Genomic DNA, 288,358 nt, shown 5'->3' with positions numbered 1-288,358 from the left:
CAAGCCTGGGCATAATTATTTCTAAGAATAGATAAAATAAATTGATGTGTGTTGCTATTTCAAGAACTCAAATGGAAATTTACCTGAAATTTAAGGGCTTAATCAAATTTTCATTAAAAAAAACTAATGAAATGTAGTCTAGGTGTTTGCTGAGTATCAAAAAAAGCTTTCTTTTGGGGAGATGCAAATGAATATTAACAAAACCTGTCAGTCCAGCAACACTGTTATTTGAATTTGGGATAATTGTGAAATGATAAAATGTCAGAAGTAAGACAAACATAAAATGCTGAATTTTACAGACATTCCGACGTTGGGAGTCGTGGCGGGGTGGCCATAAAATGCCTCCAGGAGAGGGTCGATACAGACCCCGACACCGTGAGGGCCCGGCCCAATATTGTTGGTGGCAGCAAGGCCTCGTGGTTGCCCCCCCCCCCGCCGCACAGCGACTGGACCGCCATTAACATATCGAAATAAATTTAAATTGATTACCTTTATGTTCCCGCCGTCTGTCCCGGTGTGATATTCGTGCCACTGGTTGGCATTCCCGTGCCTTCGGATCCCTATCCAGGGAACCGAGGCATAACACTGGTGGGGAGGGGGGAGGAGGTAGGTTTCTCAGTGTGGGATTGGGGGAGCAGGGTCAAAGTAATATCATTGGTGTAGGGGATGGTGGGAAAAGTTATAGTTTAAAGTTTATGTATTTTGTGGGGGATGGGGGGAAGATCAGGTGGACAAAATAAGTCCTTTGCATGGGGAGAGAGCAAGTAATTAATTTAATTGTTATTAGGGGGGGTGGGAGAGGGACAGAAATGTATTTATGTATTTTTTTAAATTAAATGTTCCTTTAAATATTTAAATTGAATGGTAGAGCTCAAAGCCCTTTAGAAATGGCGTCAGCACCTGCGCATAGGCAGCTGATGCCATTGCCGGGGCTGGACTGCCCTCACCTTTCACGTCATTGGTGGGGGGAATGGGGCGCGGTTCATCCGGTTGTTTTAGTGAGCTGCTACACTTAATATTGTAGGCTGCCATTGTTTTCGTCCGCCATTGATTTCGGCGGCGGGAGTATAAATTTCAGCCCAATGTATTAATGCCTGGAATCAAGTAGGAATGTTTGATTTTGGTTTTAAAGATATTATGAGAATATTGTATTTTACTGTAAAGTTCCTGCAGGACTCATGAGTAAGATAGAATGGTAATTAAGGGGAGATGGTGCCATAGTGGTAATGTCACTGATCTAGTAACCCAGGGGCCCAGGTTAATGCCCCAAAGACATGGCTTCAAATTCCTTCATGGCAGCTGGTTGAATTTAGCTTCAATAAATTAATAAATTCAATTTATTAATAAAAATCTGGAATTTAAAGCTAGTCTTAGTAATATTTACATGGCATTATCATTGATTGTCATTAAAACCCATCTGGTTCACTAATGTCCTTTCGGGAACGAAATCTGCCATCCTTACCTGATCTGGCCTACATGTGATTCCAGACCCACAGCAATGTGGTTGACTCTTAACTGCCCTCTGAAATGGTCTAGCAGACCACTCAATTCAAGGGCAATTAGGGATGGGCAACAAATGCTGGCTTTGCTAGCGACACCCACATCCCATGAAAGGATTAAAAAAATTAATGGGATGCCCCACTGAGAGTAAAAGATAGAGACAGGAAAATCACACCACCAATTGGGAATTGGAGTAACTCACCTTGTGTGTGGTGCAATGGAATATATCAATCTGGTATTCATGTATATTCTAGTGGAAGTCAGGAAAATGTTGATGAGACTTGTAAATTGATAAATTTTCTCTTGGAGATGTCTGTTTCCTTGCCTATGACATTTTTAAAGAGAACTGCATTTGATAGTCTGGCTGGAGACATCGGTACTATGCAGGGGGAGATAAGCAAAGATCTCAGATAGACACTACTCCACTTGATCCTTTGATAAGATCACCTGAAAGTTCAAGAATGGCTTCTATCGGATAGGACAGGTGTGGCATGATATTGAGATACTGGTGTGCGTGCACAGATGTGATTTGTAATGTGTGAAGTAACTAACATACAGAAATGCATGGCGAACCTGCACTGAACAACAAGTCTCAGACATGCTCAGCTTGACACCAGAACATGGAATGGTTAATGTGGGCAATAGAGTAATCAAAGCATTGACACATACTCCATAGAAAAACAGACATTAAAATAATCCGTTTAGAATTAAACACACTATTAACGGTCGGAGGGAGTAACATTAAAGTAAAAAGGATACAGAATTTAGCTTGGGACTGTTAAAAACTGGGAAGAAATAGTATTTAGTAAGAATTATCTACAAGTTAGATACTTGTGAAGAGAGAACTGGAGAATCTTTTAAGTCCATGCATGATTGGTTGCTTGAATTCTACGTACTTATGCGCTCATAGTTTAGAACATTATTGAGTGAGGTGATCAGGTAAGGAGTACCAGTACCACTGCAGTTCGATAGTGATCAAGGGTCACACTTTACTCGGAAGGTTTTTACTCATCTTCGATAGTGGTGGAAAGGGACAACAGAACCCTGAAAACAATGTTGCAGAAGCTATGTGCATCTCCAGATGCGGATTTATTATGTAACAACTACTGACCGAGTCAAGCGCATGGGGGAAACAATGCTCCATTCCATGGTCGACCTTCTGTTTTAAGCCCACACAGCCAACATTCTTTGGCCTCCTTATCTCGAGAGACAATGGGTAAGCGCCTGGAGGTGGTCACTGGTGTGTGGAGCAGCGCCTGGAGTGGCTATAAAGGCCAATTCTAGAGTGACAGGCTCTTCCACAGGTGCTGCAGAAAAATTTGTTTGTCGGGGCTGTTACACAGTTGGCTCTCCCCTTGCGCCTCTGTCTTTTTTCCTGCCAACTGCTAAGTCTCTTCGACTCACCACACTTTAGCCCTGCCTTTATGGCTGCCCGCCAGCTCTGGCGAATGCTGGCAACTGACTCCCACGACTTGTGATCAATGTCACCGGACTTCATGTCGCATTTGCAGACGTCTTTAAAGCGGAGACATGGACGGCCGATGGGTCTGATACCAGTGGCAAGCTCGCTGTACAATGTGTCTTTGGGGATCCTGCCATCTTCCATGCAGCTCACATGGCCAAGCCATCTCAAGCGCCGCTGATTCAGTAGTGTGTATAAGCTGGGGATGTTGGCTGCCTCGAGGACTTCTGTGTTGGAGATACGGTCCTGCCACCAGATGTCAAGGATTCTCCGGAGGCAGCAAAGATGGAATGAATTGAGACGTCACTCTTGGCTGACATACGTTGTCCAGGCCTCGCTGCCATAGAGCAAGGTACTGAGGACACAGGCTTGATGCACTCGGACGTTTGTGTTCCGTGTCAGTGCGCCATTTTCCCACACTCTGCCAGTCTGGACATAGCAGTGGAAGCCTTTCCGATGCGCTTGTTGATTTCTGCATCGAGAGACAGGTTACTGGTGATAGTTGAGCCTAGGTAGGTGAACTCTTGAACCACTTCCAGAGCGTGGTCGCCAGTATTGATGGATGGAGCATTTCTGACGTCCTGCCCCATGATGTTTGTTTTCTTGAGGCTGATGGTTAGGCCAAATTCATTGCAGGCAGACGCAAACCAACAACAATAGGCAATTACATCCTACTTCCCAAAGGAGTACATAACATTATGGAACTGAGGGTCAATCTGTTTCTCAAAGCTATTGCACAGTTTGGACATCCCATACTCCCATTGTCTTTGAGTCTCCAATCAATTATAACAAGAACTATCACTTCATGGGAGCACCTTATGAGAATGAAACAAATAATAACAGGACCCAGATGAAAATAGAGAAGTTAGGAGGACCTCCTTGGTGAGAGGCTGCATATCATGTTAGTCAGCACTAATGGTTTTAAATCCTTTCTATGCTTATGCTACTAGCCAAATCTTTTATTGTCCTTATGGATGTAATCAGACTTTGCTATTTGAGATGTTTAATCTGAGAAATGAGTCACAAAATGGGTAGTTTAGAGTTTGCAGCTTTGCTTAGAAATAATTAATGGGTTGATAAGGATATTTTCCCCTCAAAGTGGGGAGTTTTGTAAGATTATTAATGTTTAACCTTACTAAAGAACTCTTGTAGTTTAGTATAGTAGAAAAATGGGGCATAATACAAAATATACCAAGGTAGAGAGAGAAATTGTGTCAAACTGTAACACGATCACTGCAGCTGGAGCTAAAAGTACTTGAAGAGCTGCATGAGAAATTTCTGGTAGGCCTCTCTCAAAAGTTGATAAGAAGGCACAGGATGTTAAGACCTGGAGATTAGGAAAGAATAAGACAGAGTTTTAATAAAAGGAATTATGTAAGGTTCGTAAAAGCTACCTAATTAGTCAAGAAAGGCATGCACAGGGCATGATAGCCATGGGGATGAAGATTATTGGGCACTGGGAGAAGTTAATTGGATAAGAGCTGGAATAAAAGAGAGCTTAACAATCAGTTCTATACAGTAGAGAGAACCAGAAACAAGAAAACAAAGAGAAGAGATGAGAGAGAGAGAAACAAAGAGAAAAAAAAGAAGTCCTTGAAGACCAAAAACTGCAAGAGAAGATGTGCGCTCCCCGTCCAGAACGAATACAGGAAGCATAAAGCCCCTGTTAGTCTGTAAATCACTACCTGAGCTTATTGCCATGCATGAAATGGTATAAACTTCTTCTGACTTTATTTCAATAAATAGCTTCACAACTGAACTTCTGTTTCGTCCATTTCTGTTATGAGTAATGTTACAACTGACTGCTCAAGTCAAAATATACGATTCTGATTGTGGTGGGAGAAACGCACCATTGATTCAGTCCCATCCCTCCATGGATCGCCTAACATACCATTTTAAACTTTCCAAATTAAAGAAAGACCCAGCCAAATTGTACCATCTATTAATCCCCGAATGAGGCTAACCAAACTAGGCGGCTTTAGATCAAAAATTAACTGTTTAATTAGAAAAACTAAATTCTTAAACACTATTAAGATATAAACAACATATAAAATAGAAAAAAATAGTGTTCTTGCATATTTATGCACCTGCCAAAGTGAAATCTTCCAAGGTGGAATAATCAAAGGTTGCTTGAAGTCCTCACAGCCAACTGATGGGGGGGAAAAAAAGTTCTTCAACAGTAGAACAGTCCATAATCTAATTCAGCAGTCGAATCGATGCCCTTCTTTTCCAGTGATGAATTTCAACAATTACAGTTCAGTAGTAAAAGGAATTGGTTATTTTCTTTTAAGAAATTAATCTGCTTTGACATCAGAATTTTGAGAGTATAATAAATAAGGTTTAAATAAACTAAGAGAGAGCTCTCATTTCCTTCAGTATATGCTGGTCCAGCTGTCTGTCTGTGTCTGTGAGTTAGAACAGGCTGTTTTCACCATAAGCCAGTTCAAAATTAAATTGTAACATTGCATCTCTCGATCTTCAATCTCTGAGTGGCTGTATCCCAGGGCAATGAGAATGCATTCTTTAACTCAGTCTCTGGAATTTTTTTTGCCTTAAAGCTGTATTCTTTCTTTTCCAGTCTTAAAGGCACACAGCATTTTTCCTGAAAAGAAAAACTACAGGATTAATACAGTAAGGAGTTAAATCCTCACAGATTGATTCCCAATAACAACCCTGACATCCTGTTGACAGTGAACTGAGTACCAAACCCCAATTCTTTCCACTTATACAACATTGCCTACCTCCAACACCATCTCAGTCGCTCTGCTTCTGAAGCTGAATTTTTCACTTTCCTCTTTTTTTGGCTTCCCATCATGCACCTTATACAATCTACAATCTTTCCAAGTTTCTGTAAGAAATAACAGTATATCTTAATAAATTAATTAAATTCTGTGGAAATAACTTTCTAGCAGCCTGCTGGAATTGATGCAGATACAGAACATTAGAGTCAGGATTATTCACAAGACCTGTAATCTTTGCCAAGGACATGACTGTAAGCATTTCCAGGCCTCATGAAATACAGTCTCATATCCACATATTGAAAACAAACTGAGTGTAGGTAACAAGATGTCCATACAAGACATAGGCAAGGGGATGGCCCCATTACCTCAGAGTTGGAATAGGAGGGAGCCACATTGCATACCCGTTCAATTGGATAATTGAATGGGAAAATGTAATTGAATGAGTGATTGGCATTAGGTATTCACCAGCCCCAAAAATAAAGCATATATACAGGCAGCCGACGAGGAAAATATCATGTTGCACAGGGGAAACAGCTCTCCTGAGGTGGATCCATGTTAGCTTCAGCTTCACACCTCTAGCCAGCTTCAGTGGGAACCAAAGAAGAAGAGATGATTACAACAAGCTACAAAAGTCAAACCATTTCCCCTCATCCGTTTGTCTGATCCGGGACCAGCAAACAGTCATAAGCGTTTATGGGTCATAAGCCTACTTATTCTGATTATGTGTTGCATTTGAACTATTCCTTGTTGCTTCTCAATAAACAGCTTGTAACTCCTTGAATTTTTTGAGCAATCTGTGACTCCTGGTTCAAATCTTACACTCAGCCATGTATATCCTGTCCTGCACCAAGAGCCAGTTGCCCAATAGTTCTCTTCTCACTGTCCTACACCGATTTCCTGCCCTCTAATATATTAAATATAAACTGCCTGATGTTATCTTAAACTTCCACCATGGCCTTTTCCCTACTATCTCTGCAACCTTCTCCGGTCTTATATTCCTTCACATCCTTCACTCCTCTAACTCCGGTGTACGTTTGAGCCATCATTTGGGACTTTTAGTTCCGACTAGTCACTGACCACTCCGGGTACAAGATATTTGGTATAAGCAGTAGTAAGTCTATTAAGTGGAAGTACAAGTAGTATAACAAAATGGTACTTAGCAATGCAGTAGTCACATTCTGTTCTTACGAACACCAACTCTGGACTCTCTGGTTGGTTGGGCTGCTGTCTCTTGCTCTGTTCTTGTTGCTGCTGCATACTTGTCGACCATAGTCTATCACCCTTTCTCTTGGTTGTGTGTTAAAGGTCACAAGACTGTTCTTCTTATACCCTTTTTGAATCCAGCCTTGTGCCGTATTAGGTAACTGATTAGTTTGCCCTTGAGTAGGGTGAAACCTCACCTTAGCCAACCTGATTAGTTTACCATTATTTCATTATTGTCCATTACTGTATTGTAAACTTACACGTCCCTCATGCATGGCGTTTTTGTTTACTAAGCAGGAGACCCTTTAGCTAACATAGTTAACATAACATAGTTCTTTATCTTTGCTATTGTCTTATTATAGAGTTCAGCGGACAAAAATGCTTATCCAAGCTTCCAAGCAGCCAAAAGTCTGAATACTTCCTGACCTAAGCTTTTTATAACAGCTTGACATTTCTTTCCACTGTCCTCCATACATCAAAATCTTAGATCATTTAAAAATTATGCCTTGCTTCTCGGCATTTTCCAAATTCATATTTCCACATTGACGTACTTATTCCCCACCTTGAGGTTGAAGTGAAGCTGATCCTTCAAAATTACTATATATAATGACAGTACACTCGATATTTGGCTTAACCATCAGCCTCAAGAAAACGAACATCATGGGAGAGGACGTCAGAAATTCTCCATCCATCAATATCAGTGATCGCGCTATGGAAGTGGTTCAAGAGTTCACCTACCTAGGCTCAACTATCACCAGTAGCCTGCGGTGATTGAGATGGCTTGGCCATGTGAGCCGCATGGAAGATGGCAGGATCCCCAAGGACACATTGTACAGCGACCTCGTCACTGGTATCAGATCCACCGGCCGTCCATGTCTCCGTTTTAAAGACGTCTGCAAACACGACATGAAGTTCTGTGACATTGACCACAAGTCATGGGAATCAGTTGCCAGTGATCGCCAGAGCTGGCGGACAGCCATAAAAGTGGGGCTAAAGAGTGGTGAGTCGAAGAGGCTTAGCAGTTGGCAGGAAAAAAGACAGAAGTGCAAGGAGAGAGCCAACTGTGTAACAGCCCCAACAAACAATTTTATCTGCAGCGCCTGTGGAAAAGCCTGTCACTCTAGAATTGGCCTTTATAGCCACTCCAGGCACTGCTCCACAAACCACTGACCATCTCTAGGCGCTTACCCATTGTCACTTGAGACAAGGAAGCCAAAGAAGAAGACTCGATACATATAATTACATTCCTGTTCTACCAATACCTGTGACAAATATTTTTTGCGAACCTATGCTCCAGTGTTCGGACTTCCAGTTTCATCTGCCTTGGCCGGTGTTAATCAGGGTTCATTTGTGAAGAATTCATCCTCAGCTTTCATCCAAGTGAAGTGTGAACCTTTTGCTTGGTGAGTTCCGACATGGTCTCAAAGGAATGCATAACTCTGTGCTCTGAATATTTGTTAGCCCGAGGAAGAGTATATACAGCATCTTCATGTTTATTCCTACAAGATAGAGATCAAGTTTAGCACTCATTCTTTACCGTTTTTAACTGATTTATGTGGAACCATTTCAGCTTTGGTTCCATTTTTGGTCCAAAAGGAATTTGCAACAAATACTCAGCAGGATTTAATTTGCCTAGGATACTATATGGTCCTGATCATCTAATATTAAATGAATGTTTCTTTGGTGTGAAATTCTGCAGCATCACCTGATCTCCTATCTTACACGCAAATGTTTGACCTTTTTATCGAAATGTTTCTTGATTTGTTTTTAGGATTTTCCAATATTTCTGGCCACGAACTTATTAACTTCCATCACATGATCAAATAATTCCTGTAGCCATTTTTGACTACATAGTTGTAGGGTAAGGAGTATTTTCACTCCCAAAGTCAAATGTCCTGGTATCCTCATCTGCCTCCTGTCATTGCCTCGTATGAACTTACTCCTGTGGTCCTATGGGTGTTGATTTTATCGCCATTAACCACAGGGGAAGCATGCTTGTCCACTGAGTGGGGCGATCTGTACCCAGCTTGGTTAGCAGCATCTTCGAGGTTTGATTACTCTTTTCCACAATTCCTGATGATTGTGGATGATGTGTAATATGTAGTTTGTGTCGAATTTGCAACAATTGTTGTAGGGCAGAGAAAATATCCCCTGTAAAGTGTGGTCCTTGGTTGCTATCTACCTGTACTGGTATTCCCTACCTACAGAGCACCTCACTCAATAGGACACAAGCTGCTGTCCTTGCCTTATTATCTCTTGTAGGGAATACTTCAATCCATTTTATAAATTGATCAATGACAACCAGGACATATTTATAGTTGTCCTGTGCTTTTGTGAGAGGCCCAATGAAATCAATCTGCAAATGTGTCCAGGGTCCATCTGGCGGGGGTTGAGAACTCAGAAGAGCTTTGTTGGTAGTTGGTGGCGGGTTGGTCTGTAAACAGGGCAAACACCTGTTCACGTATTGTTCCACATACTCTTCCATTCCAGGCCACCAACACTGGTCTGCGGCGTATCTGGCTCTTTCTTCACCCCATCATTGGTGGCAAAGCTTTCAGCCATATAACCCCACTCTCCTTCCCTAAACTACCCTGTCTCTCCAGTTCTCACATTTGAAAGCCGTATCATAATCCACCTTTTCAATCAGGATTTTAAACACCTCTCCTAATCTCCCCATCCTGAGCTTGTGTTACACCCGGGGTGAATGGCCAAAGACAGCGTTTTTTTAAAAAAATTGTTTTATCCCGAGTATTTTAATGACCAACAAACCGACATAAGTTTAAAAGAAAGATAAATGTTTATTATACAACACCCGAAAATGTACACAACTTCACCCATACTCACGCATACAGATACACACAAACAAGAAAAGACAGTATTAAAAAATTACATGCACTGCTGAAAATAGAGACATGTTATTAAAGCTTTTTGTCTTGCACTCATCAGGACAATTGCAAGAATACCAATGTAACGGAACACAATAACTTTATACTATATGAGAAGTGAGTGCTGATTGAATGACAAGTGAACTCTGATTGGTAGAAGTATTGCCATGGAGAATGCCCCAGTTTATGGTGACTGACAGTTAACGGCCAAGCTTTGTTTGAAATTTAAACCAGGCAGCTTGACTCTGATTGGTCAAGGCACTGCCCTGAGGAATGAACCAGCGAATGGCTGTCACTTATTTTGTTTAGCCGAAATAGGTGCAATATTTGTACATGTTCTTTCTGTCTGCAAATAACAGGGCCCTGTATATTAATATATGTAGCATCCAGTACACGCAAATGCACCATGCAGCAAGCCCTACTGACAATCTTAAATTGGTTGTCAGCGTAATTCTTAACACACTGAGGATTAGTTAGCAAATGTTGTCCAGTCACGGAATCACATCTAATGTTGGACACTGTGCTTTGAGTTTTGCAAGCATGCGATGGTTGCATATGGTTGCATCTTGCCCATTGCAAACAGAGAAAGGGACATGTTGTTTGATACAATACGCTAGTCTTTGGGATGCACGACCTATATACCTAGCATCACACTGGCATTGAAATTCCTATCACGTTATACAAGGTACAGGCCACACCCAACCAGCCCGTGCTTGCAAAGCTCAAAACACAGTGTCCAACAACAGATGTGATTCCGTGATTGGACAACACTTTCTTCTCTTCCAGTAGAAAGTTGTTGTGTTCCCTTACATTGGTATTCTTTTGGATTGTCCTGATGAGTGCAAGCTAAAGATCTTCAACAACATGTCTCTATTTTCAACTGTATAAATGTTAAATCTATTTAATTTCTGAGTTCTATTTCATTTCGTATATAATGATATTTAATATAGGAATCTGCATAGTGGCTTAGTTTAGTAAGCTTCATCCTCAATAATTATTTAATTGCTTTAATAGAAAACACAGAAACATAGAAAAATAGGAGCAGGAGTAGGCCATTCGGCCCTTTGGGCCTGCTCCGCCATTCAAAAAAGATTATGACTGATCGTCTAATTCAGTACCCTGTTCACGCTTTCTCCCCATATCCCTTGATCCCTTTGGCATTAAGAAATATATCTATCTCCTTCTTGAGTATATTTAATGACTTGGCCTCCACTGCCTTCTGCGGTAGAGAATTCCACAGGTTCACCACCCTCTGAGTGATGAAATGTCTCCTCATCTTGGTTCTAAATGGCATACCCTTGTATCCTGAGTTTGTGGCCCCTGGTTCTGGACTCCCCAGCCATCAAGAATATCCTCCCTGCATCTAGTCTGTCTAGTGAATCAGCCTAGTAAATCTTCTTTGCACTCCCTCCATGGCAAGAACATCCTTCCTCAGATAAGGAGACCAAAATTGCACGCAATACTCCAGATATGGTCTCACCAAGGCCCTGTATAACTGCAGCAAGTCATCCTTGCTCCTGTACTCAAATCCTTTTGCAGTGAAGGCCAGCATACCATTCGCCTTCCTATTTACTTGTTGCACCTGAATGCTTGCTTTCAGCGACTGGCGTACAAGGACACCCAGGTCTTGTTGCATCTCCCTCCTTTCCCAATCTATCACCATTCAAATAATCTGCCTTTCTGTTTTTACAACCAAAGTGGGTAACCTCACATTTATCCACATTATACTGCATCTGCCATGCATTTAGCCACTCATCCAACTTGTCCAAATCACGTTGGAGCCTCTTTGCATCCTCCTCACAGCTCACTTTCCTCTCCAGCTTTGTGTCGTCTGCAAACTTGGAAATGATACATTTAATTCCCTCACCCAAGTCATTAATATATATTGTGAATAGCTGGGGCCCAAGCACTGATTCCTGCAGTACCCCACTAGTCACTGCCTGCCACCCGGAAAAAGACCCGTTTATTCCTACTCTCTGTTTCCTGTCTGACAGCCAATTCTCAATCCATGTCAGTATATTACCCCCATTCCTATGTGCTTTAATTTTGCACACTAACCTCTTATGTGGGACCTTATCAAAAACCTTCTGAAAATCCAAATACACCACATTCACTGGTTCTCCCTTATCTATTCTACTAGTTACATTCTCAAAAAAATTCCTGTAGATTTGTTAAGCATGATTTCCCTTTCATAAACTTGCTGACTTTGCCCAATCCCGTTTATGCTTTCCAGGTTTTCAGATATCACATCCTTTATAATAGACTCTAGCATTTTCCCCACTACTGATGTAAGGCTAACTGGTCTGTAATTCCCTGTGTTTTTCTCTCCTTCCTTTTTTAAATAGTGTGGTTACATTTGCCATCCTCCAATCTGTAGGAACTGCTCCAGAGTCTATAGAATTTTCGAAGATGACCACCATTGCATCCATTATTTCCAGGGCTACTTCCTTCAGTACTCTGGGATGTAGATTATCAGGCCCTGGGGATTTGTCAGCCTTTAACCCCATTAATTTCCCTAGCATTAAGAGACAATGCCTTTAGACTTGTCTTTTTAACATTGTTAGTCATCTGAGCTTTATTTTGCACTATGGCCCCATTTGTTTCTCACCCTCGTTTTCTCTGCCTTCCACTTTTGCTTCTTACCTTTCTGTCTTTCATTTCTACCTTGTTTCCCCCTCCTCTGTCTCCCTGCTCAGATTCCCATCCCCCTGTCATTCCAGTTTAAACCCTCCCCGACAGCACGAGCAAACACCTTGTTCAAGGAAATTACTCCCGGTCCTGTCCAGGAGAGAGAAGTCACTTCCTTCTCTCTATCTTTATTTCACATCAAAATAGATAAAACCATTTGCACAATGAGCAGCTTATAGATAGGTGCACAGTTGCATACCAATTTTTCATAACGACATCAGTGTTATTACTCCTTTATTGCTAAATGAGTTAAAATTACTGACATTTATTGTATTCTTGAAAACTGATGCTCAGAATCACTCTAACAGTGTTAGGTAGGCTTTGATCTATATTTGTCTCTTTAGGATCCTGTAAAATTAATTCTACTATGCCTAATTGATATGGAAATATTGGTTCATTTAAATTTAGAAATTGCAGTTACTGATGGTTTATTTGATATGCACCTCTAAATGTCAATGCGGAAGTGATTTAGGTACATTTGCAGTTCATAGTTAAATGATATTTGTGAAAAATTAACAAAGGAAGTCTGTTCTCAATGGTAACAGTCCTATGCTTATCCTATGTTAAGAAACAGTTATGAATATTGTGACACAGCATTTGTTAATTTCCATTTGTTGATGAACTGAGCCAGTTATATTTCTGTATTTCTTTAATGTAATCTGCATTTTTATCTGGGTATATGTATCATAGAGCTGTGTTAACTGAATGGAATCAGCCTATAATGTTAGTAGGAGCCACCTTTTGTGAATTGATGGTGCAAATCTGTATCCCACATCTCTATCATACTGTTTCACAGTGCCAACAAACCATGTCACTATAATAAAAGCAAAATACTGCGGATGCTGGAAATCTGAAACAAAAACAAGAAATGCTGGATTCACTCAGCAGGTCTGGCAGCATCTGTGGAAAGAGAAGCAGAGTTAACGTTTCGGGTCAGTGACCCTTCTTCGGAACTGACAAATATTAGAAAAGTCACAGATTATAAACAAGTGAGGTGGGGGTTGGGCAAGAGATAACAAAGGAGAAGGTGCAGATTGGACCAGGCCACATAGCTGACCAAAAGGTCACGGAGAAAAGGCAAACAATATGTTAATGGTGTGTTGAAAGACAAAGCATTAGTACAGATTAGGTGCGAATATACTGAATATTGAACAGCAGCAAGTGCAAACCTGAAGAAAAACAACCTGAAAAAAAGTGGGTAAGCAAACTGAACAAACTAAGATGAAATGAAATAAATGCAAAAAAAGATTGTAAAAAATGTAAAAAGGAATGTAAAAAAAAGGAAGAAAAAATAACTAAAAATGAAAGTAAAGTGGGGGGCTGTCATGCTCTGAAATTATTGAACTCAATGTTCAGTCCGGCAGGCTGTAGTGTGCCTAATCGGTAGATGAGATGCTGTTCCTCGAGCTTGCGTTGATGTTCACTGGAACACTGCAGCAATCCCAGGACAGAGATGTGAGCATGAGAGCAGGGGGGAAGTGTTGAAATGGCAAGCAACCGGAAGCTCAGGGTCCTGCTTGCGGACTGAGCGGAGATGTTCCGCAAAGCGGTCACCCAGTCTGCGCTTGGTCTCCCCAATGTAGAGGATCCACACTGTGAGCAACGAATACAGTATACTACATTGAAAGAAGTACAAGTAAATCGCTGCTTCACCTGAAAGGAGTGTTTGGGGCCTGGGATAGTGAGGAGAGAGGAGGTAAATGGGCAGGTATTACACCTCCTGCAATTGCAGGGGAAGGTGCCCTGAGACGGGGACGAGGTGGTGGGGGTAATGGAGGAGTGGACCAGGGTGTCGCGGAGGGAACGATCCCTTCGGAATGATGACAGGGGAAGGGAGGGGAAGATGCGACTGGTAGTGGCATCACGCTGGAGGTGGCGAAAATGGCGGAGGATGATCCTTTGGATATGGAGGCTGGTGGGATGAAAAGTGAGGACAAGGGGAACCCTGTCACGGTTCTGGGAGGGAGGGGAAGGGGTGAGGGTAGAGGTGCGGGGAATGGGTCGGACACGGTTGAGGGCCCTGTCAACCACAGTGGGGGGAAATCCTCGGTTGAGGAAAAAGGAGGTCATATCAGAAGCACCGTCATGGAAGGTAGCATCATCAGAGCAGATGCGTCGGAGACGGAGAAACTGGGAGAATGGAATGGAGTCCTTACAGGAGGTAGGGTGTGAAGAAGTGTAGTCGAGGTAGCTGTGGGAGTCAGTGGGCTTATAATGGATATTGGTAGACAACCTATCCCCAGAGATGGAGACAGAGAAGTCGAGGAAGGGAAGGGAAGTGTTCCAGTCCTACTCAGGCCCCCTCCCCCAACTCTTTTTCCGGTACATTGATGACTGTATCGGTGCCGTTTCCTGCTCCCGCCCCGAACTAGAAAACTTTATCAACTTTGCTTCCAATTTCCACCCTTCTCTCACCTTTACATGGTCCATCTCTGACACTTCCCTTCCCTTCCTTACTGTCAATCATCCTTGCTGCAGCCCATATCTATCAAATTGTGACTAAACAAGGTAAATTGAACAAAGGAGCTAGTTTTAATTAAATTGTCCTTGAGAAGGTGGTGGTGAGCTGCCTTCTTGAACTGCTGTAATCCATCTGGTGCAGGTACACCTACAGTGTTGTTAGGGATGGAGTACCAGAATTTTGATCCAGCAGCATTGAAGGAATGGTGATATATTTCCAAGTAAGGATGGTTTGAGGCTTGGATGGGAACTTGCAGATGGTGATGTTCCTATGCATCTGCTGCCCTTGTCCTTCTAGGTGGAAGAGGTCAGGGGTTTGGAAGGTGCTGTCAAAGGAGGCATGATGAGTTGCTGCAGTGCATCTTGTATCCAGTACACACTGCTACCACTGTGTGTCAGTGGTGGGCGAGTGAATGTTGAAGGTGATGGATGGGGTACTGATCAAGTGGGCTGTTTTATCCAGGATGGTGTTGAGCTTTCTGAGTGTTGTTGGAGCTGCACTCATCCAGGCAAGTGGAGAGTATTTCATTACACTCCTGATTTGTACCTTGTAGATGATGGACAGGCTTTGGGGAGTCAGGAGGTGAGTTCTCGCCATAGAATTCCGAGCATCTGACCTGCTGTTGTAGCCACAGCATTTATGTGGCTGGTTCAGTTCAGTTTCTGGTCAGTGGTAACCCCCAGGACGTTGATAGTTGGGTATTCAGCGATGGTAATGCCGTTTAATGTCATTTAATATGGTTAGATACTCACTTGTTGGACATCGTCATTCCTTGGCACTTGTGTGTCACCAATGTTACTTGCCACTTATCAGCCTAAACCTGAGTGTTGTCCAGGTTTTGCTGCATATGGGCACAGATTGATTCAGTATCTGAGGAGTTGCGAATGGTACTGAACTTTGTGCACTCATCAGCTAATATCCCCACTTCTGACCTTATGATGCAGGGAAGATCATTAATGAAGCAGTTGAAGATGGTTGGGCCTAGGACACTACTCTGAGGAACTCCTGCAGTGATGTCCTGGGACTGAGATGATTGGCTTCTAAAAACCACAACCATCTTTCTTTGTGCTAGGTACGACTGCAACCAGTTGAGAGTTTTCCCCCGATTCCCATTGACTGCAGTTTTGCTAGGGCTCCTTGCTGCCACACTCAGTCAAATGCTGCCTTGATATCAAGGGCAATCACTCTCACCTCACCTCTTTTGTCCATGTTTGGACCAAGGCTGTGATGAGGTCAGGAGACAAGTGGCCCTGGCGAAACCCAAACTAAGCATCAGTGAGCAAGTTATTGCTGTTGAAGAGACTCTTGATAGCACTGTTGACACCTTCCATCACTTTCCTGATGATCGAGAGTAGACTGATGGGGCGGTAATTGGCTGGATTGGATTTGTCCTGCTTTTTGTGGATAGGGCATACCTGGGCAATTTTGTCGGGTAGATGCCAGTGTTGTAACTGTACTGTAATAGATTGGCTGGGGGCACAGCTAGTTCTGCAGCACAAGTCTTCAGCACTATAGCTGGGATTTTGTCAGGACCCATTGCCGTTGCAGTATTCAGTGCCTTTAGCCGTTTCTTGATATCATGTGGAGTGAATCAAATTGGCTGAGGACGGGCATCTGTTATGCTGGGGACCTCAGGAGGAGGCCCAGATGGATCATTCACTCGGCACCTCTGGCTGAAGATGGTTGTGGATGCTTCAGCTTTTTCTTTTGCACTGATATACTAGGCTCCTCCATCATTGAGGTTTGGGAGTTTTCCAAGCTGAGAGTCGATGTAGATCTTAATCAAGTTCTGGAGTTTTCTTGCTATTTTCTTGAATTTTCCCCTCTCCCCTTCTCCCTCCCCGCTCCCCCCCCCCACCCTCCCTCGCCCCCTCCCCCCTCTCCCCTTCTCCCCTTCTCCCCTCCCCCCCTCCCCGCATTAAGCTGTATCCAATATAAATCTGAGTTTAGGGTTACAAACATCAGTTTGCAATATCAGTCTTAGTTTAGTTTATGCACATTAAACAGAAACTAATACTGCACTCAGTTTATGATTATTGTAAAGCAGTATTGAATATTTTAATATTTTTTACATCAACCAGTATGTAACATCAATTTGATTTTCGTGTGATCCATATTAAACAGTTATTTCCTATTTGAAATTAAGCATGTCAGATAGTGTGTAACATCACTCTGTGTCAATTATTTACATCAGAGTTGTCCAACATATGGCCCACGGGCCAGGATCCATCCCGCCAAACGTTTCCATCCGACCCGCGAATGTAAACTGTTCCTGGGGCAGTTCCTCAACCTCGCCATGACTGGAGATGAGAAATTTCCCATTGTCACCTTCTTGCAGACCAGCCTTTTTAAAAACATTGCACTGTCAGTTTCACAGCTGACAGCTGCTGACATCGTGAACAGCCGTTTCCCGATACATTTGGGTTTTCCACCATTGGAAAACCCTGAGTCTGTTGGAAAATGTCTGTTCATGATGTCAGCAGCTGTCAGCTGTGAAACTGACAGTGCATTGTTTTTAAAAAGAACTGTCCAATCATCTCCTGAGCATTCCACTCTCTGCAACTATGTGGGAGAGAGAGAGAGAGGAGGGAGAGAGAGAGAGAGGGAGAGGAGGGACAGAGAGAGAGAGGAGGGACAGAAGGAGAGAGGAGGAGGGAGAGAGAGAGAGAAAAGAGGAACAGAGTGGCGCAGTGGTTAGCACCGCAGCCTCACAGCTCCAGTGACCCGGGTTCAGTTCTGGGTACTGCCTGTGCAGAGTTTGCAAGTTCTCCCTGTGACCGTGTGTGTTTCCACCGGGTGCTCTGGTTTCCTCCCACAGCCAAAGACTTGCAGGTTGATAGGTAAATTGGCCATTGTAAATTGCTCCTAGTGTAAGTAGGAGAATGGTGGGAATATGGGATTAATGTAGGATGAGGATAAGTGGGTGGTTGTTTGTCGGCACAGACTTGGTGGGCTGAAGGGCCTGTTTCAGTGCAATATCTCTAAATAAATTTTAAAAAATAGAGAGAGAGGGAGGACAGACAGAGAGGGGGAGAGAGAGTCAATTACTTAAGGCACAGAAGAAGGTCATTCTGTCCATTGAGTCCATGCTGGCTCTCCATGGAGCTATGCAGTCAGTTCTACTCTCTGGCTTGATCCTTGTAGCCTGTAAGTCTATTTCTCTCAGGTGGCCATCCAACTTCCTCTTGAAGTCACTGTTCGTCTCCACTTCCACCACCCTTATGGGCAGTGAGTTCCCGGTCATTATGACCTGCTGCATAAAAAAGTGCCTCCTCATATTCCCCCTGCATCTTTTGCACAAAACTTTCAATCTGTGTCCCCTAATCCTATAGGGGAGGGAAAAGAGAATGAGACACACAGACAGAGTGCGGGGAGAGGGCGGAGAGAGATCAAGGTCTCTCCTGACAGATGGAAACCTATCCAGAATACTCTGCATCACTGCATCAAGTGTGCGGGCAGAGATTGACTACTTGTGTAAGCAAGAACAATGCCTGGTATGTCACTAAATCAGTTTTCAACATAGTGTCAAGAAAGTAAGTCAATAAATTAGTCTTCTCATTTAAAGCTTCTTCACAGAATGCACATTTGTTGTTGTTTTTATTAGTAAGATACATTTTTAATGCCTTTATCTTTCGAAATTTGCTCACTAGCCCCCCCTGGCTGAGCAAAAATCGTAATGCGGCCCTCCGCCCCAAAAGGTTGGACAATCCTGATTTACATAAACCATTGGCGATGACCAGTCTGAGTTTAAGATAATATACATTAATTAGTTTAGTAGTATATATCTCAGTTTAAAGCTATATCAATTGAGATTTTTTGCATTGAGTATTTGCTATTTCAAATTACATATTTTATTGAATTGGTAAAGGTGCTATTATTATTCAGCACTTCCAAATTACTTGTTATCTATTGATATCACTACAGAAATTTATAATTGTCTTTGACAGATGGTAAGAAGTTTGATGTGTATGTTATCTATCCAAGATCAGAGAGTAACGATTCTTTGGATAACAATAATATGAATCATTTTGTTCTTCACATTTTGCCACAAACCCTTGAAGAAAAATATGGCGACAAACTGTTCATTTATGGCAGAGATAAACTTCCCGGTCAGGGTAAGATGAAGGAATTTAATGCTGAGAATCATTTCCATTGCATACTGAAAGTGACTGAATGTTGATGGCAAAGAGGTTGTGCTGGATTTTTTTTGTGGGGCTCGTACTTTTTTCAAAAAAATCTTGGTTTTATTTGTATGTCAGTTATTAATTAGACCAAAATAAGAATGAGAATTAAAAACTTTGATCTAAATATTATAGTATACTGCAGTGATTTATCTAGCTTGGCAGATCGTATTACAAGATGATGGCAAACTGATTTAAATTACATGAGATAAAGAAGTCCACCAAATTGAATCCTCCTTCCTAAAACTTAAGGCTTACATCATAATCTGTTCTATTTTATTCAATAGTAAAATATTGTGTACTTGGTCTTTTATTTTCTTAATTGTATGTGAATGGTACATATAAATAAATATTTTGCATGGGTTTCTTCTTTCTTCCAATTCTTTCTGCTTATCTTTGCTTTTGGAGGCACGTAGTGCTGTTCTGGCATTGAAAGGATACAGTTCTTTGGATGCTGCATGTACCTACAGCACTCTGAGCTGATCTTAAGCAATAATGCAAAGTCAACTAATTTTCATGATATTTCAGTGCTCCTGGTACACTTTTCATGAAGTACGCAGGATAAAGGGCTAGGTTTCTCAGTGCTAGCAGCTCATAACTGAGACCCTGATGATAGGGGTCAACCCTGTAGATTTTCTCTACACCATCTCCAGCTCTTGAATATCTCCCTTGTTCTCAATATGCAGAACTGGACACAATACTCAAAGTGTGATATGAGTAGAGCACTGTACAGTTTGATCACAAATTTCTCTGACTTGGATTCTACTGTTTTGGCTATATAGTTCAACATACAATTCCCATTGTTGATGTCTGTTCTGCATTGGCTGGATATGTGCAGCACTGAGTCGAATACGGCTCTTAGATCTCTGTAAACTTTATTCTTAACTATTTCAGCACTATTCTTGATATATGTATGCTTCCTTTTTATGTATAATATTTCACGCTTGTCTGTATTAAATTTCATCAACCATTGTTTGGCCCGCTCAATGAGCAGCCTCCTTTAATTCCACTGCGCCTTCTAGTTTGACATCATCTGCAAATGTAGCTGATTTGCAGTAAGTTTCAGAATTCAAGTCATTGATGTATATTAGAAATAGTAGTAGTCCCAACACTGAGCCCTGGGGCACCCCACTCAGTATTTGCCCCCAATGATTGCACCTCTCTTCAGGCGCAGTACTCTCTGAGCCTCCAAGGGGTTATTGCTTAGCCTTGATGCTTCAACAATTGCCTATGGAGAAGGAACTGAAATTCCTAACACAGGAAAAAAGCATATAGCATCTACATGATGGAACTGTGCACTGCAGATTGGGGAAATGAACAATATCCCCTGATGTTGTTTAAACTGACCTAGTGGAATAACAATTAAAGACACTAATGACTTTGTCATCAACAGATGGAGCCATCACTGTTCCTGAAATGTTCAGGATCTGGCTGTGAGAGGCTGCATGGTTCTGTCACAGCCTCTCCGGTCAACTGTAATTTCTGCAAGCTGATCATCTCAGAAATTTCCAGGTAGACATGCCTTGATTTGTTTACATGCCGATAACATATGAGTGGCTCATTTTGAACACCTAAAATGTAAACACATTTGCCTTTCCTACTTCCTCTTCTCCTTCACAAGAATCTGAAGATACAAAGGTATGCTCAGGAGGATATCCACAGCTGCTTTGTAAATTCAATTAGCAAACAGCCCACTCGGCCCAACGTATCTATGCTGGCATTTATGCTCCAGACAAGCCTCCTTTCATCCCTCTTCCTTTAGGTTTATCAGCATGTTCTTTTATTCCTTTCTCCCTTATGTGCTTTATCCAGCTTCCCCACAAATACCTGTATGCCATTTGCCTCAACTACATCTTGTAGTCATGCATTTCACATTCTTACCTTTCTCTGGAGAAAAAATTCTCTATTGGATGTATTGGTGACTATTTATGATTGCTAGTTTTGGACACACCTACAAGTCGAAATATTGGGTGCAAAATTCATGTGCCCAGATTTTTGAGCAAGGGGGCTATGATTCATGGCATGCCTGCACAGTTCAGATGAAGATGGGTAAGAGACAAATTTCATCCACATACCGTATCTGAATGATTTTGGCGCTGGTTCCTGCACCTCTATAGCTGTTCTGTTTCTCAATGCTGCTGTTAAGCTCGACACATAGCAGGAGGTGTTGGCAGACCACATGGTGCAGGCAGCCTGCTCTTTATTAAAGACAGGCTGCCTCTTAAAGGAAAACTGCACAAAAAGATTGCTGCAAAGGAGATTTTTGCAAACTGAACACCAGGGCAGACAGAGGGATTTAGACTGATAAATGTGATGTGTGGGGCATTAGTGGTGCAGGTGGGCAGGAGGAGAGATGCCATAGTCCCGCGGGCACAAAGAGATTCTGACTGATCACTCAGAAGAGAGTGGGAGCAGGTGGCCAGGAAGGTGAATTCCTGGAGTCAGGACCTAAGGATCTGACAGAGGGTAATCCTTGAGGGTCTCCTTCCCACATCCCCCCCCCCCCACCCTCCCCACCCCCTCAGCAGGACCATGGTATCTCTCCTCCTGTCCACTTGTACCACTAAGCCCTCTGGCACTGCATCCATGACCCTGGAGATCCTTCTCTGTCCTGATGTTGCATTTTTCTCATTTAGAAATGCAGCAATAGTATTCAGCAGAAGCCTCCTGTAATTCAATGCAACGTCCCTTTAAGAAGGACGGCTGCCTTTAAGACAGAAGGCTGGCTGCACCATGTGAGATGAGCAAATGCTGCTGAGTCCCCTGTTGTGCCAGAGGCCGCCAGCACCATGGCAGATGTTCAGTCCTATGCTGCAATCATGGAAATGAGGTGGCAGCACCACCCAGTTTTTGCTGAGTTTGGCATTGTGATACTAAAACAAGTGTTAGGCCCCCGATTAGCCTAATGCCTGTTTTAAGTGGGCACCCTGAGCACTTGGAATTTGGCATACTTCCAGTGGGGATTGGGCATAGGAGATAACATCTGGACATTTGACCCCTCGTGAATTTTACACCAAAAAACAGACATTATTGGGACCACTTTCTTCCCTAACAGTTTTTGCATACCACTATCTAACCTTTTGCAGAATTGATGTTAACAAGAATAGATGCATTTATGGTATTTTTTTATGCATGGTTTAGATTTACAGATGAGGTTGAAGATACTGAAGAAAACATAAGGAACAGCAGAAGGTTGCTAATCATTTTGGCTCAGAAGCCTTCAGCTGATGACCAGACATACACTGGATTTGAACTTCAGATTGGATTAATCCGGAATGAAATGAAAGTAATTCTAATTGAGTTGGAGGAAGCTGATTGCTTGAATGATCTCCCAGAATCCATAAGGCATGTTGTTAAAAAATATAGCACTATTAAATGGAAACCAAACAGAAGAAACAAACTGGAGACATCTTACTCAAGATTTTGGAAACAAGTGAGATGTAAAATGCCAGTGAGAAGCAAGTCTTCAACATCTACTGTGTATGACTCACAAAATGAAACTGGAGCTGTGTGATACAAAAAATACTTCGTAAGGAGTAAAGCTAAAGCTTTTTTTTTACTGCCCTCGTTGACTTAATGGACTTCTGCAATGCTGGAAAATAGATGCTGATATTATGTAAAGATTCCCAAATTACAAGACAGCATAAAAGCTAAGCTTGATTTTTTTCCTGCTTTAGAAATATAAATTTTTACAACTTTTTAGTGGCATTTATTTTTTAAATTTGCTTTTTGAATACAGTGTTTTTCAGACATTTATTACTGTTATACACATAAAGGTAAACTTTCATCTTGCAGTTTCCTGGGTGGAGAGACCTGCCCACCAGAGGCACACATTGGAAACTCACATGCACCCAGCACATTATTTTCAATGTAGTAAAATTAATGGATAGAAAACTATGGGATACGTGTGTACAATGGCCCAATAAATTGTAGCAACTTTCTGAGCCTGGAGCGCGTACTTCAAAGATTTGCCCTATATTTGTTTGCATTTTCATCCTTCAAGCCTGTCTCTTTATGTACTCAGAGGTTCTGGCTGATAAACTAAAATTAGGTGAAAGAAATCATAGCTCTTGAAAAGGTGCTGCTGGGATGTCTTCCTCTGCAATGTCTACCTATATAAGAAGTCAGCTGACTGTTTTCACAGTTTTTGATTGACACAAAGAATCAAGTCCATTTCATGAGTTGATGGAGGAAGAGAGAGTAGTAGAGATACTAAAGAAGTACGTTGCTTCAGTTTTCAGAGGTGGGGTTGCAGAGCCATCAGAAATAGATGTAGACCAATTGGGCGGCACAGTGGTGCAGTGGTTAGCACCACAGCCTCACAGCTCCAGCGACCCGAGTTCAATTCTGGGTACTGCCTGTGCGGAGTTTGCAAGTTCTCCCTGTGACCGGGTGCTCCAGTTTCCTCCTACAGCCAAAGACTTGCAGGTTGATAGGTAAATTGGCCATTATAAATTGCCCGTAGTATAGGTAGGGGAATATAGGGAAGCTATGGGATGTGGTAGGAATATGGGATTAGTGTCGGATTAGTATAAGATTAGTATAAATGGGTGGTTGATGGTCAGCACAGACTCGGTGGGCCGAAGGGCCTGTTTCAGTGCTGTATCAATAAATAAATAAATTCAAAGTGAAGTGGTACAAACATAAGATAGACAAATCACAGAAATGTGTTGATTTACAATTGAGGAACCCAAAGTAAATGAATTAAAATGAGATGATATCTCTGACTACAATTTTCCAAATTTGTGGAAGAGATCCAGAGCGCTAAAGGGTGGTAGATCTGTCACATCTCTTCAGAAAAAAAAAGACAAGGTTAAGCAAAGTCATTACAGGCCAGTTAAGCTTACTTCAGTTGTTGGTAAACTACTACATTTTCTGAGGACACCTTTCCAGCAAGGAAGCTCGCACACCATTATGGCATATTGAAAAAAATCACAGGCACACCAGCCATGAATCTTCGATATGCACTGGTAGCAGTCAATGTTCCTCACCATCAGAGCATCCTTGTAAAACCTACCTTTAGGGTCTATAATATGAAAGGATCACTAAGCATTTGGAGAAACATGAAGTGATCAGGGTAGCCAGCATGGATTTCTAAAGGGCAGGCCAACTGTATGAAATTGTTTAAAGAAATACCAATGAGGACATTTAAAGGAATACAGTGGATGTGGTTTATATCAATATACAAAAAACATTTGATAAGGTACCACTAACTGGATTCTGCCAATGACAATGGTGCATGGCATTAAAGGCAATGAGGTCACATGATTACAGTGAAGATTACAGAGCAGAAATCAAAGAGTAGGAATAAAGGCAGCATGTCAGGCTGGAGAGTTGTGAATGTGTCTACTGTATACATAAATGTTCTGGATTTAGGAATTGAGGGAATAACACCTAAATTGCTGATAGATTTTAAAACTATTTTTCACAAAGTGATCAGGAACATAAGCATAAAGTATAACTATATTCTGGATTTTGCAGTCAGCTGCAAATGAACAGCGCATGCATTCATTAAACATATATTTGCCCACAGAATTGCGATGGGTGTTTACACTGCAATTTCTGGTTATTAGACAATTGAAGCAAGAATCTGGCATCTGTGTGGACAGTGCAAGAAACCTTATGTCTCCTCAACCAATCAGATTGAAGAATCTTTACCGAGGCATGCAGAGTTTAAACCAGGAAGTATAAGTTACATATTTAATTCAATGTAACATCATGTACAGAAAGTGAAATAAAGAGACAGCGAGGAAGATGGGATTAAAAGTGAGATATAAAAGAGACAGAAAGAAAAAGTTAAAAAAATTAAGATTTAAAAAAAAATCTCCAACAATAATTAAAATCTGAAGGATTGAGACACCACACTTGTAAAAGTAAATTTTCTGTGCCAGACAGGTTGTTTAGCATTAATTAAAACTTACCATGCCATTTTAAAATTCACTTACACTTGAATGGAAAAGGCTTCACAATTTCTGGCATGTTTAGTGGGTATCTAGTGGATAAGTCCTGCAATTTCACAGCGTTCCACGTGCTTCAATGCTGAGTCTCTTGGTGAGGTACTGGTATAGTACCTGGTAGAGTATTGGTACTGTTTGACTAATTTATTAGAGTTCTTTGAGGAAGTAACAAGCAATGTGGATAAAGGGGAAACCTATGGATGTTGTCGACTTGGATTTCCCAAAGGCATTTGACAAGGTGCCACATCAAAGGTTACTAAACTGTTATCTATATGGATTTCAGTAAAGCCTTTGACAAGGTCCCTCATGGCAGACTGATACAAAAGGTGAAGTCACATGGGATCAGAGGGGAGCTGGCAAGATGGATACAGAACTGGCTCGGTCATAGAAGACAGAGGGTAGCAGTGGAAGGGTGCTTTTCTGAATGGAGGGATGTAACTAGTGGTGTTCCGCAGGGATCAGTGCTGGGACCTTTGCTGTTTGTAGTATATATAAATGATTTGGAGGAAAATGTAGCTGGTCTGATTAGTAAGTATGCGGATGACACAAAGGTTGGTGGAGTTGCGGACAGTGATGAGGATTGTCAGAGGATACAGCAGGATATAGATCGGTTGGAGACTTGGGCGGAGAAATGGCAGATGGAGTTTAATCCGGACAAATGTGAGGTAATGCATTTTGGAAGGTCTAATGCAGGTGGGAAGTATACAGTAAATGGCAGAACCCTTAGGAGTATTGACAGGCAGAGAGATCTGGGCGTACAGGTCCACAGGTCACTGAAAGTGGCAACCCAGGTGGATAAGCTAGTCAAGAAGGCATACGGCAAGCTTGCCTTCATTGGTCGGGGCATAGAGTATAAAAATTGGCAAGTCATGCTGCAGCTGTACAGAACTTTAGTTAGGCCACACTTAGAATATTGCGTGCAATTCTGGTCGCCACACTACCAGAAGGACGTGGAGGCTTTGGAGAGGGTACAGAAGAGGTTTACCAGGATGTTGCCTGGTCTGGAGGGCATTAGCTATGAGGAGAGGTTGGATAAACTCGGATTGTTTTCACTGGAATGACGGAGGTGGAGGGGCGACATGATAAAGGTTTACAAAGTTATAAGCGGCATGGACAGAGTGGATAGTCAGAAGCTTTTTCCCAGGGTGGAAGAGTCAGTTACTAGGGGACATAGGTTTAAGGTGAGAGGGGCAAAGTTTAGAGGGGATGTGCGAGGCAAGTTCTTTACACAGAGGGTGGTGAGTGCATGGAACTTGTTGCCGGGGGAGGTGGTGGAAGCAGGTACCATAGAGACGTTTAAGAGGCATCTTGACAAATACATGAATAGGATGGGAATAGAGGGATAAAGTCCCCGGAAGTGCAGAAGGTTTTAGTTTAGTCAGGCATCAAGATTGGCGCATGCTTGGAGGGCTGAATGGCCTGTTCCTGTGCTGTACTGTTCTTTGTTCTTTGCTCTAAACAAAATCAGAGCCCATAGTATAGGGTGTAACATATGAGCATGGATAGAGGATTGGTTAGCTAACAGGAAAGAGAGAGTAGGCATAAATGGGTCTGGACATTGAAGTCCACCAGCCAGAGTACATTCTGCACCCTTTCTACCCTCTGTGCATCCTTCAAGTGGTGTTTAAAATGGAGTAGTACTGACTCATCAGCTGAGGGAGGGGCGTAGGTGGTAATCAGTAGCAGGTTTCGTTGCCCATGTTTGACCTGATGCCATGAGACTTCATGGGGTCCAGAGTCGATGTTGAGGAATCCCAGGGCAACTCCCTCCTGAATGTATACCACTGTGCCACTGCCTCTGTTGAGTCTGTCCTACCAGGGACAGGACATAGCCAGGGATGGTGATGGCAGTGTCTGGGACATTGTCTGTAAGGTATGATTGTGAGAGTATGACTATGTCAGGCTGTTGCTTGACTAGTCTGTGGGACAGCTTTCCCATCTTTGGCACAAGCCCCCAAATGTTTGTAAGGAGGCTTTGCAGGGTCGACAGGGTTGGGTTTACCATTGTCGTTTCCAGGGCCTAGGTCGATGCCAGGTGGTCTGTCCAGTTTCATTCTTTTTTTATTGATTTTGTAGCAGTTAGATACAACTGAGTGGCTTACTAGGCCATTTCAGATGGCTTGTAAGAGTCAACCACATTGCTGTGGGTCTGCAGTCACATGTAAGCCAGAGAAGGTAAGGACAGAAGATTTCCTTTTCCTAAAGGGCATTAGTGAACCAGATGGGTTTTTACAACAATTGACAATGGTTTCATAGCCACCATTAGACTAGCTTTAAATTCCAGATTTATTCATTGAATTCAAATTCCATTTTCCGCTGTAGTGGGATTCAAACCCATGTCCCCAGAGCAATACTCTGGGTCTATGGATTACTAGTCCAGTGACAATACCACTACACCACCACCTTCCCTCCTTTCTTCTGGGACTGATATCCACAATGCTGAGTGCAGTCCCAGCAGTGGCCACCATTCCCAATGGCACTGCTGCAACTAAGAGTTGCCAGCCTGCTGATTGGCCAGCAGCTCTTGAAGGTGGGACTTCCTGCCTCGGAGAGGTAGAAGTCCTGCTCAAGTCCAATTAAGGGCCTGGGGAGCGTAAAATCCCAGTGAGACTCCCCAGGCGCAGGGGAGGTGTGCTCGTCCCTGACTTTTTGGCCAGTGGGAGAGGCCTCCCGCCCAACGTACAATTCCGGCAAAGGAGACTGCAAAGGGATATAGATAGGTTAAGTGAGTGGGCAAACATTTGGTTGGTAGGGTTGTTACAACCAAGTGAGCAAGGTGTCTAGGGTTCTCTTTCAGCCTTCAGCTGGACTTATAGTAACAGGATTTTAATTTTTAAACCCACTGTATTATGAGCTCCCCCTTGGTGAATCCTTGTTCACCACTTTCCAATTATAAGGCAAAGAAATGAGCATAAACAGGCTTTCTCAGGTTTAAAGAAGAAAAGTGAAATTTATTAAAACTTAAACTCCAATTCGGTTCATGCCTATGGATACATGCCACGCCCCACACAGGCATGCATAAGCGATATGCAAATAGAGATAGAAAAGAGCAGAAGAAAAATAAAGAGGAAAAGTTTGAAGCAATATCTGAAGAGTTGTTGTTACGGTTCTTCGAGCACGCTGTAGTCCTTGCTTGTAGTTGTTCTTGCTTGTAGGAAATTCTTGCCTTTCGTTGGGGCCCAGTATTCTTCTTAAACGTTGTTCACTGTAGGAGACTTTTCTCTCTTGGGGTTCCTGTGCCTTCAATGGATTCTAAAACTGGTGAGAACGAGATGAGAGTAGACAGGAGAAAGTCTTTTCAGTATAGGAAGAAACAGCTTTCTGAGTTTTAAAATTCTGTGGCAAGTTCAAATTCAAAAAACTCCAATGGCCAGTTAGTCATGTGACTAAACTGGTCTGAGCATGTCTGTTTGTGTATTCGACCATCTTAACAATTAACCTGGAATACTAGCTTTTCCACCTTCAAAGTCTGGTAATCAAAAGTCCATTGTGGATTAAATTGAAGCAGGAAGTGGCCCCTTTGTCCTTCCAAGTACGGTCTGTTATTATGCAAATGTCAAGGGTCTTTTTTTTTAAAACATGTTTTTTCATTACTCCAGTATCAGCTTAAAAATCAATGTTCATGTGGAAAAATTAACATGTCTCATTCTTGGCAGATGGAGGCCTGCATGACAGAGTATAATCTGGGAAAGTGTGAACTTGTCCACTTTGGCCAGATAAATAGAAAAGTAACATATTATTTAAATAGAGAGAGCATACGAACACACAAATTAGGAGCAGGAGTAGGCCACTCGGCCCTTCGAGCCTGCTCCGCTATTTAATAAGTTCATGGCTGAACTGATTACTCCACATTTCAACCTACCCCCAATAACCTTACACCACCTTACTTATCAAGAGTCTATCTACCTCTGTCTTAAAAATTTTCTAAGACTTTGTTTCCATTGCCTCTTGAGGAAGAGAATTCCAAAGACTCACAACCCTCTGAGAGAAAATATTTCTCATCTCTGTCTTAAGTGGGCGACCCCTTATTTTTAAACAGTGACCCCTAGTTTGAGATTCTCCCACAACGGGAAACTTCCTTTCCACATCCACCCTGTCAAGCCCCCTCAGGATCTTATATGTTTCAATCAAGTTGCCTCTTACTCTTCTAAGTTCCAGCGAATACAAGCCTAGCCTGTCCAACCTTTCCTTGTAAGACAACCTGCCCATTCCAGGTATTAGTCTGGTAAACCTTCTCTGTACTGCCTCCAATGCATTTACATCCTTCCTTAAATAAGGAGACCAGTACTGTACACAGTACTCCAGATGTGGTCTCACCAATGCCCTGTATAACTGAAGCATAACCTCCCTACATTTGATTTCAATTCCCTCACGATAAACGATAACATTCGATTAGATTTCCTAATTATGTACAGTACCTGCATACTAACCTTCTGTGATTCATGCACTAGGATATCCATCCCTCTGCATCTCAGAGCTCTGCAATCTCTCATCATTGAGATAATGTGCTTCTTTATTCTTCCTACCAAAGTGGACAATTTCACACTTTCCCACATTATACTCCATTTGCCAGGTCTTTGCCCACTCACTTAACCTGTCTATATCCCTTTATGTCCTCTTCACAAATTACTTTCCTACTTATCTTTGTGTCATAAGCAAATTTTTAACCATACCTTTGGTCCCTTCATCTAAGTCATTTACATAAATTGTAAAAAGTTGAGACCCCAGCACAGATCCCTGTGGCACACTGCTCACTACATCTTGCCAACCAGGAAATGACCCATTTATGCCTACTCTCTGCTTCCTTTCAGCTGTCAATCTTCTATCCATGCCAATATGTTCCCCCTTACACCACGAGCTTTTAATTTCTGCAATAACCTTTGATGTGGCACCTTATCAAATGCCTTCTGGACATCTAAGTACAATATGTCCACCAGTTTCCCTTTATCCACAGCACATGTAACTCCCTCAAAGAACTCTAATCAATTGGTTAAACATGATTTCCCTTTAACAAAACCATATTGACTCTGTCTGATTACCTTGAATTTTTTTTAATGCACTGCTATAACGTTTTTGATAATAGTTTCTAACATTTTCCCTCAGACAGATGTTAAACTAACTGGCTGGTAGTTTCCTTTTTTCTGTCTTCCTATTTGAATAAAAGAGCTACATTCGCTATTTTCCAATCTAACGGAACCTAGGGAATTTTGGAAAATTAAAACTATCGTGTCAACTATCTCACTAGCCACTTCATTTAACACCCTAGAATGAAGTCCATCAGGACCCAGGAACTTGTCAGCCTGCAGCTCCAACAATTTGTTCAGTACCACTTCCCTGATGACTGTGATTTTCTTCAGTTCCTCCCTCTCTTCCATTTCCTGACTTACAGCTAATACTGCAATGTTACTTGTATCCTCAATAGTGAAGACCGATGCAAAATATCTGTTCAATTCATCTGTCATCTCCTTATCCATTATTAATTCCCCAGACTCACTTTCTATAGGACCATCACTCACTTTGTTAACTCTTCTTTTTAAAATATCTATAGAAACTTTTACTATCTGTCTTAATATTTCTATCTAGCTATCTTTCATACTCTAATTTTACCTTCCTTATCAATCTTTTAGTCATTCTTTGCTGTTTTTTTTATATTCGGTCCAATCTCTGACCTGCCTCCCATCTTTGTGCAATTATAGGCTTTTTCTTGAAGTTTGATACTAACTTTAACTGTTTTAGTTAATCACGGATGGCGGGTCCCAACTTTGGAATTTTTCTTTCTCGTTGAAATGTATCTATTCTGTGTATTCTGAAATATCTCCTTAAATGTCTGCCATTGCATCTCTGTTGACCTATTCCTTAACCTGATTTGCCACTTCACTTTAGCTAGCTCTGCTTTCATGCCCTCATAATTGCCCTTACTTAAGTTTAAGATACTAGTCTTGGACCTACTCTTCTCTCCCTCAAACTGAATGTAAAATTCAATCATATTATGATCGCTGATACCTTGAGGCACCTTAACTATGAGGTCATTAATTAATCCTATTAATTACACAAAACCAGGTCTAGTATAACCTGGTCTCTGGGTGGCTCCAGAATGTATTGTTCCAAGAAATTATCCCGAAAACTTTATATGTACTCCTCATCTAGGCTACCTCTGCCCATCTGATTTTTCCAGTCTATTTGGAGGTTAAAATCCCCCATAAATATTGCTGTACCATTCTGAGAAGTTGCCATTATTTATTCCTTTATAACCCATCCTACAGTGTGGTTAATGTTAGGTGGCCTGTACACCACTCCCACAAGTGACTTCTTGCCTTTATGATTTCTCATCTCTCTCCAAACTGCTTCTACATCCTAGGTCATCCCTCTCTATTGCACTAATACCATCATTAATTTACAGAGCTGCCCCCCACCTTTTCCTGGCTTCCTGTCCTTCCTAAGTGCCATGTACCCTTCAATATTCAGGTCCCAATCTATGTCATCCTGCAGCCATGTCTCTGTAATGGCTATCAGATCATACTTATTTATTTCTATTTGCGCTCTCAGTTCATCTGTTTTGTTTCGAATGCTACGTGCATTCAGATACAGAGCCTTTAGTTTTGTCCTTTTATTATTTTTGTGACCTCTAGCCTTATCTGTTAATTTACTTTTAGATTTGTATGCTCTGTCCCCTCCTGTCACTGTCTGTTTATCATTTTCCATATTAATACCTTTCTCTTTTGCCTTGTCTCTACTCCTTGATTTACCATATCTTCCCAAATTTGATCCCTTGCCCCCACTATTCAGTTTAAAATCCTCTCTACTTCCCTAGTTATGTGGCTCACTAGAACACCGGCCCCAGCATGGTTCAGATGTAGACCGTCCCAACCGTACAGCCACCGCTTTCCCCAGTACTGGTGCCAGTGCCCCACGAACCGGAACCCACTTCTACCACACCAGTCTTTGAGACACATATTAATTTCTCTAATCTTATTTGCCCTATATCAATTTGCACGTGGCTCAGGTGGTAATCCAGAGATTATTACCTTCTGCTTAATTTAGCGCCTAGTTCCTCATACTGACTATGCAGAACTTCTTTCCTTGTCCTGCCTATGTCGTTGGTACCTACATGGATCACGATAACTGCATCCTCCCCCTCTCACTTTAAGTTCCTCTCCAGCCCTGAGCAAATGTCTCGAACCCTGGCACCAGGCAGGCAACACAGCTGTCTGGAGTCTCGTTTTTTACTGCAGGGAACAATGTCAATCCCCCTAACTATACTGTCCCCGACTACCACTACATTTCTTTTTTCTTCCTCCACTTGATTGGCTTCCAGTACAATGGTGCCATGGTCAGGTTGCTCATTGACCCTGCAGCCCCCACTTTCATCCAAACAAGCTGAAAGAACCTCAAACCTGTTGGACAATCGCAAAGGCTGAGGCTTCTGCACTCCTGCCCTCTGGCTCCCCTTACCTGCCTCAGCTGCAGCCACACTCTTCTGTCCCTGTCCACTGACCAAATGAGAAGACCCTATCCTAAGGGGGGTGACCGCCTCCTGGTACAAAATGTCCAGGTAACTTCCCCCTCCCTGATGTGTAGCAGCGTCTGTAGCTCGGACTCCAGTTCAATGACTCTGAGCTGAAGCTCTTCGAGCTGCAAACACTTACTACAGCTGTGTTTGCCCTGAATCACACTGGCATCCAGGAGCTCCCACATGCTGCAGCCATGACACATAACCTGCCCTGCCATCCTTAATGTGTTTTAATTAACTATTTAATTATTTTATTCAATTATTTATTTTATTTTCCTTTTTTTATATATTTTATTAAGCTTACCACTAATTCTTTTACTATTTTAAACATTAGGATTAGAATGGACCTTATTCACTTACCAGATACTCACCAAACAGGTAGCTTTTTCCAAAATCAATCACTTACCTGCTTGCCTGTGATGTTTGATGCTCTGTTTGATTTAAATTAAATTAAATTAACAGCTTACCTGTATACTCACTCCAGCGGCTCTCTGTTTCCCTGCTCTCACTATTGATTGTGATGCCACTCTGATGTCACTTTTCGATATTTCCCTGCTCCGCTCCTGTTGCTCCCGCCGTGCTTCTCTCTCTCACTCTGCTCCCACTGTTCTCCTCTGCTCCCACTGTTCTCCTCTCTCTCTCTCCACTCCCGTTGTGCTCCTCTCTCTCTCACTGCTCTTACTGTGCTCCTCTCTCTCCACTCCTGCCGTGCTCCTCACTCTCCGTACCCGCCGTGCTCCTCTGTCTCCGTTCCGGTCGTGCTCATCGCTCTCTCTCTCCGCTCCCGCCGTGCTCCTTTCTGTCTCTCTGCTCCTGCCATGCTCCTCTCTGTCTTTCCGCTGTCGCTGTGCTGCTCTCTCTCTCCACTTCTGCCGTGCTCCTCTCTCTCACTCCCGCCGTGTTCCTCTCTCCACTCCCGCTGTGTTCCTCACTCTCTCCGATCCCGCCATGCTCCTCTCTCTCTGTCCGCTCCCACCGTGCTCCTCTCTCTCACTCCACTCCCGCTGTGCTCAGAGATTGCCGAACTCTGAGATGCAGAGGGATCTGGGTGTTTTTGTACACGAAACACAAAACGTTAGTATGCAGCTCCAGCAAGTGATTAGGAAGACAAATGCAATGTTGTCATTTATTGCAAGGGGAATGTAATATAAAAGTAAAGCTGTTTTGCTACAGTTGTACAGGGCATTGATGAGACCACACCTAGAATATTGTGTACAGTTTTGGTCTCATTATTTAAGAAAGGATATAATTGCATTGGAAGCAGTTCAGAGAAGGTTCACTCAGCTGATTCCTGGGATGAAAAGGTTATCTTATGAGGAAAGGTTGGACAGGTTGGGTCTGTATTCACTGGAGTTTAGAAGAAGGAAAGAAGAATGTATTGAAACATATAAGATCCTGAGGGGACTTGACAGGATGGATGTTGAAAGGATGTTTCCCCTTGTGGGAGAGACTAAAAATAGGGATCACAGTTTAAAGATAAGGGGCTGAATTTTATGAGGGCGCCACAAATCGCCGCAGCACGCTCTCATCTTGGCGGTCTGTTCATGTGGATGTGCCCTCGCTGATCCCCCATGATATTTCGCGCGGGGGCTTGTTTAAAAGGAGGGGGTGCAGCAGCCACCCCTAATGACATAGCGGGGACGGCCACTCGGTCCCTGGCAAAGGCGTGTGGCACTGCGTAGTTGCTGGCACCATTTTTAAAGGGCTGCAAGCCCTTTAGGTGCCTTTGCATTTTTGAAGTGAAAGAACGTGGATAAGTGAAGTTACAGATGGAATTACATTTTCACTTCTCTCACCCACATACCCAAGGATGAATCGATTCATTAATTGGACATTCCCCCCTCACCCCCAAAAAATCTTTTATGCAGATCCCGACTTCCCCCCTCCGACCTTTAACAACTTTAAACCTTAACCTCTTCCCACCATCCCACCCCACCAATCAAAGGAGAGTTCCCTGCTCCCCCCACCCCCACCCTGAGAATTACACTCCTCCCCCCTCCTCACCAGTGTCACGCCTCGAAACTGAAGGCGCATGAGTTCCAGCCATCTGCCAGAATATTGGCGTAAGACGGCCGTCGGGACAAGGTAAATTCATTTGCATTTATTTTACTTTATTTTAATATTTAAACGATGGTCCCACCGCTGAGCAGTGGGGTGGGGGGGGGGGGGTGTGGGGTGGTACTGCACTGAGGTCTTGCCGCCAGCAGTAAAATGCAGCGGGACCTTCTCAGCATTGGAAATTGTGGCGGGCTTCTCCCGGAAGAATTTTCAGGCCACCTCCCCCCTCTACTCCCGACGGCAGAGGGCTCATAAAATTCAGCCCAAGAGGTCTCCCATTTAAAACACGGATGAGGAGGATTTCTTTCTCTCAGAGGGTCGTGTATCTGCGGAACTCCCTTCCCTGGACAGCAGTAGAGGCAGGATCACTGAATGTTTTAAGGCAGAGGTGGATAGATTCTTGACAAACAAGGGAGTCAAAGAGTATCGGGGGTAGGCAGGAAGGTGGAGCTGAGTCCAGAAACAGATCAGCCACGATCTTATACAATGGTGGAGCAAGCTGGAGGGGCCAAATAGCCTACTCCTGCTCCTAGTTCGTAGGTTCGTGTGTCTAGTGAAGCGCTGGAGGAGCAGGGCAAATCAGACTGCAACTTACTGATTTCCATGTTTAATTATGGATACCGGAGGTTATTATCTGATTTACTCCTTAATAACAGTGAGCACTGATTGCCTCATTGCTATTCTTAATGCAAAATCTGGGCCTATATATAATGAGGATATTCTTAGATTGTAATAGTGCTAAATTATGTATTTTAAACAAAAGCGTCAAAGGATAAAGTAAATAAATCTCTCATGTTGTTCCTGCCAACAGTATAAATAAGTAAGGGAAGTTGAGATTTCTTCAAAGGAGTGGATCACTCCTGTCATTGATAATTCCTCCTTGTTCACGTATTCCACTAAATTGTATTATCCCCTAATTTTAGGTTCAGGTTCTTCCAAGTTGAAAACTTCACTCATATTTTGCAATTGCTTTATATATTTTCATTTTATATTATCATTAGAATGCCAAACATGAAGCGGTTAAAATAAGGTTACATTTGTAATTTCTTTTGATCTATCTTAGTATTCAATTAGCTTTGTTAACAGCATACTCAGACTGGGTAGATTGCATTATCTGATGTTAATGGATGAAATCCAGTTTTTGATTTGAATTGATAAACTTTACTAAAGCCGTGCTGAGCTGTATACAAAGTGGATTCTGCTAAAACTGGCTTTGTTATGCATTTTGCCTAGAATGGTTTGAAAATCAGTAAATAATTAAATTAACCATATCAGATACCTCCTGAGGCTATTTATGGGACACACTGGGTCTGATAATCTGATGCTTGCTGCCTATTTGATCATTAAGCACTGACTTCCCGCATTATGGACAACTGAAGATCTGATCATTACCTTGTTCACTGGCATTCTATAAGGTGCTCCCAAAGGGTCGCCATGCCATAATGTGCTCTTGAGGCATTGGTATGCTGTAAGGTGCTCCTGAAGTGCTGCCATGTTATAATGTGCTCCTGAAGTACTGGCATGTTATTAGCTGCTCTTGAAGAATGTGTACCTTTCAGAGCTAGTGTACCTTTCATGCAGCAAGCTCATTGTTAATTGAATGCCATATCTTTCCCTTAATGTGGCAGGAGTGCATGAGCAATAATTCATTTAGAATGGGCAATTTATGGGAGGTCCATAATCCTTCTGTCTGCTGCTTCTCTTATTAGCCTTCAATGGTTAATCAGCTAAAGGAGTTCTTTTAGCGTTATTGTGGAACAAATGGTGCCATCAAGTGTACTTCTGCTCAGCATTTCTACTCACCTTTGTGGTGCTTGCTCCCTTATGCAAGTTGTGTATAAGCTGTAGAAGTGTAAGTAAATTAGGAAAGTGAGGTGTCTTCAATTATTGTGGGAGGTTAGCTCATTTTGGATCGGCACAAACAATAAAAAAAAGACTTCTATTTATATAATGTCTTTCGCAACCTCAGGACATCCCAAAGTGTTTTACAGCCAACCAGAGGACAGAATGTGTGCTGTGTTTAAAAAAGACATGTTGGGCTGGATTTTGTGCTGGAGGTGGGTCTCCAGGCGCTGGGCCAAAAAGGCGGGGGGTGGGAGGGGGGCCCCCACCTCTGCCTTTTCCTGCCCCGCTGGAGCGATCCTCTGGTCTTTTCGAGTCTAAGTTTTAGGAGGCAGTATCCCTGTCTCTTTAAAGACTTTAGAAGGGCAGGGACCCCACCTCCAAGAGCTACCGGCGAATCAGAAGGCTGGCAGCTCAGCAGTATCGGCAGCGCCACTGGGAACGATGGCCATTGCCAGTACTCCAGAGGCCTCAGACCCAGGCCCAGCGCTTGGAACCCCAGAACAGAAGGAGGGGAGGTGCGGTCGCCGGGTCCAGTCTGGAAGGCCCCGGTGATGGGGGTTGCTGGAGGAGGAGTGGTCGTTCAGTCCAGGGGGAGGCAGGTCCCGGTGGTAAAGTTGTTCATGTTGGGGATCCTCCTGGGGCCTCAAATTGCCCACAAAGGAGGGGACTCCCGCGCCCCCCACCCACCCCCCACCAAGCTCACAGGGAGCGCGCCTCATTTTACAAGGCCTCCTCCCCGTGCAGTGTAGGCCTCCCTGCTGCTGGTAAGATCCCAGCAGTGGCAGGAAGAGGCCCTTAACTGGCCCTTAATAGGCCACTTAAGGGCCTCAATTGGCCTCTGGTGGGGAGGTCGTCGTCAGCCTATCCTGACCCCGGGCAGATCGCTGGGCGATGGGGAGATGACGGCCCTTCACCCACCCCCACCCCTGCCACCCATCGTGACTCTCCGTGCCCCCCCCCCTCCGACCCTGCCTCAGGAGGGCTGGTAAAATCCCGCCTATTACCCGCAGCGTACCTTCATCACTGTGGGTAAAGAAAAGCGGAAATTTGTTGCAATTTTGTGCCCAAGCCACTCACACTTTACATCAGAATAGTAGGACATTAAAGCTACATCTGCTATCAGTTCCTGAGAATACAGGAAGTGTCATAGAATTCACAGAACTGATATCTTGACATATGTTGTATTGCTTTCAGAAATGTTCTCAGAATTTTTTGTTTAACTCTTTAGAAAATTATAAAATATCAGATGTGTTATTTCTGAAAATGTCTGGTTTTTGTCACAAGATACTCAAAGGTACTTGTAAAGTTGGAATTGAAGGCATGCAAAATACTGAGAACAAGAAAAAGGCATGTATTGTGAAACAAAAGAGTTGCCATGATACAAGGTTTGTTATCCAGCTTTCAATAAAGCTACATAGTTAAGACTTTGGATTTATTATAGGTCTCCGTATTGTGCAAAAGCAAAAGGTAGGGTCATATTCTTACACTTTTTTAATTAACAAGAGTACTTTGGGGATACATACTATGAAGTATTATTGAATGACTACCTTTCTTCCTCACTTTATCAGATCATTGGTAGCTTTCGTGACCATTTCTAAGGCCTATTTTAACCCATCTCACCTGGCAGGAATGGTCTGAGTGAGTTAAATTCATATTTGGAGGCTCCCAACTATTTTAATTCCCCAGTTTCCCATTGCGGATCAGACAAATGCCTGCCCCCGATGAGCGGGGTCACAATTATATGGCAAAAGTTACAGTCTGATGATGTCGTGCTTGCCCCCACTGCATTTTAATCCAAAATCATAGATGTCCCCATCTAGTTTTGAAGCCATCTGCACAACCTAGTAGGATTAATGTCTGAGATCTCCTGAATCAGTGTAAAAGGGGGCTCTGAGCTGCAGCTCGCTAGATCGGAGATTCTTTTCCTATCTGGTTTGCCAGGAGAGTTTCCAGCTTCCAAATCGCTACTTCTACACTATTGTTGCCTTACAACCCTTTAGTCACCTTTCTCTACTTATTATGGGTGCTAATCTTCCTCCTTTGTTCTGGATACAGAAAGTTGAAAATTGATATATTAAAAAAGGATGTACTGGAAAGGCTGGCTAAGCTTAGAGTGGATGAGGCTGTATTAGTGATCCCATCGCGGGTCCCTGCGGCGGACCCGGAAGAGGGCGCTGTCACTGTTCGTCACGTGTGCAGCTGACCAACTGTGATCACATGGCCACTTGTCATAATAGAAGTGCAGGGCCCATCCAATTACACGACAGGGATGGGCTCTTTGGCATGATTGCAGTGTCAGATGTCTCTGGAGCAGGTGCTGGTGCTATATTTAAAGCCCTGCCAGCCCTGCTTGCAATGCAGCCTTTGAGACATTTACTGTTTGTGGAATGCTGCAGGACCCAGTGTGGTAACTCCTGGATATCGCCACCCCTGGAGAAGGACAGCACATTATGGCAGAAGCAAGACACCAGGTGGCTCCATGGTTTAGCGATGCCTCGCTGGAGATTCTACTCCAGGATGCAAGGGAAAGGCAGGAGGTCCTCTTCCCCAGGATGGCAAGAAGAGATCCTCCCACCTGACCAAGCAAGCCTGGATGGAGATCACAGAAGAGGTCAGCTACTGGCGGATCACCCCCCCTAACATTGGTGCAGTGCAGAAAGAGAGTCAACGACCTCCTTTGTTCTGCCATGGTGAGTGCTTCATACCTTTATTCATTTGGGGCTTGTGTGTGGCAACACAACAGGCAGCCCAACATGGGAAGGAGTGACCACAAAGGTGCTGGCAAAGGGGGTTAGGCATCACCGCATCATCACCAGATGCATGGCTATATCTCAGTCACAGGCCACCTTCTATCACAGATCACCCCCATTACATTCCCTGAGAATGGATGTGGGGAAAAGCCATGCAGGAAACCCCCAGGAGGGGATGAGGAGCTGCCACTAGCAGAACTGATCTCTCGCTCTTCCTGTGAGCTTTTACTACCTACCTCTTTCTACTTGCAGGACAAGCGGGCCAATAACAACAGGGAGACCTGAAGGACTGGCGGAGGAATTACAGATATATGGCCTCTGTCGATGACTGAGGAGGAGGCACTGGAGCTAGTGGGGACCCAGGGCGGTTGCTCAATAGCAGATGGTGAGACTACTGCCTCCGCGCAAGAGAGTGAGGATTGTAATCATTGGACATCTAACACACTTCTAGAGATTCACATCATGCATGGTTGGCATGACAAGATCTGCATTGCCTAAACCACACAGGTTTGTGTTCTCTCATGCAGGTCAGCAACCACAGGAGACTCCAGCAGAAGGGGGACAGCAGTCAACCTCTGGGGAGGTGCATTCAGAGGATGTACCATCACACGACTTTCCACATTCTACCAGTGCAGATACTTACACCTCAGTGGGTTTCTGCTCAGCTGTAGAATCAGGGTCACAAGCTGGTGAGAGCACCGCACATGCACCCGAGCAGCCGGCTGAGGCTGAGACAGCTGAGGCCTCTGACAGTCAGAGGATTGTGGCTGGCCAGGCCCATGATGAGCCCCAGGCTGATGACAAACCTCTGGTGTTGACAGCACAGAACATGCAGGAGTTGCGGAGACAGGTAAGGCAACATCTGGCAGAGCTGCCAGAGGCAATGCACAACCATGAGCAGATGATGGAGGAGTCCATCCATGCCATGAGTACTGCCATGTCTCAGGCATGTGAGCACATGGCTTTCTCCATTGAGAAGTTGGCGACCCTCATGGAGAACCAGATCCCACAAATATGCGCAGACCTGCATGCTATCGCCTTGGCGATGAGCTCAATGCAGCAATGGCAAGGCGCAAGGCAAGAGAATGACGAAGCACCTGGAGTCTCCAGCCCAACTACTATCTCAGGAGTCACACCTTGTGGAAGCACTTGTAAACGTATTAAAAAAAGCACGTAAACACACTTGAGGTTTCTCGGATGTTTGACATTTGCCATTTGTTTTGTGTTATAAAGTTCGATTGTTATTATAATTCACAGTTCTTCTCTGGTCAGCAGGGAGGTTCAAGTGAGTCTTGCATGGAAGGAGGAGAGGCTGACCTCCACAGCTGGGATTGTGGACACTGGCTCCTCAGCCCCTTCACCAGTGAGCCTGGCACCAATAGTCGCAATGCCTGAGGCGATTCCTGCACCTCTACAGGAAACCCTCAGGCAGCTGGACATTCCAGGCCTCAGACCACTAGAGGTCGGCCCAAAAGTCATCCCAGGCCAACAGCAGCCTGCCTCCAGCCCAACTACTATCTCAGGGGTCACACCTCGTGGAAGCACTTGTAATCGTATTAAGAAAAGCATGTAGACACACTTGGGGTTTCTAGGGTGTTTGACATTTGCCATTTGTTTTGTGTTATAAAGTTTGATTGTTATTATAATTCACAGTCATTGTTGAAAGATGCTAATCCTTCCATGTCCTAATTGTTAGATGCTGCCTTCACCCTTCCTCCCTCAATGGCTGCCAGTGTAGGCACAGCCCTCCTTTGGTAAGCATCTCAGATGTGTCAGAACGCATGGTTAAGCTGGACGTTAGGCATGGAATCCGGATAGAAAGGAGGCGACAGGTTAAATGTATTGAGGTGAGTCTTTATTGATTTCACTCTGAGAATCCATCATGGTAACTGGAAGCAGGTAAGTATGAGACTGTGTCTTGCCTCCTTGATCCATCACTCAATGTACCTGGCCTCCGGTGCAAGGGGCTCAAGATCCAGTGTTGCCTGCTCATTGGCCTCCTCCGCATCCTCCTCGGCAGTTGAGAACTGGTGATCAACATGTCCTCTTCATGCAAGGCCTCTCCCATCTGCAGGACTAGATCATGCAGAGCACAGCAGCCCGCCACAATACATGGGATCCTCACAGCGGAATTCTGCAGGGCAGCACCAGAACAATCTAGGCACCAGAATCTCATCTTCAGCAGCCCAGTGGTCTGCTGGATGCTTGCTCAGGTGGAGTCGTAGCAGGTGTTGTACATCTCTGCTGCTGTGCAAGGGTTCCTCACAGCCAAGTTTTCAATAGGCACCTCTTGTCCCTGAGAATCCACCCCTGAAGGTGAGCGAGGGAACTGAAAAGCTGTGGCACCTGGGACTGTCAAAGTATGTAGGCTTTGTGGTTGCTTCCCTGGAAATGCTTTCAGTGGTCATAGACCAGTTGAATGTTGATGCAATGAAAGCCTTTCCTGTTGCTGAATGCGGCTGGCTGGTCTGTTGGAGGCTTGATGGTCACATGTATGCAATCTATCACACCTCGCACCTGGGGAAATCCAGCAATGGCCCTGGATCCGATGGCCTTCTCTGCCTGACTGTCAGGGTCAGTCTGGTAGTGCGCATAGTCGTCAACCCTCTCGAACAGGGCATTTGTCACCTCCTTGATGCAGTGGTGGGCTACTGCCTGGGAGACCCCACACACGTCCCTGCTGAATCCTTGGATAGACACGTAAAAGTTGAGTGCCACAGTGATCTTCAGGGTCACTGGCATAGAGTGACCACCGAATCCCATAGGTCGCAACTTGTCCTGCAGTATGGTGTATAAGTCAGTGACAGCCTCCCTGGAGAGCCACAGGCTTCGCTGACAATGCCGCATGGCCTTTGGAGGTAGCAGAGTCGAATCCAGTACACACTCGAGCGCAGGTGTGCCCATCTTGGTATGGCCAGTTGCTGCTGCTCTCATCGTGGAACTTCATGCGCTGGTGCAGCTGCCTCTTGGCTCTCCCTCCATTGGAGGCGTTGCCTCATGCCAAGGGGGTCCACAAAGAGAGGGTATATATGAGACCCATTCCAGCTGATCAGAGCCTCCACAGGGCTGTCCTTGCAGAGACGGAGTTGCCTTGGCACCTTTGCCTTTGCTACTTCCCTCGGCTTACATGTTAATGGCCCTTAGTGCCCAGCCTTGCTGAAAGCTAACCCAGCACTCAGTAGTATAGCCACTTGACCCTCTCAATCTGTAGTCTGGCAACCTGACCTTCTCATCCAGTAGTACCAACACCCGACCCTCTCATCCAGTATATCCCCACCCATGCAGACCACCCGAGACCAAACCCACGTGACCCTCTCACCCGGGAACAAGCCCACCCTTGCAGAGTTCACAGCACTGTAAACAGACAATGACCTCAGCTACCCCTCTTCCCCTATCTAGTGCTCGTCATGGCTGCCTTCCCGTCACAGCACTGAGGCCTTTCCACCTTTCAATGGCTGGGGATACAAAGGCACATGAGGGCCGCCCGCTGTTCACTTAATTCCAAGCCTCCCATTGAATTGTGATCAATTGCATGCTGCACTGCTGTTCTCCAAGGTTCAGTGCTAGGACCACTGCTATTTTTGATTATATATAAATAACTTGGATATTGGAATACAGGGTAAAATTTCAAAATTTGTCATAAATTGCAGTATCGTCGTGTCAGGCAAGCATTCCCACCGCTGACTAAATCCGGAACTGACTTCACAACATCAGATTTCTGGGGGGATGTGCCTCGGTCCCCACACGCATCCATTCCTACTCCAAACGGTCTCACTAAATTAAGCTTGTAAGTCGCCTGGTCCGGATGGCTTGCTTCCCAGTTTGCTAAGGGAAGTGTGGGTGGAGATAACGGAAGGGCTTGCCATAATCTTCCAATCTTCCCCCAACACGGGGAGGTGCGAGAGGACTGAGAGTGGCAAATGTTTCACCCTTATTCAAGCAAGAGTGTAAGGATATTCCTAGTAACTACAGGCCAGTTAGTTTAACATCAATATAAAAGCAAAATACTGTGGATGCTGGAAATCTGAAATAAAAACAAGAAATGCTGGAAATATTCAGCAGGTCTGGCAGCATCTGTGGAGAGAGAAGCAGAGTTAACGTTTCAGGTCGGTGACCCTTCTTCAGAACTGGTAAATATTAGAAATGTGAAATGTTTTAAGCAAGAAAAGCATGGGTGGGGTAAGAGATAACAAAGGAGAAAATGTAGATAGGACAAGGTCACATAGAATAACTGACCAGAAGGTCATGGAGCAAAGGCAAACAATATGTTAATAGTGTGTTGAAAGACAAAGCATTAGTACAGGTAGGGTGTTAACGGACTGAAAACTGAACAGCTGCAAGTACAAACATGAAAAAAAAGTGGGTAAGCAAACTGAACAAACTAAGATGAAATAAAATAAAATAAACAAAAAAATATATAAAAAAGAAAAAATAACTAAAAATAAAGGTAAAATGGGGGGCTTGTCATGCTCTGAAATTATTGAGCTCAATGTTCAGTCCGGCAGGCTGTAGTGTGCCTAATCGGTAAATGTTTTTTGAGATGCTGTTGAGATGCTGAGATGCTGTTCCTCGAGCTTGCGTTGATGTTCACTGGAACACTGCAGCAATCCCAGGACAGAGATGTGAGCATGAGAGCAGGGAGGAGTGTTGAAATGGCAAGCAACCGGAAGCTCGGGGTCATGCTGTCGGACTGAACGGAGGTGTTCCACAAAGCGGTCACCCAGTCTGCGTTTGGTCTCCCCAATATACAGTAGACCACATTGTGAGCAGTGAATACAGTATACTACATTGAAAGAAGTACAAGTAAATCGCTGCTTCACCTGAAAGGAGTGTTTGGGGCCTGGGATAGTGAGGAGAGAGGAGGTAAATGGGCAGGTATTACACCTCCTGCGATTGCAGGGGAAGGTGCCGTGGGAAAGGGACGAGGTGGTGGGGGTAATGGAGGAGTGGACCAGGGTGTCGCGGAGGGAACGATCCCTTTGGAATGCTGACAGGGTAAGGGAGGGGAAGATGTGTTTGGTAGTGGCATCACGCTGGAGGTGGCGGAAATGGCGGAGAATGATCCTTTGGATATGGAGGCTGATGGGTGGAAAGTGAGGACAAGGGGAACCCTGTCACGGTTCTGGGAAGGAGGGGAAGGGGTGAGAATAGAGGTGTGGGAAATGGGCCGGAATTTGTAAAAGGCAGATCGTGCTTGACTAATCTAATTGATTTTTTTGATGGAGTAGCTGGGAAGGTTGATGAAGGGAAAGCAATGAATGTTGTCTATGTGCATTTCAAGAAAGCGTTTGATAAGGTATTACATAAAAGGCTGGTTATCAAAATTGAGGCTCATGGAAGAGAAGGGCCACTGTCAGCTTTGATTAATAAAAAAATTGGCTTAAGGAATAAAAAAACAGTGAGTCATGGCAAATGGTTATTTTTCAGACTGGAGGATGGCAGTGCTGTTTCTCCATGGTTCAGTGCTAGGATACTGCTTTTTTGATATATATAAATAACTTGGATATTGAAATACAATGTAAAATTACAAAATTTGCCGTTGATACCAAACTTGGAGATGTGGCAAACATTGAAGATGATATCAACCACCTGCAACAGGACATAGCTAGAATAGCAGAATGGGCAGATATGTGGCAGATGGAATTTAATACAGAGAAGTGTGAGGTGATGCATTTTGGCAGAAGGGATGGGGGAAGCACTATGGACTAAACGGCATAATTCTAAAGAGTGTGCAGGGATAGAGCGAGCTGGAGGTTCATGTGCATAGATCTTTGAAGGTAGTAGGACATATTAGCATAGCATTCAAAAGGGAGTTAGACAGTTATATGAAAAGGAAGAATGTGCAGGGTTACGGGGAGAGCCAGGGGAATGGAACTGAGGGAGTTGCACTTTCAGAGAGCTGGTACAGACATGATGGGCCGAATGGCCTCTTTTTGTGCTGTAACAATTCTGTGATTCTGTGATTAAGAGAGTAGTTCGCAAAGCATATGGGACCTTGAGCTTCCTAAATGGAGGTATTTATAAAAGCAAGGAAGTTATGCTGAACCTTTATAAAGCTCTGGTTAGGCCCCAACTAGAATACTGCGTCCAGTTCTGGTCACCACACTTTAGGAAGGATATGAGTTTCCTTGAGAGGGTGCAGAGGAGATTTACCAGAATGGTTCCAGGTGTAAGGGATTTTAGCTACAAAGTTAGGTTGGAGAACCTGGGATTATTCTCCTTCGAACAAAGGAGATTGAGGGGAGTAAAATAAAAGCAAAATACTGCGGATGCTGGAAATCTGAAACAAAAACAAGAAATGCTGGAATCACTCAGCAGGTCTGGCAGCATCTGTGGAAAGAGAAGCAGAGTTAACGTTTCGGGTCAGTGACCCTTCTTCGGAAGGGTGACCCGAAACGTTAACTCTGCTTCTCTTTCCACAGATGCTGCCAGACCTGCTGAGTGATTCCAGCATTTCTTGAGATTGAGGGGAGGTCTGATAGAGGTGTACAAGATTGTGACAGGTTTAGATATGGTAGACAAAGGAAAGCTATTCCCATTAGCTGATCTTACAAGGATTAGGTTACACAGATTTAAGGTTTTGGGCAAGAGATACAGGAAGGATGTGAGGAAAAACCTTTTTACGCAGTGAGTGGTAATGACCTGGAACTCGCTACCTATGAGGGTGGTGGAAGTGGAAATGATGAATAATTTAAAAAGAAATTGGATGGGCACTTGAGGGAAATTAACTTGCAGGGTTATGGGCCATAAAGTGGGAGAATGGGACACAATGGATTGCTCTACAGAGAGCTGACATGGGCACGATGGGCCAAATGGCCTCCTTCTGTGTTGTAATAACTCTGATTCTATGACAGAAAGTCTTGGTGAAGGAGCAGGAGCAGCAGCCTCAGCAGCACCATAACCGGCACCTGGGCCTCTTAGAAGACAACAGGTCTGGGAACAGTGTGCAATAGGCCATACCCAGCACACAGGGTCACGTTCCTAGGCCCATTTGAGGAGTAGTGCTGATCCAGTAGATTTCTCACTACTTCCTCTTTGAAAATACTGCAACCTGCTGATTCAGCTTTGGCCCAGTTTTATGCTGGCAGCCAGCCAGACACAGATTTGCCACGAGTGCAAACCTGGGGTTATAGTGTGAAACTGGGTGGGGCAGGGGAATAGCGTAGGTGAGAGATATTGATTAAAGTGTCAGAAGCCAAGAAAAGCAATTTCATTTTGTTCAGAACAGTAGAACCAGAGGACACTGCCTGATGAAGGGCAAGTTCAAAATAAAACTGTGGAAACAATGGGCTGGATTTTAATGCGCAGACTCACTACGAGCACAGGGAACCTAATAGCATGTGGGAAACTCGGAAATATACGCAGCACGCCTATCAATGGCTTTTTAATGCAGCCACTTTATTAACATCTGATTTCTGGGTTTCTCATCCAATCATCATTAGCAAGCGTGCTGATGAAACATATGACCTGATTTCATAACATAAGAACATAAGCAATAGGAACACTAGACCATATGGCCCATCGAGACTGCTTCACCATTCAATACATTTCTGGCTGATTTTTGGCTTCAACTCCACTTTCTCGCCCACTCCCCATATCCCTTGATTCCCTGAGAGGCCAAAAATCTGTCTATCTCAGCCTTAAATATATTAAACGATGGAGCATCCACAACTCTCTGGGGTAGAGAATTCCAAAGATTCAAAACCTTCTGAGTGAGGAAATTTCTCCTCATGTCAGTCCTCAATGATCAGACCCCCTTATATTGAGACTGTACCCCTGTGTTCTAGATGTCCCAGCCTGGGGAAACAACTTCTCAGTGTCTACCCTGTCAAGCCCCTTCAGAATCTTGTATGTTTCAATAAGATCATCTCTCATTCTTCTAAATTCCAGAGAATATTGACCCAATTTACTCAGACTCTCATCATAGGACAACACTCTCATCCCAAGAACCAATGTAGTGATCCTTCACTTTACTGCCTCCAACACAAGTAGATCCTTCCTTAGACATGGAGACCAAAACTGCACACAGTACTCCATGTGTGGTCTCAACAAACCCTGTACAATTGTAGCAAGACCTCTTTATTCCTGTACTCCAATCCCCTTGCAATAAAGGCCAACATGCCATTTGCCTTCCTAATTGCTTGTTGTATCTGCATGCTAACTTTCTGTGTTCCTTGTACGAGTACTTCCAAGTCTGTCTAAACATCAACATATAAAAGTTTCACGTCTTTAAAAAAATTTCTGCTTTTCTATTCTTACTACCGAAGTGAATAACCTCACACTTACCCATATTATATTCCATCTGCCACCTTGTTGCCCACTCACTTTACCTGTCTATCTCTTTGCAGCTTCTTTGTGTTCTTCTCACAGTTTATGATCCCACCTAACTTTGTATCATCAGCAAACTTAGATAGATTACTCTCAGGCTCTTCATCTTAGTCATGAACATAGATTGTAAATAGCTGAGGCCTCAGCATTGATTCTTATGGCACTCTACTAGATACAGCCTGCCGACTTGAAAATGTCCCGTTTATCCCTACTCTTTGCTTCCTGTCCATTAACCACTCCTCCATCCATGCTAATATATTTCCCCCCAACTCCACGAGCCTTTATCTTGCATTTGAAAGGAAGGAGTGTTGAGACGGGAAAAGGCTGCGCCTCCGCTTCACTGTGCCTTCCTGCATGTGCTGTTGTGGGACCTGGAGGAAGATACTGTTCACTAGTAATAGGTGAAGAAGCCTGCTTTTGAGACAAAGAAGGCATAGTTGGAGATTGCTGAAGGGATCAGCAGCAAGTGTGTGATGCAATGCTCCTGAATCCAATGCAGGAAGCGCTTCAATGACCTAAGCAGGATAGGAAAGCTGAGGGCAATGGGTACATTGCCCTACAGCCTGATGTGCTTATCACCCCAACCCCTACTTTACCCTTGTAAGCCTACTTCAGTACATCACTCCTCACACCAACTTACCTTGCAGGTACTCCCATCCCTCTGTCTATGCACTTCCTCACATACCCATCTCTGTATCCACCACTGACATTCACCCCCCACCCTTATGCAATGACATGCCTATCCCTCATAGTCAGCCTAGAAGAAATACTTGCATTTATACAGCACTTTCGTGATGGCTCAAAATGCTTTACAGTGAATGAAGTACTTCTGAAATGTAGTTACTATTGTAATGTTGAAAAGCCAGCAGTGAATTTGCACACAGCAAGATCCATAAGCAGCAATATGATAATAACTAGATAATACATATTAGTGATGTTGGTTGAGGGATAGATATTGGCTAGAACACCTGGCAATGTACTGTACAAGCCAACTTACACAAACCCACGGCAACACACCTTTGGTCTCACCCTCAACAAATGCTCTCCATCCATTGGATGAACATTATTCTCATTTGTAGGTCTCTTTTCCTACTTGCAGAAGAGAGAGCAGGGAGAGGCAGAGAACTGGATGTGACCCTCCATAGATCTTGCAATTAACATCCACAGCAGAGGAGGCCCTGGACAGTCCTGATTTGCCTAGCTGTTGAAAATAGGAAAATAGGAGCTTGCCAGCTAGCTGGTGACAGAATTAAATATCAGACAGCCACATGGCATGCAACATTCAGTCATATTCAGTTGATGTTAACAGTGAGTGAAATATGATCATGTGCATAATGATCAATTCCAACATTCTTTGATAACTTCAAACATTCTTATCTTTTCAGTACTCATTCCATTCCTTTCTCTCCAACAAGGCCTTCACGCGTCCATCCAGAGCTGGTCAAGGTTGCCGATGCTGACTCCTCAGAGGAGATCACTCCCTGTCAGGGTGCACTTGCATAGAACCTATGAAGACCCTGGACTGAATTTTATTGTTGGGCCGCAGGTCCCGACATCAGGACTGGAAGTGGGTGCAGCATCTGTTGTGTCAATTGGCGGCTGGCCAAATGCAATTGAACGGTGGCCACCCAATTACGGATTGGGAGCACAAGAGCCGTCCATTGAGAGGACAAAGGTGGCAGAGAAGTCGGCATCAGGTGGCTCATAAGCTCCTGGCGCCATACTAAAACTGCAGACGTCTCCTGTCTGACTGTCAGGACCTAAACTGGAGTTGCTATCTGAGTACCAAGAACTTTATCATAACCCTTTCATTCTATTCTGCATGGTATCACATTGGAAGCTTGCACTGACAATCACAGAAGGAAGACCCCAGGTGGCCCCACAGTTAAGTGATGCCTCACTCCAGATTCTGCTCCAGGCTGCTAGGGAAAGGTGGGAGGTCCCCTTTCCGCGGGATGGGAGAGAAGACCAGCCCATCTGACCAAACAAACATGAATGGATTTGAGGAGGAGGTCAGCAGCCATGGGGGCACCCCAAGGTTCTGGATACAGTGCTGGAAAAGGGTCAATGATCTCAGCAGATCTACCAAGGTGCATGTTCCATTTCATTCCAACCAATTGAGCCACCTTGTGTCAGAGAGAGAGATTTAGTTTGTTGAGGAGGGAGGGATCACCCAGCCATGGAAATGGGGTGTTTGATTTACCAAAAGGCTATGTCATGGTCACACCTCCATTACAGATGCCCGTCTGTAAATGTAATCGTCTGAATAGTCCCTCTATAGTGTCCATATGCAGGAGGCATATGGGTGCCCCCGTCATATTTTGATGGACTAGCATCATCTGAGGCCTGTGAGTTATCACCAATGCCAGACTAGTCTTGTCCCTCATTGTGTCTGCAGGAGATGACTGCCTATAATAGGAGGGAGTGAGCCAAGACCGGAGGTGGCCTCCCCTACTTCCATGTGTTGACACTGATGGAGGAGGAAGCCATGAAATTGGCAGAGCAACAAGGCAACCATACGATAGCAAATGGCGAAATGGGGAGCACACCCAAGAGAGTGACTGAGCATCTCATGAGCCACAAGGGTGTCTCTATTGGCAAAGTGCCATGTAGCACATATGTTACTTATGGCATCAATGAAGTGGGGCATTTGAGGTAGTATGAAAGAGACAATGGGCAGACACTATTCGTTCTCATGCAGGTCAAGGTCAGCTAGAAGAGAGAGAGCTGAAGAGGTGGGAGACAGTCAGCCACCTCTGAGGAGGAAGAGACAGCCTCAGAGGGTCCACCGTTACCTCATTGCGCCACACCCTCCACCAGCTCAGATACTTTCACAACATTGGGTAGTCGAGTGCATTTAGACATGGGCACTCTATCTGGTGAGTACAGCACAGATGCACCAGGGCAGCTGACGGAGGCTATGACAGCCCAGTCACTGGCAGTCGGGGGACTGTGGGAGCCCAGGGCCATGCCAAGGCTCAGGTTGATTTCGTGCCTCTGATATCGGCGGCAACACAGAAATGTTGCAGCTGCGGTGAGAGGTCAGGCAACATCTGGCAGAAATGCCAGAGGCTTTGTGTAACCAAGCGCAGACAATGGAGGAGTCCATCTATTCTTTGGGTGCTACACTGTCTCTGCCGATTGCGCATCTGGCTTCCTCCATTGAGAGATTGGCGACTCTCAAGGACAGCCACATCCAGCAGACCAATCAGTGGCTGCTGGAGGTGCATGCAGACCTGCAGACCATCGCTCTGTCCATGTGCTCCATGCAGCAGTGGCAAGGCGAGAGGGGGACGAGGTAACTGGAGTCTCCACCAGGTCTGCTGCATCTGGGGGTTCCTCTCAGTGTGCTCCTAGTGCAGACAGTTGCTCCAAAGCCTCTTTGCCAGTGATGCCAGCTCCTCCATCACTCCCGATGACTGAGGTTGTTCTTGCACCTTTGCAGGAGGCCCTCAGAGTTCCAGGGCCCACTAGGCCTCAGGCAGCCAGAGGATGCCCGCCAAGGACAGCACAAGCAGGGGGCAACAAGGTCAGCAGCCTGCCTCTGCCTCAGCTGACAGCACAGGGGGAGCATCACGTAGGAGCACCGGCAAATGAGTTAAGAAAAGCACACAGTTCCGCTTATAGGATCATGTGTGATAACACTGTAGAAAAGGGAGTTGGTGTGATGATTATAACGCGTCACTAAACTATGGTGCTCACTCACGCCATCATCCTTTCTGTTGTTCCTTCCTTTTGCGAGGTCGTAGCAAACCTTCCTCATAAGGGGTCGGTAGTGAAGGACCAAGCCCCAAGCCTTCAAACCTTCAGCTTTGCCACTTTTCGACCTGCACCTGGGTGCTCCAGTACACAAATAAGGATGTGAGAACAGGACTGAATATTGGCAAGGCTTTATTTGTGCTGTTCTGGAAGGAGGTAAGGCTCAAATGAAACATACATCTATGAAGATGTCTTGTGCCTCCTTCATGTATATGTCATATCACCTTTCATGCTGCGCCTGGGGTCATTCATCTGGCAATGCTTGGGCAGTATCCTCTTCCGGATCTTCATCTTGGAAGAGGCATCTCGCTGCACAATATCCGCACTGATCATCATTTCACCCCTCTGCAGTGCCAGGCTGTATTGTGCACAGCAAAGCACCATGATATGCGAGACCCTCACTGGGGCATACTGAAAGGCTCCACCGGATCGATCAAGGCACCTAAGTCTCATTTTGAGTAGAGCAATGGCCTGCTCAATAGTTGCTCAGGTTGACCTGTGGCAAGTGTTGTACCTCTCCTCTGAGTCCTCAGTGGGTAGCCCTTGTTTACAAAGATCCATCCCTGAAGGAGCCTGGGAGGGCAAAGAAAAGATTGGGCACCTTAGGATGTATGAGTCTTGGCTGCTTCCCGGGAATCATGCACACATGTGTATGGTTCATTTGCAGTGGTTGCAGACCAGTTGTACATTGAGGGAATGGAATTCCTTCCAGTTGATGAAGGCAGGTACTAGTCCATGGGCGCCTTGATGGCCACATGCGTGCAGTCAATCACACCCTGCATCTGGGGGAATGCAGTGATGGCCCTGAATCCTATAGCCCTCTCAGCTTAACTGTTTGGATCAGTGCGGAAGCATACAGTCACCTGCACTCCTGAACATTGCATCGGTGACCTCCTTGATGCAGCAATTGCACTGCAGACTGGGAGATTCTGCACATATTTCCAGTGGACCCCTGGAATGATCCGGTGGCGTAGAAGTTCAGAGCCACGGTGACTTTCAGCGCGACTGACATTGGGTGTCTGCCAAGTTCCAGGGGCCTCAGCTCATCCTGCATCATGGCACATAGATCATTGATGGCCTCCCTGGAGGGGTGCTGTCTTTGGAGGCACTGCCACTTGGACATCTGCAGATAGTTGACACGTGACCGGTATACCCTCTCCAGAGGGTAACTTCTGTGCGCTGGAGGTTGTCGGTGTGCTCCTTTACAACCTTCTCCAGCCTCCTGAGCCTGGAGCTTGACCTCCTGTAGGCCCTCAATATGCTGTCACTTCCCTGCCTGTCCCTGAAGCTCCCTTCCTCTCTGTTCCTCCTCCCCCAGGGGGGCATCAAAGCCAAGGTGAATGTGGCCCATAAGAGCGCAAGGCTGCCAGTCCAAATAGACATTCCCATTTGCACCCCCCCCACCACCCCCATCATGTGCCCTTCAGGAGGTGGCACAGTCCCGATGCCACCCTGTTGTGGATACCCCCAGTGCTGACACGTTGAACCCCAAGTCCTGACACTGTTCCCCGATGTCCCTCCTCCTTCACCCTTTCTGACAAGTGACGCTAGCTCACCCAATGGCTTCCTAGTGAGCCAACACTGAGCTTCCACCTCTTTGTCGCCTCCTTGTCACCTCCTTACACCAGGTGACACCCTAAAGCCCTGTGGTTCCCGCGCGCCCTAAATAAAATTCAGAACTAAGAATAACATTTTTGTCTATTGGCTTGTTAACTACCTTAATTGGCTTCCTGCCTCATGAATGTGTGAGGCCCACCCTCCATGTTGTCTGCCGATGGGAAAATCTGGAAGAGACAAGTCCGAAGTCTTCCATCCCAATTTTATGACCCCTCCCCTCCAGCCTCTGTTGATGTTTCAAATGGGCCCATAAAATTCAGCCCCATGAGTCAGATACCCACGCTTTCATGGCATTAGAGAAATAGTTGTGTTTTCACATGCTGACTCACACTTCACAAGTGAGCAAGAGCAGGTGGTGGAATCAGGAATAGCAGTGGATAGTTCATGTTAGAGGAGCAGGCCACTCTAAGTTCTGCTCTACTGATGCAGATACTGTACCCTGGGGGCCGTCAATAAAGTACTTACTGAGCAGCTACAGAGAACCTGCAATATACTGGCAGGCATTCCAATCATACTGCACAATTGCAGAAAGATTGAACGAGTCCACCTCAAGCATGAGTGGCATGATGTTGCAGGCCTGTGTGATGATGTCTTCTTCCACAGAGCATCAAGTGTGGCAATCACACGAGTGGATGCAGGCCTTCACCAGTAGCTTGCACACTCTGGATGAGACCTTAAATAGGTTGTACAATAGCATAAATTTTCAGTGCCCCACTGATCTGTAACAAAGTGTTCTCCAGCCAGTAGTAGCAGAGAAATGCAGCTTGGCCATGAGAGAGATAATGGCAAAAGGGCCCATGGAAGTAGGAATTCTTCTCCTGTTACCCCTTCCCCCTCAGTCAGTACCTGATATGCTGTCTTCTGTCCCGCTGGTTAAGTCTGCTCCAGTATAGCTGCAGGTGGAGCAGTCTTTGGCAGGGCCCTCACAGGCTCCAAAACACACAGGATGTTAGCCAAGAGCAACTCAACAGTGCAGATTCCCTTCATGAATGACAGACTGTCTTTAAGAACAGAAGGTTGGCTGCACCACATGCTATTAGGACACGGTGCTTGTCTCCCTGCTGACTGCAGAGGCTGTCAGCAGTGTGGCAGACATTTAGCCCTAGGCTACAATCATGAAAATGAGATGGCAACACCGAATTTGCAGGCTGCCTACCTCCACCAGAACTGGTGCAAGCAGATCACGAATTGCGACCCTCGTGCCTGAAAATGGCACACATCAATTTCTGGCCCAAAGTACATTGAAAATATGGTCTTTTCTTTGTTTCTTTTTTGCCCAGTAACCCAACAAATGCTTATTCCTTAAACTTTAATTTCACTTTCAAATCTTGCTTTTGGAAGTGGCAGGCACATGAGTGTTTTACTCATTAAGTTGTCATTCCTTGTAAGTGCATACACTGGAGATTTGGAACAGCTAATAAAATCAATGAGATCGATTTTAACTTTTGACACAAAATATGTGGTTGGTCGGTAAGGTATAGGCGCCAGACATGTTTAAATGTTGGAACTTCTCCTGACCTCTCAGGGTCAGATGTGGAGGACATAGGCAGGTGCATCCCAGCACCTGTGCTGGGAAATGTAAGCCTCTGCATTTTTGGCCCCTTTATTAATATAATTTAATATTTAACATGCCTTTATGAAATTCCTCTTTAAATTCTCTCTAAACATTCTCTAATCTTTTCTCATAGCCTTGACAGTTTTTATCACTTTTTCATTTTGTTTCTGTTGATCATTCTTAATGCTTTTCTCTGCACCCATTCTCATACAGGTTTGTCCTTTTTGAAGTGTAACAATCAGACTTGCACACAACTGGCCAGGGTCTTGTGGAGACGGTGGGGCTCCCAGTGTTAGGCCAAAAAGGTGGGGGGAACCCTGCCCCTCACCCTGGCCTTTGAGGCCTTTGGCACGCTCCTCTGTTGTTCTGGAGGTGAAGTTTCCGGTGCTGGGATCTCCGTCTCTTTAAAGACAGAGATCCCACCTCCAAGATCTACCAGCCAATCAGAGGGCTGGCAGCTCAGCAGTATCGGCAGTGGTGGCAACTGCAGGTACAGCAGAGATCTTGGACCCAGGCCCAGCGCTAGAACCCCAAAACTCAGGTAAGTGAGTCGGGGTCACCGGGGCCAGTCTGGAAGGTCCCGGCGAGGTCGGGTGGGGGCAGGGGGCAGGAGGTGATGGCTGGTGTGCATGAAGTCTTGGGGAAGGGGGTGTCCATGGAATTGGAGGTTTTGCCAGCAGGGATCCTCCGTGGGCCACAGATCCTCCATGGAGGAGGGACTCCTGTCCACTAGCCTGCGGCGAGCACATCTGGTTTTACAAGGCACCCTCCCTGCGTAGTGGTGGTAACCTCGCTGCTGGTTAGATCCAAGTGGCAGTGAGAAGAGGCCCTTAAGTAGCCATTAATAGGCCACTTGGTCTCTGGGTGGGAAGGCTGTAGTCGGCCTATCCTGTCACCGGCAAAATCGCTTGGTGACGGGTTGGTGACGGGCCATCAACCACCCCCCCCACCACCTGTTGTGATTCTATGGCCACCCCTATCTCTGACCCCGCCTCAGGGGGCCCATAAAATCGAGCCCAGTATCCCAGGTGTGGTCTGACCAGTAGATTATAAAGCTTTAGCACAGTCTCTGTATAATTGCTTCTCAACATTGAAGCTGATAAATTTACAATAGTCTCAGCTGCCTTTTAGACTATCCATGTGTTATTTTGATTACCTTCATTGTATACCTATGTTGCTCATTATTTGCTTTAATCACTCCACCATGAGTGGCCGTGTCTTCAGCTGTCAAGGCCCGAAGCTCTGGAATTCCCTCCCTAAATTTCTCCAGCTCTCTTTCCTCTTTTAAGATGCTCCTTAAAATCTATCTTTTTGACCAAGCTTTTGCTTATCTGTCCTCATATCTCCTTACGCGGCTCAGTGTCAAATTTTAGGAACATGGGAACATAGGAAGATAGAAACAGGAGTAGGCCATTCAGCCCCTTGAGCCTGTCCCGCCATTCAATGAGATCATGGCTGATCCGCGGCCTAACTCCATATACTTGCCTTTGGCCCATATGCCTTAATATCTTTGCTTAACAAAAATCTATTTAAAATTAACAACTGTTCTAACTTTTTGCCTTATAATGTTCCTGTGAAGTGACTTGGGATGTTTTATTACCTTAAAGGTGCTATATAAATACAAGTTGTTGTTGTTCCAATATCTATTACTTTGCATTTTGTTAGTATTTACATAATCTGCAATAAGAATGCTGGGTATTGGTATCCTGACAAATATATGCAGAGGAATCAGATGAGTCCTTAACCCCTCCTTTAGTTGCGCAGGAATGAACTGTTGGGCGTTTTACTTCCTAGTATACAGCTAGGCATGAATAATATCTGACGCAACTTGGCAAACTGTCTTACTTTTAACTCAGCTTGAATCAAAATGAGTTTAATTTACTGACCCTCGATCAGGTTAACCTCAAGCTGCTGCTTCAGTGCATTAATTCTTTCTTGCCAAGTCACCAAAGAGGAAGTTGGATCACAAGTCATGCACTAAAACCTATTTATTGGCTAGAAATCACGAAGTTGGGTACATGAAGCCTTAATAGACAGGCATAAGCAAATCAAAGTTATCTAGCATTAAGTAGCAAATCACTAATGAACAGAGTTACTGAACAAACGATTGTCAAAGGCTGCACAGGCAATTCAGTCCATCACCATTAAGTGAGCATTAATAGACATTGAGTATTAACTACAACACCAACCAGACTCAGAGATTATAAAATTGGTTCCATTCCTTTAAGCAACTTTGAATAACTGGTCACAGAATCATAGAATTCTAGAATGGTTACAACACAAAAGGAGGCCAGTCGTCCCATTGTGTCTGTGCTGGCTCCCTACGAGAACAACTCAGCTAGTTTCACTCCCCTGCTTTCTTCCTGTAGTCCTGCAAATCTTTTCTCTTCAGATAATTATCCAGTTCCCTTTTGAAAGCCACAATTGACTCTGCCTCCACCGTACTGTCAGGCAGTGCATTCCAGATCCTAACCAATTGCTGCGTAACAAAAGTTTTTCCTCATGTTTCTTTTGTGTTTCACTTTAAATTGGTGCCCTGTAGTTCTCGACCCTTCCACCAATGGGAACAGTTTCGCCCTATCTACTCTGTCCAGGCTACTCCTGATTTTGAATACCTTTATCAAAACTCCTCTCAACCTTCTCTTTGAGGAGAACAGCCCGAGCTTCTCAAATCTCTCCTTATAAACCAAAGTCCCTTATCCCAGAACCATTCTTGTAAAACTTTTCAGTACCCTCTCCAATGTCATCACATCTTTCCTAACGCGTGGTTTGGACACAATACTCCAGTTGAGGCTGATCCAGTGTTTGATAAATGTTCTTTTTTTTTATTCATTCATGGGATTTGAGCGTCACTGGCTATGCCAGCATTTATTGCCCATCCCTAATTGCCCTTGAGAAGGTGGTGGTGAGCTGCTTTCTTGAACCGCTGCAGTCCATGTGAGGTAGGTACACCCACAGTGCTGTTAGGAAGGGAGTTCCAGGATTTTGACCCAGCGACAGTGAAGGAACAGCGATATAGTTCCAAGTCAGGATGGTGTGTGATTTGGAGGGGAACTTGCAGGTGGTGATGTTCCCATGCAACTGCTTTTGTCCTTCGAGGTGGTAGAGGTTACAGGTTTGGAAGGTGCTGTCTAAGGAGCCGTGGTGCGTTGCTGCAGTGCAGTTTCTAGATGGTACACACTGCTGCCACTGTACGTCGGTGGTGGAGGGAGTGAATGTTTGTGGATGGTGTGCCAATCAAGCGGGCTGCATTGTCCTGAATGGTGTCGAGCTTCTTGAGTGTTGTTGGAGCTGCACCCATCCAGGCAAGTGGAGAGTATTCCATCACACTCCTGACTTGTGCCTTGTTTGTGGGATGTGGGCGTCGCTGGCTAGGCCAGCATTTGTTGCCTATCCCTAATTGCCCTTGAACTGAATGGCTTGCTTGGCCCTTTCAGAGGGCATTTAAGAGTCAACCACATTGCAGTGGGCCTGGAGTCACATGTAGGCCAGATCTGGTAAGGACGGCAGATTTCCTTCCCTTAAGGACATTAGTGAACCAGATGGGTTTTGCTGGGTTTATCCTTATACCTTTTTTTGAACAATGGTGTAATATTTACAATTTTCCAGTCCTCTAGCACCACCCCTGTATCTAAGGAGGATTAAAAGATTATGGCCAGTACTTCCAAAAATCTCACGCTTAATTCCCTCAGCATCATCCCATCTGGCCCTGGTGACTTATCAGTTTTAAGTACAGCCAGCCTACTCTTTATCAATTTTTAGCCCATCCAGTATCTCAACTATCTCCTCTTTCACTATGACTTTGACAGCATCTTCTTCCTTGGTAATGACAAAGTATTCATCTAACACCTCAGCCGTGCCACTTGGCTCCAAGCATAGATTCCCTTTTTGGTCCTTAATCAGCCCCAGCCCTCCTCTTACTCTCCTTTTACTATTTATATGCTTATAGAAGACTTCAGATTCCCTTTTATGTTAGTTGCTGGTCTCTCCTCATTTCCTTTTTCACTTCCCCTCTGAACCTTTATGTTCAGCCTGGTTTTCTCTTGTACTATCCACCTCATGTCTGTAAAACACACCCTTTTTTTTGCTTTATCTTACTCTTTATTTCTCTCGTCTTCTAAGGAGTACTGACTTCGGTTACCCCACATAGCTCCCTCATAGAAACGTACCTCGAATGTACCCAAACCATTTCCTCTTTAAAGGCAGCCTGTTGTTCCATTACAGTTTTGCATGCCAAACTTTGATTCTAATTTACCTGGGACAAGCCTGTTCTCAACCCATTGAAATTGGCCTTTCTGCAATTCAGTATTTTTACTTTGGATTGCTCCTTGTCCATTTCCATAGCTAACCTAAGCCTTATATTGATACTGTGATCACTGTTCCCTAAGTTATCCAACTGACATCTGATCCACCTCATTCCCTAGAACCAGATCCAACAATGCCTCCTTTCTCATTGGGCCAGAACCAATGATCAATAAAATTCTCCTGAACACACTTCAGAAACTCTGCCCATTACACTATTACTATCCCAGTCCATATAAGGATAATTTAAGTCCCCCATTATCATTGCTCTATAGCTTTTGCACCTCAATGTAATTTCCTTGCAAATTTACTTCTCTATATCTTTTCCATTAGTTGGTGGCCTATAGAATATTCAGTAGTGAAATAACATCCCTATTGTTTCTTAACTCTAACCAAATAGATTCTATCCTTGACCCCTTCAAGACATCATCTCTCTCCAACAGTTATATTCTCCTTAATCATTAAAGTTACCCCTCCTCCTTTTTTACCTTCCCTATTTTACTGAACATTTTGTATCCAGGAATATTTAGTATCCGGGTTTTCCCTTTTTTGAGCCAGGTTTCCGTTGTCACCACAACATCATATTTCCATGTGGCTATTTGTGTCTGCAGCTCACCAACCTTATTTATCATGCTTTGCACATTTACATACATGCACTGTAAACCTAATTTAGATGTTATTTGATTACCTCTTAGACTAACCCCACATAATACCTTAATATTTTGGCAGCAGGGAGGCACATACCATCCTGGATTCAAGTTTGTGCCCGCAGAAATGCACGTTTGTTCCACTATCACTATTGCGGTCCCAGTCTTCTTTCTGTACATCTGAGTCACCCTTGGTGCCATGGACTTGGCATTGACTGCACTCCCCAGATGAACCATTACTTTCACCAGTATTCAGAACTGTTAGGCTGCTCTAGCTAGTTGCAGGCAGTGGAATGTGTTGCTGAATTTTCTAAGAATCCAGGATTAGAGAGAGGTTGGAGTGAAGTCATCTCAGATAGCATTGTACATAAAATGACTTCAGTCAGAAATAAAGGTTCAAGTGGAAACAGATAACACCGCCAAAAAGGGGTTCATCAACTCAACACGTCAGGGAAGAAAGGCAGGAGATTGACTCAACCACCACGCTCATGATGATAGGGCTGTGTAAACTCTGAACTTTGAACATTGTTAATCGAACATACGAACATATGAACTAGGGGCAGGAGTATGCCACTCAGCCGCTCGAGCCTGCTCCGCCATTCAATAAGATCGTGGCTAATCTGATTGTAATCTTGACTCCACATTCTCGCCTACCCCCGATAACCTTTCACGCCCTTGCTTATCAAGAATCTATCTACCTCTGCCTTCAAAATGTTTAAAGACTCTGCCTCCACTGCGTTTTGAGGAAGTGAGTTCCAAAGACTCACGACCCTCTGAGAGAAAAAAAATTCTCCTCATTTCTGTCTTAAATGGGTGACCCCTCATTTTTAAATAGTGACCTCAGTTCTAGATTCTCCCACAAGGGGAAACATCCTTTCCATATCCACCCTGTCGAGACCCCTCAGGATCTTATATGTTTCAATCAGGTTGCCTGTTATTCTCCTAAACTCCAACAGATACAAGCCTAGCCTGTCCAATCTTTTCTCATAAGACAACCTGCCCATTCCAGGTATTAGTCTAGTAAACCTTCTCTATACTGCCTCCAATGCATTTACATTCTTCCTTAAATAAGGAGACCAGTATTGTACAGAGTACTCCTGATGTGGTCTCACCAATGCCCTGTCTAACTGAAGCATAACCTCACTACTTTTGCATTCAGTTCCCCTTGCAATAAACAATGACATTCTATTATCTTTCCTAATTACTTGCTGAACCTGGGTACTAACCTTTTTCGAATCTTGCAGTAGGCCACCCAGATACCTCTACATCTCACAGCTCTGCAATCTCTCACCATTGAGATGATATGCTTCTTTTTAATTCTTTCTGCCAAAATAGACAATTTCACACTTTCCCACATTATACTCCATTTACCAGATCTTTGCCCACTCACTTAACCTATCTATATCTCTTTGTAACCTCCTTATGTACTCTTCACAACTTACTTTCCTACCTATCGTTGTGTCATCAGCAAATTTAGCAACCATGTCTTCGGTCCCTTCACCTAAGTCATTTATATAAATTGTAAAACATTGAGGCCCCAGCACTGATCCCTGCGGCGAACCACTTATTACATCTTGCCAACCAGAAAATGACCCATTTATGCATACTCTCTGTTTCCTGTTAGTAAGATAATCTTCTATCCAGGCCAATATGTTACCCCCCTACACCATGAGCTTTTATTTTATGCAATAACCTTTGATGTGACACCTTATCAAATGCCTTCTGGAAATCTAAGTACAGTACATCCACTGGTTCCCCATTATCCGCAGCATATGTTACTTCTTCAAAGAACTCCAATAAATTGGTTAAACACGATTTCCACTTCACAAAACCATGTTGACTCTGCTTGGTCACCTTGAATTTTTCGAAATGCCCTGTTATAATGTCTTCAATAATAGCTTTTAACATTTTCCCTATGACAGATGTTAAGCTAACTGGCCTGTAGTTTCCTACTTTCTGTCTCCTCCCTTTTTGAATAAAGGAGTTACAGTCACTATTTTCCAATCTAATGGAACCTTCCCAGAATTTTGGAAATTTAAAACCAATGCATCAACTATCTCACTAGCCACTTCTTTAAGGACCCTAGGATGAAGTCCATCAGGACCCGGGGACTTGTCAGCCTGCAGCTCCAACAATTTGTTCAGTACCACTTCCCTGCTGATTGTAATTTTCTTCATTCCTCCCTCCCTTCCATTTCCTGATTTACAGCTATTTCTGGGATGATACTTCTATCCTCTATAGTGAAGACCGATCAAAATATCTGTTCAATTCATCTGCCATCTCCTTATTTTTCCTTAAATCCCCAGACTCACTTTCTATAGGACCAACGCTCACTTTGTTAACTCTTCTTTTTTAAAATATCTATAGAAACTCTTACTATCTGTTTTTATAATTCTAGCTAGCTTTCTCTTGTACTCTAATTTTTCCCTCCTTATCAATCTTTTAGTCCTCCTTTGTTGTTCTTTATATTCTATCCAATCGTCTGACCTGCCACCCATCTTTGTGTAATAATATGCTTTTTCTTTAAGTTTGATACTATCTTTAACTTTTTTAGTAAACCACATATAGTGGATCCTCCCCTTCGAATGTTTCTTTCTCATTGGAATGTATCTATCCTGTGTATTCTGAAATATCCCCTTAAATGTCTGCCACTGTATCTCTATTGACTTATCCGTTAAGATAATTTGCCAGTTCACTCTAGTTAACTCTGCTTTCATGCCCTTATAATTTAGTTGCCTTTATTTAAGTTTAAAATACCAGTCTTGGACCCATTCTTCTCTCCCTCAAACTGAATGTAAAATTCATACATATTATGATCGCTATTACCTAGGGGTGCCTTCATTATGAGCTCATCAATTAATCCAATCTTGTTGCACAATACCAGATCTAGTATAGCCTGCTCTCTGGTTGGCTCCAGAAAGTACTGTTCTAAGAAACTATCCCGAAAACATTCTATGAATTCCTCATCTGGGCTACTTTTGCCCATCTGATTTTTCTAATCTTTACAGAGATTAAAATCTCCCATGATGATCGTCATACATTTCTGACAAGCTCCCATTATTTCTTCCTTTATACTCCGTCTTACCATGTAGTTACTGTAAGCGGGCCTATATACCACTCCCACGAGTGAATTCTTGCCTATATCATTTCTCATTTCTACTCATACCGTTTCTACATCCTGGTTTCCCTCTGTAATGTGCTAATACCATCATTAATTAACAGAGCCAGCCTTCACCTTTTCTGAGGTCCCTGTCCTTCCTAAATCATGTACCCTTCAATATTCAGGTCCCAATCTACATCATCCTGTCGCCATGTCTCTGTAATGGCTATCAGATCATATTTATTTATTTCTAATTGTGCTGTTCATCTGTTTTATTTCAAATGCTACATGCACTCAGATACAGCGCCTTTAATTTTTTCCTTTTATTATTTTTGTAACGTGTAGCCTTGACTGCTGATTTAATCTTAGATTTGTACTCTCTGTCCCTCCCTGCCACCGTCTGTTTATCATTTCCAATATTAATACCTTTCTGTCTTGCCTTGTCTCTACTCTTTGATTTACCACATCTTCCTAAATTTGATCCCTTGCCCCCATTATTTAGTTTAAAACACTTCCTACTTCCCTAGTTATGCAGCTCGCTAGAACACCAGCCCCAGCACAGTTCAGGTATTGACCGGCCCAACAGTACAGCCCCTACTTTCCCCATTACTGTGCCAGTGGCCCACAAACTGAAACCCACTTCTACCACACCAGTCTTTGAGCCACACATTCATTTTTCTAATCTTATTTGCCCTATGCAATGTAGATTTGAGCTATTTAATAGGCTGGCTGTCTGTACTTAAAGTTGATAAGTCACCAGGACCAGATCAGATGCATCTGTGGATACTGACAAAGTAAGGGTGGAAATTGTGGAGGTACTGGCGATAATCTTCCAATCCTCCTTAGATATAGGGGTAGTGCCAGAGACTGGGGAATCGCAAATGTTCAAAAAAGGATGTAAGGATAAACCCAGCAGCTATCAGCTGGTTTGGCCTCAACTGGAGTATTGTGTCCAGTTCTAGGCACCACTTTAGGAAGGATGTTAAGGCATTGGAGAGGGTGCAGAAAAGATTCACAAGAATGGTTCGAGGGATGAGGAACTTCAGTTAAGTGGAAGGGTTGGAGAAGCTGGGACTGTTCTTCTTGGAGAAGAGAAGACTAAGAGGAGATTCGATAGAGGTGTTCAAAATCATGTGGGGTCTGGGCAGATAGAGAGAAGGATCCAGAACCAGAGGACACTGATTTAAGGTGATTGTCAAAAGAAGCACTGGTGACATGAGGAGAACGTTTTTATGCAGTGAATGGTTACGGTCTGGAATGCACTGCCTGAGAGTGGTGGAGGCAAATTCAATTGAGGCCTTCAAAAGAGAATTGGATAATTATCTGAAAAGGAAAAGAATTGCAGGGCTACTGACAAAAGGCAGGGATGTGGGACTAGGTGATTTGCTCTTGAAGAGAGCCAGCACAGAAATGGTGGGCTGAATGGCCTGCTTCTATGCTGTAACCATGCTATGATTCTATGACTCTATGAATAGACGAAGGTGAACAATGACTGTGTTCTCATAAGGAGCCATGAAACACATTTTGCAGTAAGTGAGGCAGAAGGTAGGCTGCTTGACAGAGCATGACAGCAACAATAACAACTTCTATTTAGCAACTTATATTGGGGACCTAATAAAATGTCCCAATGCGCTTCACAGGAGTATTATAAAGCAAGATTAGACACCAAGCCACAGAAGGCAGATGGCCAAAATCTTGGTCAAAGATGTAGGTTTTCAGGAGTGTTTTAAAGGAAGAAAGAGATATAGAGAGCTGGAGAGGTTTAGGGAGGGAATTTCAGAGCTTGGGGCCTAGGTAGCTGAAGGCACGGCCATCAACAGTGGAACAATTAAAATCAGGGGTGCTCAGAATGCCAGAATAAGATGAGCACAAATATTTCGGAGGGTTCGAGATAAGGAGGGGTGAGGCCATGGAGAAATTTGAAAACAAGGATGAGAATTTTAAAATCAAGTTGTTGCTTGATTGGGAGCCAATGCGGGTCAGCAAACACAGGGGTGATAGGTGAACAGGCATTGGTGAGAGTAAAGGCACGAGCAGTAGAGATTTGGATGGCCTCAAGTTCATGGAGGAAAGAATGTGGAAGGCCAGCCAGGCGTGTGTTGGAATTGTCAAGTCTAGAGGTAACAAATGCATGAATGAAGATCTCAGCAGCAGATGAGCTGAGGCAGGGGCAAAGTCGGGCAATGCTACAGAGATGGAAATAGGTGGTCTTAGTGATAATATGGATATGTGGTTGGAAACTCATTTCAGGCTCAGATATGACATCATAGTTTAGACTCAGAGAGTTGCCAAGGAGAGGAATGGTGATGATGGCAGATTTAAAGGAAAGAGGGACAACATCTGAAAACAGCGTACCACCAAAAATATTAGTTAACATGGTGACCTGAGGGGAAGTTGGGTGGTCAGCAGTTTTGGCGAAATAGGGTTGAGGGTGCAGGAGGTGGGTCTTCATGAACAAAATTAGCTCAGAAAGGGCATGAGGGGAGATAGGAGAGAAACTAGAGAAAGATGCAAATTTAGGGCTAGGGCAGTGGGGGAGCTTTGGATGAAGTTTGGCCGTGTGGGCTAGTGAAAGGGAAGGAAGCTGCAGAGGCAACTAATCAGATGATCGCGATTTTAGTGACAAAGAAGTCACTCCTCATTATTGTTGGATGTGAGGGTGAAAGGGACAGGGATTTAAGAAGATGGTTTGCAGTCAAGAAAATAATCTTGGATTATATTTACATTCCAGGATGATGCTGGAATAGTGAGAGTTTCAGCAGATGAGTGCAGAACAATCGTGCATTATGTTGTCCAGCCAGATCTTGCAGTGAATGGCTAAATCAATTGTCCATCATATCCTTTCACGTCTGGGCCCCTTGGACTAAGGGAGTGGAGCTGAGGACCATACACGGAGGAATAGTCAGGACGATAGAGAGTAATAGTTTTACTAGGGACTAGGGCATCAAAGATGGAGGTGAAGGTAAGTTGAGTAAATCAGTAGCTGCAGAAATGGGCTGGACAATTGGGATTGTGAAATAACAATTGTAAGTGAATTGAAGTTAGTTTTTTCCAGGGGCAGATGCAGAAGGAGGTAGGGTTGGGGCATGGAAGGGGGATATGTGTGGAGAGTAATACAAGGAAGTGATCACAGTTTGTCTTACCTGTGACTGAAACAATGGGAGCAAATCATAGAAACATGCTAATCACCCCTCAGGGTAAGCTACTACTTTCATTCTTTTCCAAACATCCCAAGGTTATTGCAGATATTGGACAGACAGTATTCAAGGATTTTTATAGCCTATGGCTTCACAGCTATCACAGTCAGAAATTCCAGACCAGCACTTTTCAGCCATATATTTTCCTAATTCTAACCAGGAGTCCTTGACCATTTTAACTCAAAAAAAATTAATGAACAACAAAACTACACGCCTCAAAGATTTTAAAGTTCAAATACAAGTACTAATCTGGACTAATCAAAATGCCTCAGCATTTGTGAAGATTTTTTTCTCTCAATTCTGTATTTATGCAAACTAACAATGTAATTTCAGTTCTTTTATGGCAATGAAACTCATAAGATCATAAATCATGAATTCGTTTTGAAAAAATAAACAATGGAAATCTACAGTGCAAGTTTAGTGCATCCTAATGAGGATCGTATTGGATTATCTCTTACATCAGGGGTTCCCAAACTATGGTACACATGCCCTGGGGGTATGCGCGACAACTCTGGGGGGTATGTGGAAGTAATTGTCTACTGGTGGATTTTATTTATTTATAGAAAGTTTATAATAGGCTACTCAGTCAAAGTTTTAAAACTCCGTAGGAATTTTTAATATAATGTAGTTAATTTACTTCACGATGTACCAAAGAGAACATGGATACAAAGGGATGATGACGTATAGAGTCCTCACCTCCAATCATTGTACACCACAGCAACTGTCCAGTGTAACTGAGCTCAGAAATAAGTTGTGTTTTCTTTTTGGTTGTATGTGCTGCACTATATCTGTTGGGACGCAGTGAAAAATGGACAGATGGCTAAAGACAGGTAAATGTTAAAACAATGCACTAAGTAGCAGATGAGAAGCAAAGTAATGACATTTGTCCTGCTAGTAACAGTGCACTTGCTGGAATCACCAGTGAGCAACTCATTTTTTTTGGAGTGCACGGCTCCTTTAAATTTTTTTGTGGGGCTGCACATGTGTGGTAACTTAAAGGGAACAACTTGTGCATAGCCTGCACAGGAACTTTGGGTTTGTTGCATGCGTTCATGGTTTAGAGAGAACATTGCTGATGAGACAATGACTACTCACTCAAAGAATAAGCCTATGAAGTGAAATGTTGACACCAAAGTACATCAAAATGGGATTCCCTTGGATGGAGCAAGTGAATACCCTCAGCTGCAGTGTGTGTTATGGGGTGAAGTCCTGTCAAATAACAGCCAAAAACCATCTCTTCTAGGCAGATACTTGGAAGCAAAACATGAACAACACAAGGGCAAATTACCAAAATTTTCAAGTGGATATGGGTGCAGGTGCAGCTAATGGTGAGCAAGACAGTTTAGTGCTCTGCTGCTTCTGATAACAATATTAAGGTCCTTGAAGACTGATACCTTGTGTTACAGAGTTGCAAAGTCAGGAAAATCTTCCACCATAGCAGAGGAACTAATAGTAACTGTGGCTGCAGACATGGTAAGCCCTATGCTTATGGAGGAGGCCCAAAAATTAATTCAGTTATTGCCATTATCAAGCAACAGTGTTGTGTCGAATTAATGACATGGGAAATAATATCCGAACTCAATTAGTGAACCGTGTCATTAGCAACCAGTACTTTGTTCTGCAGCTGGATGAATCCACAGATGTGGCAGGTTTAGCTCATCTTACGGTGTATGTGCCGTACATTTATGAAGGTGCGGTACAGGAGAACATTTTGTTTTGTCAGTCACTGCCAACTAGAACAACAGCTGAGGAGATTTTCCAGTTGCTTTATAGCTTCATAAATCAACATGATATCGTGCAGTCACATTATATTGGCATCTACACCGATGGAGCAACGTCAATGACTGGTAGGCATAGTGGAGCAGTGGTGCGATGTGGGTATATTGTACTATAGTACTATACATTGGGAAGCACCCACTGCTAGAAGCATGCCTACTAACTTGAAGGAGTTGTGCAACAATGCTGTGAAGATTGTAAACGTGAAAAAAGCTTGACTCTTGAATTCCAGAACATTTTCCACTCAATATCATGATGGGAAGCAGGCATGTCAATCTATTGCTCCACACGAAAGTCTGATGGTTGTCACGTGGCAAGGTCTGGCAGATGTCTTTGAACTTTACTCCAAAGTCAAGCTGTTCTGTACAGACCATCCATTCCTTCTCTCTCACTGCAGCACACAGCCTGGCTGGGGTAATTGTCAGATATATTCTCTTGCCTGAATGAGCTAAATCTGGAACTTCAATGGCTGAGTATTAACATTTTCAACGTCCAGGGCAAAATTGAGTCAATGATTAAAAGAAAGTTGGAATTCTGTGCTTGCTTTGCATAGAAAACAACTTACAATTCAAAATATCACCTATCACTTCACTCCAAACATTATTCGCCTATGCTCTAACAAACAACCACATCTGCCACATTAATGGCGAGTAGTACTATTAAGCCATTGTTTAAGTTGTATCTGTGTATATTATAATTTGTACATTTTGTACAATGCTTGGGCATTAACGGGGTTAAATATTGACATATTAACGTGTTCAGCAGCAGGAAGGACATCACACTTGTGCTATTTAAATGGATCATCAACTACTTTCAGGTTAATTGATGATTGATTTCTACTGGCTGTTGCTGAGTTTGTGTTTGGTGGTTTCTACTGCTATTTAAAGGTGCTGAAGTCTACAGGGAGTCATGTGGCACATGCTGAAGGACTTGGTCCTGACTTCAAAGATTCTGCTCAGACCACTTGCTCCCACACATGGGTGTAGTTGTTTTTATCTCTCTTGGTCTGCCATATGACAGGGAGAATGAGCAGAGGTGACAGGGAGAATGAGCAGAGGTGACATAGAGGAGTATAAGTTGCTCAATGAGAGAGGATGAAGGGTAGAAAGGATCCCAGTAGGAGGCCATATCTGGCAGGATCTTCAGGGAGCATTCTCCTCAGTGAGGAATGTTGTGTTGGGCATTTCTGCTTCACTAAGCAAGTGTTCACTGAAATGTGCCCTCTGTTGCAACCAGAACTGTAGCCTGAGAACAGGTTGAGGCAGCTTTGCTTGTGGCTGTGAAGGTTCCCATGGCCATGAATGTTTATGCGTCAGACTCCTTCCAGACTGTAGCAGGTGATAGTTGCAACTTCTCCCAGTTCGCCATCCACTGTTGCATAAGGGAGGCCACTGATGCTCTACTCCCTGAATACATTCCATCCTCTCTTGCCAGAGAGAAGCAGGAGGAGCAAGCACATGGCTTTGCCAGGATAGCATGCTTCCACATGATACAATGTGCCATTTACTGTATCCACATCGCTTTGTGAACCCGCATCTAAATTCAGGAAAGGATTTCACTTCCTTAATGTATTGTGTACATATGGTGTGTGACCATCCTTAGCGCATCATGCAGGTCAATGCTCAGTAACCTTGCAGCAGTCATGATACCTCCGTTCTGCGGCAGTCTGCTGCACCATCTGCATTTGAGGCACCATGACAAACCAGAGGGTGGCTACTGGGCAACAAGGGCTATCCACTGACTACCTGCCTCATGATTTTGGTGTGAAATCTATGCACAAGTGGGCAGCATGCATAAAATGAAAGCCATGTTGCCACATGAAATGTGATTCAGCAGACCATTGGGGTGCTTAAACAACATTTCCGCTGTCTGGACTGCTCTGGAGGAGCCCTGCAGAGTACGTGTCGTGATTTGTCATGGTCTGCTGCACGCTGTGGGCATTATGAAAGCACAGCCTTTGCCACCAAATATAAGGTGAGCAGATGAGGAGGAGGAGGAGGAAAAGGAGGAGGCAGGCAGGAGGCAACAACGCATCTCAGTGGCAGCAGTCTGGGCTGGCTGACAGTTAATTGCAAGAACACTTGAGAAGTGGCAGTGGTGGGAGAATGAATGCTGTCATCCTCAGAGAAGATAGTAAGTTCATGCTCCATGATGTTACTGCCACTCTCATGGGTCAGCATCTCAGCAATTCTAGCAATTGTTACAACCAACCGCTCCTGTCAAAGCCCCCAATCAAAATATACGATTCTGGTTGTGGTGGGAGAAACACACTGTTAATTCAATCCCGTCCCTCCACAGATCACCTAACATATCATTTTAAACTTTCCAAATTAAAGAAAGACCCAGCCAAATTGTATCATCTATTAACCTCCGAATGAGGCTAACCAAATCAGGTGTCTTTAAATCAACAAATTAACTGTGTAATTAGAAAAACTAAATTCTTAAACACTATGAAGATATAAACAACATTTAAAATAGAAAAAATTAGAGTCCTTGCAAATTTACAGTCCAATGTTGTTTGAAGTCTTCACAGCCGTCCGATGGGGAAAATAGGTTCTTCCACATTAGAACGGTCTGTAGTCTAACTCCAGCAGTAAGTGATGCTTCCTTCTTCAGCGATGGATTTCAACAATTAACAACTTGCGAACACTTTCAATAGTATCAATCTGTCTTTAGAGTTTTTTGAGGGATAAAAGATTGTCACAGTCTAACTTCCCATCCTTCAGTTTAAATTACCGGAGATCTCTGTTTTGGCTTGGCTTTTTTAGAATTTTGAGAGACAATAATAATTAAACAGATTAAAATTCTCTTCCTTCAGTTTAAATGACTGAGAGCTCTTTTTTCAGGTGCTAACACCAGCTGCCTACCTGTGTGTTCTGTTAGAACAGACTGTCTTCAACTAAAAAGCCAGTTCAAAATTGAATTGTAACAAATGTATTGCGTGTTGCCCCGTCCAAATGGCTGTATCCATGGTAATGAGAATACACCCTTTAAATCGCAGTCTCCAAATGCCAGTATCCAAGGCAACAAAAATGCACCTCCTCGGTAACTCCAGAGGCCTGCTGGTTCTTAAAGCAGTACTGAACCTTTGCAAGCCTTAAAGGTACACCGCATATTCCCAGAATTAAAAACTACAGGAGCATTACACAATGTGTTGGAGGGCAGATTGCTGGACTGCAGTGAGACCCTGCAAGCCACTTTGCAAACTGGTATCTGCAATTATGATGGCTGAGCCTATGCGGCAGCAAGATGAGCTTGCATGACATCAGTCTGAGCTTCCATTGCAATACCCAGACATTTGATGGCTTCTGCTTGTGCTGCAATGTAAGTTGGGACATCAGATGCTGTATTATCATTGGGTCCCCAAATGTTCTAATGGAGTTGACTACCACTTCCAAGCTCTGCGCAAAGCCCTGTGCCAAGTTGATGCTGGCCTCCTCCATGCTTCTTGACATTGACCACAGGATTTCTGGCAGGCCTGCTAATGCACTAAGCATTTCATTATGTATTCCCATCAGCTTTTCTATGTTGGCCATCCCATTGAGCTCCTCATATGAGTCCTTTGGAGCAGAACTCATGTGTGACCTCACTCTCCAGAAAGCTGGCATCTGTGTCACTCTGTCTGGGGGGCCTCTTATAGATGGAGGATATCTATCCTTCTGTCCACCTTCTGCATCAAGACTTCCAATGCTGCATCTGAGAACCTTGAAGCACACTCTCTGCCCTTAGTCAGTTTCTTCCTGCTCAGAATGTCTTTCCCAGGCACTTCCTGGTTCAACCAGAAAGCACCTCCCCTTTAAGATGTGCAGGCTTGTGTTATGCTCACGCAAAGTACAGTGATTGAAAATACAGAATTCAAACTGAAGAGTTATAAAAATTGACTTTTCTTTTAAAAAGTGGATAATGTGCTGTCAACAAAATGAAGATAAAAAACACATGACCCTCAGCATCTCCTGCCCTCAAATCCACATCCATGTCTACTAAGACTGAAAACTAATTAAGCCCCATCTGCATGGAAATGCAACAGATCTGGATGTGAGCTATACACAAACACAAACACAATAAGACAAGATCTTTCGCAGACTTCTCGTCTCCAACAACCACAGCCATCTTCCATTTTGCTAGGTATGCCTCCAGCCAATGGAAATGTTTCCCCATGATTCCCATGGACTTCAATTTTGCTAGGGCTCCTTGATGCCACACTCAGTCAAATACTGCCTTGACGTCAAGGGTAGTCACTCTCGCCTAACCTCTGGAATTCAGCTCTTTTATCCCTGTTTGGTCCTGGCGGGACCCAAACTGAGCATCAGTGAGTAGATTATTGCTGAATAAGTGCCACTTGATAGCACTATCAATGACACTTTTCATCATTTGCTGATGATTGAAAGTAGACTGTTGGAGCGGTAATTATCCAGATTGGATGTGTCCTTTTTTGTATGGACAGGACATGCTGTAGTGTTTGATCGATCAGGGTTTGATTGTATCAGTCTGCCCACTACCTGTGTTCAATGTGTTTGATTGCTTAAGCTGCAGAGCAAAAGTGAAACTAAGACTGCTAGAAACTTCCATAGAATACTGGCTGCTCTCAAGACATGTGCTGAAATTCTGTAAGAAACTTTATAGTTAATATGTTGTAAATAAACCAGTTGGTTATTTAACACAAGTGTGATATCTGCATTGATCTGAGTTAAATCAGATATTACAAACTAAACCCAGTAACCCAGCGTAAAACAGAATACATGCCTGGGAAATTTTCTATTTCGTCGGTTGGATGATTGTGTTGTAGTTGTACTTGAAAATCTTGGACAAGTTTAAAGGCCAATTAATGTGCAAATCCTCAAAGTTCTTTAAAATCACAGGGAGGGTAATGGTGAGGTGCTGTTTGTGCGCAGCAAATGGGAGCAGTGTAAATCGACCAGCAAGTTCTGAAGATGTGCAACTCACAGTGTATCTCTTAATCCCGTGAATTTGCTGGCCAATTTGTGCATTAATAACAGTGTGCATCATTAACATGCAGTAATATCCCAACAAGTTCTGGCCCATGAATATTTTAATATCGTACTCTAAGAAGTTTAAATGTCAGGAGTAGCCTTCATACTGTAATATTGAACCTCTGCTCCAAAAATAAACTTCTAAAAACAAATGTAGATAAAAAAAAGAATGTAAGAACTTGCTTTGGCTTATCCTACTTCTCTTTTCCTCATTTTCTCTTTAGTGTGGAAAAGCAAGCACTCCCCCTAGTGTGCGGGGCAGTTTTTCTTCCTCAACCAACATTGCTCAAGACAAAGTACCTGGCCATTTGTTCATTTGCTGTTTGTATGACCTTGTGTTTAAATGACTGCCGCATTTCCCTATGTAACAACAGTGACTACACTTTCAAAAAGTATTTAATAGGCTTTGAGACATCCTGAGAACATGAAAGTTGCTATATAAATGCAAGTTCTTGTCCACAGTGTCTTGGTGGCAGTTTAATATATGGATTATGAGGATAAATTCCTGAAATGGTCAGTGCCATGTTTATTTGCAGTCAAAAGATAAATATTGCATTAGTAGAGGGATAGAATACAAATTAAAAGAAGTTGTTGCTGCATAAAGTGTTTGTTGGAATCAATCTGTAGTAAGAGTCTTCATTTTCTGATTGGCACTACTTTAATGCTAGTAGTAAACACATGAAATGTGTTAGCAGCAGTATTAAAATAATGACATTCAGAAAATCTAGGCTATTCTGTGTAACTCTGGTAAACTAATCGTAGAAAGGATATTATTGTCCTGAAAAGAGTACCAAAGAGAATTTGGGTTATGATAAACTGTTAAGGAAATCTCTGGCGAGCGAAATACTTCAAGAAACATTATAAAGGGATTTGACAAAATTGCACAAAGTAAATTGTTCACTATCGTGAAGGGTTCAAATACCAGGCACACAAGTTCAAAACTTAGGAATTTTAGAGTTACAGGAAGTCAGATCTTTTTCACAGAAAAACCCAGGGGTATTCTTGGAAGTTGCCAGAGAAGGGCATTGAAACAGATTTTTCAAATGGGTCAAAAATATGCAATATTGTACAATAACTAGAATCTGCAATTGATTTTTTTGCTTTGAAGTGAGTAAGGAATGATGGTTCTCAACTTTTATTTTGCATCTGAAAGTCATCTTTGACACAGTTATAGCTGTAGATGTGCTTGACTCTTAACCCTCTGAAATGGCTGTATCAAACCAATACAGAACCAATACAGAAAAATATAATGAGAACAAATGGTACATACCACACAGCATCGATCTCGGCACTGGAAACGACAAAGGCACACTCAGCTCAGTCGACCCTGCAAACTCCTCCTCACTAACATCTGGGGAGTTGTGCCAAAATTGGGAGAGTTGTCCCACAGACTAATTAAGTAACTACCTGACATAGTCCTACTCACAAAATCAGACCTTTCATCCAATGTCTCAGACTCCTTTATCGCCGTCTTTAGGTATATTTCATCCCACCAGCACCCACCCATCAGGTCAAACATGGGAAAGGAAATCGCCAGCTGATTACCACCTGTCCCAGTTGATAAATCAATACTCCCTGATGTTGAACACTTTGGATGACAAGGGAGATAGAGAATATGATTAAATAAAAAAAGAGAGTGTGTGATGAATGTCAGGTGAATTCTCCAAGTGAGAACCAGGCCAAATACAATAAGTTGAGAGGGGAAGTGAAGAGGAAAATAAGACTAGCAAAGGGAAAGAATGGCAGTTAACATAAAAGGGAACCCAAAAATCTTCTTCTGGCATACAAATAGTAAGTGGGTGGTAAAAGGTGGCATAGGTCCTATTTAGGCAAAGAGGGTAGTATATGCTTAGAGGTGCAGGGAAAAGCTAGAATACTTCATGAATATTTTGTATCGGTGTTTATTAAGGAAGAGGGTGCTGATAAAATATCGGTAGAAACTGAGATGGTAGAGGTAATGGATGGGGTGAAAGTTGATAGGCTGTACTGGAAAGGCAGGCTATGCTTAGAGTGGATACATCACCTAGTCCGGATGGCTTGCACCAGGTTGCTAAAGGAAGTCGGAGTCGAGATAGTGGAAGAGCTTGCCCTAATCTTCCAATCTTCCCTAGATACGGGAGAGGTGTCAGAGGATTTGGGAGTGGCAAATGTGGCACCATTAGTCAAGAAAAGGTGTAAGGGCAGTCCTAGTAACTACAGGCCAGACAATTTAACATCAGTGGCATGTAAGGTTTTAGAAACAATATTTGGGGGGAAAAATCAACAGGCACTTGGAGAGGTTTGAGTTAATTGGAGTCAGAATGCATTCGTAAAAGGCAGATTGGAATTGAAATTGAATTTTTTGATGAAGTAACAGAAAAGGTTGATGAAGGGAATGCAATGGATGTTGTCTATATGGATTTTAAGAAATTGTTTGACAAACTACCACATAAAAGTTTGGTTAGCAAAACTGGGACTCATGGAATAGGAGGGTCAATGTCAGCTTGGATAAAAAAATTGGCTTAAGGTCAGAAAACAGTGAGTCATGGTAAATGGTCATTTTTCAGACTGGCAGATGGGAGACAGTGTTGTTCCCCAAGTGTCAGTGCTAAGATCACTGCTTTTTTGATATATATAAAGTACTAGGATGTTGGAATACAGAGTAAAATTTCAAAATTTGCCAATGATATAAACCTGGAGGTGTGGCAAACAGTGAGGTTGATACCAATTGACTGCAATAGTACATAGGCTAGTGGAATGGGCAGAAAAGTGGCAGATGGAATTTAATATAGAGAATTGTGAGGTGATGCATTTTGGCTAAATGAGTAGGGAGAAGCAATATAGATTAATGGCACAGTTCTAAATAGTGTGCAGGGACAGAGGGACCTTGGGGTTCATGTGCATAGATCCTTGAAGGTGGCAGGATATGGTTGGCATCGTTCTATTTACGAAAGATGATGGACATGCAGCAAATAAACAATTTAGGTGGGGTATCTTCTCTTGGTGCACCTTTGCTGATGGCTGCGAAGGCCAATCCTTGAGAGGTAGGTTCTGCCACAAGTACTGTATGTGAAGCTGCCAAGTGATGCTGTGAGTTGTTGTTTTTGACATTGACGCCTGTACCCAAGCTGCTGCAGCAACTGGTTGTTGTGGTAACGCACACCAGTCCACAGGATGTGTCGCCATTTCCCTTTTTCACCAGCTAGTGACTCTCAGATGCGATAGTCAACATTTAGGGCCTTCATGTCATGTTTGCAAGCATTCTTGATGTGGAGCTTTGGATGTTCCACTGGTCGTCTGGCCCTAGCTAACTCACCATATATAAGGTCCTTGGGTATGCGACTGTCTTTCATCCTGCGGGGCATGTCCAATCCATCAAAGCTGCCTCTGTTTGTTTAGTTCCAACACACTTGGGAGCTCTGCCTTTGAGAGGACAGCCACATTTGTGATTTTGTCCTGTCAGGATATACCCATAATGCTCCGCAGGCAACGAAGATGGAAATTATTGAGCTTCATTTCCTGGTAGCTGTAAGTCACCCATGTTTCACAGCCATACAGCAGGGTGCTGAGAACACAGGCCTTATAAACCATCAGCTTGGTGTTATCCCATGTGTGTTTCACAAGATGGCCAAAAGTGGTAGCTGTTTTCTCTAAAAAGGACATATTGGGAGAGTAATTAGTAAAGAATATGATATTTTAGGCTTCCTAAATAGAGGTATTGAGTAGAAAAGCAGTATTGAGTATAAAGATTTGGCTAAGCGACAACTAGAGTATTGCGCCCAGTTCCAGTTACCAGTCTTTAGGAAGGGTGTGAGGGTCCTTGAGAGGAGCAGAGGAGATTTACCAGAATGGTTCCAGATATGAAGGATTATAGCTGGAAGACTAGGTTGGAGAAGCTGGGTTGTTGCTCTTGGAGTAAAGGACATTGAGAGGAAATTTGAGAGAGGTGTTAAAGATTATAATATGTTTAAATAAAGCAGACAAGAATAAACTCTTCCCCTTAGTGGATGGTTCAAGGACCAGGGACACAGATTTAATGTTTTGGACAGAGATACAAAGTGGATATGAGGAAGAACATTTTTAAGCAGTAACCTGGAACTCGATGCCGACATGAATGGTGAAAGCGGAGACGATCAATGATTACAAAAGGAAATTGGATGGGCACTTGAAGGAAATAAACTTGCAGTGTTATGGGAATAGAATGGGGCAACAGGACATGACTGGATTGCTCTACAAGCAGATGGCATGGGCTGAATGGCCTCTATGACTCTATGTCCACTTGGAATAAGCACTGAGGGAAGTATGGGCACAGAATGATCTCTGGGTGGGTGACTTCAATGTCCATTACCAAGAATAGCTTGCAGATCAAGTCCTGAAGAGCATAGCTGCCAGACTGGGCCTGCAACAGGTGGTGAGAGAACCACCAAGAAGGAAAAACCTACATGACCTCATCCTTAACTAATCTACCTGTCATAGATGCATTTATCCATGACAGTTTTGGTAGGAGTGCCTACCATACCATCCTTGTGGAGACACTGAGGACACCCTCCATCATGTTGTGTGACACTACCACCGTGCTAACTGGGATAGATTCAGAACAGATCTAGCAACTCAAAACTGGTCATTCATGAGGCACCGTGGGCCATCAGCAGCAGCAGAATTGTATTGCACCACAATCTGTAACCTTATAGCCCTGCATATCCCACACTTTACCATGATCATCAAACCCGGGAATTAACCTTGTATCAATGAGGAGTGTAAGAGAGCATGACCTCCTGCACTCCTGCCTTGGGCGCTATAGCATTGGAAGGATGCATGAGAATGGTCAGATACTGCTGGAGTTGTGTACCTATCACAACCTCTGCATCACCAACTCATTCTTTCATACTAAACCCTGTTACCAGGTTTCATGGAGACACCCAAGATCACATCGTTGGCACCAGCTGGACCTCATCATCACAAGGCGAGCCTCTATAAACAGTGTCCAAATCACATGCAGCTTCCAAGGTGCGGACTGCGACACTGACCACTCCCTGGTGTGCAGCAAAGTTAGACTCAAACCAAAGAAACTACATCACTCCAAGCAGAAGGGCCGCCCGCGCATCAACACTAACAGAATTTCTTATCCACAGCTGTTACATAAGTTTCTAAATTCACTTGTAAAAGCCCTTCAAAACACTCCTGCAGGGGATGCAGAGATGAAGTGGACCCACATCAGAGATGCCATCTATGACTCAGCAATGACCACCTTTGGCAACCGTGAGAAACAGAATGCAGACTGGTTTCAATCTCACTTTGAAGAGCTGGAAACTGTCATAGCCGTTAAGTGCACTGCACTGTTGAACTACAAGAAAGCCCCCAGCAAGTTAACATCCGTAGCACTTAAAATAGCCAGAAGCGCTGCACAAAGAACAGCCAGGCGCTGTGCAAATGACTACTGGCAACACCGATCCAGTCAGCTGGCCTCCAACACCAGAAACATCAGAAGAATGTATGATGGCATTAAGAGAGCTTTTGGGCCAACCATCAAGAAGATCGCCCACCTCAAATCTAAATCAGGGGAAACAATCACTGACCAACACAAGCAAATGGACTGCTGGGTGGAGCACTACCTAGAACTGTACTCCAGGGAAAATGTTGTCACTGATACCGCCCTCAATGCAGCCCAGTCTCTGCCAGTCATGGAGGAGCTGGATGAACAGCCAACAAAATCGGAACTCAGTGATGCCATTGATTCTCTAGCCAGTGGAAAAGCCCCTGGAAAGGGCGGCATTACCCCTGAAATAATCAAGAGTGCCAAGCCTGCTATACTCTCAGCACTCCATGAACTGCTTTGCCTATGCTGGAATGAGGGAGCAGTACCACAGGACATGCGTGATGCCAATATCATCACCCTCTGTAGGAACAAGGGTGACCACAGTGACTGCAACAGCCACCGTGGAATCTCCCTGCTCAGCATAGTGGGGAAAGTCTTCGCTTGAGTTGTTTTAAACAGACTCCAGAAGCCGGCTGAGCGTGTCTACCCTGAGGCACAGTACGGCGTTCGAGTAGAGGGATCCACCATTGACATGCTGTTTTCCCTTCGCCAGCTACAGGAGAAATGCTGTGAACAACAGATGCACCTCTACATTGCTTTCATAGATCTTACCAAAGCCTTTGCCCTCGTCAGCAGACGTGATCTCTTCAGACTACTAGCAAAGATCGGATGTCCACCAAAGCTACTAAGTATCATCAGCTCATTCCATGAAAATATGAAAGACACAATTCAGCATAGCAGTGCCTCATCAGACCCCTTTCCTATCCTGAAACAGGGATGTGTTCTCGCACCTACACTGTTTGAGATCTTCTCACTGCTGCTCTCACATGCGTTCAAGTCTTCAGAAGAAGGAATTTTCCTCCACACAAGATCAGATGGCAGGTTGTTCAACCTTGCCCATCTTAGAGTGAAGACCAAAGTACGGAAAGTCCTCATCAGGGAACTCTTCTTTGCTGACGATGCTGCATTAACATCCCACACAGAAGAGTGTCTGCAGAGACTCATCGACAGGATTGCGGCTGCCTGCAACGAATTTGGCCTAAACATCAGCCTCAAGAAAACAAACATCATGGGACAAGACGTCAGAAATGCTCCATCCATCAATGTACGTCAGTCAAGAGCAACATCTCAACTTATTACATCTTTGCTGCCTCCGGAGAATCCTTGGCATTAGGTGGCAGGACTATATCTCCAACACAGAAGTCCTCAAGGCGGCCAACATCACCAGCATATACACCCGACTGAGACAGCGGCGCATGAGATGGCTTGGCCATGTGAGCCGCATGGAAGATGGCAGGATCCCCAAGGATGTATTGTACAGCGAGCTTGTCACTGGTATCAGACCCACTGACCGTCCATGTCTCCATTTTAAAGACGTCTGCAAATGCGAAATGAAGTTCTGTGACATTGACCACAAGTTGTGGGTGTCAGTTGCCAGTGGTCGCCAGAGCTGGCAGACAGCCATAAAGGCTGGGCTAAAGAGTGGCGAGTCGAAGAAACTTAGCAGTTGGCAGGAAAAAAGACAGAAGTGCAAGGAGAGTCAACTACCTAACAACACTGACAACCAATCTTATCTGCAGCGCCTGTGGAAGAGTCTGTTGCTCTAGATTTGGCCTTTATAGCCACTCTAGGGCTGTTCCATAAACCACTGACCTCCTCTAGGCGCTTACCCATTGTCTCTCGAGACAAGGAGGCCAAAGAAGAAGAAGAATGACAAGGGTAAGACAGCATGACAGGAACAGCACCAGTCATACCTAAAAATGTAATGCAACCAGGTGAAACTGCAACACAGGACCACATGCATGATAAACAGCGGAAGCAGGAAGCTATAGACAGAGCTAAGTGATCCCACAATCAATGGATCAGATCAAAGCTCTGCAGTCTGGCCAAATCTAGTTGTGAATGGTGGTGGAAAATGAAACAACTAATGGGAGGAGGAGACTCCATGAACATCCCTATCCTCAAGGATGGCAGGTGTAAAAGAGAAGGCTGAAGTGTTTCCAACCATCTTCAGCCAGAAGTGCCAAGTGGATAATTCTTCTCAGCATCCTGCTGAGGTCCCCACCATCAAGGGTGCCAGTCTTCAGCCAATTCATTTCACTTCATACGATATCAAGAAGTGGCCAAGAATTCTGGTTACAGTAAAGAGAATGCTCGCTGATAATCGCACATTGTTCAATTCCATTCGCAACCTCTCATAGAATGAATAGGTCTGTGCTTGCATATAACCAGGCCTGGAGAACATTCAGGCTGATAAGTGGCAAGTAACAATCGCTCTGCGATTGAATCTGCCTCCACCACACAGTCAGGTGGTGCAACCTAGATCCTAACCACTCACTGTGTAAAAAAGTTCTTCCTCATATAGCCTTTGGTTCTTTTGCCATTCACCTTAAATTGGTGTCCTCTGGTTCTTGATGCTTCCGCCAATGAGAACAGTTTCTCCGTATCTACTCTGGTCATATCCCTCATGATTTTGAATCCTCTATTAAATCTCCTCTTAACCTTTTCTCTACGGAGAACAGCCCCAACTTCTCTAATCTTTCTGAAGTCCCTCCTTCCTGGAACCATTCCCATGAATTTTTTCTGCACCCTCTCTAATGCTTTAACATATTTCCTAAAGTGCAGTGCCCAGAACTGGACACAATACTCCAGTTGAGGCAAACCAATGTTTTACAAAAGTTCAACATAACCTCCTTGATTTTGTACTCTATGTCTCTATTTATAAACCCAAGATAGTATATGCCTTATTAACAACTTTCTCAAACTACCCTGCCACTTTAAATGATTTGTGCACATATACCCCCAGGGCCCTCTGCTCCTGCACCCCCTTTAGAATTGTATGCATAGTATTATATTGCCTTGCCTCGTTCCTCTTCTCAAAATGTATCACCTCACATTTCTCTGCATTAAATTTCAGCTTCCATGTGTCTGCTCTTTCCACTAGCCTATGTCCTCTTGAAGTCTACTTCTGTCCTCCTCACAGTTCACAATATTTGCAAGTTTTGTATCATCCTGGGGGCTACCATTGATCAGAAACTAAATTGGAGCAGCCATATAAATACTACAAAAGCAGGTTAGAAGCTGGGAATTCTGCAGTGAGTAATTCATCTCCTGACTCCCCAAAACCTGTCCACCATCTAGAAGGCACAAGTGAAGAGTGTGATAGAATACTCTCCACTTGCCCGGATGGGTGCAACTCCAACAACACTCAAGCAGGCCCATCCAGGACAAAACAGCCCGCTTGATTGGCACCCATCTAGAAGCTTAAGCATTCACTCTCCCCACCATCGACGCACCAATGCTGCAGTATGTGCCATCTACAAGATGCACTGCAACAACTCGCCAAGGCTTCTTCGACAGCACCTTCTAATCCTGCAACCTGTACTGCTAGAATAACAAGGGTAGCAGATACATGGAACACCACCACCTCCACATTCCTCTCCAAGTCACACACCATCTTGACTTGGAAATATATCACCGTTCCTTCACTGTCACTGGGTCAAAATCCTGGAACTCTGTCCCTAATGGCACTATGGGTATACCTACACCAGATACACTGCAGAGGTTAAAGAAGGCAGCTCATTATGACCTTCTCAAGAGCAATCAGGGATGGGCAATAAATACTAGCCTTGCCAGTGATGCCCATATCCCATGAATGAATAAAACATTTTACTGTGATATTCATTGCAAACCAATTTCTGACCTTTGTTGCAGCTATTTCCTCATTTCACTAACATCAGAATTATAGAGTAGTATTACATGGCAGAAGGGATAAAATAGAGCCCAATCACAGTGAATAATTAAATACACATTTCCTGGTGTAACCAAAGTTCAGGGGAACAGAACATTTCCAGCTTCAGCATTTTCTGCCCTTTACATCCCCTTGCAGCTTTGTGAAAAAGTGATTCCCTTCATGACATCCTCATCAACTATTTAATCACCTCTGGTCCCTATTGCTTTTCTTTTCCTAATGACAGATCAAACATTGCCATTTGTTTCTTTCCACATTGCCTAGGGACTCGGATAGTTTTCCCGTGCTTCCTCCAATTTAGTATATTGTATTCATTGCTCACAGTGCAGCCCCCTCTGCACCAAATATCGATTTTGACAAAATATAGTGGACAAAAATATGACATAAAAACATGTTAAGCATTTCTCTACAAATATCAACAGAAGTAATTTGCATATATAACTTGTCAACTGTAGAGTTTCCAGCATATGCAGCTTTGCACTAAAATTTAAATTTACCACTGTATCTTTATAGTTCTGGACAAAAAAATACAAATAAATCTTGAACTCCTAGTGGGGTCATATATAGCCATACTAAAAACAGCAAAGCTGGAGAAAAAACTTACCCTTGTGCAGGGTTAACTCTTGATCAGAATGTTCAGATTTTATGAGAGATGTCTGAAAACTATTTTAATCTAAACCAGATGTCAGAAGTTTAGTTTTCAGAAGTAAAAGAAGATTTTCCCTCATACTTCAATGCCTAATTATGTGACGCCACTAATTATTATGGTTTATAATAAATTTTCATAATCAGCAAAGCAAACATCAGGAACTCAAGCCAAAATCCTAACCCTAAACTGCTCATTTCTTAACTTTAGAACACACAAGGACTTGGAAAACTTTCTTGTGTAGTCTCTTTGTCCTTTTTGGCATCCAAATTGCATGTCACATTTGGTCTCCAGTAAAACAGTGATTATCACTTGGAATTGCTGGAAATTTACTGAATTGAGAATGATTTGCTCATGTCTTCTAAAAGCATTGAAACCTACAGAAACCAATTTAAATCTGGTTCAAAATATTCCAGAGTGCTGTCTGTATTTTCATCAATGCCACAAAGGCACCGGAAATGACAATGGCACACCCTGCCCTGTTGACCCTGCAAAGTCCTCTTCAGTAACATTTGGGAACTTGTGCCAAAATTGGGAGAGCTGTCCCACAGACTAGTCAAGCAACATCCTGACATAATCATACACATTGAATCATACCTTACAGTGAATACAATGTCCCAGACTCCTCCATGACTATCCCTGGGTGTGTCCTGTCCCATCAGCAGGCCACACCTACCAGAGATGGCAGCACAGTGGTATACAGACAGGAGGGAGTGGCCTTGGGAGTCCTCAACATTGAGTCTGGACCCCATGAAGTCTCATGGCATCAGGTCAAACATGGGCAAGGAAACCTTGTGATGATAACCACCCACCACCACTCCCCGCCGCCCCCAGCCCCACAAGCTGATGAATCAGTATTCCTCCATAAGGAACACCACTTGGAAGAAGCACTGAGGTTAGCAAAGGCACAGAATGAACTCTGTGTGGGGGACTTCAATGTTCATTACCAAGAATGGCTTGGTACCACCACTACTGACTGAGCTGGCCAAGTCCTGAAGACACAGCTGCCAGACTGGGCCTGCAGCAGGCGGTGAGAAAACAAATAAGAGGGAACTTGACCTTGACCTCTCCAATATACCTGTCGCAGATGAATCTGCCCGTGACGGTATTGGTAGGAGTGAACACTGCATAATCCTTGTGGAGGCAAAGTCCCATCTTCACATTGAGGATACCCTTCATTGTGTTATGTGGCACAACCACCATGTTAAATGGGATAGATTCAGAACCGATCTAGCAGCTCAAAACTGGTCATCCATGAGGCACTATGTGTTGGTCAGTGGTAGGGAGGCTGCTGGAGAGGATGCTGAGGGATAGGATCTATTCCCATTTGGAAGAAAATGGGCTTATCAGCGATAGGCAACATGTTTTTGTGCAGGGAAGGTCATGTCTTGCCAACTTAATAGAATTCTTTGAGGAAGTGCCAGGGTTGATTGGTGAGGGAAGGGCTGTACATGTCATATACATGGACTTCAGTAAGGCATTTGATAAGGTTCCCCATGGTAGGCTGATGGAGAAAGTGAAGTCGCATGGGGTCCAGGGTGTACTAGCTAGATGGATAAAGAACTGGCTGGGCAACAGGAGACAGAGAGTAGCAGTGGAAGGGAGTTTCTCAAAATGGAGACGTGTGACCAGTGGTGTTCCACAGGGATCCGTGCTGGGACCACTGTTGTTTGTGATATACATTAATGATTTGGAGGAAAGTATAGGTGGTCTGATTAGCAAGTTTGCAGACGACACTAAGATTGGTGGAGCAGCAGATAGTGAAGGGGACTGTCAGAGAATACAGCAGAATATAGATAGATTGGAGAGTTGGGCAGAGAAATGGCAGATGGAGTTCAATCAGGGCAAATGCGAGGTGATGCATTTTGGAAGATCCAATTCAAGAGTGAACTATACAGTAAATGGAAAGGTCCTGGGGAAAATTGATGTACAGAGAGATTTGGGTGTTCAGGTCCATTGTTCCCTGAAGGTGGCAACGCAGGTCAATAGAGTGGTCAAGAAGGCATACGGCATGCTTTCCTTCATCGGACGGGATATTGAGTACAAGAGTTGGCAGGTGTATAAGACTTTGGTTCGGCCACATTTGGAATACTGCGTGCAGTTCTGGTTGCCACATTACCAAAAGGATGTAGATGCTTTGGAGAGGGTGCAGAGGAGATTCACCAGGATGTTGCCTGGTATGGAGGGCGCTAGCTATGAAGAGAGGTTGAGTAGATTAGGATTATTTTCATTAGAAAGACGGAGGTTGAGGGGGGACCTGATTGAGGTGTACAAAATCATGAGAGGAATAGACAGGGTGGATAGCAAGAGGCTTTTTCCCAGAGTGGGGGATTCAATTACTAGGGGTCACGAGTTCAAAGTGAGAGGGGAAAAGTTTAGGGGGGATATGCGTGGAAAGTTCTTTACGCAGAGGGTGGTGGGTGCCTGGAATGCGTTGCCAGCGGAGGTGGTAGACGCGGACACGATAGCGTCTTTTAAGATGTATCTAGACAGATACATGAATGGGCAGGAAGCAAAGAGATACAGACCCTTAGAAAATAGGCGACATGTTTAGATAGAGGATCTGGATCGGCGGAGGCTTGGAGGGCCGAAGGGCCTGTTCCTGTGCTGTAATTTTCTTTGTTCTTTGTTGTGGGATGACCTTAAGGGATCACCTCAAAAAGCTGTAAGTGAAGATCACCGGAGGAAGTGATGTTGCATCACATGAGATCAGGAAGTTGTGGGTGTAGCCCAACAGAGTAAGATGAGAATTAGTGTGGCTCCTGTAGTAGCTATATATATATGTTCCATTTAAGTTATAATAAAACACATTTACTCTGGATATTACTTGCAGACCTGTGAATCTTACAATAGCTCACATAGCAAGGGAACAAGTTATTACAAGGTGGTAACGTTTGGGATTTATTTTTTCTGAAGACCACCAAATATTACATTAATTGCTGACCTGGAGTGGCTGAAGTTTCAGGCGGACAGCAGTTGGTAAGACACCCCACAAAAGTGCAGCAAGCTAGCACTGCAGTCAGGACCCTGGGAGATGTTGAAACTCTGTGAGTATAGTACGCAATTTAGTTTAGTTTAGTTTAGTTTAGAGATACAGCACTGAAACAGGCCCTTTGGCCCACCGAGTCTGTGCCGGCCATCAACCACCCATTTATACTAATCCTACACTAATTCCATATTCCTACTACATCCCTACCTGTCCCTATATTTCCCTACCACCTACCTATACTAGGGACAATTTATAATGGCCAATTAACCTATCAACCTGCAAGTCTTTTGGCATGTGGGAGGAAACCGGAGCACCCAGAGGAAACCCACGCAGACACAGGGAGAACTTGCAAACTCCACACAGGCAGTACCCAGAATTGAACCCGCGTCGCTGGAGCTGTGAGGCTGCAGTGCTAACCACTGTGCCACTGTGCCAGGAGATCAGAGCTTTTGACTAATCTGACAGTGACTTGAAAAATTTGAAAAGAAATAGCTACAGCCATACAGCTTTAGTTTTCCCTTTTTTTGGTTTGTGGGTGAGGCATAAGCCAAAAAGAGCGGTAAGAGCTCAATAGCGCCACTGGAGGTCCAGTACAAAGAAAAAGGCTGGTGTGGCAGTGAGGACATTGGGCAAGCAATGCTAAAGGCTGAGCTCAGATACTTAACTCAGGACTGGTGGCAGATCACATGCAGAGAGAACGTCAACAAGAAAGGATGGCAAATGCAACAAAAGGTATGTTATCACACAACAAAAGTCGAAGCAGGTGCAACAGGTCAGCAGAGAGACAGATAGTCAGGAGGAGATGGATGAAGAATGCACTAGTGCAGACAGCAAGCACGCATTTCACATAGCTAACTTGGATAAACATGTCAATGCTATCACACAATCTGAGCCATTCGCCATGATTGGATTATATGTCCACAGAAGAGTGGCAGGCATAAACTCAGAGTAAAAATTGACACTGAAGCAAATGCAAATATTCTGCCCATCCATAAAGGATATGTACTTAAAGAATTGGGAATCTATGGTGCAACCCACCACATCTAGGCTGATTGCCTACAATGCTTTTCAAGCAGCTATGAGAGCTCCGAATGGCTATCACAAATGTTTTATAGTGTAGACACAACTGGACCAGCTGTTGCAGGACTTCCAATATGCTGAGGTCTACGAATTGCCACAATACATGAAGTCAGCAACACACCGAAGATGGTAGAAAATATCCAGGTCGAGTATATCGGGTCGGTCCATGTAAGGGATGACACAAAGGCTGGGAGTCTTGACACAAAGGGGTGATATGACTGGGAGTCTCTCCTTGGGCTTCTGCTCATTGCAGCAAGTACACAGAGGTCGAAAGGATTGTCAGTAATTGATGACGCTGCCAGTCATCATTTTTCCCAGCTTTTGAAACAAGGGAAGATGAAGGCTTCATATTACAGGCAAGCAGGACCAGAATTATCTTAATTGCGAGTAGGACAGAAGGTCAGAGTCCTCAATCATGCATCAGGAACATGGTATACTGCAGAGGATTCTAGGATGTACGACCAGCCCAGATCATAAGAGGTCCAGACCCCCAAATGGTGCAATTCTCAGATGGAACCAAAGTCAGCTCACAGAGCTGTACAACAACACTACATGTGACAACCCTGTGGCATTGTGAACATGTTAAAAGGCAAGGTTTGAAGATGAATGTAAAGAGGCTACGAGCACAGAGGAAGAGCATGCTAACCAAAGTTGTGAGTCACCAGAGTCTCGGAGGAATCATCAATATGCAATCAGCTCTGGGAAGAGCTTTTCGATAACAAGATCAGGATGACTAAGCAAACCTCCTCCTTTAACAGAGAGTGTTAAACTTGCTTCCATGTAAATAACGCTTTGTTTAAATCATGTATAGTTTTTTTATATTTGTTCGGAGGATGTGGGCATCGCTAGCTAGGACAGCATTTATTGCCCATCTCTAATTGCCCTTGAGAAGGTGGTGAGCTGCACTCTCAAACCATTGCCATCCTTGGGGTGTAGGTACACCAACAGTGCTGTCAGGAAGGGAGTTCCAGGATTTTGACCCAGTGACTGTGAAGGAACGGCAATATAGTTCCAAGTCAAGTGTGTGGCTTGGAGGGGACCTTGCAGTTGGTGGTGTTCCCATGCATCTGCTGCCCTTGTCCTTCTAGGTGGTAGAGGTCGCAGGTTTGAAAGGTGCTGTCAAAGGAGATTTGGTGAGTTGCTGCAATGCATTTTGTAGATGGTACACACAGCTGCCACTGTGTGTCGGTGGTGGAGAGAGTGAATGTTGAAGGTTGTAGATGGGGTGCCAATCAAGCAGGCTGCTTTGTGCTGGATGGTGTCAAGCTTCTTGAGTGTTGTTGGAGCTGCACCCATCCAGGCAAGTGGAAAGTATTCCATCACACTCCTGACTTGTGCCTTGTAGATGGTGGACAGGCATTGGGGAGACAGGAGACAAGTTACTCGCCGCAGAATTCCTAGCTTCTGACCTGCTCTTGTAGCCACAGCATTTATGTGGCTGATTCAATTCAGTTTCTGATCAATGGTGACCCCCCAGGATGCTGATAGTGGGGGATTCAGCAATGGTAATGCCATTGAACATCAAGGGGCGATGGTTAGATTCTCTCTTGTTAGAGATGGTCATTGCCTGGACCTTGTGTGGCGCGAATGTTACTTGTCACTTATCAGTCCAAGCCTGGATGTTGTCCAGGTCTTGCTGCATATGGACATGGGCTGCTTCAGTATCTGAGGAGTCGTGAATGGTGCTGAACATTGTGCAATCATCAGCAAAAATACCCACTTCTGACCTTCTGTTGGAGGGAAGGTCATTGATGAAGCAGCTGAAGATGGTTGGGCCTAGGACACTACCCTGAGGAACTCTTGCAGAGTTGTCCTAGGACTGAGATGATTGGTATCCAACAACCACAACCATCTTCCTTTGCTAGATATGACTCCAACCAGTGGAAAGTTTTCCTCCTGATTCCCATTGACTCCAGTTTTGCCAGGGCTCTTTGATGCCACACTCAGTCAAATGCTGCCTTGATGTCAAGGGCAGACACTCTCACCTCACCTCTGGAGTTCAGCTCTTTTGTCTATGTTTGGACCAAGGCTTTATTGAGGTCAGGATCTGAGTGGCTCTGGTGGAACCCAAACTGAGTGTCAGTGAACAGGTTATTGCTGAGCAAGTGCCACTTGGTAGCACTGTCAGTGACTCCTTCCATCACTTTGCTGTTGATCAAGAGTAGACTGATAGGACGATAATTGGCGGGGTTGAATTTGTCCTGCTTTTTGTGCACAGGATCTACCTGGGCAATTTTCCACATTGCCAGCTAGATGCCAGTGTTGTAGTTGTGACAGCTTGACTCGGGGCGCAGCTAGTTCTGGAGCACAAATCTTCGGTACTATTGTTGGAAAGTTGTCAGGGCCCATAGCCTTTGCAGTATCCAGTGCCTTCAACCATTTCATGTGGAGTGTATCAGATTGGCTGAAGACTGGCATCTGTGATGCTGGGGACCTCAGGAGGAGGCCCAGATGGATCATCCACTTGGCACTCTGGGCTGAAGATGGATGCAAATGCTTCAGTCTTGTCTTTTACACTGATGTGCTGGGCACCTCCATCATTGTGGATGGAGATATTTGTGGAGTCTCCTCCTCCTTTTAGTTGTTTAATTGTCCACCACCATTCATGACTGGATGTGGCAGGACTGCAGAGCTCAGTTCTGATCCATTGGTTGCGGGATCGTTTAGCTTTGTCTGTTGCAAGCGGCTTCCAATGTTAATCCGAGCATCAACATCATTGCAGATATGTTTTTATCTTTAGAAAAAAGGGGGATGTTGTGGGATGAACTTAAGAGAACCACCTGAAGAAGCTGTAAGTGAAGATCACCAGAGGAAGTGATGTCATGTTACACATGACCAGGGAGTTGTGGATGTAACCCAACAGAGTAAGATATGTGTTGGTGTGGCTCCTTCAGTAGCTATATTGTGTATGTTTCAGTTAAGTGATAATAAAAACCCAAGTTTTCTTTGGATATTACTTGCAGGCCTGTGAAACTTAGAATAGCTCACATACCAAAGGAACAAGTATTTTGCACTGTGGGTCATCATCATCAGCTGAATTGCACTCAACCACAATCTCTAATCTCATGGTCTGGCATATCCCTCACTCTACCATTACTATCAAGCCAGGGGATTGACCATGGTTTAATGAGGAGAGCAAGGGAGCAGCAATAGGCATACCTAAAAATGAGGTACAAACGTGGTGAAGCTACAATACAGGACTGCATGCATGTTGAACAGTGGAAGCAGCATGCAATAGACTGGGCAAAATTATCCCACAACCAACGGATCAGGTCAAAGCTCTGCAGTCCTGCCACATCCAGTCGTGAATGGTGGTGGACAATTAAACTACTAATGGGAGGAGGAGGCTCCATAAACATCCCCATCCCCATTGATGGTGGAGCCAAGTAAGTCAGTGCAAAAGGCAAGGATGAAATATTCACAGCCATCTTCGGCCAGAAGTGCCGAGTGGATGATCCATCTTGGCTTCCTACTGAGGTCCCCACCATCACAGATGCCAGTCTTCAGACAATTTGTTTAACTCCATGTGATATCAAGAAATGGCTGAAAGCATTGAATACAGCAAAAGCTATGGGCCTTGACAACATCTCGGCTGTAATACAGATGACGTGCTCCAGAACTAGCCATGCCCTTAGCCAAGTTGGTCCAGTACAGCTACAACACTAACTAGTACCTGACAATGTGGAAAGTTGTATGTCCTATCGACAAAATGCAGGACAAATCCAATCCTGCCAAAAACCGCCCTACCAGTCTATATGAATCATCAGCAAAGTGATGGAAGGTGTCATTGACAGTGCTATCATGTGCATTTACTCAGCAATACGCTGCTCACCAATGCTCAGTTTGAGTTCTGCCAGGGCCACTTGGCTCTAGACCTCATTACAGCCTTGATCGAAACATGGACAAAAGAGCTGAATTCCAGAGGTGAAGGGAGAGTGACTGTTCTTGACATGAAGGCAGCATTTGACTGCATGTGGCATCAAGGAGATCTAGCAAAATTGAAGTCAATGGGTAAGAGGGGGGAAACTCTCTACTGGTTGGACTCATACCTAGCACAAAGAAAGTTGGTTGTGTTTGTTGGAAGTCAATCATCTCAGCCCCAGGATATCACTGCAAGAGTTCCTCAAGATAATGTCCTAGGCCCAACCATCTTCAGCTTTTTTTTACCAATGACTGTGCCTCCATTAACGCAAGGCTCACCTCACTGATTGCTGGGCATGTTGCAAACATCACACGTTTTAGTGATTGACACAAGGCTCAATTTGCTCATTGGTAGATGCTGGAGGGCTTCAGGTACAGTTTTGAGAGAAGCAGTCTCAAGTATTAGCAGACAAGTGTGAATGCCAGAATGAACAACCAAGAACGAATTCAACCATTACTGCAGCAAAGCGAGTGAAAGAATTTGGAAGCCAAATCCTGCATTCTGACAGATGGAATAGTGTTAGTACAAGCTGCAATGTTTTATTATTTATTTATTTAGAGATACAGCGCTGAAACAGGCCCTTTGGCCCACCGAGTCTGTGCCGACCAACAACCACTCATTTATACTAATCCTACATTAACCCCATATTCTCTACCACATCCCCACCATTCTCCTACCACCTACCTACACTAGGGGCAATTTACAATGGTCAATTTACCTATCAACCTGCAAGTCTTTGGAGGTGGGAGGAAACCGGAGCACCCGGCGGAAACCCACGCAGACACAGGGAGAACTTGCAAACTTCGCACAGGCAGTACCCAGAACTGAACCTGGGTGGCTGGAGCTGTGAGGCTGCGGTGCTAACCACTGCGCAACACATGGCGGGCAATGGTTCAGCACCATTTAGAGTGCAAAAACCATCACAGCAGAAAGGGAGCACTGTTGGAAAATGAAGACGCAAAAAATCCAGCAGCGATTTCATCTCTTTTCAAGAAGTTGACAGTGAGCTCAGAAAATTGTCAGTTGGTTACAATGGAACTTGTGGATGCCTTTGCAAGCTCCAACATACCATTGGAAAAACTTGATCACCTAAAGCTACGGGTATTAATTCAACAGAATGTGCAAAATGGTGGTTGCTTGTTAAGTGCAAATAAACTCCGTCAGGGCTACCTACCAAAGGTTTTTGCTACACATTGTGAGGAGATGATTCATGCACGTGAGTCTTTTACAATTATTTGTGATGAGTCCACCGCTGAGCAAGACAATTATGTGCTGAATGTTTGTTTGATTTTATGTCTGGTAAGGTTGAAGATGTACAGTCAGGAAAACTAACAACAGTGCTTGTAGACTGCATCCACTTAGAAGCTGTTAATTAGTCAGTTTCCCAAGCGATAATCAAATCCATTCCAAAATATGGTATAGATTCCAGTTCTGATGAAAGGTCGCAGACCTGAAACGTTAACTCTGTTTCTCTCTCCACAATGCTGCCAGACCTGATGAGTATTTCATATTTCCAGCATCTGCAGTATTTTACTTTTATTTTAGTACTTTCATTAGTGATAATGCAACGTCCATGACAAAATCTTTCAAATCTGTGCTCCGAGGTGTAATGCCTAATTGCTGTCAATATTACGTGTAACGCATGTATAATTTCTCTTGTCAGTGAGTTGTGGAAAAGCGGGTTTGTTAAAGTCGACAAACTGGTCAATTACATTTAAAAGATCTTCAAACACTACACAGCAAGCTTAGATACAGGCAACACATTGCAAATGCGGCTAAAATGGCTGAAATTGGTGAACAAAACATCGCCCTTCCTCCAGAGCCAGTAATTACATGTTGGAATTATTGGTTTTAGGCAGTACAGCATCATGCAGCTCACCTGAAATCTACTCAGACTTCATCTCAGAAGAGCTCACACTTACACTGAAAACATAGGTTTTAACAGACATTGTAACCTTTCTGAACAATGCTCAGCTTAATGACTGATAGATTTAAATCACTTGGTTTGAATCTCGACACATCACAATCCACAAAGCTTACAATCAAGTAATGGATGCACTGTTCTGGGCTGAAGCACAGTCAAGTGAACAACACTCTGATGCCACTGAATTAAATGCCTGTGCTCAACATGGCAAAGAAGCTGAGACAATATTACTGCCACAGGGAAGAGTCAAGTGGTGAAGAAAATGTGGCTCAGAGGTTTCAACAACCTCCTGCGGTGTTCCTGAAAGCTGTGCCTATCTTTAACCCTGCACAAATGCACTTGCTGATGGTGGATTTAAACTTGTTTGATGCAATTCCTGGCTTTGACAAGAACTGTAGGCTGGAGATTCCTGCTTATAAAAGCATTGCAAAAGAAGCACTTAGTACTTTGCCTGCGCTGCAGTTTTGGAACTCTGTGGAATGCAGAATCCCCCACCTTGCAAGGCTAACATGGTGCTGCCTGACAATTCCAACAAACTCTGTGGACACTGAGAGAGCTGTGTCTAAACACGGACAGGTGTTAACAGCACAGAGACAGAGAATGAAGAGCCAGTTGCAGGTTGCTCTACGCTCACATTCAACCACTGACTTCAGTGAATAATGTAAAATAAAAGCAAAATACTGCAGATGCTGGAAATCTGAAATAAAAAAAGTGCTGGAAAATACTCAGCAGGTTTGCTTCTCTCTCCACAGATACTGCCAGACCTGCTGAGTATTTTCCAGCATTTACTGTTTTTATTTCAGTGAATAATGTGTCCTGTTTATAGTTAGCTTTTTACGATAGTTTTTGAGTGTACAATAAATGCCATTTGAAGCCAATAACCTCCCTTGTCTTTTTTTTTGTTTTAAACGGATCATTGTCATGGTTTGTTGTGACACTGTGAACTTTAGAATTTAATTACGTGAAATAGTGAAATTCAGATTCTTAAAATACTGTGACCCTGAAATTTGTAAAATTTGACCTACTTTCACAGATCTAATTTCTCAGTACATTTCCCAATCTAGCTGAGCATTTCGCAAGCATTTGTTATTTCCTTTAAAAAGGGAGGAGCGTGTTTTTTTTAAAAAAGAGGTGCCAACTTTACACGATTTACCTGGCCCCCTGGCTCAATAATCACGGAACTTCAGAGCTTCCACAAACATACAGCGCGCCACCGTTTGGATTTGTCCTCACTAAGCAGTGTCATTTTACTTAAACCACAGCAGAAAAGCAAGTGCTAATCTCGTCGGGCACATTCTTCCCCGTTCAAGTTCTGGGCTCTGGTAAGTCAATCCGAAAACTGGAAGTCAACACTCCCGAGGTCACAGCTTCCTTTTCGGTAAATTACAGTAAGTGAGGAATCTGAAGTAGACCTGATGCCCAGGAATGGAATCCTTTGCTTTTTCCGACTCCTAAAGCAATTTTATTGTGATGGTTTGTGTAGAGAAACTTTGAAAATAACTGTCTTAGAAAATTATTAATAACAGTGGCCTTTCTCTTGCGGTAAATTAGTTGTTTCTGGGGTCAAGCGCCTCCTTGAATCACTAGCACGGGAAACATCACAAAGCTCCCTTCCCATAGCTCCAAACAGCAAATTGCCACCATGAACAGTCAGAGGTTTTTTTTTGCCGATATGGATTTTGCTTCCCTGCCTTCTCTAATCAGCTAACAGAGAAATCTATGTCTTGATACTAGACGAACTTGAACGGCAGATGTTTCTTGAAGTGTTGACATCTTCGTGATAAAGGAATATAGGTTTTGAGCTTGGCTGTTGCGAGAGGTCGCGTTAAATATTATTGAAATGCCAAAACTGAGAATGTTAAAATAACTCAATTTTGACTGAACAATTGGAGATGTTGGGATGATAGTTGGCAGGATATTCATGGGAGTCAACATAGGGAGCTCCTGTTGTGGGGTCTGATGGAAAATCCCTGTGACCTTTGTGTAGGTATTGCATGCGATACAGAACTGTACAGAAGTTCAATAACATCTTCCGGAGCAAAAAGACCTGCTCAAGACCAGCGAAAGATGATGAGGAACCACCCAGATCTATTTACCCAGTGTAAGATGCTGAAGGGCAGGATAAATCTTTGATCGTGAAAAATTATGGAAATGAGAGAAACTGCAGAGACCAGCAAAAAAAAAACCATGAAAATTGAGCAAGGGCCATAGAATAAGAGTTAAAACTAAAACAATCGAACAAGTTGTGTTCCGGATGAAATTTCTGTGTTTTCAGATTGTCCTTTAACCCATACAGAGGCTGACTAAGTTAACATTAGGTGACATATTATTTGGTTTAGTTCAAAAGCTGATTTATTCCATAGTAAGTAAAATAGTCAGAATAATTATTTTAATGTAAGTCACTTGACACAATCAATTTAACTTCTGTTTGCATATTGTCAGCACTTGGAGAGGTGGTTTTTTACTTAACGTTAAAACAATCTTTCCTTAACCAAGGCAGAAGTTATGCTTGCAGCCTGACTGACTTTGGCGGAGTGAATTCAAGGGGGTGGATTTTAATCACAATAAAGGGACGAGTTTGGATCAGTGGATGGGGTGGGGTGGGGTGGGGGGGAGGTTAATGTCTATAAAATCAAATTCCTGACTCACATGTGCCTCCAACACACTCACTGCTGGCTTACACACTTCCAGCCTTTTCCTACATTGACTGCACTTCAAAACTGCTTCATTGGCTTTAAAAGCCTTTGGAACGTCCTGAAGTCATGAAAGGCACTTTATAAATGCAAGTCTTCCAAATTTTCTTTTGTTAACTGAGGTGGAAAAATGCGCGAGTGACTAACTCCCTCCAAGGAGGTGGCTTGACATTTTAAATGTTATAATGAGGCTCCGAGACTCAATGTTATTCAACTTTTTGAATTTAATTATCGTCGGGTGTTGACAGCTACATCCAGGTGAGGGTTTGACGCATCCCAGAGGTATGCACCCTTTACACTTACTTGTAGAATCCAGTGTGCCTGCCTGGGCAAGCCCCAAGCACTTCCCCCACCCCAACCAAATCTTCCCTACATGGCATCTGACCTCCACCCTCTCCTGAGCTGAGGCCTCCGATCCCCTCTCTAGGCCTCCGGTTTTCTCCCCAGACCTCTGACGTCCTCCTAGGCCTCCCATGCCCCCACCAGACCCCCAATCTTCCCCTTCCGAGGCCTCCAGCCTTCCTGGTCCCTGAATTCCTGTGACCTCTCCTCCTGCAGAATCTCAAGATCGGCAGCCCCCTGAGATTGCCCACCACCCAACTGGCAAGATCACCCACGCTGATCTATCCCCTCAATCTTGGCTTGAAATTCTTCACCCCCAATAACAGTCCTTCCCCCCCACCCCAGGATCTACTGCTGACTCAAACACACACATACAACTTGACAATCTGATTTTTTTTTTGCTGAGCTTTGCTCTTCTGCTGCCCACAGGCATTACATGCAGAAATAAAGTATTTGATCAGCAACTTGCACTTACTTGTTAAGTGTAGAAATTTGTGGGATTAGTCATGAGATGTCACGTCATGACAAATCACTTCTAGACAGAATCTGCAAACTGTTTTCCATTTTATATTACTGAAAGTTTAGCACCTGTAAGAATGTAGAATGCATAACTGTAGAAATGTATGATTGGAGAAGTTTACCAATACACGATCACAAGTCTGGTCTCAGAACCAAAAAACACCACCTAGAACTTCAGAAATCTGATTACAGGGGGCTAGAAATTTGTTGACATCACAGGTCCTCACTCCCTGGAATCCGCTTATGGAGCTTAGAGTCTGGAGACCACTACTTGAAAACCTACGGACCTTTACTGCCCCTTCATCTCATAACTTCAATTGTCAGGATTCCAGAATTAAGAATCAATCAGATCCTACCAGAATTCCATTACATCCCAGAAACACTTACATAATGTCAGTTGGGATTTTGTGTAGCCCCCTGAAGCAGGGTGGGAGGTAGGGGATGGTCAGAGGATCTGTCGCTTCCCCGTCGCCAAGTGATCTTCCTGGGGGGGCGGGGGGTGATAGATTGACGATGGCCTTCCTGCCCAGAGGCCAATTGAGGCCCTTAAGTGGCTTATTCATGGCCAATTAAAGGCCTCTTCCTATGGGATCTTACCAGCAGCTGGGGCAGGAGGGGGGTAGTGGGGGAGATGGTGGTACAAAAAGGCGGAGGCAAGCTTTCCCCCTCCGTTTTGGCCCGGCGCTGGAAGCCCCGTCTCCGTCATAAAATCCAGGCCGTCATTTCTAATCGATTTAGGTACAAAAGTGACCAATCACATACTCATCTTCCATTGTGTACATTGCCATTCCTGTTCCCAACTTCATTCCTCAGCTCAATTTCTGCACGTTTCATTCCCTGGCATTGGCAATCATTTTGATGGTTCAAGACCCAGTTGCCCTTGGTCTTTGTGATTTGCCAGTTCCAGACCGAAGTTACTACTAGCATCCAGTTGTGATCTTTGCCATTGCTGGCTCCCCTCCCCCAGCTGTGCTGCCTTCACTCCAACCTTTTTCTAGCAGATTCAGCTCTGTGTTAATTATCAATTAAATGTAGAGTCTAATGAACAGTATAGTTTAGTAATCAAAACCAATCAAAGCATAGACACCAAAAAGCCAGCCCAGCCCCAGAAGACTGTGAAAGAAACAAAATGTTGATCTGAGTTTTAGGACAGTGTACAGGGAGATGGTGTCTTTAAGATGAGACAACTAACTGCAGTGGGTTAGCTTACCTGTGTTCTTTATTTTTGGAATAGTCCATGAACAGAAGTTATACTGATTGCATTAAGTGTTTCTCATCAGCCTCAGTGTCCTCTGTGTTCTGCCTACTGTGAAATAAAGCAGCTTATAAATCAAACTGAATGGCATCTTGAATGGTGTTAACTCGGTCCGACTTCAGAGTGATTGAAGGAGCACGAGTACAAGACACAGAGATCTAGTCGAGAACAAAAAGGAGTATATTTGTCACACTCCCAGATCCTGCTACTAACCAAGTATATATAGGGAAGTGGGAAAGCAAAATACTCTGGATGTTGGAAATCTGTAATAAAAACAGAAAATGCTGGAAATATTCAGCAGGTCTGGCAGCATTTGTGGAGAGAGAAAACAGAGTTAATGTTTCAGGAAAGGCCATCGACCTGAAACCAGTTAATGCAGTGGCTGTTACCAGTAAACACAAGCAGATATGTGCAGCAGACTTGAGTTCATAACATTATCCATCCCACTATGTTGCAAGGAGGGTTGTTATAATGACAAAGTCGTGACATTGATTTTGGAGACAGTTGATGCCAATTAATTTCAGGAACCCACTGTATTTTTTTATTTGGGAATATAGAAAGGTTCAGTTTTGATTTCAGACTCATGAGAAAGGTTTTGAACTCAAAGTTTACCTCCAATAGATGTGGGAGGCAACTTTTGGCTATCAAGATGATATCATTTCTCAGCAGGGCTTCTCTGACTTATCGTAACTTGTGTTTATGTAGCATCTTGATGAGTAAAACAAGCTTTCTGGGAAGACAGAGCCAGGGATGGTGAGATTGAGGGATAGAGGGAAACTCAGGGTTGGAAAGAGAGGAATTACCATTTTCTGCAGAGCTAGAAGCAGCCAGTAAAAGGGTGAGTAAAGCCTGGGGACTTTAGAACAAAGAACAGTACAGCACAGGAACAGGCCATTCGGCCCTCCAAGCCTGTGTTGATCTTGATGCCTTTCTAAACTAGTAAGGGTAAATAGTGAAAGATTATTTCCACTGGTGGGTGAATGGAGAACAAGGGGACAAATATTGAGGATTCTTGCTGGAAGAACAAAGGGGACAGGGAGAATACAGGTTCTTCAACTGAGATATATTAGAACATTGGGGTGTGAAATTGGGCTTGGTAAAGTCCATTGTTTGAGCACTCAGGGTGCTGATCGGGGGCTAAAATAGCATCTGATGGCTGTGCACACACATCTGCATGAATCTTTGTAGACACCACCTTGATGAGGATGTTAGACTGAGAATGCGCAACTAAAGGCTGCCAGAAGTATGCAGAGCAGGCATTATGGCATCAATCATCATACAATGTTAATTTGGCTGCAATTTTGAAGCTCAATGCTCTAGCCAACAACCTCTGAACGCGTGTTAAACAACAGAAAGAACCTACCAGCACTATTTAAAAGTACAATCAATTACTTACAGGTTAGTGCCTGGTTGATTTCTTCTGGCTATTGCTATGATTGTACAAATGTTTGGGCTTTCAAGCTGCAAAAGTCCACAGGGAGTGATGTGGCAGGTGCTGAAGGACTTTTTCTGTCTGCAAGTCTTCTGTGTAAACCAGTTGTTCCCAGACATGCGTGGAGTGGAATTCAGCATGACAGAGAGAATGAACAGAGGCCACACAGAGCAGGACAAACTGCTAGAAGAGGGAGGAAGAGGAGAGGATCAAGAGCTCTCAGCAGCTGGGTATATCTGCCCAGGGTGTTCAGGGAGCAATTCTTCGATTTGAACCTTGACAAAGAACAATGTGTGAAATGTCTGCTCTTCACTGAAATCTGCCACTTGCTGCAGCCACAACTGCAACCTCAGAGCAGGACACGGACTGCTTTGCCAGTGGCTGTGACGGTGACAATGGCTATGAACTTTTATACATCTGGCTCCTTCCAGGCTGGAATAGGTAATATTTGCAACATCTTGCAGTTTGCTGCCCACTGTGGCATAAAGGAGGTCACTGAGGCTCTCTATTCAAAGAGAGCTAACTACATTTCATTCTCTCCTGTCAGAGAGCAGCAGTTGGAGAGAGCAATGTGGCTTTGCTAGGATTGGCTACAGACAAATCACTTTGTGGGCATCGTATGTCAACTCTGCTTTAACTGAAATGGAAAGGGATTCCACTCCCTCAACATCCAGCTAGTGTGTGAACATAGGCAGTGCATCGTGCAGGTCAATGCCTGGTATCCTGGAAGCAGTCATGTGCCTGCATTCTGCAGCAGTCCACTGTGCCAACTGCTTTTGAGCTACCCTGGCAAGCCAAAGGGTGGCTACTGGACACCAAGGGCTATTTGCTGACGACATGCCTCAAGACTCCGGTGTGAAACCCACGTACATGTGTGCAGCATGCATACTATGAAAGCCATGCTGCCAGTCAAAATGTGATAAAGCTGACAATTGGTATGCTGAAACAATGCTTTCCCTGCCTGAACCATGTTGGAAGAGCCTTGCAATGCTCAGCAGAGAGGGTATCAAAATTCATCGTGGTATGCTGTATGCTGCACAACCTTGCCATCATGAGGGAATCACCCTTTCCAGTAGCTATACAGCAAGCAATTGAGGAGCAGGAGTATGAGGATGGAGGAGGAGGAAGAAGAAAGGAGGAGGCAACCTAGTCAGCCCCTTTCTGCCCTGGCTGTACATGAAGAACTAATTTGAGTGTGATACCAGTAACCACAAATCCAACAGTCCCACACATTACTTTCCCTTTGTCACTGACCATCACAATTTTCACCTGGCCACAAGGCAAAAAAAAAGCCATCACAAAATAAACATTCAAAACAGAAGTTATAAATTATAAGTAGTATTAGGTATGAGGATACCGTCATCTTCACTGGTCTTAGCCCTGCCATTGACCATGGCCTCAACACTGGCCATTCCAATAATAGCCAGCATTGTTTCCTCCATGAGCTTGAGGACATTTAGGCAACTTGTCCTCCTCTGGTTTGCATCTGCTGCCTCTGTTTGTGGGCTACTTTGACCTGGAAGAGAGGGAAGAATGTCAGCGAGTGTCGTGGAATCTGTTTGGGTTATGTGGCTTTCAGTGTTGAATAGCTGGCAGTGTGTGCGAGCTGTGAGATGTGGATGTGAGGCTTGCAGCAGGGTGTGAGGGTGGGTGAAGCATATGAATGTTAGGTATAAGTCCAGATTAATAGAGATTGTTGGCAGGTGAGTGATGGGACTGTGGTGCATTGAGCAATTTGTGAGGTTAGTGGTGCATTTGGTAGGCTATAGCATTTGAAGATGCATTCACTAACCTTGACCGCTCGTGTGATGTCATAGAACCTCTTGTGGCATTGCATCCAAGTCCATGGTGTTTGTCTCCTGGTATATTGACCTCCATGGCTATCTGCTCCCACTAACTTTTGACCATATGTCTGGAGGGTCTCCACCACAGACTGACATGAAGTAAAGCAGGACAAGAGAGGATTAGTTTTTATCCATTTGACAGACTTTCCCAGGGTCTGGGTGCCATAGATTGCACACATACTACCCTGTGTGTTCCCATCACCAGCCTGGTATCTTTCTCAATAGAAAGGGATACCATTCCTCAACAGAAAGAGTGTAAGTATAAATCCAGCAACTACAGGCCAGTCAGTTTAACCTCTGTGGTGGAAAAGTTTTTAGAAATGATAATCTGGGACAAAATTAACAGTCACTTGGACAAGTATGGATTAATTAAGGAAAGCCAGCATGGACTTGTTAAAGATAAATCATGTTTAACTAACTTGATTGAGTTTTTGATGAGGTAACAGAGAGGGTTGATGAGGATAATGCGGTTGATGTGGTGCACATGCACATTCAAAAGGCATTTGATAAAGTACCACGTAATAGGCTTCCCAGCAAAGTTGAAGCCCATGGAATTAAAAGAGCAGTGGCAGGATGGATACAAAGTTGGCTGAGTGACAGGTAACAAGGAGTAATGGTGAATGGCTGTTTTTTGGTCTGGAGGAAGTTTTACAGTGGGCTTCCCCCATGGTTGGTAAAAAGACCGCTTTTCTTGATAAATATTAATGACCTAGACTTTGGTGTGCAGAGGACAATTTCAGAATTTGCAGATGACACAAAACTTAGAAGTATTGTGAACTGTGAGGAGGATAGTGATAAACTTCCAGAAGACTGATGGAATGGCCGGACATGTGGTAGATGAAATTTAATGCCGAGAAGTGTGAAGTGGTACATTTTGGTCGGAAGAATGTGGAGAGGTAATATAGCAGAAAGGGTATAATTCTAAATGGGGTGCAGGAACAGAGAAACCTGGATGTATATGTGCACAAATCATTGAAGGTGACAGGGCAGGTTGAGAAAGTGGTTAAAAAGGCATATGGAATCCTAGACTTTATAAATAGAGGCATAGAATATAAAAGCAAGGAAGTTATGAAACCTTTATAAAACACTGATTTGGCCTCAACTGGAGTATTGTATCCAATTCTGGGCATCATATTTTACAAAAGATGTGAACGCTTTTGACAGGGTGCAGAAAAGATTTACGAGATTGGTTCCAGGGATGAAGGACTTCAGTTACATGGATGGGAACATAGGAACATAGGAGCAGGAGTAGACCATTCAGCCCTTCGACCCTGCCCCGCCATTCAATATGATCATGGCTGATCATCCACTTCAATGCCTTTTTCCCACATTATCCTCATATCCCCTTATGTCAGGATAAGCTGGAGAACCAGGGACTGTGCTTGGAGAAGAGATGGTTGACAGGAGATTTTTAGAGGTGTTCAAAATCATGAGGGGGTTGAGACAGAGTAGATAGAGAGAAACTGTTTCCATTGGCGGTAGGGTTGAGAACCAGAGGACACTGATTTAAGGTGTTTGGCAAAAGAACCAACAGCGACATGAGGAAAAACTTTTTTACGCAGTGTTTGGTTGGGATCTGGAATACACTGCCTGAGAGGATGGTGGAGGCAGATTCAATTATGACTTTCAAAAGGGAATTGGATAAGCACCTGAAGAGAAAAAGTTTGCAGGGCTATGGGGAAAGGGCAGGTGACTGCGACGAGCTAAATTACTCTTTCAGAGAGCTGGCATAGACACGATGGACAGAATGGCCTCCTGTGCTGTAACTATTCTATGATTCTACGATTCACTCCCTGAATGGGTGACTTGTTTTAGACCAGAGGCAGTGCATCATGCAGGTCTGTGCCTGGTTTGCTGGCAGCGATCATGATTCATTCATTCTGCACAGGTCACAGGCTGGCTACTTGGCGACAGGGAATATCCCTTCAAGACATGGCTCATGACTCCTGTCAGGATCCAGCCATAGATGCAAATCTAGCCTACAATGCTGCCACCAGAAATCTCATTGAGCAGACCATTGGAAGGCGCAAGTAATGCTTCCACTGTTTGGACTGATCAGGAAGATCACTGCAGTACATCTCCAACTGTCTTTCCAGATTTGTGCTTGTGTGCTAAATACTTGTTATACTGAGATACCTGCCTTTATTACGACCTAGGCAGCAAGAAGTGGAAGAGCAGCATGAAAAGGAGGATCAGGAGTAGCAGCATTAACTATCAGTGCCCATAGCTCCCAAAGCTCTCAGGGAGCAACTCTGTCAAGAGAGCTTGACCTGAACCACCCCTCCCATTCCCAATGCACCAGCAGTCCCACAATCCCTATCACCACTACCCGTACTAGCATCATCCAATTGCCTTCCTTCAGTCTAGCCTCATGGATCTTGCCCTCAATTGACTACAAATATGAATACCAACCACTAAGTCCAGAAAACAGAAACCTTACTTCAACAACTCATTTTGATTTGAATTACAGTTAAATGGAATAATTAATAATCACTCTTGTGTAACCCCCTACTGCCTTTGTTATTTGATCATTTTTCTATTCTTTGGTCCTATGAGGGGTATCAACAACTGCTATAGCTTGGGAGGTGGAAATCTGCTGAGCTTTCATTCAAGATACTTCAGATGGCCATGCTGGGAGATCTCGAGCTGCTCTGGGTGTTCAGGGCAAGTTGCAAATTGCAGCATCTCAACCTAGTGCTACGAACGTGGCAGGAGTAACACACTGTCAATTTAGTCCCGTCACTCCACAGGTTGCAGCATATTGTTAAGCTTTCACGCCCAATCAGAAAACAGCCAAATTAAACACTCAAGTAACCCGAGAATGAAACAGATCAAACCAGGTATCTTTAGACAACAACAAATTAGCTATTTATTAAAAAACTAAATCTTAAACACTATTAAGATAAATCTATGTCTAAAGACCTTTTAATCGAACTCCCCCATTAACACACATACACACAAAAATAACAGTGGTTAATTGGTTTTAAAAGTGGAGTTTTTTTTTCATTAGCTGTCTCTTAAGAATAAAATAAATTAGTAAGTTTTTGTGAATTGCGTTCCTGGTGGATGACGTATTCTAATGTGGAAATGGTCATCGGTCACTCGAAGTTTTCATCCAGATTTGGTGAAAATAGCCCTTCAGAAGATAGGCATTCAACTCTTCAGCTGCAGTAGGCATTAAACAGCTGTTTGAATGATGAACACAGCAATACAAACAGTTTCTTGAAAAAGAAGGCTTTTTTTCTTTACTAAGGGAATTAACTGGACTTGTAGCTCCTTGTAGAATTTCTGCGAAGACAGAATAAAACAGCCCCCTTTCTTCCTTGCTGGAAAGTCTCTCCAAAACTAACTGGTTCAGACTGGTCCCTGACAGCTCCACACATAGCCAAGTGGAAACATTACCATGTGACCTCTCTCTCTCTCCTGCTGTTGCCCAGGGTAACAAAAATGCAGCTGCTGCACCCTGTGTCTCAAGAATTCCAGAACTAACTTGATTGAGTTTTTTGAGAAAGTGACGAAGATGATTGATGAAGGCAGGGCAGTGGATGTTATCTATTTGGACTTCTGTAAAGCCTTTGACAAGGTCCCTCATGGCAGACTGGTACAAAAGGTGAAGTCTCACGGGATCAGAGGTGAGCTGGCAAGATGGATACAGAACTGGCTCTGTCATAGAAGACAGAGGGTAGCAGTGGAAGGATGCTTTTCTGAATGGAGGGATGTGACTAGTGGTGTTCCGGAGGGATCAGTGCTGGGACCTTTGCTGTTTGTAGTATATATAAATGATTTGGAGGAAAATGTAGCTGGTCTGATTAGTAAGTTTGCGGACGGGACAAAGGTTGGTGGAGTTGTGGATAGTGATGAGGATTGTCAGAGGATACAGCAGGATATAGATCGGTTGGAGACTTGGGCGGAGAAATGGAAGATGGAGTTTAATCCGGACAAATGTGAGGTAATGCATTTTGGAAGGTGTAATGCAGGTGGGAAGTATCCAGTAAATGGCAGAACCCTTAGGAGTATTGACAGGCAGAGAGATCTGGGCGTACAGGTCCACAGGTCACTGAAAGTGGCAACCCAGGTGGATAAGGTCGTCAAGAAGGCATACGGCATGCTTGCCTTCATTGGTCGGGGCATAGAGTATAAAAATTGGCAAGTCATGCTGCAGCTGTACAGAACTTTAGTTAGGCCACACTTAGAATATTGCGTGCAATTCTGGTCGTCACAGTACCAGAAGGACGTGGAGGCTTTGGAGAGGGTACAGAAGAGGTTTACCAGGATGTTGCCTGGTCTGAAGGGCATTAGCTGTGAGGAGAGGTTGGATAAACTCGGATTGTTTTCACTGGAATGACGGAGGTGGAGGGGCGACGTTATAGAGGTTTACAAAGTTATGAGCGGCATGGACAGAGTGGATAGTCAGAAGCTTTTTTTAGGGTGGAAGAGTCAGTTACTAAGGGACATAGGTTTAAGGTGAGTGGGGCAAAGTTTAGAGGGGATGTGCGAGGCAAGTTCTTTACACAGAGGGTGGTGAGTGCTTGGAACTTGCTGCTGGGGGAGGTGGTAGAAGCAGGTACGATAGCGACGTTTAAGAGGCATCTTGACAAATACATGAATAGGATGGGAATAGAGGGATACGGACCCCGGAAGTGCAGAAGGTATTAGTTTAGGCAGGCATCAAGATCGGCGCAGGCTTGGAGGGCCGAATGGCTTGTTCCTGTGCTGTATTGCTGTTTGTTCTTTGTACCTTAACAGAGTCTTAAAGGCACACATAGATCCGTGACACCTCCGCCCTTGCCGAAACGAAACACCATTCCCGAAATGCATTCCATTTCAATGCAAAGAAAAAGATAGAAATTGGAAAAACACCAACATTTTAACATTTTCTCACATTCACACCATTCACCCTATTGATAATTTACAGCATTTTCTTTATACCATTGCCATCTATATGATTTAACATGGTTAAATTTGTGACAAAGCGTCGGCGATAACATTGTTTTCCCCCGAAATATGTACTACTTTTAGATGATAAGGCTGTAACAACAAACTCAAGCTAAAGATTCTAACATTTCGGTTTTTAAACTTTTCACAAATATTAATGGGTTATGGTCAGTGTTTATTAGTATTTCTTTGTAGTCCTGGCGGACATATACTTCAAAATGTTTGAGTGTCAGCAAAAGTCCTAATGTTTCGTTTTCCACAGTGGAATACTTTTTTTGATGGCAATTTAGTTTTCTTGAAAAGTACCCTACTGGCTTCTCTATGCCCGATTCGTCATCCTGCAATAGGACCACCATTTTAAAGGGTTTAGCGAAATTTGGAGCAGCCAACACTGGTTCATTCGTTAAGATTGCCTTTAGCTTTTCAAAAGCTGCCTGGCAGCCATCTGACCATACTACTTTGTTTTTCCTTTTTGTAGCAAATCAGTTAATGGAGTAGCCACAGTACTAAAATTCCATACAAATTTCCTGTAAAAACTGCACATCCTAAAAACCTCATTATTTCCCATTTAGATTTAGGGATAGGGAACTCTACTAAGGCTTGTACCTTTGCCATTTTTGGCAATACCTGTCCTTGCCCCACTATGTGTCGAAGATAAGTTACTCTTGCTTTTCTGAATTCGCTTTTTACCAGATTTATCACTAAGTCTACGGCTTGTAACTTTTTAAACAGGATTTTTAGGCAGTTTAAATGTTCTTGCCAAGTGGTACTGTATATTAGTACATCATCAAGATACACTACGCAGTTGGGAACTCTTGCTAGCACCTGATTCATTAATCTTTGAAAACTAGCTGGGCATTTTTTAGCCCGAATGGCATCACCTGGCACTGATAAAGACCGTCAGGTGTTAGAAAAGCCAATATCTCTTTGGCTCGAGGAGTCAAAGGAACTTGCCAGTATCCCTTTAACAAGCCTATCTTGGTAAGAAACCTAGTGCTGCCCACTCTGTTGGTACAGTCTTCTAAATGCAGAATTGGGTAGGAGTCTGCCTTTGTTACAGCATTGACTTTTCTATAGTCTATACAAAACCGGGTTGACCCATTAGGTCTAGGTACTAGAACTATTTGTGAACTCCAGCTGCTTTGACTAGGTTAGATCAAATTGTTTTCCAGCATGTACTGGATCATTGCTTTTACTTGCGCCTGTTTGTCTGGACCTAAGCGACAAGGATGTTGTTTTAAAGGAGTGGTTTCCCCTATATCAATATTATGTGTAGCTAACGTTTTACATCCTGGCTTATTCCTACAAACTCTTTTAAATGTTGTGAAAAGCCTGTTGTTTTGTCTCTATGTGCAAAAGCATGTTGTCCAATTTTCCTAGCCATTCTATATTCACTAATCTGATAGTTGGAGGTTCAACCTGAGAATTGTCTAGGCATCCTCTGCCTCATCCTCACTATCCTTTTCCTTCTCAACAGTCCCAATGACCTGACATACCTGTACTGGCTTATCCTCCTCCCTGTAATAATGTTGCTTTGACATATTGATGTGACCCAACCAGTTCTTCTTCCGGCGATCAGTGGTGTCAATCAAGTAATCTACCTTACCCACTCTTTTGATCACTCTATATGGGCCACTGAATCATGCTTTTAATGGTTCTCCCTGTAATGGTAACAACACCAATACTTCATCCACTGGTTGAAAATCACGGCCTTTTGCATTCTTGTCTGCCCATTTATTCGTATTGGCTTGGGATGCTTTCAGGTGTTCATGAGCCACACCGCAAGCTTGTGTGAGCTTTTCCTGGAACACAGATACATAGTCCATTCATGTCCGTAAACCAATTCGAAAGGACTGAAGCCTGTAGACTCATTTGGTGAGTCTCTGGTGGTAAATAAAAAAAAGTCTAGTCCTTTACCCTAGTCCTGTAGATATTTGTGACAGTATGTTCTAATCATTGTTTTGAGAGTTTGGTGGTATCTCTGTAAAGTTCCCTGTGACTGTGGGTGATGTGCTGAAGATTTCAACTGCCTAATCCCCAAATTGCCCATGACTTCTTGAAATATCTTCAACATGAAATTAGAACCTTGATCTGATCGAACTTCAATTGGTAACCCATATCTCTGTAAAGAATTGGGTTAACTTTTCTACTACTATTTTAGCAGTAATTGTCCTCAAAGGAATGGCCTCTGGAAATCGAGTAGCCATATCCATGATAGTAAATATGCATTGATGTCCCGCTTTTGTTTTTGGCAAGGATCCTACACAGTCTACCAATACTCTGATAAATAGTTCCTCAATCACTGGTATGGGAACTAGTGGTGCCGGTTTTATGGTAGATACAGTTTTCCCACCATTTTACATGTATGGCATGTCCTACAAAATTGTCTCACATTCTTTGTAAGACCTGGCCAGTAACAAAGTTGACTTATGCGTGATTTGGTCTTCCGAATTCCCCTCTGTCCTGCAAAGGGAATGTCATGTGCTAACCTTAATAATTCCTGGCGATATTTAGGTGGTACCACTCTCTGTTCAAAAACTGTCCAGTCTTCGTCCGCAGGTCTTTGAGGTGGTCTCCATTTCCTCCTCAAAACTCCGTTTGCCATATAATAGCTTTCTGGAACTTCTTTCGCCTCAGCTTCTGTCAGAGCCGTCTGTGCTATTTGGTATATCTCTGGATCAGCTTGCTGTGCTGCAATGATAGACGACCTATTAAACATCTCATTTGGATTATCTAAATCCCCAAATAAGGTTTCAGATACTTGGCTATCTGTGGTGCCACTTTTATTCCACCAATGGATCCTGCTTAGCCATTGCTCAGGCGACTACACATGCAGGAAATATTCCTGGAACTTGTTTCTGTGGTTGCTCCATTTCCTTAATTTCACATGATTTCTTTGTAATTATAGGAGAAACTGATACTTTTGATCCAGCCAAATCATTTCCCAGGAGTAGATCATTTCCCTCTACAGGCAAACTGGGGACAACTCCTACAGTTACTATCCCAGATATTAAGTCACTCTCTAGGTATACTTTATATGAAGGTATGGGAATATACTCCTCGCCAACTCCATTAACTAAAACTTTAGCATTCCAGGCACTTTCTGGTAGAAATGTTGTATCTTTCCCCAGCAACAGTGTTTGGGTTGTTCCTGTATCCCTGAGTATAATGATAGGTTTTACTGCCTCACTTACAGGATATGGACTTTCTCCTGTGACAAAAATTAATTATAATTTTCGGGTATTTTATTCCTAACCTTTACACTCACTTTAGTTTTTGTATCTGGTTTTACAGCTGTCGTTAAAGCTGTAGCCTGGTATGCTATACTCTCAGTCAGAGTCATTTCCTCTACACTTTTTTTGTCTACCACAACAAGTCCTATGGGTTTACCTCATAATTTCCAGCATTCTGAACGAAGATGACCCATTTTGTGGCAATGATAACACTTCGGCTTGCGAGCCTCACTTCTACCCTCAGCACCTTCCTTTCTGGCCTGAGGAGGTGATTCTCAGGCATTCCCAGCTGTTCCTTCTTGTCCCTGGCTACTTGCCTTCCTTTCACTCTTTCTATCCTTAGGATCATGGGGGTGACGGACAAAAGGTTTTGGCTTATTCACAAGCTCAAAATCATCAGCAATTTCCGTTGCTTGCCTAGCTTTCAAAACTTTCAGGTATCTACATGAGTTCTCACTACTGAAGGAATGGAATTTTTAAATTCCTCCAAGAGTCAGAGTTATACAGCACAGAAACAGGCCCTTTGTCCCATCGTGTCCGTGCTGGCTTTCAAGTACCTTTCTATTCTAATCCCATTTTCCAGCACTTGGCCTGTAGCCTTGTATGCTATGGCGTTTCAAGTGTTCATCTAAATACTTCTTAAATGTTGTGAGGTTCCTGCCTCTACCACTTCTTCAGGCAGTGTGTTCCAGATTCCAACCATCCTCTGGGTGAAAATGTTTTTCCTCAAATCCCCTCTAAACCTCCCACCTCTTACGTTAAGTCTATGTTCCCTGGTTATTGACACCTCCGCTAAGGGAAAAAGTTTCTTCTTATCTACCCTATCTATGCCCCTCATAATTTTGTATACCTCAAACAGGTCCTCCCTCAGCCTTCTCTGCTCTAAGGAAAACAACCCTAGCCTATCCAGTCTCTCTTCATACCTGAAATGTTCCAGCCCAGGCAACATCCTGGTGAATTTCCTCTGCACCCTCTCCAGTGCAATCACAGCCTTCCTATAGTGTGGTGACCAGAACTGTACACAGTAATCCAGCTGTGTATAAAACTAGCGTTTTATACAGCTCCATCATAACCTCCCTGCTCTTATATTCTATGCCTCGGCTAATAAAGGCAAGTATCCCATATGCCTTCCTAACCCCATATCTACCTGTGCTGCTGCCTTCAGTGATCTATGGACAAATACACCAAGATCCCTCTGTACTTCCTCGGATCCCATCGCCCATTGTATATTCCCTTGTCTTATTAGTCCTCCCAAAATAAATCACCTCACACTTATCTGTATTAAATTCCATTTGCCACTGCTCTGCCTATCTATATCATCCTGTAATCTAAGGCTTTCCTCCTCACTATCTACGACGCCACCAATTTTTGTGTCATCTGCGAACTTACTGATCATACCTCCTATATTCACGTCTAAATCATTAATGTACATTATGAACAGCATGGGTCCCAGCACCGATCCCTGCGGTACACCAATTTCAAAAACAACCCTCGACCATCACCCTCTGCCTCCTGCCACTAAGCCAATTTTGGATCCAATTTGTCAAATTGCCCTGGATCCCATGAGTTCTTATTAAAGGCCTGCTCGGGTCTGCTAATGAAACCTGACCCGAGCCTGACAGAACCAGAGCCCGACCCAGCCTGAGTCCCTTCATTTTTTTCCTGCGCCCGACCAGAGCCTGACCCAGCCTGAGTCCCTTCATTTTTTTCCTGCGCCCGACCCGACTTGACCCGACCACCGGAATGTTCAGTTAACCTAGCTTCCGTTTTCACTTGTGCAAATAAGCAACAAAAACTGTAACTGGACTTGAAAGATTGTTTAAAAAGTACATTAAGATTGGAGCCATATACCGGAGGTGGTGATAGAGTGTGTCCGACTCAGCCCGCCCCAGCTGAGCACGAGTGCCGGACCCGGAAGAGCGACCCAACCCGACCCGAACCTGACACATGTCATCGTGTCCCGTCGGGTTTGGGCAGCCATGCTGTAGCTCCTACCTTTTTAACCAATCTCCCATGCGGGTCCTTATCAAAAGCCTTACTGAAGTCCATGTAGACTACATCGACTGCTTTACCCTCATCTACACATCCAGTCACCTCCTCGAAAAGTTCAATCAAGTTTGTTAGACGTGACCTCCCCGTGACAAAGCCATGCTGACTATCCCTGATTAATCCCTGCCTTTCCAAGTGGAGATTAATCCTGTCCCTCAGAATTTTTTCCAATCGTTTCCCTACCACTGATGTTAGATCAACCGGCCTGTAATTACCTGGTTTATCCCTGCTACCCTTCTTGAATAATGGTACCACATTCGCTGTCCTCCAGTCCTCTGGCACCTCTCTTGTGGCCAGAGAGGATTTGAAAATTTGTGTCAGAGCCCCTGCTATCTCCTCCCTTGCCTCACATAACAGCCTAGAATACATCTCATCTGGGCCTGGGGATTTATCCACTCTTAAGCCCGCCAAAACTGCTAATACCTCCTCCCTTTCAATGCTAATTTGTTCGAGCATATCACAATCCCCCTCCTTGATCTCTACACCTACGTTGTCCTTCTCCATAGTGAACAGAGATGAAAAGTAATTACCTCACCTACGTCCTCCGGCTCCACACACAGATTTCCACTTAAGTACACCCCTACACTTTCTATACTCCCTTATGGCCTCCACTGTTGTCAGCCCTCTGAATCAGCCATAAGCCTCATTTTTTTCCCTTATCCAATCCTCTATATCCCTTTTGTTGGTCCTATCCTTCACCTTTACGGGAACATAATGGCCCTGAACTCTCACTATTTCCTTTTTGAATGACTCCCACTGGTCTGATGTAGACTTTCCTACAAGTAGCTGCTCCCAGTCCACTTTGGCCAGATCCTGTTTTATCATATTGAAATCAGTTTTCCCACAATTCAGTACCTTTATTTCCGGACCATCTTTGTCCTTTTCCATCTTCTTTCTTCTTTGGCCTCCTTGTCTCGAGAGACAATGGGTAAGCACCTGGAGGTGGTCAGTGGTTTGTGGAGCAGCGCCTAGAGTACTTATAAAGGCCAATTCTAGAGTGACAGACTCTTCCACGGGTGCTGCAGATAAAATTGGTTGTCGGGGCTGTTACACAGTTGGCTCTCCCCTTGCGCTTCTGTCTTTTTTCCTGCTAAGTCTCTTTGACACGCCACACTTTAGCCCCGCCTTTATGGCTGCCCGCCAGCTCTGGTGATCGCTGGCAACTGACTCCCACGACTTGTGATCAAAGTCACAGGACTTTGTGTCGCGTTTGCAGACGTCTTTAAAGCGGAGTCATGGACGGCCGGTGGGTCTGATACTACAAACAAGCTAGCTGTACAATGTGTCCTTGGGGATCCTGCCATCTTCCATGTGGCTCACATGGCCAAACCATCTAAAGCGCCACTGGCTCAGTAGGGTGTATATGCGGGGGTTGTTGGCCGCCTCGAGGACTTCTGTGTTGGAGATACGGCCCTGCCACCTGATGCCAAGGATTCTCCGGAGGCAGCGAAGATGGAATGAATTGAGACATCGCTCTTGGCTGACATACGTTATCCAGACCTCGCTGCCGTAGAGCAAGGTACTGAGGACACAGGCTTGATACACTCGGACTTTTGTGTTCCTTGTCAGTGTGCCATTTTCCCACACTCTCTTGGCCAGTCTGGACATAGCAGTGGAAGCCTTTCCCATGCGCTTGTTGATTTCTGCATCTAGAGACAGGTTACTGGTGATAGTTGAGCCTAGGTAGGTGAACTCTTGAACCACTTCCAGAGTGTGGTCACCAATATTGATGGATGGAGCATTTCCTGTCCCATGATGTTCGTTTTCTTGAGGTTGATGGTTAGGCCAAATTCATTGCAGGCAGCCACAATCCTGTTGATGAGTCTCTGCAGACACTCTTCAGTGTGAGATGTTAATGCAGCATCGTCAGCAAAGAGGAGTTCCCTGATGAGGACTTTCCATACTTTGGTCTTCGTTCTTGGAAGGGCAAGGTTGAACAACCTGCCACCAGATCTTGTTTGGAGGAAAATTGCTTTTTCTGAAGAAATGAACGTATGTGAGAGCCGCAGGGAGAAGATCCCAATCAGAGTAGGTGCGAGAACACAGCCCTGTTTCACGCCACTCAGGATAAGAAAGGGGTCTGAGGCGCCGCTATGCTGAATTGTGCCTTTCATATTGTCATGGAATGAGGTGATGATACGTAGTAGCTTTGGTGGACATCTGATCTTTTCTAGTAGTCTGAAGAGACCACGTCTGCTGACGAGGTCAAAGGCTTTGGTGAGATCCATGAAAGCAACGTAGAGGGGCATCTGTTGTTCACGGCATTTCTCCTGTAGCTGGTGAAGGGAGAACAGCATGTCAATGGTGGATCTCTCTGCTCGAAAGCCACACTGTGCCTCAGGGTAGACGCGCTCAGCCAGCTTCTGGAGCCTGTTTAAAGCGACTCGAGCGAAGACTTTCCCCACTATGCTGAGCAGGGAGATTCCACGGTAGTTGCTGCATTCACCGCGGTCACCCTTGTTCTTATAGAGGGTGATGATATTGGCATCGCGCATGTCCTGTGGTACTGCTCCCTTGTCCTAACACAGGCAAAGCAGTTCGTAGAGTGCTGAAAGTGTAGCAGGCTTGGCACTCTTGATTATTTCAGGGGTAATGCTGTCCTTCCCAGGGGCTTTTCCGCTGGCTAGAGAATCAATGGCATCACTGAGTTCCAATTTTGTTGGCTGTACGACCAGCTCGTCCATGACTGGCAGAGATAGGGCTGCATTGAGGGCGGCATCAGTGACAACGTTTTCCCTGGAGTACAGTTCTAGGTAGTGCTCCACCCAGCGATCCATTTGCTTGCGTTGGTCAATGATTGTGTCCCCTGATTTAGATCTTCTTGATGGTTGGCCCAAAAGCTCTCTTAATGCCATCATACATTCCTCTGATGTTTCCGGTGTCAGAAGCCAGCTGAATATGACTGCATAGGTGTTGCCAGTAGTCATTTGCACAGCGCCTGGCTGTTCTTTGTGCAGTGCTTCTGGCTGCTTTAAGTGCTACGGATGTTAACACGCTGTCGGCTTTCTTGTAGTTCAACAGTGCAATGTGCTTAGCGGCTATGACAGGTTCCAGCTCTTCAAAGTGAGATTGATACCAGTCTACATTCCGCTTCACACGTTTGCCATTGGTGGTCATTGCTGAGTCATAGATGGCATCTCTGATGAGGGCCCACTTGGTCTCTGCATCCCCTGTAGGAGTGTTTTGAAGGGCTTTTTCAAGTGAAGTTAGAAACCTATGTAACAGCTGTGGATGAGAGATTCTGCAAGTGTTGATGCACGGGCGGCCCTTCTGCTTGGAGTGATGCAGCTTCTTTGGTTTGAGTCTAACCTTGCTGCACACCAGGAAGTAGTCGGTGTCGCAGTCCGCACTGTGGAATCTGCGTGTGATTTGAACGCTGTTTAAAGAAGCTCACCTTGTGACAATGAGGTCCAGCTGGTGCCAACGACGTGATCTTGGGTGCCTCCAAGAAACCCGGTGAAAGGGTTTAGTGTGAAAGAATGAGTTGGTGATGCAGAGGTTATGAAAGGTACACAACTCAAGCAGTCTCTGTCCATTCTCATTCATCCTTCCAATGCCATAGCGCCCAAGGCAGGAGGGCCATGAATCGTGGTCAGCTCCAACTCTGGCATTAAAGTCCCCCAGCAGGAACAGATGTTCAGTATTGGGGATGCTACTAATGACATTATGGAGTTCCTCGTAGAACTGATCTTTAGCTTCAGGTGGGGAGCAGAGTGTTGGAGCATAGATGCTGAGTAGGTGTACTGGACCAGAGGCGGTGAACAGTCGGATGGACATATGCGTTCCGAGCCATTTGAGGGTGGCTCTATCATGCTGAGCAAAGAGGTTCTGATGGCAAAGCCCACTTCATGCTGTCTTGGTTCTTCAGGATCCCTATCCTGCCAGAAGAAGGTATAGTCTTGCTCTCTTAGAGATCCGCTCGCAGGGAGACGTGTCTCCTGAAGTGCTGCAATGTCCAATGCTCGTTGTTAATGATGGTGGTCTTCCGAGTATCGTTGATTTGTGTAAGGTCTTCCGACAAGTCAGGACACATAGTTCTGACGTTCCAGCTTGCAAATCGAAGGGCTGGTATCTTATTTCCTTTTTTTGTCATGCCTTTTGGTGCAGTGTTTACAGTCCACTTGTCGGGCAATGACCCTGAGCTCCAAGCACCCATTGAAGCAGGTGGACTGTGGCAGGACAGAACCTTACTGACTGGGATTGCCCGGTTTGAGGCGGGCGGTAGCTGTCCAGTGAGATGCGATGACCTCTCCCACCGACAAAGGCAACCCTTGGCGCCCAATCTCTACGCCAATTGAGCTGGACTTATAACCCGTAACTGCTGCCTTCCGTGTTGTTTTGGTCGCTGTGAGACGACTATGGAGTGACCTCTCCATGGCGCATTCCTGGGCGGATGTATGGAGGTTGTGAGTTACCCAAATGTCAAAACCCCCCTCTCGGCCTTTCTGGTGGGGTCCAAAGGAGTGCAGAGCACGACGTTTGGCACCGGTATGGCTGCAGGAACTGCCGGAAACATGCCGAAGGTGACACATTCGGGGTTCCGCTCCGGATTTTCTGTTAGGGTTTATTCCCTTAGCCTTGGTCTCTCCCGAGATGCCCACAAGGCAGTGGGGTTGTTAGGGCCCCTGCTCAGGGGTAGGTGGATGCTGGTGGGAGCAGGTGGGGGGAAGGGGGTGCGGTGGGGGGGGGGTGCGAAGGGGAGGGGTGCAGTGGGAAGGGGGTGCGAGGGGGAGCTGGGAAGGGGGCTGCAGGGGGTAGGGGAGGGGGTGCAGGGGAAGTGGGTATGAGTGGAAGATGGTTTGAGGGGGGAGCTGGGAAGGGGGTGTGAGGGGGTGGGGGGAAGGGGGGATTCCCAGCACAGCAACTCGATTGGATTTCATGGGTACTGAAAATGGGAGGTCAATACCTGTTTTTAATGATTTGTAAATGCCTGAAAGATGAAGGAGCGAGGTCGCTGCTCCTGAGGCGGCGGGAAACTCAGTTGTCCGTCCAGAGTGTCGAGTGTGAAGGGCGGCGCTGCCATGCCGGGCTGCACCGAGGAGGCCGCTCTTTGGCATCCCAAAAGCATGAGGAAAGCTTTGAGTGCGGCACCGCTGCTCAGTTCCCCCGTCACCGACGCCGGAGAAGCCGCAGCACGTTTCAGCCGTTCACCAATAAATCCGGCATCGGTATCGTCGAAGGACAGGAAGACCACATTTTTAGAGACTAAGGGCTAGAAATTCAGTGGCACTGTGATAGTATTTCAGTTGCAAAATGTGCACCTAAACATCCAACATGCTGGCAGTGTACCTTCCACCATAATGGACCTTTTCCATAACTGCCTTAAATCTTACAGATTTATGGTCACTATCCCCGAAATGCTCCCCCACTGACACTTCTACCACTTGTCCGGCTTCATTCCTTAGGATTAGGTCCAGTCACGCCCCTTCTCTTGTGGGACTTTCTACGTGTTGGCTTAAAAAGCTCTCCTGTATGCATCAACTCTCGAAGGTTCTCATATGTGGTTTCCATCTTTAATGCCTGTATCCAACGGTAAAAATTAATTTGCTTCACCCTCTCAAATTCTACATATGTCTTCCCAGCCAATCTCCATAAGTTCTGAAACTTCTGATGGTAAGCTTCAGGGACTAGCTCATAAACCGTGAGAATAGCCTTTTTTGCCATCTCTTTATCTGCAGAAGCTTCTTCAGGAAGCATGGCATAAATTTCATGACCTCTGCCTACCAACCTGACTTGCATAAGCAGTGTTTGGCTTTCCTTCAGCCATTTCATCTGTTTGGCTATTTTTTCAAAAGATATGAAAAATGCCTCTATGTCTGTTTCCTCAAACTTAGGAAAAGTTTGTATAAATTTAAACAGCTTTTAGCTGGGTCCTGGGATTCTTCCTGACCTGAATTTTCCCTAGAGTCAAAACAACCCCTTTGTCTTAGTTCCATCACTCTTATCCTAAATTCCCTCTCTTTTTCCCTTTCCTCTTTTTCAAGTTCAGGTTTTCTTAATTGTTTTTCAGCCTCAGTTTTTTTATTGCTATTTCTTTTTCTTTTCTTGTTCAAGTTCCAGTTTTTTCATTTCTGACTGAATCTTAGCCAATTCTACTGCATCACTCCTTGACTTACTAGGTTCTTGTTCCCCGTCTTCTTCTTCTAATTCCAGATGTTGGGCTATTATGTCAATTATCTCTGCTTTTTTGGCACCTGATTTCAATTCTAACCCCAATTTTGCCGCCAGTTCTTTTAGTTTATTCTTAGTTACCATTATCAAGTCACTGAGGGAAACATTCGTCTTACCCAGAAACTCTGCTGCTACTGCTCATACCATTCTTATGATATAGACGGTACCTTATTATACAAGAAACCTGGTTCCTTTTCTTTTTTGTAATTGGTGTTAGATTTGGATCCCAACAATCGAGTTTCCAATTAATATGATCCTAGACATGAGAGCAATTAATACGATGCCAGGTGCAAGACCCCAATTTATATGTTATCCCAATAAAATGATTCCAAACGTGAGCTCCCCAATTAGTCTGCTTATGATCCCCGGATGAGCCGCCCGATTAAATATGTTACAACCGTGGCAGGAGCAATGCACTGTCAATTCAGTCCCGTCACTCCACAGGTCACAGCATATTATTAAGCTTTCCCACCAAATCAGAAAACTGCCAAGTTAAACACTCTAGTAATCCCAGAATGAAACAGACCAAACCAGGTATCTTTAGACAACAACAAATTAGCTAATTATTAAAAAACTAAATCTTAAACAATATTACGATAAACCTATGTCTAAAGACCTTAGAACTTCTTATTTTAATATAACTCCCCCATTAACACACAGACACTCAAAAATAACAATAGTTAAAAGTGGAGTTTTCTTTTTAAATTAGCTGTCTCTTAAGAATAAAATAAATTAGTAAGTTTTTGTGGATTGTGTTTCTGCTGGATGGCGTATTCTAATGTGGAAATGGTCAAAGGTCACTCGAAGTTTTCATCCGGATTTGATGAAAATAGTCCTTCAGTAGATAGGCATTCAAATCTTTGGCTGCAGCAAGCATTAAACAGTTGTTTGAATGATGAGCACAGCAATACAAACAGTTTCTTGAAAAAGAAGGCTTTTTTTCTTTACTCAGGGAATTAACTTGACTCGTAGCTCCTTGTAGAATTTCTGCTAAGAGAGAATAAAACAGCTCCCTTTCTTCAGTGCTCCTCGCTGGAAAGTCTCTCCAAAACTAACTGGTTCAGCTCCACACACAGCCAAGTGGAAATATTACCATGCGACCTCTCTCACTCTCCTGGGTAACAAAAATGCAGCTGCTGCACACTATGTCTCAGGAATTCCAGAACCTTCTCTACCTTAAAGGTGCGCTGTTTATAAGAGTCTTAAAAGCACACACACTTTTTTTAATCCGAGGAGAAAAATATTTACAGATTCATGACACTTGGCCAGGTCAGTTTAGTCTAGTTGACTGTGTGGTACTAATAAGGGCACTAGTGGAGTTGGTACTGAGGGCACAGGCATGTTGTCATCCTGAGAGAGGATAACAGGTATCTCTCTCATGGGGACAAGGCCACTCTCCTGGGAGTTTGTCTCAACATTCCTACAGCTCTGTGTAAGAACAGAGTGTGCTCTGGAAGCCCCTGTCAACACTAGTCCCCAGAGCCATGATGGCAGCCTTCTGAGCTTCCATTCTCCTCCAAATCAACACTATCCTGACTTAGATATGTGTCGCCGTTCCTTTATCATCGTTGGATCAATATTCTTGAATTCCTTTCCAAACACCATTGTCGGAGCACCACAATGACAGCGTTGCTTCAAGAAACCCAATCTTCTCAGGCCAACTCAGGATGGGCAATAAATGTGGCCTTGTCAGTGCCACCCACAAGCTGAAAACAAATTTTAAAGAGTAGGCAGGAAGAGGAGAGGAAAAACTTTTTCACGCAGCGAGTGGTTAAGGTCTGGAATGCGCTGCCTGCGAACGTGGTGGAGGCAGGTTCAATTGAAGCATTCAAAAGGGAATTAGACAGTTATATGAAAAGGAAGAATGTGCAGGGTTATGGAGAGAAGGCAGGGGAATGGAACTGAGGGAGTTGGTCTTTCAGAGAGCTGGTGCGACACGATGGGCTGAATGGACTCCTGTGCTGTAACTATTCTGTGATTCTGTGAAAGTTAAGGTTAAGATAAACTGACGCCCAATAAGGCTCTAAATAAACTGAAATGTAAAGAAACTTAAGGGTACCTACACCTTGTCAAATTTACTTAGGAGGTGGAGCTTAGAGTAGTCACAGTGTCATCAAGCATTAGAAGGATTGAAAGAGAAGTACAGTGGTAATATACAGATCTTACAGTTAAAAGAATTACTTGTCACTGCTTTCCAAGTTGTGATTAATCTTTAAACGAGAATACTCTAACAGGTTGCTTTTAATAGTTACTGTTTTAATCTTTAGCTACATTTTTCTTTTCAGTTAAAGTATACATTGGGAATTTGAAAATACTCTTGTGAAATGATACAGCCTGCAAAGTCTCGACCAAACAACGCAGTATTCATAAAAATACATTTCTTTTTAGCTATTTGAGGAAATTCTGCAACTTAATAAGCACTAAATCTGACATCTTTCTTAGCTTTACTGTAAACTTTCAGCATTAGCAATGTACAACTAATTTTAGTTTTTTTTTGTATTTTTGTTGTGAGATAGATCTTTATAGTAGTCCAAAGAATAATCTGGACATAAAATATTATACAGATAATTTAAAGGAAGGGTTAACAAATTGCAGTTTGTGAAACCTGGCCCAGCTCTTCAACCTCTTCTGAGGTTGTGCTGCTACTAACCGTAATACATCTAATTAAATAGGTCATTTACATTCATTTATAGCACAAACGTATGTGGTCTGGGAACAGTGGTGATGTCTCTGCCCTTGAGTATTCTCTGAGTTGGCTGATCCTTGCAATAACCACAGACCTCAAAATTTAATTTGGTGGCAGACTACTACAAAATGCATTTAACAGTAATACTGAAGTCTTTGGTATTTTGAGCAATAATTTACATTTCTATAGTTCTCATATTAAATGTCCTGTCTCAGTGTTTTACAGAGCACAGGAAAACCTGCACAAATTTAATTTTTTTAGGATTAATAAAGTACAACAATAAAGTAAATACAGTAGATTTAAAGTCCCAGTAGACTAACTACCTAACACGTACAAATTCTGGTAAAGGATGTGGCTTTGACATTAGTTTCTCTCCTCTGTACCTGACTTCAGGTCCAGCCCAAACTATTGGGTTGAAAGTCTCCTCTGCTGCCTGTCAGGATCTTAGTTGATTTGAGTTTGGGCAGTTTCAGCCCAGTTTCCCAGTGGATAGTGATCATTAGCTCAAAATGGCCTCTCATGTGGCATTAAAGTGGATGGCTACTTAGGCGTGGAAAATGGAAATATTCAATAGGCTAAGGAACTTTGGAGGGGGAAAGTAACAGGAGTTTACTCTGCAGCTATCTGTGCTAAAACTGGGGCACTAATGCTGAACGGCAAATGTATTCCACTCTAAGGCATTGCTACCTTTCACCTAGATGAGGGCTAAATTTACCCTTTGAGACTTTGAGCAATGGCTGAACATGTGAGAGAGTGTGCACCAGGATTTTCTGGCATTACACTGAAAGTCTTGATACAAAATGTGGAGGGAAGGAAAGACATTCTGAAAGTTGGTGTCCTTCTGCAGTGCAATCACCAGGAGCGGGTTAATCGTGCTTTACTATTCCTGATGCAATAGTTAGGGATTGAATAGAGAACTTGTCACAGTCTTTGGTTCTGTTTATCTATGTATTTTCCTGGATGAGACAAATTATGATACATTTTAATCTGAATTGCAGGATGATAATAATGCTTTGGATGTTTTTGTTAACATTCATCATATCTGAAGTGATGAATGGATATAGTACCAAAGGTAAGATTTTCTTTTCATCTACCTAAACTGCATGCAAAGTGTGTCTCAGATTTTGTTTACATTGCTTGCTAGACTATTCATTTACTTCCATCTTTTCCTTCAGCTTTTGGTGATTATGATTAATAGACTATTTTTTGTTGGCTCCCTCCTATTTTTTATCTACATGCTGCCCCTTGGTGACATCATCCGAAAGCACAGCATTGGTTTTCACGTGTTTGCTGACGACACTCAGCTCCACCTCACCACCACTTCTCTCAAATCCTCCACGATAGGTAAAAATTATTAGACTGCTTATCTGATATCCAGCACTGGGTGAGCAGAAATTTCCTCTGATTAAATATTGGGAAGACTGAAGCCATTGTTTTTGGTCCCCGCTCCAAACCCCGTTCTCTAGCTACTGACTCCATTCCTCTCCCTGGCAACAGTGTGAGATTAAGCCAGCCTGTTCACAGCCTTGGTGTCACAGTTGACCCCGAGATGGCTTCTTTCTGCGCCTTAAACTTTCTATAATTCTATGAGCTTCTGACTTCATATTTGTGCCATCACTATGAACATCTATTTTCATCTCTGTAACATTGCCCGACTTAGCGCTTAGCTCATCTGCTGCTAAAACCCTCATTCATGCCTTTGTTACCTCTGGACTTGACTATTTCAATGCACTCCAGGCTGGCCTCTCACATTCTATCCTCCATGTACCTGAGGTCATCCAAAACTCTGCTGCCTGAGTCTTTACTTGCACCAAGTCCTGTTTACCTATTGCCCCTGTGCTCGCTGACCCGCATTTGCTCCCAGTCAAACAACACCTTGATTTTAAGATTCTCATCCTTGTTTTCAAATCCCTCCATAGCCTTGCCCCTCCCTATCCCTGTAATCTCCTCCAACCCGCAATCCTCCAAGATATCTGCACTCCTCTAATTCTGGCCTCTTGTGCATCCCTGATTTTAATTGCTGCACCATTGGTGGCTGCACCTTCAGTTGACTAGGCCCCAAGCTCTGGAATACCCTCCCTATTCCACTCTGCCTCTCCATTTATCTTTCCTCCTTTAAGACATTACTTAAAATCTACCTCTTTGACCAAGCTTTTGGTCATCTGACCAAATATCTCCTTTTGTGGCTCGGTGCCATACTTTGTTTTATAATGGTCCTGTGAAGCACCTTGGGATATTTAATTACGTTAAAGGTGCTATATAAATATAAGTTGCTGTTAAAGAAAATCCAAGTTTTATGTTTTGCAAAAATACAGATTTTGGCTTAAAATTTTGAACTTTAGAAATATGGGAACCTACATGGTTCAAGCCTTTGCTTGGTTTCACTCCTTCCAATCAAATCAGAGCCACAACATCTCCAGTAATGGCTTCTTTTCTTGCCCTGCACTGCTACCATTAGAAGCCCTGAAGGGTTTCTTTTCAGTCTCCTCCTCGTCTTCCTTTTTTTTAATTTGTTTCATGGATTGTAGGCAACACTGGCAAGGCCACCATTTGTTGCATAATGTTCTGAAGAAAGGTCACTGACCTGAAACGTTAACTCTGCTTCTGTCTCCACAGATGCTGCCAGACCTACTGAGTATTTCCAGCATTTCTTGTTTTTATTTGTTGCATACGCCTAATTGCCCTTGAGAAGGTGGTGGTGAGCTGCCTTCTTGAACCACTGCAGTCCATCTGCAGGTACACCCACAGTGATGTTAAGGAGAGAGTTCCAGGATTTCGATGCAGTGACAGTGAAGGAAGGGCAATATAGTTACAAGTCAGGATGGTGTGTAACTTGGAGGGGAACTAACAGATTGTGATGTTCCCACACGTCTGCTGCCCTTGTCCTTCTAGGTAGAAGAGGTCATGGGTTTGGAAGGTGCTGTCGAAGGAGGTGCGGTGAGTTGCTGCCGTGCATCTTGTAAATGGTGCATGCTGCTGCCACAATGCATCCGTGGTGGAGGGACTGAATGTTCAAGGTGATGGGTGGGATGCTGATCAAGCAGGCTGCTTTGTCCTGATGGTTTGGAGCTTCCTGGGTGTTGTTGGAGCTGCATTCATCCAGGCAAGTGGAGTGTATTCCATCACACTCCTGACTTGTGCCTTGTAGATGGTGGACAGGCTTGGGGAGTCAGGAGGTGGGTTACTCACTGCAGAATTCCCAGGCTCTGACCTGTTCTTGTAGCCACAGCATTTATGTGGCTGATACAGTTCAGTTTCCGATCCATGGTAAGCCCCTAGCATGTTGATAGTGGGGGATTTATAGATGGAAATGCTGTTGAATGTCAAGGGGAAATTGTTAGATTCTCTCTTTTTGGAGATCATTATTGCTTGGTACTTTTGTGGTGCAAATGTTAATTGACACTTATCAACCCAAACCTGAATGTTGTCCAGATCTTGCTGCACCTGGATGACCTGGGGCTAAGATGATTGCCCTCCAACAACCACAACCATCTTTCTTTACGCTAGGTATAACTCCAACCAGTAGAGATTTTTCCCCCTGATTCCCATTGATTTCAGTTTGGCTAGGGCCCCTTGATGCCATGCTCCATCAAATGCTGCCTTGATGTCAAGGGCAATTACTCTCACCTCACCTCTGGAATTCAGCTCTTTTGTCCATGCTTGGGCCAAGGCTGTAATGAAGTTAGGAACTGAGTGGTCCTGGTGGAACCCAAGCTGAGCATCAGTGAGCAGGTTGTTGTTGTTTAAGTTGCACTTGATAGCACTGTTGACAACACCTTTCATCACTGTGCTGATGGGATGGTAATTGGCCTGATTGGATTTGTCCTGCTTTTTGTGGACAGGACATACCTTGGCAATTTTCCACATTGTCGGCTAGATGCCAGTGCTGTATCTGTACTGGAACAGCTTCGCTCGGGGCACAGCTATTCCTGCAGCACAAATCTTTAGCTACAGCTGGGTGTTGTCAGGCCCCATAGCCTTCAGTGCCTTCAACCATGTCTTAATATTGCTTTACCCCTTGGCAATATCATCTGAAGTAAAGGCCTGCTCAGGTCTGTGAGACCCAACCCAAGCCCAACAGAACCCCATCCGAGCCCGAGCTCAACCCGACCCGAGTCCTTCCATTTTTTTCCCGCACCCGACCTGACCTGACTATCAGTTAACTTACCTTCCATTTTTCACTTTGTTCCTTACCTGCACAAGCTTAAAATAACTGTAATAAAACCACCTTTAAACTCCAAAAAGTAAATTAACATTAAAGTCACTTACCTGAGGTGGTGATAGAGTGTGTCCGATCTGGCCCGACCCGACCTGAGCCCAAGTGCTGGACCTGGAAGTGCAACCCGACCCGACCCAAACCCCACATATGTCGTCGGGCCCCGTTGGGTTTGGGTCGGGTAGCAGGCCTTTAATCCACATGTGTGCTGATGCCACCTAGTTATACCTCTACAGTCAGGCGGGACGGACTTTAGACGATACTATCTAGATTGGGGTGCCCTCCAAGGTTCCCCATCATTCTCTGTCAACTGCATGAAGGCCAGAAAGGTCAGGTAAGTGGAACGAAGCCCTCTCAGACAGCTTTCCTATCTCCAGTGGGGTTAAGCAAGGGTGTGTTCAGGCATCGACCCTTTTCTCTATTTTCTTCATTATGATGCTTCAAGAGGTCGAGGCATGCTTGACAGAGGGCATATACATTGGCTTCTGAACAGACGGCAGTCTCTTCAACCTATGATGACTGCTGGCACACACCAAAACCACAGAAGAGCTTATAGTGTAACTTCTGTTTGCTAAAAATTGTGCCCTTCTGGCACAAATGGAGGAGTCAACGCAGCTCATTGTAAACTGTTTCTCTGAGGAAGCAAATGCCTTTGGCCTCACTATTAGCCTAAAGAAAACAGAGGTGCTTTACCAACCACAGCCCCAAGGAAATTAAAATCCATCGCAGATCAGCATTGACAGTAGCAACATTAATGCAGTACAACAGTGTACCCATCGAGGTAGCATTATCTCAAATGATGCCACTGTCAACATCGACTGTCCAAGGCCAACAGCTCTCTGAAAGCATGTCTGGCGATACCATTCACAATGCATCTCTACCAAAATTCAAGTATACAGAGCGATTGTCATCACCACCCTCTTGTATTGGTTCTGTACTGAAAACAAATGCAACTGCTGAAGAACTTCCATCTTCGATCTATTATGGACATCAGATGGCAGGACTACATCACAAACAATGAAGCCCTCAACAGAACCAATCTGCCCAGCAATGAATGCATTCTCCTACAACGCCAATTGCACTGGGCAGGCCACGTGTCATGTATGGAAGATTCCAGAATACTAAAAGCAGTGCATTATGGTGAATTATTCCCTGGTAAGTGAGATTGAGGTGCACCTGGCAAATGGTTTAAATACCAGCTGAAAAAACAGTTCTCTCTGGCTGACAATGACCATCGTGTGTGGGAGCAGGAGGCTGCCGACAGAGACAGCTGGTGCACAACAATCAGGAAAGCTGCCTACAAGTTTGAAACAAACAGATGCATGGCTGCTGAAGAAAGACACAGACAATGGAAGGAGTCTGCATATACTGGAGTCCCTCCAAACCAAGAGTTCTTGTCCCCCAGAGCCTGCAGATCTAGATTTAACCTCTTCAGCCACCAATGATCATGCCAACTATCACAGAGACTAGTCTTCCCATAATCTTCACCTGTGAAGAATCTGCCACTATCATAACTCTACACCACCTCTCTTGACCAATCTACCCTCTGTGCTCTCAGATTGCTGGTCCAACATCTAGCTTTGGATGAGCCACAATTTCCTTCAGTTAGACCTTAGTAGGAACAAATTATTTTCAGTTTCCGCCACAAACTTCATACCCTTGCCAATAATTCCAATCCCTTCAATAGTCACCATCTTCAGTTGAACAAAATTGTTCACAATCTCAAATCTATTTGATCCCGAGCTGAACTTATGACCCCATATTGTTTCCATCATACAGACAACCTACTTCCAATTTTGTAAAATTTCCTACCTCCACCCCTGCCTCATTCATGGCTTTGGCACCTCCAGACTCAACTACTCCAATAATTTCTTCCCACTGTCCACCCTTTATAAATTCCAGCTTAACCAAAACTCTGCTGCCCTAACAATATTCTGCATGAAGTCCTGCTCACCCATTACCTCTAGATTTCAAATCTGCATTTTCTCTCAGTCTATCCTGAAGCCTGAAATTTAAAACTCTATTCATGGCGACAACTCTGCTTCTCCTTCGAATGCCCTACAAACATTTAAGAACACCGCGTTTCTCCGACTCTGGTCTCATGTGAATGCCCTTCTCCCCACCATTATCAATCATGCCTCCAGCCATCTAAGCTCTAGGCTCCAGAATTTCCTCTCTAAACCTCTCCACCTCTCTCTCCTGCTTGAAGACCACCCTTAAAACTTACTTCTCCCTTAAAACTTACTTCTTTGACTAAGATTTTAGTTACCCTTCCTAATATCTACTTCTTTGTCTCAACTTTTGTCTCATTATGCCTCTATGAAGTCTCTTGGCACTTTTTCTACTTGAAAGGTGCTCTCTAAATATAAGTTATTGTTGTAACCTGCTGAATTTCTAACTCTTAAAATAACATCTTAGCTTATGGAATAAAGTGCAGTTATATTCTAACAAAGTTTAAATAATTTATGTTACATTTTTAGGAAATCAAATTGACAGATGTCCTCCAGATGTGTCTACAACAGTATTTGCCCTTGAAGGGGAGCACGCCCATTTAAGATGTAGACTGTGCAATGCATCCACTCCACTTGCTATGAATGACCTTCAAATGCATGGATTTGCAATTACTTGGTTTAAAGACATCCGCGAAAATGGTCCTGTGGAGCTTTCAGGCAAATCAGGCAGAATTGTTGTTGAAGGATCCTTTTTACGATTTTGGCCTGCAACTGTCAACGACACTGGAAGATATTTTTGTTCTCTCTTGTAGGTAGCAATGGGTAATTATCCATACTGGTGGGGCTAAGGGGGTGGGTGGGCTCAGACTTCTGGATTGAATGCCAAATGTGTGTGTTATTGGCTTTGTGCCGAAAACCAATAAAAATTGGAGGGTTAAGGGGCATACCACTACGAAAAATGTTGACTTTTTACATTTTAAGTACTCTTGTACACAATAGATTTTTAATCTAAAAATGCATGAGGTGACAATAGGATTTTCAACAGATTAACAAGACCATCACTTACCCCAAAGATACTTCAATAGTGCCCTGCTGCCTCAGTTTACAAATAGACACAACCCCCATTTGGATTCAGCACCTGTCCCTTTGACAGGAAAGCTCCAAACCTTCCAGTTCAATAAGCTGGCAAACCTTATGTCTCACCAACACAGAGAAGCTGGTACCTTTTCTTCCACGCTAGCCATTCAAAATGGTATTCTTCCCTGTCTCCTAGAGTCCACTGGGCAATCTTTGTCTTCCCTCAGTTCATGTGGACATACTCCCTCCCCAATCTCTTTCAGCTCTTTCCTTTCTTCCCATCCTAAAACTCAGCTCTTGGCTTCTCCTTTATGCCCCCCAAAGCACCGTTCCCATGGTCTGCCTCCTTCTCTCTTCCCTTCATTACTATTCAATCCCCTTTCCTTCTGTAGCCTACAATCTACCTTCCCCTTTAATGTAATTTATTTCCCACATACACTATCAACCACTCTTGTGCTAGCAACCATTCGCTCATTCAATGCTACTCACTCCTAGCTCACTGCTATACATTTTTAACCCCAACTGCCATTCATTTTCCACCTCCTTTTCCACTGTTATCTATTCTTCCCCTCTCCTACTGCAATCCATGCTTCTGGTACATTTGGGAGCCGATTTTGAGAGATTGCACATGCCAGCCCATGATCTTTTAATCTGTTAATATTAATGAAGGGAAGACCACAGGATGAGGATGCTGGATGTCCTGGTGTTTACTCCTTGTATATGCAGGCAACACAAAATTTCTCCTTAAAATTCTCAACTACAGTTTAGCTCATTTGAAAATTTACATAACCAGAGTTCTTGTGCTTTGCCAACCAGAATATTCTATTCAGAGTTTCTCCAACCAAGCTACTTTTGATAAAACACACTCTGACTATTGCTGCTTCTTGAGATTTTAGTTTGCTTTTTTACCGTTGACAGAAACGTTCATCTATTTAGATTAATAACCATTTCATGTTATGAAAATTGAAGGATATAACTGTTATGGTTTTAGGAATTGAACATTAACCAGTTTATATGAATCAGTTTATGTTAAGTCCACTTTGTATTCAAACTGAGTTTATTAAAAGCCTCAGGTAGTAAATCTGATTCTTGTGAAACATAATTAATTTTATCATGTTTTATTATGCATAATATACTGAGCTATGATAAAACCTTACTAGTTTGAAGTTGATTGTTTTATTTGTTTGATTTGGGTGATCCAGGCAAGGCCATATTGATTAGCCATCTTTAGTTCCCCAGGAAAGGTGGGTTTTCTGGAACTGCCGCAGTCTTTGTGGTGTTAGATAGGGTGATTCATGATTTTGACCCAGTGACAATGAAGGAACAAAAATATTTGTCCAGTCAGGGTGGTGTGTGAATTGAATGGGAACTTGGAGGTAATGAAGTTCTCATGTTCCTGTCCTTCTTGGTGGTATTGATCATTGGGTTAGGAACTGCTTGTGATGTAAAGTTCATGAATTGGCTCATCCTGTAGATAGTATATGCTATCACCAAAGCGATGGTGGAGGGGGTGGATATTGAGTCCAGTGATAAATGCACTGCTTTGTTCTGAATGATGTGTTTTGTGGATGCATTCTTTCAAGCAGGTGGTGCGCATTCCATCATAATTCTGAATTGAGCCTTGTAGATAGTGAAGTGGCTTTAAAGGTTGAGCAATTAGTCGCAGAGTACTCAGCATCTACCCTGCTCCTGTATCCATTATGTCGATATGTCTGGTCCAATTCATCTTCTGATCAATGGCATGAGACTACTTCCTGTGCTTTGTCACACCAAACTAAACAACCTGAATGAAATTGAACTTGGCAAAGTTATGGCATATTTTGATTGTTTATCTTGTGACAGTACAGAAAACTGCTTTGCACTGACATGGAGATGCAATTTAAGCAGCCCATTAAATGTACGTTGCATAAACAAAGCACCATGCTATCATTGGAGAGTGTGTGCATTTTGCTTCATTATAAAGAACAATTATGAAGCCTGTACAAAAATCTATTGTAAGGAACAAGGATATGAGAGGGAAAAAACACAATACTAATCTGGCACTGGCTGTCAAATCAGTTCTGGTTGTTTTTTCAGATTGATGTTCAGCACAACTTGTTCTAACCTACTTTCTGCTTAATAGCAATGGAACTCACAATATTACAGGTCCAAACGAGAGTTTGGATGTTACACCAATCAGTGAAGGATGTTACAGTGAAGAAATAGCATATAAACGAATTGGAGTCATTGGATCATCTATTGTATTACGTTGTCCATACATGGAAGAGTACAAGAATAATAAAGAAGATCTAAAATGGTATAAGGTAATTATATTCTGCGTAGTCAATTAGCTTACAAAGCTTGAAACTCATACTTTCACTTAGAACAGCACTTTAAAGAGGAGGTGGAACATCAGGAGTGTAATAAAGCACCAGTTTACAGCAGCACCTAAAGCAGCAAGGACATTAAATGTGAAAACCTTTAATGCTGTAAACAAGCAACTGCAAAAAATCATGACCCAAACCTGCTGCCAGCTTTCACTGACGGCAGCTGAGGATCCCTTTAATGGACACTCAAAATGCTACCTGCCATGTTTAGTGCTTGGGAGCAGGAACCAATATAATTTTATGGATTAATGCAGAGACAAAAAATGGTGTTGGAGTTGTCATTGGACCGCGATTATCAAATATTCATGAGGCAGTAGCCCGGGTTAGTGGGATCGAGGTGAGCCTGCAAATTGAAAAGGGGAGGAACTCGGCACTAGGTTAGTGCTTCTATTTCCCTAACTATTTTGGCCTCACTACTGCCCTACTTTAAACACAAGTAGGGCAGTAGGGACACCCAAGTCACCCCAGTGACTCTGACACGAGTTAAGTAGCGACAGAAACAGGTGACAATAAATCTGACTCCCCCATAATTGAACCAATGAGCTGGTGTTAGACAGCCTGGAGATTCTGTATTGGAGTTTTGGACAAGGTGGAATGTACAAAAATTGATGTTCATTTGGGGCAGTGAAGAGAAGCTAAACTGTTAAAGGCCCCCTTTGAGAAATTCGTGATTAAAATGAATTAGTCATTTCATTTTATTTAATTTCAATAAAATTGTACAGATCAATTGTTTACTTCAAAAGTATTTGAAACAAGAACAACAATGTTAAAATATCTTCCGGAGCCATTTATTTGTATCTGCACAGCAGTGTGGTTTCAGAAAATTGAAATGTTAATGATTCCACTTTAGCTGTCTCTGATATACCATAAATTGAAAAAATGTTTTCATAGAGTAGGAGTAATTTCAAATTATTAAATATTTTCATCATGATCAATATTTTCCTTGTTGGCAGGTGAAATGCAATTAAAAACTGGATAAGAATTAGTTTGTTTTTAATAACCATGTTACAAGTTTTGAATGTGCTTCTTTAAATATTAGTAACAATTGGTTGATTGTATCTTACAGGATTGTCAGGAGAATGTTCACACAGGATCATCACTCCTCTTTCAGAAGCTAGAAAAAGAAAATGCTGGATATTACACTTGTAAACTTTCTTTTGAACATTCTGGAGTTCAATATAATATTACAAGAACATTGGCATTGACACTGAAAGGTAGTTTTTTAAAACTAAAATCTTGGTAAAGGGCAGGGACAGAGGAGGCCTTGGTAAACTGGATGCATGTGACACAAGATTACCAGTATCATCCTTGGACTTCTTGAAAAGCATTGCTAGATTGCTTGTGGAATATCGATCTACTGTTAAACGTCAGGTCAACAAGCAGTTTGGTCAACTCTTTTTAATGGATATCTTTGAGAAGATACTCTACATAATATCAACCTTTGAGCCAGACCTTAAGATCAAATCTATTTAAAAGCCTTGACATGTTTTTAATGTTATTGCAACAGAATCCTAAAATGTGTGCAATGTTAGGAAATGGGGAGGTATATGTACCTATTTTTGATATCTATTTTATTCTTGCAGTATTGTTTATCCTACTTCCCACTGGTAAATTGTGGGAATGACTGTGGGAATTATAGCATACTGGTTATGCTGCTGAACTAATAATCCAGAGGCCTGGACACATGAGGACAAATCTCACCATCACAGCTGGAGAATTTAAATTCACTTATTACATAAATCTGGAATAAAAAACTAGTCTCAGTAATGGTGAGCGTGAAACTACCAGATTCTTGTAAAAACCCATCTAGTTCATTAATGTCCTTTAGAAAATGAAATCTGCTATTCTTACCTGGTTTGGCCTACATGTGACTCCAGACCCACAGCAATGTGGTTGACTCTTAACTGCCCTCTGAAATGGCCTAGCAAGCCACTCAGTTGTATCAAACCACTACAGAAAAAGTAGATTAAGAATAAAACTGGATGGATCGCCCAGCATTGATCTAGGCACTGGATCCCTCCCTAACAGCACTGTGTGTGTACCCACACCACATGGACTGTAGTTGTTCAAGAAGGTGGCTCGCCACTTCCTTCTCAAGGGTAATTATGGATGGGCAATAAATGCTGACCTTGCCAGCAATGCCCACATCCAATGAACAGATGAAAGAAAAGAATTGTGGGTAAGGATCTTATACAGTTAAAGAACAAATGGATCTCATGATATTTCAGGGTCTAAACCTCTGTAGGGACAAATGTTCCAATGCTCCACAGTCCCAATGGACAATTCACTTCATATTGGATATGCAATGGATGGATTTTATTAAAAGAATGAAGAAATTTTTTTAAAACGTGCATTTATATAGAGTCATTCACAACGTCAGGATGTCCCTATTGTACTTTACAGCCAATGATGTACTTTTGAAGTATAGTCACTGTTGTAATGTAGGCAACATCATATAAAATGTATGAAAGCTTTACATTTAAGTCAGGATATCATAGGATTTATCAGGTTTAATTCAGATGGTTTATTGGGAGTACTTTTGCAAAGTTGAGCATCTGGCATGGTGCTCCAGTCTAGCAAGGCTCCACACCGGGCATAGAACTGTACAGTATTACCCAGTAGTTGATCTTGGAAATGATGCATTTCACAGAATCAAAATACAGACATATAAATTAATGTTGGCAATATTAACAATATGTTTGTATAATATTTAATTTTTTCCCCCTTCTATTTTAATTGAGTATATTTTAACAGGTTAATTCCTCTGTTAAATGACTTTTTCCCAACTATTTACCTCTCCCCTCTTTCTCAAAACCTACCCCTTTCATCATGTTTTTGATTATCACTCATAACCCTTGTAGCACAGATTATTTTCACCTTTGTGAAATGTTTGGAGACATTCTATTATGTTAGAAGTGCTGTATAAATGCAGGTCATTGTTGTAGTTATATTAAGTAATAAAATTGGAGAACTTACTTTCATTTATTTCTTTAAAAAATTCTTTTTAAGAACCTGCTGTCACACCAAATTTGATTTATCCACATCAAGAACGTATTGAAGTTGTTCTAGGTGGGTATAGTTTATGTTATATTCTATTTATATATGATTTCTTGCCAGCGTGGATTATCAGAATGGTTTATAATGAATGAAAACAGAAGAAATGAAGTGCAGTTGACTTGAAAAGAAATACATCAAAAGACCTTGATTTCAGCATCAGAGCACAGAATTCTTAGCTTTAAAACCTATGAATTGCAACCAGCCTCAAAATGTTTCTGAACTGACATAAAAAAATAAATCTTGGTTTGGTTCAAACATTTTTGACAAAGGTTTCTAGTGCACTACATAAACCTACCAAGTTTCAGGCAGGAATGTACCATTGTCCCAGCTCACCTGTCCACCCAGTTTCCCACAAAATTACTTTGATGCATTCCTAAATCTAATAACAGTGATTTGCTGATATGAATCTGTAAATACCTGGTAATGCCATCCTCCTCCCATCTCCCATCTCCCTTCATGACTGCAGAGTTGTGTCCCCAGTAATACCATCCATCTCCCACCTCCCTTAACGACAGCAGAGTTGTGCCCCTGGTAATACTATCCCCCTCCCACCTCCTTTCATGACTGCTGAGTTGTACCTCTGGTAATACCATCCCTCTCCCACCTCCCTCAGTGAGTACAGAGTTGTGCCCCCGGTAATACCATTCCCTCTCCCACCTCCCTTCATGACTGCAGATTTGTGCCCCCGGTAATACCATCTCCCTCCCACCTTCGTACACACGCATGCAGAGTTTTGCAACACTAACCTTCACAGGCTCTGAGCACGGCAACTTCTGCCCCGCTGGCTTTTATCAGTCGGGAACTGGAAGACATGTGAGAGACGCCCGTTCAGCTGAATCTTCAAAAGTGTTTGAGAAGTCGCAGTGGGAAGCATAATGTTGCAAGGAAAGTATCTCTTTGCATATTTAAATTGGGCTCGCTTCGCCAAGCGGCAGGGGGTGCGCCACGAGGCCTCAATGCCACCGGCAATATCGGGCTGGGCCTTCCTGGCGCCAAGGTCCATGGCGGGGCTCTACCAGAGGCATTTTCCGGCCCCCTGCACCATGACTCCCAACGTCGGGGTCTGCAAAATTCGGCCCATAATCTTTACCACTTTAATGGCCCAAAAATTGCTGTCAATATAATGGGGAGGCACTCACCATTATTTATGTGCAAGTGCCACAGCAACTTCTGTTGAGGGCAAATGTACAATTAAACATGGAAATCCAAATGTTGCTGTCTAAAATGCTCCATTGCACCATTAGCTTTGTGAAAATGTCTGGCTCCCCATTCAAATGCATTGTGCAGCATGAAGTTCTGTACATTTATGGTAAATATGAACTAAACACACCAAGAATGTAAGAGCTTGTTCTAAAAGTACCTTTTTAACTGCATGATAAGTGCTAATTAATGCTGGTCAACTTCTTAAAAAATTAACTGTTATAAGTATGGACAGGCAGCTGATGTCACTGCTGGGGACGGACAGCCCGCCCCCTGTACGTCATCGTGGGGGTGGGGGGAGGTTGACCCCGGCTATTTAAATGAAACGCCGTGCTTAATATTGCGGCAGCTCTGCGACGTTTGGCCTGCATGGGCCAGCTGCCATTGTTTTCGCCTGCTGCGATTTCAGCAGTGGGACTATAAATTTCAGCCCTATTTTTTTTTATTTTTCCTCATAATTCAGCCCCTAAAACCAAGGAATCAGCCTCAATACCTTCCCTGCACTTCCATCTTTCCCTTTCATTGTAATGACCAGAATGGAAAGTGGTGGGGCCACATAACCAGAACTTTACACAGCTTCAACAATGATGATTTCAAACTTAATCTCCACTGGCTTGGCGACATCACTCTGAAGTCAGTTTGCTTTGCTAATTACTGTTTTACTGGCCATTAAAGAATCTACAATCATTCTCAGCTTCCTTTCAGACTCTGTTCTAGCTAGCTGGATAGCGTTCAGTCAGAATATTACCTATGTTTTTCTTCCAGTTGTGCTTATCTGTGTTGAACATCATTTGCCGTAGTTCTGACCACTTACAAATATTATCTAGTTCCTATTGTATTTCTTCCACAGCTTCAGCAGTTTCTATTCCCCTTCCTCCCATCAAAATCGCCACCACATTTGTATTATCAGCTTACACTGAGTTTCTGAATCGCCTCGGTAATTTATGTAGATTGGAAACAGTAAGGGCTTCGGCTCAACACTCAGTACAACTCCTCAGGCCAACATCACTTCCCTAATGAGAATTTTATTTTCAATATATTTTATATTAATTACTAGGGTAATGATCTGAATAAAATGTAAAAAGCAGCAACCCAAGTATAAGAAAACTACTGTGACCTCTTCAAATAACACATTTGATTGCAAGATCTTCAACTGCTACCAATATCTACTGATGTCTGATTATTTAAATATTTAGGTGAAAATAGAACAATTAATTGCACAGCAGTTGCTGGCAATGAAAAGAAGCCATGGATGAATCTAAATTGGTATTTTGATAATTCTCCCATGAGTAACTGTAAGCAAAGGCAGCCAGTTTGTAAAGGTCCTAGGAGGTAGGTGATAAATGCTTATTGTATTCATTATTTTCCTATATAATAAGTCATTAAAGTCCAAAATAACTCATTGTCAAGAAGCATTTTGAGAGGCTCTGAGATATAAGATGGTATATATTTTCCCTTACACAATTTGTGATGGGAATGTGCATATTTGCAATGAAACTGCTTTGTAAGAAATAGAGGGCAACCAAGGGTCTAATAAGAGTGAATAACTTAAGGTGCTGCAAGGATCAGTGCTGGGGCCTCTGCTATTTACAATGTATATTAATGATTTAGACGAAGAGACTGAGAGGGTAATGTTTTCAGGTTTGCTGATGATACAAAGCTCGGTGGGAATTTTAAGCTGTGAGGAGGACACAAAGAGGTTGCAAAGAGATATAGAAGGGTAAAGTGAGTGGGCAGAGGGGTATAATGTGGGGAAGTGCGAGGTTATTCACTTTGGTAGTAAAAATAGAAAAGCAGAATAATTTTTAAAAGGTGTGAAACTTTTAAGTGTTGATGTTGAGAGAGACTTGCGTATACTAGTACAAGGAACGCAGAAAGTTAGCATGCAGGTACGGCAAGCAATTAGGAAGTCAAATGGCATGTTGGTCTTTATTGCAAGGCGATTGGATAAGGGAGTCTTGCTACAATTGTAAAGGGCTTTGGTGAGGCCACACCTGGAGTACTGAGCACAGTTTTGTTGTCTGTATCTAAGGAAGGATATACTTGCATTGGAGATGGTATAGCAAAGGTTCACTACCCAATCATGGAAGCTGCTATTTGGCCCATGGAGCATTTAAGCAGGTCATTGATGTTTGGCCATGCCCATGAGTACATTAACTTTGGTATAGAACAGCACCTGTAATCCCAATAGCAACTGGGTTTCTACCAGCTCGTGCAGTTCTTGAGGTTCAGGGAATAATTACTTACATGCATGCTGCTATTTGGCCACCACCTGGGAATGCCACGATATCTAAAGGATTATAATTCCCTTAGTTTGCAGAGGGCATGGGATATGGGTGTAACACTTGAACTAATGAGGTACATGAGACTCAAACAAGTATAATTATTGTATCTTAATATTTTTCAATATGAATTTCAGAATTTTGATAGGTGATACATTTTTAGAAAGAAAAGCATTGAGGAACTCAAAGCCTGAATAAAGGGAACCATTTATATCATTAGCTATTATGGAGAACAGGAATGGAAACTGGAGTGTACAGTTAATGGAAATGGGATTGAGGGAACAGAAGTTAGGTCTTACGGATGAAATGAGCTTGAGGAGTGTAGAGAAAGATAGAGGATAAACGAGAGAGCATGGGGTAGGGAGGAGTAGGGGGAGATTTGGCGTACAGGCCAAGGAGGAGGGGAAAGCAGCAGAGACAACTGAATGGATGATCTCTAGTTATGAGATGAAGCAATCCATGAGCTCCTCACACATTTTTAGAAGTGATGGTGAGGACAGGGGATGATGGGTTGAAGGAGACATTTACTGAGACCGTGCCAGGTTTTGTTGTTTCCTGTATTTTGGACAATAAAATCAGGTAGCCTATCCTAGGCCAAATTCAATGAATAAGAAATGCATGAAATAAAGTATGAAAAAGAATAAATAATAATGTAGACATAAAGTTTGAAAAAAATAGTTTTTGTTTTGCACTTACCCAAATATTCTTCCCCATTAACTGCTTCCAAAGTAGGATGCACAAAAATAGATACTGGGTTATTTACATTTGGCTGAACGTTGAGCTTGAGGGGTTGAGGTTTTTTGTGTTTATTTTATTTTATTTTATCTTAGTTTGTTCAGTTTGCTTACCCACTATTTTTTCATGTTTGTACTTGCGGCTGTTCAATTTTCAGTCCATTAACACCCTTTCTGTACTAATGCTTTGTCTTTCAACACACTATTAACATATCTTTGCTCCATGACCTTCTGGTCAGCTATTCTCTGACCTTGTCCTATCTACACCTTCTCCTTTGTTATCTCTTGCCCCACCCCAACTTTACTTGCTTATAACCTTTTACATTTCTAATATGTGCCAGTTCTGAAGAAGGGTCACTGACCTGAAACGTTAACTCTACTTCTCTCTCCACAGATGCTGCCAGACCTGCTGAGTGTTTCCAGCATTTCTTGTGTTTATATTTTTCAAAAATGTCTGGTTTTTGGACAATTCCAGTTTTCGGACAGCCAGACTTTGGATGTCCAACCTGTAGATTAAAAAGGAAACTTCGGCTATCTATATCATTCAAAATGACTCTAGCATAACAAGTAGTTTTGATAAAGGAGAGTGAGGTCTGGTAAAGCTTGATTATATCAAACTATATCTACCAAGGAATTAATGGGGGTGAAGGTGAGAGCTGTACTGGGAGAACAAACAGAATGGGAGACAATTAAAGTTTTGCTGTGTACAAGGGTATTGAGGTTCAACATGAGGAAGTGGTTGAGCTTCAGATGTATCATGGCCCATGGAGTATTATAAGGAGCTTGAGAGCTTGCTACCACAGTAATATTTTTGATTTACCTTTGCAAGATGATCTAAATGATAATCTGCATACATAAACAAATTCAGTGGTAGAAATGAGCCTGGACCTGTTTTCAGGCCCAGATCTCAGCACTGTGCAGGCAGCCACCCCAATTGAGAGGCCCGAGGCCAGCCTAAAATTGGGTCTCAGGCCTCATTAACATTTTATGTGCAACTTACCAGTGTCTATCACATTCACTGGCAGCTTGTCATTTCCAAGTGCCGAATGTCGGGCCACTTACCACATCAGCAGTTGGCTAAGGTTAGGTCCCAGGAGGGATTGAGTGAACAGTGGTGGGGGGCAGTGGTGGGGGGGGGGGGTCGATGTGGTGGTCATGGCAACTGTGGAGTTGGGGGAGGAATCCCATTCCTGTCCACTTCACAGGAAGGTTTTTAAAACTTCAAGTTGACAAATACTGCACTTTCGTAGGTGGCTGCAGGGGCTGCTGAAAAATTGTAATTGGGTTAGTACTGACACCTGTTCTGCTATCATACAATAGTTTTACAGAGAAGTCCTTTAACAGGTGCCAGCCCCCTAATTAACATATAGCACACAAGCATCAATGTTTTTCCTTTCTCCACAGATGCTTCCTGATGTGCTGCGTGTTTCCAGCACTTTCTGTTTTTGCTCCCTGAATGTGTTCTTGCCTACCAAATCCATCTGTCTTACATCTCCCTATTTGAATCCCTTCAATTGGGTCTCTATCCTTCCTACAGTGTTGAAATGGTTCCAACAAAAGTCACAAATGACATTCTCTGTGATTGTGACTGTGACCATGGTGCACTTTTTCCCCTTGTCCTCCTTGACCTATCTGGAATCTTTGAGATGGTTAATCACCCAAGCTTCCTGCAAAGCCTCTCCTCCATTGTCCAGCTCAGTGGAATTACACTGTCTTGGTTGTGATCTTTCCTATTCGATCATAGCCAGAGCATCTTAACCAATGTCTTCTCTTTCCACTCTGATATGGTCACTTCTGGAATTCCCCAAAGAACCAGCTTTGGACCCTTCTTTTTCCTGCTCTATATGCTACCCCTTAGAGACTTCACCAACTTTAGTTACCCCTACGAATCTCTCCTTTTTAGGCTTGGCTTTTTTTTTTCTTAATGCCTTTGTGAATCATCCTTGGATGTTTACTGATGTTAAAGGTGTTAAATAAAAACAAATTATTGATTTAATTTTTATATCATTCTTATGGCTGTACAAAGGGATGAACATCAAAGCAATTTATAGATTTTATTGGTACTATTTTGTCAAAGTAAAATTCATTGTACATTTCAGAGAGGTAACTAAAAACAACAGAACATATGTTATTCGTCCACTGGTACTTACTCAAATTAAAGAAGAGTATCTGAATCAATTCTTCAACTGTGTTTTACAAACTTCAGAAGGGAAGACATTTGGATACATCATTCTCCAAGAGAAAGGTACTGTCATATACTTTTAGTTCTCTCCTAACATGAGCAGGAAGTGGGTGGGAAGTGGCTGGCAGCCTTTGGAAAATTGGGTGGCCTTGGTAGTTTGGCACTCCTGCGCCTCCTAGCCTGTCAAAGAATTAGATCCTACTCTACACAAACATCAGTAGTGCAGTCTCAATCAATGGGTACGAATCAGAAAGTTTTCCAACCCAATCTGGAATCAGATGGGCATGTCCTCTCTCCCCTGTTTGCTATATCGAATCTTTCACTGAGTCCATCAGGAAAATGGATCGTGTTCACAGGGATACGATGTTCAAAGCCTCTAGATAAAGGGGGAAACAACATACCCAACATCGCCCTCATCCTGATCGCCACCTTTGTCTGCGGCTGCATCAAGCGTTGCCTAGACCTCCAGTTTGCAAACATCAAGTGTCACTACATGCTAAGGTTCTATCTGTCCCCAGTGTTGTGAAGGATGGATCTGGTCACATTACCATGGAATGCACCATTCAGTTGGATTGTGCTGTGTCACCTGTCCTTTGTGGAAAAGTTGGTACAGAAAAACACCTTTGACCACAAGTCCATCAGGCAGTGGTCTGCACATAATGTCCTCGAGGCCCTGTGGGAAAGGAGATGGTGGATCCTGTCTGATGGTTCCCCGAGTAGACTGTCAAAGTCATTTGGCAGAATGCCTTATTGCCAGAACTTTCAAACAAGCACCAAGACGTAGCTTGGCTGGTGGTGAGAAGGGCCCTCCCCATCAGATCATTCCTGCATGCCCAGAGTCTGACCGCCTCCACGTGCTGCCCTTGGGCATTATGTTTGTTCAAAACTTACAATCAAGCATTTTTGCTTTGCTACATTTTAATCCACTTTATATTTTATATAAAATGTACATTTACATTGCAAACCATAAACTTTCTCTGGTGCATACAACCTGAGGTGTTTTAAATGGGTTCCAGCCCTTCGGTATACTATGGTGGGAGGACCTTACACAGTGGTCTTTCCCCATTGACCCTTTGTGGCAGCTACCACAAGCTTTAGTGTGTCCCTCAGCACATAGTCCTGGACCTTGGAATGTGCCACTCTGCAACACTCGGTCATGGACAACTCTTTGCACTGGAAGAGCAGCAAGTTTTGGGCAGACCAAAATGCATCTTTCACCGATAATCCTCCAGCAGCAGATGATGTTTAACTCGGTGTGCGTCCCTGGGAACAGCTCATAGAGCTCAAATTCCTGCATTATGGAGCTGCTCGGGATGAACCTTGACAAAAACCACTGCATCTCTTTCCAGACCTGCTTTGCAAAGGCACATTCCAGAAGGATGTGGACAACGATCTCTTCCCCACCACAGCCACCCCAATGGCAAGAGCAATGAGGCATCTCAAGTTCTGTATCAAAAGAAACTGATCTTTATTGCACTCCCTGAAATGTCCAATTTGAATTTGTTTTGTATTTTTTAAATACATTTTATGAATAAAGTACATTTTTGGAAAAAAGAAAGAACTTACTGGAGGACCATTTCAGCTCCTGATTCTCTTCACATTGGCCTTCGCTGGCTTTCTCACTCAGGCCAAAGTTAAAATTGCAGTCAGGACCCAATGGTGTCATCGGATCCTGATTAGCATATGTGAAATAGGACCCACCGATTTTGGCTGGGTGGCTTATAATTTTGGCTATTTATGGAAAGCAGATGGACCTGTAGATTCAAAAACTAAGCAACATTCCTAGAAACTCATCATTAAAAATGGTATTTAATCAATGTAAACTAGTGGTCCTAGCCACAACCTGTAACATGTTTGTTTAAACCTTACAATCAAGCATTTTTGCTTTGCTACATTTTAATCCACTTGTTAAATATTCACACCTTATTTTGCACATGTGGAACTGAATTTTACCGGGTCCCACGACGTCGGGGGTCGTGGCGGCGGGGCCTGGAAAATATCTCCAGGAGAGGCCAGCCATGGGCCTCGACGCCAGGAAGGCCCTGCGCCTTATTACTAGCAGCAGCGAGTAGTCGTGGTGGCGCCCCCGCCGCTCGGCAGCCACATCGCAATTTACATATGCTAATATATGATAAGTAATGAACGAATCACTTACCTGCTGCCGCTGATTATCTTCTTCTTCTTTGGCCTCCTTGTCGTGAGAGACAATGGGTAAGCGCCTGGAGGTGGTCAGTGGTTTGTGAAGCAGTGCCTGGAGTGGCTATAAAGGTCAATTCTAGAGGGACAGACTCTTCCACAGGTGCTGCAGATAAAATTGGTTGTCGGGGCTGTTACACAGTTGGCTCTCCCCTTGCGCTTCTGTCTTTTTTCCTGCCAAATGCTAAGTCTCTTCGACTCGCCACACTTTAGCCCCACCTTTATGGCTGTCCGCCAGCTCTGGCGATCACTGGCAACTGACTCCCACGACTTTTGATCAATGTCACAGGACTTCATGTCGCATTTGCAGATGTCTTTAAAGCGGAGACATGGACGGCCGGTGGGTCTGATACCAGTGATGAGCTCACTGTACAATGTGTCCTTGGGGATCCTGCCATTTTTCATGCGGCTCACATGGCCAAGCCATCTCAAACGCCGCTGGCTCAGTAGGGTGTATATGCTGGGGATGTTGGCCGCCTCGAGGACTTCTACGTTGGAGATACAGTCCTGGCACCTGATGCCAAGGATTCACCGGAGGCAGCGAAGATGGAATGAATTGAGACATCGCTCTTGGCTGACATACGTTGTCCAGGCCTCGCTCCCATAGAGCAAGTTACTGAGGACACAGGCTTGATACACTTGTGTTCTGTGTCAGTGCGCCATTTTTCCACACTCTCTTGGCCAGTCTGGACATAGCAGTGGCAGCCTTTCCCATGCGCTTGTTAATTTTTGCATCGAGAGACGGGTTACTGGTACGATATATACTGCTGCGATATTCCAGTTGGTTTCCGGAACTCCTGTGCCTTCGGATCTCCATTTGGAGATCCGAAGCGGAACACTGGTTGGGAGGGGGATCAGGTAAGTTTTCAGGGTAGGGTCGCTGCCTCCATTGCAATTGGTGGAGGGAATGGTGGGAAGGGGTTGAAGGTAAAAAGTTTGAAACTTTTATGGGGGTGGGGGGGGGAAGGTTGGGATTGCAAGGTTATTTTTCTTTGGGGGAAGAGGGCAATTAATAAATTGATTAGTCATTGGGGGGGGGGGGGTTGGGAGAGGGGATTGACACTTTTATTATATTTTTTATTTTCATTTAATGGGTCCTGTAACTTCAAAACTTTAAATTAAACTGAAGGGCTGAAAGCCCTTTAAAAATGGTGCCGGTGCCTGCTCAGTGGCGCCGGACACCATTGCTGGGTATGGAGTATCTGCCCCCTCCCACGTCATTGGGGGGTGGGGGGGGGGGGTGGTTTGCCCTGGGCATGTAAATGAGCCGCCCAGCTAAATATTACGGAGGCTCCATGGTGCTCAACTCGCACCGTTTCGAGCTGCAGAAATTCAGCCTGTGATATGGCTGTGAAGCAAAACAACATCTTAGAATACTCGGACACCTTTTTGAACTTAATAATCCTTTAAAATATAAGTGTAATGTGTCAGATTGGAAAAAAATGTTCTTAAAGGCAATCTTTAACTGAATTTGTTCGTGCCAGCTTTCTCAGGCACCACTAAGGATGTATTTGTAAAAAACAGCCACAGCAGAAAGGTTTATCACTTAAAAGTATTTTTGTCTCCCATAGGCAAGAGTAATGTTCATGGAGTTATTAAATTATTAATTTTCATTATTACTGTACTCGTCGTTGTGGCAATTGTATGTGTACATTTCAAGATACGAATTGTCCTTTGCTTCAGGGACGTCACTGGTAGAGATGAAACTCTTGAAGGTAAGAATGTGAAAAAGCTCTTCACTTTTACTTTAAAGTAGTAATTGTGCATGTCACAACAGTGATTACATTTTAAAAGTAATTCAAAGCCATTTTGGGAAGCCCTGAGGATAGGAAAGGTGCTAAATATGTGCAAGTATCACCTACAAGTTCGCCTACAAATCACACACGATCCTAATCTGGACATCCATCAATATCATGTCAAAATCCTGAAATACCTAATCTAACCACCACTGTGGGAGCACCTCAGAAACTATGAAATAAAAACAAGAAATGCTGGAAATACTCAGCAGGTCTGGCAGCATCTGTGGAGAGAGAAGCAGAGTTAATGTTTCAGGTCGGTGACCCTTCTTCAGAACTAGCAGATATCAGAAATGTGAAAGGTTTTAAGCAAGTAAAGTGGGGTTGGGACAAGAGAAAACAAAGGAGGTATAGATAGGACAAGGTCACAGAGAATAACTGACCAGAAGGTAATGGAGCAAAGGCAAACAATATTTTAATGGTGTGTTGAAAGACAAAACAATAGTACAGATAGGGTGTTAATGGACTGAAAACTGAACAGCCACATGCACAAACATGAAAAAAAAAACAGTGGGTAGGCAAGCTGAACAAACTAAAATGAAATAAAATAAAATAAACACAAAAAATAGAAACAAAAGAAAAAAAATAACAAGAAATAAAAGTAAAAAGGGGGGTCCGTCATTCTCTGAAATTATTGAACTCATTGTTCAGTCTGGCAGGCTGTAGTGTGCCTAATTGGTAAATGAGATGCTGTTCCTTGAGCTTGCGTTGATGTTCGCTGGAACACTGCAGTAATCCCAGGATAGAGATGTGAGCATGAGAGCAGGGGAGAGTGATGAAATGGCAAGCAACCGGAAGCTTGGGTTATGCTTTCGGATTGAGCGGAGGTGTTCCGCAAAGCGATCACCCAGTCTGCGTTTGGTCTCCCCAATGTAGAGGAGACCACACTGTGAGCAGCGAATACAGTATACGACATTGAAAGAAGTACAAGTAAATTGCTGCTTCACCTGAAAGGAGTGTTTGGGGCCTGGGATAGTGAGGAGAGAGCAGGTAAGTGGGCAGGTATTACACCTTCTGCGATTGCAGGGGAAGGTGCCATGGGAAGGTCCTGAGGTGGTGGGGGTAATGGAGGAGTGGACCAGGGTGTCGCGGAGGGAATGATCCCTTCGGAATGCTTACAGGGTAAGGGAGGAGAAGATGCGTTTGGTAGTGGCATCACACTGGAGGTGACAGAAATGGCGGAGGATGATCCTTTGGATATGGAGGCTGAAGGGGTGGAAATTGAGGACAAGGGGAACACTGTTGTAGTTCTGGGAGGGAGGGGCAGGGGTTAGGGTAAAGGTGTGGACAATGGGCCGGACACGGTTGAGGGCCCTGACAACCACAGTGGGGGGAATCCTTGGTTCAGGAAAAAGAAAGACATATCAGAAGCGCTGTCATGGAAGGTAGCATCATCAGAGCAGATGCATCGGAGAATGGAATGGAGTCTTACAGGAGGCAGGGTGTGAAGAAGTGTAGTGAAGGTAGCTGTGGGAGTCAGTGGTCTTATGATGGATATTAGTAGACAACCTATCCCCAGAGATCGAGACAGAGAAGTCGAGGAAGGGAAAGGAAGTGTCGGAGATGGACCATGTAAAGGTGAGGGAAGGGTGGAAATTAGAAGCAAAGTTGATAAAAGTTTTCCAGTTCGGGGCGGGAGCAGGAAACGGCACCGATACAGTCATCAATGTACCAGAAAAAGAGTTGGGGGAGGGGACCTGAGTAGGACTGGAACAACGAATGCTCGACATATAGGGCGGCACAGTGGCGGAGTGGTTAGCACTGCAGCCTCACAGCTCCAGTGACCCGGGTTCAATTCTGGGTACTGCCTGTGTGGAGTTTGCAAGTTCTCCCTGTGACTGTGTGGGTTTTCGCCAGGTGCTCCGGTTTCTTCCCACAACCAAAGACTTGCAGGTTGATAGGTAAATTGACCATTGTAAATTGCCCCTAGTATAGGTAGGTGGTAGGGAATTGAGGAAAGGTGGGGATGGGGTAGGAATATGGGATTAATGTAGGATTAGTATAAATGGGTGGTTGATGGTCGGCACAGACTCAGTGGGCCGAAGGGCCTGTTTCAGTGCTGTATGTCTAAATAAGTAATAATAATATCTCAGAAAAAGACAGGCATAACTAGGACCCATGTGGGTACCCATAGCAACACCTTTTACTTGAAGGAAATGAGTGGAGTTGAAGGAGAAGTTGTTCAATGTGAAAACAAGTTCAGCCAGGCGGAGGAGGGTGGCGGTGGATGGGGACTGGTTGGACCTCTGTTCAACGAAGAAGCGGAGAGCCCTCAAACCATCCTGGTGGGGGATGGAGGTGTAGAGAGATTGGACGTCCATAGTGAAGAGGAGGCGGTTGGGGCCAGGAAACCGGAAATTGTCAAAATGACGTGGGGCATCAGAAGAGTCACGGATGTAGGTGAGAAGAGACTGGACCAGCGGAGAAAAGATAGACTCAGTCCGAAAGCATGACCCCAAGCTTCCGGTTGCTTGACATTTCAGCACTGCCCCCCTGCTCACATCTCTGTCCTGGGATTACTGCAGTTTTCCAGTGAATATCAACGCAAGCTCGAGGAACAGCATCTCATTTATCGATTAGGCACACTACAGCCTGCCGGACTGAACATTGAGTTCAATAATTTCAGAGCATGACGGGCCCCTCATTTTACTTTAATTTTAGTTATTTTTTCTTTTTTCTTTTGTTTTTCTTTGTGTTTATTTTAGTTTGTTCAGTTTGTTTCTACTGTGCCTACCCACTGTTTCTTTTCATGTTTGTGCTTGTGCCTGTTCAGTTTTCAGTCCGTTAACACCCTATCTGTACTAGTGCTTTGTCTTTCAACACACCATTAACATATTGTTTGCCTTAGCTCCATGACCTTCTGGTCGGTTATTCTCTGTGACCTTCTCCTTTGTTATCTCTTGCCCCAACCCCGCTTTACTTGCTTAAAACCTTTCACATTTCTAATATCTGTTAGTTCTGAAGAAGGGTCACTGACCTAAACGTTAACTCTGCTTCTCTCTCCACAGATGCTGCCGGACCTGCTGAGTATTTCCAGCATTTCTTGTTTTTATTTCAGATTTCCAGCATCCACAGTATTTTGCTTTTACCTCAGGAACTATAGTGGTTCAAGAAAAAAGACCACCAGCACATTCTGAGGACAAAAGGGGATGGCCAATAAATGCAGCCTTGCTTGCATTTCCTATGTCCTGATAACAGGAAAGAAAAAGCTTTAATGTTTTAGTTGTCATTGTATCTGTAAATTCTGCCCTAGGGTAGATCGAAACACAACACTCACACATTAAATTTTATGGGCCATTTGTCAGAGACCAATAGCTGAAATGGTTTATCATTGTCTTCCTCACAGTTTTAAATCTTTGAACTACATTTTCCTAGGTGGAATACAACCAAGTTTAAAGAGACCCACCAATGCTTTACAAAGTACTTTCGCTGTACATCAATTCTGTTTACAGAACCGATGCTCCAGTCTCTCCTTGGAGTTGAGCACCAAACCCAACCTTTCTGACTGAGCGAGGGGCCACCCTGTCCATTGTATGTCAACCGGTATTTGGAGACCGTAGTCTAGCTTCCTCTGGAATAGGGCTCAAACTGTCACCTTCTGACTCAGAGGTGGAAATGCTCCCACTGAGCCAAAGGCTCATTCCCTGTAAATAAGTAACAACCCTGATAGAAGCCCTGAATAATCTGAGAGACCATGTGTGTATGTCACTGCTCGATCATGTTCATTTTAAAAGTCTTGCTGATCTAACAAAGTTTACACTGAGGCATGAGCAGTGCAGATGGAAAAAATGGTCACTAATATTTTTGGGGGAGTATGTCATGGGATGTTTCCCTTGAGTTTAGCTTTATTTAAAACATCATAACAAATAGTACTACTCAGCGGTTGGACTTTTTTTTATTTTTCCAAAACTACATGAGATTTCAAAAGACGCATTGGGCTTCCCAAGACATACTAAAACTGGAACTTCCAGTCCAGTGCTGCGTGCCTACGCATAAAGGTGAAACTTTTTTTTAGATTTGTTCTTGGGATGTGAGCATCGCTCACAAGGTCAGCCTTTATTGCTCATTCTTAATGCCCTTGAGAAGGTTGGCTTGTATTAAGCAAAAAGCTTTAAACAAAAATCAAAATGTGCTTAGCTATTCTGATTGCTGTTGGTGCCTTGGATTTAATTTTCAGACGATAAGGAATATGACGCATATGTGTTGCTTCTTAAGAGTGATGAGACTCTCCTCAGTGCTAAGGAAGAACAACAATTTGCTTTGGAACTGTTACCTGCAATTCTAGAAGAGCAATTTGGTTACCGACTGTGTATATTTGAACGTGATGTTCCTCCAGGAGGAGGTAAGATCAACTCAATCTTCATTTAAATATATCTTTATTCCACTAAAATTAGAATGGAAAAGTGGAGTTTGCTCTATTTTAAGTCTTGTGTGTTCAGTGTATCTGGAGACAAAAGAAATACTTGGAGAATAAAAAAGCACAGACCTTTTATTTTTTTATTTTTATTTAGAGATACAGCACTGAAACAGGCCCTTCGGCCCACCGAGTCTGTGTCGACCATCAACTACCCATTTATACTAATACTACATTAATCCCATATTCCTATCACATCCCCACCTGTCCCTATATTTCCCTACCACCTACCTATACTAGGGGCAATTTATAATGGCCAATTTACCTATCAACCTTTTACTTATGGTTAATGGCATTAACATTAAAGTTACTGACATACAAAATGGATTTCAGTTCACATCCTGGGTGACATTTTGAGCTGAATTTTATGAGCCCTCGGGGGTCATGCTGGTGGTGGGGAGGGGCGGAAAATTCCTCCGGGAGATAGCCGCCATGACCTCCGACCACCGCATTTTACTGGCAGCGGCGAGGCCTCGGTGTGGACCCCCCCCCACTCCCCCCCCTGCCGATTTGTGGCGGGCCTTCCTTTTAATATTAATATTAAGTTTAAAAATTGCAAATTAATTTATCTTGCCCTGGCGGCAATCCCACACTGATACTCCAGCCACCGGCCGTAACTCTCTTACCTACGGAACTCCAGCATTTATTTAAATTTTTATGAACAATGCACCACAATATAACTTTAAAAATTAAAATTTCTTCTAAGGGCTTGAAGCCTTTTAAAAATAGCGCTGGTGCCTGCACAGTGGTACTGGACGCCGCTGCCAGGGACGGAGCAGCCGCCTCCTCTATGTCATCAGGGGCAGCCGCTCTGCCCCCTCCATTTAAATGAGCCTCCACACAAAATATCGCGGGGGCTCAGCGACTGCGCATCCATGCCTGTGGACCGCCGGGATCGGAGCGCATCGCCATGATTTGCGTGACACTCATATATTTCAGCTCTTTGAGTCAGTATTACAGTAACTTGCACACTGGCTACTAAACTGTTGCTGTTGTGCAGTAGGCGCAACCTACTGGGTAGGCGGTGGCGTAGTGGTATTATCACTGGACTAGTAACCCAGAGACCCAGGGTATTTCTCTGGGGACGTGGGTTCGAATCCCACCACAGCAGAAGGTGGAATTTGAATTTAATTAATAAATCTGGAATTAAAAACTAGTCTAATGATGGCCATGAAACCATTATCGATTGTTGTAAAAACCCATCCGGTTCACTAATGTCCTTTAGGGAAGGAAATCTGCTGTCCTTACCTGGTCTGGCCTACATGTGACTCCAGACACACAGCAATGTGGTTAACTCTTACATGCCCTCTGAAATGGCCTAGCAAGCCACTCAGTTGTACCTAACCGCTACGAAGCCAATAAAAAGGAATGAAACCGGACGGACCACCCGGCATCGACCTAGGCACCGGAAACGACAACGGCAAACCCAGCCCTGTTGACCCTGCAAAGTCCTCCTTACTAACATCTGGGGGCTTGTGACAAAGTTGAGAGAGCTGTCCCACAGACGAGTCAAGCAACAGCCTGACATAGTCATACTCATGGAATCATACCTTAAAGACAATGTCCCAGACACTGCAATCACCATCCCTGGGTATGTCCTGTCCCACCGGCAGGACAGACCCACCAGAGGTGGCGGGATAGTGGTATACAGTAGGGAGGGAGTTGCCCTGGGAGTCGTCAACATCGACTCTGGATCCCATGAAGTCTCATGGCATCAGGTCAAACATGGACAAGGTAACCTCCTACTGATTACCACCTGTGATACCTGTGATTACCACCTGTGATATACATAAATGATTTGGAGGAAAGTATAGGTGGTCTGATTAGCAAGTTTGCAGACGACACTAAGATTGGTGGAGTAGCAGATAGTGAAGGGGACTGTCAGAGAATACAGCAGAATATAGATAGATTGGAGAGTTGGGCAGAGAAATGGCAGATGGAGTTCAATCAGGGCAAATGCGAGGTGATGCATTTTGGAAGATCCAATTCAAGAGTGAACTATGTAGTAAATGAAGTAAATGGAAAAGTCCTGGGGAAAATTGATGTACAGAGAGATTTGGGTGTTCAGGTCCATTGTTCCCTGAAGGTGGCAACGCAGGTCAATAGAGTGGTCAAGAAGGCATACGGCATGCTTTCCTTGATCGGATGGGGTATTGAGTACAAGAGTTGGCAGGTCATGTTACAGTTGTATAGGACTTTGGTTCGGCCACATTTGGAATACTGCGTGCAGTTCTGGTCGCCACATTACCAAAAGGATGTGGATGCTTTGGAGAGGGTGCAGAGGAGGTTCACCAGGATGTTGCCTGGTATGGAGGGCGCTAGCTATGAAGAGAGGTTGAGTAGATTAGGATTATTTTCATTAGAAAGACAGAGGTTGAGGGGGGACCTGATTGAGTTGTACAAAATCATGAGAGGAATAGACAGGTTGGATAGCAAGAAGCTTTTTCCCAGAGTGGGGGATTCAATTACAAGGGGACACGAGTTCAAAGTGAAAGGGGAAAAAGTTTAGAGGGGATATGCGTGGAAAGTTCTTTACGCAGAGGGTGGTGGGTGCCTGGAACGCGTTGCCAGCGGAGGTGGTTGACGCGGGCACGATAGCATCTTTTAAGATGTATCTAGACAGATACATGAATGGGCAGGAAGCAAAGAGATACAGACCCTTAGAAAATAGGCGACAGGTTTAGATAGAGGATCTGGATCGGCGTCAGCTTGGAGGGCCGAAGGGCCTGTTCCTGTGCTGTAATTTTCTTTGTTCTTTGTTCTACCACCCTCCCTCAGCTGATGACTCATTACTCCTCCATGTTGAACACCACTTGGAGGAAGCACTGAGGGTGGCAAGGGCACAAAATGTACTCTGGGTGGGGGACTTCAATGGCCATCACCAAGAGTGGCTCGGTAGCACCACTACTGACCGAGCTGGCCGAGTACTAAAGGACATAGCTGCTAGACTGGGTCTGCAGCTGGTAGTGGGGGAACCAACACGAGGGAAAAACATACTTGACCTCGTCCTCACCAATCTGCCTGCCGCAGATGCTTCTGTCCATGACTGTATTGGTAGTAGTGACCACCGCACAGTCCTTGTGGAGACGAAGTCCCACCTTCACATTGAGGATACCGTCCATCGTGTTGTGTGGCACTATCACCGTGCTAAATGGGATAGATTTCGAACAGATCTAGCAATGCAAAACTGGGCATCCATGAGGCGCTGTGGCAGCAGCAGAATTGTACTCAACCACAATCTGTAACCTCATGGCCCGGCATGCCCCCCACTCTACCATTACCATCAAGCCAGGAGCCAGGTTCAATGAAGAGTGCAGGAGGGCATGCCAGGAGCAGCACCAGGCATACCTCAAAATAAGGTGTCAACCTGGTGAAGCTACAACCCAGGACTATCTGCGTGCCAAACTGCGTAAGCTGCATGCCATAGACAGAGCTAACCGATCCCACAGCCAACTGATCAGATCTAAGCTCTGCAGTCCTGCCACATCCAACCATGAATGGTGGTGGACAATTAAGCAACTAACTGGAGGAGGTGGCCCCACAAATATCCCCATCCTCAATGATGGGGGAGCCCAGCACATCAGTGCGAAAGATAAGGCTGAACCATTTGCAACAATCTCAGCCAGAAGTGCCGAGTTGATGATCCATCTTGGCCTCCTCCTGAAGTCCCCAGCATCACAGATGCCAGACTTCAGCCAATTCAATTCACTTCACGTGATATCAAGAAACGACTGAAGGCACTGGATACTGCAAAAGCTATGGGCCCTGACAATATTCCAGCAATAGTACTGAAGACCTGTGTCCAGAAGTTGCCGCGCCCCTAGCCATGCTGTTCCAGTACAGCTACAACACTGGCATCTACCCTGCAATGTGGAAAATTGCCCAGGTATGTCCTGTACACAAAAAGCAGGACAAGTCCAACCCAGCCAATTACCGCCCCATCAGCCTACTCTCAATCATCAGTAAAGTGATGGAAGGTGTCATCAACAGTGCCATCAAGCGGCACTTGCTTAGCAATAACCTGCTCAGTGACGCTCACTTTGGGTTCCGCCAGGGCCACTCAGCTCCTGACCTCATTACAGCCTTGGTTCAAACATGGACAAAAGAGCTGAACTCAAGAGGTGAGGTGAGAGTGACTGCCCTAGCAAAACTGAGGTCAATGGGAATCAGGGGGAAAATTCTCCGCTGGCTGGAGTCATACCTAGCGCAAAGGAAGATGGTTGTGGTTGTTGGAGGTCAATCATCTGAGCTCCAGAACATCACTGCAGGAGTTCCTCAGGGTAGTGTCCTCGGCACAACCATCTTCAGCTGCTTCATCAATGACCTTCCTTCAATCATAAGGTCAGAAGTGGGGATGTTCTCTGATGATTGCACAATGTTCAGCACCATTCGTGACTCCTCAGATACTGAAGCAGTCCGTGCAGAAATGCAGCAAGACCTGGACAATATTCAGGCTTGGGCCGACAAGTGGCAAGTAACATTCGCGCCACACAAATGCCAGGCAATGACCATCTCCAACAAGAGAGAATCTAACCATCTCCCCTTTACATTCAACGGCATTGCCATCGCTGAATCCCCCACTATCAACATCCTAGGGGCTACCATTGACCAGAAACTGAACTGGAGTAGCCAAATAAATACCATGGCTACAAGAACAGGTCAGAGGCTAGGAATCCTGAGGCGAGTAACTCACCTCCTGACTCCCCAAAGCCTGTCCACCATCTACAAGGCACAAGTCAGGAGTGTGATGGAATACTCTCCATTTGCCTGAATGGGTGCAGCTCCAACAACACTCAAGAAGCTCGATACCATCCAGGACAAAGCAGCCCGTTTAATTGGCACCCCATTGACAAACATTCACTCCTTCCACCACCAACGCACAGTGGCAGCAGCGTGTACCATCTACAAGGTGCACTGCAGCAATGCACCAAGGCTCCTTAGACAGCATCTTCCAAACCCCTGACCTCTACCAACTGGAAGGACAAGGGCAGCAAATACACGGGAACACCATCACCTGCAAGTTCCCCTGCAAGTCACACACCATCCTGACTTGGAACTATATCGCCGTTCCTTCACTGTCGCTGGGTCAAAATCCTGGAACTCCCTTCCTATCAGCACTGTGGGTATACTTACCCCAAATGGACTGCAGCAGTTCAAGAAGGCAGCTCACCACCACCTTCTCAAGGGCAATTAGGGATGGGCAATAAATGCTGGCCTGGCCAGTGATGCCCACATCCCATGAATGAATTAAAAAAAAATCACCAGCACTGAATGGAGCAAGCAATGAAAAGTATACCTGTCACAGTTCAAAGCATGGAAGATGCCATCAGCAGTTAAGAAAAAGTAATGTCCTCTTTTTTTCTTTCTCCTGAAATATATTTTAGAAGAGGAATCAATAATGTTCGGTAAAATTGCAGATTATAATCCAAAATCTATGGCTGATTAATATGAATATTGACATTGATTATAGTTATTCAAATATAGTTAGGATTCATGAGATGAAGGACTACCCATGGGCATTAACATGAGACATCACCAGGTGATATATTGTCCTCTATCTTCTACTAATTTTAAATCAGAACTAAACGGTGAAATGTTTTCACATCACACAAATATTTTTTGTTAAAACATAGAGAAATTGCATAAAGTAAAATAAACTGTTGCAAATACTATTCAGCATTACACTCAGACCCTGAAATAGTCCAGAAATACAGGGAAAAAGTGGATTCATCATAAAATTCAAATTCTACACAATCCCAAATACAGTGGGCTGAAATTTATACTTCCTCCGCCAGCCTATGCGGGCTGCACCTCGCGGAGCTGCCATGATATTAAGGGCGGCAGCTCATTGAAATAGCCAGGGCAGACTGCCCACCCCGGTGGAGGGCGCGGGTGGCAATGGCGTTAGCTGCCTTTGCGCAGGCGGTGATGTCATTTTTAAAGGGCTTCGAGCCCTGTTGTTAAATTTAAATATTTAAAGAATTGATTTTTAAAAATTAAATAAATTGATCCTGCCCCTCTCCCACCCTTCAATAACCATACAATTAATTACTTGTCCTCTCCCCCCCAGAACACTTACCTTGTCCTGTTGACCTTCCCCCCCACCCCCACCAAAAGTGCACAAACTTTACAATCTAACCCTTCCCACTATCCCCTGCACCAATGATATTAGTTTGACCTCGCTCCCCGCCCTCCAGCACTGAGAAACTTACCTACTACCCCCTCCCCACCACTGTTCTGCCTCGGTTCCCCGGACGGGGATCCAAAGGCGCGGGAGTGCTGGCAACCGGCACGAATATTGCACCAGGACTGACAGCGGGAGCATGAGGGTAATTAATTTGTTTATTTGAATTTGTTCAAATATTTAAATGGGGCTCCTGTCGCCAAGCGGAGGGGTGGCTGCCACAAGCAATTTCGAGTTGGTTCTTCCCGGCATCGAGGTCCATGGCAGGCCTCTCCCGGAGGCATTTTCTGCCACCCCACCCCCCCGCTTCAGACCGTGCCCCCCTCCCCACCCCGCCAGGACCCCTGACATCCAGGGGTCTGTAACATTCAGCACAGTGATTTAACATTAGTTTCACTCTTTGATCCCATCATACACTGGAGATTAGTTAATCTGTGGCAATTTTAGCCTGGGTGCTTAAAGTGCCACCTAGTGGTTAACCGTGGTAATGGTCTTAGGCAATTTACATTCAACCTGGCAAAGTGAGGTTGGAAGTAAGATTAATTATTTCAATCAGTTATTTTCACTATTTAACCTCCAACTGGAAGCTGGGATATTTGCTGGAGTTATAACAAGTTTTTTTTAATAAACCACTATGGTCTTCACCTGAACCAGAGGGGTACCAATATCCTGGGGGGGAGGTTTGCTAGTGCTCTTCGGGGGGGTTTAAACTAATTCAGCAGGGGAATGGGAACCTAAATTGTAGTGCCAGTGTACAGGATGTTGAGAGTAGTGAGGTCAGGGATATGGTTACAAGGACGCAAGAGGGCACTGGCAAGCAAGAACCTGGTTTAAAGTGTGTCTATTTCAACGCCAGGAGCATCCGGAATAAGGTGGGTGAGCTTGCAGCATGGGTTGGTACCTGGGATCTCGATGTAGTGGCCATTTCGGAGACATGGGTAGAGCAGGGGCAGGAATGGATGTTGCAGATTCCGGGATTTAGATGTTTCAGTAAGAACAGAGAAGATGGTAAAAGAGGGGGGGGTGTGGCATTGTTAATCAAGGAGAGTATTACAGCGACAGAAAGGACGTTTGAGGACTCGTCTACTGAAGTAGTATGGGCTGAGGTTAGAAACAGGAGAGGTGAGGTTACCCTGTTGGGAGTCTTTTATAGACCTCCGAATAGTTCCAGAGATGTAGAAGAAAGGATAGCGAAGATGATTCTCAACAGGGGTGAGCGTAACAGGGTAGTTGTTATGGGGACTTTAACTTTCCAAATATCGACTGGAAATACTATAGTTCGAGTACTTTAGATGGGTCAGTTTTTGTCCAGTGTGTGCAGGAGGGTTTTCTGACACAGTATGTAGACAGGCCAACCAGGGGCGATGCCACATTGGATTTGGTACTGGGAAATGAACCCGGCCAGGTGTTAGATTTAGATGTAGGTGAGCACTTTGGTGATAGTGATCACAATTCGGTTAGGTTTACCTTAGCGATGGGCAGGGACAGGTATATACTGCAGGGCAAGAATTATAACTGGGGGAAAGGAAATTATGATGCGATTAGGCAAGATTTAGGATGCGTAGGATGGGGAAGGAAACTGCAGGGGATGGGAACAATCGAAATGTGGAGCTTATTCAAGGAGCAGCTACTGCGTGTCCTTGATAAGTATGTACCTGTGAGGCAGGAAGGAAGTTGTCATGCGAGGGAGCCGTGGTTTACTAAAGAAGTTGAAGCGCTTATCAAGAGGAAGAAGAAGGCTTATGTTAGGATGAGACGTGAAGGCTCAGTTAGGGCGCTTGAGAGCTACAAGCTAGCCAGGAAGGATCTAAAGGGAGAGCTAAGAAGAGCAAGGAGAGGACAGGGAAAACCCTAAGGCTTTCTATAGGTATATCAGGAATAAAAGAATGACTAGAGTTAGATTAGGGCCAATCAAGGATAGTAGTGGGAAGTTGTGTGTGGAATCAGAGGAGATAGGGGAAGTGTTAAATGAATATTTTGCGTCAGTATTTACAGTAGAGAAAGAAAATGTTGTTGAGAATACTGAGATTCAGGCTACGAGGCTAGATGGGATTGAGGTTCACAAGGAGGAGGTGTTAGCAATTTTGGAAAGTGTGAAAATAGATAAGTCCCCTGGGCCAGATGGGATTTATCCTAGGATTCTCTGGGAAGCTAGGGAGGAGATTGCAGAGCCTTTGTCCTTGATCTTTATGTCGTCATTGTCGACAGGAATAGTGCCGGAAGACTGGAGGATTGCAAATGTTGTCCCCTTGTTCAAGAAGGGGAGTAGAGACAGCCCTGGTAATTATAGACCTGTGAGCCTTACTTCGGTTGTGGGTAAAATGTTGGAAAAGGTTATAAGAGACAGGATTTATAATCATCTTGAAAAGAATAAGTTCATTAGCGATAGTCAGCACGGTTTTGTGAAGGGTAGGTCGTGCCTCACAAACCTTATTGAGTTTTTCGAGAAGGTGACCAAACAGGTGGATGAGGGTAAAGCAGTGGATGTGGTGTATATGGATTTCAGTAAGGCGTTTGATAAGGTTCCCCACGGTAGGCTATTGCAGAAAATACGGAAGTATGGGGTTGAAGGCAATTTAGAGCTTTGGATCAGAAATTGGCTAGCTGAAAGAAGACAGAGGGTGGTGGTTGATGGCAAATGTTCATCCTGGAGTTTAGTTACTAGTGGTGTACCGCAAGGATCTGTTTTGGGGCCACTGCTGTTTGTCATTTTTATAAATGACCTGGAAGAGGGTGTAGAAGGGTGGGTTAGTAAATTTGCAGATGACACTAAGGTCGGTGGAGCCGTGGATAGTGCCGAAGGATGTTGTAGGGTACAGAGAGACATAGATAGGCTGCAGAGCTGGGCTGAGAGATGGCAAATGGAGTTTAATGCGGAAAAGTGTGAGGTGATTCACTTTGGAAGGAGTAACAGGAATGCAGAGTACTGGGCTAATGGGAAGATTCTTGGTAGTGTAGATGAACAGAGAGATCTTGGTGTCCAGGTGCATAAATCCCTGAAGGTTGCTAACCAGGTTAATAGGGCTGTTAAGAAGGCATATGGTGTGTTAGCTTTTATTAGTAGGGGGGTCGAGTTTCGGAGCCACGAGGTCATGCTGCAGCTGTACAAAACTCTGGTGAGACCGCACCTGGAGTATTGCGTGCAGTTCTGGTCACCGCATTATAGGAAGGATGTGGAAGCTATGGAAAGGGTGCAGAGGAGATTTACTAGGATGTTGCCTGGTATGGAGGGAAGGTCTTACGAGGAAAGGCTGAGGGACTTGAGGTTGTTTTCGTTGGAGAGAAGGAGGAGGAGAGGTGACTTAATAGAGACATATAAGATAATCAGAGGGTTAGATAGGGTGGATAGTGAGCGTCTTTTTCCTCGGATGATGATGGCAAACACGAGGGGACATAGCTTCAAGTTGAGGGGTGATAGATATAGGACAGATGTGAGAGGTAGTTTCTTTACTCAGAGAGTAGTAAGGGCGTGGAACGCACTGCCTGCAGCAGTAGTAGATTCGCCAACTTTAAGGGCATTTAAGTGGACATTGGATAGACACATGGATGAAAATGGAATAGTGTAGGTCAGATGGTTTCACAGGTCGGCGCAACATCGAGGGCCGAAGGGCCTGTACTGCGCTGTAATGTTCTAATTCTAATTCTAATTCACTATGGCTTTTGAAACTGTCTTATTTATTATATTGTATTTCTGAATACCCATTGTCTCCCGAGACAAGGAGGCCAAAGAAGAAGAATTTCTGAATAGTATACTACTTAAATTTTGTGAAGCAACATTTTGAATTGTACCAAAGAATTATGTTGATAGCCTTTTAAAAATGAGAGGTTCTGTTTTTGGACCTCCCACATCGATAATGTACAGTGAGGTTACACTTTCTTTCATTCCACCTAAAGCTGTTTATAGGTGCATTTTTTTAAAATAAAAATGGGGCACCAACATTCACTAATCATACTCTGGAATCTCAGATAACTGCCCCTTAGCTTAATAGTTAACAGAACTATTTGGATTTCTTTCTGAAGTTAGCATTCTTTAAATTCTCCTGCAAAACTGGTCTCAAAATCTCCATGCCTGTGATCACCATCATGACATGTGATACAGCATTTGTCATAAGTCTAAGCGGTGCAGAGCAACTTAAAATAAACTCTTTTCCCTGGTTTTAAAAAATCCCTTTCATCCATGTTACATCTAACCTAACATGCTCAGTCATCCTTGTGTCAAAAGACCAGTTTACAAGTAAATTCCAGTGTCACACATCCCTGAAAACATCAGAATCTTTAATAAATTAGGCCCAGAATTTGCGATGATAATGGCGGTGAAACTATCAGCATTTGCCATCATTACTCCACTGAAACTGACATCAACATCTGGAGTGTGCATATGTGCAGAATGAAGTGGAAATCCATAAGTTGGTGTCAGTGATTCCCTGCCTCTCCAGAGGGTGTGCTGTTGAGGCACCCCCCCCCCCCCACCCCCCACAACCACCCCGCCCCCCCCAGCCACCACACCCTCCTACCCCGCCGACAGCAAACAATGGAAATCGAAGTTTTGCCAGTTCTGATGAAAAGTCACTGACCTGAAACGTTAACTTTGCTTCTCGCTCCACAGATGCTGCCAGATCTGCTGAGTATTTTCCAGCACTTTTTGTTTCTATTTCAGATTTCCAGCATCTGCAGTATTTTGCTTTTAATTGCTTTTAACTTACTGTGTGTGGCCATAAAGCCATTTTGGGAAGAATTAACCATGTGAAAGGTGCCAGATAAATGCAACATAATTCTTCTTTCTTTCTTATGGACACCCCATCACCTATAAATTCCCATCCAGGTTCAAACCATCCTAATTTGGATACATATCTCTGTTCCTTCATCAAGTCAAAATCATGTAATCCCCAATCTAACACCATTACAGGAGCATTACAGCATTTCAAGCAGAAAGCCCACCAGCACATTCTCAGGGAAAAGAAATATTTCAATGTGATTGCCTGCTTACCTGCTTTCTGACATCACTGCTGCTGCACACAGTGCTAGATTTAAAGTGCCATCAGGAAAGGGGAGAACCACACAACAGAGATTGCTAGATTGTTGTGGGCTGCTCTCTTCGAGGTCAAAGACGCATGCCCTTGCTTCACCAGTGACTGCAAAATCCAGAGCATTGTGTTTACATTTGATTTACTGCTTGACGTTCTAGGAAAACTGTTTGTGCAGAGTATCTCATAACCTGTAGGTTGAGATTTATTTGTAGAATATTCAAGACTTTTCCCCTGTGGTATTTTAAATAAATCAATACTTCATTTGTTTTACAGGTTCTGCAGATAATATACTCTTTTACATTAACAAATGCCGAAGATTGATTATAATACTCAGTAAAGAATATGTGGATGATGAGTACAGCTCTACATATGAACTTATGACTGGGCTGCATCAAGTATTGGTTGAAAGAAAAATAAAACCAATACTTATTGAATTTAAGCCTATAAGCAACACTAAGTCATTGCCAGAGTCACTTCAACTTGTTCGGAGATCAAAAAGAACTGTGAAATGGAAAGGAAGTAAATCTGTCTTCAAACATTCATATTTCTGGAAGAAGGTGCGATATTTGATGCCAGCAAAAGGTGGTCAACCAGAAAAACATTCACAACATGGTATGATTTTGAAAAACAAAGTATGACTCAAGCATGTAATTACAGACTTGTCTTTATTTTCTGACCATTGATTCAAACTGTGCTTGTGTCTCCAGCAACTTGTGTTACCGTGGAATTTAGAGTAATTCCACTGTAAAAGAAGGACCACAAAAGCAGCTGTTTGTGCATTTATTTAAGTAATTATATTCATCCACTTTTTGCATGTTTGGCAGGGAACTAATAAAGGTTTGGCAATGTTTTGTGGAAGCATGTTTGAAGAATTGATATCTGCAAGAAATGTAGTATGGTTCTGGTGTAGCTACTCGTCAGTTAAATAGCAGTTATTCAGTGTGACAGATCCCATGGTATTGTAACTGTATATAGGTAGATAGAGATAGAAATTGCAATATGTACAAATATAAATTTATACATCATGCTTAATATCAATATAAAAGTTATGGTTTCCCAAAGGTGTCTTGCGGTTTTGACTTTGATAGAGTATTAGGGGTATTAGGGGTAACTTGCCTAATGCCACTTCAAAGCAGTGCTACACAGACTACATAGATTCCCCAGGGGCAGACAGCACTGCTGGCTGCTACCTACATGGCCCGTGGCATTCACCATTGATATCATTGAATTGGTGCTCTGCAGACAAATTTTCCCCCATAATGTGCTACTTCAGCCATGTAGACCTTGTCCAGATGTTTTAAACTGCACATGTCTGTGAACCTTTCACTTTGGAAATGAGACTGACAAAGGAAACATTAATCTTTTAACATGGAGGCAATTCAAAGGCTAATGGGTCATTTTAACCTATGCCCTGAGAGAGATAAAGAGAGTGAGAATGAGAGAGAGAGAGAGAGAGAGAGAGAGAGCAAAGTATATTTTTGTTACTCAGTTGAGTGTCAGACACACATAGAAATATATCACCATGTTTAAAAGTCTCCAAATCAAGATATTGAGAAATCCACATCCCTGACTCCTACACAAAATGTTTTCTTCCTTCATCCCATTTAAACATTGCCAAAATCTAAAGCCCAGGTTGGCAGAACCAAGGCTTAGAGACTCTAAGGGCTGAATTTTAACAGCCCCTCGGCGCCATGGGTTGCGGCGTAGGGACTGGGAAAATGCGGCGAGGAGCGGCCCGCGACGTCATGAAGGCCCACCGCATATTACCGGCGGCAGCGGGACCTCGGTGCAGCCCCCCACCCGCCGCACGGCGGCAGCACCACAATTAGCATATGGTAAACAGTACTTACCATTGCTGATTATGCAGCCCGCCGCCCCTCCATTGACACTTCGGATTTTCCGCTGAATGGGTGGCCGTCACGTGCCATCCTGTTCACGATTTGAAAAGCCGGCGGGTCCTCAGAGGCAGAAGTTATCCAGGGGTCTCACTCTGCATTACGGAAGGGAGGAGGGAGGGGGGATATTCAGGGGTCTAACTCTGCATTCTGGAAGGGAGGAGGGAGGGGGGATATTCAGGGGTCTAACTCTGCATTCTGGAAGGGAGGAGGGAGAGGGGATATTCAGGGGTCTCACTCTGCATTACGGAAGGGAGGAGGGAGGGGGGATATTCAGGGGTCTAACTCTGCATTCTGGAAGGGAGGAGGGAGGGGGGATATTCAGGAGTCTAACTCTGCATTCTGGAAGGGAGGAGGGAGGGGGGATATTCAGGGGTCTAACTCTGCATTCTGGAAGGGAGGAGGGAGAGGGGATATTCAGGGGTCTAACTCTGCATTCTGGAAGGGAGGAGGGAGGGGGGATATTCAGGGGTCTCACTCTGCATTACGGAAGGGAGGAGGGAGGGGGGATATTCAGGGGTCTAACTCTGCATTCTGGAAGGGAGGAGGGAGGGGGGATATTCAGGGGTCTAACTCTGCATTCTGGAAGGGAGGAGGGAGAGGGGATATTCAGGGGTCTAACTCTGCATTCTGGAAGGGAGGAGGGAGAGGGGATACACAGGGGTCTAACTCTGCATTCTAAAAGGGAGGAGGGAGGGGAGATATTCAGGGGTCTAACTCTGCATTCTTAAAAGGAAGAGGGGCTGGGATTACTGGAGGGAAAGCTGTGCTGGCATGAAGGGAAGTATCGTGTACCATCCCTCCGTTAACAGTGTACACTCTGTGTTTGTGAGGGGGGTGTGGGGAGGGTGCCAGAAAGGGCAGGAGCATTAAGGTTTTATGAATGGTGGGGACAATCGATTCAGCTGGTAGGATCTTGATGTGATCATGCTGTGCCAGTCTGAGTGTTGGCCAAGATGGGCAATGCCATGGCACGCCACATAGTTGATCCAGGAAAGCAGCTGATGTACCCGTCAACACCAATCCATGCCCTGTTAGGAACCTTTGAATGCATGCAGGGCTCATCCTACATTGTGTGATCCTCTGCACGTGAGGATCCGTATGCACCAGAGGCAATATCAACAGGCAGATGCGATCCTTGTAGAGGCCCCCGGTCGTGAGCAGCAGCCCCCAAGGGGAGCCCGCCATTACCGTTGCCGTGCATCTACAGGACCCACATGACATGCCATCGAATGTCAGAGCACCAGTGTCAGAGGAGATATAGAGAGGGTAGTGGCATGTCTCTGTGCCCTGCTCAAGAATGACCTGCAGCCCATGGGCTCGGGTGGACATCCCATGCCTTTGTTCCTCATAGTGGCAGCGGTTCTCAAGCCTGATGCGAATGAAGTGTGTCAGCATGTAGTGCCAATGTCACATCCCTTGACACTATTGGCCCTTCAGGAGTGCCAACGTATGCAATAACAACATTGCCATGCCACCATTACTCATGAGCGTCTCCACAGAATCAGTGACATGGACATTGGCTCAGTCAGCTGCTGCCTCTAATAGTTTACACAGGGATGCTGCAGATGTGGACTGGTGCACAGGTGATGTGTGGCTTGCAGAGCTCATGTCGGTTCCTATGGTGCAGTGAGCCTTTGTCTGAGAAGCCATTTCTGTACATCCCTAGCTCACTGCTAGCCCTGCATACAGAGCCTTTGTGCCATCTATCCTCCCATGCATCTTTCATGTTGTAGGACCTCAGTGTCCTCATAGTCCAAGAAGGAATCCTGTTGACGTCGCTCCTCATCATGCCAGGCCCGGCCCCTATTGGGTGCATATTTATACAGAGCAGCAAAGAAAGAAGCTGGCCTTTTCGGCCTGTAGTACAGGGCATTGCCCTATCCATACAGGCATTGGAGGCGCACTTTCAGTATGCTGATTTCCTGCTCAACGGTGGCTCATGTTACTCAGTGGCTGACGTTGTATCTCTCCTCTGCAGCAATGGTGGAGTCTCTCACTGGTGTCGGGAACCATGTCTGCAAAGGATAGCCCTTATCTCCAAGAAGCCACTCCTCCATCTGAGCCAGGTCAGTGAACAGCGGTGGCAGCCGGGACTGGTGCAAGACCCAAGTGTCATGGCAGCTGCCTGAGAAGCGGTAACACATTCACTGCCAGCATCTCTGGTGTTCACATACCAGCTTCACCTAGATTGAGAGGGCTCCTTTAATGGTGACATCTGCAGGCGGTAGCCTGGCAGTAGGCCTGGGGAATGAGGTGGATCAAATGTCAGTAGGGGAACATTTAGGGGATACTGATCATAATATCATCCGGTTTTAGTTTGGCTATGGAAAAAGACAAAGAGTAATCCAGAGGGAGGGCCAACTTCAATGGGGTGAGAACAGATCTGGCTGAGGTAAATTGGAATCAAAGATTGGCAGGCAAAACTGTAATGAAACAATGGGCTGCCTTTCAAGAGGAGATAGTTCAGGTACAATCAAGATACATTCCCATGAAGGAAAAAGGTAGGGCAAACAAATGCAGAGCTCCCTGGATGACAAAAGAGATAGAGAGTAAGATGAAGTTGATAAGTCGACCGAATGAGATGCATCCAATGCTACTGAGGGAAGTAAGGGTGGAACTTGCAAAGGCACTAGCCATAATCTTTCAATCCTCCTTAGATACAAGGGTGGTGCCAGAGGACTAGAAAATCTGAAATGTTACACCCTTGTTCAAAAAAGGCTGTAAGGATAAACCCAGCAACTACAGGCCAGTCAGTTTAACCTCGGTGTTGAAAAAACTTTCAGAAACGATTATTCGGGACAAAAGTAGCAGTCACCTGGACAAATGTCGATTAAATAATGGAAAGCCAGCATGGATTTGTTAAGGGCAAATTGTGCTAACTAACTTTCTTGAGTTTTTCTGATGAGGTAACAGAGAGAATTAATAAGGATAAGGTGGTTGATGTGGTGTACATGTTGTCATGCAGGCCCCCACCTGGCAAGAATGAGGCTTGGACATTAAATTTAAAATTGTTGCTGGGAAGAAAAGAGGGCCTCGCACAAGGAATTGCTAGGCCCCTCACCGGAAAGACATTTTTTGCATACTAGCAGGCAGTGTTGGAACAAAGGAACCAGTCCCTGCTCCACCAATACACAGAAGACGTGATTAGACCAGTTTAGTCACATGACTAACTGGCTGTTGCAGGAATTTGAACTTGCCACAGAGTTTTAAAACTCAGAAAGCTGTTTGCTCCTGGACTGAAAAGACCTCTCTTCTGTCTGCTCTCATCTCATTCTCACCAGCTTCGGAACCCTGAGAGAGAAAAGTCTCCTACCGTGAAAAAGGTTTAAGAAGAATACTGGGCCCCAACGAAAAGCAAGACTACCTGCAATCAAGGAATCTACAGCGAGCTTGAAGCACAGTAAAAAAAAAGCCTCTTCAGAGATTGCCTTAAACCTCTCCACTATTTTTCTTCTGCACTTTTCTGTCTCTATTTGCATGTGCATATCGCGTATGCATGCTAGCATGAGGCATGGCATGTATGCGTAGGTGTTAACCGAATTAGAGTTTAAATTTTAATAAATTTCACTTTTCTTCTTCAAACCTTAGGCCTGTTTGTGCTCATTTCTTTGCCTTATAATTGGAAAGTGGTGAACAAGGATTCACCGAGGGGGAGCTCAAAACACAATATGTTTAAAAATTAAAACCCTGTTACAATAAGACCAGGTGAAGGCTAAGAAAGACCTCTAGACACCTTTCTCATCTGGTTGCAACAGAAATATGGGTGCTAGCATCTGGAATTTTACCCACAGACTAATGAGAGAAATTAGAAGTGGGAAGCAAATTGTTCCCAATCAAAAAAGAGCAAGATTAATACAGGTTTTCTTATAGTTGTGTGTGATTGAATACTAACATGTCTGCAATTGAAGCCAGTAGCTCTCCAAGTCAGAGTGAAGTAACTTGGGATAAGTTAAAAGCACTGTCTATGGAGGAGTTGAGAAAAATGGCTGAGCAGTGTGGGATCACTGCACGTGGCAAGGCTAGGAAGTCTGAACACCTAAGGCTAGTGGCCCACCATTTTTCCTTTGAATCTGAAGAAGCAGAAACAGGGTTAGAAGCAGATTCTGACAGGGTAGTGTTAGCAAAGATGCAATTGGAGCAGAGAAAATTTGAATTTGATAAAAGAGGGAGGGAGAGAGAGCCTTGCAAAAGGAACATGAAGAAAATGAAAGGCAGGAGAGGGAGAGAGAGAAAGACAGGCGAAGGAATGAGAAAGAGAGAAGAGAGAGAGAAAGAATATTCCAGAAAGAATGCGAAGAAAGAGAGTTGAGGTGGCTTGAGTTAACTAGGGAGTGACAGAGTAACCCAGTGAAAGCATGGCAAATATGGAGGAGCATAATTCAGGGCTGGGTACAAGATTGCTAAAACTTGCTCCATTAATTCCAATTTTAATGAGGAAGATGCGGAAGAATTTTTTGTGTCTTTTGAGAGACTGGCAAGACAGCTAAAATGTCAAGCTGAGACCTGGTCTCTTTTAAAGGCCTGCTCGGGTCTGCAAATGAGACCCGACCCGAGCCCGACTGAACCCATCCGACCCCGACCCCGAGCCCGACCCGACCCGAGCCCGACTGAACCCATCCGACCCCGACCCCGACCCCGAGTCGACCCGAGCCCGACTGAACCCCATTCGAGGAGAGGCAACATAAAATAAAGGGTACAATTCTAAAGAGGGTGCAGGAGCAGAAAGACCGAGAGGTATATGCGCACAAATCTTTGAAAGTGGCAGGACCGGTTGAGAAAGTGGTTAGTAAAGCGGATGTGTTCCTGGGCATTATAAATAGGGCATAGAGTACAAAATCAAGGAAGTTATAGTGAACCTTTATAAAACACTGGTTCAGGCTCAAATAGTGTATTGTGTCCAGTTCTGGGCACCACATTTTAGGAAGGATGTGAAGGCATTGGAGAGGGTGCAGAAAAGATTCACGAGAATGGTTCCAGGCAGGGATAGGCACCAAAATGTTGCACCATTGACATTTGACAAAATTATTGACTCAGCCATGGACATGGGAGCAATTAATCTGTATATAAAGTGGATAGCCAACCAAATGCCATCAAAACACAGTCCAATTTAAAACACATTTCCCCCTATTTAGTGAGATACCCGGCATTGTTTTTGCCTGCACAAGTGGTCAATGTCTATCCGCACACTTGATGTCGCGATGCGGAGAAGTCGGATAGATGTCCATCTGTCAAAAGTGATCTTCATTTCTTTCTCTGCTTTCTCTCTCTTCCTCTCTGTGTCCATCTCTCTCCCCCATCTCTCTCTCTCTCTCTCCCCCTCTCTGTGCCTATCTCTCTTCCCCTCTCTCCCTCCACCATGTCCCTCTCTCCCTCCTCCATGTTCCGCTCTCTCCCCTCTCTCTCTCTCATCACTCTCCCCCCTCTATCCCCTTTCTGTGCTATCTCTCTCCCCCCCGACCCATGTCCCTCTCCCTCCCTCTCTCTCCCCCTTATCTCTCTCCCATTCTCTCTCTCTCTCCCTCCCCTCTCTCTGTCCATTTATCTCCCCTCTCTCTCTCTGTCTGTCTGTCTCTCTGTGTGTCAGTCTCTCTCTCTCTCTCTGTCTCCTTTCCCTCTCTCCCTGCCTGTCTTCCCATCTCTCTCTATCTCTCTGTCTGTTTCCCTCTTTATGTGTGTCTCCCTCACTCTCTCTCTTCCTCTCCCTCTCTCTGTGCCCCCCTCTATGTGTTCCCCCTCTCTATGTGTCCCCCACTTTGCGTCACACCGTGTCCACCCATGAACCCCTCTCTCTATGTCCCCCACTGTGTTCCCTCCTTTGTGTTCCCCCTCTCTTCCCCCTTGTATGTCACCCCCTCTGTGTTCCCCTCTCTCTGTGCCCCCACCGTGTCCGCCCTGTCCCTCTTTCTCTCTGTGTCACCCCATGTGTCAACCCTCGTCCTCCCATTCCCCCTCTCATGTACCCACTGTGTCCCTCCACTGTGTTCCCCCTCTGTGTCCCCTCTCGCTCTGTGTCCCCCCATTCCTCTGTGTCCTCCCTCTCTGTGTCCTCCTCTCTGTGGCACCCTCTCTGTCTATCTCCCTCTCTGTGCACCCTCCTCCCTGCGTCATCCCTCTCTGTGTCTCCCCTCTCTGTTTACTGACCTCAGCTGGTAAAGAGACATGCTTTCTCACCATTGCTAAATTAATGTCCATTGTCATCTTTAATACTGGCATAGCACCTTCAGCCAACATTTATAACTAACGCTGCCATCTTTCGTGCTGACAAACCAGCCTCTGCCAATGTTTAGAACTGTGTTCGCCATTTTTAATGCTGGCGATCAGTCCTCAGACGATGTCTCTAACGAGAACAAAAGCAAACTACTGCGAATGCTGGAAATCTGAAACAAATACTCAGCAGGTAAAGGAAGAAACCAATAGCATATTTCCAAAACTCCAATGTTGGAAATCTGCCATTTGGCGGAAATGTCTCATCCCTGAATTTAAAATTACCACGGACCTCAAAAGTTTGAACTTCGAGCACTGGTGTCTGTGTATGTTCACATTGCCGACCCCTGGTTCCAGGTTTGAAGAACTTTAGTTACGTGGATAGGTGGGAGAAGCTGGGGCTGGTTTCCTTGGAGAAGAGAAGATTAAGAGGAGGTATGATAAAGGTGTTCAAGATCATGAGAGATCTGGACAGAATAGATAGTGAAATTCTGTTTCCATTGGCAGAAGGATCGAGAACCAGAGGACACCATTTAAGGTGATTGGCAAAAGAAGCAACGGCGGCATGAGGAAAAACGTTTTTATGCAGTGAGTGGTTAGTGTCTGGAATGCACTTCCTGAGAGTGTGAGGGAGGCAGATTCCATCATGGCTTTCAAAAGGGAATTGCATAATTGTATGAAGAGAAAAGATTTTCAGTGCTGTGGGAAAAGGCAGGGCAGTGGGACTAGCTGAGTTGCTCTTGCAGAGAGCCAGCACTGACACGAGGGGCCAAATTGCCTCTTTCTGTGCTCTAACCATTCTATGATTCTAGGTCATGGGCCTAGCAGCTTCATTTACAACTTCACAGCTTACATGTGTGTGAAAAGGTCAACATTTTTAACTATATTTTGACACAAGTGGCAGCTTCATGCTACAATTGTATTAGCAGTAACAGTTCATAGCTTGGGCATTGATTAAAAAGTTAATGAATTTATGTTTTTAGTTGAAAACAAATACACTATACTTGTTTAGCTACTCTTTATCAACCACATTTGCATTAAGAAAGCATAGATTTAAAAATATCTTTAACATTTTCTTTTGTTTTCAGGCTTCTACCATGTACCATGAATTTACCACTGAAGATAGTACCAAATGAGAGAAGCCATTCCTTTGTAGTTCTGGTACGTGCCTGAATAACCTTGGAGTACTGATATGCTGTGTCTGCTGCCTGATATATATATATATATACAATTGCACCTAACTTGTCATTTTAATTTGTTATAACTTTGTTTGTGAATCTTGAAAAGTCAATCTAAATGCCAATCTCCTTTCTGGTAACCTCACTGCAAAAGGGAAAGCTCATGTTGATCGCATTAGTAGCCAGGACACGCTGGTAGAAAATCTAACTCCTGCCAGAAATAGGCATAGGTTTTTAAAAATGCACACAAAAAACTTTTATTTTAGTGGTGTTGAGACTGGTGAAAATAAGATTTTATTTAATTTTTTGCTATTCAGATTATTTGTTCTTTTTTCGTACAATTAACATTACTACAGGAGAAAAGGCCAACGCACTTGGTGTTCCATTGAATTTCTTTTGACATTGCTAGATTAAAGCCTGCTTGTGTGTGTGTTGACTTCATTTCATGTGGGATTGTTACAATGTTGGTTTCCTTTCTTTAGACCATTTTGTTTTTTTGAAAAGAGCCCTGCATTGGACACTAATTACTTTTGCCTTATTTTTCAAAGATACATGTTAACTAAGATTTTATAGAATGCTTTATAGACAGCTACTGCATTAATCTTGCCTTATTATTGCTCATGATTTATTAACTTTCATTAAACAATAAACATATATAAAACAGAATTTTTAGTAATTATTTTAACAAGAAATATCAAACAAGTAGCTACTAAGGCAATCAGCTGGAGATTCAAAATGTCAGATAAGTAGATATAAACAATGGAATCCATAATATATAGTGGTATGTGATGCCATTGAAAGCTCAGTTACAGTCAAGATTTCATATGGTGATAAATAGCAGTTACAATTTTTACCCCTTATCTCAAATATATTAATTCCCCAATTTTGTGATCCCAGTAAAATTGGGGATGCACACAACTGTGGATGCCAAGTTTTGCCATCTGAGACGATTAATTTGCATGGCTGGCTGGTGGTCTTGGGGCGAAGATGTGGATTGTGGTGTGTATACGTTGCACCATGATAGTGAGGGATAGGCCGAATTAACCATCCAGTCTCTCCATTGTATGCTCATAATAAATTACAAGCGCAGAAAAAGCTTGTCTAGAGAGTTTAGTCTGTAGCACAGTGGGCTGGGAATTCAATATTTATTGAGACAGCAGAGATGTATACGAACATATGTATTAGGAGCAGGAGTAGGCCACTCAGCCCTTCGAGACTGTTCCAGCATTCAATAAGTTCATGGCTGAACTAATTACTCCACATTTCCACCTACCTTGATAACCTTCCACCCCTTTGCTTACCAAGAATCTGTCTTTCTCTGCCTTAAAGATATTCAAAGACACTGCTTCCACTACTTTTTGTGGAAGAGAATTCCAAAAACTTATGACACTCTGAGAGAAAAAATTTCTCCTCACCTCTGTCTTAAATGGGCGACCCCTTATTTTTAAATACTGACCCTAGTTCTAGATTCTCCCACAATGGGAAACATCCTTTCCGCCCATTCCAGGTATTAGTCAGTAAACCTTCTCTGTACTGCCTCCAATGCATTTACATCCTTCCTTAAATAAGGAGACCAGTACTCTACACAGTACTCTAGATGTGGTCTCACCAATGCCCTGTATAGCTGAAGCATAACCTCCCTACTTTTCTATTCAATTCTCCTCACCAGAAATGATAACATTCTACTAGCTTTCCTAATTACATGCTGTTGCTGCATACTAACCTTTTGCGATTCATGCAGCAGGACACCCAGATTCCTCTGTATCTCAGAGCTCCGCAATCTCTCACCATTTAGATAATATGCTTCCTTTTTATTCTTCCTGTCAAAGTGGACAATTTCCCACTTTCCCACATTATATTCCATTTGCCAGGTCTTTCCTACCTAGCGGCACAGTGGCGCAGTGGTTAGCACTGCAGCCTCACAGCTCCAGCGACCCGGGTTCAATTCTGGGTACTGCCTGTGTGGAGTTTGCAAGTTCTCCCCGTGTCTGTGTGGGTTTTCTCCGGGTGCTCCGGTTTCCTCCCACATGCCAAAGACTTGCAGGTTGATAGGTAAATTGGCCATTAGCAATTGCCCCTAGTATAGATAGGCGGTAGGGAAATATAGGGACAGGTGGGATGTGGTAAGAATATGGAATTAGTGTAGATGGGTGGTTGATGGTCGGCACAGACTCGGTGGGCCGAGGGGCCTGTTTCAGTGCTGTATCTCTAAACTAAACTATCTTTGTGTCATAAGCATATTTAACAACCATACCTTCGTTCCCTTCATCTAAGTCATTTATATAAGTTGTAAACAGTTGAGGCTCCAGCACAGATCCCTGTGGCACACCACACGTTACATCTTGCCAGCCAGAAAATGACCCAATTATGCCTACTCTCTGGTTCCTGTTAACTTCTATCCATGCCAATATGTTACCCCCTACACCATGAGCTTTTACTTTCTGCAATAACCTTTGATGTGGCACCTTATCAAATGCCTTCTGAAAATCTAAGTACAATACATTCACCCCGGTTCCCCTTTACCACAGCACATGTAACTCCCTCAAAGAACTCCAATAAATTGGTTAAACATGATTCCCCTTTCACAAAACCATGTTGACTCTGCCTGATTACCTTGAATTTTTCTAAGTGCCCTGCTACAATGTCTTTAATAATAGCTCCTAACATCTTCCCTATGACAGATGTTAAGTTAACTGGCCTGTAGTTTCCTGCTTTCTGTCTCCCTGCCTTTTTGAATAAAGGAGTTACATTCGCTATTTTCCTATCTAACAGAACCTTACCCGAATCTAGGGAATTTTGGAAAATTAAAACTAACACATCAACTATCTCACTAGCCACTTCACAAGGCATCTCTGATCTCTGTAATTCTGAAGAGCTGGAGATCATACTATAGGATGTATACTAAAGGAGAATGGCCTTATTTGGGGCTGAAGGCCATCCACCAGTGGGAGTACAATGTGAGGTGAGTGAGAGAGGTTGCTAACTGGAGTCAACTCAATCACCCAGCTCCCTCAGACCTGGCTGCAAATGAGAAAGAAACATGCTGGTATCAGGAGTAAGGCAAAGGTACTCATCATGCTTGTACACATTTCTTATGGCCCAGCAAGTATAGGACAAACCCAAATTAGTGACAACGACATGCTCTGGTATTGTGCACAACCATTGCTGATTTGACTGAACAACTTTCATTGTGCCTAAGCTACATGGCATGCTTTTCTTGTGGATGAAAGTGGCAGCCAATGAACAGCAAACAAATCTTGAAGCATTCAGTCCAATGTGCTTCTCTGCTGTTATGGAGTTTCTCAGAGGGAAAGGAGCCATTGATGCAGGAGATAGCCCGGTTTTCCCAACAATTATCCAGATGTTTCTTCTTTACATAATTAGGGCACCATGGAAGCACACAATAAAACCATCATCCTGGATATTAACCATTGACAACAGTTTCTATTGCCAAATACTGCCTGAATGTTAACCCTTTCTCCATGAAGGCCATGGGATTGATATAAAGGTCTTTGTTGCCCATGTGGGTACCATATGTGACTCTTTCCACTCAGCAAAAACCATCTACCCAATGGAAGCTGCACATTTAGACTTGTTGATGCCTCCTTTCCACAAGAAAGATAATAAAGGTATTGCCCTTTGCAAACATAGTGGTTGACACTTGAAATATGGGTGCACTGCAGACCACCTTATGTAACTTATGCCTCCTGAATGGCTTGAAAAGATATGGTGACATTAATGCTTTGTGCTGTGGGAACCTTCACCTACAGGTAGAGCCATTCCTGGACCAGATGTTGTGTTCAGCAACTTATACAATTGTCTGCAGCCACTCTTGTGAAGTTGAGGCGGGTGAAGACAGGTCCTGAGTCATTGCCAACTGCTGCAGAAGTTGCTGCATCTCCATTTATTGGCCCATTATCTCAATGCTGGAATGGATTTGGAACACCTAAAAGAATCCATCATAGCCATTTTGGATATTGCAATTTGAATATCGGCAACAGACAAGAATAATGCCGAAAAATATTGGCAAGGACAAGTACTAAGTATCCAAAGATGGAGTGCTACTGAGCAAAACAGCTGACACATGAAAGAAAATGCAAGACGGGGGAAAACACAAAAATATTTTACCAGCATCAAAAACCTATTTTGTGGCTTTAAGAGACCTACTGCAGCAGGTCAGGTACCAGTACTCACTTGGTCGTGTCAAGAACTTACTATCATACCAGGTATTTTTCAAACTCCACCTATTCATTTTCTTTGCACCAACCTCATAGTCCCCCAACTCTGTATAGCCCACTTCTTCCTCCCTCACAAGATTCACAAACAGGACTGCCTTGATTGACCCATCATTTCACTCTCTTGCCTCACAGAACTGATTTCTTCCAATCTTGCCCCTATTTTGTTGACCTCTTGTCCAGTTTTTTTTCCATCTACATCCACGAATCTTCCAACACCCTCTACAACTTTAACAGTTTCTAGTTTCCTGGCCCTAGCCATCTCATTTTCACCATGGACGTCCAATCCCTCTATACCTCCATCCCCCATCAGGATGGTCTGAGGTCTCTCCGTTTCTTCCTTGAACAGAGGCTCTGCTAGTCCCCATTCACTACCATCCTCCTCCACCTGGCTGAACCTGTTCACTTCTCCATTCACTGCCTCCAAATAACAGGTTCTGCTATGGGAACCCATATGAGTCCTAGCTAACCTGTCTTTTTGTGGGATATCTGGAACATACTTTGTTCCAGCCCTACTCAGGTCCCTCCCTAACCTCTTTTTCTGGTACACAGTTGACTGTATCAGTGTCACTTACTGCTCTTGGCTCGAACTAGAATATTTCAATAACATTGTTTCCAATTTCCATCCTTCCCTTGCCTTGACATGATCCATCCATGACCTTTCCCTTCCCTTCCCTTCCTCGACTTCTCTGTCTCCATTTCTGGAGATAGGCTATCGACCAGTATCCACCATAAATCCACTAAGTCCCACAGCTGCCTTAACGTTCCTCCCACCCGCTTCAGATAAAGGCTCTGTTCCAATCTCCCAGTTTCTCTGTCTCCATCGCATCTGTTCTGATGTTGCCACCTCCCATATCAGTGCTTCCTATATGTGTTCCTCTCTCACCAACTGAGGATTTCCCTTCACTGTATCCGTTCCATATCCCGCACTCCTGCACTCACCTCTTCTCCTCCCTCTCGGATACATAATAGGGTTACCCTTGACTTCATCTTACATCTCACCAGCCTCCACATTCAACTGATAATCCTCTGCATTTTCTGCCACATCCAGAGTGATGCCACCACCAAACAAATCTGCCCTCCCCTCTTTTTCAGCATTGTATAGGCACTGTTCCCTCTGCAACATTCTGGTTGATTCCTCAATCATCCCCAACAACATCTTCTCTTCTTATGGCACCACCCCATGTAAGCACTGGAGATGCAAAACCTGCCCTTCTACCTCCTTCCTTCCCATCATCCAAGATCTCAAACATTCCTTCCAGGTGTGTCCTTTCAATTCACTGCTCACAATGCGATTTCTATACCAGGGAGACCAAATGCAGATTGAGTGGCCACTTTCTGGAACACCTCCATTCAGTCCGCAAGTGTGACTCCTGGTAGCCTGTCATTTTAATTCTCCACCTTGCTCCCACTTTAACCTCTCTGTCCTCGGCCTTCTATGCTCTTCCAATGAAGCTCAACGTCAGCTTGAGGCATAGCAACTCATCTTTCAGTTAGGCACTTTGCAGCCTTCTGGGCTCAACATTGAGTTCAGCAATTTCAGATCATAACATCTGCCCCCATTTTTTCAGGCAGCATTTGGTGATGGTTCTGTTATTCTTATTTACACCTCCTCTAGACCCATCTTTTGTTTTTTCACTAGTCTGTACATCATCTCCTCTTGCCTTGCACCATCATCCCTTTTCCCATTTAATCTCACCTGCCTTCCACTCAATCTCAGACCTTCCCTTTTGTTCTTTCCCTCTTGTGCCTTTCCCAGTCTCTGAGCTTGCTTAAAACCTGTTGCTTCTCTAACTTTTTCCAGCTCTGGTGACAGGTCATCAAAATTTAACTGTTTCTCTTTCACAGATGCTACCTGACCTGCTGAGTATTTCCAGCATTTTTTGTTTTTGTTTCAGATTCCCATCATCTGCAGTATTTTTCTTTTGTACTCACTTTCTTTCTTTTCTCTATCAAATTGATCCTGAAAAATGGTTCCTGAAAATTAGGCACAATTTGAAAATAGGTATGTGAAGACTCCCAGCTCAATGGCTGAAAATCAAATTTTGGATATTTTATTCTTGAAGTGGCTCAATATTTTTCTTCAAAGTTGGTGAAGTGTGTATATCTAAATAGAAATTATATACCAACCATGTGAGACCAACATGGAAATAAATAATTGATTCTGTGCGATATTTTAAAATAGCAGAAGTTGACTCCCTTGAACACCATGACAGATCGCCTACTGAGTAAAATAAAGATCAGAATTATCCTTCACCCATGGGTCCCACTATTTGTTAAATTTAGGACTCAATCTCCTCTCAGTTGAATATCTCATCTTCAGTCTTTTTAAAAATCTCAGTTATTTCCTTTAAGAGGTAGGTGGCACCATTTTAAAAGACAATCAGTGACTAGACCTTTCAGTTTCTCCTTCAAGTTAGAATTCAACTATCAGCTGTAAAAGAGAAGAGAGTATTATGCTTGTGGTTTCAGTGTTGCATTCCTATCACTCTAAAGGAAAATATTGCAATAAAAGTAAATTGTAGATTGCAGTATTGCTCTTAACTATGTTAGCAGATTTGTCATTGACTCAAGATGGTGGTCTAATGGTGGCTTTGAATTATTATGACTCTTGTGCAATCTCTAGAGCTATTCTAATGCCTCAAATTCATTGTAATGTCCGTTCCGCAGTAGCCGGCACTCCTGTGATTTGGATACCTGTTCGGAGATCAGATGCGGGACACTGGTGAGGTGGGAGGAGCTGGTAAATATTTCAGTGTGGGAGGAGGGGTGGGAAGCGGGGTCAAACTAATCCCAGTGTAGGGGATGATGGAAAGGGGTGAAGTTAAAAGTTTATGAACTTTTGGGGGGGAAAGGTCAGGTACACAGATTAGTATTTTGGGGGGTGAGAGGGCAAGGAATGAATTGTATGGTTATGGGGGGGTGGTGGGAGAGGAGCTAGAAACATCTATTTAATTAAAAAAAAATTTTTTTTTAATGCAATACATCTTTAAAAATTTAAATTGTAATGTAGGGCTCGAAGCACTTTAAAAATGGTGTTGGCGCCTGCACAGTGGCGCCTGATGCCATTGCTGGGTACAGATTGCCTGCCCCCTCCAAGGCATTGGGGGATGGTGGAGCAGTCTGCCCCAGCCATTTAAATGAGTTGCTGCACTGAATATCGTGGCAGCTCCATGATGTCCAGTCCGCATGGGCGGACTGCTATTTTTGAAGCTTGCCGCCAAGATCGGCAGTGAGCTTGTAAAATTCAGTCCATTGTGTCAAAGTTTGCTGATGAAATCAATTTAAAGAAAGAGCTTGCATTTATATAGTGCCTTTCATGACCTCAGGATGTTCAAAAGCACTTAACAACCGATGAAGAATAGTTATTGATTGAACGTGGGAAATGTGGCAGCAAATTTGCATGCAGCAGGGTCTCACAAGCAGCGATGGAATAGCGATCTGTTTTTAATGATGTTAGCTGAGGGATAAATATTGGCCCGACCACCAGGGAGAACTTCCCTGTTATTCTCCAAATACTGCCAGTTCTTGGGATCTTTTCCAGCCACCTGAGAGGGCGAACGGGAGCCTCGGTTTAATGTCTTATCTAAAAGATGGCACTTCCAACAGTGCATCACTCCCCCAGTACTTCATTGGAGTGTCAGCCTGGATTATGGGCTCAATTCTCTGAAGTGGAGCTAGAACCTACAAGCTCTGACTCAGAGGCAACAGTGATACCCACTGAACCATATCTGTAGGAGGACAATGGACAGTTTGCAAACTGGACAGGTGGGTGGCAAATTTAGTTCAATGCAGAACAATGGTATATTTTGGATAAAAAGAACAGTGAAAACATGTAAACCCTAAGAAATACTTAGCAGACTGGAGGAACTGACTGCAAGCAGAAAAGGACAAAGAAGGTAAATAAGATTCTGAGCTTTAAATGGGGACACTGAATTTAAAAGTAAATGATGTTGAATTTGCAAGAATTATTGGTTAAAAAAGAAAGACTTCCATTTATATAACACTTTTCATAACACTTTACAGCCAATGAAGTACTTTTGCGGTGTAATGTAGAAAACGTGGCAGCCAATTTATGCCCAACAAACTCCCACAAACAGCAGTGTGATACTGACTAGATAATCTATTTTTATGATGTTGATTGAGGGATAAATATTGGTCAGGACACTGGGGGTAACTCCCCTGCTCTTCTTCAAAATAGTGCCATGGGATCATTTACATCCAACTGAGAGAACAGACGGGGCCTCGGTTTAACATCTCACCGGACAGATGGCACCCCAAATGTGTAGCACTCCCTCAGTACTGCACTGGAACTTCAGCCTTAATTTTTGCCCTCAAGTCCTAGATTGGGACTTGAACCTTATGACTCAGAAGTGAGAGCGCTACTAACTGAGCCATGGCTGACACAAAATTGACCATAATTGGAGTATTGCAATGCTGGGAACCCCACTATAGGGAGGATATTACAGTCATTGAAATGATACAGCAAATATTCCAAAAAATAAACACTATAGTTATGAAGAAAGCCTGAAAGATTGGATTGTGGATAATCCTGATCCTACATTTGATTGTCTACATACAGGGAATACAAAAAAAAGTGTGGGTAAAGGTGCATGACCATAAGGGAGCCTGCACAGTTTCCATCCAATTAAATTCATAGACAAAAATTTAAATTTGCTTCCTAACAAGCAAATGTCCCTTCCAATCTGATTTTGCTGCATCCACTATACCCTGGCAATCCAATGTGCCCATGTAAATTATTTCATTATGTCCACATTTCCATGGAGATGGTAAATTATTGGCTTTGATTATTATGTTTGTTTAGCCGTGTACTTAATTTTCTGTCATGTCTTTTTTTAAGTCCCAGGAAGATGGTAAGGATGATGTTTCAGGTAAGTCGGAAGCACATAGCAGGAGTACAGGAGGTGCTCCTTCCAGGGGTCTGGGAGTACAGTGATGAGACTGGTGGGATTTGGGAAGAGCATAAATTTGTTAGGGTTGGGATTATTGGCAGCAGGCCTTTGGGCATGGAAGTAATGGAAGTGATCTCTTATGAGTGTGAATGGTAGAAGGGGTGCTGAAGTTTTGCAGTGATAGGAGGATGTTATTGGGGGTGTCAGTGCTGGGAGGGGCTACAGGGAGTGGGAGGGTGTTAATTTGGTGGAAACTGTGAGAGATTTCTGGGTTATGGGCAACAATGGATATAGTTTAGGGTTCTGGGAACAGTGATACGTGAGATTTCAGTTACTATAAAGATAGGAGTACCAGGAGTGAATTCTTATTTCTACTTGAAAAGCAGTGTTATTGCATTGGTTTCTGTAGATACGATTGTAAAATAACTGTCGCACAAATTTAAAATATATCAATAACCTTTCGCCGGTAGCTTGTCCTGCTGCCCGTTCCAGCCAACTCTTGGATCTCCAGTACCTGGAGTCCAGCATGTAAAGCCATTCACACAATAGCGCACACTGGAGCTGCCAAAAGCCAAACGCTAGAAACGCACATGTAGTACTTTGGGTATTTTCTGTCTCTCGTCTCTGAGAACTCTTTAAAAAAGTCAAACTATGGCTGCCCTGTTGACTCCATGAATTTAGATGGTCCAAAAGCAAAATACTGTGGAAACTGGAAATCTGAAACAAACACAGAAAATGCTGGAAATACTTAGCAGGTCAGTCAGCATCAGTGGAGAGAAACAGAGTTAACGTTTCAGGTCTGTGTGACCATTCATCAGAACCAATTGAGATGGTCAGTAGCTAAGCTATAAAGACCAGCACATAAAGTAGCCCAGAAGATCCCCATGCCAATCCTACATCCATATTTAGTTAGGTGATCTCAGTTGGAGTAGTGGTAGGGTCACCTAAATTGCTGTCCGTGCCCAGTAATTAAACAAGAGAAAATTAGCAAGAGTTCTTGATCTTGATTCCTGTCCTGTCATCACTGTTGTACATGATGGACATTATCAACCATGTCCTTGCACTTACACTGTCAGTGGCACAATGTAACACCCTGTATATGGATTGTGTTCCCTCAAACTTTGTGGACCAATGGTTTCAACATTTGATTACCATATACTGAAAAGAGATCAATTCTTTCTCGAGTGTGATTAAATATACCATGTTGACCTCAGTTAGATTGTATCTGCATATTCTTTCTATGCAGAATTTTAAAAAACATATAAAAGGTCTGTATTACTTAAAATATGAACTGAAAATATAGGATGCATATTTTGTATGAAAGTATTTAAAATGATAAAGGTTACTTTAATTATGAGTTGAAATACCATTCAAATGTACTGTACCTTTGTAAAGAGGGCTTTATTTAAAAAAAAATCAATTTTGTGATTTGTTTGTAAAATTTGCTGTGATCATTTTGTTTTGTTCTGTGTAACTTATTCTATTTCCGTGAACAGTCCCAGTAAATACACACATGAAAGACTGGAGGCTGGATTTTATCCAACCAGCAGGAGCAGGAGTGGAGGCGTGTAAAGTCAGAGTGGACACGTTCGCCCATAAACCCGACATTGTGACATTGGTTCCTGATTTTGTCAGCAGAAGGAATGCTCCAAGGCAACGTTGCTGCCATGAATCAGCAGGACTGCAATTTGAATTGGTGAACAGCTAATTAAAATGCATTTGCATTGAACTGAAACCAATTTTAGGTGGGGTTTCAAATTTAGTCAATGGTGTATGGGGATCCGTGCCTTCAGATCCCTGGCCGTCTATCAGTGGCAGCACCGAGGCAAGGTCTCACTGATGGCGCAGGAAGGCAGCCATGTTGAGCATTGGATAGGGGAAGACGGTGCTGGGCTGTCTGCAAGGGTGGGTGCAGTCTGGGCTGCAAGGTTGAAGGGGGCGCAGACTTGGGTGCAAGGGTAGGCAGAGTCCTGCTTGCAAGGGGGTGGGCACAGTATTGGTGCAAGTGTGGGATGGGTGCTGTCTCAGGTGTAAGGGTGGGCGCAGTCATTCATGCAAGGGTGGGTGCAGTCTCGGATGCTCAGATGCTCGGGTGCAAGGGTGGGCGCAGTCTTGGGTGTTGGGCTCTCTGTAATGGTGAGTGCTGAGGGGCATTAGCATGTCTTCAGAGGGGAGTAGCAATGGGAAGCACCCATGGCAAGATCGTCTCTCCAAGGACAGCACACTGGAGGAGCAGCAATCTGCTGGCATGGGTCATATACACCCAGTCCTTGTGGGCCCCAGTGTCACGCAGCAGTGGTTCAGAGGGAGGGAGGGCCAGGATCCAGCTGGGCCCACTTGTGAAGTTCCAATAGGAGAGTGGCAACAGCCGGCCACGCCAAGAAGGTCTTATCCGCACCAGAGAATGTACTCGATTCATCTCAGTTACTCCAAATGTCTGAACGGCAGTGTCAGTGAAGACTGTGGCTCTCCAGGGAGGCCGTCACTGACATATGCGCCATGCTGCAGGACAAGCTACGACCCATGGGTTTCGGAGGATACCCAATGCCCGTGGCTCTGCAGATCACAGTGGCTCTCAATTTCTACATGTCCAGGTGTTTCTAAGGATCCACTGGGGACATGTGTGGGCTCTCCCAGGCAGTAGCCCATTGCTGCATCAAGGAGGTGGCCAATGCCATGTTCAAGAGGGCCAGTGACAATGTATGATACTGAATCGACCCTGTTAGTCAAAAGGAGACAGTCATTGGCTTCAGAGTCATCGTTGGATTCTCGCAGGTGCAAGGTGTCAGCGACTGCACACATGTGGCCATCAAGGCCCTCATAGAGCAGCCAGTGGCCTTCATCAACAGGAAGGATTTCCATTCCATCAAGATACAACTGGTCTGCGACAACTGGAAGTGCATCCTGCAGGTGTGTGCTCGTTTCCCGGGAAGCAGCCACGATGCCTACATACTTCGACTGTCCCAGGTACCACAACTTTACAAGCCACCCGCTCACCTTCAGGGCTGGATTCTCAGGGATAAGGGATACCTATTGAAGACATGGTTACTCATGCCTGTGAGGAACCCTCACACCAAGGCAGAGGAGAGGTACAACACTTGCCACAGTTCTACCCGAGCGACCATCAAGCAGGCCATTGGGCTGCTGAGGATGAGATCCTGGTGCCTCGATTGAACTAGTGGAGCTCTGTGTATGCCCCAGTGAGGGTCTTGCATATTGTGATGGTCTACTGTGCTTTGCACAATCTAGCAGTACAGAGGAGGGAGGCCTTGCATGAAGAAGACATGATTGATCGCTAGTCCTCATCTGATAGGAGGATGTGGAGGAGGTTACTGAACAGGCAATACTGGATCTTGAACCAGAGGCCAGGGCCATTGAGAGACACAGAAGGGAGGCACGACACAATCTCTTACATACCTGCTTCCTGCCACCATGATGTCATCTCAAAGTGAACTCAATAAAGACTCATTTAACAGTATTCTGCCTGTTGCATCCTTCCTATCGCTTCAGCACACACTGTGACAAATCTGAGACAGAGACCAAATGTGGCCTGTATCTGCACTGGAAGCCCATTGAGGGAACAATGGTGAAAGTTGCATCTCACAAGTCTGCAATGACAGCATGTGCCATTTACAGCAATGAATCAGACCTCCATTTATTAGCACAATTACAGGAACCAATGCAAAGGCCACAATTAATACACGTGTGAAGCCTCAAAGTGTATCTAGGTGCTCTTCTTTATATGCTTTACTATGCTTCTACTGCGCTGGCAGCTGACTTGGAGACAGGCTGCTGATTGGGCTGTCCCTTGTCCTGGGATGACTTTGGTGGGCATCCTTTGGTTGCCTGAGGCCTGGGGGGCACCAGCTGGCTGAGGGGTTCCTGCACAATTGCAGAAGCCTCCTCAGTTGTCACAACTACTGGAGCTGGGGCTCACGAGCAGAGGGGCTGAGGATCCCCTGTTCACATACAGAGCCATGAGGGGATCCCCCAGATGTGGAGGGCAGGTTTTCCTCCTCCCTTTCAAGGCTCACTTGCACCTCCCTGCTAACCTGAGGCGAGTGAGGACCTGGTGGAGACTCCAGGCACCTCGTCCCTCTCTCAACTTGCCACTGCTGCATTGAGTTCATGGCCAAAACGATGATTTGCAGGTCTACGTGCATTTGTGGGATCTGGCTCTCCATGAAGGTTGCCAACCTCTCGATGGAGGAAGCCATGCGCTCACACCCTTAAGACATGGCAGCACTCATGACATGGATAGACTCCTCCATCGTCCTCTCATAGCCACACATTGCCTCTCGCATATCTGCCAGATGTTCCCTTATCTCTCTCTGCAACTCCTGCATGTTCTGTGCTGCCAATATAAAAAGCTTAATACCAACCTGGGGCTCAGCATGGGCCTGGCCACCCACAGTCCTCCAACTGTCAGTGGCCTCGGTTGTCACAGCCTCCGTCAGCTTCACCAGTGTGCGTGTGGTGCTCTCACTAGCTTGTGATCCTGAATCTAAGCCCGAGCGCATACCCACCAACATGTGAGTATCTGCGCTGGTGGAAGGTGCAGGGGAAATGAAGTGACAGTGCAGCCTCTGACTGTTCCTACTCCTCCTTAGAGGTCGCCTGTATGGCCCTGTGCCAATGGCTATGCTTGCCTCTGAAATGCCATGACTTGCTTGAGAGAACACAAACATTTGTGGGTTAGGTTGTTCAGATCTCCTCATGCCAACCATGCATCATGTGAATCTCCAGAAGTGTGGTGGAGAACACATGAACACAATGTCTCCTCACTCACTTGTGTGGACACTCCGGTCTCACAGTCTGCAATTACACGGCAACCCTGGGCCCCTGCTAGCCCAGAGATTCCTCCTCTGCTGGCATTGACATGCCCAGGCAGAAACCAAGCGCAAACAGCAGAAGGAGCATTCGGAAATTCGAGCATCCCATTCACTCGCCTCACCAAGCACCACCTGTCCCACCTGTAGGCAGAGTTGCATATCCAAAATTGGACTATTCAGTCACCTAAGGATCCACAATCCTGGAGTGGAAGAATGCCATCCTCATTCCCGAGGGACTGTCTAAGAATAAGACATCAGATATCCCACTGCCAGTCCTCGATGTCCCCCTCGTGTTATGGGCCTATTTCTCCTGCAAGCAGAAAGAGGGACCTCGCATGAAGGAGAACAGGGCACTTATGCTAGTGGCAGTCTCGGCTCCTAATGGGATCTCCCAAATGGCTTCTTCCTCTGTTTGCCGTCAGGGGATGTAATGGGGGTGAACTCTGAAAGAAGGCAGCCTGTTGCCAAGATGCAGCATTGCATCTGGCAGAATGTGGTGATGTCTCATCCACCTTGCCGCTGCCTTTGTGGTTACTTCCTCCCCCATGTAGCAGTCCATCCCACGTAGCCACATGCAAGTCCCAATGAGGAGATGGAAATGGAGAACTCATCTTGGCCGATCACATGAAGTCATTGACCCTCTTGCAGCAATGGGCCCAGTTCCGGGGGGGGTGACCTACAGCTGTTGATCTCCTTTGTAATCTCCATCCAGACTTGCATTGTCAGGCAGGAGGGTCTCTTCTTGCCATCCCTTGGAAAGACAACCTCCCGCCTTTCCCTTGAAGCCTGGAGGAGAATCTCCAGGGAGGCTTTGCTAAACCGCGGGGCCAATTGGCTCCTGCTCCACCTGTTCAGTCTGCAGTCCTTGCTTATGCTAATTGGCTAGCAGCCACTTGATGGTGCTCTACTGGCTGCGTACGTGGCATGTGGCAACAGCACCCACCTCCAGTGCCACTGCCGGGACCTGCAATTGGCTAACAAAATTCAGCCCTGGGTTTTCAGAATACTTATGAATATGGTAATGCATTTCCTTTGTCACCTACAGTCTAGCAGAAGATGCAGTGGATTTGAATTTGTGAATAGTTTTAAGCAGGAAAATATAATTTGTTAAGAATTGCAGTGGGCCAAATGGCCAATTTCTGTGCTGTTTTTACGATTCTATGAATTGACAAACAAAAAAATGAGAAAACTATTTTGGTATCTGTGGAATGTTTGTGCAATGCTGATGTATTTTCACCCCAAACCCTACTGTTTAAAATACTTTTATCCCAAATCCAGAAGGAAAGAAAAATGTTGGATCAGGTTTATTTTTCTCGTGTCATTTTCAGAATTATAAATCAAGAATATTGTAGTTTCATGTTGAAATTATTCTGGTCATTATTGAGAATCAGAGAAATATTGTTGTAACAACAGTGCAATTACAATTTCCTACATTACAACAATGACCACACTTTAAAAGCACCTCATTGGCTGTAAAGCACTTTGTGACATTCTGAGGTTGTCAAAGGTGCTATATAATTGAAGTCTCTCTTTATTTCTATATGTGTATTTCTGTTGAAGAAGTTTGCCAATTAACATCTGGTCCCCTAGGATAGCCATCTGTTGATACATAGCAAAACTGATTGGCAAATGGCAGTGTTTTAATTCCTGTCCGTATTAAAGATGGTATGAAGTCTCAGGTAATATGGCATTTGTTATACTGCTATACAGTTGATAAAATGTAAAACCACTGGCTATAGAAATGTTAACTTTTTGAGGCTTGCTGTGTGTGCATGTGTGTGCATTTGCATGTGAAATCACAACTGCAGAAATGTTATGCAAGAACCATCAGATGTCTTTTTTTTGATTACTGACAGCTCAAAGTGAAAGGCCTGCTCATAGTATGAGATGAAACCAAAATTAGAAAATGTTGGTGAGAAATTGTGGTTCAGTGCAACCAAGTTTTGTTTTAAACATCTGCAGTTTGTTAGGCTTGTTAAAGAATGAGTTTGAGTAGAAAATCTTCAAACAGAATAATTATTGGAATATCTTTTTCTAACATTAATAGACTATTTCATTGGTTTTAGTGATTTTATTAGTATACCATTAAATGCAGACAGAGTTAATCAAACTTAGGCAAAAATCTCATTACTGAGGTTTCTGAATTAACAGCATACAGTTCTGCTGTGGTCCTTTCCACACTTCATTTTCTGCAACTTTACATGGTAGAAGTGGATTTTTGATTACCTTTGCATATTTGGTTTGATTTGCTTTTGAAAAGCATTGACCATGATATCAGCTTAAAATTACATTCAACGCATAGCTTTCTACTTTTCCTGTTATCTCTGAGATGGATGCTGAAGTTACGTTGTAAAAAAAATGTATGTTTTGTTTCTAACAGATGAATGCTGAATACCCTGGGTAAGGTGAGTTATTTAATTAGCAAAATCAAAGACATACATTCCAGGAGTTTTCAGAAAAGTACTAATATTTCCCTTATTAACTTTTTGAGTCACGTTTAATTCTTTCTGACCATCATCATCAGTCATAACACAAGGGAAGTGCTGTAAAAGGACTACACTGTGCATTTGATTCTTTTCTTAAAAGTTTACAAAAAGGTTGATTGTTCCAAAATTCATATCTGATGACCTGCATTCATGTACAATGCTGATTACAGCTGCATAACATAATTCAGGAACTTCAGTCAGAAAAACAAGAGATGAAAGACAGGTCGAGCATTTTCCAAACAAATTTTAAGTATCATCAGTGATGCACGTCCTTCAGTGTAATGTAATAACAGTAAAATAGTAGGGCAGCTATTGTTAGACCATGGTATCGTTCCTTAATTAGTTACCACATTAATAATTAGTAAAAGTCTACATATATACGCCTTTATGAAGACTTGCAACATTGGCCCCATTGAAATCTACATGGGGAATTATTTGATGGTGCCAGTCTGCAGACCGCAATCTCCTTGAAAACCTAGAGAATTGAAGTTTCAAACCCACGGTGAAGCCAAATTGCAGAATATCAGGAGGATGTCTTTTGAATTAATAGCAAGAGACCAACCAAAGAAAGTTGCTGTCTTTCATACAGACAATATCACATACATTTTCACCAATTAATACTGCCTTGTTTTAACTTCCAAATAAGCCACAGAGTTTGCTGAAGCCGCGTTCATCTTTGCACTAGATAACAGATAAATGGACACTGGCAAAACAAGAATTATATGACACTGAATCAACGAAAGAGAAGGATAAAGATTCAGAAGAATTGAAAGGTACTGGAGACGGTTTTCCGATTGGGTTTGATTGATTTATGGGTTGTGTTTCATTAAGATAAGCAGAAATCGGATGAAGCCAATTGGAAATTAAGGCAGAGATCCATCATGTTAATCTCTGACCATTTTCGCATCCTATATTCCACCATCATTCCTATCAGTTGCATGAAGTGTCCATCCATTTTGGGCCAACATGCGGTTCATTTGGCCTTATTTGCTCGGTTTCATCTTCTTCCCCATATAAAATGGCAGTCATTTTTGAAGGGTTGTTCTTTGCTGTGGTCAACTACTTTGACAACTGCTATTCACCATGGTATGCAGTTTCTCCTCCCACCTCATTTCAGACAAAGCACAATGGGTTTCCTTTAGGAATTCCATGTATCATTTTTTTGACTAAGAAGAGAATGAGGAGTGGAGGGATGACAGGCTTGTCAGGTAGCATCAATGGAGCATGGCGACCCCTCGCCCATATCCTAACGCCATAATTCAGAGGCAGAGGTGCATGTAGCTATATGCATCAGAAAAAGGATACTGGTGAATTAATGCCATGCTCCTTTGATGCACACAAAGTCAGTAAGAAGTGATGGGTTTGCACCAAAGTCAATGCATGTATCTTAAAAATTATTGTTTGAAACTATAACAGAGGGTATACTTGACCAGTAATTTGTCAACTGCCCCAATGCTATTTGGTTAAGTTGGAATTCCATAATTGTGTATGGAAGCAGGCATCTGTAATTTTTAAATCAATTTCCATATTTGGTCAGAACTGTGTCTTCGCTCTGGTTGGTTGCTTTTTGCTATGGACCTGGCTGATCTCATTCAATGAATTTCACACATATATACTTTGTGCTGAAGGAAATAGTTATATAATTTCATGGTAAACCAGTCCCTAATGTCAGATTGGAAAGGTGAAAGAACTTACTTCAGATCAAAAGCCTTCTGGAAGACACAGGCCTCCAATGATTTTGCCAGAGACAAATTAAGGTATTTTGGTATTGTTCCATGGAAAGGGACAGGAAGAATTTTAAAAAACCAGAAATTTGGTAAAAGAAGAGGAAGTGGTAAAGCAAACATAAACACAGTTGACTTTCTTTATTTTGCATAATATCGAGGCCTAAATGTATTTGTGGAGTTAATATCAATGCTGAACCAAAGATTGGCTATGAAACATACAATCGACTTAAAGCTGGACCAAACTGATGGGATGAAAGAGGAGTTTATTTATGACAACTATGACCGGGGCTGTCTGAGCCCAGGGTGGGTGGGGGGTGAGGGGTCCGATCCCAGTGCTGGGGGGTCCGATCCCAATCCTGGGAGGGGGTGGGGGTGGGTTGGTCCAATCTGCGATCCCAGGGGGAAGGTATGATTGTGGCGGGGAGAAGGTGGGGTGTGTTGGGGGGTTGGGGGTGTGTATGGTAGGGGGGCTGCTGGTGGATCTGATGGTGGGAGGGTGGATATGAGCTTGGGTTTGGAGTAAGCACTACTGCTCCTGCTGGGCCCGAGGCTATCCTCACATTGCTGCAGCTGCCACATTTCCCAAGGGCCAGGAAACCCAACTGGCCATAGTTTCCAGCCTAATTAACATACTTAAAATGCAACCCCATCTCCGGCAAATGGGTTGGCTGCCTGCCCCTTGTTCAACCTGAGTAAGAGCAGAAATCAGCTTCCCAACGCACTTCCATCTTTTGAGCATTTAACCCCTCCACCCATGCCCAAACTCCTCCATATTAGAATTCCCTCCCAGGTCGCCATATTACAAAAATGATATAGACGCACTGAAGAACATACAAAATGGATTTACAAGGATGATAACAGAGGCCTTTAAAATTAAGAAGGGGTTTGATAGGGTAGACATGGAGAAGATGTTTCCACATGGGGGAGCCCAAAATAGGATCATAAATATTAAATAGTCATTAATAAATTCAATAATGAATTCAGGCGAAATATCTTTACCCAGAGAGTGATTGAAATATGGACACATTGAATGGTTCAGGTGAATAGCATTGATGTGTTTAATGAGAAGTTAAATAAGTATATGAGGGAGAAAGGAATAGAAGGATATGCTGTTGGGGTTAGACCTGAGTTGGTGGAAACTCATGTAAAGCACAACACCGGCACAAACCAGTTGGGCTAAATATAAGTATATGTATTGTGTATGTATATAAATGTATATAAATTGTGAAAGTACATATGCATATAAATAACAGTTATAGAGTCATAGTGTCATTTATGCCATTGAAGGAGGCCATTTGGCCCATTGAGTCCATGCCAGCTCTCTGCGGAGCAATCCAGTCAGTCCCACTCCCCTATTCGATCCCTGTGGCCCTGCAAGTTTATTTCCTTGAACTGCTCATCCAATTTCCTTTTGAAATCATTGATTGTCTCCACTTCTACCACCCCCATGGGCAGTGAGTTCCAGGTTATTACCACTCACTGCGTAAAAATGTTCTTCCTCACATTCCCCCTGCATCTCTTGCACAAAGCCTTCAATCCGTTTCCCATAGTCATAGTACCATCAGTTAATGGGAACAGTTTTTCCTTGTCTAACTTATCCAAGCCTGTCATAATCTTGTACACTACTATCAGATCTCCCCTCAATCTCCTTTGCTCCAGCCTAACCTTGTAACTAAAATCCCTGGAACCATTCTGGTAAATCTCCTCTGCACCCTCTCAAGAACCCTCACATACTTCCTAAAGTGCAGTGACCAGAACTGGATGCAATACTCTAGTTGGGGCCTAACCAGAGCTTTATAACTGTTCAGCATAACTTCCTTGCTTTTGTACTCTATACTTCTACTTATGAAGTCCAATATCCTACATGCTTTGCTAACTACTCTCTCAATTGTTATACTCCAGAATGTTTGTTATTGAACGATTATGCTGGAGCCAAACTTTGCTTAATTTTGCATTTATTTTACAAAGTAAAGAGATTACAAACACGCAGCTCCTCACTCAAACCTTCACCCAGTTTCAGTTAGCATCTCATAAATAAAACTTAGAGTTTAACAAGCACAAACATTTCAAAACAAATCAAAATAAGTTCCATATTCTGTACAAAGCATTACATTGCGAGAAGCCCCATCTCTAGGACACTTAACAATTTCTTAGTACCAGCATTTCTTTTAGTAAAACAACCAGATAGTTGACTTCCATGCATCCATTTAATTTTGGAGATTCCCTTTACAGCATTTGTTTCAATACAGCAAGGTCAATCCATAAGCTTTTCTCGCTTACACTTTTTGTAGAGGGTACATTATTCTACAAGGAATGACTATCTATGCAACATTCAATGGGTATCTTATCTTTAGTACACCCCTTGCACAGAATCTCACCTAAAAGATTTGACAAATAGAACCCCATATCCACTGCCTCCACAAGAGCTGGTGTTTCCACAGCTGAATACTTTTATGCAACCCTTTTTATTTTCTTAGCTTCCCAAGCTATAGGACAACATTTCCCATTTTCACCCATCAAAAATATTATGAAACTAGGTGCACTCAAATACTCATCAGCAAGATTAGTATGTGAAGCATCACTAAAAATGACTAAAATAAAAACAGAAAGTGCTGGAAATACTGTCACAGACCTGAAAGGTTAATTCTATTTCTCTCTCCACTGGGTTCTGCCAGACCTGCTGTATATTTCCAGCATTTTCTGTTTTTATTTCAGATTTTTTTTTCAGGGCGGCACAGTGGCGCAGTAGGGCGGCACAGTGGCGCAGTGGTTAGCACCACAGCCTCACAGCTCCAGGGACCCGGGTTCGATTCTGAGTACTGCCTGTGCGGAGTTTGCAAGTTCTCCCTGTGACCGGGTGGGTTTTCGCCGGGTGCTCCGGTTTCCTCCCACAGCCAAAGACTTGCAGGTTGATAGGTAAATTGGCTGTTGTAAATTGCCCCTAGTGTAGGTAGGTGGTAGGGAATATGGAATTACTGTAGGGTTAGTATAAATGGGTGGTTGTTGGTCGGCACAGACTAGGTGGGCCGAAGGGCCTGTTTCAGTGCTGTCTCACTAAATAAATAAATTTCCAGCATCCAAAATATTTTGCTTTTACTAAAAATTACTAGTTTCATATTTTTTGGGTCACCTAAGAATGGAAACTTAAGTATGCATTTCTCCAGATTTAGTATTTTTAATGCATCATTTGCCCTCAAAATATTCTCAACTTTTGGGTGTTTCATTGTAGCACTTAACTCCAACACATCAAAACTAGCATCAGGTCAAGACTAAGTGCACAACCAGTTTAATTGACCCATCAGTCTTTGCAATTGCTCTGTCTGTTCTTTAGCTATAACATCATCTTTCTGTGATGATCTAGCACGATTAACCAGGATGGAAGTAACATTCCCTAAATAGGATTGTTGATTTAAAGTTATTCCAGACCTACTCTGCTTAATATCAAAACCAGCATATTGAAAAGCCCACAAGCCTGATTCCCAATCTTAAATTCTACACCATCGTACCGCTGCCTGCATCCAGTATCTGGACCATTTCGAAATCTGGCAATCATTGAGTCCTCCATTCTTTGTGTCACCACACAATGAAGGCAGAAGACATCTGATCCAACAGGGAGTCTTTTTCCGAGGATCGAATCCCAGTTGGAACCAGGAGCCTGTCCATATGTGATACCCTAGCACAATCTAGCAATTTGAATGCTAGCACTGAACCAGGGATCTCCAAATTGAAATTCTTCAATCTTCTATATAGTCTGTTAAAGTCTATGATATATTCCTTGATTGAATAACCATCTGTTTTCCGAAACATATAAAAGTCTGACCATGCCTTATAGGCATTTAATAGATTAGCTTTCTTGTAAATCTCTTCCAAGAATTTTAAAAGGGGATCCAAACCTTCATCAGTATCCAACTGACAAGCATCTAGTTCACAAAATACTTGACTGCTTGATTTTACTTTTGGCAGGAAGTGACAACGCCAAATCCATACTTTGTTTCCTCTTTGGTAAGGACATAACCCATGTCCACATATCCACTTCATTCTTCTACTGGTCATTGTTGTATTATCTCAGGCTTTAGACTAATATGAACACAGAGATTGAACACAGAACTTTATTGGGAGTCTTCTTCTTGCTTCTGCTTACAGGTGCTACTAATTAAGCAATATGGCTGCAACACATGATGTTACATCACTTTTTGGGATGACATATATTTGCATAAACGTATATTCAAATGATTATACTTATTTTATCAAACATATTATCTTAACATACTAACCAAGGTACTATCACAAGAGTCATATGGTTCAGACTCAGAGATCATCAGGGGTAATCATACCCTACCAATTTACATTTGCTTTCTGTCAGTTTCTGTGTGAAAAAAAATTCTTACTTTCCAATCTTCACCTTTAGGCAACCATTCTTTGCTCCCATGTTAGACTCCAGAAAGCTTGTTGTTGAAGAATAATGCTGGAGCCAATCTTTGCTCAGTCTTGCATTTATTTTACAAAGTAAAAAGATTACAAATATGCAGCTCCTCACTCAAACCTTCACCCAGTTGCAGTAAGTGTCTCCTTATATATACTCCTGTAAGACCCTAATTAACACTCTCTACCTTTAAAGATCAATGCACGTGTACCACAAAGTCCTTCTGTTTCTGCACACTTTTTAGAATTATGTCATGAGTCTAAATTGCATCACCCTATCCCTTCTGCCAAAATACATCACTTCACACTTGTCTGTATTAAATTCCATAAGCTCTGTTTTAGGTGTTGGTACCTTTTTTTGTATTTAACAAGCACAGTTTTACCTACCATTAATAAAAATGTCATTACAGTAGTGGAACCTAACCTGGATGTGGCAATGGATGTGAAGTATTTGACATTGATAACAGTCGTTTGTTTTTTGGGAAGAATTCAAGGTAAGCAAAGCAGTGGGCTTTGTTTCCTAAAGACTGTTATTTCTGCTGCTTTTTAAAATGTTACCTTTCAGAATAAGAGTAAAGTCTTGGTTCACAATACATTCTCCATGCCAACAGTAAAAAAAAACATAATCCAGTAGATTCTGACTGAATGAAATTCATTATTTCACCTAGAGTTAATTAAAATAATTATTTTTTCCTTTGTAACACTTGAAATGGGAACATAGCTATCTGTAGCAACTATTGATAACATTATACAGTATTAATTGCAAGAAAAACTTCCATTTTATGGCACCTCTGATGCTAAAATGCTTCACAAAAGGGAAAGGAAGAAATGGCTGATGTGCAGAAATTACAAGAACAGTTAGGAGAGGTAACCTAAGACACAGTCAAAGGGAAGGGTTTTTAGGAGGCTTTTTGAAAGTGGGGAGATAACTGAGCAGGAGCTAGTATGTGATAGTATGTAGGCAGCAGAGTTTTGGATGACTTGGGAGTTTATTGTAGATGGAATTGAGGGGTCCAGTGGTTTCAACAGCAGTAGGGATGAGGTATGGATGCAGAAGAGTTAAGTAGCAGAGATGAACCGAGCTAGTCTCTTTAAAGGATTGGATATGTGACTTGATGCTCAGCTCAGGATCAAACAGAATACTGAAGTGCATCTTGAGGTTCAGCATGAGCAAGCCATTGGAAGGCAGACTGGCAGTAGAGATGTAAAGTATCTGACAGGGAGTCTAACTGCATGGTTTTGTTTTTGACAATGTTAGTCCAGAGGAAATATATCTGAGTGGTCAGGTTCTGAGTTGGAAAGGGATCAAGGAAGTAGGAGGTAGGTATTACAGAAGATTTGGATCTCAATTCTCAATATAGAAAGTTGTCACATTGCAGATTTCAGCCAAACTCTTCTAAAAAGATCACTGTGGAATGATATAATGGTGGTGTACCTTCACTGGCATGTGTATACTGTGTAAGAAGTAAATGATGGTCTCTGATATCCAAGAGGATTGAATGGCTAACGGTTTCTTGCCAGTGTGGCAGGAAGCTGACAGGAACCCAATGACTTCCAGATTTAACTCGAGCACATGTGTTAGCATGCAGGAAACTCTTGTGGAACTGTCGGGACTAACATTTGAAAATGTTAAAAGGCAAATGAGGAGGACCTTAACCCTGGCTTTTGACTTTAACTCTTAATGCACAGGTTTCCCATGCTTCCTGCATTAGAATAGTGACCACACTTCAAAATAAAAATACTTCTTTGGCTGTAAAGCGCTTTGAAATGTTCAGTGGTCGGTCGTGAAAGGTGCTATAAAAATGCAAGTCTTTCTTTTCCTGGAACTCCCAAGGTAAAACAAGGCAAGAGGACAGCAGGGATTGGCAGGGCTGAACAACTGACAGGCAAGAAAGCCTTTAAATATTGAGGTATGACAGCTGCTTCTTTGCCTAAGTTGAAAGGCTTTTGCTCACAGGACTTGTTCTGACAGTGTGCTTTCACTGTTTTGGAGGTGATTTCCAATACATTGGAAGTCAGTTCTGCTACCTTGGAGTTTTTTTTGCCTTGGACCTGCACTTCCCAGCGCTTAATCTTCTCAGCTGCATGGGAGCTGCTTATGTGGCTCTATTTTGGACCTCTGATGACGAACAAGAGTACTGCCCCAGCAACCCTAGCTGTAGCAGCAGGAGCCTTTTCCTTAACCGTATGCTATTCCACAGGAGAGGGGATAGAGCACAGAGCTCCAGTGTGTAGGGGTGATACTCCAACACAAGGTTTACAGGCAGAGGATTAGCTTTCTGGACCTAACTGAGCACCAGTGCCTCAGCAGGCTCAAACTTTCTAGTCAGGTGGTTGCCAACACTTACAGCTGCCTGGAAGAAGACCTCACACCAAATGGACCAGTGGGCATGCATTGCCAGTGGCAAACAAGGACACAACATCCCTGAATTTCTTTGCCTCTGGTTGCTTCCAGAGATCTGTTGGTGACATTTGTAGAGTCTCACAATCTGTTATGTACATTTCAGGCTCAACTTAGTGCAGCCGTTTGGAGTGGGAATGGTGGCATGGGGGTGGGGGGAGGGGGCCGGAGAATTGCGTCAGATGTATCTGCCCGGAAATCCGATGTCGAGTCATCGGTTCTGGATTTAGTCAACGGCGGGAAATCAGCAAGTTGTCATCGCGGCCCCAATGCGACGGGAATGCAATTTAAATTGCTGATCAGTTAGTTTTAATACATTAGCATCTAATTCATCATGATTCAGTGGGGTCTTGGAATTAAGTGGACAACAGGTAGCCCTTATCTACCTTTGGATTCCCAGCCGTTGAAATCTGGCGGCACAGAAGCAAGGCTTCAGTTCCACGATGGGTAGGCAGCCATGCCCAGCATCGGACAGAGTCAGCATGGATTTACGAAGGGAAATCATACTTGACAAATCTACTAGAATTCTTTGAGGATGTAACTAGTAGAGTTGATGAGGGGGAGCCAGTGGATGTAGTTCATTTGGACTTTCAGAAGGCTTTCGACAAAGTCCCACATAAGAGATTAGCATGTAAAATTAAAGCGCATGGGATTGGGGTAGTGTATTGCGATGGATAGAAAATTGGTTGGCAGACAGGAAACAAAGAGTAAGGATAAATGGGTCTTTTTCCGAATGGCAAACAGTGACTAGTGAGGTACCGCAGAGATCGATGCTAGGACCCCAGCTATTCACAACATATATAAATGATTTAGTCGAGGGAGCTAAATGTAATATCTCCAAATTTGCAGATGACGCAAAACTGGGTGGGAGGGTGAGTTGTGAGGAGGATGCAGAGAGGCTTCAGAGTGATTTGGACAAGTTGAGTGAATGGGCAAATTCATGACAGATGCAGTATAGTGTAGATAAATGTGAGATTATCCATTTTGGTGGCAAAAACAGGAAGGCAGATTATTATCTTAACGGCTATAAACTGAGAGAGGGGAATATGCAGCAAGACCTGGGTGTTTTCGTACACCAGACGCCGAAGGTAAGCATGCAGGTCCAACAGGCGGTAAAAAAGGCATATGGTATGTTGGCCTTTATAGCGAGAGGATTCGAATACAGGAGCAGGGATGTCTTGCTGCAATTATACAGGGCCTTGGTGAGGCCACACCTGGAATATTGTGCGCAGTTTTGTTCTCCTTATCTGAGGAAGGATGTTCTTGCTATAGAGGGAGTGCAGCAAAGGTTTACCAGACTAATTCCTGGGATGGAGGGACTAACGTATGAGGAGAGATTGAGTCGGTTAGGATTATATTTGCTGGAGTTCAGAAGAGTGAGGGGGATCTCATAGAAACCTATAAAATTCTAACAGGACTTGACAGGATAGATGCTGTGGAATTCGCTACCACAGAAAGCAGTTGAGGTCAAAACATTGTATGTTTTCAAGAAGGAGTTAGATATAGCTCTTGGGTCAAAAGGGATCAAAGGACATGGGGTGAAAGCGGGAACAGGTTACTGAGTTGGATGCTCAGCCATGATCACAATGATTGGCGGAGCAGGCTCGAATGGCCGAATGGCCTACTCCTGGTCCTATTTTCTATGTTTCTATGTTTCTCACCCTTCTCTTGCCGTTGTTGCGTTGAGCTCATGGCCAAGGCAATGGTGTGCTGGTCTGCGCACATTTGTGGGATTAGGTTCTCCATGAGGGATGCCAGACTCACGATGGATGAAGCCATGGTTGCGCATTGCCTCTGGCATTTCTGCCATATATTGCCTTACCACCCTCTGCAACTCCAGCATGCCCTGTGCTCGTCATCAGCCTGGGCTCAGTATGGGCCTGGCCACCCAGAGTTCTCCGACTGTCTGAGGCCTTAGCTGTCTCAGCCTCAGCCAGCTGCTTGGACACATGTACAGTGATCTCACCAACTTGTCACCCTGATTCCATCTTCGTCTTCTTTGGCCTCCTTGTCTCGAGAGACAATGGGTAAGCGCCTGGAGGTGGTTAGTGGTTTGTGAAGCAGCGCCTGGAGTGGCTATAAAGGCCAATTCTAGAGTGACAGACTCTTCCACAGGTGCTGCAGATAAAATTGGTTGTCGGGGCTGTTACACAGTTGGCTCTCCCCTTGCGCTTCTGTCTTTTTTCCTGCCAACTGCTAAGTCTCTTCGACTCGCCACGCTTTAGCCCCACCTTTATGGTTGCCCGCCAGCTCTGGCGATCACTGGCAACTGACTCCCATGACTTGTGATCAATGTCACAGGACTTCATGTCGCATTTGCAGATGTCTTTAAGCGGAGACAAGGACGGCCGGTGGGCCTGATACCAGTGACGAGCTCGCTGTACAATGTGTCCTTGGGGATCCTGCCATCTTCCATGCGGTTCACATGGCCAAGCCATCTCAGGCACCGCTGGCTTAGTAGGGTGTATATGCGGGGTATGTTGGCCGCCTCGAGGACTTCTGTGTTGGAGATACGGTCCTGCCACCTGACGCCAAGGATTCTCTGGAGGCAGCAAAGACGGAATGAATTGAGACATCGCTCTTGGCTGACATACGTTGTCCAGGCCTCGCTGCTGTAGAGCAAGGTACTGAGGACACAGGCTTGATACACGCGGACTTTTGTGTTCTCTGTCAGTGCGCCATTTTCCCACACTCTCTTGACCAGTCTGGACATAGCAGAGGAAGCCTTTCCCATGCGCTTGTTGAATTCTGCATCGAGAGACAGGTTACTGGTGATAGTTGAGCCTAGGTAGGTTAACTCTTGAACCACTTCCAGAGTGTGGTCGCTGATATTTATGGATGGGGCATTTCTGACATCCTGTCCCATGATGTTCGTTTTCCTGAGGCTGATGGTTAGGCCAAATTCGTTGCAGGCAGCCGCAATCCTGTCAATGAGTCTCTGCAGACACTCTTCAGTGTGAGATGTTAATGCAGCATCGTCAGCAAAGCGGAGTTCCCTGATGAGGACTTTCCGTACTTTAGTCTTTGCTCTTAGATGGGCAAATGGGCAAAGTTGAATAACCTGCCACCTGATCTTTTGTGGAGGAAAATTGCTTCTTCTGAAGACTTGAACGCATGTGAGAGCAGCAGGGAGAAGAAGATCCCAAACAGTGTAGGTGCAAGAACACAGCCCTGTTTCACGCCACTCAGGATAGGAAAGGGGTTTGATGAGGCGCCGCTATGCTGAATTGTGCCTTTCATATTGTCATGGAATGAGGTGATGATACTTAGTAGCTTTGGTGGGCATCCAATCTTTTCTAATAGTCTGAAGAGACACAGTACTCCAGCTATGGCCTTACCAAAGTTCTATACAACTCCAACATGACCTCCCTGCTTTTGTAATCTATGCCTCGATTGATATGCCTTTTTCACCACCCTATTAACCTGCCCTTCTGCCTCCAGAGATCTATGGACAAACACGCCAAGATCCCTTTGTTCCTTGGAACTTCCCAGTGTCAGGCCATTCATTGAATACTTCCGTGTCACATTACTCCTTCCAAAGTGTATCACCTCATACTTTTCAAGGTTAAATTCCATCTGCCACTTTTCTTCCCATTTGACCATCCCGTCTATATCTTCCTGTAACCCACGACACTCAATCTCACTGTTAACCACTTGGCAAATTTTTGTATCATCCGCGAACATACTGATCCTATGCCCCACATAGTCATCGATGTCGTTTATATAAATGTCAAATAATAGGGGACCCAGCACAGATCCCTGTGGTACGCCACTGGACACTGGCTTCCAGTCACTAAAACAGCTGTTTGTCATCACTCTCTGTCTCCTACAGCTAAGCCAATTTTGAATCCACCTTATCAAGTTACCCTGTATCCCATGTGCATTTGCTTTCTTGATAAGTCTCCCATGTGGGATCTTGTCAAAGGCTTTGCTGAAATCCATGTGAACTACATCAACTGCATTACCCTTATCTACACACCTGGTCACATGCTCAAAAAATTCAATCAAATTTGTTGGGCATGACCTCCCTCTGACAAGGTCATGCTGACTATTCCTAATCAAATTTTGCCTCTCCAAGTGGTGATAGATTCTCTCCTTCAGAATTTTCTCCAATAGTTTCCCTCCCACTGACGTGAGACTCACTGGTCTGTAGTTCCCTGACTTATCTCTACAACCTTTCTTAAATAGTGGGACCACATTAGCTGTTCTCCAGTCCTCTGGCACCTCCCCCGTGGCCAGAGAGGAATTAAAAATTAGGGTCAGAGCCCCTGCAATCTCCACCCTCACCTCCCACAGCATCCTGGGACACAAATCATCTGGACCTGGAGGTTTGTCCACTTTTAAGTCTGCCAAAACCTCCAATACCTTGTCACTCCCTATGACAATTTGCTCAAAAACCTCACAGTCTCTCTCTCTCTGAGTTCCATATCTACATCCTCATTCTCTTGGGTGAAGACAGATGTGAAGTATTCATTCAACACCCTACCAATGTCCTCTGGCTCCACCCACATATTTCCCCCTTGGTCCCTAATGGGTCCTACTCTTTCCCTGGTTATCCTCTTCCCATTGATATACTTATAAAATATCTTGGGATTTTTACCAGCCATAGCTTTCTCATATCCCCTCTTTGCTCTCCTAATTGCTTTCTTAAGCTCCATCCTACACTTTCTGTTCTCCACTAACGCTTCCGTTGATTTGCTCTCCTTGTATTTGCTAAAAGCCTCTCTTTTCCTTCTCATCGTACCCTGAATGGTTCTGGTCATCCATGGTTCTCTGGCTTGTTGCACAGTGGCGCAGTGGTGGGTGGCACAGTGGCGCAGTGGTTAGCACCGCAGCCTCACAACTCCAGCGACCCGGGTTCAATTCTGGGTACTGCCTGTGTGGAGTTTGCAAGTTCTCCCTGTGTCTGCATGGGTTTTCTCTGGGTGCTCCGGTTTCCTCCCACAAGCCAAAAGACTTGCAGGTTGGTAGGTAAATTGGCCATTATAAATTGCCCCTAGTATAGGTAGGTGGTAGGGAAATATAGGAACAGGTGGGGATGTGGTAGGAATATGGGATTGGTGTAGGATTGGTATGGATGGGTGGTTGATGGTCGGCACGGACTCGGTGGGCCGAAGGGCCTGTTTCAGTGCTGTATCTCTAAACTAAACTAAACTAAACTAAACTAAACTAAACTAAACCTGTTACCCTAGAGGGAACATTTTGGGCCTGTACCCTCCCCATTTCCTTTTTAAATGCCCCCCACTGCTCTTCTGTAGATTTCCCGACAAGTAACTCTTTCCAGTCTACCTTGGCCAGAGCCTGCCTTATTTTACTAAAATTCGCTCTCCCCCAATCCAAAACCTTTTTTTGCAAATTGTCTATTTCTTTCTCCATAACAAGCTTAAATTGTACCATCTTGTGGTCGCTATCACCAAAATGCACCCCCACCAACACATAAACCACCTGTCTGGCTTCATTCCCCAGAATTAGGTCCAGCACTGCACCCTCCCTTGTTGGATCCTCTACATATTGAGCTAAAAAGTTCTCCTGTATACATTTTAAGAACTCCACTCCATCTACGCCCTTAACACGATGACTATCCCAATTAATGTTGGGAAAGTTGAAATCACCTAATATAATTACCCTATTATTATTTTTACACCTCTGCAAATTGTGCACATATTTGCTCCTCAATTTCCTGCTGACTATCTGGGGGTCTATAACAAACACCTAGCAATGTGGCTGTCCATTTTTTATTCCTAAACTCTACCCATAAAGCTTCATTTGATGCCCCCTCCAAGATATCATCTCTCCTTACTGCAGTAACTGACTCCTTAACTAATATTGCAATGCCCCCTCCTCTTTTACCCCCTCCTCTGTCTCGCCTGAAGATTCTATATCCCGGGATATTGAGCTGCCAATCCTGCCTCTCCCTCAACCATGTCTCCGTGATGGCTACTATATCACAATTCCACGTGTCAATCCTTGCCCTTAACTCATCCGTTTTACCTGTAATAGTCCTGGCATTAAAGTAGAGGCCATCCATCCTGGTCTTACTCCCTTGAAACTTACTTCCGTTGTATTCCCTCTGACTTGTTTGCTTTCCTGTGTTTAACTGTGCCCCTATTCTGCTAGGAGTCTGCGTCCCCTCCCCCTGCCAAATTAGTTTAAACTCTTCTCAACAGCACTAGCAAACCCGCCAGCAAGGATGTTAGTCCCCCTCTGGTTCAGATGTAAACCGTCCCTCTTGTACAGGTCCCACCTGCCCCAGAAACGGTCCCAGTGGTCCAGGAATCTGAAACCCTCCCTCCTGTACCAACTCTTAAGCCACGCATTCATCTGTGCTATTCTCCTATTTCTATACTCGCTAGCATGTGGCACTGGGAGTAATCCAGAGATTACAACCCTAGAGGTCCTGCTTTTTAGTCTGCTGCCTAACTCCTTGAATTCTTGATGCAAGACCTCATCCCTCTTTCTACCTATGTCATTGGTACCAACATGTACATGACCTCTGCCTTATCACCCTTCCCCTTCAGGATGCCCTGCAGCCGTTCAGTGACATCCCGGATCCTGGCACCAGGGAGGCAACACACCATCCTGGAGTCACGTTGACGACCACAGTGGCGCCTATCTGTTCCCCTGACTATAGAATCCCCTATTACTATTGCTCTTCCTCTCTCTCCCCCTTCCTGTGCAGACAGGCTGCTTGTGGTGCCAGAAGCTTGGCTCTGTCCGCACTCCCTGGAGGAACCAGCCTCATCAGCCTCCAAAATGGAATACCGATTTGCAAGCGGGACCCCAGGGAGGGGACTCCTGAACTACCTGCCTGATTCTCTTGGACTGCCTGGTGGTCACCCATTCCCTTCCTTCCTCAAGTCCCTTCAGCTGCGGTGTGACCACCTCTCTATACGTACTATCCATGATGCTCTCAGACTCGCGGATGCTCCACAGTGTTTCCAGCTGCCGTTCAGAAACCCGAGCTTCCAGGTGCTGCAGCTGGACACACTTCCTACACACATGCTGGTCCCGGGGACTGGAAATGTTCCCGGATTCCCAAATTGAGCAAAAGGAGCAAACCACGGCTTTAAGCTCTCCTACCATGACTAAACCCTTTAAATTTAAAACTTTAGAAGGCTATTATAGTAAAAGAAAAATCAACCAAGTCTAAAACAATGACTTATAATTCAATCCAGCTTGAAAAATACCCACCAGGACTTATTCACCAATCAGCTGTGCTCTGTGGAAACTCTTGGCTCCCCTCATGCGCTTTGGGGACAGGTAGGAAATGAAAGGAGCTCCTTACTCCCTCAGTCACAAAACTCCCACTTTAGCACTCTAATGCAACCCAAGTCAGCACTCCAGTGCAAACAAAAAGAGTGATGTGCAGGAAAAGGCTAAGGAAGGCAGAGTGAGATGGATTGCACTTGAATGTGGAATGCCACTCACCTTTTCTGCCCTGATCAGATCATTAAACCTCTTGCAACATTGTATCCAGGAGCAAGATACCACATTCCTGCTGCTGACCTTTTCTGCCACTTCCAGTTGTGCTTGCTTGTTCTCTACAGCTCCCTTCTTCCTCCCATTGTAGAAGTCTGCAGCATGAAGTCCAGAGATGCCTCTGAGAACCATGGTGCAGCCTTGCACACTTACCCTCCATTCGTCTAGTTGTTGGATCAGTTCTGGCACTTCTAGAATGCCTCCATTCAGACCCTCGTAGGGTCTCTTTAAATTTTGCAGCTGAAACACATTGCAGTGGGTCATCATCACACCTGCTCAATCCAATTGGCTGGGAAACGCAGATGTCAGAAGCAAATGCCTTTGCTGAGTTAAAAAGCCACTGACAAGCATGCTGCTGAAACGTCTGGGTTCCCATCCTGCTGCAAACCTCCTCCCTACTGTGAGAGGGTCAGAACATTAAAATTCAACCCATGATGTCTGAGTCAGATTGTAGTTTTGGCTAGAAATTCAATCTTGCCTGTAGGGTTCGGGACACATGCGCCTGTACACAAGGTCCCAAGGACCATGTTAAATTTGTGCTGCAACCTCATTAAAATGATACCGGCAGCCAGCACTATGCATGCTTTTCATTGGCTGCACACCTGATTGGGAGCGAGGGCGGGAAATTGGGTGTTCTGTTGCAACTGAAAGGCAGCTAGAGCTTACCTCTTAAAGGGGAGATGCACTCTGACAGCAGATAACCCAGATTAAAGAAAATAGCTGGAAGTGGTCCAAATGATGCAACAAATTCTCTGATACCACATTGGAGGATTAGGATAATGAGCACAGAGGACAGGTACTGAGGGGTGACATAGAGAGCTTCAATGATGTCCATGATATAATGGTGGTCTGAAAACTGGGTGATGTTGCTGATATCACTTGCTGTAGCCTGGAAGGAGTTTGCCACATTAAAGGTAAAGGCCATGGTGACCCTGACAGCCATAGGCAGTGCCATCCATGTCCTGGTTCGAGGCTCGTGATGTGCCTTCCTCCTCCATCTTCTCCCATTGCTCCTGTTCACTACTGTCTTCTTGGCTGTTCCACCTTGCTCTTCAGCCACAACAATGACTTGTATTAATCGTAAAGTGTCCCAAGGCACTTCACAGGAGTGTTACAAAGGCAGACCTACCAGACCACCATGACTGCAGAGAAACTGTTTTGAAAGAAGTGCAATGCCTGCAAAACCTTCTTCTCAGGAGTCAAGAATCAGAAATAGAAGTGAGAAAATAGTCCAAACAATACGTAGAAGTAAAGCTGCAGCCTGAAAGGACAAATCAGCATCTAACCTGTATTTAGTGGATGAGCATTTTAAGTAGCAGTGCCGAAGGGTCCTTGTTGCCTGTTATTGCCACATGTTGTTAAGTGAGTTTATAATGTGCCGAGTTGAACACTAGCGCAGCCTGATTCACGAAACAGGTCCTAGAACAAACATAGGATCCTTATTAAATATTATAATGAGCTTACTAAATCATTCCGGTTTGCACTTTGGATGCCTATGGAGGAACCCATTCCAATATGGGACTTCCAACATGTGCCATAATGGACATTTAGTCGCCATCGACTTTCTAGTCCTTAGTGTCGTGGTACAGTGCCAATAATGGTGCCTTCAGCATTTGTTTACAATACAACCCATATTTTCTAATGCTCTCTGCACTTACCTGGTGACTTGCTGAGCTGTAGAGATCAGGATGGTCCAGGAACAGTTAGCTGATCTCAACTAGAGCAGCAGTAGGGAAACTTCATCTTAAGGAGGGAAAATGTAACTTCCTGCTGCTAATCAAATCCAGTCAATCTTACTAGAAGGGCCCATGTAGATATCAAATGAGGCATTGGTTGAACTTGGCTGTAATGCCCCTGTGGTCGAATAGCCTGTTGATACTCACTAAAAGCAACGAGTGCCTGTGGAACTCTACATCAGTAAACAGCGATTAGTTTCTGGAAGAAATTTGCATCAGAAGAAAAAAAATCTATGTTTTCAAACATTTTGCATTTAGCACAGCCAAAATAAGCATTCAATGGAAAATTTTCGATTGGTGTAACCTTACAGTTAAAAAGTACAAAGAGTGAACCTATGTAAACAAAGTCTGTGCGCTGTTGCTAGTACAATAACTATCATTTCTAACAAAGATGTTCTGCTTTTGATCTTAGGAGATCTGATTAAGTGTCCTCCATATGAGTCTACAACAGTTGTTGCTCTTGAAGGGGAGCATGCACGTTTAAGGTGTAAACTGTGCAATGCATCCACTTCACTTGTCTTGACTGACCTTCAAACACATGGATTTAACATCACCTGGTTCAAAGACACTTCCGAAGATGGTCATGTGGAACTTTTAAGAAAAACAGGCAGAATTACATTTGAAGGAACCTTGTTAGGATTTTGGCCTGCATTCATGAATGACACTGGAAGATATTCTTGTTCTGTCTTGTAAGTAGCTACATGAGTGATAACCCAAATTACAGCTTAGATTTTCCATACAGATATCTGTCAGAGCACCTTAAGTCAGGTGACTGGTAGCAGAATTTAACAGGTATTCTTTCTTACTGGAGTTCCAACTATTTTGCAATGCAGTGCAGTTTCTGTACCTTGGAAACCAGTCCTCAAACAGGCAGATGGCTTATTTAAGTATGCATTAGGTGGCAGAGATGCCCTCCAGGACAATTTGGATGCACAGGATGTTGTTTGTAAAGGATGTCGATAGGGAATTCATGTGCAATATTTCTAGGGAATCAGCTGTGGTGGTAGTTGACCTAGAGGGCACAGGTAAATATTTTGGCGTTAGTCATTTTTGGACTGTTTTACCTTATTTTTGTGAGAAGAGGTTCTGCTTGCACTTTGATGCAAACTTTAAGCGGCACATTCAGTATTGAAACCTGGAAGCCCTTCTTCACAGAGAAAGTGATTAATGCCTTCTGGGCAACAGAGTGAAAGCAAATTATCTGGCATTATTGCAGAGAATTAGATTCTGTAATGTAGGTTTCTATGAAAGGATGAGAAGGGTAGGCCAAATGGCCTAATTCATCTGCAGTGATCTTTGCCCAATGCACATGCTAGGATAAAAGGATTATTGTCATTAACTAGGGTGTTATGATATAATGATTGTGGGATAGTGAAACTGGTTGATTTTATGGTAAATATATTTTTGCGCAATGCTTAAGCTGTGTATTTGGGGTGAGGCAGAAATACATAAATTGCAGTATGCCCTCCTTTTCAAAAATGTGGAGAAGACTTTTAGGGCTGAATTTTACAGACCCCCCGATGTCGTAAGTCGTGCTGGGGGGGTGCGGTGGTGGGAGGGTGCTGGAAAATGCCTCTGAGAGAGGCCCGCCACGCACGCCACGCCGGGAAGGCCTGGCTTGATATTGCCGGTGGCGACGAGGCCTCGTGGCGGTCCCCCAGCACTCGGCGACGGGACCGCCATTTAAATATTTAAATAAATTAAAATCAATGAATGAATTACGCTTACGCTCCCGCCCTCTGTCCCAGAGCGATCTTCATGCTGCTGGCCAGCACTCCACACCTTCGTATCCCCGTCTGGGGAAATGAGGGAGGGGGGAGGAGGTAAGTTTCTCAATGCGGGAGGGGTGGAATGTGATCAAAGAAACATCATTGGTGGAGGGGATGGTGGGAAGGGTTTTAGGTTAAAGTTTATGCACTTTGGGGTGGGGGAGATCAGGTGATCAAGGTAAATGTTTAGGGGGAAAGGGCAAGTAATTAATTTTATGGATATTGGGGGGTGGGAGAGGGGCAAAATAATGTTTTTTTTATTAAGTGTTTCTTTAAATATTTAAATGGAATGGTAGGGCTTGAAGCCCTTTAAAAATAGTGTCAGTGCTTGCGCACAGGCAGCTGACGCCATTGTTGGGGATGGATGACCCCCCCTCCACGTCATTGTGAGGGTGGGGGGACGTCCGTCCTGGCTATTTAAATGAGCCACCTTGTTTAGGATCACAGCAGCTCCGTGACTATAGCTCGCATGGGCAGGCCGCCATTGTTTTTGCCCGCCGCTGATTTTGGTGGGAGTATAAATTTCAACCCTTAGTGAGTGAGTGGAGAATGGTCTTGGGGCTTTTGTGGTTTGATGCATTTTTGATTTATAGGAGTAAAATATCGTGAAAATGTATTTGCATTTTTTATTTAAGGTCTGGTCTCACAAATTATATACTTTTTTATTTTAAGCCCTGGGGCTGGGTAAGTTCGATGCTTGTGAGAAGGTAAAATTTTAAAGTTTTAAACCCAATCGTCTCCAACCTCCCCACTTCCACTCTCAGGAGGCAGGTTGGACTCTGCAAACCTTTAAGGAAGCTTCCAATTTAACAGGATTTTTATTTTTTATTCATGGATGCCGGGTTTCTTGGGCCTCAGGAATCCGGGCACGTAAAAAGAAGCAAGAATGGCTGGATCCAAACATACGAGCTAGGAGAACATATGAATTAGTAGCAGGAGTAGGCCACTCGGCCCTTTGAGCCTGCTCCACCATTCAATAAGTTCATGGCTGAACTGATTACTCCACATTTCCACCTACCCCCAATAATCTTCCATCCCCTTGCTTATCAAGAATCTATCTACCTCTGCCTTAAAAATATTCAAAGACTGCTTCCACCGCCCTTTGAGGAAGAGAATTCCAAAGACTCATGACCCTCTGAGAGAAAAAATTTCTCCTCATCTCTGGCTTAAATGGGCGACCCCTTATTTTTAAACAATAACCTCTAGTTCAAGATTCTCCCACAAGGGGAAACATCCTTTCCACATCCATCCTGTCAAAACCCCTCAGGATCTTATATATTTCAATCAGTTGCCTCTTACTCTTCTCAATTCCAGCGGATACAAGCCTAGCCTGTCCAATCTTTCCTCATAAGACAGCCCGCCCATTCCAGGTATTAGTCCAGTAAACCTTCTCTGTACTGCCTCCAATGCATTTACATCCTTCTTTAAATAAGGAGATCAGTACTGTACACAGTACTCCAGATGTGGTCTCACCAATGCCCTGTATAGCTGAAGCATAACCTCCCTACATTTGTATTCAATTCCCCTTGCAATAAACGATAACATCCTATTAGCCTTCCTAATAGGAACTGTACCTGCATACTAACCTTTTGCGATTCATGCACTGGGAATCTCAGAGCTCTGCAATCTCTCACCATTTAGATAAAATGCTTCTTTTTTATTCTTCCTGCCAAAGTGGATAATTTCCCACTTTCCCACATTATACTCCATTTGCCAGATCTTTTCCCAATCACTTAACCTATCTATATTCCTTTGCAGCCCTCTTATGTCCTCTTCACAAGTTACCTTCTGACCTATCTTTGTGTCATCAGCAAATTTTTAACCATACCTTTGGTCCCTTCATCTAAGTCATTTATATAAATTGTAAAAAGTTGAGGCCCCAGCACAGATCCCTGTGGCACACTGCTCACTACATCTTTCCAACCAGAAAATGACCCATTTATGCCGACTCTCTGGGCTGGATTTTACCTTGGGCAGACGGGAGCTGGCCACCGACGTAAAAGTCAGTGGCGAACCAGCTTCCGCCTATCCTGGAGATCCATCCTGCATCTTACGGGTCCCCAGGCTTTAGTTGTTCTGAGGTCGGACTTCCACCCACTTGAGGGAGGAAAGCCCGCCTCACTGAGCTGCCGGCCAATCGTCCGGGAGCGGTGGCCACTGCTGGGACTGCAGCCCAACCGAGTGCATGGAGCCAGGAGTCCAGGTAAGTTTGGGTTGCCTTGCCAGGGGTAATCAGTTGGGCCCCGGTGAGGCAACGGTGGTTATTTGGGGGAAAGGGGAGCGTCTTGGGTCCTGGGAGTGGTTGGGGAAGCGGGGATGGCCCTTAATCAGGCACCCTGTGCTCATTTGTCAGGGCCCACCCACGGGGCGCTGAGAAGCCACCAGCTTTTCCCGGGCGGCCTTTCCTGGCTCCAGGGCACCCGCTTGCCACACATAAAATCTGCGTGGAGGCAGGCGAAGGCCCTTAAGTGGCCATTAATTGGCAACTTAAGGGCCTTGATTGGCCTATGGCGGGCGGCCCATTTCTCGCCCCCCACCCCGCCCTACGTAAAGTGGAGTGGATGTGGGAACGGGTTGGGAAGGCCTCCCGGAGCCTCCCGCTCCATTTTATGCCACCACGCAACCCCCTCCCCCCCACCACCCCACCACCATCCAGCTCATTGGGGTGGCATAAAATTCCGGCCTCTGTTTTCTGTTAGCTAGCCAATCTTCTGTCCATGGCCAATATGTTACCCCCTACACCATGAGCTTTTATTTTCCGCAATAACCTTTGATGTGGCACCTTATCAAATGCCTTCTGGAAATCTAAGTACAATACATCCACTGGTTCCCCTTTATCCACAGCATTTGTAACTCCCTCAAAGAATTCCAATACATTGGTTAAACATTATTTCCCTTTCACAAAACCATGTTGACTCTGCCTGATTACCTTGAATTTTTTAAATGCCTTGCTATACCGTCTTTACTGATAGCTTCTAACATTTTCCCTAAGACAGATGTTAAGCTAACTGGCCTGTAGTTTCCTTCTTTCTGTCTCCTTCTCTTTTTGAATAAAAGAGTTACATTCACTATTTTGAGGTAAGTGTCTTTATTGCACTGCTTGTGGACCAGGAGGAGCAGGAGTATTTTCTCCAGACACAACAAACTTACTTCCACATGAGTGGACTCCCCAATCTTCCCCCACAATGTCCAATTACCCCCACCCTGGCAATGTCCAACCACCTCTGATGCCTGATCTGGGCCCCTCTACCTACCCCCATCATCGCAATGTCAATCTGCGGCTGTTGGGAGGGAAAACTGTTGAAAAAAATTTAAAAGCCAGCCTGTGGTTAATTTCTCCACACTTCCGGGTTTCCCATGCAAAATCTTTCCCACTACCCCCCATCCTCCGGTTCTGTTCCAGGCCCTGAGAAAATATTGGGGCCACTGTGCATGGATTAAAGCTGTTTAACAGTATTATATGAAGCAGGAATAAGCAGACAGAAGCATTCAAACAAGCTAAATGCTGGCTTCTTCTGTGATTGCATATTAATAATAATTATAATATTATTAACTTTATGGTGCTTATTTTCTGTTTACAGAAATAGAACTTATAATATTACGAGTGCAGGTATAACTTTGAATGTACACAGGAATAAAGGATTGTGTCGTGGTAATGTGTATCTTTTCAGTCAACGTGTTGGAAGTTCAATTATGTTGCCCTGTCCAAAACTAGAAGATTATAGCAGTAAGGATGAAAATATTATATGGTTGAAGGTATAAACATTTTCATACTCTGTGTGCTTATTTATCTTATAGATTGGACTTGAATTTTTTATGGCTTTAAATTGCTTTCATTAATAAAGCATGTGCTCAAGTTTTACAAAAATATTTGTTAAATGACTAAATAAAATATAAATACTTCCATTAAAGTAAAAAAAAACTTTACCTTAAAGAGATGACAATACTTGCAGTCATAAAAATACATTTCTTAAAGAAATTGTGGTCATTAGTACGTAACAAGAGTGAATGCACCTCAAAAATAGTTCATTGACTGTGAAGCAATTTGGAACACCCTGAGGATGAAATATAGTGCAATATAAGTGCAGGTTCATTCTTTCTTTCGTTCTTTATTTCCACCTTTCCATTAATGTTTCACTGGTGATGGTGGAATTGTTATCATTGTAATTCCACAACCAACAATTTGCTGAAGATGCAAGTAGTTTTAAAAAAAAAATAATTTGAATTTAATTCTAAATGCAGCAGTATTGCTGCTCAGTGAGCCCAACATTTTGAATGTTGGCAGGTTGAGCAGACTGCAGCAATGTAATCCGACCTGCATGTTTCTTATGACAGCAGATGTATGTCTGTTACATCATGCCTATTACTTAAGCAGATTCAAATAGACAGGATGGAAGTAGGTGACACCAATTGTGACACAGAGTTAATTCCATAACCCTTTTAAGTATATCAAGAATATTTGCAAGGATGCTCAAAATTATCAAAATACTTAAATCATGAAAAGTAGCATTCTTAAAATATTTAAAACATAAATACGTATTTTATTTATTAAACACTTAAAACTGAGAATGTGATAGAGTATTATAAATATAACGCATTATAAAAGACAAAATCCAGTCTGTCAAAAAAGAAGAAATGTAAGAGTTAGGTTCTTGCCATGTTATGTAAGTTATGTTAATCTGCTGTGGAAACAGAAAAGCATTTGGAAAAGTACCCTATCAGCTATATATTTGATTATTTACATGTATGATGCATACCTAGGTAGTGTTATTCATGAGAATATTAAGAAAATAATTGGGCCTAAATTTTTATTTTCATCACCTGTGTGATAATCTGGCAGAGCGGGTCACTCACCTGTTGCAGAACCTGCTCAATTTGTATCTCATCAAAATCATTGGGATGCGAATTGGGTGACTTCTACAATGGGCAGGAGATCAGCTCCATCAGGTATCCACTCAGATGGTTCAGGTGAAAAATACCACCTCAATGTTCTTGTATCTTTCAGGATTGCAAGGATAATGTCCACATAGGGACTACATACACCATTCAGAAAGTGGAAGAAAAGAGCGCTGGATATTACTCATGTGTACTCCCTCTAGAAAATGATGGAGTGGAATATAATGTTACAAGAATACTGAAACTGAAAGTCAAAGGTATAGTCTAATGTAGATTTTTAACATTTATCATTAAAGAATATCAAACTGACAATTTTAATTATGCAAAATACATTCTGGCATGAGCTGGAGTGGCCCCAGTGGGAGCTGGAAACTTTATAAAATGAATTCCTTTCATCCATTTGGGCTTCAGTTGAACTCTGCTACTCCTTAGAAGGGCAGGTTAGCTGGGGCTGGAACTGCCACCACTGAGGGCTGTTGAAGATGTCAGCAGCCCGACCCAGATAATCCCAATCTACCAGGACAGTCCTGTTTGCTCATCTTTGGGAGCAGGTAGAAATGAGCTGTGTGGGGATGAGAAACTCGGCGGTGTAGGGGAATATCTCCAGAAGAGGTGAGATCAGGAACAATCTGGGGAATAATGGCTTGGATATTATCAGGGGTGGGTTGTGTAGGTGAAGGGGCAGAGTTTCAGGTAAGAAGTTTGGGTTTCCCCATATGTTGTGGATTTTTAACTCCTGCATGTTTTCTCCTTGACAGGGTTGCCACTCAGAAGTAAGCCTGAATGACAGGGAGGGCTCCAGAGCAGGATGTAGGGGCAGATAAATCCAAACCACCAACCATGGGTGGGGGGTGATTGGGACAGTTCATTCTACTACACTGGGGGTCTTTATATGGGGGGATGTGAAGCGTGGGTGGCTAGGGCCAAACACTCCTGCTCTATCTGATACACAAGCAGTGCTGTAAAGATACTTCCTGAAGCTGTATTCACCTCCCTCAACTGTTGTCTCCTTCAGGTGCTAGGTTTCTGGAGGCCTGTTAAAACTGCAAGGGAGGTTAAAGCAGGCTGCCAGTCTTACTAAAAATATTAAATGGCCAACCTACCTCCTGGGAATGGGTTGCTGCCACCCCATTCTCCCATCTTAAATTAAACCTGGAAGTGGGCGATTGGAGGTGGGTTGGGGTCGGTTTTGAGATTTTTAAAAATGTAACATCTAACCCAACACCAACCCAATTGTTTTTAGATGTTAAAATTCAGCCCAATGGCTTGGTGTTTGTTAGTGGAGTCATGATCCAAGGAGAGAAGATAAGCAAAGTTTTTCCACTGGGACCCAACCAAGTAGAAGTCCTTCATACAACAACACTCCCCTCTCTGCAGGCTTGATGTTGATGCTGGGATTAAAACTGAAGGAGTGCTGCAACTTCAGAGAGAGTTAGATAACAGTGAGAGATGTCATGCTCTCAGTTTTTGATGAAAAGGTCTCTGCTGTTTGAATCAAATCTAAAGTTGGAGGGAGCAAAATTGCCTCATGGCACTATAGAGGCCTTGCACCACTTTTCCTGTGTGGCCTGCGTGGCATTGCTGAAGGAGAAGGGTGCATGAGGGGGGAGAGTGGAGGCTGGAGGGTTCCTCTGCATGTGCCGGAAGGCCTTGGATCAAAGCCATCCTGGTGTCACACAGCCCAACTGGCTAATGTGATGCCAGGTTTCCAAATTTGGGCACGGCATGTACAGACAGCCTCTTCATTGTTCATTTTGTAAACAGCAAGCATAAAGCTGCAAGATGGGCTTTGCACTAGCATTATTTAAAGCTGCAGGCACCTAAATTGCAGGTAAAATTCTTTTTGGAACTTTTTCCAATTGCAAAGTCTCTGGAAACACTCGGGACTGTTTTTGCAGAGTCATCGAGTTATACAGCACAGAAACAGGCCTTTCAGCCCATTGTGTCTGTGCCGCCATCAAGCACCTATCTATTCTAATCCCATTTTCCAGCACTTGGCCCGTAGCCTTGTATGCTCTGGCATTTCAAGTGCTGATCTAAACACTTCTTAAATGTTGTGAGGTTTCCTGCCTCTACCATCCCTTCAGGCAGTGTGTTCCAGATTCCAACCACTCTCTGGGTGAAAACTTTTTTCCTCAAATCCCCTCTAAACCTCCTGCCCCTTACCTTAAATCTATGCCCCCTGGTTATTGATCCCGCCCGCTAAGGGAAAAAGTTTCTTCCTATCTATCCTATCAATGCCCCTCATAATTTTGTATACCTCAATCAGGTCCCCCCTCAGCCTTCTCTGCTCTAAGGAAAACAACCCTAGCCTATCCATTCTCTCTTCATAGCTGAAATGCTCCAGCCTCTGCACCCTCTCCAGTGCAATCACATCCTTCCTCTAGTGCAGTGACCAGAACTATACACAGTGTTGTGTTGAGGTCCTGGTTTTGCCACAGTGTGGTGCCATATCCTCATGGGGAGGGTGGGGTGTGGGGTGGTGGTGTTAGTGGGGCTGCGCGGGTATGGGGTGGTATGGGGATTGCTGAGGAGTAGGTGACCTGTCCACACAAAGGCTGTAACAGGTATGGGGCAGCCATGGCAGTGCCTCTGGGTCTGCAGCACAACAGGGAGATGCCATCCCATTGGCAAAACTGGAGCTGGGCTCCTGCATACTTGTTGACTATGTCAAAGACTGTATGGAAGGCAAGTCAATGCACCCAGCATTTCGCTATGCATGTCCATCAGTGTTCTCCTGTATGCCTCCCCTTTGAGGTCCTCATCTGAGTCCTCTGCAGCAGTATTCGTCTGTGACCTCGCCCTCTGTTGTCCTGGAACATGAATCATCCTTTCCCATAGGACTGGTTGCAGTGTTCCCAGATGAATCACCATGTACTGATTCCAACTCTACATTCGCCTCCAAGATACGTGCAATGCCAGTATATGAGCTGGTGGCTGTGAGTGACAGATCAGGTGACAGGGCCTCTTCATCAGTGCTGTGCTGTTGCCCTCTCTCCTCCCCCTGGGGCTCCTGCAGTTGGCCAGGTGGCAGTTCTTGGATGTCTGAAAGCAGGAAATCAGAAGTGGAAGTTTGATGTGAGGGAAGGCAGGGGTGGAGTGAGAAGCAAGCAGTCTATGATGACACCATCAGTAGCTCGCTCATCATGCCAGATAGCAGGATGAGGGTGTGCTGGGAGTTGAGAAGAGGCGTAAGACAGAAACATGCCTTCATCCTCAATGTTCTCAGTGACTTCGGATGCCATGAGCACTGTTGCAGCCAGCCCCATGATCCAGCGAACCATCTCCCCCATAGGCCTCAGGAAATGCTTATGTCCTTGTCCCACCACCAGTTCTTCTCTGCTCCCTTCTATTGTGTGCCACCCTGTCCTGCAAGAGAGAGGGCAGAATGTCAGTGGTTGTGTTGCACTGTGTTTGGGTGATTTTGCCTGTCATAACTGAATAGCTGGAGGTATGTGGAGGCAGTGAGAGATGTGTAAAAGGCTGGCAGCATCGGTAGGTGTTTGAGGTTGAGATGGAGTATCTGGATATAGGTATGAGTTCTGTGTGCCAGGGAGTGCTGCTGGGTGAGTGATGATGATGTGATACATTGAACAGTGTGAGAGGCTGTTGGAGCTGTGGGTAGGAGATATCAGATGAAAATGCATTCACTGACCTGGACAACCGCATGAAGTCATTAGACTTCTTGTGGCACTGCTACCAGGTCCTCAGGTCCAGACTCCAAGAGTTAGCATTCCTGACCACTTGCTCCCACTCCCTTCTGAGGGCAGTCCTTGAGGTCCTCCTGGTCCCCTGCAGAAACCTGGCGTGTCTCCTCCAACCCACCTTTAGCACTATGGCCTCCTGCGCTACATCCATCACTCTGTAACCCTCTCTGTGCCCTGGTGTTCAGTTTGCCATAATTTAAATTGCAGCAATATTGTTCATGGAAGTTTCCCTATAAGAGGGACATCATGCCTTTAAGAGAGCAGGCTGCCTGCACCAAGTGGTTTGCAACAACGTTCTTGGACCCTCTTTTAAGTGCAGAGACCACAGGAAGTGTGTAGGAGTAGGAAGCAGTGCAGGATCCGCTCAGCCAGTTGCATGGGTGTGGGCAGGGTGCAAATTGTGACTCCCGCGACCAAAGGCTGGGCCTATCCAATTACTAGCCCGATGTCACTTCATGACCTTTTTGCATCCATGTTGCCAGATGACAGAAGCACATTCTTGTGAGTGAAGTGCAGGGTTAGACTTCGCAATTTCGAGACCATTTCTCCTGCTTGCAATAAAAATCTGAGTAACAATATATCCATCAAACAACTGCTCTTTATTGGTGTCACAAAACTTAAAGCAAAACAAATATATTTCTGTCTTTAGAATCCTATTGTAATAATTACTATCAAACTATGTAATTCAACTACATGACAGGGACATAGTACTGATAGCTACTTAGGAATAACTGTATGCTATCTGCTTCTTTCAGAGGAAGCTTGCTGGTTGTTTGCTCAGCTTTTCTCCAATAACATTTTGATTCAAGAGTATTTTTGACTTATGGAAAAAATTGTACATTAAAGGGCTGAAATATTGGTTGAGCAGAGAATATTCACTGGCGCGGGGTATAAGGCGATGCCCAGTTCTATTGGGGTGGGAACTAGGCAATTTTCCCACATGCCCTCTAGAAGAGGGTATATCTAAGAGAACTCCAATGCTACTCCAAGAATTGTGTTCATGATCGCATTATAAGTCCTCAGTGAAACTTTTTCCAGCCAAGAGCCATTGTGAATTCTGTACCCAAGTGAAGATAATTGATCCAGAGGTAAAAACAAGAAATGCTGGAACCACTCAGCAGGTCTGGCAGCATCTGTGAAAAGAGAAGCAGAGTTAACGTTTTGGGTCAGTGACCCTTCTTCGGAAGTTCCGAAGAAGGGTCACTGACCCGAAACGTTAACTCTGCTTCTCTTTTCACAGATGCTGCCAGACCTGCTGAGTGGTTCCAGCATTTCTTGTTTTTATTTCAGATTTCCAGCATCCGTAGTATTTTGCTTTTATTGATCCAGAGGTAATTGGTTACCTTGTTAGTGGAGGTAGAATGGCTCCCCTCAGAGCTGAAGATTTTTGTAAGTTTTTTTTCTGGCTGTGGAATGCTAGATTTACAAGTGGAAATTGAAGTCCAATTATGCAAGTGACTCCCTTCCTACAATTTGGGATAGGGTTTGCACCTTGCTACATGGTGGATGACATTCCCCACATTTGCAATGAGAGAGTGGATGCCTCAGAATTCTAGGCTCTTTGCTTTCTCCCCCAGTGTTTTCTTTTTAAATGTATTATAATAGCCTTTTTATTAAAAAATAAGATCTGTTAATAAATATCATGTTCCTCTTTCTTCACAGAGTATGTTGAACCATTTAAACCAAAATTAATTTATCCTGTTGAAGAACAAATTGAGCTTGAACTTGGTAAGTACAATTTAGAGTAGCTCTATAAAGTAACATTCCGGACAATTATGCTGAAGGTACTATTCATGCTGGGGTACAATTCAATAGGTCCCAGATGCTTACTCAAGTAACCATTCTTCATGTGTGAGTCAAGATGGTTGGAGGCATTACAGTCAAGCCTGTTCGTCCCCTGTCTACTCACATGCAGTTGCCAACAGGAATGACTGGAGAGCAAACAGGAGAAAGAACCCTGACTTTTCATTCAATTGTGGAGCAAAAAGGCTGACAGTTGCACCCTAAATGCTGCCTCAGCTGAGATCAACTAATACATCAGTGACTTGAGAATCAAACCTGGAAACTTCTGGCCTTTTTGATTTAGTAGCGAGCTAGATTTGTTGATTGATGTTAGTTAACAGTGGTGTTAATCCATTTAATTTAGAAACCCATTTATTTTCAATGGGTTAAGACCTACATTAAAATCACACCATTCAGAAGATGTAGGAAATTGTCTTTAACCATTTGGTCATCAGAGAGCTGTGTATTTGTAAGAAGGAGATATTACCTACCATGTGTAAAAGACTTCTAGATAATTCAGGTCCTGAAATTCTGAACTGTGTTTTGTGTCTCTGTACTCCAACTGCTTGGAATGAAATCCACTAGTGGGTCTGAATTTTGTGGCATTGGCAGGGCTCCCAGGCCAAAGAGGCGAAGGGAACCTCGCCTTGGCATCTCAGAGTGCCCCCCCCGGGCAATCTAATGGCACTCATGCACTTAAATGCCCGGCGCTGGGATCCCCGTCCCTTTAAAGAAGGGAATTCTGCCTCCAAGAGCTGCCAGCAAATCACAGGGCCGGCATCTCGGTAGTATCGGCAGCTCCACCAAGAGCTGGCAGACCCCAGTGATGGTGGGGGGGGGGTTTCCCGGTAGGGGGCCCTCCCTGGACCACAGATTCTGCACAGAGGAGGGCCCCACCCAAGCCGCAGGGTGGTCGTCTCGTTTTAATGGGCAACTTCCCTGTGTGGTGGAGGCCCCCCACCCTCACCACTGGTTAAATCCCAGCTGCAGAAGGAAGAGGCCCTTAAATAGCTTATCCTGCCCCCGACTAAATTCTGATGCATCGGGAAGGTGCCGTCCCTTTGCCCCCCCACCCCCACCCCCACCCCACCCCCGCCTCCCGTTGCAATTCTGTGGGCCTTTCCACATCTGAACCCATCTTGAGTTCTGAACCCCCTAAAATTCAGCCCATGGTCTGCACTGCTGACCCCACTGAAATTTATGAGGTCTGCGGCTTGGAATTTAGCAAATGTAACACCGCTTTTCAAAAAAGGAAGAAGAGAGTAAATGGAACTACAGGCCAGTTAGCCTGACATCGGGGCTGAATTTTCGGGTCCTGCCGGGGTGGGAACGAAGGCAGGCAGGGATCGAGAATACCAGATTCCCGACACTGTTTCCAGTGGGCGGCCAGTTTCACCAGGGCGGGCGAAGGGCAGCCAAGAGATCCTGCCTGATCCATTATGAAGGCTAATTAAGATTGTTAAAGAGCTCATTGAGAGTTCATTAAGGGGCATGTTGTGATTTTTACGGGGGCACATGGGCTGCATGCGCTGTCTGGGACAGACCAGCTGAATGGAGGTGGACGCACAGTGGGGAGCCAGTCATGGCCACCTCAGGGAATTAGCTGGGCCCCATGAAAGGGTGAACCATGCAGAGGGGGACTCTGCTATTGGGAGACAGGTGTCTTTGGCTCATTGCAGGTCTGGGGGACAGTGGACAGTAAGCACTTGGGCTGCGCAGGGGGTTATCGCCCTCCTGGTATCGCAGGGCATAAGAGAAGGGGGCAAGGCTGCCTAACACAATTGGGGAGCCACCAGAACCCAAGGACGGCAACAGCTGGCAATGGGGGCACGACTGTCCGATGTGATGAGGAGGAACACCCTACACATGAAGGGCAGAACCCCAGGCATCAGGAAGGCGGAGGAGAGAAACAAAGAGCAGGAAAGACACAGAGGCCATTCCCTCAGCATACGATCTACTGCTGAAGACGGAGCTACCTGGAGATGGTGGAGAACCAGTGCCGCAGGAAACTGCGATTTTCCCCGAGGATGGGCACAAAGATCTGTGCACTCATCATCGAAGACTTCACACCTCACAGCACTGGTTGCCATGCCCTGCCAGTAGCTGCCACAGTCACTGTGGCCTTGAACCTTTTTGTTTCTGTCTCCTTCCAAGGATCAGCTGCGGATGTTGGTTGCATCTCGCATATGGCTGCATAACTCTGCATCTCACAGGTCACTGATATCCGATTGCCAAAGTTGGGCAGTGCATTTAATTCCAGACATATGCCACACAAGCACAGAGGGCAGTGGGTTTCACTGCTATCACTGGATGCCCCAGGGTGCAGGGCATCATTGATTTCATTCGTGTGGCACCCAGTCAGCCAGTCAGGTTCATCTACAGGAGGGACTTCCACTCACTCAAAAGTTCAGCTGATCTGCGACCACAAGAGTATCCTCCATGTGTGTGCTTGCTTTCCTGGTAGCTGCCATGACTCCTTCATCCTCCACCAGTCCAGGCTGCTGTAGCTCTTCACTCCACTCCCCAAACTCAGTGGATGGATTCTAGGGGACAAGAGGTATTTCCTGAAGCAAAGGTTTCCCACCCCTTTATGAGAGCACCAGACAGAGGCACTGTTGCAATACAACCAGAGCCATCTGCTCACTAGGATCACCAATGAGGAGGCCATCAGGCTGCTGAAGATGCAGTTCCGTTGCCTGGACTGGCTGGGTTGTGCCCTGCAGTACACTCCTGCAAGGGTCTTGTGCATCATGGTGGTCTGTTGTTCTCTCCATAACATGGCCCTCCAGAGAGGTGTGCACCTTGAAGTGGGTAAGGCCCTGGAAGAACACAGCTCATCGGAGGAGCAGGATGTGGAAGAGCAGGAGGAAGAGGAGGAGGAGGGGGAAGATGTAGAACACCGAGCTGCCCAGGCTGCACATGGAAGTGCCTTAGCCCAACACCGGGCTCCAGGGTCTTGTCAGGATGTCATTAACATCAGCAGGGATAGGCACCAACATGTTGTACCACAGACATGGGGACAGTTAATCTGCAAATAAAATGTATAGCCAACCTAATGCCATCAAAACAAAGTCCAAGTTAAAATGCATTTCTCCCTATTTAGTGAAATACCTGGCATTGTTTTTGCTTGCACAAATAGTCAATGTCTGCCCACCCACTTGATGTAGTGATGCAGAGAATCCGGATAGATGCCCATTTGTCAAGAGTGATCTTGATCTCTCTCTCTCTCCTGCCTCTTTCTCCTCTCTGTCAATCCCATTCCCTTTCTGTGTCCATCTCTCACCCCTCAATCTCTCCCCTCTCTGTGTCCATCTCCCTCCTCTCTTTCTCTCCCACTCTCCTCCCTCTGTGTCCATCCCTCTCTTCTCTCTCCCCCTCATTCACTCCCCTCTTTTTCTCTCCCCTTCTCTCTCCCCTCTCTCTGTCTCTCTCTCTCCCTCTCTCTCTCTCTCTCTCTCTCTCCCTCTCTTCCCTCCCCCCTTTCTGATCATTGCTGATATCAGGAACAGCAGTTTCTGAACTTTGAACAGATTTGGGCTTTTCTGGCGGGCTTTTAAAAAAAATTGCAACCCGCTGGAAAACCCTGATTCTGTCCGAAGTTCAGAAACTGCTGTTTCTGCTTCCAGTACCAGTCAGCTGTGAAACTGGATTGCAATTTTTTTACAGCCACTCTGGTCACAAAGAAGAATCCAATGGGAAATTTCTCGTCCCTGAAATAACCAATCACAGACCTCAAAATCTTTTACCACGGACACGTTGCCGAAAGTCAGGGATCATCTGATTCCGGCAAGCTTCAACTGAGCCCCTCAGATTCAGGAGGAACGGCATAATCTGAAACTCACTCTGAGCTGCCAGTACTTTCATTGAAAACACAGCCTGGAACAAGTAATCTGTTACTGCCAATGAAGGATGCACATCTGCCCAGAGATTTCACCGTCACCATTGGATGAACCCTTGCTCTCCTTCACCACTTCAATACCTCTTTTCTTGTCCCACCATTAATAAAAGAAGGCTCACATATCTTGCTCCATGTGTTATTATTGACATGGTACTCATAAAGGAAAACAGTAAACATTTACTGGAAGAAGACACCCCAGTGACTCATTCAGTGCTCTACACAATGCAGTGGCCTCAGCGCTTGGCAGCTTCTACGTAGTGCTTCCCTTGTAGCCTTGGAGGAGGTGGAGACAGTCTGAGATGCACATGGTGATTGTCCTCATTGTGGAGGTGCATCTCCTGAGACTGTTGCACCTGAATCATTGCAGGGGCAGCCTCCATCACTGGGCCTGCTGCACAGATGCTGCCTCTGTCAGAGAGGCCAAGGAGGCTGAAGACGATAATGGCGCCCCATGAGGGGGTGGCATCTTCATCCTCCTTGGTTACATCCTCAGCCCTTGGCTGGTGCTCCAGATGGCTGGAGGGAAGCACCAGTTGGGGAGCACCTGGCATTCCCTCCAGACATCCCTGCACCATCAGTGCTACTGACTGGTCCAGGGTACATAGAGTGACATGCATCCTGTGTATGTCAATGTGCAGTTCCTGCATGCACTTCAAGTGATGCTGCATAGGCTCTCCATAAGAGTGGCCACTCTCTCAATGGAGGAGCTCATGCGCTCAAAGCCCTGAACCATTGTGGCACACATGAGTTGGATGGACTCTTCCATTATCTGTCCAAGAATCAGCACTATTTCAGGGAACTCCGACATGTGGGAGCAAATCTGCTGCTGCTGTTCTAGGTGGAGCCTCCTTTCCAGTGATTCCTGATGCCCTGCATCTGTGCCCAGCTGAGCAGGGCTGTGTCTATCCTCCATCTTCCAAGGGGGACTGCCCACAGCTGCCTCTTCCTCTGGCACCTTCTGCTGCACAATAGTGCTGTGCTCCTCACCCAGTGCCACCTCATCTAATTGCGTGCGAGGACCCACCGAGGTAATTGTATCTGTGCTGGTGGAAGGTGCACTGTAAGTTGTGATGGTGCTTCTTTGGAGTTTCGCTGATGCTGATCTTAGCCCAGTGATGCTGAGGGAGATAGTCTCCTTGGTTCAATGTCTGCACCTGTGGAAGACACAAGAAGAGACCATGAGAGCTAGCCTTGGAGAGCAGAAGCTTCTGCAGCACTGAGGATTCCCAATGCAACTCAATGTTCTTTGGGTGGCTTCCTTCCCTGCAAAGCCAGAAGATGGTCTCTCATCCATCTGAACAAGTTGAGGAAAATCTGTTTCTGAAAAATTCTGGCCTTGTCTCCTTTTGTTACTTCTTTCCCAATGCCTTCCTTGTGAACCACAAGAGTATGAGATAGAAGCCATTAAGACATCATGAGGAAGCAAAGGAATCAACAACAACAAAGAAGAAAGAACAGTACAGCACAGGAACAGGCCATTCGGCCCTCCAAGCCTGTGCCGATCTTGATGCCTGTCTAAACTAAAACCTTCTAAACTTCCGGGGACCGTATCCCTCTATTCCCATCCTATTCATGTATTTGTCAAGCTGGCTCTTAAACGTCGCTATCGTACCTGTTTCCACCAACTCCCCCGGCAGCAAGTTCCAGGCACTCACCACCCTCTGTGTAAAGAACTTGCCTCGCACATCCCCTCTAAACTTTGCCCCTCGCACCTTAAACCTATGTCCCTAGTAACTGACTCTTCCACCCTGGGAAAAAGCTTCTGACTATCCACTCAGTCCATGCCGCTTATAACTTTGTAAACCTCTATCATGTCGCCCCTCCACCTCCGTCATTCCAGTGAAAACAATCTGAGTTTATCCAACCTCTCCTCATAGCTAATGCCCTCCAGACCAGGCAACATCCTGGTAAACCTCTTCTGTACCCTCTCCAAAGCCTCCACGTCCTTCTGGTAGTGTGGCGACCAGAATTGCACGCAATATTCTAAGTGTGGCCTAGCTAAGGTTCTGCACAGCTGCAACATGACTTGCCAATTTTTATACTCTATGCCCCGACCGATGAAGGCAAGCATGCCGTATGCCTTCTTGACTACCTTATCCACCTGCGTTGCCACTTTCAGTGACCTGTGGACCTGTACGCCCAGATCTCTCTGTCTGTCAATACTCCTAAGGGTTCTGCCATTTACTGTATACTTCCCACCTGTATTAGATCTTCCAAAATGCATTACCTCACATTTGTCCGGATTAAACTCCATCTGCCATTTCTCCGCCCAAGTCTCCAACCGATCTATATCCTGCTGTATCCTCTGACAATCCTCATCACTATCCGTAACTCCACCAAACTTTGTGTCGTCCGCAAACTTACTAATCAGACCAGCTACATTTTCCTCCAAATCATTTATATATACTACAAAGAGCAAAGGTCCCAGCACTGATCCCTGCGGAACACCACTAGTCACAGCCCTCCATTCAGAAAAGCACCCTTCCACTGCTAATTTCTATGACCGAGTCAGTTCTGTATCCATCTTGACAGCTCACCTCTGATCCCGTGTGACTTCACCTTTTGTACCAGTCTGCCATGAGGGACCTTGTCAAAGGCTTTACTGAAGTCCATATAGACAACATCCACTGCCCTTCCTTCATCAATCATCTTCGTCACTTCCTCAAAAAACTCAATCAAATTAGTGAGACACAACCTCCCCTTCACAAAACCATGCTGTCTCTCGCTAATAAGTTCATTTGTTTCCAAATGGGAGTAAATCCTGTCCCGAAGAATCCTCTCTAATAATTTCCCTACCACTGACTTAAGGCTCACCAGCCTATAGTTTCCTGGATTATCCTTGCTACCCTTCTTAAACAAAGGAACAACATTGGCTATTCTCCAGTCCTCTGGGACCTCACCTGTAGCCAATGAGGATACAAAGATTTCTGTCAAGGCCCCAGCAATTTCTTCCCTTGCTTCCATCAGTATTCTGGGGTAGATCCCATCAGGCCCTGGGGACTTATCTACCTTAATGCTTTGCAAGACGCCCAACACCTCCTCCTTTTTGATATCGACATGACCCAGACTATCTACACTCCCTTCCCTAGACTCATCATCCACCAAGTCCTTCTCTTTGATGAATACTGATGCAAAGTACTCATTTAGTACCTCGCCCATTTCCTCTGGTTCCATACATAGATTCCCATCTCTGTCCTTGAGTGGGCCAACCCTTTCCATGGTTACCCTCTTGCTCTTTATATACGTATAAAAAGCCTTGGGATTTTCCTTAATCCTGTTTGCCAATGACTTTTCATGACCCCTTTTAGCCCTCCTGATTCCTTGCTTAAGTTCCTTCCTACTGCCTTTATATTCCTCAAAGGCTTCGTCTGTTCCCAGCCTTCCAGCCCTTACGAATGCTTCCTTTTTCTTTTTGACGAGGCTCACAATATCCCTCGTTATCCAAGATTCCCTAAACTTGCCAAACTTATCCTTCTTCCTTTGGTTATACATCAATGTAGTTGAATATTCTGACAAAAGCTAAGGGAGAAAACACACACCACAACATACACCTGCTGTGCCTCCAACAACCTGCTACAACAAGCAATCTCCATAGGGAAACTTATTCTGCTCAGTGCCATCGCTTAATACAGGTAGATGTTGAAACCAGGCTGAAGAGCAGTGAGCCCCTCACTCACACAGCTTCAAGTACAGTTTAGTAGCTCCCCAAATCAAAACTAAATTGTGTCCAAAAATACAGGCAAATCTGAGAAATGTTCAAATGTTTTCAATTCTGTAAGCAGCTTTAAAATATTTACTTCTGCTGAGATGTTTGTGTCTCATTTATTTACACCTAATGAGGTCACACAGCCTGGGAACTATGACTTCCTAATCGAACCAAAGCATTAGCTGGTGAAGTGGTGGGCATATCAATTAGTAGCTCCAACTCGGACCAGAAACTTTAGAAGATTGGAATGCATTGCCTGAAAGGGTGGTGGAATCAGATTCAATAGCAACTTTCAAAAGGGAACTGGATACATACTTCATAAGGAAACATTTTCAAGGCTATGAGAAAAAAGCAGGGGAGTGAGATTAATTAGATTAGATTAGATTAGAGATACAGCACTGAAACAGGCCCTTCGGCCCACCGAGTCTGTGCCGAACATCAACCACCCATTTATACTAATCCTACACTAATCCCATATTCCTACCAAACATCCCCACCTGTCCCTATATTTCCCTACCACCTACCTATACTAGTGACAATTTATAATGGCCAATTTACCTATCAACCTGCAAGTCTTTTGGCTTGTGGGAGGAAACCGGAGCACCCGGAGAAAACCCATGCAGACACAGGGAGAACTTACAAACTCCACACAGACAGTACCCGGAATCGAACCCAGGTCCCTGGAGCTGTGAGGCTGCGGTGCTAACCACTGCGCCACTGTGCCGCCCTGGATAGCTCTTTCAAAGAGCTGGCACAGGCACACTAGACTGATAGCCTCTTACTGTGCTTTATGATTATAGGCTTGAAAAATAGGGGATTTCGTGATGGAAATAGGCCCCACTGATAATTACTAGCTGCAAATTGTGTTGTGTCACCATTGTGATCCAAACATGACTCTACAAATGTGGATTTTCAGGGCCCCATTCTTTATTTCTAACCATGATCATAACATAAAATAGTCATATCAAAGGTATTTATTTCAAATAATACAATTTGCCTACAGTTCAAAATTGTGCAACTGAATAAAAATGACAGCCCAGAAATTGTGGTCCTGCTCCTGAGCTGCTAGAAGAGAAGCTCAGTATGATTTCTGCCCACTTTTCTCATCTTGTCTCTATCCCAAATTGCCAGAATGGGGTCAGTTGAGTATTGGATGGTAGTGGGGTGGGGTGTCTGCCACATTAATGGCACAGTTGGCACCCATTTTCATTGATAGATATCAGTTTTCATTTCCTGCTGCTCTCTAGACAAGTTGCGGATATCCAAATGGCAAGTGATCTGAGGACTGGGGACAAGCATCAGTAGGGAGGTGAATCCTGGCATTTAAGCCGAGTTCGCATTCACTGAGAATCTCTGCAACTAATCCTGGCCAGATGAAAGCTCTGGAGCAAGGCACTGACCTAATTTGTAGCCCTTCTGGAAGGATCACAGGTTTTTATTCCAATGTGTGTTTTTAGTCTATTTGAAGTGATAGGGAATCGAAGAATATTTTTGTGATCATTTAGATTATTAGAACAGTTAACAAAATGCGTTAAAAATAACAAATGATTATTTTACTGGCTGCACAAAAACAAAGTCATTTGCATTATTGAGTTTCTTTATTTTGTGTATTAGGTGAAAAAAGAGAAATTGAATGCAAAGCTGTTGTTGGATACAAAGTGGATAACTTCTGCCTACTATATTGGATTTTTAATAACAGTTTTTTTAATATCAGTGGAAATGATGCAGTCTACGAAAGTCCTGAAAGGTAAGAGGTGTAGATATATATATTATACATATTATGTGTGTGTGTATATATATATGTATATATATATATATATATATATATATATGTGTGCTCAGCATAGTGGGGAAAGTCTTTACTCGAGTCGCTCTGAACAGGCTCCAGAAGCTGGCCGAGCGCGTCTACCCTGAGGCACAGTGTGGCTTTCGTGCAGAGAGATCGACCGTTGACATGCTGTTCTCCCTTCGTCAGATACAGGAGAAATGCCGTGAACAACAGATGCCCCTCTACATTGCTTTCATTGATCTCACCAAAGCCTTTGACCTCGTCAGCAGACGTGGTCTCTTCAGACTACTAGAAAAGATTGGATGCCCACCAAAGCTACTAAGTATCATCACCTCATACCTCATTCCATGACAATATGAAAGGCACAATTCAACATGGTGGCTCCTCCTCAGAGCCCTTTCCTATCCTGAGTGGCGTGAAACAGGGCTGTGCTCTCGCACCCACACTTTTTGGGATTTTCTTCTCCCTGCTGCTTTCACATGCGTTCAAGTCCTCTGAAGAAGGAATTTTCCTCCACACAAGATCAGGGGGCAGGTTGTTCAACCTTGCCCGTCTAAGAGCGAAGTCCAAAGTACGGAAAGTCCTCATCAGGGAACTCCTCTTTGCTGACGATGCTGCTTTAACATCTCACACTGAAGAGTGCCTGCAGAGTCTCATCGACAGGTTTGCGGCTGCCTGCAATGAATTTGGCCTAACCATCAGCCTCAAGAAAACAAACATCATGGGGCAGGACGTCAGAAATGCTCCATCCATCAATATTGGCGACCACGCTCTGGAAGTGGTTCAAGAGTTCACCTACCTAGGCTCAACTATCACCAGTAACCTGTCTCTAGATGCAGAAATCAAAAAGCGCATGGGAAAGGCTTCCACTGCTATGTCCAGACTGGCCAAGAGAGTGTGGGAAAATGGCGCACTGACACGGAACACAAAAGTCCGAGAGTATCAGGCCTGTGTCCTCAGTACCTTGCTCTATGGCAGCGAGGCCTGGACAACGTATGTCAGCCAAGAGCGACGTCTCAATTCATTCCATCTTCGCTGCCTCCGGAGAATACTTGGCATCAGGTGGCAGGACCGTATCTCCAACACAGAAGTCCTCGAGGCGGCCAACATCCCCAGCTTGTACACACTACTGAGTCAGCGGCGCTTGAGATGGCTTGGCCATGTGAGCCGCATGGAAGATGGCAGGATCCCCAAAGACACATTGTACAGCGAGCTCGCCACTGGTATCAGACCCACCGGCCGTCCATGTCTCCGCTATAAAGACGTCTGCAAACGCGACATGAAATCCTGTGATATTGATCACAAGTCGTGGGAGTCAGTTGCCAGCGTTCGCCAGAGCTGGCGGGCAGCCATAAAGACGGGGCTAAAATGTGGCGAGTCGAAGAGACTTAGTAGTTGGCAGGAAAAAAGACAGAGGCGCAAGGGGAGAGCCAACTGTGCAACAGCCCCGACAAACAAATTTCTCTGCAGCACCTGTGGAAGAGCCTGTCACTCTAGAATTGGCCTTTATAGCCACTCCAGGCGCTGCTTCACAAACCACTGACCACCTCCAGGCGCGTATCCATTGTCTCTCAAGATAAGGAATCCCAAAGAAAGAATATATATATATATGTATATATATATTGTATTCAGTGCATTGTTGTCATATGCTTAATTGCTTGCACAAGAGAAATTATTGAAAGTAATTATCCTCAATCTGCAAGAGTTCAATAATTGACTCCCTTAATTCTCCAGTACTTCCTTAATTCACCCCTGGTTATTTTGTGAGATGTCATGCTGCAAGGTGACACTCACTAAATGCAAACAGTCAACATTCATTTTTTTTTAAGAAAACACACAGGAAAAAAAAGAATGGATTTTATTCTTGCTTTTATTCATAACAAGGCACTTCATGCCTTTTCCATCCACAGTAAACATGTAATTATTCTGTCATGCCTTCCTGCCCATAGCTTCACCTATTGTAAATAGTTTAAAATAGAACATCAAAATAAAAGCAAAATACTGCAGATGCTGGAAATCTGAAACAAAAGCAATAAGTGCTGGAAAAACTCAGCAGGTCTGACAGCATCTGTGGACAGAGAAGCAAAGTTAACGTTTCAGGTTTGTGACCTTTCATTCGAACTCATCAAAACTGGTATTCTAATGAAAGGTCACAGACCTGAAATGCTACCTTTGCTTCTCTGTCCACAGATGCTGTCAGACCTGCTGAGTTTTTCCAGCACTTATTGTTTTGTTTAAGATAGAACCTTTCTTGATATACACATGTTTACTGGTACCATATGTTTTACCCACCTTTAAAAAAAATTAAGATTCATCTGCCCATTCTCAGCTCATCTACACAATACAAGCAATTTTAACTCTCTCTGCTCAATGGAAACAGGGTGGTAGCAGAATTAAGATCGAGGCAGGCAACACATGAGTTTGTTCCGTACTGCTGCCATTTTATCTCACCTGGATTAAACAGCAGGCTCACTATTCTAGGCAGATTAAGCTTGAATGATGTACGCAAGACCCAGATGCAATATAAAAGGCGTGCTGGGCAGAGCGCACATATTGGATGTTCTGCTCAGTAAAACATGATGGTCAAGAACAAGATGCCCTAAAAGCGTAAATGAAGAATTGTTTTTGTGAAGCCAGGAGGAGCAGAGCTCCTCAATAAGGTATAGCCTAGTGTCACACCAGGCTCCCCACTCCTCCCATCCACCCGCTCTCCCATCCTCTGGACCTACCTTTCCAGTAGCTGGATCGGCCTCTGGGCTGCCCAATATTGATCCAGTCATGAGCTGGTGAGCAGGATGCTCATTTGGGGTGTGCAATTTGTTATTAATAAGGACCAGCCCTCAAAATGGATATAGCCTCCTGCTGAAGGCATTGGACAATCAGCCAGCATACTCCACCTTGGTCACCCAAAAGTTAAAATCTAGTTAAGCCAAATTTCTCTGTAAATAATGAATCTCATTACCTGCCCAACAAGCTTTGTATCATTAAGAAATGTCATAATACACACACAATAAATATTTTCTATTTATCACCACTGTCATGCTAGGCCCCCACCTGCCAAGAATGAGGCACATCATTTTTGTCATGAACATTGATTTTTAACTGTTGTTGGAGTGAGGAAATGACTTGTTAAACAGATCAGCCATGGCTGGAAAAAAAAATTTACATACTAACAGACATCGAAGGTGAGGAAGCACATTCCAGGGCCTGCTAAGGAGGATACAATCCACAAGGACCAGGACCGGTTAGACCAGCTGATCACATGCCTACCTGGCTGTTCCAGGGTTTTCTTTTGAACTGTTCACAGAGAGTTGGAAGGCAGAGTGTCTGTTTGCTCCTGGACTGAGAAGATCTCAACTGTCTGCTCCCATCTCTTCCTCACAAGCCTCTGAATCAACTGAAGACACATGAACCCCAAGAGAGAAAAGTCGCCTACAGAGATCAAGGTTTGAGAAGAATACTGGGCGCCAATGAAAAGCAGGATCTACCTACAATCAAGGACTCTACAGTGAGCTCAAAGAGCCGTAACAACACATCTTCAGATACAGCCTCAATCTTTTCCACATTATTTTTCTGTCTATTTGCATGTGTATATCGTGTATTCATGCTAGTGTGGGTGCGTCGTATATCTATAGGCGAATTAGAATTTAAGCTTAAATTTAATAAAATTTTAACTTTTCTTCTTTAAACCTAAGAAAACCTGTTTGTGCTGGTTTCTTTGCCTTATAATTGGAAAAATTATAATGCTCCATCCATCAATATCGGCGACCACGCTCTGGAAGTGGTTCAAGAGTTCACCTACCTAGGCTCAACTATCACCAGTAACCTGTCTCTCGATGCAGAAATCAACAAGCGCATGGGTAAGGCTTCCTCTGCTATGTCCAGACTGGTCAAGAGAGTGTGGGAAAATGGCGCACTGACACAGAACACAAAAGTCCGAGTGTATCAAGCCTGTGTCCTCAGTACCTTGCTCTACGGCAGCGAGGCCTGGACAACGTATGTCAGCCAAGAGCGACGTCTCAATTCATTCCATCTTCACTGCCTCCGGAGAATCCTTGGCATCAGGTGGCAGGACCTTATGTCCAACACAGAAGTCCTCAAGGTGGCCAACATCCCCAGCATATACACCCTACTGAGTCAGCGGCGCTTGAGATGGCTTGGCCATGTGAGCCGCATGGAAGATGGCAGGATCCCCAAGGACACATTGTATAGCGAGCTCACCACTGGTATCAGATCCATGTCTCCGCTTTAAAGACGTCTGCAAAGGCGACATGAAGTCCTGTGACATTGATCACAAGTCATGGGAGTCAGTTGCCAGCGATCGGCAGAGCTGGCGGGCAGCCATAAAGGCGGGGCTAAAGTGTGGCGAGTCAAAGAGACTTAGCAGTTTGGCAGGAAAAAAGACAGAAGCGCAATGGGAGAGCCAACTGCGAAACAGCCCTGACAACGAATTTTATCTGCAGCACCTGTGGAAGAGTCTGTCACTCTAGTATTAGCCTTTATAGCCACTCCAGGCGCTGCTCCACAAACCACTGACCACCTCCAGGCGCTTACCTATTGTCTCCCGAGACAAGGAGGCCAAAGAAGAAGAAGAATTGGAAAACGGGGAACAAGGATTCACCAAGGGGGAGCTAAAAGCATAATGTGTTTAAAATTAAACCCTGTTACAATAAGACCAGGTGAAGTTTGAAAGGGAACCCGAGACCTCTTTCTCACCTGGTCGTAACGCCACCTTCTGTCTTCTGCTTCCAAGCCTGTTTTCAATCCATCTAGATTATTTGGTAATCATTCCATGAGCTTTAAGATTCTTTCTTTGTCTCACAAGAGGAACTTTGTCAAACACTTTTTGGAAACACAGTGGTTAGCACCGCAGCCTCACAGCTCCAGGGACCTGGGTTCAATTCTGGGTACTGCCTGTGCGGAGTTTGCAAGTTCTCCCTGTGACCGCGTGGGTTTTCGCTGGGTGCTCCGGTTTCCTCCCACAGCCAAAGACTTGCAGGTGATAGGTAAATTGCCCTTTGTAAATTGCCCCTAGTGTAGGTAGGTGGTAGGGAATATGGGATTACTGTAGGGTTAGTATAAATGGGTGGTTGTTGATCGGCACAGACTCTGTGGGCCGAAGGGCCTGTTTCAGTGCTGTATCTCTAAACAAATAAACAAAAACCCAATTAAACTCCATTTCATTATAATAACACTGTTGGATTGTAAATGATGCTGACAGTAATTTTGGTTTCAGTGATTTTGGTGATGTTTTTCTGCAGATCTTTCTGTGTAACGAGAATACCTGATTGTCCTTTTTATTCGAGTTTCATATTCATGGCCAGTTTGACGTATTAGTTGTCATATATATTCCTTGAGAATGAAAATGCAGGGAGTTGTAAGCCTTAGACTTTTAAATTCTGTCAATAATAATTGTCTTCTCCTACCACTCCATTGTACTATTTGCTAAAGTAGAAATTATTTGTTTAATTAATGTCATTCAGTATTTTCTGTTATAAAATATTAACACTTCTGTGCCTTTTAGGATTGTTATTGAAGATAACAGAACATCTATGATCAGTCTGCTTGTGTTCACCAGAATCAAAGCAGAGTATCTGAATAAAAATTTTACATGTTTTTTAAATTGTCCAGATACTAATCAAATTGGTTACATCATTCTTCTGGAAAAAGGTATTCCAATCTATAGTAATAAGATAGTAAAATGAAGCGGGAAAATTCTAGTACAAAAGCAAAATACTAGGGATGCTGGAAATCTGAAATATTAACAGAAAATATTGGATACACTCAGCAGGTCTGGCAGCATCTGTGGAGCGAGAAACAGAATTAATGTTTCAGGTTGATGTCCCTTCATCAGAACCTTCATCGACTTGAAACGTTAACTCTGTTTCTCTCTCCACAGATGCTGCCAGACCTGCTGAGTATTTCCAGCACTCTCTGTTTTTATTTTGAAGCAACTCTGGCACTGTTCATCCTCATTTGTTCGCTCTTCTGATGGTCCACAATGCCCAGTAATACTAACTATATAGGTCAGAAAGTTCCAAGTTCAAGTCTAAGTCTATGTCAAGTTAGCTGATCTCAGCAGAAGCAATAGTTATGGTGACGCAACTATGCTCAATGGTGTTGGAAAATTCAGGTAGAGTTTTCAATTCTAATCACAATGCAGGATGTTATTGAAGATAAAATTGACTTGTCTGTGATGCACCCCAAGTTTGACTAGCCTGCATTTGCTCACTGTTTAGATTTACACAAACACCAATTTCCTGCTCCTGTGCACCAGGAATACTGGTACACAACTAATGTAAAGGGAACATGGAATTGAGAAAATAGATCCATTTCTTTCTGGTCTGCAAGCCAGCACTTCTCTATTCTTAGTGAGTTGAAGTTCATGTGCCAATTTCCTGCATGAGTTTCATTAATAAAAAATATTTAAAAGAACAAGAACAACTCAGAAAAATTAACATTTCAGTTATGGACCATTTGTTAGAGCTGAAAGGTATTGCAGATAAGCAGCATTTAATAAGGAACAGAATCATAGGAAAAGGGAAGGGAACAAAACACGAACACACAGGAAAAGAATGACCTGTAAAGTGCTTAAGTGGAAAACAGGAAATGGTTAAATGGCAGAGGTGATATAGACATGGGACAATCGGAGGCAAAATGAAAGAAATAAAAGACATTTCTGCCATTTAACCATCTCCTTTTTTCCACCTAAGCGCTTTAAAGATCATTTCATATTCCTTGCTATTTCTGTAATTGTGTGTTTTTCCCTTTCTCCTTGTACTATTCCTTTTTAAATGCAGTTTATCAGTAATATCTTCCAGTTTGATGAAAGGTTCATACCTGAAACACTCATTTGTTGGCTTTTCCCACAGATGCTGCTTGACCTGCTGAGTATTTCCAGCATTTTGGGCTGGATTTTATCCTGATGGTGGCATGATGAGGGTCATGGTGGCAGCGCTGGAAGCAGATGCTATTTCCGTGTTTGCTTTAGGCAGCCGGCTGTAAGTGTTCTCAAGGTGGCCATCAATTAAATAGTAGTGGTGCGGGCAGGCCAGTTAAGCAGGTGAAGCGTGGTGTCCCGCCCATTTGATGTCAGAAATCCAATCTCCATGGATTCCTGCTGTTGGTAAAATCCAGAAGTGACATCAAGACATCGGACTTCCAACCCAATGTGGTTCCTCCCCATTTTACAATCTGCCAGCCTCCAACCTTGCACTTAATAGCCTAGTAAAATTCTAGCCTTTCTGATTTTGTTTCAGATTTCCAGCATCTGCAGTGTTTTGCACTTTGTCCTGAAGTATTTTTGTTGGGTTTGGATCAGTGCAGTCAGATGTAATGGTATTCCCTGTAAAGATATTTTTGGTTGGGAGAGGGGGACTTTGCAAGCATGATTTTCTGTAAGTTGACAATTGGTATCAAGTTAGACTGTGTCAGTGAATATATTCATAATGCATTCATTTCTGCTCACTCCATTTAAATACATAAAATAAGTAAGCAATACAATGTAACCACAACCAACATTGTTGAATATAAAGAACAGCAAAGAATAACTAAAAGATTGATAAGGAGGGAAAAATTAGACTACGAGAGACAGCTAACTAGAAATATAAAAACAGATAGTAAGAGTTTCAATAGATATTTTAAAAAGGAAAATAATAAACAAAGTGAGTGTTGGTCCGATAGAAAGTGAGTCTGGGGAATTAAGGGAAAATAAGGAGATGACAGATGAATTGAACAGGTATTTTTCATCGGTACTATAAAGGATACAAGTAACATCCCAGAAATAGCTGTAAATCAGAAAATGGAAGGGAGGGAGGAGCTCAAGAAAATTACAATCACTAGGGAAGTGGTACTGAGCACATTGCTGACAAGTTTTTTTATATTCATTCATGGGATGTGGGAGTTGCTGGCTAGGCCAGTATTTATTACCTATCCCTAATTGCCCTTGAACTGAGTGGCTTGCTAGGCCATTTCAGATGGCATTTAAGAGTCAATCACATTGTGGGTCTGGAGTCACATGTAGGGCAGACCAGGTAAGGATGGCAGATTTCCTTCCCTAAAGGACATTAGTGAACCAGATGTTTTTTTTACAACAACTGACAATGGTTTCATGTCAACATTAGACTAGCTTTTAATTCCAGATTTTTTGAATTGAATTCCAAATTTCACCATCTGCCATGGTGGAATTCGTCCCCAGAGCATTAGCTTGGGTCTCTGGATTACTCGTCCAGTGGCATTACCAGTACACCACCGCCTCCCCTGACAAGTCCCCGGGTCATGGTGGACTTCATCCTAGGGTTCTATAAGAAGTGGCTACTGAGATAGTTGATGCATTAGTTTTAATTTTCCCAAATTCCCTAGATTCTGGGAAGGTTCCATTAGTTTGGAAATATAGCCAATATAATTCCTTTATCAAAAAAGGAGACAGAAAGCAGGAAATTACAGGCCAGTTAGCTTAATACCTGTCTTGGGGAAAATGTTAGAAGCTATTATTAAAGACGTTATTGCAGGGCACTTAGAAAAATTCAAGGTAATCAGGCAGAGTCAACATGGTTTTGTGAAAGGGAAATCATGTTTAATCAATTTATTGGAGTTCTTTGAAGAAGTAACATGTGCTGTAGATAAAGGGGAACCAGTGGATGTATTGTACTTAGATTTCCAGAAGGCATTTGATAAGGTACCATATTGCAGGTTATTGCGGAAATTAAAATCTCATGGTGTAGGGGGTAACATATTGGCATGGATAAAAGATTGGCAAACTAACATGAAACAGAGAGTAGGCATAAATGGGTCATTTTCTGGTTGGCAAGATGTAATGAGTGATGTGCTGCAGGGTTCACTGATGGGGCCTCAATTTTTTACAATTTATATAAATGACTTGGATGAAGGGACCAAAGGTATGATTGCTAAATTTGCTGAAGACACAAAGATAGGTAGGAAAATAAGTTGTTAAGAGGATATAAGGAGGCTACAAAAGGAGATAGATAGGTTAAGTGAGGGGCAAAGATCTGGCAAATGGGAAATCTGAAATTCTCCATTTTGGCAGAAAGAATAAAAAAGAAGCATATTATCTAAATGGTGAGAGATTGCAGAGCTTTGAGATGCAGAGGATTCTGGGTGTCCTCATGCATGAATTGCAAAAGGTTCAGAATGCAGGTTCAGCAAATAATTAGGAAAGCTAATAGAATCGTATCATTTATTGACAGGGGAATTGAATACAAAAGTAGAGAGGTTATGCTTCAGTTATATAGGGCATTGGTGAGACCACATTTGGAATACAGTGTACAGTATCGGTCTCTTTATTTAAGGAAGGATGTAAATGCATTGGAAGCAGTTCAGAGAAGGTTTACTAGACTAATACTTGGAATGGTGGCTTGTCTTACAAGGAAAGGTTGGACAGGCTAGGCTTGTATCAACTGGAGTTTAGGAGTGTGAGAGGTGACTTGATTGAAACATATAAGATCTGGAGGGGTCTTGATAGGGTGAATGTGGAAAGGATGTTTCCCCTTGTGGAAGAATCTAGAACTAGGGGTCACTGTTTAAAAATAAGGGATAGCCCATTTAAGACAGAAATGAAGAGAATTTTTTTTATCTCAGAGGGTTGTGAGTCTTTGGAACCTTCTTCCTCAAAAGGCAGTGGAGGCAGAGTCTTTAACTATTTCTAAGGCAGAGATAGATAGATTCTTGATAAGCAAGGGGATAAAAGGTTATTGGGAGTAGGCAGGAATGTGGAATCGAGGTTACAATCAGATCAGCCATGATCTTGCTGAATGGCGGAGCAGGCTAGAGGGGTTGAGTGGCCTACTCCGGCTCCTAGTTCGTATGTTCATATGTTTGTATGTCTGAGCAGTTGGATTACACGTGTGTTGTTTGCTCAGTACCAGCACCAGTTCAGTATAACTACAGAAACCATAGTGTTCTGTAAACTATTTGGACAATGAAGGCTGCAATGTCAGATTGATATTCTGGAGTTGTGTTAACAACCACAAATGTTATTTAATATACTTTTTCATAGGCAAGAGTGATACTGGTCCAATTGTCCTGCTACTAATCATGACAGTGGCTGTTTTCATCATTGTAGCAGTTGTGTTCGGGAGGTACAAGATTTACTTTGCCCTTTGCTTCAGGGACTTCACTTCCAGGGATGAAACTCTACAAGGTAAGATAATAAAAATAAAATCTGCAGACAGATTGTACTTGGATTAATATCAGTGCAGAACACCGACATCAGACTGTGTTACGATCACCTACACCAGACTGGGATAGAATCACCTGTATTGGACAGGGATAGGATCACCTACATCAGACAGGGATAGGATCACTAATATCAGACAGGGATAGGATCATCTGTATCAGACAGGGATAGGATCACCTGCATCAGACAGGATCACCTGTGTCAAACAGGGATAGGATCACCTACATCAGACAGGATCACCTGTGTCAAACAGGGATAGGATCACCTACATCAGACAGGGATAGGATCATCCACCTCAGACAAGGAAAGGATCACCTACACCAGACAGGGATTGGATTACCTATATCAGACAGGGATATGATCACCTACATTAGACAGGGATAGAATCGCCATTACCAGACAGGGATAGGATCACCTATACCAGGCAGGGATAGGATCATCTGTATCAGACAAGGATAGGATCATCCATATCAGACAGGGATAGGATCATTACATCAGACAGGGATAGGATCACCAACATCAGACAGGGATAGGATCACCTATATCAGACAGGGATAGGATCATTAACATCAGACAGGGATAGGATCACCTATATCAGACAGGGATCATATCACCTACATCAGACAGGAGTAGGATCACCTATATAAGACAGATGTAGGATCACCTATATAAGACAGGGATAGGATCACCTGTAGCAGATAGGGATAGGATCACATCTATCAAACAGGGATAGGATCACCTGTATCAAACAAGGATAAGATCACCTATATCAGACAGGGATAAGATCACCAATATCAGACAGGGATAGGATCACCTATATCAGACAGGGATAAGATCACCTATATCAGACAGGGATTGGATCACCTATATCAGACAGGGATAGGATCACCTATATCAGACAGGGATAGGATCACCTATATCAGACAGGAGTAGGATCACCTATATCAGACAGGGATAGGATCACCGATATCAGACAGGGATAGGATCACCTATATCAGACAGGAGTTCTTTCTTCTTTTGGGCCTCCTTATCTCGAGAGACAATGGATACGCGCCTGGAGGTGGTCAGTGGTTTGTGAAGCAGCGCCTGGAGTGGCTATAAAGGCCAATTCTGGAGTGACAGGCTCTTCCACAGGTGCTGCAGAGAAATTTGTTTGTCGGGGCTGTTGCACAGTTGGCTCTCCCCTTGCGCCTCTGTCTTTTTTCCTGCCAACTACTAAGTCTCTTCGACTCCCCACAATTTAGTTCTGTCTTTATGGCTGCCCGCCAGCTCTGGCGAATGCTGGCAACTGACTCCCACGACTTGTGATCAATGTCACACGATTTCATGTCGCGTTTGCAGACGTCTTTATAGCGGAGACATGGACGGCCGGTGGGTCTGATACCAATGGCGAGCTCGCTGTACAATGTGTCTTTGGGGATCCTGCCATCTTCCATGCGGCTCACATGGCCAAGCCATCTCAAGCGCCGCTGACTCAGTAGTGTGTACAAGCTGGGTATGTTGGCCGCCTCGAGGACTTCTGTGTTGGAGATACGGTCCTGCCACCTGATGCCAAGTATTCTCCGAAGGCAGCGAAGATGGAATGAATTGAGACGTCGCTCTTGGCTGGCATACGTTGTCCAGGCCTCGCTGCCGTAGAGCAAGGTACTGAGGACACAGGCCTGATACACTCGGACTTTTGTGTTCCGTGTCAGTGCGCCATTTTCCCACACTCTCTTGGCCAGTCTGGACATAGCAGTGGAAGCCTGACCCATGCGCTTGTTGATTTCTGCATCTAGAGACAGGTTACTGGTGATAGTTGAGCCTAGGTAGGTGAACTCTTGAACCACTTCCAGAGCGTGGTCGCCAATATTGATGGATGGAGCATTTCTGACGTCCTGCCCCATGATGTTTGTTTTCTTGAGGCTGATGGTTAGGCCAAATTCATTGCAGGCAGCCGCAAACCTGTCGATGAGACTCTGCAGGCACTCTTCAGTGTGAGATGTTAAAGCAGCATCGTCAGCAAAGAGGAGTTCTCTGATGAGGACTTTCCGTACTTTGGACTTCGCTCTTAGACGGGCAAGGTTGAACAACCTGCCCCCTGATCTTGTGTGGAGGAAAATTCCTTCTTCAGAGGATTTGAACGCATGTGAAAGCAGCAGGGAGAAGAAAATCCCAAAAAGTGTGGGTGCGAGAACACAGCCCTGTTTCACACCACTCAGGATAGAAAAGGGCTCTGATGAGGAGCCACCATGTTGAATTGTGCCTTTCATATTGTCATGGAATGAGGTGATGATACTTAGTAGCTTTGGTGGACATCCGATCTTTTCTAGTAGTCTGAAGAGACCACGTCTGCTGACGAGGTCAAAGGCTTTGGTGAGATCAATGAAAGCAATGTAGAGGGGCATCTGTTGTTCACGGCATTTCTCCTGTATCTGACGAAGGGAGAACAGCATGTCAACGGTCGATCTCTCTGCACGAAAGCCACACTGTGCCTCAGGGTAGATGCGCTCGGCCAGTTTCTGGAGCCTGTTCAGAGCGACTCGAGCAAAGACTTTCCCCACTATGCTGAGCAGGGAGATTCCACGGTAGTTGTTGCAGTCACCGCGGTCACCTTTGTTTTTATAGAGGGTGATGATATTGGCATCGCGCATGTCCTGGGGTACTGCTCCCTCGTCCCAGCACAGGCATAGCAGTTCATGTAGTGCTGAGAGTATAGCAGGCTTGGCACTCTTGATTATTTCAGGGGTAATGCTGTCCTTCCCAGGGGCTTTTCCGCTGGCTAGAGAATCAATGGCATCACTGAGTTCCGATTTGGTTGGCTGTATGTCCAGCTCATCCATGACTGGTAGAGGCTGGGCTGCATTGAGGGCAGTCTCAGTGACAGCATTCTCCCTGGAGTACAGTTCTAGGTAGTGCTCAACCCAGCGGTCCATCTGTTTGCGTTGGTCAGTGATTATGTCCCCCGATTTAGATTTGAGGGGGGCGATCTTCTTGATGGTTGGCCCAAGAGCTCTCTTCATGCCATCATACATTCCTCTGATGTTTCCGGTGTCTGAGGCCAGCTGAATATGACTGCATAGGTGTTGCCAGTAGTCGTTTGCGCAACGCCTAGCTGTTCTTTGTGCAGTACTTCTGGCTGCTTTAAGTGCTGCGGATGTTAAATCGCTCGGGGCTTTCTTGTAGTTCAACAGTGCAATGCGCTTAGCGGCTATGACAGGTTCCAGCTCTTCATTATGAGGTTGAAACCAGTCTGCATTTCTCTTCGCACTTTTGCCGTAGGTGGTCAAAGCTGACTCATAGATGGCGTCTCTGATGTGGGCCCACTTGGTCTCAGCATCCCCTGTGGGAGTGTTTTGAAGGGCTGTTACAAGTGAATTTAGAAATTTTTGTAACAGCTGTGGGTGAGAAATTCTGCTCGTGTTGATGCGTGGGTGGCCCTTCTGCTTGGAATGATGCAACTTCTTTGGTCTGAGTCTAACCTTGCTGCACACCAGGGAGTGGTCGGTGTTGCAGTCCGCACTGTGGAAGCTGCGTGTGATTTGAACACTCAGACAGGAGTAGGATCACCTATATCAGACAGGGATAGGATCACCTATATCAGACAGGAGTAGGATCACCTATATCAGACAGGGATAAGATCACCTATATCAGACAGGGATAGGATCACCTATATCAGACAGGGATAGGATCACCTGTATCAGACAGGATCACCTGTGTAAAACAGGGATAGGATCACCTACATCAGACAGGGATAGGATCATCCACCTCAGACAAGGAAAGGATCACCTACACCAGACAGGGATTGGATTACCTATATCAGACAGGGATAGGATCATCTGTATCAGACAAGGATAGGATCATCCATATCAGACAGGGATAGGATCATTACATCAGACAGGGATAGGATCACCAACATCAGACAGGGATAGGATCATTAACATCAGACAGGGATAGGATCACCTATATCAGACAGGGATCATATCACCTACATCAGACAGGAGTAGGATCACCTATATAAGACAGAGATAGGATCACCTATATCAGACAGGGATAGGATCACCTGTAGCAGATAGGGATAGGATCACATCTATCAAACAGGGATAGGATCACCTATATCAGACAGGGATAAGATCACCTATATCAGACAGGGATAGGATCACCTATATCAGACAGGGATAAGATCACCTATGTCAGACAGGGATAAGATCACCAATATCAGACAGGGATAGGATCACCTATATCAGACAGGGATAAGATGACCTATAACAGACAGGGATAGGATCACCTATATCAGACAGGGATAAGATCACCTATATCAGACAGGGATAGGATCACCTATATCAGACAGGAGTAGGATCACCTATATCAGACAGGGATAGGATCACCTATATCGGACAGGAGTAGGATCACCTATATCAGACAGGGATAAGATCACCTATATCAGACAGGGATAGGATCACCTATATCAGACAGGGATAGGATCACCTATATCAGACAGGAGTAGGATCACCTATATCAGACAGGGATAGGATCACCTATATCAGACAGGAGTAGGATCACCTATATCAGACAGGGATAAGATCACCTATATCAGACAGGGATAGGATCACCTATGTCAGACAGGGATAGGATCACCTACATCAGACAGGAGTAGGATCACCTATATCAGACAAGGATAGGATCGCTAACATCAGACAGGGATAGGATCACCTATATCAGACAGGGATAGGATCACCTATATCAGACAGGGATAGGATGACCTATATCAGAGAGGAATAGGATCACCTATATCAGACAGGGATAGGATCGCCTATATCAGACAGGGATAGGATCCCCTATATCAGACAGGAGTAGGATCGCCTATATCAGACAGGGATAGGATCACCTATATCAGACAGGGATAGGATCGCCTATATCAGACAGGGATAGGATCCCCTATATCAGACAGGAGTAGGATCGCCTATATCAGACAGGGATAGGATCCCCTATATCAGACAGGAGTAGGATCGCCTATATCAGACAGGGATAGGATCATCTATATAGACAGGGATAGGATCATGAACATCAGACAGGGATATGATCACCTATATCAGACAAGGATAGGATCACCTATATCAGACAGGGATAGGATCACCTATATCAGACAAGGATAGGATCACCTATATCAGACAAGGATAGGATCACCTACATCAGACAGGGATAGGATCGCCTATATCAGACAAGGATAGGATCACCTATATCAGACAAGGATAGGATCACCTACATCAGACAGGGATAGGATCACCTACATCAGACAGGAGGAGGATCACCTATATCAGACAGGAGTAGGATCACCTATATCAGACAAGGATAGGATCACCTACATCAGACAAGGATAGGATCGCTTACATCAGACAGGGATAGGATCACCTATATCAGACAGGAGTAGGATCACCTATATCAGACAGGAGTAGGATCACCTATATCAGACAGGGATAGGATCGCCTACATCAGACAGGGATAGGATCGCCTATATCAGACAGGGATAGGATCGCCTATATCAGACAGGGATAGGATCGCCTATATCAGACAGGAGTAGGATCACTTATATCAGACAGGGATAGGATCGCCTATATCAGACAGGAGTAGGATCACCTATATCAGACAGGAGTAGGATCACTTGTATCAGACAGGGATAGGATCGCCTATATCAGACAGGGATAGGATCGCCTACATCAGACAGGAGTAGGATCACCTATATCAGACAGGAGTAGGATCACTTATATCAGACAGGGATAGGATCACCTATATCAGACAGGGATAGGATCGCCTACATCAGACAGGGATAGGATCACCTATATCAGACAGGAGTAGGATCACTTATATCAGACAGGGATAGGATCACCTATATCAGACAGGGATAGGATCACCTATATCAGACAAGGATAGGATCACCTATATCAGACAGGGATAGGATCGCCTATATCAGACAGGGATAGGATCACCTATATCAGACAAGGATAGGATCACCTATATCAGACAGGGATAGGATCACCTACATCAGACAGGGATAGGATCACCTATATCAGACAAGGATAGGATCACCTATATCAGACAGGGATAGGATCGCCTATATCAGACAGGGATAACATCACCTATATCAGACAGAAGTAGGATCACCTATATCAGACAGGGATAGGATCGCCTATATCAGACAGGAGTAGGATCACTTATATCAGACAGGGATAACATCACCTATATCAGACAGGGATAGGAACACCTATATCAGACAGGGATTGGGATCACCTGTATTTCCTTCCACAGACTGAAACACCCTGTTATGAATTTTAAGTATCCAGCAGTATTAATTAAGGAACACAAAAACACAATCCCCATATGCCCTAAAAAGTATATCCAAAGCTGTAAATTTCCTAGCTGATTTTAACGGTTTCATCAAGCTACCCGAATTTTTTATTCATCCGCCCCCCACCTCCCCACCCGACACAGCGAAAAGTGAAATTCGCAAGTCTATAATTGCAATAATAATAGGCGCATTGGCAGTGTTTATGGGAACATAGAAAGTAGGAGCAGGAATAGGCCATTCGGTCCCTCGAGCCTGCTCTGCCATTCAACTAGATCATGGCTGATATTCTATCTCAACACCATTTTCCTGCACAATCCCCATATCCCTTGATATATTTAATATCTAGAAATCTATCCATCTCTGTCTTGAATATACTCAATGACTGAGCCTTCACAGCCCTCTGAGGTTGAGACTTCCAAAGATTCTCCACCCTCTGAGTGAAGAAATTCCTCCTCATCTCAGTCCTAAATGGCCTACCTCTTATTCTGAGACTGTGTCCCCTGGTTCTAGACCTCCAGCCAGAGGAATCATCCTGCCTGTTGAGCCCTGTAAGAATTTTGTGTGCCTTAATGAGATCCTCTCTCATTCTGCTGAACTCTAGAGAATATAGGCCAAGTCTCCTCAATCTCTCCTCAGAAGACTATCCCACTAAGCCTTTGTTGCGCTCCCTCTATCGCAAATATATTCCATCTGCCATGTTCTTGCCCACTCATTTAGCCTGTCAAAATCTCATTGAAGCCTCTAATGTTCCGAATGTGGTCCTTCTGATTCATCTAGTATACATTGTGTCTTTATTCCACACTGATTAAAACCCCCAGGGTGAACTGCCAGACAACTTGTTGTACATTATTTTAAATTTTAGTTTGCATCTATTACAGTAGCCCAGCTGATATAAGAACATTCACGCGGAGCATTGAAGATTTTAAACACTCTGATATGGGTTTCTCCATGTGGACTTCGGAATGGCAAGCTGCTAATCCTGGTGTGAGGCCCAATCCATTTTGGAGGCCAGGCCTCATTAGCATTGGGCAGGTTGGCTTTGAGCAGATGTCAAGCATTGGGACAGCCTGCTAGCCTATAGGCTGCAGAAAGCTAAATAAGAAGGAATCCCCGATCACTGAATTGGTGGGTTTGGGGAAGCCAGAGAGGCAAGTGCTCAGTTTGGTCTTGTGGTGCCTGGAAAAGTACTCCTGCTCTTCCTGGCCCCACAAAGATGAAGTTGTACTTACCTTTAGCATTTCCCTTGGCTGGGCTGTGAGCTGGCACTGGTCAAAGTATGCATGTTGCATGGGCTGCCCAGTTCAAACTAAGAATGGCAACTGGCATAGGACCCCTATTAACATTTTAAATGGGCCTATCACATTACTCAGTTCTACCCAGCAGTAGGCCTTGCCAGCAATACCACGGCCACAGCGATGGTGAAAAAGGGGTAGGTCATTGCCCACAGTTTTCAAGTTACCACCAGCCTGCTTACATTCGGTGGGAGGCCTGAAAAATTAACCCTACAGCTTTTCACAGCACACACAATCTTGTGACTGAAATTTTCTATCCAGTACTACACATGCATGTACAAAGAGGAAATCATGAAGTTTTATCTTATTGTTCAATTCCTTAACTATACTGATAAATGCTGATGCTTCGGACTTAATTTTCAGACAGTAAGGAATATGACGCATACGTGTTGCTCCTTAAGAGTGATGAGACTCTCCTCAGTGCTAAGGAAGAAGCATTTGCATTGGAATTGTTACCTGCAATTCTAGAACAAAAATTTGGTTACCGACTATGCATTTTAGAACGTGATGTTCTTCCAGGAGGAGGTAGGATAGACTGATTCTCTTCTATTTAATCATGGTACTAAGTAATATATTTTTAAAATGAAATACATTTTATTTTCAGTCCATGTATTGCTAACGAACTTTCTTCCCCTATCTTCCTTGAATTTCACTTCATCTTTTATCTGCCTTTGGAAAAAGTTCCCCTGCAACTGGCTTACAAACTCCCAGCTGCTTAACCTTTGGCCCTCTATTTGTTACTTTTGTAGCTATTGATCTACTTAACCACACCTTTATATCTACTTTCAATGCCCTTGTCCCCAGAAAAATCTTCACTATTTCCCATTATTTTCCCTGGTCTGGTCCCATATTCATTCTTTCATGCTAAGGGATCCACACTTATGCATACCTGGCCCACAGCTGGCTCAGCCATTCATGGCTGATCACACTTGTATAGAATTACATAAGTATATACAACACAGAAACAGACTTATCTAACTTTCCCTTAAATGCATCTATACTATTCGTCTCAACTACCCCCTGTGGTAGTGAGTTCCACTTTCTGGGTAAAGAAGTTTCTTTCACATTCCTTAATTGATCTTTTGGTGACTATCTTATATTGATGGCTCTAGTTTTGCTCTTGCCCAGAAGTGGAAACATTCTCTCTGTGCTCATTCTATAAAAATCTTCCATAATTTTAAAGACCACTATTAGGTCACCCCTCAGCCTTTTCTTTTGAAGAGAAGAGAGAGCCAGCATATTCATTTTGTTTCAAAAAAATACTTTATTCATAAAAAATTGTAAAAAAAAAAAATACATTACAAAACAGTTCAAAACAGTTCAAATTTGACATTTCAGAAAGTACAATAGCAATCAGATTCCTTTGATACAGAACAAGTTGCCTCACAACTCTTGCCATTCCATTTTATATGCAATGTATATTTGCATAACATAGCAAAAACATATTTTGATGCATATTCATCCCTTCCTGATAGGTATAACTCACAATTCTGGTATCATCCTTGTAAATCATTTTTGCACTCTTTCCAGTGCCTCTATACTCTTTTGATAATATGGCGGCCGAAATGGTACACAGTACTCCAAGTGTGGTTGGTCTAACCGAAGTTTGATGTAAAATTAGCATAACTTCTCTATTTTTCAATTCTTTGCTTTCCATATGGTTTTATTAATCTGCATTGCTACTTTTAGTGATTTGTATATTTGTACACCCAGATCCCTTTGCTTCTCTAACCAATTTAGTTTCCAAGTAGTATGTGACTTTCTTATTTTCCTTACCAAAATGTAATGCCTCACGCTCATCTATGTCGAAATTAATTTGCCAATTATATGTTCAGACTGCAAGTTTAATATTGTCTTCATGTAATTTGTTGCAATCCTCCTCAGTGTGACTATCCCCCCTCCCTCAATTTGGTGTCACCACAAATTCAGAAGTTGTATTTTCTATTCCAAAGTCTAAAGCACTAGTACAAATTGTGAACAGCGATGCCAGCAGTGATTTTTGTGGGACCCTACTTCCCACCTTTTGCCACTCTGAATAACTACCCTTCACCCCTATTCTCTGCTTTCTTTTTTAAAGCCAGCTAATTAAAAATTCTGCTAATTGTCCCCTGACTTTTCATGCTCTGACCTTATTCACTGTTCTATTATGTGGCACCTTTTCAAAGGCTTTTTGGAAATCTACATCTATTACGTCTATTGCATTACCCTTGTCTACTTTCTCTGTTATCTTTGCAGAGAATTCAATGGGTTGGTCAAGCAAGACTTTTCCTTTTGAAATCCATGCTATTTATTGTTATATTTTTGTTTTTTTAGATGTTTTTTCTATTTTCTTCTTTAGTAGGTATTCCATTACTTTTCCTGCCACTGATGTGATGCTGACTGGTCTATAGTTTCCAAGACATATTCTATCTCTCTTCTTAAATATAGGTATAATGTTAGTTATTCACCAGTGCTTTGGCACTTCACCTTTTTCTAACAAATTATTAAATATGTGTAATAGTCTCTGCTATCTCTTCCCTAGATTTTTGTAAAATGCATAGATGCAATCTGTTTGGACCAGGGGTTTGACCATCAAAATCTACTGGGCCTCACTCTGCTTTGTCAAAACAATCCACCATTCTAGAATCATTCCAGAGAGCAACTATCAACTGCCTCCTTAAACCTCTTTTCTCTTCCACTTCCAGCCTCACCTTTAACAACGAATGTGAAGAGCTCATGGATTTCTTTGTCTTGGATGTTTCCTCACCTGCTCCTTGCCCACAAAACCAAACCTTTCCCAATCCCCTGCTACTTTAGCCGTAAAGCAGTTTCTCTGTCCCTCTCTTTCTCCAATTTCTCCCACATCTCTTGCTGTTCACCAAGTTGAACGCATCCATGACCTCATTCCCTTTAAATTCGTGCCCACCCAACTTTAATTTCTCGGCATCATGCTAACTGATATCACAAATAGTTCCCTCTCCTTGGGCATTGTTCCCATCTCTTTCAAAACTGCTATTCTCATCCCCATCAAAAAACCCTAGCTTCCACGCCTTAACCATCCCATCCCCAAAATTTCTTTTTCAGAGTCCTTGAATGTGCTATTGACCCCAGCCCATGCTCAACTCTCCTAAAACACCATGTTTGAATTTCCTCCAATTAGGTTTCTATCTCTAGCTCAAAACTAATATACCCCGAGGCGAAGTCATAAATAACATTCTTTGTGGCTAACTGTAAGCTGCGTAAGCCATGGCTGAGCTAGTAGCACACTTGCCTCTGCATCTGAATGTTGTGGGTTTAAGTCCTACTCAAGCACAACAATCAAGGTTGACACTCCAGTACAATACTGAGGATGTGCTGCACTGTTGGAGGTGTTTTCTTCTGAATGAGATGCTAAACCAAGGCCCTGGTTGCACACTCAGGTGGATGTAAAATATCCCGTGGCACTCTATCGAAAATCAGGGGCGTTATCCCCAGTGCCCTGGCTGATATTTGTCCTTCAATCAACATCACAGAAACAGATTATCTGGTCATCATCACATTGCTGTTTGTGGAGTTTGGTGCATGCAAGTTCACTGTTGCATTTCCGACATTCATCATCATTGGTAATCCCTTGTGTTGAGGATGATTCTTCTTGTGGATGGCTGGGTGGAAGTGAGATGTCAGTGTTGGCTGTGGGTTCGCAGATGGCTTTTGAGCCCTATCTGATCCTTGTAGGCTCTCCCACAGTGAGGATTCCAGTTGTCATCAGAAGAGGTGGTGGCTCGAGCAGCATCTCTCTAGCTGTTCTCTCTCAGTGGCTGTTCTTATTGATTGGAAGGTCATGACACAATTTTTGATGATGGATCACCATTCTGATCACGATTGGGCCTCTGCTTCCCATGTGTTGATGTTAATAGACCAAAACTTCATGGAGGCTTTGGGATTGACTTTGAGGCATTTCTTTTGGCTCCTGTGTGAACAGGCTCCCTGGCATAGCTCTGAGCAGAGCACCTATTTGGGCAGTCTTAAGTTGGTCATTCTGACGACATGTCCTGTTCATCTCGGCTGATGTGCGATTATCATGGCCTCTATACTTGGCATATTTGTGTCTTGGAGGACGCTCGTGTTTGTTCTTTTGTCCTCCCACTTAATTTGCAATATCTTTCTAAGACAGCGTTGATGATATTGTTCTAGAGCTTTGAAATAGCGTCTATAAATTATCCAAGCTTCAACGCCATAGAGAATTGTGTGGAGAACTGCTGCCCGATAGATTTTGAGTTTAATGTCAGGTCTGATACGTGATTCTCAAAAACCAGAGTACTTTACGTACATTAGCCTGAGCTAACACATTGAATTTGGTGGTGTATCTCTTCAAGAATGTCAGCTTTTTGGGACAGATAGCTTCCAAGGTATGGGAAGTGAGGGACATTTTCCAAAACTTCACCTTGAATCTCAATTGAAGTCATTGGATTCAGTACATTTGGTGTGGGTTGGTAGAGCGTTTGGTCTTCCTGGTGTTCAGGGCACGTCCCATGTTCTCGTAGGCTTCGGTGCATATGTCAACTATCTGTTGTAGTTCTTCTTCAGAGTGAGCACTGACTTCTGCATCATCAGCATACTGTAGTTCTATTATAGCAGTGTTTGTTCTCTTGGTTTTGGCCTTCAGCTGTTTGAGATTGATGAGTTTATCATCAGTGAGATTATTATCACACCTGGGGGGAGTCTGTCAGTAGTATGTTGCAGCATTGCTGCAAGAAAGATTAGGAATAGTATTGGTGCAATGACGCACCCTATTTGATCCCTGTTTTGACAGGGAACGGGTCTGTGGTGGAGCCATTGCATAGTACTGTTACTTGCATATTGTCATGTAGGAGACGAATGATTGTCAGGTTCAGAAGCTTTGTTGTTTTTCATCTGATTGACAGCAGTTAGTACTTTGTCGAGTGTTGGATCATCATCTAGCTCACTTCTGATCGTATGTTGTGGGAGTTTTTCCAGCAGATGCCCACAGTGGAGTTCTGATTGAGCAATTCTCCGAAATGCTCTTTCTAGTGGGTGTTGATGCTGTCCACATCTTTGAGGAGAATCATGCCATCTTTGGATTTTACCAGTGTTGGTCTGTGCATTGAGGGTCCATAGATCTCTTTGGTAGCCTTGAAAAAGGCACGTGTGCCATGCATGTCAGCGAGGAGTTGAATTTTCTCAGCCTTCCCTGTCCACCATTAGTTCTTCAAATTGAGGTTTCTTCTTTGAACTGCAGCTTTGACTGTTCGGTGGGTAAGCTTCTTTTCTGTGGAGTTTGGATCCTGTTGCCAGTTTGGAATGCGTTTACAATCGATGAGTTTGCATATTTCTGTATCACTCTCATCAAACCAGTCTTGGTGTCTTTTAGTGGTGTATCTGAGGATTTCTTGCCATGTGTGAGTGATGATGGATTTCAATGATTGTCAGTCAACTTGGACATTGCTTGATGGTGTGACCATCAGTTCCTGTAGTTTCTAATTGATTTGTTCTTGAAATTCATTGAGCCGGTGTTTGACAGGCCAGAAACTTCGAACTTTCTCCATTCCTGTCACGGCTGTTGGTTCGGTTTGGGGGCTGCCTCAAGCGCCAATACCAAGCAAATGAGTCGTAGGTCTGTCCAGCATTCGCGGCCATAACCATAGCAAGTGTGATTTGCACATCTTTTCGATCCCTGGTCCTGACTATCACGTAGTCTATTATGTGCCAGTGCTTCAATCTTGAATGTTGCCAGTATGTCTTGAAACTATTTTTTAGCGGAAAGGGGCATTAGTGATCACAAGATTGTGTTCAACGCACAAGGTATAGGAGGCATATACTGTTGGGATTGGACTTTCCAACTCCATGCTTTCCAATGGTGTTTGGACAATGGGCGTGATTGTCTCCCACCCTGGCATTGAAATCACCAAGAAGTATGATCTTTGACTGTGATGGTTCAACTGCCAGAGTTGCACCTAGGTTGGAATATAAAGTTTCTTTCACTTTGTCCTCAAAGTCCAAGGTAGGTGCATAAACACTGAAGCTTAAGATTGAATGTCATAAGACGCTCATTGATCCCAATAGGGGGTTTGTGGAGTCTCTATATGAGTTTGTTTTTGATGGCAAACCTGACTTCAGGAATATTATCACCATTGCCATGCTCTTTGATTTCTACATTGCAACAGTGACTATTTGGCTATTTTCTTAGACTGAACTGAACTGTTCACAACTTTGATACCCTGTTCAGATATTTTGGTTGATATGACGCTTCGAGGTTAAAACACTAATTTACCCATTTTGACAATGTGAGTTGTCTAGTTAAAAATAACATAAAATGAAGCAACAGAAATTCCTGAGCATATAGAGAAGTGATTGTGTAAAGCAGCTGGAGTTTACATTTGTTAATATTTGTACATGTAATCCATGTTTCTCTAGATTCTTTCCTATCTCCCCTCAATCCCTGCCTGAGCTCATTTGTCCATGAGACGCACTTTCTAATCCCTTGATCATATTCCCACTAAACTGCTGATCACCCAGCTTCCCTTCCTGGTCCCCATGTTAGCCGATATTGTTAACGTTCTCTCTCATCAGGTACTGTCCCTCTCTCTTTCAAAACTGCCGTCATTACTCCTCTCTTCAAAAAAAATCAATCCTTGACCCCACTGTCCTTGCAAACAATCGCCCCATCTCCAACCTGCCTTTCTTCTCCAAAGTCCTTGAACATCCTGTCACCTCCCAAATCTGTGCCCGGAGCTCCACATTTGAATCCCTCCAATCAAAGTTCTGCCCCTGACACAGTACCAAAACGGTTCTGATCAAAATCACAAATGACATCCTATATGAATGTGACAACAGTAAACTATCCTTTTCTCCTTCTCAATCCGTCTGCACTCTTCCTCCTCTAACATCTCTCTACAGTTGTCTAGCTGAGCAGGACTGCACTCACCTGGTTCTATTCTTATCTATGCTATCATAGCTAGAGTATCACCTGCAATAGCTTCTCTTCCCACTCAGTTACCTCTGCTGACTCCCAAGGATCTATCCTTGGCCTCCTTTTTCTCATCTACATGCTGCCACTCAGTGACATCATCCATAAACACAGCATCAGTTTTCACATATATGCTGATGACACCAGCTTTGCCTCAACACCAACTCTCTCAACTCCACTTTCGTTAAATTTCCTCTGACTAACTATTGGGAAGACCAAAGTCATTGTCTTCAGTCCTTGCTACAAACTCAATTTCCCAGCTACTGACTCCATCCCCCTCCCTGGCAATGGTCTGAGGCTGAACCAGACTTTTCATAACCTTGATGTCAATGACATGGATGCTAGACTGGGTCTGCGGCAGGTGGTGGGGAAACCAACACGAGGGAAGAACATACTCGACCTCGTCCTCACCAATCTGCCTGCCGCAGATGCATCTGTCCATGACAGTATTGGTAGGAGTGACCACCGCACAGTCCTTGTGGAGACGAAGTCCCGCCTTCACATTGAGGATACCCTCCATCGTGTTGTGTGGCACTATCACCGTGCTGAATGGGATAGATTTCGAACAGATCTAGCAATGCAAAACTGGGCATCCATGAGGTGCTGTGGGCCATCAGCAGCAGCAGAATTGTACTCAACCACAATCTGTAACCTCATGGCCCGGCATATCCTCCACTCTACCATTACCATCAAGCCAGGAGACCAACCCTGGTTCAATGAAGAGTGCAGAAGGGTATGCCAGGAGCAGCACCAGGCATACCTCAAAATAAGTTGTCAACCTGGTGAAGCTACAACCCAGGACTATTTTCTTGCCAAACTGCGTAAGCAGCATGCGATAGACAGAGCTAAGCGATCCCATAACCAACGGATCAGATCTAAGCTCTGCAGTCCTGCCATATCCAGCCGAGAATGGTGGTGGACAATTAAACAACTAACTGGAGGAGGTGGCTCCACAAATATCCCCATCCTCAATGATGGGGGAGCCCAGCACATCAGTGCAAAAGATAAGGCTGAAGCATTTGCAACAATCTTCAGCCAGAAGTGCCGAGTTGATGATCCATCTCGGCCTCCTCCAGAAGTCCCCAGCATCACAGATGCCAGACTTCAGCCAATTCGATTCACTCCACGTGATATCAAGAAACGACTGAAGGCACTGGATACTGTAAAAGCTATGGGCCCTGACAATATTCCGGCAATAGTACTGAAGACCTGTGCTCCAGAACTTGCCGCACCCTAGCCAAGCTGTTCCAGTACAGCTACAACACTGGCATCTACCCTGCAATGTGGAAAATTGTCCAGGTATGTCCTGTACACAAAAAGCAGGACAAATCCAACCCGGCCAACTACCGCCCCATTAGCCTAGTCTCAATAATCAGTAAAGTGATGGAAGGTGTCATCAACAGTGCCATCAAGCGGCACTTGCTTAGCAACAACCTGCTCAGTGACGCTCAGTTTGGGTTCCGCCAGGGCCACTCAGCTCCTGACCTCATTACAGCTTTGTTTCAAACATGGACAAAAGGGCTGTACTCCAGAGGTGAGGTGAGAGTGACTGCCCTTGACATCAAGGCAGCATTTGACCGAGTGTGGCATCAAGGAGCCCTCACAAAACTGAGGTCAATGGGAATCAGGGGGAAAACCCTCCGCTGGCTGGAGTCATACCTAGCAAAAAGGAAGATGGTTGTGGTAGTTGGAGGTCAATCATCTGAGCTCCAGGACATCACTGCAGGAGTTCCTCAGGGTAGTGTCCTAGGCCCAACCTTCTTCAGCTGCTTCATCAATGACCTTCCTTCAATCATAAGGTCAGAAGTGGGGATGTTCGCTGATGATTGCACAATGTTCAGCAACATTCGTGACTCCTCAGATACTGAAGCAGTCCGTGTAGAAATGCAGCAAGACCTGGACAATATCCAGGCTTGGGCTGATAAGTGGCAAGTAACATTTGCGCCACACAAGTGCCAGGCAATGACCATCTCCAACAAGAGAGAATCTAACCATCTCCCCTTGACATTCAACGGCATTGCCATCGCTGAATCCCCCACTATCAACATCCTAGGGGCTACCATTGACCAGAAACTAAACTGGAGTAGCCATATAAATACCATGGCTGCAAGAGCAGGTCAGAGGCTAGGAATCCTGAGGCGAGTAACTCACCTCCTGACTCCCCAAAGCCTGTCCACCATCTACAAGGCACAAGTCAGGAGTGTGATGGAATACTCTCCACTTGCCTGGATGAGTGCAGCTCTAACAACACTCAAGAAGCTCAACACCATCCAGGACAAAGCAGCCCGCTTGATTGGCACCCCATCTACAAACATTCACTCCCTCCACCACTGACGCACAGTGGCAGCAGTGTGTACCATCTACAAGATGCACTGCAGCAATGCACCAAGGCTCCTTAGACAGCACCTTCCAAACCCTCGACCTCTACCAACTAGAAGGACAAGGGTAGCACATACATGGGAACACCACCACCTGCAAGTTCCCCTCCAAGTCACACACCATCCTGACTTGGAACTATATCGCCGTTCCTTCACTGTCGCTGGGTCAAAATCCTGGAACTCCCTTCCTAACAGCACTGTGGGTATACCTACCCCAAATGGACTGCAGCATTTCAAGAAGGCAGCTCACCACCACCTTCTCAAGAGCAGTTAGGAATGGGAAATAAATGCTGGCCTGGCCAGCGTCGCCCACATCCCATGAATGAATATAAAAAAGTTGACCCCAAGATGAGCTTCCAATCACATATTCACACCATCATCAAGATTTCCTATTTGCACTCTGTAATATAGCCTAACTGCACCTCTGCCTCAGCTCATCTGCTGCTTAAACCCTCATCCATTTATTTGTTAAATCTAGACTTGCCGACTCCAATGCATTCCTGGCCAGCCTCCCACATTCTACTCTCCCTAAATTTGAGATTGTCCAAAATTCTGTTGCCTGTGTTCATATTCCTAGCAAGTCCCGTTCACCCATCAGCCCTGTGCTTACTGACCTACATTGATTTTTGGTTAAGCCATGCCTCAATTTTGAAACTCTCATCCTTGTTTTCAAATCCCTTCAAAGCCTCGCTCCTCCCTATCTCTGTAATCTCCACCAGCCCCATAATCCTCCAAGATGTCTGTGCTTGTCTTATTCTGGTCTCTTGAACATCCCGATTTTAATTACTCAGCCATTGGTGACCATGCCTTCAGTTGCCTGGGCCCCAAACTCTGGAATTTCCTTCCTTTGCCTCTCCAACTCTTAACCTCACTTTCCTCCTTTAAGACACTCCTTAAAACCTACCTCTTTGACCAAGTTTTTGGCCATCTGCCCTAATAATGCCTTATGTGGATCAGTGACAAATTTTGCTTTATAACCCTCCTGTGAAGCACCTTGGGACATTTTATTACATTAAAGGCACCATATATTTGCAAGTTGTTATTGTTGCTGTTTTATTGAAATTATTTGATCATCTAAAAATGTTTATTTTGTTTTTCAGCTTCTACAAATGATATATTATCCTACATTAACAAATGTAGAAGATTAATTATAATACTATGTGCTGAATGCATGGCAGATGATAGTCCTATGTATGAACTGATGACAGGTCTTCATCAAGCTTTAGTTGAGAGGTTAATAAAACCAATACTCATTGAATATAATCCAGTGAGAGACATTACATTTTTGCCACTATCACTTCAGCTTATTTTGAGAACAAACAGAAGAGTGAAGTGGAAAAGTGCATCTCTATCACAAAATTCATACTTTTGGAAGAAGATGAGATATCTGATGCCAGCAAAGCATATTAAAGCATCTGACAATTCCCCAAATGGAAGAACCATTCTTTGACAGCAGAATCTATGACCTAGAGGTCACATAATTACAGATGTTAGCTCATACAAACCTCATTGTGTCTATGACCATAGAAAGTATACTTTCAATGTCAGTAGAAAACTTTAAGATTCTGAAAACTATGCTGAAAAGAAGTCACGGAGGTCTCTAATATGAGAACCAATACAACAGTGAAAAAATAAGAATTTAGGTGTGGAACCAAGAAGCTGTAATTTGGCCCATTCTAGCCTTCCTACAGATTTATCTGCAATTTACACTATCATGTCCTCCAATCAGTTAATTTGATCTCTTGAGATGAATCAACCTGTGGTAAACTTTCGAAAAGGAACATCATTGGAGCGAAGAAGGATGAGAGGTGACTTGATAGATGGGTACAAGATGATGAGAGGCATAGATAGAGTGGATAGCCAGAGACTTTTTCCCAGGGTGGAAAGGGCTATCACCAGGGGGCATAATTTTAAGGTGATTGGAGGAAGGTTTCGGGGAGATGTCAGAGGTAGGTTCTTTACACAGAGAGTGGTGGGTGCGTGGAATGCGCTGCCAGCGGTGGTAGTAGAAGCAGATACATTAGGAGCATTTAAGCAACTCTTGGATAGGTACATGGATGATAGTAGAATGAAGGGTAGGTAGTTAGTTTGATCTGAGAGTAGGTTAAAGGTTCGGCACAACATCGTGGGCCGAAGGGCCTGTACTGTGCTGTACTGTTCTATGTTCTATGTTCTATCAAACTTGCATTTTCTGAACCCTTATCATGGTTCTCAGAAATGTCCCAAAACATTTCACATGGAATCAATAACATTGTGTCGTTTTACTGTTGATTTTTAGGTAAACATAACACCATATTCCACATCATGGTCCCACAAACAGCAATGAGACGAATGACAAGTTAATCTGTTTTTTTTTGTGATAGTTGAAGGAGGAATGTTGGTCTATCATCAGCAGAACTTCCAAATAGTGCAGTGGAGTGTTTAACATCCAACTGAATCAATGAACAGATGGGACCTCAGCTATGTGTAATCTTTAATTTCATTCTTAATCAAATATATTTCCAGTTCCTCATGAAGTTATTTGATTTGACAGTAATGTCAAATTAAATGTGAAATTACTCCAGTTTTCTTATATATAAATAGTGTAGTCATAAGCTTATGATCTAATCAGCTTTTGCCTAAAATATTCACGCACCAAAGAGGGGAAATGTTATTACTAGACCTGTAAAATTTTCCTGTAGCATTTCAGTATTATTGTGACACTTCAAGTTACAATTTAAATTTACTACAGATTTTAACAGTGATGTGCATTTGAACAAGGGGCTTTGTCAAAAATGTGTGATGTGATTTTAATGTAAAGGTTAACTAGCTTAACAGAAGGTACTGTTTTGATGACAAGAAAAAGATAGAGTAAAAAAACCCTACCACATAAAGGCAAGTAATGATTCATAAGATAAAACTTAAACTTTTTATATTACCTCTGATCTTTCAGTTGTTGTCATTAAATTTCCAATGAAAAGATTGTGAGCTTCAATTTCTGCTTCCATTGGAATTCATATTTACTTAACCTTTATTTAGCTAACTTTCAGAGGGACTCTCAGTACCACACACACTGTTAGCTGATTATGAATGGTTTTACTAACAGCTAGAAAATTTCATGACCCAGCCATTCCTGCAGGGAAAAGGTGTTAAAGGGAGGCAGCAATGCACCTATCACAATTTTATCCATCTAACTAACATGATTTCTTTTTTTCTAATAGTAATAGAGTAAAAATAACACCATATATAGAATTTTCAATTGCATTTAGTTTACATAATTTGCGCTATTCAAATCTGCCCTGAAATCTATAGAACATAGAACAGTACAGCACAGTACAGGCCCTTCGGCCCACGATGTTGTGCTGACCCTTTAACCTACTCTAAGATCAAACTACCTACATACCCGTCATTCTACTATCATCCATGTACCTATCCAAGAGTCGCTTAAATGTCCCTAATGTATCTGCTTCTACTACCACCGCTGGCAGTGCATTCCACGCACCCACCACTCTCTGTGTAAAGAACCTACCTCTGAAATCTCCCCTAAACCTTCCTCCAATCACCTTAAAATTATACCCCCTGGGGATAGCCCTTTCCACCCTGAGAAAAAGTCTCTGGCTATCCACTCTATCTATGCCTCTCATCATCTTGTACACCTCTAACAAGTCACCTCTCATCCTTCTTCGCTCCAATGAGAAAAGCCCTAGCTCCCTCAACCTTTCTTCATAAGACATGTCCTCCAGTCCAGGCAGCATCCTGGTAAATCTCCTCTACACCCTCTCTAAAGCTTCCACATCCTTCCTATAATGAGGCGACCAGAACTGAACACAATATTCCAAGTGAGGTCTAACCAGGGCTTTATAGAGCTGCAGCATAACCTCGCGGCTCTTAAACTCAATCCCCCTGTTAATGAAAGCCAACACACCATACGCCTTCTTAACAACCCTATCAACTTGGGTGGCAACTTTGAGGGATCTATGGACGTGCACCCTAAGATCCCTCTGTTCCTCCACACTGCCAAGAATCCTGTCTTTAAGCCTGTATTCTGCATTCAAATTCGACCTTCCAAAATGAATCACCACACTTTTCCAGGTTGAACTCCATCTGCCACTTCTCAGCCCAGCTCTGCATCCTGTCAATGTCCCGTTGCAACCTACAACAGCCCTCCACACTATCCACAACTCCAGCAACCTTTGTGTCATCGGCAAACTTACTAACCCAGCCTTCCACTTCCTCATCCAAGTCATTTATAAAAATCACAAAGAACAGAGGTCCCAGAACAGATCCTTGTGGAACACCACTGGTCACCGAGCTCCAGGCTGAATACTTTCCATCTACTACCACCCTCTGTCTTCTATGGGCCAGCCAATTCTGTATCCAGACAGCCAAATTTCCCTGTATCCCATGCCTCCTTACTTTCTGAATGAGCCTACCATGGGGAACCTTATCAAACACCTTGCTAAAATCCATATACACCACATCCACTGCTCTTCCTTCATCAATGTGTTTTGTCACATCCTCAAAGAATTCAATAAGGCTTGTGAGGCATGACCTGCCCCTCACAAAGCCATGCTGACTATCTCTAATCAAACTATGCTTTTCCAAATAATCATAAATCCTGTCTCTCAGAATCCTTTCCAATAATTTGCCCACCACTGACGTAAGACTGACTGGTCTGTAATTCCCAAGGTTATCCCTTTTCCCTTTCTTGAACAAAGGAATAACATTTGCCACCCTCCAATCATCTGGTACTACTCCAGTGGACAGTGAGGACGCAAAGATCATCGCCAAAGGTGCGGTAATCTCTTCCCTCGCTTCCCGTAATAACCTTGGGTATATCCCGTCTGGCCCCGGGGACTTATCTATCCTCATGTCTTTCAAAATTTCCAGCACATCCTCCTTCTTAACATCAACCTGTTCGAGCATATCAGCCTGTTTCACGCTGTCCTCACAAACGACAAGGTCCCTCTCACTAGTGAATACTGAAGCAAAGTATTCATTAAGGACCTCCCCTACCTCCTCCAACTCCAGGCACAAGTTCCCTCCACTATCCCTGATCGGCCCTACTCTCACTCTGGCCATCCTCTTGTTCCTCACATAAGTGTCGAATGCCTTGGGATTTTCCTTAATCCTACCCGCCAAGACTTTTTCATGTCCCCTTCTAGCTCTCCTAAGTCCATTCTTCAGTTCCTTCCTGGCTACCTTGTAACCCTCTAGAGCCCTGTCTGATCCTTGCTTCCTCAACCTTAAGTAAGCTTCCTTCTTCCTATTGACTAGCTGTTCCACATCTCTTGTCATCCAACGTTCCTTCACCCTACCATCCCTTCCTTGCCTCATCGGGACAAACCTATCCAGCAGTCGCAGCAAGTGCTCCCAAAACAACCTCCACATTTCTGTCGTGCATTTCCTTGAGAACATCTGTTCCCAATTTAAGCTCCCCAGTTCCTGCCGAATAGCATTGTAATTCACCCTCCCCCAATTAAATATTTTCCCATCCCATCTGCTCCTATCCCTCTCCATGACTATAGTAAAGGTCAGGGAGGTGTGATCACTATCACCGAAATGCTCTCCCACCGAAAGATCTGCCACCTGGCCTGATTCTTTGCCAAGCGCCAAATCCAACATAGCCTCCCCTCTAGTCGGCCTATCTACATATTGAGTCAGGAAACCTTCCTGGACACACCTGACAAAAACTGCTCCATCCAAACTATTTGCACCAAGGAGGTTCCAATCAATATTAGGGAAGTTGAAGTCACCCATGACAACAACCCTGTTACTTCTGCACCTTTCCAAAATCTGCCTCCCAATCTGTTCCTCCGTGTCTCTGTTGCTATTGGGGGGTTCTATAGAAAACTCTCAATAAAGTGACTGCTCCTTTCCTGTTTCTGACTTCCACCCATACTGACTCAGTAGACAAACCCTCCTCGACGACCTCCCTTTCTGCAGCTGTGATACTATCCCTGATTAGCAATGCCACTCCCCCACCTCTTTTACCTCCCTCCCTATTCCTTTTGAAACATCTAAACCCCGGAACATCCAACATCCATTCCTGCCCCTGTGATATCCACGTCTCCGTAATGGCCACAACATCGTAGCTCCAAGTACTGATCCATGCTCTAAGTTCATCACCCTTATTCCTGACACTTCTTGTGTTAAAATAGACACACTTCAACCCATCATACTGGCTGCAACTTCGCCCTGTCAACTGTCTAACCTTCCTAAAACTAATCAGTGGATAATCTTGCTCCACTAAATCAATATGTAGTGGATATTCCTGTGATTCCATAATTATATTGTCAACTAAGGTGATGTCTTGCTTTCATGAAATACCATGTTATTGTTATGGAGTACTTTTGTCTTTTGGGAGGTATACAAACGAGAGTTATAATATGTTGGCTCCATTGGTGAAAGTCCAGAAAAATGTGTTTGTTTTTACATAAAGTTCCTCTGTTTAATTAAATTGGCCCTATCTTTTCTTCAATTCTTTAATTTTAAATGTTTCTAAAATTCTATACTATTTCCCCTTATCTGCTAGTCTTTCTTCATAGCCCCTTCCTTCGCCTTTCTAATCTTTTCTGCTTCACCACTATATTTTCTACACCCCACTTGATTTTATTTTGTATTACTAGCCCTAGGCTCATCACACTTTAAAGTCTCAGTTTAATTTGTATTTTTTCTAATCATCCAAAGAACTTCAACTTTTAGTGCACCCCCTTTCTGGGAATCTGTCTGGTCTGTACCAAGCTGCCTTCTGTTTGAATGGTTTCTATTGGTTGTCCACTGCATAATCTGCCAAAAATGGTCTAACTCGCTTCTCTCTATAAGTATATTCTTGTGGCACAAAGCTACAATGTTATTCCTTTGTATAGGACTTGACTAATAATGCAAGTTATTGAACACATTTTCCAGCCCTTTCTTTTCTAGTTCTGATTGCTTTTTCAAAAAAATAGTAGCTTATGATAGTTGGATGTTGTGCTCAAGAATATATGAGGGATTTCAGCATGAATCCTGCATTTCCCTATGAATACAAAAAATTCTTTGAGAACTCATCAAAGAATAATTAACAAAGGAGTTAACCAACTTAGTTTGTGCACCTTGAGGCTTAATTACAATTGTGCATATATATTGCTTTTGGTTAAGAACCATATTTAAAGGAATATCTTGTACTATTTGTTAATTTTAATAAATGCTTAGTAAACATATCATCAGTGCCTTTGTACTTTTCCCCTTTATTATATTTGCTACAAGTACTAGTTCAGCCCAATAATTTATCAATTCTTGCCATTGATGAGGTTAACTGGTCAGATATTTCTGAAGTTCCAGAAATAAGAGCTATCTTTATGCAATGCCTGTACATGACTAAATAAATTTGTTTGGGTTTGCCTGCTGGATAAATCTGTCCAAAGAGTCTCTGATTTGTTTATTTTCTGCGTGGAAAAAAATCGGTCGGGTAGGTTTTATGAGTTTGGACCTCTGGTGCAGAGCTTTGCTTGAAAATTGTGAATTTGGGAGCATGGATCAGAATGGCACTCTGGGTTTTCCATTTATGAATATGTATGTATGTCTGTGATGTATGAAAAGTCTTGCATTTAGCATTCACTTCCAGTTCATCATGCTTTAGTTGACATACTTAGTCAATAACACTTTGTTGATTGACTCAAAATAAAGCAGCAGTGTATGAGAAGGGTAATGGTAGGGAACATATGAATCAAAAGCAAAGAAAGTGACTAAATAATTGACAACAAAAATTTACCAAGAACTTAAAAATAAACAATCCTAAATGACCAGTCAAGAAAACCTAACACTACACAAAGTGCATTTAAAACAAAGCAACAAAAAGATTTGAGTCACTCAAATGTTTTTTGGAGAAAAAAATCCCAATTGTATGACCCAAAATAAGAATTTAAAGAAAATAAAGGCATAAAAAAGTCTCATAATGACAATATTATGCATATTGAATTCTCCTGTGTACTTTAGTACAGTCATTAAAGTTTTTTCATGAATGTCTCCACCTCGCACAAAAGCCTGGTCTTGTTTTTGATTTTTTTTCCCCTTAGCTGTGATTCTGTCAGCAGAGTACAGGACATGCAGTGTTAACATATGTAGTGTGCATAATTTCCCAGAATGCAGCAACAGCATTTAATAACTGCTGTAATGTTTCTCTTCCACTTCCATAGGATAAATTTTAACTGCTGGTGGGAGTAGAAAGCAAGCATTTACAGAATGATTGCCCCTTATTGGCGACATCGTCCAAAAACATAGAGTAAGTGGCCACACGTACGCTGACGAAACCAAGCTCTACCTCACCTTCACCTTTCACAGCTCCTCCACTGTCTCTAAATTGTCACAATGCTCATCTGATATCAAGTACTGGATGAGCAGAAATTCCCTCCAACTAAATATTGTGAAGACTGAAGCCATTGTCTTTCATTCTTCCCACAAACCTTGTTCCCAAGCCATTGATGATTTCATCCCTCTCCCTGGCAACAGTCTGAGACTGAACCAGACTAGTTGCAACCTTGATGCCGTACTTGACCCAAGAGATGAGCTTCCGACCACCGATCTGCGCCATCACTAAGACAGCCTATTTCCACCTCTGTAACATTACCCTAATATAAAAGCAAAATACTGCGGATGCTGGAAATCTGAAACAAAAACAAGAAATGCTGGAATCACTCAGCAGGTCTGGCAGCATCTGTGGAAAGAGAAGCAGAGTTAACATTTCGGATCAGTGACCCTTCTTCGGAAGAGTTCCGAAGAAGGGTCACTGACCCGAAACGTTAACTCTGCTTCTCTTTCCACAGATGCTGCCAGACCTGCTGAGTGATTCCAGCATTTCTTGTTTTTGTTTCTGTAACATTACCCGGCTTGCTCCACCTCAGCTCATCTGCTGCTGAAACCCTCGACCAGAACTTTGCTGCATCTAGACTTTGCTTTTCCAATGCAATCATGGCTGACCTCCCAAGTTCTAGTTTCTGTAAACTTGAGGCCATTTAAATTCTGCTGCTTGAGCCCTAATTTGCACTAAGTCCTGTTCACCCATCATGCCTGAGCTCGCTGATTTGCATTGACTCCTGATTAAGCAATGTCTCGATTTCAAAATTCTCATCCTTGTTTTCAAACCCTTCCATGGCCTTGCCCCTCCCCATCTCTGTAATCTCCTCCAGCCCCATAACTGAGATTTCTGCATTCCTGCAATTCTCTTAAGCATCATTGATTTTACTTGCTTCACCATTGGTGTCTGTGCCTTCAACTGCCAAGGTCCTTTGCTCTGGAATATCTTCCTTTCCTAAAGGACATTCGTGAACCAGATATTGTATCACTCACAGTAAGCTATACAGCAATGTAAGGTTCATTGTTCACCTTAGGCATGTTATCTCCTAGATTATTTAATGTATTCAGTTACATTTTGGTTCAAAGGAAAGCTGGGCTTACTTGCAAAGTGGTCCTTTCTACTGGGCAGGAGAAGGGGTATCTCAAGATTGCCTGAATTGTTGCAAATGTTAATGAACTTGAAAAATAAGGATATCAATGCTCAGAAAGTCAAAAGCAGAGAACGTGTCTTCTACATCAAAATAATGAATGTCTGAGAGCAGCACTAGCTCCTGAGCAGGTTAGAGCTGGGATCATGGGGCAGATTTTCAAACCCTGCTGAGAGTAGGAATGGCAGTGAGTGCGATTTGAAAATCTCATTCTCGGAGGTCAGCACTGTGTCCCGCCGTCTCCGCAACATGATGCTATTTTTAAAGTGCAGGCATCTTGGAGGGAATGAGTTGGGCATCCACATCCAATTAATTGCTGGTTGAGCTCATTAAAGAGCTCATTAACAGGCTTGTCAGGAGCAGGGAGTGATTTTTAAAGTCTGGGAATGGGGAAAATGCCATGGGGAAACACAACAGGGTTGTGAAGATGTGAGCTTTGTGGAGGGACATGAGGACTATGGTAAGGGCTGATTAAATTAAAACAGAGGCAGCAAATAAAGCTTAGCTACCTCAGATGTGTCTTAGTGTGGATATTGTTGAAGCTGGAAGACTTAAATGTTACACCATGAAACTGGGTAGGGAAATGAGCCAGCTGGAATCACAGTGGCAGCTGGGGTTGGCATGGGAAGGCTTGGTGAGCATTCAAGGCAAAGCTGAGGGAATTCAGATGGGCACAGGCCACTCTGACATTGGACAGAGCAGACAGAATGAGCTGCAGCAGATGTAACCTCCTGGACAGCTTGAGGCCAAAGCAGCACAGTGGGGAGGTTGCAAGGAGAGGAAGGCACTACCCAAGACATTGGGTGCAGAGCCCAAGAGTCAGTTACCTGCAAATGACAGAGTGTCAGTCCCGTAGGAGCCTGCGCCTATCCAGGCAGATGGTCCTGGTCCTGTGTGCTCTGATCCACAATGACCTGAGGCCTGATGGCCCCCATGGCAGTTCCTCACCTGCAGCTATCAAGGTCTTAGGTGCCCTGAACTTCTATGCAATCGGGTCATTCCAGGAATCAGCTCTGGACCTAGGTGGGATCTCACAGTCAGCATCTCATTCGGCCATCAGTCAGGTCACAGATGTCCTTTTCAGGAGACCAGGGACAACAGCCACTTTGACACAGCTGAGCTTGCACTGGCACTGAGGGCACTGGGTTTGATGCCATTGATGGATTCCTTCAGGAGCAGGGCATCATCGATGGTGCCCGTGTGGCATTCAAGAAACTCTGTGACCGGCCAGTGAGATCCATCAGCAGGAAGGGCTTCGACTCCCTCAACATCCAAATGGCCCACAACCACAACAAGTGCTTCCTCCATGCTTGCACTTGTCCTCCTGGCAGTTACTGGGTCTCCTTCATCCTCCACCAGTCCAGGCTGTCTCAGTCTTTCAATCCATTCCCCAAAGTGCATGGATGGATCCAAGGGGACACGGGAAATCCCTTGAAGAGATGGCTACTGACCCCTCTATTGGGATCACCAGAGGCACAGAGACACAGAGGCAAAACGATCAATGCCACATGCTCAGCAGGCCAACCATTGAGCAGACCATTTGGTTTCTGAAGGTGGGATACTAGTGTCTGGAGGTGTCAGGTGGTGCCCTCCAATACCTTGGTCATTGTGGTCTGCTGCACTCTTCATAACATGGCCCCAGAGAGGTGTGGACCTTGAGGGCAGTGAGGCCCTTGAAGAAGCAGCTAATCAGGGGAGGAGCAGGAGTTTAGAGAGGAGGAGGAAGAGGGGGTGGAGGCGGATCACACTAACAGAGAGGTGCCCTTGCTGCACAATAAAGTGGTCTCCCCCTGCAATCCTCCCTCCACTTACAGCCTCCAGCATTAGATCCAGGCGGGCATTGATGAAGCGAGTGCCTTCCCTGCCCCTGGTGCCAGGCCTCCAGCTTCACTGTGACATCTTACTTCCCCCTGGTCTGTTAAAGGCAGATTTCTTCCTCAGGACAACCAGCAGCCTTAGTGATGGCTGTGTGGAAGTCTACGTGAGCCTGTATTGGGTTTTCATAAATATCAAGTCTGAAAACAAATCAATGAAATCTCCACAAAGAAAATGTTTGGAAAATTGTGAGGGGGTGATCGAATTTTGACTTATCCATATCTTATCTGAGTTTCAAGACAGAAAAATAAAGTGAATAGTTAATAACTGTCACTCTATAGAGACAAAAAAGAGAGTTTAATAATAAATGTAAAGGTGAACCAAAAGAATCAAGAGATGTACAAAAATAAAAGCCAATAAAAGAAAAGCTTGGTGTATGAATGTGAACATAAGCTACGGGTGAAACAAACTGCAACTTTACAGCTAGGTGCAAACTGAAAAGAAGATGATGATGTTCCACATTGCATTGCTCATAACACCAAAATGAGCTAAAAATCAAAGTGGGTAACAGCACTGCAACATAACTGCAACAATGTGCTAATACCAGAACCTTGGAAAATTTCACATAAAGCCTAGAAGAGCAAAAAACATTTTATAAAACAGTATCTCATAATCTTTCACACCACTCATCGGAAACTCTCACATACCTAAATACCAATGGATAACCACAATGATCCGTCACCGCTTTTAGTAATGTTAGTGGCAGTGGCTTAGCTGCTTTTAAATTAGTGACAAACAATGGAGAGACAAGACCCTTGCAGCCTTTTGCTGAGAATATTTGATGGTCTACAAAATCCACTAGAAATGCAAGGCCCAACCACCTAGCTTCATTGTAGAGATCTGACAATACTTTTTCTTCTCTTGCATTGATAGGTGCAATTTATGATGCAACTCGAAGAACTGTTGGAGATTGCACCAAGGCTGAGTCATCATCCATCACTGTGGTACAACTATCCAGATGGATGGAATTGTGGGACGCATGCAACATAAAAAACCAACAATTCATAACTGACCCAACAGAAGAGGTCCCTGGCTTTGACTTCCCTCAAAGACAGTGGACAGCGCTCAACCAAATTCATACAGGAAATGGACAATTGTGGCCATGAGTCCCAGACCATGGAACACATCACATCAACCTGTCCACTAAGATCTGAGCACCTCATTTCCCCACTCGGCTTCTCAGGAGGCCATTGAATGGATAGCCAAACTAAATATCCCATTTTAAGCTTCTCCCAACATACGGAAGAAGATTAAGAAGACGAAGAAGAAGAAGAATTGTTATTCAGCGGTTGTGCACTGACATTTTTTTTAATTCTTTCATGGGATGTGGGCGTCGCAGGCCAGGCCAGCATTTATTGCCCATCCCTAATTGCCCTTAAACTGAGTGGCTTGCTAGGCCATTTCAAGGGCATGTAAGAGTCAGCCACATTGCTGTGGATCTGGAGTCACATGTAGGCCAGACCAGGTAAGGACAGCAGATTTCCTTCCCTAAAGGACATTAGTGAACCAAATGGGTTTTTCCAACAATCGACAATGGTTTCATGGCCATCATTAGACTAGCTTTTTTAAATTCCAAATTTAAATTCCAGATTTATTAATTGAATTCAAATTTCACCTTCTGCTGTGGTGGGATTTGAACCCATATCCCCAGAGCAATACCTGGGTCTCTGGGTTACTGGTCCAGTGACAATACCAGTACGCCACCAACTCCCCTGAGGCAGGTTTGGAAACAGGTGATGCTGCAAGCCTCTTACTCTGATGAAGTGGACTGCATTACTAACCAAATTCACGACTGGCTAAGATTGACCACTCTGCCAATCAGAAATTCTTGATGTACATGCAGTGGTTGCTACTATGTTGAGTCATTGCACCGGCAACACAAATGCGCTAATCTGTTCAAAGTTACCTCTATTTCTGTGGACAACAGTAGCGCAGAAAGAAACAAAAGAACTGCATATACTTTCATTGGTCAGCTTCTTCTTGATAGGTCTCCTGAACCATTTGGATTGTTCTTGCCCATAGCGCAGTGACATCTGTGCCACTGTAGGAAGATTGGACTGCTGAATTTAGCCAGGCTAGATTTTGCCTTCGTTTCATTCATCTTCCTGTACATAGAAAACACACAAAAGTAGTCAGGCCCAAAAGCTGCCTGGCTGCTAATTGTAAAACCTAGCTAACCAGCAACTCTTAAAAGGACGCTCCAAGGCAGGATTTTATGGAGGTGGGGGGGGGGGGGGTCCTGGCACTGGGCCGAAAAGGTGGGGGTAACCCCGCCTCAGACTTTTCAAGCGCCCCCCCCCCCCCCACCCCGGCACGATTGGCATTGTTCCAGAGGCAAAGTTTCCAGTGCCGGGATTTCCGTCCTTTAAAGACAGGTATCCTGCCTTCAAGAGCTGCCGACCAATCACAGGTTCGGCAGCTTAGTGGTATCAGCAGCACCACCGGGAGCAGTGGCCACTGCCAGTACTGAAAAAGTCTTGAACCCAGGCCCAGTGCTGGAACCCCAGACCTCAGTGAGGCAGGGTCGCCGGGACCAGACTGGAAGGCCCCGGGGGTGTGGGGTGGAGGGGTGTTGTCATAAAGTCCAGGGGGAGGGGATGTCGTGGGAGATGCATTGTTTCCTAGCCAGGGCCCTTCATGGGTCACAGATTGCCCATGGAGGAGGACACCCCCCACCCCCCAAGCCCGCAGGGAAGGCGCCCCCCCACTGCTAATTAAATCTCGGAAGTGGGGGAAGAGGCCCGTAAGTGACTGTTTATAGGCCATTTAAGGGCCTTATTGGCCTCTGGGGGAGTGCCGTCGCTAGCCGCTCCCGCCCCCGGGAAAATCACTTCGCGACTGGGGGGCGACAGGCCCTCCACCCCCTGCCCCCACCGACACCCATTGCTGCTCTATGGGCCCCCCACCTCTGACCCTGCCTCAGGAGGGTCCATAAAACCCAACCCCAAAATGTGTGATCAGTTACTATTCAAATGCAGTCTGTAAAGTAGCACAAATATTGGTGAAGCTTTGCCTATTACATAGCCTAAAACTGTTTTAATCTCGAAACATAATTGTTCAATAACTGTTACTAGTTTTGTTTTAAAAACTTCTCCACAAAATCATTTAATTGAAAAGCAGCATGAAATGTGTTATGCTCGAATGTCCCAATTGTTTATATATAGCCTGCATTTAGAGTACCAAATGTAAATATAGCACCAATATATTTTTGAAAATCTAAAATTTTGCTTAATTGATCAACAAACATAAGATCATGAGGTCATGTCATAAGAAATAGGAGCTGGAGTAGGCCATTTGGCCCCTCGAGTCTGCTCCGCCATTCAGTAAGATCATGGCTGATCTGATGGCCTTAACTCCACTTTCCTGCCTGCCTCCCATAATCCTTGACTCCCTTGTAGATCATCCTTTAAGAGCCTTTAAGAACCTTTCAGAGCTGCTGGTGCCAGATATTCCATTCCTTGGTACTGGTGTACTCTCAGTGCATCATCCAATGTGCATGGAAGTACCACAAATTATGGAAGTTAGCTGACCTTGCATTTAGCTTGAGGTCAACTATTTGCACTGAAGGTTGTGCTCACAGCATTCAATATGCTAGAACCATATTGCCAGCCAGAATTGTACCAGCCCTGTGGAGATGGGAGTGCAGGCAGGGCTCCAGTAAAATAGCATTGGCCCTCATCAGGCAGGCTCAACATCTGTCAGCTGTCAATATGGAAAGGAGTGTTAATGAGTATTAGATAAAGATCTGAACCCAGAAATTCCAATTTAGCTGTGAAATTGACAGTGCAATTTTTTTAAAGCCTATCTGGTTGGAAAGAAGAAGCCAATGGGAAATTTCTCATCCCTGAAATTGCCAGTCACAGACCTCAAAGGTTTTACCACGGACATTGGTGACCGGACACGTTGCCGACCCCTGCTCCCACCTGCGCCTCCTAACTGGTCAGCTCCCCTGCTTGCTGGCCGTTAATTAGACAGCCTTGAGAAGATCATGTGCCCACTTCCGCCCCACCCCCCTGCCACCTACAAGATCACACCACCCACTTTAGGTCCCAACATAGGGACTTCGTGGCTGCCAGTAAAATCCCAGTTAGATTGTCAAATCAGCTGAGTAACGTCATGACACCAGTTCAGAGGCTTGCGTTGGACGTAGGGGTGGTGCCCCATGCCTGTGCGAGCGGCCTTCCCAGCATGGGCACCATGTAGGCCATGCTGGAAGTGGCTGGAGGCTCAGCGTGCCCCACTCGCTGGGCCTCCAGCTTCCATAACGACAGCTCGAGTGATGCCAATAGTTCAGAATTTCTCACATGATTTTAAAATTTGCAGGTGACTCCAAATAAGGAAGGATTGTCAACACTGCTGAGGCCTACAGCAAATTACAAGAAGACATTAGTAAACTTACAGAATGGGCAAATAATTGGTAACTTAATTTCAATGTAGAAATGTGCAAGGTGTTAACCTTTGGGAACATATTACTTGGAAAATAAGAATCTAAACGGGGTAGAGGAACAGAGGGTTCTGGGAGTACAAATGCATAAATCACTAAAAGCAGTGACTCAGGGCATTAAGGCCATAACAAAAGCAAAACAAGCACTAGGGTTTATTTCTAGAGGGATAGAGCTGATAAGTAGTGAAGTTATGCTAAACCTCTTTCAAAACTTAGTTAGACTTCAGTTGTTTGATAAATTTGTATTTTGTTCTACCTTTGGTGTGGTATTTATATTATTTAGCAAAGGACCCCGATTTGAAAGTTATTCAATGTTTGCCATAATTTGCCATAATAATGTCATGGTTCTGGCATGTGTTCTGAAAGCCTATGGAGAAGCTGAATCCAATATGGTGGGTAGTACACTTCTGGCTTGAAATTAAGTTGCTTTCTGCCCACCATTTTGGAGGCCTAATGCATCCATGTAGCATTTGAAAACAGGTCTGGCACAATTGAATTTCTAGGCCATTAAGTGCTGGGAAAGGACTGAAAGACGTTTGTTAATCTTGAAGTACAGCATGGGTTCTTGGGGGCCAGAAGGTGCAGGATATCAGTGGAAAACCAAATTTGGTAAGTGGCAGGATGCGTTCATTACTGGATATAGATCTCAACCACAGGGACTGTTAGCTTTTTAAAAAAGAGTCAAATTTCCAGTTATTACTGAAAGAACTACGCCACAAGATTTCACATTTTACTGTAAAAAATTTTTTACTGTACAAGAGTTAAACAAAGCAAGCCACAACTAACTTAACACCTCAATTTGGAAACACATATTGTAAACTTAAAATCTTAAAAGAACATGAAGATGAATACTTTAAACTCTAAATCTCAACAGAACACTTCTATTCGACTGTTACTTCCAACCCAAGAGTTCTCCTATATATTACAGGACCTTGGCAGTTTGTTCACCACTTCTGGGGACCAATCCAAAGTGTAGCATAGCTCGAGGAATTCACTTCGCTTTCCATTAATTTTGCAACTGTTTTCCAAGGTATGAGATCTCCTGAGAATTCTCCACTAGCATTTACTAGGCAATCCTCTAGTTCTCTTCCAACATCTCCTGAATCTGGATTTCCCAGCTTGAGCTAGGCCCCTGCTCTTATTCCTGATGGCCTCTTTGCTCCTGAGCCCAGCTGCTCCCAAAGCCACAGCTTTCCGAAATCCAACTGCTTTCCAAAAGCCAACTGCTTGTCTGTCAGCAAGCATCCAGATCAAAAGCACCAACAGGCACCCCTGCATCATCTATCTCCATAGAAATATGGTATATATGGGATGTCCCAGATAACAATTTAAATGAATTATTTCCAACTCTAAATATTCTCATTGTGTTGGGAAATCATATGAATAATCTAAACCTCTGATGACAGCAGCTGCAGACACACTGTCTCCATCAAGAAGTTCAGAGAAGTTCCCATTGTTTAGGATCTTTGCACTTCCCATTGTGATCTTACTAAATAAACATGGGCCACCCTTTGATTTGTAACCACCCGAGGTTTGTTTGCCAGCTTCTCAAACTAGGTGTTTTCATTTGTCTTGCATTAAAAACATTCAATTCCCAAAATTAAAAGTTATCTCTAGAAATTTAATATAAACCTTAAACCAGATCATAATAGTGGGGTAAAATTCAACTTCGGTGGGGACACAAATGGGCAACAATAGAACGGCTGCCAGTTATTTATCCCACTCAATTTTCCTTTTCACTGAAGTCAAGCAAGTGAGAAATAATGAGAAAAGAATAATGCCTCACCTTAAAGATGCTGTAAATCTCTATTTTCAAGGAAATGATTGCTCCTAAATTTAGTCATTTTCAGAAAGGAAAATAAGGTTGTATTTCACAATTCTTCTCCATGATAGTAAGTTCAGGTAGTTGTTCGGTTGTTGCATATTTTGCATTCTGTTAGTTTGCTTAAAATTGTTAAAATCATCTTGAAATGTGTGTATTTTACCTGTTCTATAGATGGAAATATTTACTGAATGAACAGTCAAAAATTGAAGCAGAAGATGACACCATTCAGGATTTTATATTGATCAAACTTGTGCTAACAAAGTTGTTAATGTTTAATTCTTCCACAAATTGTTAGTTTTCTTGACTCACAAGCTAATGTCCATCCCTATATAATTTCAAATTCTGGGCTACAGACTATATTTTCTAGATGCATGATCCTAAACCAACTTGTTTTGATGATGATCACAGTCAGATGGTATTGTTAGAAATTAGGAATGTGCATAGAATATATACATGATATTTAGCTTGGAATAAGGTAGAGGATTAGATTGATGCTGTAAGTTTCATTTTACTAGAAACAATTGGAATGAATATTTTGATATATGAAATATTTGATATATGCCCAGGTGCAGGGGGACCAATAGTCCAGGACACAGGGTATGGCCAGATGATGCCTCTGCAATAGTGGAAAAGTAACTGGGTAGATGGCTAAATAAACAACCATATTATAAAGTTGTGATAGGATTGTCTTTTAATCTTGTTTAACAAAGCTGTTAATTAAAATGTGTAAGTTAACCAGTGTTTGACAGTAGAATTGGAGGTGTTTTTGTAAACATGATGAATCTTTCTATGGTAAAATATGTTGATGAGGGAGTAGAATGGTCAGATTGGATGGCTGGCCTATGAGCAGCTCAAAGTATAAACAGCTGATAACAAACAGAAATGAACAAGGGTAATGTTGACTTGGTACGTTTAAAGGCTGGTCTGTCCCTAGAGCAGTGCGAAGGAGGGCTCTCGAGGGTGGATCCATGCTGACTTTGGTCTAACACTCTTTGGTAGTTTGAAAGTCTTGGAGAAAAAGCAAGGCACCCAGAAAAGGAAAAGAGCTGTTAGCGCATGCCAGCCAACTAATCAGGTCCAGTATTTACTACTTGTCATGGTTGTATGTTATTGCTGTATAACTAGTATGTTATATTCTTGCTTAACTCTTATCAAACTCAACATTTTCACCATTTAGGTTTCAGTTGATCCTGCTTAATTAAAATCTCAACAAATTCGCGAGTATGAGCCAGGACCTGCAAATGAATTGCTATTGTTAAAACAAGTTAAGATAGACACAGTCTGCAAACGTTAATAGGATGGTGATTAAATAGGAAACCTCGTGGCTTATGCTTTGTCGCTGAAACCAAAAACGAACGGTGGTTGCGTTTTTGTAGAAGAAGACACGAACAGTCTCGGGGAGAAATTAGGGGTCCCGGGGGCCCAGGTGATTGGATTGGTACTGGATAACAGGAAGAGTTACTTAATGATTTGTGGAGATGTGGCGTCCCAGGTGCTCATGAAGAAAATTAAACTTAAGGATGCCGGACATAAACTGGCCAATAGTTGTGTGCCGTTCACTCTGCAAATGATCTCAAGCTTTTGAAGAGTCAAAATGCACAACTTAGCAGGGATTTACAGCATTGGAAAAACCAACATGCCTTTACACGAAGGACATTCAGTAGTAAATGAAGCACAATTGGCCTCACAATGCCACTGTCAGGTTTATGAAGATAATAAGGTGTGTTAAAAATTAAAAATAAGTCTCTGACCTCCCAACTGGAGGATGCATGGGGGTCTTGAGAGAATGACGTGAAAAGCTTCCTCCCAGTATTCATCGGTCACACTTACTGTGAATTAAAAATTTTGGAGTTACAGGGTAAACTGGGGAGACTGTCGGCTGTGGTTACAGTTATCTACAGTTTTAAACCAGGAGACCCCAACATTGAATGGAACGATGGGAGGATGGGACAATGAGGGCCCAAATGTCCTGATTGCCAAAATACTAATGTTAATCCCCTACCCTCTGCTCCACTACCTCCCTATTCAGGACATAATACACCAATAGAAGTTAAGTGAGTTAATATAATTAACATGACCACCATCAGCCAAGCGGATGACAATGATTTTGATAATGGCATCTCCTCCATAGCTTATGCTTTGCTTCCAACAACAGAGGCGACCACTACTACAATCAGGAGTTTAACCCCAGATGAGTGAAAAGCGTTAGCTGTGGAAATGGGACCAATAAATTGGAGAATCAAACCAGTCGGATCAGTGGGCGACAGGGGCATGTTCCACAGCAGCCATCCTGAACTGGAAGTAATGGATCTTAAACAAGTTCTTTTGACATGCATCTCCCGAAAACTTAAGTCATCACTTTCTCAGGAGATCTATGAGAAAAGTAAGCCCTGGTCAGCATTGCTTGGTTGTTCACTCAATTGATTTCACCCACGTGACTGTGGAAGCCCATCAAAAGACTAAAAGCGCCCCATGACCTTTGCAAATTGGAAGAGGACATTGAGAGGCGGAACGGTTTGAATTGACAAATACAGTAAAGAAAGGAAGAGTGGTAAAGAATATTAATGAGACAAGGGATGAGGGAATAAAATCTTGCCCTGAGGCAGCTGAGGATCCCAAGAATGGTTTAGTAGTATCCCGTATCCATGGAAATCTATACAATAATCTGTCAACTATTCAAATGCCAAAAGGCTAGTGCAACCATACTTATGAAATATTCTACAGCAAAATAGTATAACAAATATTGAAGAGCTTTGTAGAAAAGAATGCTGAAAAAGATAGTGATGAATTTTGCTCCACCCTACATCCCACCCCAAGATGAACAGCATTATAAGGTTGAAGTAAGTGACAGATGACATAGAGCAAAGTAGAAGAAAGTGAGTGTTGGGAGAGGGGAGAAGAATAGGAGATACAGCTGGTACAGCAATCTGGCATAGAATAGATACAGAATATATGTGGAAGCATAATGAGGCTATGAGGAACAACTGAATGGAATTTTGGCCAAAATGAATGAGGGAGGATACGATCAAATTAAAGAACCTTGGGAGATGCTAAAATCAATACCAGATATAGTACAGAATTTCCAAGACAAAACTAATGAATTAGAGAATCTAAGGAAAGTAAGGATCAATTTTTCAGGACTATCACTTGCACGGTGTATGGGAGTTTCCTAGAGAATCAGGTTCAATAAGGCTTGAATGACATCAAAAGCAATTAGATAACAAACTGTTAGTGACAGACACCTAGGAAAACCAGACTGAGCCATGGTGTAGGACTAAGAAACTTAGGCTGGCTTATTATGTCAAATTACCTTGCCCAGGTGGGGAAAATGATATCAGTTAAGCTCAAAAACACCCTAATACCTGTGATACCAATTAGAAAGAATGAATAAGTGGGAAGTGCTCAAGGTTGAATCAATAGGATTCATGGAAGGAAAGATACATAAACGATATGAAGATCATCCACATTACCTGATAAAACAAGGTGTGACCTGTAAGGCTCCTAATCTAGACTGCTGAACTAAAGACAAAGAGATCTGGATGTGTAGGTGTGATAGTCTGAAGTCAGGAATACCAGCATGCAGGTTCGCTGTAGATAAAGAATCACCTACTTGCACCATTCAAGGGCAGAGATGGGCAACAATCACAATTAGAGCAATTATTTAGGTCAGGGGCCACCTCTGCTACTCAATATGCCCATGGACTAGATACTTGTCAAATCAAATATCCAACCTTTTGTTTTAAGCCCTAAAAGTAGGAAATGAATATTAATCCCTGTAAGGATTCATGATGTTATCCAAGGACAAATGTATATTGCTTTACAGCCCAGAGGCCCTTGGCACTATAGTAAAATTTGGACACCTGATTCCAACCCTGTCTCTTAGTTTAAGGCTCATTGCTGGAAGAAATAGTACCTCCCAGAAATAAAAACAAGAAATGCTGGAAATACTCAGCAGGTCTGGCAGCATCTGTGGAAAGCGAAGCAGAGTTAACATTTCAGGTCAGTGTCCCTTCATCAGAACCTCCCAGAAACACTTGGTTAAGATGAACCAAGACAACGCCCACATTGACAAAGCAATAAGCAAATTAGGGAAGCACTAATGGTGGGATGCAGCTTACAACGCAAGTCAACACCCCTGGACAAGAATGGCATCAGTGGCCTTAAAAATTGTTCAGTGCCTGGTCCTGATAGCCCTAATCACAATGACATGCTATTTGAGGTGTCTGATGTTTTGCTGAACTGCTGAACCAATAACCTAGAACTCACAGTTAATAAAAATTGAATGTGAAAAGTCAAATGAAGCTTCTCCCTTTCAAGGTGTTAGAAATTAGGAATGTTTGTTGAATATATATAGATGCTATTTAGCTTGGAATAAGGTGGAGGATTAGATAGATGCTGTATGTTTGGTTTTACTGGAAAACACTTAAGTTTCATTTCACTTGAAGCAAGTGGAATGGGTATTTTGATATATGACAATTGCCCAGCTACAGAGGGACCAATAATCCAGGAAACAAGGGTATGGCCAGATGATGCTTCTGCAATAGTAGAAGGATAACTGGGTGAATGTCTAAATAAACAACCATATTATAGAGTTGTGTTAGGATTGTCATTTAACCTTATTTCACAAAGCTGTTTATTAAAATGTGTAAGTTAACCAGAGGTGCTTTTGGAGACATAGTGAATCATTCTATGGTAAAATATGTTGATAAGGGAGTAGAATGGTCAGACTGGATGGCTGGCCGATGAGCAGCTCAAAGCATAAACAACTGAAAACAGACAGAGATGAACAATGGCGACGTTGACTTGGTAAGTTTAAAGGCTGGTGTATCCCTAAGCAATTGTGAAACTGATCCAGGAAACTAATGTGAGAACCTACCAGTGTGGTGGTAGAAGAGTGCTGGACACAAAATACAACCCAAAGCAAGCTGACACTGGAGTTCCTTTTAATTATTCTGTGCCAATTGTATCCTGTTCAACAACAAAACTTGCAATTCTTCTTCTTCTTCTTCTTCTTTGGCTTCCTTGTCTCGAGAGACAATGGGTAAGCACCTAGAGGTGGTCAGTGGTTTGTGTAGCAGCGCCTGCAGTGGCTATAAAGGCCAATTCTAGAGTGACAGACTCTTTCAGAGGCGTTGCAGATAAAATTGGTTGTCGGGACTGCTACACAGCTGGCTCTCTACTTGCACTTCATCCTTTTTTCCTGCCAACTGCTAAGTCTCTTCGACTCGCCACACTTTAGCCCCGCCTTTATGGCTGTCCGCCAGCTCTGGCGATCACTGGCAACTGACTCCCACGACTTGTGATCAATATCACAGGACCATGTCTCATTTGCAGACGTCTTTAAAGGGGAGACATGGTCAGCCGGTGGATCTGATACCAGTGACGAGCTCGCTGTACAATGTGTCCTTGGGGATCCTGCCATCTTCCATGTGACTCACCTGGCCATGCCACCCAAGCGCCGTTGGCTCAGTAGGGTGTATATGCTGGGGATGTTGGCTGCCTCGAGGACTTCTGTGTTGGAGATACGGTCCTGCCACCTGATGCCAAGTATTCTCCGGAGGCGGCGAAGATGGAATGAGTTGAGACGTCCCTCTTGGCTGACATACGTTGTCCAGGCCTTGCTGCCTTAGAGCAAGGTACTGAAGACACTGGCTTGAAACACTCGGACTTTTGTGTTCTGTGTCAGTGCGCCATATTCCCACACCCTCTTGGCCAGTCTGGACATAGCAGTGGACGCCTTTCCCGTGTGCTTGTTGATTTCTGCATCGAGAGACAGGTTACTGGTGATAGTTGAGCCTAGGTAGGTGAACTCTTGAACCACTTCCAGAGCGTGGTTGCCGATATTGATAGATGGAGCATTTCTGACATCCTGTCTCATGATGTTCGTTTTCTTGAGGCTGATGGTTAGGCCAAATTTGTTGCAGGCAGCCGCAATCCTGTTGATGAGTCTCTGCAGACACTCTTCAGTGTGAGATGTTAATACAGTATCGTCAGCAAAGAGGAGTTCCCTGATGCAGACTTTCCGTACTTTGGTCTTCGCTCTAAGACGGGCAAGGTTGAACAACATGCCATCTGATCTTATGTGGAGGAAGATTCCTTCTTCTGAAAACTTGAACGCATGTGAGAGCAGCAGGGAGATGAAGATCCCTAACAGTGTAGGTGCAAGAACACAGCCCTGTTTCACGCCACTCAGGATAGGAAAGGGGTCTGATGAGGCACCCTATGCTGAATTGTGCCTTTCATATTGTCATGGAATGAGGTGATGATACTTAGTAGCTTTGGTGGACATCCGATCTTTTCTAGTAGTCTGAAGAGATCACGTCTGCTGATGAGGTCAAAGGCTTTGGTGAGATCTATGAAAGCAACGTAGAGGGGTAGCTGTTGTTCGCACCATTTCTCCTGTCGCTGGTGAAGGGAGAACAGCATGTCAAAGGTGGATCTCTCTGCTCGAAAGCCTCACTGTGCCTCAGGGCAGACATGCTCAGCCAGCTTCTGGAGTTTCTTTAAAAACGACTTGAGCGAAGACTTTCCCCACTATGCTGAGCAGGGAGATTCCACGATAGTTGTTGCAGTCACTGTGGTCACCCTTGTTCTTATAGAGGGTGATGATATTGGCATCGCGCATGTCCTGTGGTATTGCTCCCTGATCCCAGCACAGGCAAAGCAGTTCATGGAGAGCTGAGAGTATAGCAGGCTTGGCACTCCTGATTATTTCAAGGGTAATGCCATTCTTCCCAGGGGCTTTTCCACTGTCTAGAGAATCAATGGCATCACTGAGTTCCGATTTTGTTGGCTGTTCGTGCAGCTCATCCATGACTGGCAGAGACTGGGCTGCATTGAGGGCGGTATCAGTGACAACATTTTCCCTGGAGTACAGTTCTAGGTAGTGCTCCACCCAGCGGTCCATTTGCTTGCGTTGTTCAGTGATCGTGTCCCCTGATTTAGAGAAAGAGGGGGGCGATCTTCTTGATGGTTGGCCCAAAAGCTCTCTTAATGCCATCATACATTCCTCTGATGTTTCCGGTGTCGGAGGCCAGCTGAATATGACTGCATAGGTGTTGCCAGTAGTCATTTGCACAGCGCCTGGCTCACTGTTTCTGGCTACTTGAAGTGCTACGGATGTTCACTCGCTGGGGGCTTTCTTGTAGTTCAGTAGTGCAATGCGCTTAGCGGCTATGACAGGTTCCAGATCTTCAAAGTGAGATTGAAACCAGTCTGCATTCTGCTTCTCACGTTTGCCACAGGTGGTCATTGCTGAGTCATAGATGGCGTCTCTGATGTGGGCCCACTTCGTCTCTGCATCCCCAGTAGGAGTGTTTTGAAGGGCTTTTGCAAGTGAATTTAGAAACTTATGTAACAGCTGTGGATAAGAAATTCTGTTAAGTGTTGATGCGCAGGCAGCCCTTCTACTTGGAATAATAAAGAACAAAGAACAGCACAGCACAGGAACAGGCCATTCGGCCCTCCAAGCTTGCGCCGATCTTGATGCCTGCCGAAACTAACACCTTCTGCACTTCCGGGGCCCATATCCCTCTATTTCCTTCCTATTCATATATTTGTCAAGATGTCTCTTAAACGTCACTATTGTATCTGCTTCCACCACCTCCCCTGGCAGCAAGTTCCAGGCACTCACCACCCTCTGTGTAAAAAACTTGCCTCACACATCCCCTCTAAACTTTTCCCCTCGCACCTTAAACCTATGTCCCCTAGTAACTGACTCTTCCACCCTGGGAAAAAGCTTCTGACTATCCACTCTGTCCATGCCACTCATAACTTTGTAAACCTCTATCATTTCGCCCCTCCACCTCCGTCGTTCCAGTGAATACAATCTGAGTTTTTCCAACCTCTCCTCATAGCTAATGCCCTCCAGACCAGGCAATATCCTGGTAAACCTCCTCTGTACCCTCTCCAAAGCCTCCACGTCCTTCTGGTAGTGTGGTGACCAGAATTGCACACAATATTCTAAGTGTGGTCTAACTTCTGTACAGCTGCAACATGACTTTGCCAATTTTTATACTCTATGCCCCGACCGATGAAGGCAAGCATGCCGTATGCCTACTTGACTATCTTATCCACCTGCGTTGCCACTTTCAGTGACCTGTGGACCTGTACGCCCAGATCTTTCTGCCCGTCAATACTCCTAAGGGTTCTGCCATTTACTGTATCCCTCCCACCTGCATTAGACCTTCCAAAATGCATTACCTCACATTTGTCCAGATTAAACTCCATCTTCCATTTCTCCGCCCAAGTCTCCAACTGATCTATATCCTGCTGTATCCTCTGACAATCCTCATCATTATCCGCAACTCCACCAACCTTTGTGTCGTCCGCAAACTTACGAATCAGACCTGCTACATTTTCCTCCAAATCATTTATAATAATGTAGCTTCTTTGGTTTGAGTGTAACTTTGCTGCACACCAGGGAGTAGTTGGTGTTGCAGTCCGCACTGTGGAAGCTGCATGTGATTTGGACACTGTTTATAGAGGCTCACCTTGTGATGATGAGGTCCAGCTGGTGCCAATGACGTGATCTTGGATGTCTCCATGAAACCTGGTAACAGGGTTTAGTATGAAAGAACGAGTTTGTGATGCAGAGGTTGTTATAGGTACACAACTCAAGCAGTCTCTGTCCATTCTCATTCATCCTTCCAATGCCATAGCGCCCAAGGCAGGAGGGTCATGAGTCATGGTCGGCCCCAACCCTGGCATTAAAGTCCCCCAGCAGGAACAAATGTTCGGTATTAGGAATGCTGCTAATGATATTATGGAGTTCTTTAACTTCATGTGGGGAGCAGAGTGTTGGAGCATAGATGCTGAGTTGGTGTTCTGGACCAGAGGCGGTGAGCAGTCGAATGGACAGTATGTGTTCCGAGCCATTTGAAGGTGGCTCTATCATGCTGAGCAAAGAGGTTCTGATGGCAAAGCCCACTCCATGCTGTCTTGGTTCTTCAGGATCCCTACCCTGCCAGTAGAAGGTGTAGTCTTGCTCTCTTAGAGATCCGTTCGCAGGGAGGCGTGTCTCCTGAAGTGCTGCAAAGTCCACATTGAGTCCACTGAGTTTGTTGTTAATGATGGTGGTCTTCCGATAATCATTGATTTGTGTAAGGTCTTCCGACAGGCCAGGACACATAGTTCTGACGTTCCAGCTTGCAAAACGAAGGGCTGGTACCTTCTTTCCTTTTTTTGTTGTGCTGTTTGGTGCGGTGTTGCAGTCCAGTTGTCGGGCAATGACCCTGAACTCCAAGCACCCATTGAAGCAGGTGGACTGTGGCGGGACAGAACCTTACTGACCGGGGGCTGCCCGGTTTGAGGTGGGTGGTAGCTGTCCAGTGCGATGCGATGACCTCTCCCACCAACAAAGGCAACCTGTAGCGCCCAATCTCTATGCCAATTGAGCTGGGCTTATAACCCGTAACTGCTGCCTTCCGTGTCGACTATGGAGTGGCCTCTCCATGGTGCATGTCTGGGCGGAATGTATGGAGATTGTGAGTTGCCCAAGTATCAAAACCCCCCTCTCGGCCTTCCTAGTGGGGTCCGAAGGAGTGCAGAGCATGACGTATGGCACCGGTATGGCTGCAGAAACATGCCAAAGGTGACACATGAACGCCTTAGGGGTTCCGCTCCGGATTTTCTGATAGGTCTCTCCCGAGACGCCCACAAGGCAGTGGGGTTGTTAGCTCCTATCCCTGAGCAGGAACCCTAACAAGTAAACTGTGCGATTTCATGGAGGGAGAGGGAAGGGGGAAGGGGGTGCGCGGAGGGAGGGGGTGTGATGGGGTGCGAGGGGGAGGGGTTGGGGGTAGGGGGTGCATTTATACACCGCCTTTTAATGTAGAACAACAAACCACGATAATTCACAGAGGTATAGTCAGAAATAAACTGACACCAAGCCAAAGGCGGAGCTATTAAGAGGTGGGAAATGTTATAAAGGTGGAAGTAAGCGGTCCATGTGATGGAGAGAATCGAAAAAGCAACAAAAAATTTGCAATTATATAGCACCTGTCACAATCTCAGGATACCACAGAGCACTTTACAGCCAATGAAAATGGGGTTAAAAATTCAGCTCAGGGTCAAGTGGGATAACAAGATTTTTTGCAGTGAGAAATTTCAATAATGCGGGGATGGAACACTTCTTTAAGTTTTTCATTGCGTGTTTCTATCCAAAATCAAAGATCAAGTATAACAGTTATTAAAACTCCCTCTACACTTCTGGGATCAGGATCTTCAATTGCGTGAATAGATTGGTGAAGATGGGACTATCCTCCTTGGGGAAGAGAAGGTTGAGAGGAGATTTGATAGAGGTCTTCAAAATCATGAGAGATCTGGACAGAGTAGATGGAGAGAAACTGTTCACATTGGCGGAAGGGTCGAGAACCAGAGGACACCGATTTAAAGTGATTGGGAAAATAATGAGGGGCAACATGAGGAAAAACTTTTTTACACAGCGAGTGGTTAGGATCTGGAATGCACTGCCTGACACTGTTGTGGAGGAAGGTTCAATCATGGCTTTCAAAAGGACATTGGATAATTATCTGAAGAGAAAAGATTTGCAGGGCTTTGGGCAAAGGTGGAGGTGTGGAACTATCTGAGTTGCTCTTGCAGACAGACAGCCTGGACATGATGGGCTGACTGGCCTTCTTCTGTGCTATAACTATTTTATGATTCTATGATTCAATGCTTTGCACTTTCAGTAATTATTTGTAAAATTTCCATCTAGGTTGCCACACAATTCGATTGCTGGGGTGCAGGGTGTTATAGTTCCTTAGGAGAAGGGTGATGAACCCTTGAAGGAATTTTTAAAAAATGCAATTCTCATGATAAGTAGATTACAAGTAAAATGTGAGATACACAGCAGATCTGCCATGGCACTGATAACACTGAGTCACATTTGCTGTTTTAGCGCAATAAGGGAACTTATGCCATGTAGACGAAAACACCAGGCTTCACATTTGCATTGACTAAATAAGTTAAACTTTATTTTCATTAAATTATATTCTGGGAATTCTATGAGTGATCTGAAGATAGAATTCCATAGTTCTGTCCATTATTCTGTGAAACCATAAAACCATTTTATTTTTATTACTTTTCAGTTTAAAAACTGAGAATACAGGGCAGGATGATATGCATGCTGCACCAGCTGGACCTCAATATTTAAGGGTGGAACTTCCTCTCCATTTTGTGGGAAAAATCAGGTAATGTGGATGTCAAGAAAACACTATATGCCAAATAAGAAATATTAATTCATCGGTTGGAAACTTATATTAAACTTTTAATGGAAAAAACCCCACAGTTAACTTTTAAAAAACAATTGACAACCAAGTTGGCCCCACAATTTGCATCTGAAATAACAGGAGATCGAATTGGAGACACATATCTAACAAGAAGCTCAGCCAGGACAATGCTTTGGCTAACTGAGTAGATTATCCAAATCACCATTGTTAGCGGGACATTCAAAGCCATCTCAAGGCATTCATAAGTGGAGACGTCCCTCCAAGGGGTGAACACCAACAATACCACCTGAGAGAGGTTTGGGTTTTAGGATATGGATCTCATAAAAAACAAAGGGTATTGAGAGAACAATGGGACTGTCTCCCTAGGATGTGTAAAACTGGGAGTTGTGTTACACACAAAGAGACAAGCAATAACTGAGACTGCAGCAGCAATGAAGGCTGTGTGCCTCCCTTTCTCTCCAGAAAACATCAAGTTTGAAAACCGTCCACGACTGTGGATCCTCCAAGCCTACAGAATGCTACAGCCAGAGACCAGGGGAAGAGAACCAGCCACAAGTCTGCCTTCAAGAAAACCCTGAGCAAAGTGGGCCAGCCACAAAGTGCGCTTTGACCAGCCAAAGACTTCAAGAACACAAATCCTGCCAGAAGACCACCAAATCATCCAATCACAGACTGTATATTTAACTTATATTTATCCTGGACTTTAATTCAACCAAAAAAACTACTTTCCACTTGGTAATTAATTTGTGTGTGTGTGAGATCCTCGTGTGAATGTGTGTGTGAATATGTAGCATATTTTTTATTATTTTAGATCGGGTTTAGCTGTTGAGTATCATAAACTTACCTCTTTCTTGTTTAAACTCAAGAAAATCTGTCTGATTGATTCTTTCACGATCACAGTAAAGGTATAAGGTAAAACATTCACTGAGGTGATAAGCACAACCATTGTTTCTTTAAAAAAGGAATAAACACTCTTGTGGTCAAATAAGAGGAAGGGCAAGAATGTGACTCCCTCCTCACCTGGCCATATCACTGGAGTTCAGACAAGGCACTATTGCTTTCAGAGAACACAGAACTCACACTGCCATGTCCAGTGAATGCACAGAGCTCACACTGCCATGTCCAGTGAATGCACAGAACTCACACTGCCATGTCCAGTGAATGCACAGAGCTCACACTGCTGATTACAGAGAACATGAAGCGGCCACACTACTGAGGCCAGAGAACACATTGTGCTTACGCTATTGATTTCAGAGATTGCACAGAACTTACTCTACTGATTTGAGAGAATGCACAGCAATCATGCTATGAGTTCAGAGAATGCACAGTGCTTACACTGCTGAGTTCTGACAACAACAACTTGTATTTATATAGCATTTTTAATGTAATAAAACATCCCAAGGTGCTTCACAGCAGTGATATAAAGCAAGTTCTTGATTAGGCCCAGAAAGCTGGAAGTGTTAGTGCTGTCTGTTCCCTGAAATCAGTTGGGTTAGTATTGTACCTTGGAATTCTATAGCCTGCCTGACAAGGACTGATTTAAATTACACATTCCAGAGGAAATGTTGGATGTGTATTATTTTGCCTTATCCTATTGATCGCAATAATATAAGCTGGTTCTCCCAGTGTGATGCAAATAGAATGACCATCAATCTTCCATAATAGTTAGACTATAAAAAATACAAACAAGGGATGGCAAGATATAAAACATTACAAGAAGGTCCACATAGAGAAACAGAGAAGTAAGAGAGTTCTGAGGTCAACACTCCTTCTAGCAGAACTAGGTAATATTCTGAAATAAAAGCAAAATACTGCAGATGCTGGAAATCTGAAATAAAACCTAAAAGTGCTGGAAATACTCGGCAGGTCTGGCAGCACCAGTGGAAAGAGAAGCAAAGTTAATGTTTCAGGTCAGTGACCTTTCATCAGAACTGGCAAAGGTTAGAAATGTAATAGGTTTTGAGCAAATAAAGTGGGGGTGGAGCAAAAGAGAACAAATGGGAAGGACAGAGGGTCACAGAGAATAACTGACAAGGAGGTCATGGGGCAAAGGCAAAAACAAAGAGTGTGATAATGATATGGTGAAATACAAAGCATTAGTGCAGAGAGGGTGTTAAATGACAGAATAATGAAAGCCCTAGCCAAAAGCAAAACATGAAAAAAAGTGGGCCGGCACATGGTCAAAAAAGTGTAATGATGAAACAAACTAAATTAAAATGAAATTTAAAAAAAGCAAAGTAAAACTGTAACTTGTTGAAGTAGGCTGCTCTTAAGCATAAGAATTGTGTTTTGCTAGTGAGTCAGCTAATTAACCCTGTGATTGCTGTATGTTCTTTTAAGTTTATACTTGCTGCACAGCTTGGTCACTCAAGAAACTTCTGAGAGCAGGAGTGGTAGACGGTTCTTCCTTCTACCCGCCCCCCCCCCCACCCCATCCCACCCCACCAACCCCCTTATCCCCATCCTGTCATCAGCTTTAGGGAAGGTCCAGGTGTTTCCTAAGCTTGTCTAGAAGTCCCACCAGACAAATCCCTGTTGCAGCCAGCAGCCCATATGCCCCTCGGAAGTGGACATATTGGCTGAATACTGTTAGGGTCAAGTGAGGAGGGGTCGAAAGGCTTCCCTCTTTTCCCTTTCCTTGTTTGATGACAACAGGTTTAATTCTTTCTTAAAGTGGATGTACTGGCCAATTCAGTAGGTGTTTGATTACTTACTTGCTATGATCATAACAAAAACCAATCGGACAGATTTTCTGGAGTTGATAAAGAAAGATGTTAACTTTATTGTACATAAACTGAACTATTAAAATAATGAATTACGCACCAACTTTCATTCACCCACGCACATACACACAAGAGTTTTATACACACACAAATCGGTTACAGAGTGGGGAAGGGTAGATTGGTTGAGTTAGGGTCCATAAAAATAAAAAGTATAGCCTGTGGGGTTTTGGCAGTTTGACTGGCTTCTAGTTGAATTCAGTTGTCCTGAGGCTTTTAGTTTGAAGAGGTAGATATTTGGTGGGTTTCTTGTAGACTGTTGTGGATGACTTCCTCCAACTGGGTTTCTGATTGTAGCCGGAGTTTGCAGAGGCAGTCAGTCAACAAGCAGGATTTGAAAGCTTTCAAGCTGGAATGGAGAGAGAGAGAGAGAGACGGGAACCCCCACTTAAACAGCTTAAAACCACAGGTGGGGAGGGGCTTGTCACATGGCAGTCGCTCAGTCATTCAAACATAGCAGTTAGCAGCATTTCTTTGCTTGCTGATAAGAACAGGTAGTTACTTTAAACTTCTTGGGTCTTAGTTCTTGCTGAGAAATAGAAATACATTTCGTCTCCCTCCTCACAGTCCTTTGCAATGTAGGATACAATGTTGTAAACTAGGTGATCATCTTAAGCTGCCAGCAGTCATCTTTTTATAAATGCATTTTTTAATTTTCTTCTGAATAATATAAATTCAGATCTCCAGTCAGTGGACTAAAGAAAATTAACATTCAACAAAACACACTGGCGTAACAATAGGGATATTTGTGGGCCCTACTCTGCATTAATCAAATAGTAATTAATCCCAGATGAGATCTACCATCCACAGAGCAGCCAAAGAAAGAGTAGCAGTGACTCAAGTCTTCAACCAGACTGACCCAAGCTCCTCTCCCAGAGAACAAGAGGCACTACAAAATCTTGGTAGGTCCATTGGGTGTTTGCTTCTAATGGCATGGGCCCTGGCCACTAGTATGTAAATGACCCCATTCCTGGAATTTGGTACTGGGTCATGGAGGGGACAAAGCAGCGGACAGAAGTTTTATGCTCTGGTATTTAAAGAAAAGAAAGACTTGCATTTATATAGCCCCTTTCCTGACCTCAGGACATCCTAAAGTGCTTTGCAGCCAATGAAGGGCTTTTGAAATGTAGTCACTGGTGTAATGTAGGAAACCTGGAAGCCAATTTTGCACACTTTGGGCTGAATTTTACCAACTCCTCAATGTCGGGTCGCAGTGCGGGGACTGATAAAATTCTGCGGGGAGAGGCCCACTCTGACCCACAACGTTGAGAAGGGCCCGCCGCATAGTACTGGCAGCAGGGGGACCTCAGTGTGGCCACCCCCCCCACCCCCCCCCCCACCCCCGCTGCCTGGCAGCGGGCCCTTCATCTGCATATTTAAATCAACCAAATTGATATGCAAACAAACTTTTCTGCAGGCAGCTGCCATCCCACGCTGATTTTACTGCCACCAAACGCAGCTCACGCGCCTTCGGAACTCCGTACGGAGTACGGAGGCAAAGTGACATGCCTCTGGAATTGTCAGTAAGGTGGCAGATATTGGACACACAGTGTGAGGTGCGAGTAGATCTGGCGGAAATTCCAGATGGTATGTGTGCCCTGGCTTGGACAGTGGCCATGACTGCTGCCATTTCCTCTTCTCTGTGTTCGTGCCCTCCTCCATCAAGAGATTGGTAACTCTCATACAGAGCCAAACCCAACAAATCACTCAGTGGATGCCGGAGATTTCAGTAGACCTGCATGCTATTGCCTTGTCCATGAGCACAATGGAGCAGTGGCAAGGCGAGAGGGGGAAGAAGGCAGCAAGTCCTTGCCCTGCTCATGTCAGCAGGGACATGCAAGTGTGCCTTGTGAGGGAGGAGAAATGGCTGCCTTCCATGTCTGGAGGCTCCTCTCAGGGCGTTCCTGGTATAGGCAATGGCTCTTCAGCCCCTCTGCCAGTCGCACCAGTGCCTGATGTAGCTGCAACAACAGAGGAGGCTTATGCATCTGTGCAGGAGCCCTTTGGCAAGCTGGGACCCTCCAAGCCTCAGGCAACAGCCGCCAAGGTCATTCCAAGCCACCGCAGCCTGGTTAGCAGCCTGCCTCCACCTCAGCTTACAGCGCAGGGGAGCACCTTGTAGGAGCACACGCAAAAGAATGAAGAAATGCGACTAGCTGCATTTGGGGTTCATGGATGATTACATTGTCAAGGAGTTACTGCTTGTGTCTACATTTGCAATAAAGGTGTACTGCTGACATCTCCCTCCGTTACTGGCATCCCTCTGGAACTTCAGGAGTACACTGGCCCGCCCCCAAGGGCTGGCTGGGAGGGACCATACCGTGTGGGATTTTTGTTTTGTCCATGCTGAAGAACAAGGTGTCACTGGTTGCAGGGTTGTGGATTTTTAAGTAAAGGAAATGGCAAGAGTGCAACAGAAATGTGAAGTTTTGTTGCATTGGAAGGATGAAGTAGCAAGAGTCATCTGAAACGTGTTTCTCTAAGAGAGTTCCAAGCCTCCCTTATGTTCATCTCATTGCACCTTTCCTGCACTCCCTGACGTCCTTCATGATGCATCGGCTGGTCATCAGCTTTCTCCACATCCTTCTCATCTGAGGAGGCCTCACATTCCACTATATCCTCATTATTCAATGCCTCCCCTGCTTGCAGCGTCAGTTTGTACAGAGCACAGCAAACCACCACGATATGTGAAGCCTTTGCTAGGGTATATTGAATGGTGTCACTGGATTGTCCAGGCAGTTGAATTGCATCTTCCAGAGCCCTATGGCCTGCTCAATGGTTGCTTGGGTTTCCCAGGGTAGGCGTTGTATCTCTCCTCTGCATCTGTCCTTGGGGTCCTCACAGGAGTAAGTAACCATCTCTTTAGTGGGTAGCCCGTGTCACCTTGAAGGCAAGCAGAGGAATGGAAAGGATCAGAAACCTGAGAGCGCCTTAGTATTTAGACGTCGTGGCTGCTTCCAAGGTACTGAGCATACACCTGCAGGATCCATTAGCAGTGGTCACAGACCAGTTGGACATTGAAGGATTGGAAGCCCTTTCTGTTGATGAAGGCCACTGGCTGGCCTGTGGGAGCCTTGATGGCCACACGCATGTAGTTGATGACACCTTGCACCTGGGTGAATCCTTTGGCTCTCTCAGAATGACTGTCTGGATCAATGCAATAACGGATGTATTGGCTGGCCCTCCTGAAGAAGGCATTGGTCACCACCTTGATGCAATGAAGTGCTGCAGACTTGGAGATCCCACATGTATCTCCAGTGGGTGCCTTAAAGAACTGGAGGCATAAACTTTTAGCGCCACAGTGACCTTCACCGCCACTGGCATCAGGTGGCCACCAACACTATCGGAGCTCAGCTCATCTGCCATCATGGCACGCAGGTATGTGACATCTCTCTGGGGAGGCGCTGTCTTTGGCAAATCTGCCGTTCAGACATTGAAGGTAATGCATCCTCTGTCTGTGGACCATCACTGTGGGGTACCTTCTTCTGCCTGTAGGAGAGTTCTTGCATCCTTTCCCCGCTTCCCCACCCCAAGGCTGCCTCTCCGGTTGACCATGAGGTTGCTGCTGTCTGGCTGCCGGTGGTTGCAGCTCTCTCCCTCTCTGCTGCTCCTCCTCACTAGATGACCTGACTCCTAAGTGCACGATGCCCATGGCAGGTGAACACTTTCTGTCTCCAGGGCCTCTTAACCAGATGCTTCCTGCAACCTCCCCACCTCACCCCTCTTCCTACCTTCAAATCTATCCAAGTGCCAATTGCAAAATGGCACTCAGGCAGCACGTCTCCAAAGATCTGGTACTTTACCTTCCTTCTCACAACAAGATACGATGCTCACACTGCTCTATCCTTCGTATCAAGCCATGCTGCCTTACCGAACGGCTACAAAGTGAAGCTAGAACTGACCTACCGCCTCTTTTCCATATACCTGCCGGGTCTCCAAAGCCCTCGTGGACTTTCCGTAAATTCAATCAAGCCCATAAAATAGCGTCCTATTTGCACTTTAATTGGCTTAATTACCTTTTCATCGGGTCGAGGTGCCTTTTTGTCCTGCCTTGCAGTATGCCCCTTGCAAAATCCGGAACTACGTAGTTTCATTCCAACACTTTCCCATGCGATATAACGCTCTACCACCTCTGCCTCCAAGTCCATCATCAAAGGGCCTGGAAAATTTTGGCCACCATCTCCACCTTACTCTTTCTCAGGATCTCAAAACCATGGAACATTTTACCTCATTCAGTTTTACCTTGTTCTGCAACTTCAGATTTTTAGAATTGAAGCTTGTTATCACCTAAACTCTATGTCTGGATTTATCATGTCTTTTTCTTCCTTCTTTTCAAACTTAGTGGTTTCCTGCACTATGAGATCTGATCCTTCATCTATGACTTCACAAGTAAAAGAAAAACAACGGCCTGTCTTCCATTTGGATGAATGACTGTGTTCCGGATGTAGAATGTAAATAATTGTATGCCCCACAGATAGGTGTCTATGCTCGAAATTTCCTCAAGAGTTCTCCTGTTCGCCACTGTAACTTTGGCGGAAGATCAGTCAAGAACCTGGACAGATGCGTAAATAAGCAAAAGCAACAACTGGACAGCGAACCCTTCATAATGCACGTTGGTTAAGAATATGTAAAGCTAACACAGGAAATCCTGAAAAAAGTCACTCCTGCTACAGAAATCATCATTGAAACTCTCCACAATCTTCAGGCTCACTCCCGCTTGTCTCAGCTGATCCAGGCAACAGCTGTACCTTATAAGTCATATTCTAAATTATCCCTGAGTATGAACAGGAAACTTGGAGCTGCAGCAACACTGGCCTCATTATACATCGAAGTTACAGCCAGAATGGCCAGGAATTCCTGGGTCTCCATCTTCAGCAGTCCAGATTATGTTACTGAAATCCTGGGGTGGGAAACAAAAACTGAAAGAGCTGGAGCCACTCAGAAGGTCAGTCGGCAGCAATTGAGAAAATATGAGTCAGTTGGCTTTTCAGGTATAAAGCCCTCCTCAGAACTGGAAGATATTACATAGGAGCAGCATTAAAGAAAGAACAAAACAAGAGAAAGGAGAAAACTCACACACACACACAGGCCTTGAGAAGTTGACTTATAAAGTGCTAAGGTGGGAATCAGGAAAGGCAGAAGTGATATGCACAGAAAACAGGAGAAGACATCATTTTAAAAAAGACATGTGTGAGACACTGGGATGCTGTGAAGGGTTAAAAGGAGATAGGCAAGTGAAATGGGAAACATGAAAAGCTGCCAAAGTGGATCAAGTTCCAGCAGGATAGGAATCTGGTAGAAAAAGGAAACAGGTTGACACCATGGGAGGAGAGTACCCAACCAGAATTGAGTTCTGGCACTAGCAGGGCAGAGGGGAGGAGTAGTAGAAATTACAACATCTACCACCATGCTGCTCACCATGCCATCTCTGGATTTGATAGTACATCTACCTGGGGCCATATTTTACCGGCCCCTCGACGCCGCGGGGTCTGGTAAAATTCTGTGGGGAGAGGCCCGCATCGACCCGCGACATCGAGAAGGGCCCGTCGCATATTACTGGCGGCGGCCACCCCTTCATCTGCATATTTAAATTAATATTAATAATATTTAAATGTACTTACCTGCAGGCAGTGGCCATCCCACACATATTTTACAGCTGCCATTCATGCTTTGTGTGCCTTCCGTATGGAGTTCCGAGGTGAGAACCTGGTGGGGAGGGGGAGGAATAAATTTTCAGCGCGGGATGGGTGAGGGAGCGGGGAAAACAATTTTGATTGGTTGTGTGAATGGTGGGAAGGGGTTGAAGGGCAAAAGTTTGAATGTTGGGGAGTAAGGTTCGGTTAGGGAAACAGTCATTTTTAGTTATCCTGGGCAATGAAATTACCATTGGGGGGGTGGGGGGGAAATGCCTCCATCACAGCAGATTTTATTTAATTAAAATTAATAATGTTACACTTTTTAAAATTGTAATTTTTGCTAAAGGCTTAAAGCCCTTTAAAAATGGCACCGACACCTGCACAGTGGCGCCAGACAGCATTGCCAGGGTGCGGCAGCCACCCCCTCTACATCATTGGGGATGGCCGCTCTGCCCCCTCTATTTAAATTAGCTCCCGCGAGTAATATCGCGGGGGCTCCTCGACAGCACTTCCATGTTCGAAGGCCGCTGAGTTGAAAGTGCGCCGCTGCAGAGCACGATTAAAATTCAGCTGCTGGAGTGAGACTTGAACTCATAATCTTATAAGTCAGAATCTAGATTGCTCCCAAGTTAGCTAAACTAGCACCTCTCGTTGGTTATGCCATGGTGCTGTGGGACCTTGCCGTGTCATTATGTATGAAACTGATCACTTGTTGCACATCCAGACATTT

General features: G+C 44.0%; 2 protein-coding genes across 11 annotated transcripts; both read left to right on the top strand.

Annotated features, from left to right (window-relative positions):
- The first annotated feature begins 93,469 nt into the window (after positions 1-93,469).
- Positions 93,470-168,075, top strand: LOC137371365 (interleukin-18 receptor 1-like). Of its 4 annotated transcripts, none has more exons than XM_068033842.1 (13): positions 93,470-93,662; positions 120,498-120,571; positions 126,196-126,475; positions 128,867-129,047; positions 130,177-130,324; positions 132,120-132,179; positions 134,564-134,699; positions 138,590-138,628; positions 142,445-142,476; positions 146,735-146,899; positions 158,456-158,794; positions 162,059-162,146; positions 167,373-168,075. In XM_068033842.1, the coding sequence occupies exons 2-12, from the start codon at positions 120,499-120,501 to the stop codon at positions 162,106-162,108; spliced, it is 1,503 nt and encodes a 500-aa protein (XP_067889943.1). In that variant the 5' UTR covers positions 93,470-93,662; position 120,498; the 3' UTR covers positions 162,109-162,146; positions 167,373-168,075. The 4 variants fall into 4 exon arrangements, with proteins under 4 accessions (XP_067889943.1, XP_067889940.1, XP_067889942.1 ...); XM_068033839.1 differs by having other exon boundaries at positions 138,483-138,628; positions 142,333-142,476; XM_068033840.1 differs by having other exon boundaries at positions 93,650-93,728; positions 138,483-138,628; positions 142,333-142,476.
- A 14,741-nt stretch (positions 168,076-182,816) lies between these two features.
- Positions 182,817-253,729, top strand: LOC137371364 (interleukin-18 receptor 1-like). Of its 7 annotated transcripts, none has more exons than XR_010975210.1 (13): positions 182,817-183,121; positions 183,823-183,847; positions 184,614-184,701; positions 190,488-190,571; positions 202,106-202,382; positions 207,044-207,218; positions 208,468-208,615; positions 213,728-213,793; positions 223,066-223,198; positions 228,765-228,910; positions 233,256-233,399; positions 241,420-241,577; positions 251,477-251,562. XR_010975210.1 is itself a non-coding variant. In XM_068033833.1 (13 exons), exons 2-13 carry the CDS (start codon positions 183,827-183,829, stop codon positions 251,824-251,826), a joined length of 1,794 nt encoding a protein of 597 aa, XP_067889934.1. In that variant the 5' UTR covers positions 182,817-183,121; positions 183,823-183,826; the 3' UTR covers positions 251,827-253,729. The 7 variants fall into 7 exon arrangements, 6 of the variants coding, with proteins under 6 accessions (XP_067889934.1, XP_067889937.1, XP_067889935.1 ...); XM_068033833.1 differs by having other exon boundaries at positions 241,416-241,577; positions 251,477-253,729; XM_068033836.1 differs by having other exon boundaries at positions 184,575-184,701; positions 241,416-241,577; positions 251,477-253,729.
- The last annotated feature ends 34,629 nt before the right edge of the window (positions 253,730-288,358 follow it).

The sequence above is a fragment of the Heterodontus francisci genome, chromosome 6 (genome assembly GCF_036365525.1).
Source record: "Heterodontus francisci isolate sHetFra1 chromosome 6, sHetFra1.hap1, whole genome shotgun sequence".
In the NCBI taxonomy this organism is placed as follows: Eukaryota; Metazoa; Chordata; class Chondrichthyes; order Heterodontiformes; family Heterodontidae; genus Heterodontus; species Heterodontus francisci.
The sequence above is the reverse complement of the archived record's forward strand: the minus strand, read 5'-3'. Positions and strand labels throughout refer to the sequence as shown.

Excerpts from the sequence above, each read along its gene's own strand:
- LOC137371365 (XM_068033839.1), top strand. The coding sequence starts at position 120,499 with ATGATAATAATGCTTTGGATGTTTTTGTTAACATTCATCATATCTGAA. Across the intron at positions 120,572-126,195 it reads GAATGGATATAGTACCAAAG|GAAATCAAATTGACAGATGT; the intron begins GTAAGATTTTCT and ends TTACATTTTTAG. Across the intron at positions 158,795-162,058 it reads AGAAAAACATTCACAACATG|CAATGGTGGAGTCTCTCACT; the intron begins GTATGATTTTGA and ends TCTCCTCTGCAG.
- LOC137371364 (XM_068033833.1), top strand. The coding sequence starts at position 183,827 with ATGCTGAATACCCTGGGTAAG. Across the intron at positions 190,572-202,105 it reads TTTTTTGGGAAGAATTCAAG|GAGATCTGATTAAGTGTCCT; the intron begins GTAAGCAAAGCA and ends TTTTGATCTTAG. Across the intron at positions 202,383-207,043 it reads AGATATTCTTGTTCTGTCTT|AAATAGAACTTATAATATTA; the intron begins GTAAGTAGCTAC and ends TTCTGTTTACAG.